The sequence below is a fragment of the Morchella importuna genome (genome assembly GCF_003444635.1).
Source record: "Morchella importuna strain M04M26 chromosome Unknown Morimp01GS007, whole genome shotgun sequence".
NCBI lineage: Eukaryota > Fungi > Ascomycota > Pezizomycetes > Pezizales > Morchellaceae > Morchella > Morchella importuna.
This window is the reverse complement of record NW_025763404.1, coordinates 2,004-222,162: the sequence shown is the minus strand read 5'-3', so window position 1 is coordinate 222,162 and position 220,159 is coordinate 2,004. Positions and strand designations below refer to the sequence as shown.

The 220,159-nt window shown below is 46.0% G+C and overlaps 42 protein-coding genes across 42 annotated transcripts; 26 read left to right on the top strand and 16 right to left on the bottom strand.

The window, feature by feature from the left end:
• Positions 1 to 1,540: 1,540 nt before the first annotated feature.
• On the bottom strand, positions 1,541 to 4,159 carry LAJ45_03254 (uncharacterized protein; the record flags this gene model as incomplete). Its single annotated transcript, XM_046112841.1, has 3 exons — positions 3,301 to 3,394; positions 3,452 to 3,715; positions 3,810 to 4,159. The coding sequence occupies 3 exons, from the start codon at positions 4,157 to 4,159 to the stop codon at positions 3,301 to 3,303; spliced, it is 708 nt and encodes a 235-aa protein (XP_045973718.1).
• A 2,670-nt stretch (positions 4,160 to 6,829) lies between these two features.
• LAJ45_03253 (uncharacterized protein) lies at positions 6,830 to 8,560 on the bottom strand (the record flags this gene model as incomplete). Its single annotated transcript, XM_046112840.1, has 3 exons — positions 6,830 to 6,833; positions 6,893 to 6,961; positions 7,398 to 8,560. The coding sequence occupies 3 exons, from the start codon at positions 8,558 to 8,560 to the stop codon at positions 6,830 to 6,832; spliced, it is 1,236 nt and encodes a 411-aa protein (XP_045973717.1).
• Positions 8,561 to 12,860: 4,300 nt separating this feature from the next.
• LAJ45_03252 (uncharacterized protein) lies at positions 12,861 to 16,964 on the top strand (the record flags this gene model as incomplete). The annotated part of the gene is made up of 3 exons (XM_046112839.1): positions 12,861 to 13,481; positions 14,053 to 14,730; positions 14,787 to 16,964. 3 exons carry the CDS (start codon positions 12,861 to 12,863, stop codon positions 16,962 to 16,964), a joined length of 3,477 nt encoding a protein of 1,158 aa, XP_045973716.1.
• Positions 16,965 to 19,485: 2,521 nt separating this feature from the next.
• Positions 19,486 to 21,987, top strand: LAJ45_03251 (uncharacterized protein; the record flags this gene model as incomplete). Its single annotated transcript, XM_046112838.1, has 13 exons — positions 19,486 to 19,776; positions 19,839 to 19,881; positions 19,965 to 20,094; positions 20,162 to 20,195; positions 20,265 to 20,293; positions 20,364 to 20,529; positions 20,589 to 20,764; positions 21,059 to 21,119; positions 21,181 to 21,267; positions 21,330 to 21,387; positions 21,450 to 21,484; positions 21,555 to 21,684; positions 21,770 to 21,987. 13 exons carry the CDS (start codon positions 19,486 to 19,488, stop codon positions 21,985 to 21,987), a joined length of 1,458 nt encoding a protein of 485 aa, XP_045973715.1.
• Positions 21,988 to 22,937: 950 nt separating this feature from the next.
• On the bottom strand, positions 22,938 to 24,959 carry LAJ45_03250 (uncharacterized protein; the record flags this gene model as incomplete). The annotated part of the gene is made up of 3 exons (XM_046112837.1): positions 22,938 to 23,873; positions 23,956 to 24,762; positions 24,825 to 24,959. The coding sequence occupies 3 exons, from the start codon at positions 24,957 to 24,959 to the stop codon at positions 22,938 to 22,940; spliced, it is 1,878 nt and encodes a 625-aa protein (XP_045973714.1).
• Positions 24,960 to 31,847: 6,888 nt separating this feature from the next.
• On the top strand, positions 31,848 to 33,889 carry LAJ45_03249 (uncharacterized protein; the record flags this gene model as incomplete). The annotated part of the gene is made up of 2 exons (XM_046112836.1): positions 31,848 to 32,003; positions 32,057 to 33,889. 2 exons carry the CDS (start codon positions 31,848 to 31,850, stop codon positions 33,887 to 33,889), a joined length of 1,989 nt encoding a protein of 662 aa, XP_045973713.1.
• Positions 33,890 to 39,545: 5,656 nt separating this feature from the next.
• LAJ45_03248 (uncharacterized protein) lies at positions 39,546 to 40,841 on the bottom strand (the record flags this gene model as incomplete). The annotated part of the gene is made up of 2 exons (XM_046112835.1): positions 39,546 to 40,703; positions 40,755 to 40,841. 2 exons carry the CDS (start codon positions 40,839 to 40,841, stop codon positions 39,546 to 39,548), a joined length of 1,245 nt encoding a protein of 414 aa, XP_045973712.1.
• An 11,695-nt stretch (positions 40,842 to 52,536) lies between these two features.
• Positions 52,537 to 53,689, top strand: LAJ45_03247 (uncharacterized protein; the record flags this gene model as incomplete). The annotated part of the gene is made up of 2 exons (XM_046112834.1): positions 52,537 to 53,226; positions 53,285 to 53,689. The coding sequence occupies 2 exons, from the start codon at positions 52,537 to 52,539 to the stop codon at positions 53,687 to 53,689; spliced, it is 1,095 nt and encodes a 364-aa protein (XP_045973711.1).
• A 5,902-nt stretch (positions 53,690 to 59,591) lies between these two features.
• On the top strand, positions 59,592 to 60,487 carry LAJ45_03246 (uncharacterized protein; the record flags this gene model as incomplete). Its single annotated transcript, XM_046112833.1, has 6 exons — positions 59,592 to 59,600; positions 59,661 to 59,773; positions 59,843 to 59,867; positions 60,085 to 60,094; positions 60,161 to 60,303; positions 60,359 to 60,487. 6 exons carry the CDS (start codon positions 59,592 to 59,594, stop codon positions 60,485 to 60,487), a joined length of 429 nt encoding a protein of 142 aa, XP_045973710.1.
• A 3,484-nt stretch (positions 60,488 to 63,971) lies between these two features.
• LAJ45_03245 (uncharacterized protein) lies at positions 63,972 to 64,837 on the top strand (the record flags this gene model as incomplete). Its single annotated transcript, XM_046112832.1, has 2 exons — positions 63,972 to 64,391; positions 64,463 to 64,837. The coding sequence occupies 2 exons, from the start codon at positions 63,972 to 63,974 to the stop codon at positions 64,835 to 64,837; spliced, it is 795 nt and encodes a 264-aa protein (XP_045973709.1).
• A 1,087-nt stretch (positions 64,838 to 65,924) lies between these two features.
• On the top strand, positions 65,925 to 66,758 carry LAJ45_03244 (uncharacterized protein; the record flags this gene model as incomplete). Its single annotated transcript, XM_046112831.1, has 1 exon — positions 65,925 to 66,758. The coding sequence occupies one exon, from the start codon at positions 65,925 to 65,927 to the stop codon at positions 66,756 to 66,758; it is 834 nt and encodes a 277-aa protein (XP_045973708.1).
• An 852-nt stretch (positions 66,759 to 67,610) lies between these two features.
• On the bottom strand, positions 67,611 to 68,520 carry LAJ45_03243 (uncharacterized protein; the record flags this gene model as incomplete). The annotated part of the gene is made up of 5 exons (XM_046112830.1): positions 67,611 to 67,695; positions 67,768 to 67,927; positions 67,990 to 68,127; positions 68,187 to 68,301; positions 68,506 to 68,520. 5 exons carry the CDS (start codon positions 68,518 to 68,520, stop codon positions 67,611 to 67,613), a joined length of 513 nt encoding a protein of 170 aa, XP_045973707.1.
• Positions 68,521 to 72,918: 4,398 nt separating this feature from the next.
• LAJ45_03242 (uncharacterized protein) lies at positions 72,919 to 74,239 on the top strand (the record flags this gene model as incomplete). Its single annotated transcript, XM_046112829.1, has 3 exons — positions 72,919 to 73,438; positions 73,509 to 73,789; positions 73,850 to 74,239. The coding sequence occupies 3 exons, from the start codon at positions 72,919 to 72,921 to the stop codon at positions 74,237 to 74,239; spliced, it is 1,191 nt and encodes a 396-aa protein (XP_045973706.1).
• A 5,155-nt stretch (positions 74,240 to 79,394) lies between these two features.
• On the bottom strand, positions 79,395 to 81,088 carry LAJ45_03241 (uncharacterized protein; the record flags this gene model as incomplete). Its single annotated transcript, XM_046112828.1, has 3 exons — positions 79,395 to 80,642; positions 80,698 to 80,866; positions 81,027 to 81,088. The coding sequence occupies 3 exons, from the start codon at positions 81,086 to 81,088 to the stop codon at positions 79,395 to 79,397; spliced, it is 1,479 nt and encodes a 492-aa protein (XP_045973705.1).
• Positions 81,089 to 88,033: 6,945 nt separating this feature from the next.
• On the top strand, positions 88,034 to 88,484 carry LAJ45_03240 (uncharacterized protein; the record flags this gene model as incomplete). Its single annotated transcript, XM_046112827.1, has 3 exons — positions 88,034 to 88,171; positions 88,242 to 88,346; positions 88,440 to 88,484. The coding sequence occupies 3 exons, from the start codon at positions 88,034 to 88,036 to the stop codon at positions 88,482 to 88,484; spliced, it is 288 nt and encodes a 95-aa protein (XP_045973704.1).
• Positions 88,485 to 92,051: 3,567 nt separating this feature from the next.
• Positions 92,052 to 94,229, top strand: LAJ45_03239 (uncharacterized protein; the record flags this gene model as incomplete). Its single annotated transcript, XM_046112826.1, has 4 exons — positions 92,052 to 92,142; positions 92,218 to 92,973; positions 93,046 to 93,130; positions 93,188 to 94,229. The coding sequence occupies 4 exons, from the start codon at positions 92,052 to 92,054 to the stop codon at positions 94,227 to 94,229; spliced, it is 1,974 nt and encodes a 657-aa protein (XP_045973703.1).
• A 1,962-nt stretch (positions 94,230 to 96,191) lies between these two features.
• On the bottom strand, positions 96,192 to 96,930 carry LAJ45_03238 (uncharacterized protein; the record flags this gene model as incomplete). Its single annotated transcript, XM_046112825.1, has 2 exons — positions 96,192 to 96,802; positions 96,870 to 96,930. 2 exons carry the CDS (start codon positions 96,928 to 96,930, stop codon positions 96,192 to 96,194), a joined length of 672 nt encoding a protein of 223 aa, XP_045973702.1.
• Positions 96,931 to 99,837: 2,907 nt separating this feature from the next.
• On the top strand, positions 99,838 to 101,333 carry LAJ45_03237 (uncharacterized protein; the record flags this gene model as incomplete). Its single annotated transcript, XM_046112824.1, has 3 exons — positions 99,838 to 100,095; positions 100,163 to 100,674; positions 100,736 to 101,333. The coding sequence occupies 3 exons, from the start codon at positions 99,838 to 99,840 to the stop codon at positions 101,331 to 101,333; spliced, it is 1,368 nt and encodes a 455-aa protein (XP_045973701.1).
• Positions 101,334 to 103,615: 2,282 nt separating this feature from the next.
• On the top strand, positions 103,616 to 104,289 carry LAJ45_03236 (uncharacterized protein; the record flags this gene model as incomplete). Its single annotated transcript, XM_046112823.1, has 3 exons — positions 103,616 to 104,039; positions 104,118 to 104,172; positions 104,229 to 104,289. 3 exons carry the CDS (start codon positions 103,616 to 103,618, stop codon positions 104,287 to 104,289), a joined length of 540 nt encoding a protein of 179 aa, XP_045973700.1.
• Positions 104,290 to 109,383: 5,094 nt separating this feature from the next.
• On the bottom strand, positions 109,384 to 115,487 carry LAJ45_03235 (uncharacterized protein; the record flags this gene model as incomplete). The annotated part of the gene is made up of 9 exons (XM_046112822.1): positions 109,384 to 111,422; positions 111,486 to 111,659; positions 111,752 to 111,992; positions 112,143 to 113,114; positions 113,175 to 113,777; positions 113,836 to 114,147; positions 114,215 to 114,895; positions 115,206 to 115,292; positions 115,374 to 115,487. The coding sequence occupies 9 exons, from the start codon at positions 115,485 to 115,487 to the stop codon at positions 109,384 to 109,386; spliced, it is 5,223 nt and encodes a 1,740-aa protein (XP_045973699.1).
• Positions 115,488 to 122,842: 7,355 nt separating this feature from the next.
• LAJ45_03234 (uncharacterized protein) lies at positions 122,843 to 124,177 on the bottom strand (the record flags this gene model as incomplete). The annotated part of the gene is made up of 1 exon (XM_046112821.1): positions 122,843 to 124,177. The coding sequence occupies one exon, from the start codon at positions 124,175 to 124,177 to the stop codon at positions 122,843 to 122,845; it is 1,335 nt and encodes a 444-aa protein (XP_045973698.1).
• Positions 124,178 to 124,927: 750 nt separating this feature from the next.
• LAJ45_03233 (uncharacterized protein) lies at positions 124,928 to 125,933 on the top strand (the record flags this gene model as incomplete). Its single annotated transcript, XM_046112820.1, has 2 exons — positions 124,928 to 124,936; positions 125,019 to 125,933. 2 exons carry the CDS (start codon positions 124,928 to 124,930, stop codon positions 125,931 to 125,933), a joined length of 924 nt encoding a protein of 307 aa, XP_045973697.1.
• A 118-nt stretch (positions 125,934 to 126,051) lies between these two features.
• LAJ45_03232 (uncharacterized protein) lies at positions 126,052 to 126,534 on the top strand (the record flags this gene model as incomplete). The annotated part of the gene is made up of 2 exons (XM_046112819.1): positions 126,052 to 126,331; positions 126,416 to 126,534. 2 exons carry the CDS (start codon positions 126,052 to 126,054, stop codon positions 126,532 to 126,534), a joined length of 399 nt encoding a protein of 132 aa, XP_045973696.1.
• A 4,318-nt stretch (positions 126,535 to 130,852) lies between these two features.
• Positions 130,853 to 132,400, bottom strand: LAJ45_03231 (uncharacterized protein; the record flags this gene model as incomplete). Its single annotated transcript, XM_046112818.1, has 2 exons — positions 130,853 to 132,228; positions 132,304 to 132,400. The coding sequence occupies 2 exons, from the start codon at positions 132,398 to 132,400 to the stop codon at positions 130,853 to 130,855; spliced, it is 1,473 nt and encodes a 490-aa protein (XP_045973695.1).
• Positions 132,401 to 135,933: 3,533 nt separating this feature from the next.
• LAJ45_03230 (uncharacterized protein) lies at positions 135,934 to 137,775 on the top strand (the record flags this gene model as incomplete). The annotated part of the gene is made up of 9 exons (XM_046112817.1): positions 135,934 to 135,945; positions 136,022 to 136,045; positions 136,116 to 136,141; positions 136,216 to 136,257; positions 136,313 to 136,367; positions 136,425 to 137,215; positions 137,268 to 137,542; positions 137,601 to 137,668; positions 137,725 to 137,775. The coding sequence occupies 9 exons, from the start codon at positions 135,934 to 135,936 to the stop codon at positions 137,773 to 137,775; spliced, it is 1,344 nt and encodes a 447-aa protein (XP_045973694.1).
• Positions 137,776 to 138,723: 948 nt separating this feature from the next.
• On the top strand, positions 138,724 to 140,130 carry LAJ45_03229 (uncharacterized protein; the record flags this gene model as incomplete). The annotated part of the gene is made up of 5 exons (XM_046112816.1): positions 138,724 to 138,853; positions 138,920 to 139,204; positions 139,279 to 139,389; positions 139,448 to 139,542; positions 139,606 to 140,130. 5 exons carry the CDS (start codon positions 138,724 to 138,726, stop codon positions 140,128 to 140,130), a joined length of 1,146 nt encoding a protein of 381 aa, XP_045973693.1.
• A 5,145-nt stretch (positions 140,131 to 145,275) lies between these two features.
• Positions 145,276 to 147,036, top strand: LAJ45_03228 (uncharacterized protein; the record flags this gene model as incomplete). Its single annotated transcript, XM_046112815.1, has 4 exons — positions 145,276 to 145,308; positions 145,395 to 145,499; positions 145,587 to 145,773; positions 145,859 to 147,036. 4 exons carry the CDS (start codon positions 145,276 to 145,278, stop codon positions 147,034 to 147,036), a joined length of 1,503 nt encoding a protein of 500 aa, XP_045973692.1.
• A 930-nt stretch (positions 147,037 to 147,966) lies between these two features.
• Positions 147,967 to 149,016, top strand: LAJ45_03227 (uncharacterized protein; the record flags this gene model as incomplete). The annotated part of the gene is made up of 3 exons (XM_046112814.1): positions 147,967 to 147,993; positions 148,060 to 148,139; positions 148,263 to 149,016. 3 exons carry the CDS (start codon positions 147,967 to 147,969, stop codon positions 149,014 to 149,016), a joined length of 861 nt encoding a protein of 286 aa, XP_045973691.1.
• Positions 149,017 to 150,609: 1,593 nt separating this feature from the next.
• LAJ45_03226 (uncharacterized protein) lies at positions 150,610 to 152,267 on the bottom strand (the record flags this gene model as incomplete). The annotated part of the gene is made up of 6 exons (XM_046112813.1): positions 150,610 to 151,283; positions 151,342 to 151,884; positions 151,932 to 152,015; positions 152,075 to 152,099; positions 152,169 to 152,204; positions 152,265 to 152,267. The coding sequence occupies 6 exons, from the start codon at positions 152,265 to 152,267 to the stop codon at positions 150,610 to 150,612; spliced, it is 1,365 nt and encodes a 454-aa protein (XP_045973690.1).
• A 166-nt stretch (positions 152,268 to 152,433) lies between these two features.
• LAJ45_03225 (uncharacterized protein) lies at positions 152,434 to 153,047 on the bottom strand (the record flags this gene model as incomplete). Its single annotated transcript, XM_046112812.1, has 3 exons — positions 152,434 to 152,446; positions 152,524 to 152,934; positions 152,998 to 153,047. 3 exons carry the CDS (start codon positions 153,045 to 153,047, stop codon positions 152,434 to 152,436), a joined length of 474 nt encoding a protein of 157 aa, XP_045973689.1.
• A 1,082-nt stretch (positions 153,048 to 154,129) lies between these two features.
• LAJ45_03224 (uncharacterized protein) lies at positions 154,130 to 155,038 on the bottom strand (the record flags this gene model as incomplete). Its single annotated transcript, XM_046112811.1, has 1 exon — positions 154,130 to 155,038. The coding sequence occupies one exon, from the start codon at positions 155,036 to 155,038 to the stop codon at positions 154,130 to 154,132; it is 909 nt and encodes a 302-aa protein (XP_045973688.1).
• Positions 155,039 to 160,315: 5,277 nt separating this feature from the next.
• Positions 160,316 to 163,191, top strand: LAJ45_03223 (uncharacterized protein; the record flags this gene model as incomplete). Its single annotated transcript, XM_046112810.1, has 9 exons — positions 160,316 to 160,723; positions 160,803 to 160,973; positions 161,049 to 161,190; positions 161,256 to 162,159; positions 162,217 to 162,389; positions 162,456 to 162,660; positions 162,716 to 162,759; positions 162,844 to 163,031; positions 163,093 to 163,191. 9 exons carry the CDS (start codon positions 160,316 to 160,318, stop codon positions 163,189 to 163,191), a joined length of 2,334 nt encoding a protein of 777 aa, XP_045973687.1.
• Positions 163,192 to 165,601: 2,410 nt separating this feature from the next.
• LAJ45_03222 (uncharacterized protein) lies at positions 165,602 to 166,510 on the top strand (the record flags this gene model as incomplete). Its single annotated transcript, XM_046112809.1, has 4 exons — positions 165,602 to 165,645; positions 165,727 to 165,798; positions 165,924 to 165,978; positions 166,055 to 166,510. The coding sequence occupies 4 exons, from the start codon at positions 165,602 to 165,604 to the stop codon at positions 166,508 to 166,510; spliced, it is 627 nt and encodes a 208-aa protein (XP_045973686.1).
• Positions 166,511 to 167,473: 963 nt separating this feature from the next.
• LAJ45_03221 (uncharacterized protein) lies at positions 167,474 to 169,456 on the bottom strand (the record flags this gene model as incomplete). The annotated part of the gene is made up of 8 exons (XM_046112808.1): positions 167,474 to 167,832; positions 167,891 to 168,147; positions 168,210 to 168,443; positions 168,506 to 168,649; positions 168,706 to 168,809; positions 168,865 to 168,997; positions 169,061 to 169,145; positions 169,201 to 169,456. The coding sequence occupies 8 exons, from the start codon at positions 169,454 to 169,456 to the stop codon at positions 167,474 to 167,476; spliced, it is 1,572 nt and encodes a 523-aa protein (XP_045973685.1).
• A 3,112-nt stretch (positions 169,457 to 172,568) lies between these two features.
• Positions 172,569 to 173,652, top strand: LAJ45_03220 (uncharacterized protein; the record flags this gene model as incomplete). The annotated part of the gene is made up of 3 exons (XM_046112807.1): positions 172,569 to 172,861; positions 172,939 to 173,034; positions 173,106 to 173,652. The coding sequence occupies 3 exons, from the start codon at positions 172,569 to 172,571 to the stop codon at positions 173,650 to 173,652; spliced, it is 936 nt and encodes a 311-aa protein (XP_045973684.1).
• Positions 173,653 to 173,925: 273 nt separating this feature from the next.
• LAJ45_03219 (uncharacterized protein) lies at positions 173,926 to 176,565 on the bottom strand (the record flags this gene model as incomplete). The annotated part of the gene is made up of 8 exons (XM_046112806.1): positions 173,926 to 175,101; positions 175,151 to 175,558; positions 175,619 to 175,836; positions 175,900 to 175,905; positions 175,970 to 176,043; positions 176,098 to 176,231; positions 176,388 to 176,459; positions 176,521 to 176,565. The coding sequence occupies 8 exons, from the start codon at positions 176,563 to 176,565 to the stop codon at positions 173,926 to 173,928; spliced, it is 2,133 nt and encodes a 710-aa protein (XP_045973683.1).
• Positions 176,566 to 183,332: 6,767 nt separating this feature from the next.
• On the top strand, positions 183,333 to 186,770 carry LAJ45_03218 (uncharacterized protein; the record flags this gene model as incomplete). Its single annotated transcript, XM_046112805.1, has 6 exons — positions 183,333 to 183,396; positions 183,501 to 183,610; positions 183,678 to 183,776; positions 183,850 to 185,994; positions 186,055 to 186,480; positions 186,540 to 186,770. 6 exons carry the CDS (start codon positions 183,333 to 183,335, stop codon positions 186,768 to 186,770), a joined length of 3,075 nt encoding a protein of 1,024 aa, XP_045973682.1.
• Positions 186,771 to 188,318: 1,548 nt separating this feature from the next.
• LAJ45_03217 (uncharacterized protein) lies at positions 188,319 to 188,795 on the top strand (the record flags this gene model as incomplete). The annotated part of the gene is made up of 1 exon (XM_046112804.1): positions 188,319 to 188,795. One exon carries the CDS (start codon positions 188,319 to 188,321, stop codon positions 188,793 to 188,795), a length of 477 nt encoding a protein of 158 aa, XP_045973681.1.
• A 751-nt stretch (positions 188,796 to 189,546) lies between these two features.
• Positions 189,547 to 191,988, top strand: LAJ45_03216 (uncharacterized protein; the record flags this gene model as incomplete). The annotated part of the gene is made up of 3 exons (XM_046112803.1): positions 189,547 to 189,640; positions 189,710 to 191,676; positions 191,725 to 191,988. 3 exons carry the CDS (start codon positions 189,547 to 189,549, stop codon positions 191,986 to 191,988), a joined length of 2,325 nt encoding a protein of 774 aa, XP_045973680.1.
• A 1,768-nt stretch (positions 191,989 to 193,756) lies between these two features.
• Positions 193,757 to 194,829, top strand: LAJ45_03215 (uncharacterized protein; the record flags this gene model as incomplete). The annotated part of the gene is made up of 4 exons (XM_046112802.1): positions 193,757 to 194,315; positions 194,412 to 194,542; positions 194,623 to 194,715; positions 194,797 to 194,829. 4 exons carry the CDS (start codon positions 193,757 to 193,759, stop codon positions 194,827 to 194,829), a joined length of 816 nt encoding a protein of 271 aa, XP_045973679.1.
• A 1,136-nt stretch (positions 194,830 to 195,965) lies between these two features.
• Positions 195,966 to 198,281, bottom strand: LAJ45_03214 (uncharacterized protein; the record flags this gene model as incomplete). The annotated part of the gene is made up of 6 exons (XM_046112801.1): positions 195,966 to 197,308; positions 197,367 to 197,478; positions 197,539 to 197,729; positions 197,827 to 197,944; positions 198,004 to 198,141; positions 198,192 to 198,281. The coding sequence occupies 6 exons, from the start codon at positions 198,279 to 198,281 to the stop codon at positions 195,966 to 195,968; spliced, it is 1,992 nt and encodes a 663-aa protein (XP_045973678.1).
• Positions 198,282 to 200,489: 2,208 nt separating this feature from the next.
• On the top strand, positions 200,490 to 203,020 carry LAJ45_03213 (uncharacterized protein; the record flags this gene model as incomplete). The annotated part of the gene is made up of 5 exons (XM_046112800.1): positions 200,490 to 200,768; positions 200,844 to 200,904; positions 200,968 to 201,977; positions 202,033 to 202,347; positions 202,412 to 203,020. The coding sequence occupies 5 exons, from the start codon at positions 200,490 to 200,492 to the stop codon at positions 203,018 to 203,020; spliced, it is 2,274 nt and encodes a 757-aa protein (XP_045973677.1).
• Between the last annotated feature and the right edge of the window lie 17,139 nt (positions 203,021 to 220,159).

Below are 220,159 nucleotides of genomic sequence, written 5' to 3'. Positions count from 1 at the left end.
TACGGATATGACCAAATCCTCAAGATGATGCTCCTGCACGCCTAAAATCCAATTCCCAACCAGCAGGATTGATAATCATGTCGCAGCCATTATCTGACAGATAAAATGCAATTAATTGTAAATTGGATCTTAACAGGTAACTGTCCCTTAGAAAAGCTTCAGTATTTGGGAATATTTATGCGGATATGCTCACCAGGAATGCTCGATAGATAACACAGTCATACTATACCTCACCCGAATCCTCACCCGTTTTTGTTTTCGCCCATCACGTACCGAGTACATATAATTTGGCAATTAATTTGAGGATAGGGCGATCTTTTGTTGATTCCTGTTTTTGGAGGTACATATACGTACGACGCAATGATGGAAATCTATCATAGTCTTAGTCTCATGTATTGTACCAATAAAAAAAGAAATTTGCAAGCTAGTTTTACCTTTGTATAAGTTACTGCAGTTAACTTTGTAGGCCGTTGCTTTTGGAAATATCGATCAGTCATGGGGGCTGAGGTACATGTAGTTTTAATACGCACGTCACAAACCTGGGACCAAGTACATATGATTATTCTAGCGAAGTTAACAGCAGCAGAAGTACAGGGAGAAGAGTATTCCTGCTAAAGATTGAGATGAAAAGGAACACGTATACGTGTTGTATTATGAAGCATGTACGTATGTGGAAGCGCAATGTTGTGTACGTACTAGATCGATTCACACAAATTTAAACTTTATTGAGTTGGAACCCATGGAGCGTTTCCCTTAGAAATACATGTACGTACGTACATACGTCCACAGCGGAATCCAGTGCTACATGTAGTTTACTCTTAAATATGCACTAATGGGCTTTGAATATATACATGCACGTATATACATGTACTAGGGATACTTGACGTGTCTATATGTACGTACATAATGAAGTCCGCTCTATCGAGGTGTCGGTGATTGCCGGTTGGTCCCAGGAGTACACGTACTTATAACTTATACTTAGCATCATATAACCATCTAGATCTCACTAAGCTGATATATATCTTTCGCCGGCCGAGGAGCAGCGCCGCTTATTCGAGTGATATATCATGATTCAATGTGATGCATATATAATAGCAACCAGGAGAATCCCTTTGACTCCATAACTAACTCGCAGGCCTAAGGCTAATAAGTTCTTTAACCCCAGACAAGAGAACTCCAGAAGGCTACATGATATCATTACCTAATCAAATGCTTCTAGTATACAACCTTCAATATGCCAAGTCCAGTGAAAAGTAAAAGGACAGCAAACGATACTCGCCAGCCACCAAAACACAAGGAAAAGAATCGGAAAGAGAATTAGAACTAAATACAGATATATCACTACAATCATATCAAGCAAGAAGGAAAGGTCAAGAAATAGCTATTCTAAAATAATTAACTTTTGTGCTTTATATCCCCCTAAAGAGTTAAAAAAAAATACATAGCACTCACAAACGAAATGGATTTTACGAGGCCTTTTACCTTTCATCAAGTGTAGACAAAATAATAGAAAAGTGCACACACTAGCGCAAACTTTATCTCATCCCTCCCTAATACAATCCGCGGCAGTGTATCTCCGCCTACTATCGGGTTTAGATAACGGAGCCTGTCCGTCCCATGAGGTTGATCGCGATCGATGAACACGAGTAGAAACTACATGTACTGGTGTTACGCTAGTGGCAGAAGGGTTTTTACACCCCACTGAGAGGAGAACCTCTGCCGCAGTGTATTCGCTTTGGAGCGCAAATCCCGGCGGAAACAAGAATGGGGCCGGCGGCGGACCGCCGAATGTAGTCCGCTTGTTGGTAGCAACCGCAGTGCTAGCATGAGCATTTCTAGCAGGAGGCTTCTTATGATGGGGAGCCTGTCTGTCGGTAGTGGTCTTCTCATCAGCTGAAATTTTCATATCACTAATATCAATAGAAGACTCTTCCATGGCCGCGGTAGAAGCCCTTTGTCTTGGTTGGACCGCGCTATCAATGCGTGTTAGTATGAATCAATGGACGACGGAAAGATATGTAACGGGCACGTACGAGAGGGAGGCCCGTGCCTTGAATGGGGCCAATGCGATCCGAGAGACTGGAGTTTCATGGGGGAGAAGTCCATTAATATCATAGGCACACTGGTTCTTAGATTTGTTCCTAAGACTTGTTTTAACTAAGTATTTCCAATGATAGATTTATAGGCACAATTGTACAATATGACTCACCTGTCCCGAGATATCTTGCCGTCTGGCCCGTTGATAATATCATTATTGCTGATGAGATCTTGTTAGTCGAACATAAGGTTGGCTTTCAAAGGAGGAGACACTTACGTGCTATCACTTACTTCAGTCCTAAGCGCGAAGGCGGATTTATCAATATGAGCTCTATTTTCTCTGAGGTTTGGGTTAGGCAGATATCAATGAGTGTAACTTTCGGGTTGTCTGGCTTACCTCTCTAGTCTACTCTTATGAGTAGCTTTAAAACCATTCCCGAGAGTATGATTCGTTCTGAAATCTACTTTTTAGTCTTCAATCTTTAAGCAGTATATAGGTAACTTACTCATTAGTGATATCAATACTTTCCGGAATACTGAAATCGGATCTATATCTATCCGAGCGCTGACTATGGTTAGTGGCTCTGGAATTTATGTTAGCTGGTCTCATTTGATGCAACATCAGAGCGATAGAGATTACCTGCTGGCAGGAGCACCATACTCATAGCCAGGCTTATGTCCATAATCACAGCTAGAATTGAGATTTATGTTAATAAGGTTTTTATTTTCAGGAGATCCACAATGACTTACCTTTTAGTATCGCGATAAGGGGCGACGGCACCCCCTCTAGCTCTGTTCTCACGAATGGCGCCAGTGCTGAGATACTCATTAGACACCAAAGATATTTGTTCTTCATGAAGCAATAACTTACCGGCTGGTTTCTGCCACAGAATACGGCTGATGTGTTAAGGGCCGATTATTGGCAGCGCAGTTGTATAAGCGGGTTTTTTTGGGGTATAAAGATGTCTTGTTGAAGCGGTTCCCCTCATCACTGAAGAACCTGTAAGCTGAGAACTTTACCTTGAACTCATTAGGAAGACGACTCACATTCTATTTTGCGGCATAAACATTGCACTCGCAGTTTGTGGGCCACTAATACGATTTATGTTATTTAGGCCATACGAAAACAAAGGCATTGGGGAGGGATCTTACTGCTGAGGCAAATTATCACCCACTTCTTGGCCTCTATCCCCATCCTCGATCGCGAGCTGGCTTCTCCTATATATAAATGAGCCAAAATCTAAAAAGAAGTCAGGAGACGACCTACCTCTTAGCCACCAATAGGTTAACTCTACTAGCTGGAGAGATAGCAAGGTTCTCGATCTCACCAGCGGGAGGTAGCGGCTTTCTCATTGAGCTAGCATTATGATTAGTGCTCGAAAGCTCGAAAAAGAGAATTGATAGAACTGCTCACAATTGAAACTGATGGTATTCAATTAAGCCATCGTCATCGTCATCACTGCCGTGGTCAGATGCAGGATTGAAGCGTGTATTGCGGACTTCAAGTGCTGAGTGATGAATTTGAGAATTCCGTGGTTTATGACAATTGTCATATGGGCCTTTACAATTCTGAGTTGGCAGGTCTTGTAAAATAGCCATAGGAACTAAGTCCACCATCTCTATACCCTCTCTTTCGGAGAAATCAACCTCAACACTAAGACCGCAGTCATCTTTTTCACTAATTTTCGAAGATGTTAGTGGATTTGATTTTAAAAGATAGATTATTCATCAAATAATCAACTAGTGAAAAAGAAAAAACGAAAATAACTTACTCATGATCAAAAAACTTTTTAACAGCGCTTGATGTAGTCATATCAAGCCAATTAAACTCAAAGCTCCGAGCAGGAGCGGGGACATTAGGAATAGACAAATCCCCTTCAGCAGTATCTAGTGGTATGGTTACCATTGGAGGGGAATTAACTCTTTCATTATCTCGTTTTGCTAGAGAAGATGCAAGACTTTCACGGCTATAGGAAGCTGACTTAGGAGGGGTTGGCGGAGGGGAGCGAGGATTCAAAAATGTTGACGCTCTCAGCTTCAAGTTTTTAGGCACATTGAGGTCTGGATAGTACGCAACATGCTCGATGGGAAGAATCTCTTGGTGAGACGTGGTTCCTGCCATGTTCGATAGAAAAAAATGGGAGAAAAAATGACTCTTTGTGATTTTTTTTTGAGTTGAAAGTTCAGGAAAACGTGATGATGATGCTGATGAGAAAGAAAGAAAGAGAAGAAGTAGAAGTAAGGACAGAAATGGTGGGTGACTGTTCAAATAACATCCGCTGCTCAATGTGGGGGATTTTCTACAAGGATTTATCCGGCACTAATCAGATAGCGGGGAATTGTTAGCGGGAAGTTTAAGAGAAGAAGGGGGTTTACCTGCCGCTATTTCGTCATATGTTGGTTGTGGGAAACCTGAGAGTGAGCTTGAGCTGAGTAAATTCCACATGAGCTCGAACCTGAGTATTTAGTGTAATAGGGAGATATGTAATTATATGGGAGTTACAGGTGATTCCTTTGGTACCTATGACTTCTGAAGACTTGAGTAGTCGATATATAGAATTTAAATGTAACTTGACATGTATATATGTAGAACACAAGTACTGTTAAATCTATACTAGAGAGCCAACGTCAACCACACGACTAACCTACCACTTCACACCTACATCTCCTAAAGACATGTTCCTGTCATCACCAGTCGTTACTTTCTTTAAGTTGTTACTAGTTGATATGAAACTATCTGTTAAACACTCTATTATCTCTGCCTATATCAACACACTCAGTTCAATGCAGGATCACTTATCGATGCAGATATCCGGAATCATTGCCCGAGAATTGCACGGCATTGGGAATAGAAAAGGACTGATATTTCTTGACTTTCGAGCAGCTATGTACCTGAACAGCCGCCAGCTTGGTAGCGGCAGTGACCTACCCTTACACTCCTATATGTACAGCGGTGGGTAATTATAAGTGATGGAACACAGTAATACCTGTTTTGGTAAAACGCCACCAACATTTGGTGTTTATACTCTCAAGGCATTCCATCACTTATTACCTGTCGCTGTACTAACGTCTTCTGTAGGCAGTGTTTACGTTCAACGACGATGTGTGCGTGTAAGTGCATCTACGAACCTCGCTCGAACCAAACTGCAAAATAAGCCGTATATGAACACGGTCGTCGAGCTACACTACCTAGCTAAGGGCATATCAGTATGGAAGCAGACCACCACCGGCCCTACCTAAGTTGATGCGCGTTCCTAGCTATATACTAAGTATACTACTCAATCGAGGCATAGCTATATAGACCAAGAATCACGATCAATAGATATATCAAGAAGATACAAACAAGCACAGGTCCCCCGCCTCCGATAAGCGCACCTTGATCTACCATCTTTCCTAGGCTCTGGTTGGCTACTGGCTCTGTGTGTACACACATATGCAACTAAACTAGTTACGCATATGCGTAGTACCCATCGCGCCAGCTAATAAATTTTCACCAGCTACCGTGCTACTATTTACTTCCATACTGGACTGGGCCCAGTACAACCATTACTAATCTACTATTTAAGAAACACTCCAAGTCGCTTCGAGGGACACAAGTCTTACCCCACAAGGCCTGCAACCCTATCATTGGCCACCGTAAAACTCTTCACACACCTCCACCCTTCACCGAACCGATCGGAAGCAAAAGATATGCGACAAACCCGGATTGAACGGGTGACCTCCAGATGGCACCCCGGATAAAGAGACTTCAGTCTGGCGCTCTCCCAACTGAGCTATTATCGCGTCGCATGGAAGATGAGGGGAGTTTTGCGATTCTCGCGTGTTTCCGGAGCGTTGTGGCTTCAATTTGGGGGGCCAAGAGACGGGTTAGGGCTAGGGACGACAGGCATTCGTAAGGCTAGAGGAAACTACATGTACTCTATTATAAACAACCTCCAGGGGTACGCGGGGGAGAGTCGTTAGGCGCGAGGGCGTACTCTACTTTTTGGATTAGGATATATGATTACTGACACGAAGGATTGAACACAACTGGGGTTTTAACAACTTTAGCTTTGGATCCTGCGTGCAAACAGATCGAGCGAAAGGTATACATACGTATCAGACTACTACTACTCTTCTACTGAGCGCAAGACTGCCAGAACCCCGATAAATTTATAAACTCAATTTAGCTTCCAGTCGCGATAAAGAAGCATATATTCCTCATAACCACAAGTTTCTTATTTAATACGCTAATTTGCTCGACTACGCAAGTTCGCGAATTCAAGTGATCCGTAGACCTCTTTGTCACTTGAGGTTTCAGAGCATACAGGCTGGGTGCTCTGCAATACGGCATTTCAAGTATCCGAGCACAAGATACATCGTAAGAAATACGAATAAAACGCCTATATGTCCACTCGAAATTAATACTAGCAGTTCCACATTGCACCGACAGATGGGTTAGTAGAGTGGGCTGTGTATTGGTGTGTTAGTTGGTTCTTCCTCTTGCGTTGGGGTTCTTACGTCAAAGAACATCGAGTTTCTGGCTGCATACGAGGATTCGAGGTTGTGATTGATGTATTTTTGAGTTTTTATGGTTTGTCGCTCTCGGACTTTTGAGGTGGAAAGTGATCTGGTTAATATAAGCTGGCCATGAAAGTTGATGTGTTCTACGAGTCTTGAAATTGATAAGTATTTTGGTAAATAGAGATTATGTAGGGTGAGATATGAGTTTTTCTAGTGAATAAAGTAATAACCTCTTCCCAATGCCTTATTAAACGGTCCGACTTAACCAGTGCAACCACATTTCGACTGATTATCTAACACAGGAGAGTTAAAAAAGCTCCTGGACTCATTTCACGAGGCGGGTGATCTGTACCGTTCGGGGTCGGCGATCAACGGAAGGCCGTGAATTAATGGGACCCAACTGTTTTTCCTTCCAGGGTTTCTTTTGTAAACTATTATTTAGTTCTCTCTATAATTCTTCTAATATTAATATTAAACAAAAGTAAGGTGCGGGTTCTATACAGAAAAGTCTATAAACTTATACAACACATGAGACGCCGCCGCGCTGGGACAAAACAAAACAGAAGGAAAAGAAACCAAGAAAAATCAAAAACTGCGGACCCGCCTTGATGCGCCCAACTCCTAAACATTAATATTAACTGTCGCACGCACTATTATTGCTTTCCGGGCAGTGCGCGCACAGTACTCAATACCACGCTCGGCTGCCCGGTCAAGGGTCAATGATAGCGCGTGCCAGAATCAAACTGCCGACTACCAGCCAATAGCCCGTAAATTACGACCCGAACCTAGACTCAGGCATAGGCGCCGACCATACTTCTCCCAGAGCCCAGCTTTAGATATAATTCTCCCTATCATACCTCTCGAGCCCATCGCGCTGCTGCGGCGTACCAGCCCTCGACTCGTGGTGCGGCCCGGAACCGACCGAATGATGAATCACCATCGGCGGACGTACATCCTCCCTCGACTGTCCCCTACATCCAAACATGCTCTTGCCGAGCTCAAAATCCTTCATCCGGCCGCTCTCCTGCCGGTGTGAATTGTTCCCCCCGGTCACCAGAAGCAGCACGACGCCGGCCATGCCGAGGCCCGCAAATAGTACTGCGGCCCATGCGAGCGCGATGCCGTTCCCGCCCTTGAACGGGACAACGGTCGGGTGTGTGCTGAGCGTGCCGTAGACGATCGAGGACGCGGACTGGAAGAGGATCGCGGTGATGAACGAGAGACTGAACGCCGAGAATGCGAGCAGAGCAAGCAGTTGCCCGAGCTTTGTGGTAAGGTTTGTGACGCCCGGCCTGCAGGCGGTGAAGATGGAGAGGAGCATGAGTACGCCCTGTATTGTGAGCGCAACGATAGGCGGGTATGGGGAGAGCGCGCCCTGGATTGAGGCGCCGAGTCTGAACATTTCGAGGGTGGAGGGGTCAAGCTTCTTGGGGTCGGTGCGCGATTTGACGCATGTTAGTGAGCTGGTGCGGTTGCGGGAGCAGATGCCGAAGTAGCTTATGAGCACTGTAGTGCCCTCGCTGGTCTGGGTCTGTAAGGCTCGGGGGGTTACTTTCGCATTACTCGGAGCATTCGGGGCGCTGGTCGTCGTTCTGGCCCGCGACGACTGGGTGGTAGATACCCGTACCCTAGAGAAAGTGCTCAGGGTAGGTGCTGCTAGAGAACTTGTGGTTGTTGTGGGTCTTAGAAGAGTGAGCGCTGGCGGTAGAGAGAATCCGGACGCCGAGCTTTCGGTTGATGAGCTTTCGACCAGCGAAGTTTCGGCCAAGGCGGAGGTGCTAGGGAAAGCTGCCTCCCTCGTAGAGTTTAATACTATCTTGACGACATGCAGGCCACTTATGGCGGGTGCTGTCGATGTTGTTCCCGATAGTAGGAAAGCTGATGAATGATTTGTTAGCCAGAGTACTATATCCTCAGAATGCAGAAGAGGTTGCGGATCACCTGTCAATATTACCGCCAATAGTAAACATAAGTTTGTCGCCGGTCGTGCAATCCCGAAATTCCACATATTACAAAACATTTTGTCCTTTTCTTGTTAAATTAATATATGTGTGTAGTTTGCGCTTGATGGTAAATTGAAATCGTTGTTTGGATTTTGTGTATATCGAGTCCATTTGACCATAAATGGGGTTATATATGTGAGTTCACCTAAAAGCGTTTTCAAATATTCTGTCCAAGATGAAACCGAAACCGAATCTGCTCGTTTCAAGAACTTATAATTAGATCTCTAGAACGTGACTCGCTGAAGCCGCAGTCTCGTGTTTATTTTTCAAGTGTAGTGCAAGTAGTCGGTCGACTCTTGCTGGTACCTTGTTAATGAAACCGGACGGGCAGAAAATGACTTGAAAGGCAGCTACAGTATCAAACAAGGGGATATAATGGCACTGGAGTAATATGGGATTATGAAGAGACTTCTGAATCAAATCGGGGTCCTGATCGTTATACCGTATCAATACCATAGCAATATCGTAACCTCGCGGTATTATATAATTATGCCAGATATTAAGGTACTGAGTTCATTCGCTTTTCGGTATTGTAGTCCTTTGAACAATTGCAAGATATAATTTCCCTTATCTTGACCGTAGAGAAGCGCATATAATACATCTATCTTGCCTTATACTCCAGGTGTCCAAGATCGTTGCCGATGGTTTGTTCTCATATATGAGTATTAAATTATACCCCTCGCTATAATGCATCTCCTTACAGTTTCCGATAGAATTATTGCGAAAGCGGGTTTTCCGCGATCGAATAGTCCCATGGCCCTTGAAAGATTTTTTCTGCGAGTACAGACCAACAAACTCATTCTTTTATCTTTCGCTTTCACCAGAAATTGCAATTATTCAAGATGCCCAAATAGCGAAGCACTCGAGAGTGATCCCCCATGATGCCAACGCCCAAACAAACCCAAACCCCAAACCACGCCATCTTAGAAACAATTCCCATTCTAAAGTCTCAACCCCGTAAATTCAAACCCAATCCCGTCTCCCAAAGGATGACGTTGTCTTCTGTGCATGCTAGTAACGGTTGGGCCTAGAGAAATTTAGCCAGGCCCCCGGGGAAGATGCGATGCACCGGGATTAAGACGCTTGGCACTTGGTCCGGTCACCAGGTCAGTTCGATAATTAACTGCAAATATGCAACAATTCAATTTTCGCGATATCAAAATTTACTCTTAAACTCGGGCCCAGAGCTCGGACCTTTCTCGGGTAATTCTTCGGTTCAGACATCATCCGAAAATGCCTTGCGACCTCGTCTTTCTCGCCAATCGTTTATATGGGCTTTTTTGTTGAGATAGGCCCGCGGGTGGTACGATGTTGGCGGTCTTGGAGGTCTTGGAAAACTCTTGGACGCTGGCAAATCCGGTTCTTTGGGGGCCCAATCTCAAGGGAGGGAGTATGTGTTAGGTATTTTATGTAGTTCTGTTGGAAATATTTCCGTGTATGTTGCTTTGCATAATAAATTATGTAGATTGGGTGTCATATCCAAAGTAAGTAGGTAGAGCGCCCTTCATCCCTCTGCTTTCATGTATGTATCTCAGAATATCCCCTATTCATAATATGTATCGCCTTGACAGCGGCCGCTGATTCACAAAAAGTCAAACTTAAAACCCGGGTCCTTAGTCCATCGTTTAGGGGCTCAATTCGTTCTGCAATTTCTTCGGATCCCATACCCATACATATATTACATACCTATGCGATTATCGCAAACCCACCGTCCATGCACCAATATTACCGTAGGACGATCCACCATGAACGTATGCGCCAATCCCTCAACGGCACTACAATTTTTCCAAGAAGACGCCTTCACCATGACCCCACATTTCAAATAAACGGCGAAGTAAAGCCAACATCCCACTGGACGCCGGTTTGCACAGCCCATACACTACCAAACCTCGTGTCAGGTGCATGCATTTCATAGTGATTGGCGGGGCGGCCAAGATTAATCTATGTAGCAAACAGCTCGTGATATCGAAGAGTTTGTCTGCTAAAATGAATTACAATGTTAGTAGCTTATCGGATTGCAGCGCCCATTAATGTAGATTCGTGGCTGTGCACTCAGCTCGAGTGAGAGACCATGATTGATTTTCGCCACTTTGGCTACCGGTACTGGTGGCGGTGACGGCATTGATGTTTCGGCTGTTGAGATTTAGTTACCGAGATGCTCTTCGAAGATTCGGGAAATCGGAGGCCAATCCGTGACCCTGAGGATTGTACTAAGGGACTTATTTGTCAGTCCATTCTCCACTGGGATGGGGGGGGTGTGGGGGTGTTGCGTGGCGGCTGTTGGCAAAGATATTCTTAAAATGATACCACATCCAGCTACAAAAAGGTTTTTCCAAGGGCTGGGCGAGCTGTTAGTTTTCCAGGATCTTTGCAACCTGGAACACTGTCTTGGAGTTGAAAGGTCAAAGAATGAGTGATCTCCCCCTCCCAGAGGTGCTTCAGACGACACATGTAAGTACCGGAGATGTGTACTTTATGTAAACATTAATTTTCAAAATGCGTTCTCCTAAAACTCCCGCGAACCATTTTGTAAGCCTTATTATTTATCCTGAGGAGAGACAGCGTCGATATTGCCTTGATCTGGTGACACGGCGTTCTGTTTCAGAACCATGGTTCGCCCAAGAAACGACTGCCAAGGGCAATAGTGAACGACCCGACTAAACTCAAAGCGGCATTGGCGGTCAGGATCTCCCCGATACGGGGGGGGTGGAATCTGTACTTTATCGACCCAACTTTCACAGACCGCCGGCTGAAGAGGGGAAGATGGTCAAAAAAACGCAGACACCTGTCGAATGGTATCTGTGCGATAATTGTTCAGAATGAATCAAACGCTGTCAGCATGATTAGAGTGTAGCTGTATGTATCCCTGGGTCTTAACTTCCAAGGCGGGGGGCAGGCCGTCACCCCTGCCTTTAGTCGTCATGTCGACAAAAAGATGTAGTTATTCATTTGAACGATGAGGGTCAGGAAGGAGCTACTTAGGAGCTCCAATAAAGGTCTAGACAGGGGCCACGAAGATGTTTTGTTCCTAGATCTTCTCGAAGGAAATATCCTAAGAACTTGTTACTTTAAAAGGGCCAGCATGCCGACAAGTAACCTCGTCGAGTTTGTGATCGGGTTCTGCAGTTCAAGGAAGACCGACCAAACGGTTTAATTCGGATCACGCGACCGCAGCTTATCGCAGGGACCACACGAACACAGGATGTTTATCCGTTGGCTGGAGTCCAACCAAGCCCGATGTTTAATGCGTCATTGAGGCTCGGCGGAGGCGGAGGCGGAGGCGGGACACGTTGCACACACCCAGGTGTGGCCAAGCCAAGGTCAACCCGACCCAGGGGGTGAACGGGGTCTGTGCGAGCTGTAGATAGCTTCAACTTACGCTTGTTGTGATGCTATGCGCAAGTCGCGTTTGTATGCGAATTTCTCCTTGGGCAAACAGACACACAACTGAAGGGAGATCCCATCCATCAAGGAGCAAACAGCGGACCCGTGCACATCATGCAGTGTAAGGGCGTGGGATGGCACACTCGTACTCGTCGTTGGCTGGGGACGATAGGCGTAGGTTTGGGAAGGAGTCCATAAGCTAAGCAGATGAAGGATGGATGAGATGGCAGATGGCAGATGGACGCACATGTCCGTGTGTGTGTATGTATGTGTGAGTCTTCTTTCTCGTAGTTGTTAGCTGGACGTCTGCTGCGATTTCCCCCTAGAGAAGCCGAGAGAATGTTGAGATGTTGAGAGGGAGCGCGGTATCTTTCAGCAGCGTCTGCTTGCAGCAAGAAGAAAAAACACAGTTTAGAGTTTGCATCTCGGTTGGATCAACGGGGAGACTTGGGGTTCCAAGAGAATGATGTAGTTTGGGACATCTCGATAATAATAATTACAGAGATCACATCATAGACTCACAGATTCGAGTAATATGCTCTATCCTTACACATGCTGTCCATACATGGAAGTGATATAGAATATGCACAGTGAAGTAGAGTAGCAGGCATGCATCCTCGGGTGACACCTTTGTTCAATTAAGCCGGCTTGTATCCTGCAGCCGAGCGGACCAATGATTTTTGTTGAAACTGCGCAGATAGGTAGCAACCCTACATGATTCTGTTGGTTGGTACCCACTTGTACTCTAGTGAACTAAAAGCTCCATTTGAATATAAACCCTCCTGTGCACCCCCCTCAGGCACCTTTCTCTCCTCCCTTACTACGCGGCTCCACCTCTGCTTCACCTTACACATCTCGCACTCTAGTGTTCACATCACCACCACTCCCAACTTCAAACCCCCATAACCAAATTTTTATCGTAGGTTTTATTGAATGGTCAACCCCACTTCCCTTTCCGCCTCCCCCGCCGCCTCCCCCTCCACCCTCCAGCACAGCTCTGGCGTCAACCATACTTCGATTGCGGACGAAGGCTGTAACGATGATCCCCCGCCTATACTTTCGCCTCCTGTCGGTAACTCGGCAGGAGGCGTCCCTTCAAACCTGCCAGATGACCGTTCTGGCTCGAGCTCAAATACTATTCCGAATACCTCATACTTGACTCCCGGAGGTAGCAATGGTAGCAACAACACCACCACCTCTGTTGGTGGTCACCCAGGAAGCAGGGTTTACGATTATGGCTTCTCGGGTAAACCTTTGCCTGCGACTGCCGCGTCTAGCCCTATCTACGATTCGACCCCGAGTGGACAGAGCTCCACAACAGCTGTAAATACAATTACAGCTAACTCTACAGTCGGTTCGTTCGATGGGGTAGCCCCACACGCGGCCAGCGTCGAAGCGGTTTCTTCGCTTCTCAAGGTCGATCTGAAGAACGGATTGACGACCCAGGACGCAAAGGCAAGGTTAGAAAAAGATGGAATGAATAGCCTTACCAGCGACAAGGGAGTCACTTGGTACAGTGTACTACTCAGACAGGTCTCAAACAGTTTGACATTGGTATGTAAAACCGCGGTTTTTCTTAACTGAACCCCTTTTTGTGTTTGTCTTTATGAAGTCCCAATACACTCTGCGTCGTTATTGCGCCATCGATTCAACTCGATTGCACAATCGGAGAAGAGACTAATCCGATCCCCAAACCCCCCTTTCCCTATACCCTCAAAACCAAGCAGCTTTACAATATTGTCAAGCGGATGTACGAGAGAGAGAGAGAAGCTCCTCGTTTTCCTGCAAGGTGGAAGAAGCAAATCAATTCCTGTATCACTTCATGTTTAAGCCACGGAGGTCTACCCCCGAGTTGGCAGATTTTTGTCAAGCGGTTTGATTTGCTCCAGGACGTGGGAATTGAGAACATCAGCGACGCAAAGATCCTTGATTTTGCGTCGAGCAATGTATCATTTATCGTCATTTTTTTCTTTCATTTTTCGTTAGAGAGAGGACCCAAATCCAAACTCATAAATCACTGTCTGTTGTCTCGATGTCACCTCGTATGGAGGGTTTCATTCTTGATCTAAAATGTGCAAAACGAAACTTTCTCTACAAGATATGCTAACAGCACATCGCCATGTAGGTTCTGTTGATTGCTATGGCTGCATCATACGGAATGTTCGACTTCATTGAGGGTTCAGTTATCACTGCTGTCATTGTCCTGAACATTGTCATTGGTTTTGTTCAGGACTGGAAGGCGGAAAAGACCATGCAATCTTTGCAGTCTCTCTCTGCTCCCATCGCGTCTGTCATCCGTAACAACGGCCATGTTGAAAAGATCAAAGCCGAAGAAATCGTTCCGGGTGACATTGTCAAAATTGTTGTTGGCGATGTTGTCCCTGCAGATCTTAGGCTCTTTGAGGGCATGAACTTTGAGACCAACGAAGCTTTGCTTACCGGTGAGAGTTTGCCGGTCGCCAAAACTCCTCTCATGACCTTACCGCATGCCGACTTTCCCCTTGGAGATCGTACCAATATGGCTTACGCCTCATCCACCGTCTCCAAGGGACGTGCTGTTGGTATTGCGGTTGCTACTGGTATGAATTCCGAAGTTGGAAAGATCGCCGAACTCTTGAGAGGAAAGCGTGACGAGGACGCTGGAAAGGGCTTCTTCGGAAAAGCTTTTGGAAAGTTCAAGCGTGGAGGAAAGAATATCCTTGGTCTTGTTGGGACCCCCCTTCAAGTCAAGTTGAGCAAGTTCGCCCTTCTTTTGTTTGGATTTGCCATCTTACTGGCTATCATTGTGTTCTCTGCGGCTAAGGTAGGCCTCTACACCTTCTCTTCTAAGTTGAAAGTTTAAACTAATCACTATCATAGTGGAAAATCACCGATGAGGTTCTTATCTACGGTATCTGTGTCGCTGTTGCTGTCATCCCTGAATCTCTTATCGCTGTCTTGACGATCACTATGGCTGTCGGCACAAAGACCATGGCGAAAGGCCATGTCATTGTACGCAAGATGCAAGCTCTTGAGGCAGTCGGTGGTGTAACCAACATCTGTTCAGACAAGACCGGAACCCTGACCCAAGGAAAGATGATTGCTCGCAAGGCTTATATTCCTGGTCTTGACGGCATGTTGACTGTCAACGGTGCATCTTCTCCATTCGACCCCAATTCTGGAAACTGCACCATCGGCGACACAGTCATCGATGGAGGTTTTGTCGCAAAGGCACCTGCATTGGAGAAATTCCTTGATGCTATTGCCCTTTGTAATCTTTCGGTCGTCAGGCAAAACGAGGATACATCAATCTCTTCCGAGAAGCCTGCTGGTACCTGGAGCGCTGATGGTGAACCCACTGAAATCTCTCTGCAAGTCCTTGCCATGAGATTCAACCATGGGAAGCCAGATCTTATTGCAAGTGGCAATTGGGAGCAGCTTGCTGAACATCCCTTTGACTCCACCATTAAGCGTATGAGCGTTGTCTACAAGAACACCGGCAGCAACACCGTCGAAGCTTTCATGAAGGGAGCTGGCGAGGTTGTTATCCCTACCTTGAACCTCCCTGAATCTGAAAAGGCCGAGATCATGAACTTGGTCGAGCGTCTTGCCGGTGAAGGTCTCCGTGTTCTCTGTACCGCTCACAAGACTCTACCTTCCAGCGAGAAGAGCGTGATTGATAACCGCGCTTCTGTTGAAAGTGGCATGAGCTTTGTTGGACTTGTTGGACTCTATGACCCTCCTCGTTTGGAGACCTTCGATGCTGTTCGCAAGTGCAAGGTCGCTGGTGTCAAGGTTCACATGTTGACCGGAGACCATATCAGAACTGCCACTGCTATTGCTCACGAAGTTGGAATTTTGTCTCCTGCTATCCCGGCTTCGCAAGCCAACACGATTGTTATGACTGCTGGACAATTTGACGCGATGAGCGAAGAGGATATCGACAGACTCGAGGCTTTGCCATTGGTTATCGCCCGTTGCTCTCCTGCCACCAAGGTCCGCATGGTTGAGGCGCTTCACAGACGTGGTGCCTTCTGTGTGATGACTGGTGACGGTGTCAATGATTCACCCGCTTTGAAGAGAGCAGATGTCGGTATCGCCATGGGTCTCAGCGGCAGTGATGTCGCAAAGGATGCTTCGGACCTTGTATTGACTGACGACAACTTTGCCTCCATCGTCCGCGCTGTTGAGGAAGGGAGACGTCTGTTTGATAACATCCAGAAGTTCATCATGCATCTTCTCATCTCTAACATCTCCCAAGTTGTCCTTCTTCTCATTGGTCTCGCCTTTGCCGACTCATCAGGTGTCTCCGTCTTCCCTCTGTCACCTCTTGAGATTCTCTGGGTCAACATGATCACGTCTTCGTTCCTTGCCCTCGGATTAGGTCTCGAAGAGGCTCAGCCCGACATCATGACCCGCCCCCCTCACGATCTACGCGCCGGAGTGTTCACATGGGAGGTCATCATCGATAAGATGATCTACGGTGTCTTCATGGGCGTCCTCTGCCTCGTCTCCTTCGTCATCGTCATCTACGGCTACGGAAACGGCAATCTCGGCCACGGCTGCAACCACGCCTTCAACGACACCTGCGTCGACGTGTTCCGCGCTCGTGCCACCGTCTTTGCCGTCCTCTCGTTCCTCCTGCTCCTGACCGCCTGGGAGGTGAAGCACTTCTCGCGCTCGCTCTTCAACCTCGACCCGGCGCGCCACCGCGGCCCCTTCAGCATCATCCACACGCTATGGTACAACCAGTTCCTCTTTTGGGCCGTTTTTGCCGGCTTCGTCATCACGTTCCCTGTCATCTACATCCCGACCTTTAACACCGTGGTGTTCAAGCATATGGCTATCACCTGGGAGTGGGGTGTCGTCGTGGGATGCTCCGCCACATATCTCGCCCTCGTGGAGAGCTGGAAGGCGATCAAGAGGTGGAAGAAGATTGGCTCGGCAAAGTTTCTCAACAGGGTACAGGCCGATCTCGAGGAGGGCCTTGAGAGCGGTGTTGCCAGTGGGAGGAGCAGCAGGAGTGGCACAATCGTGGAGGATCAGACAAAAATGTAAAAAATTGCATGTTTCGCAGTAACGAATGTCATGATGGGTTACGGGGGGCACTCCTTGGGTTGGTTGGGTTTGGGTTGGGTTTGGTTGGGTGGATGGGGGTTTTCTTTTTTCTTGCAATAAATGGGTCTGTCTGGGTTGGTGATTTGTCCCGGCAAACAAAAAATGTCCTTTTTTTTATGTAGCTTTCTTCTTAACTCTTATCTTACGGGGTACATGTTGTATTTACATGATGATTGTAACGAATCATACTTGATGCTTGAGATAGAATATACATGTTACGACTATATTACTACTACATACCACTACTTGATATCATCCTATTATCTGTGAACAAGAAGTTTTTAACGTGATATTAGGTTAATTCACCTTAGTATAAGCCTTAGTCAAATCCCAAATCTACACATCCCACCTCTAGCCCAGATTGTAAATACAAATCCCACGTAGCAGTAGCACCAGAACATTCCGAAATCCTTCCTTCCACCACCACCACCGCCGGGTTGAAACCAAAAACCAAAAACCAAACCGCAGCCACCCATGTCACAAGACAAGACAAAAAAACAAGACCAACCCTAAGCCAGATCTCAAACCCGAAAAGCTTAAATCCAACCGTACCCGGACGCCACACAGATAAACTTTCCGCGCAGGGAAAGGGGAGTGAGGGAGGGTGGGTGGGTGACGACTGACACTGACTGAGTACGCACACGCTCCCTCCCTCCGGATCCTTTCGACTACGCAAACTAGACTAGAGTATGGATCTTACTCAGGGGAGGGGTGTCATATCTTGACTTGCCTTGCTGTTGAGATCTACTCCATCTAAAGCAGGTCCACTCCCTTAGGTGGCATGTACTAGACTAGAGGCTCCTCCCCTCTCCACTGGCTAGAGTTCTCTACCTGTCGAGATGTAGGTACCTGTCTGACGCGCGTACTCCCTCCACCTCGAAACATCTGCTGTCTTCCCCGGCGGAGGGGTTGGGGGGGGGGGGTCGATCACCAAGTCTTACCACGGACAGTCACTACCCGATTCGGGGGGCACCAAAACCAAACATCCGGCTGTACCTGAAACTTACAGCAGATATCAATCTTTTTTTTTTTTTTTTTTTTTTTTTTTTTTGGTCTTGTCTACTTGGCTGATATGATGGATACGTAGCCGGCCGGCGTGGAGGAAGGAGGAAGGCAGAATGGAAAGGCTGCAAGTGAGGAGTTGTTCCAACCAATAGTACCTACTTACCTACATGTAGCTACGAAATATGTGATGTCTACTTGTAGTACATACATGTACTTGTCTCGGCCGGCGGGTTAAGCTTTAGTGGCTTGCTGGCTGGCGCAAGAGTTTTGCAGTATGTGTGGATATGCGGCAAACAAGCTTTTCACGATGTGATATACTCTTCTATGTATGTACGGCCGCTGCTCTAGCCCGCCGTCTCGGAAAACCAGTGATCCGGTGGTTATTATCTCCAATACATGTACTCTACAAAAACGCCGGCGTGATAGGTGGATGAGTAACTGCTATATACATATGTATGTAGAGTACATAACTTCTGCTGTGTATCCATCCACCAATAAGCTAATCCTGATGGAACTTCCGGGTCTGGAGCCGTTAGGGTACATGTAGATATGCTGATTACTGCGAATAAGAGCTCACCAGTTTCGGTGGGGGCCAAAGATGTTCGTGATCACAAGGAGATATTTCCCAGATTGAAAACGATGGGGTTAGGGCTGCGCGGCCTACACGAAATTACGTCTTCGGGTTTGAAAGCAAGCACATCAAGCTTTAAACACGCCCTTGAGATACATGCATCTCTACTCGAAATCGTTTTGAAAACAGGTTGACGGTACGGTATTCAACATCGTACAAATCCTTGTCTGCCCACAGAGATACATGTACATCTAGGTTCATCTAGGTACATATACTCTGCTCTATGCTGCCTGACCCAATAGTTACGCAAATCACAGAGGTGATACTCGCTTCAGGTGACATCCTCGCATTCATACGGAATCATGTTTACTCTGCCTCGAGATGCTGTTCATTCCTCTTTGGGCAACCGGAAGCAAGGAACCACTTCCCCGGACCGGCCGCCTTCCCGGTTTGGTGCGTAATTAGTAGCATCAACACGCTTGTTTTTTCGGCTAAATGTCTTGGGACCTCGTCGTAGTTATAAATCTGTTAGAGGAAGTGAAAAACCTGCATGTTTGAAGACGTCCGTAAGGCCCTGGCCCGGATGGTAGGTCATGTAATTTGTATAATGGTGCAATGCATATCATTTCATGTTCCCCCCGCAATCGCAACGATGTCTGCTCCAATTAATTAATTACGCAAAGAAGCTTTCGGCCCCCAGATACAGATTATATTAGCCTAGCTACCAGGCAGTCAAGATTTCATTTCCCGGATACCGCAGCTGGGTTAGAAACCTGGGAGTAGATATGAAATAAAAACATACTTAACTTAACCTTGAGCAATTCCCCGTCGTTTCCTCTTCTTCTGGATCAAAGAATCTCACCAGTCTATCCGTGATCGATCACCATGGCCACTCTACCCCATCCTTCCGCCGACGACGTCGACGACAAAATCTCCACTTCTGAAGCCGACAATAATGCTACTACAACCCATCGCCTACCACCTATCGGGATCAGGAACCTTTCCCCCGAAGAAAGTTTAGCCCTCGAAAACAAGTTGCGTAGAAAAATTGATCTGCGACTGATGCCGATGTTAATCTTGATGTATATCCTAAATTACTTGGACCGAAATAACATTGCCGCGGCAAGATTGGCGGGATTGGAGGATGAGTTAAAGTTAACAAGCACGCAGTACCAGGTGTGTATTCTTTTTTCTCCGCCCAGGGTGGTGGAACAGAGGCTAACGGGGGTGTTGATTAGACTTGTGTGAGTATTCTGTTTGTGGGGTATATCCTGATGCAGGGTAGGTACATGTAGCTATACGTAGTTATGTTTCCTCAAATAATGATGTTAGTTCATGCGATTTCTAACTGAGAACGTAAATAGTACCTTCAAATATGTATCTCGACAAGATCGGAAGACCATCGATATATCTACCTACTTGCATGGTAATCTGGGGTGTCATTTCTGGGGCCACAGGCGGAGTGCATAACTTTGCGGGATTGGTGACTTGCAGGTAATGTACTATGAAGCTCTGGCCGGCCTCACCACTGAGAATCCACGCTGATTGTGGCGATTGATAGGTTTGTGCTGGGATTCGTGGAAGCTGCTTACTTTGTATGTGATCGTGAATTACTAGTCTTGAATTTGTCCATAATTTTTGACTGATGCTAACCTGACCTTTAGCCTGGGTGCCTGTTTTATCTCTCATCCTGGTACATCCCCAAAGATGGGCTATTTCGCCGTATTTTAACCAATTAAACATCTAATGCGATGTGGAAACAGGTATACTCGTAAAGAGCTTGGCTTCCGAACAGCACTCCTGTACTCCGGTTCCCTGATATCCGGAGCCTTCTCCGGCCTTCTCACAGCTGGAATAACAGATGGAATGGACGGCGTTCGCGGAATCCTCGCGTGGCGATGGCTCTTTATTCTTGAGGGTTCTATCACTGTAAGTTTAATCCTCCCTACGTTCTTCATATAATTTTCAGGGTGACTAACACACAATAGGTCGTTGTTGCAGCCGCTGCATTCTTTATAATTCCGGATTTTCCGAGCACGACGAAATGGCTTAGCCCGGAGGAGAGAGATATGGCTATGTGGAGGCTGGAGGTGGATATCGGAGAGAGTGATTTGACAGGTTCGGAGAAGCCGGACTTACTTCATGGGTTGAAGTTAGCTATGGTGTAGGTTTTGGCCAGCTTGGTTCTTGTGTGATGTCCAGTGCTTCGTTGGCTAACAAGGGAATTAACAATACGTAGTGATATTAAAACATACCTTTTGGTAAGACGAAATTTTAGACTGGTATCAGCAAAGAGAATACGTGTCTAACAAAAGACCTCCACCAGATGTTATGTATTTTTACCATGGTCGCCGCCGCTTCAGTCACCAACTTCTTCCCAACGTAACCAACGACCCTTTCCTTGGTTTATCTCCAGTACGTACACCGTAACTGACGCTTTATATTATAACCCAATTAGCGTCGTAGCGACACTTGGTTATAGCCGCACAATCTCACTTCTTCTCACTGCACCGCCATATGTGAGCAGATATCATTCCCCCAGTTTATGAATCATGAATTCTCACTCGATCACCTTTACAGGTTTTATGCATGTTCACAGCCTTTTCAAATGCTCTACACGCGGACAAGACCGGCGAGAGGTACTGGCACATAACACTGCCACTATGGGTAACCAGCACTCTTCCAATCTGAACCCTTCCTGGAAACTCTGGTGATAATTGGATAAAAAGGTTGCTTTAGTTGCCTTCATCATCGCCGCCAGCACTACAGCTCTTGGCCCGCGTTACCGTAAGTCATGATTCAATAAGCTTTACTTGTAGGAAAGAAAGGTACTAACATTCTCCCTGAAGTCTCCATGATGCTCATGGTTCCCGGAATCTACACGGTATGCACGCACACGCACACTCCAGCTTCCACCCACCCCCCAACTTAAGTTAACTTGATATGATATCTAGTCCTACGTGGTCAGCTTGTCTTGGATCTCAAACATCCTCCCCCGCCCACCTGCGAAGCGTGCCGCCTCAATCGCCGCAATCAACGCCGTCTCCAACTCGAGCCAGATCTGGTCCGCATACATGTACCCAAGTATGTTTTTTCTCGTCCCCTCCCACCCCTGCCCCTCTTCCACCCCCACCTCTTGTTCTTTTACAGGTACCTAACAACCGAACAGAATCTGCTGGGCCTAGATACGTCGTCGCAATGAGCGTCAACACCGCAATGACCTTCATCAGCATCTTGACAGCGACAATCCTGAGGATCCACTTAACGAGACTGAATAAGAGGCTTGATGAGGGCCTCCCCGTGCCAGATGTGGTACCGGACTCCGAGCAGCCCGAGTCGGCGGAAGAGGTAGGGAGGAGGAGGAAGGGGTTCAGATTCCTGGTCTAATGGAAGGGGAATGAAAATAGTGGACTACATACATCTTTCTAGGGGGTTATTTGCGAGATACCATCTACTCTCTCGTACGGGAAAGAGCTGGACTGCCAAATAAAAGAACTCTGTGGTATTATAAGTCACTATATGTCGCGGCGCGACCTTATCTGGCCGCAACTTAGTAAAAATATGTAGCCATAAGGGCAAAGATTTTAGGCATATTTGGTTATGCCACAATAAATGTGATACAAATAGTTTGACTCCAATACGGAAGAGAACGAAATGGGGGTGTAACGCAGGATTGGGTATGTACTACTACATGTCCTGTTTTAAATTCCTTGGCAACCCTCAGCCCGCATACGCATCACCCTGCATCCTCAATCATTGACTTTCCTAAAACCTCATAAATTCTCTAGCTAGATGTTAGACTGTAAGCGTATAAATTTGGTTTTAGATTATGAGCTACACGTACCTACGCATCTACATGTTCGTTCCAAGATAATGGATGTTTTCTAAATTATACAATTAACCAATATTAATCTAAATACTTTAGGCTGGTGACATCGACGACGAGGATGACTACGTCAGGTATGCTATTTAGATCAGATGTGTTAAGCTTATTATTATATAAACTGATGTATTAGACATATTGATTTCGTGATGAGTAGAGTGTTTAGGTAAGTATTGTACATCTACCTATAGCTAGGCTGCGTTACGATAATATTAAAAATTAGGAAAAGGTGACCATGATTCCGCCTGATAAATTCTGTACATATATCCGAGCTCAAATAAAGAAAAATGAAATGGACAAAATATAAAAAAGGATTGAAGCTACCAACTAGGCATATATAGGAAGTGAATATGTACCTCATGAAACTGCTCGTAACCATTCGTCCCTGAAACTTGAAACTCATACTCCGAGGGTAGTCCATTGTTGAGTGCCTCCCCAATCTAGGACAAAACAACTACGCAAGTCCTCTAGAAAATAAGTCCTGCCTTAGTTGAACTTGTATCTCCACTAAGGGACTAGTCATGAACCCAATGCTGGCGGCAATATCATTTTCCGCTTGCCGAAGCGGTTCTTCGTTGGCTGAAAAATCATGAATAACACCGAAGGATCGAGGTCCTTCAAGAACGTGGTCGTTAGGGTCTAATGTTGAATAAACCTCACCGGTAGAAGTACCAATAGATTGAGATTGCGTGGTAGATGAAACTGGAGGAGATGATGTCTGAACGGGCGCAGGGGACGGAGGCACAGATAGTGGTAAATGGGGCACAGGAACACGCAATGTCTTTCCTGTTATATTCTTGAGGGCTCTTATACATCGTTTATTAATATTTTTGTATCTTGGTAGAAGATTCTTTGACGATTTTGCCCTGCCTGTGGAAAGATTCTTTCCGCTGATCTTGCCGCCTAAGCCTTCCTTGTCTGCCACTGTTGTTGGTGATGGCTCATCTCGGTGGGTTGACGTTTTATCTGAACGCACGATCGGGACTTGATCAGTGCTTCGTGATAAGCTTCCTCGGAGTCCGGGGGAATTATATAATGGAGAATAAGTTTCATCGAGTTGGTCATCTTGAGAGTCACTCTCTGGTTCTTCTTTCACTGGCCTTGGAAGGGGCTGCAATGAAAGAAGTGACAAGCTTCTTGTGTGAGGATTATTGTATCCCAGTTTCTCCCAATTCGCCTGTGCTCGAAGGATATTTCGGGCCCATTGGATGAGAATATGGTCCTCGCGGCCATTTGGTGGTTTTCTTCCCTGTGACTCGTTCCAAATTTCTCGTGCTCTTCGAACCTCTTCCTCAGTTGGCACTACTTCAAAATCGGAATTTAAACTATTCCTTCTTTTAGCGTTAATAATTTCAGCTTCGTGCTGCTGCTCCTGCTCATCCTGCTGCTCCTAATTCATTCCATGAGATCAGCAAAAATATTCGCATAGCACATCCACAAATCCTCCTCGCAGCAGAATTAAAAATACATACAATTTTCTGGTTATGACTCCGAGAAAGGGCTGTTCGATGCATTGAGTTGCGCTTTCCAAGGTGTTTATCCGAGCTGCTGTTGCGGATGCTCTTTTCTGAATCAGAAACCAGTATTGGCCCTGGGTGCCTTTCAATCTCAAGCTCTACCATGGATGAATTTAGATGAGCCGAGTGATTGCTGCGTCTTCTCGGCTCGAATCTTCCGGATATTAGATCAGTGGAGCTTGTACTCCCCCGATAACCCAACATAGGAGTTGTCTGCCCATTTTCCACCTTGCCTAAACCAACTGGGACTGAATGTTTATTCTCTTTTAACGTTTTCTCTTCGACAGAGTATGAATCGCTTATGGATAGTGGGCGTTGTTCTATGTGTGAAAGTCCAGATAATGATGTATTATATACCCAGTTTGAACAGCTTGCCAAAGAGCTCGATGTGCGTGACCCTCCACTCGCTCCATAGCACAGGTCTAACCTATAATCTGTGGGTGACAATGAAGGTTTCCGGACCGGGCCGTAAGAACTCCTAATACTCCTATTGCTGTATTGTCCAACATTTGAGCACTGATCTTCGGAATAATCGTTTGTACCATCATTAGATGATGTCGAGTTCCGATCTCCATAAGATGCTCGAGGACTTTCATTATATCTTTTTTCTGACGACTCCCCCTCGGACCTCGATGTCGATTGGAATTGTGATTGTGTCTTATCAGCCTGATTATTCGAAGATGCATACGATGCCGGACGTCCACCGTCTCCTCCGTAACTCCAATGCTCTCTCCTGCCATCATTTTGAGAATTCATGATCTGCTGAAGTTATCAATAAGCTACTAAACCCCGTGAAAAAAAATGAGGGGGGAGGGTAAATATACTGTTTTAAGAGATGGTGATTTCGGTGGCTTTGGGCTATCCCCCTCAGTTGTTGTCCCCGTTAACGGATCGGCGGTAGAGCAAGCGACCCTCTGACATCCAGCACACTTTATTTCCTGTGTGACAAGTAACCTCATCACGATGCGTATTTTTATGTCAACAGTATTGTTGCATGCCGGGCAAATAATCGATTTCTTGTTGCAAGTTTTGATGCCTTTGCGTATTCCACCCACGGATTTCCGTATGAATAGTACAAGTTTAGCCATTTTAACTTGCTGGAGTTGTTCGATTTGAGTACTTTGAGGTGTCAGATCCGTTTTTCTCTTATCGGTATATAGTGACTGCAGCGATGTAGTGAATTATGACTAACTTGCAGGCTGTAGTTGGTAGTCAACTTGTCGTGTCAACTTGTACTAGATTTGGCTTATATCATTCGCAATAGGTCTCATTCGAAGGAGGCAGAGCACTATTTGTACTGGGTGGGTAGCCAGGAAGTCCCACCCCATCATTCTTCAGCAAGGCCCCAATGGAGATTTGTTTCATCCACTTAACATGTACCGCCGGTACTACGCGGCTGTGCAGAAAGGTTGTTGCCTAGTCCTCCGAGAAAATTAAAATGGGTTTTCATGCTATGCAACCGTTCATTAGGCACCAGAGCGCCAAGCTCTCGCTTCAACAGAAAAGAGATATCTCGAGTATGGAAGAATATGTAATTAGTTTACCAAGGGACCCTCCATTTCCATAACAAGATCGAAGATATCATGGTCGATTTTGGCGGAATAAAGCTCAAAGATTGTGTAGGTAGGACCTCGTACCAGCCTAATATTTGGTGTTACACAGCCCTTTCTAGATCTATGCAAGTTAGCAGCCCATACCAACATTTGAGAGCCAGCATTGGGGCCGGGGACGAACTATGTGTTTCAGCAGCCAGATTCCGCTGCGAAAGGGGTTTACTCTATCTTTACCATAGTGATCATTTTCCCACCAAAATCCGCTCAATCAACGTTGTCAAATTAACGGACCCTCAGATGTCACGGAGGCACGTGTATATATTGCAGCACTATAGTATTGTCTACTTTACTTGATGCATGTGCATATATACATGTATGTATTAACTGAGATGTACATACTTCGGAGAGTGCAGCCTCCACAGCGAGGTGCCTTCTCACTTACCCCTGCACAAGCACATGTACATCTATTTCCTAAATTTCCTCAATATATGTACATAAGTTATAGAAGAGCTAGCAGATGCAGGATGGCTCTTATTACTTTAGAATTGATGCTCATTCACAGGCTGCTCGCTTTCCAAACACACATAGGCACAGGTACATACATACCTGTGGATATGTGTAGTATTTCTGGGTTAGTAATGTAGTAAGAATACGGGGTGGTATTGATATGGTATTCTTTTTGAAATGCCGGTTTGATTCCGTATTATGCTTTAAATTCCGCAGTCCTGTGATAATGGGTTCGCCTCGTTTTTCATACTGTACCTATCACCATTATCAGATTTCAATCATATAAGTACATGTACATAGGTCCTTATCTCAAGAAACATAGCAGCTGGTTGCAAGGGTACCAGTATATCTAAATGTAGCTAGAACACGTAGTTGTTTCGGGGATTACGCAGAGTATGTGGTACGAAAGTGTGGAGATATGCATGCCTCATCGCCCTCTAGCTGCAGCTGCGGTAACAGTTAGCGCTTTGGATTTTAGAAAAATCCCCTTTCCCAGTGATTTATAGCCACAGAATATGGTTGTTTCACTTCCTGGCATCGTAAATCCTCTGTTACGTGCTTAATGCACATATATACATCATATTACTCCAGGTGAATTCGAAGTCAGTACTTGTAACCGCGTTGACCTCCTGATAAGGACTGGTAATAGCCTTTAGATATCCCTCCCTAATCCTTTCCTTTATAATTATGTATCCTGCAATGACATGCATACGATGTACATCAATAACCAAATCTTATCGTTCCTCTCACCGATATCAAGTACGTAAAGATATCTTGATAGTATTGTCAAACGTGACTACTAACCAGACCACGCACTGGACCAACTACATGAAGCTGAAGGTAACCATATAGTGCATTGGTTCTTAGATGTATTTAATTGTGTTCGTTTAGTCTAATTTCATCAACTACCGCACTCAGAGGGCCCTTGCGCTGGCATTAGGATACATGTAGTGATCTTATACACGCAAGCGGCAAGCCTCATGTGAAATCTCCGGTACATAAGATGTTGTATCTATATGTATGTATGTATAGATAAGTATAGATTGTACTCGTATTTCTCTGACGTTTGTGGACGCGACTGATATTGCATGCCATACAAAAATACGCCAAGCTCATGATTTTGGGTGTATGCAATAATGGCCCAGTTCAAAAACGTCAGCGAAATACTAGTAGAATACTGTGGCGTAATAAATCCTGCGCACAATTCATCCTTGCAGCATTTACATGTAGTACAGTCACTAAGCTACATGTAACTCCAACCCTAGTAATGCTACCTCTGGATCCTCTGCATCCGGCTGCAGTAATACGCTGCTGCAAAATGATTGTCAATGAATGAGATCCAAATGATTTTATCCGACCAGTGTCTATCTATATGGTATCATTCCAACATCAGCGACGTACGTGTTTCGCATCATTATTTATAATTTGAATGTTAGATATGTGCATACATTTAAACCGCCAACGCTTTCGATTGAGCTCCAGAGACGTCCCAGGTGACTGCACACGTGTAGGCTGAAAGAAACTGCGCGGGACGTTCCTTGGCCACTCAGGCCAATATTGGAATCTGTGATGATAGGTTAATGTAAATCCCTCACGCATCATTAATCACCACTAAGCTTTAATGATGGCTATATTTTAGACATTACGAGGCCTATGTTCTCTCCCAGCGACGAACACGCCCCATTCGGGAAGGGTCGTGTATGGGGTATCCTATTCATGAATGAGGTATCAATTTAGCGCTCCGTTTGGGAACACACTGTTATATCGGAAAAGTGTTCCAATTACAAGCTGCATTAATTATGAACTTTAGGAACTATATAAATTCAACTAAATGTTCACTGGGGGACCTTATAAATAGAGCCTTTGCGCAAATAGAGCCAGTTCCGTTTCTGGCAACCTGATTGGTGCTGATCTACCATCAGCCAATTAGATACATAATCTGAATTTAAAGCTGGAATCTTTTGCGCGAAGGCTCAATTATATGAGCGACTAGTGATGAGAGCTTGGAGGTATTCTGCTATAGGTCATTAAATAATAGATTGAAGATTATCCACTAACTACGTTCACTGACTGCCAACTATGTTCAATGACTGTCAGTTAGGTTCAATGACTGGCAGTTACATGTAGACTCAAGAACTAGATCAATTATATATCGAAACCTGGTGTTCTTGTAGGGGAAGCCCCATTTTGAACGCCCCGGTATACTAATGCGTTCCTGAATATAGTGCGTTCGTCGCTAGGAGAGAACATCAGTGCTGTCAAAATATACACTTGTTCCATCTTATGGCCTCCACAAAGGACCAAACCAGGTCATTGCTATTCAGATCATAGATGAGGCTATAAAGCCCTAAGACCGATACTGTAAGTCAACGTACATTAATTCAAATCGGCTGTCGACTGCCAATATCTCTATATGAATAGATACTTAAAAGATTGCTAGATGTGGAGTAACTATTCTCGAAGCGCTTGATATAAAGTCAGAACTATCTCTTCATGGTGTGCGAGTGACTCCTCGTAGCATAATTAATGCCGTCATATTTTGGACCCTTGTCTCGACCTTCTCCTCCAGCATTTTTGCCTCAGAATTATACCTTTCTGCAAGCCCTTAGAGTTGTATTTTCAGGGGAGTGACCTTTATGGCAACGGTCCCCTGACTTCAAATAACCTATAAGAACCCGATATTATGTGCGGAGGCTGGATAGGTGTCCTAGTACACCGATAAGAGGCGCGTATGGTAGCCCCAACTGATAAACAATTCTAACAGCGGAGGGGAGATGTATGAAATCAGCCAGTCCATTTCATAGACTATTATACACAGCTCTCCCCAGGGTGATATAGGTGCAACCAGATATACCCCATATTCATCGGCCATAGAGCTGGCAAGTTCTAGGGTCCTTGTAAACCGAGTCACCACTATTTATAGGACCAACCCCTCACTTCTAACAACTACCACCATCCCGCCCTGTGAGATATCTCCAAATATCTTGCGGTGAGTCCTCAGACGAGCAAAATGAAGATCCCTTCGATAAAAAGTTCAAGGCGACGAAGTAGTTGAGGAAGCTGGCAATGGGGACGACGAGAACGATGACGACGATGGCGGTGACATAGAGAGTGATGAGGGTAGCGAATATCGCGATTGTAATATATGATCCGAAGGTCAATTAATGGAAGTGTTTGAAACAACAGCGAAGGCCCATACTGCCTGCGGGATAAGGATGACGGAGAAAGCCCGGATAGTATAGTGTATAGGTCAATTGATGATTGGTGTGGAGATGAACTGGAGGATTGGGTTGCATTTGATCTTTCAATGATGCAGCTGCGCAGGTGGACGTATAAAATTCTTTACACCTGAGGCTCGAGCCGAGAGCCTAGATGGTTTAAAGATTTTTATCAACCTTTTGGTATGTTTGTTTCTTATCGCTTCCTTTTTTCATTGAGAAATAGAAATGTATGGTTTCCGTAATGCATGGTATTTCAGTTAGTCGAGATCTCTACTCCTACATTAATTGCAACTGAGTGACACCGCCGATCAGACATAACAATCCGTAACCCATAGATCATCTCTAGACTCACCCGGTAAAATATAATGGTGATACCATTATTCGTACCGGAAATACTGGAATAAGAATATGTGTCTGGCTAGCATCAGCCCTGAGTCTAGTATGTGCTCTATAGCTCTAGATGGTTGAAACCACCGAGCCTAAACTATCAAAATTGTCCCTGTATATCAGTACATGTACCTTTCCCATATATGTCGGCTTATATAACTCCTAAACACCTTCACCAATATTAGGTTTGTTCATAGATATTTCGGTATGTTTTTCTCCTGGTTCTCGTGAGCTTTCTTTATCTTTCCAACAGCGCTAAGGCCCAACACCTCATATACGTATACATGTAGTTACGTATACTCTATGTCAAATACAATAAATGATACCTTTTCTACCTGCAGTACCTATTATATCGAGTCTGATCTGTACTCATACCATACATGTATGGTGCGATAAGTCGTAGACCCATGCCAGCTAGCAGGAGTAAGTTAATTTTGTAACCACAACTGAAGATTTAGTTCTGATGGAATTGTAGATGCCCTGGCCGTCGAAACAAAAATGATCTTAGTTGATGCTCGGTGCTTTTTTGTGGTGTGGGCATACCATAAATTTCATCCTTCGGAGGGGTGTCGTTTATAAGTCTTTTCGCCACATCCAATATTAATCTATGACGAAATAATGATTCTAGCAACATGCAACCGCGGAATTTGTTTAATCCGATGACCATTTGAGTTAGCTTCTAAGACTACGATTATGACCAGGTCACTGGTAAGCACATGCGAAAGACCAACATCGTCTAGCTATACAGTGGACTCTCGATAATAGCATATGGTCGGGAACGGATTTTCGTGTGCCACTATCGGGGATATGCGTATCGGGAACAACTTTGCCCGTACCGACTCGTTTGGGATTGCCCAACTATATGCTACTATCGAGGATATGCTATTATCGAGGTTGCTACTATCGGGACTCCACTGTATAACTGCGCAGCGCACATCGTGGTCGACTCTTGTACCCCGAACTCGCTCCTTTACAAACACTCCAGAGTATTTCTTATTATCTAATCATCTCTCATTCACGAATTAAGCACATGGATATTACGTCTCCTTGTTCCTGAGCATCAATACTTACGGGTGTTCTGATGTTAGTATCCCCACAGGAAGAGAATTCCGACGGAATTCCTTCGTTACATACCTCCGGGATACGTTCAACTATATGTATGGCTTTATCCCCAGAGAATAATTGTTCCACTTGTCAGAGAATTTTCTGACCGAGATCGAGAATCAGTACGTACTATGACCTTACAAAGCATTGCATTATTCAACAGACATGCTCCCAGCTTCAGAGTGGAAACGGGCTCGAGCACAGCCAAAATCAAACACATCCTGTAATTTAGTCTCAGCATATAAATAAATGGATCCTCTTGATCGGCGGTCTTCAAGTAACATTTATCTACGTACGTGTTTAATAATAATGCTTCAGGAAGCTCCAGCACTGCCGATATATACTTCCCATCGATATCAAATCTTTTGGATGCATGCATGTAGGTACATGTACATAGTGTGAGCCATCATACATGTAGTTGTTGAGATCGGCCAGCTTGATTAGTTCGGGGGACATTAATTAATCTAATATTATGATACATCTAATGTAACTAATATTGTACCCCAGCCACTACATGTACCTACATGTAGGTATGTAACATGGCGCACGCAGTCTTGAGAGTGACTCCTCATGAGCTATAAGGAGAGATAGAGCTCCACCACGACCGTACCAGGCCCTGCATACAGTATTTCTTGGTTCAATGGAGACTTTGTGGCGAGCACTCTGGACGGACGACCTTTAAAGCAGAGGAAGTTTTAAACAAATACAACCATGCCACTGGCAGCGTTATTGCCAACTTCACTCCCGAACGGCACACACAGTTTTATTCTCCATTTTCTCCCTACTAACGGGGGTCAAGCAAACGTTGCTTCCTACAACGGTCGACTCTCAAATAAGCTCTGGGTCTTTCGGCCTACAGAGAATAGGTTACATGTATCTAAAGTATTTACACACTTGATATCGGTGCTCATATGTACTGTGTTTATGCGCATACTGTGGTATAATAACTAGGCTCAAATAGATACGTCACCACCCCTTTCACTACCCTTCTAACTCGAGGTGTTGACTACAGTACTGTACTCAAAGACCCCCAACCCTTTCAGTTTCTCCTATCCTCGTACTAAACATACCCTCTATGGATCGCTTTAAGTCTATCTCAAAATCCGGTTGGCACCCTAATTCATCTTCCGAGCCTTCCTATGCCGGTGCCGCAGAATCAAAATCTTCCACATCCAGTAGTGGTGGTGTCACTTCACGATTAACAAAGAACTTTAAAGGGCTTGATCAAGTGGTATATACACGTCTCTTCGTCCTAGACCTATCGAATTCAATCTAATTAACAAGGCGGGATGGGTGGGTAAAGGTGGATCAGAGAACGACAGCACAGTCAATGTACGCCCAGTCTCCACACTTCGTGATCCCGCAAGTTTTGGGCCTCCACCGAAAAGGGTCACAAACACGCCAATTGCAAGCCATAGGGAGGATTACCAGTTGAATGGTGAAGCTTCTTTACCGACAAAACGACCTCCGCCTGTTCCGCCTCGACTGCCACCACGAGATGAATCTGTGCTACCACAACCACGGGACGTAACAGACATGAGTACCGGTAGCATAAGCACATCTGCAGTGGAACGGCTTAGTAAGGCTGGGATTTCGGTACCTGGATTTAATATGGCCTCGGATTCATCATTGGCTAAGAAACCGCCTCTTCCAAGCGGTCCAAGGCCTTCTGCGAGCACAGGTCTACTTAGAGTAGCCCCTCAAAGCGTACCTACCGAAGGAACAACTTTTGCGGAGAAGCGGGCGGCCGTGACTACAGCCAGTGCATTCTACAGAAATCCAGCTTCGGTTTCATTAACAGATGCCAGTGCTGCTTTGAGGACTGGGAGAAATTTCCAGCAACGGCATGGGGATCAAGTTGCATCAGGGTACAAAAAAGCACAAGATATGGGATTAGACAAGAAAATACAGGGTTACGGAGAGCTTTATGCTTCAAGGACTGAGATTGAGAGTGGAAGTTCAGCAGTGTCGAGGAATTCCATTCCCTTTTTTCCGCCAGCTTTGCCCGCGAAAAAACAACCTTCCCCTGAGCTCCCTTCTCGGTCTCCAGTTATACAGGACGTCGTTCAGGATCTTTCTGGACTCGGAAAGAAAAGACCTCCGCCGCCTCCACCGCCCAAAAAAAAGCCAGCACCCCCGCTACCAATCAAACGAGCATCCACTGATTCGCTTCCTCACAATGTCACTGCACCGCCCCCAATAATCCCACGCGCAACCCGGCCATCTCACTTAATATCATGCTCTGTGCTCCAAAATAATGGTCTCCCAACTCAAATATTCCCTGAATTGCCAAGAGACCTCGATCTTTGCCTCGAAAAAGCATGGTTTTCAAAAAGTCCAATTGAGCTCCCACCAATTATAAAGAGTATAGATGAAAAAATGTATTCATATTCCTGTTCATGGGAACGTAGCCCTTCTGGGAGAACTAAGCATACTGCTATATTGGCTATACGATGGACACTCAATCTTTCTACTACCAAAATCAAAGTCACTTGGGATGCTTCCGCACCAAGTGTTACTGCTAAAGCAGAACAAAGACATTTCTCTCCTCCGTCTTCTCCTCCGCCGTCGAAAGAATGGGGAGCCCGGATCATTGGATGGGTCAGATCCAGAATTGGTCAGCAGGTAGGTAATGGTGAATGTTGGACACTCGCTGCCGATTGTTTTGATAGTCTTCGATCGGAGGACGAAGTTGCTGGAGAGCAGAAAATAATGTCTGCACAAGGAACAAGTTTTGGTATCTGCATATTTTCCCATTATCCTTCTCTGCAAAACCAGCCTTCGGCATTGCCCGGTACAAGCTTGCAGCCAGGTGATGTTTTACAATTCCGTTCTGCTAGATGGGTTCGGAAGGATTCTACCGGAAGGATTATTTTCGAAATGCGAGCAGGAGTGCCGGAAGGCGCAAATGGGTGCAAGGATCATACTGCTGTTGTTGAGACTGTACTGTATGATCCTCAGGGTGGAATCAAAGTTGGTGTTTTGCAACAGAATTCAAATGGCGTGAAAACAGTTGGGAGGGGAGAATATATACTGGGTACTGATATGGTTGAAGGAGGCGTTAGAGTATTTAGAGCTGTGGCGGATGAGTGGGCAAAGTTCGAAGCTGTCTGGTGAGGTAACTGCCGATTTCTCTAGATTATTGCATGGCAAGAAAAGAAAAGAAGGAGGGGAAAGGAAAGATGTCCCGCTATTCTACCAAGGACCTGATACAATGAGGCTTTTTTTTTATCCTATTACCTGGAAGCTTGATCCCAGAACCCTTTTATGCCATGAAACCAACAGACAGGGAAACGCGGGAAGATTATCGTTTGTGAAGTCATGTGCTCGTTGTATTTTTGTTTGAGGGATTCTAGACGACACTCGCCAATAGTTGAATTTGATAATCAAGTAACGAACGGCACATAATAAACCGTTCGTTTTTGAAGTATTGTACACGCACAAGCCTTGCTTATCAAGACCATCACGTTCTCTTTATCTCGTCAGACACTTGTATTATAATTGCTTAATATGCAATTCTCTATCACTTTAGGGCCTGTTCGGTTGATACTGAATTGGTTGTAATCCATGGATTTTTGTGTCAACCGAACAGATCCTTAATAACTGCATACATATACGTATGCAAAGTGTATGGATAGAGAAAACTCATTGGTGCTTGCAGCGGGGTATTAAAGTCATATCATATGTTACACGGACAGACAGCGTAAACCCTGCGCATGTTTCTTGTGCGAATCTAAATTCAATACATGTACCGTTATTTCTCGAGCAATCCACTATATCCGTAGAGGCAGATGGTAAATCCGGACCAAAGAGAGAAAGGCTCGGCGCATATGCAGATAGGTGCAGGACAAGGTATGCGTTGGAGAGTAATGAGTCCGCGGCCATGATACATAGGTAGATCTGTCCGTAGTTATTGTAGTTAGGAACAATCATGGCGAGACTTACTCAACTTTCAGCAAGTGAACAGAATGCCGTTAAACATCATGTCCGGGTCCGTCCAGGACCAAAACCTAAGTCAATCAAGGACCGGGTCCTTAAATCAAATGGAATCCAACCAATTCGGAAACAAGAGCGTTCATGGAGCCAGAAGCAGAAGATACGGGCTTTGGTGTTCCTCTATCATCATCGCATACCTCTAGCTACTAGTGGTAAATTTCGTCCACCAACACAGGCGGAGGCATCACTTCTGTTCGGTATTCCTCAACGTACGTTGAGTGACTGGGTGAGAAAGCAAGACCAAATAGAATTGGTAGCTAAAGGTAGTTCAGCACGCACTGTACACTTACAACATACGATCTGTAAATGGCCTGAGCTAGAACGACAATTGTACTGCTTGTTTTTGGAGTGCAGAGAAAAAGGTCAAGCTGTTCGTCGTGGTTGGTTTAGATTGCATTCAGATGAGATTTTTCGAAAGCTATTCCCTTCCGTTGGTACTCAGCTATCACTTTTCCGCTTTTCCAATGGCTGGTTTGCTCGTTTTTTGGGACGGTACCGTATCAGTCTTCGATGTATCACCAAAACTGCTCAGAAAATTCCCGAGGATTACCGTAATTTGATTATCAGCTGGCTACAATTTAATCGCCGCAATTCCCAATTTGATCCTTACGCCTTTTACTCACACCGTGTACCTGTTGGTGGAGGTTTTATTCGACGTCAAAACCGATATGATCTCGCGAACATCTGCAATCTTGATGAAACACCAATCCCTTTCGAGTACTTATCCGGTAGAACCTATAATCTAATAGGAGACAAAACTATATGGGTTAAAGAAACAAGAAGCGGCTGGGATAAGAGACAGGCAAGTCTCGTACTGTGCATCTTTGCGGATGGGGTCAATAGAATACCGCCTATGATTATATTCCATAGACAAGGCAAAAGATTAGGCAAAGAACAAGCCAAATACCATCCGGGTGTTCTTGTTGAGTTCAACGATACTGCATACATGACCGAGGTTCTGTTCATCAAATATATTGAAATGTATTTGATTCCGGCATTGAATGGCAAACCTTCACTATTTGCTATGGACCTCTGTACATCCCATAAGACTCCTGCCGTCCTTGAAATCTTACGATCAAAACAAATTACACCAACTCTGATCCCCGCTGGATGCACTAGCTTAGTGCAGCCTCTCGATGTCTCAATTAACAAACCTCTTAAAGAATATATACGTACATTGACAGAAGAAGCAATCAGGGACTGTGAGAGTTTGGAGAAGGTTGAAAAATGGACTGTTAGTGATCGACGGATACTTACTACATGGAGTGTTGGGGACGCTTGGTATCTCTTTGCAGTTGAAAAGGATGAATTGATTAGAAGGGTCTTCCGTAAAGTGGGTCTTTCTCTCGCTGCAGATGGCAGCCAGGATGAAGAGTTGGATATTAAGGGGTTCAAAAGTATAGAAATTGGCGACTGGAAACTATCTGGATCACTACCCGCAACTCTACCCGTTTCTCTTGATTTTGCAGATGTAGATATAGAACATGATGAGAACGAGTCTGTAGAATTTATAGCATATGGAGAATAATTATATATATACATGCATGCACCTATCTGCATATGCGCCGAGCCTTTCTCTCTTTGGCCCGGATTTACCATCTGCCTCTACGGATATAGTGGATTGCTCGAGAAATAACGGTATGTATGGCTCGAGAAGCTATGGTGGGTAGGTGTGTAAACTTCGGCGTTTGCAGCCAATCAATCTATAGAAATTGGGAGATCTACCCCCATAATGGTACTAGCGCCTAGCCTGATGGTGGAATTTTCTCTAATTCCCATACAAAAAAAGTTCCTCTGAAGTTGACACACCCACCCCCTATGCCTTCTCGCGCCATAGGTACCCTAAGAAAGATCATTCACTTCTGTTTCAAATTGCATACATAGCCCGAATTTGTTTAAATTCCCTCTGTACATGTAGGTACTGGATTTCGTTCAGCCGTGACGTAGTTGCAGCGCGATGATGTTCTCAGTGGGTACATGTGTTGATGTAATAGGTGGATCTTGATTCCTGCCACGTACCGCCACCTCATCTCATCTACAATAAACTCAGTAGTTGAAGCTATATCTAATATCCAACGTTTTTTCTCTACCCCTGGACTCGATTGATCTGAAACAATTCTTGGGCTGAACCTTATGTACCACACATAACGTGTTGTATGTATCCACCTGTAACACATCATACATAATTCATCACTCGCTTCTACAAGGAGTGCGAAACTTGTTCACAGATATATTAGTGTTTTAAATAAATTATAATAGAGTTAAGCAAAACTAAAGAAGCTCATTCCGCTCTCATGGTCGGCTCAAGTAATCCTCGATCTTGACTATACATTTAAGTAAGCCCCGCGCTCAACGATCAACCCTTCTACTGGCGCGTTAATGTGAATTTATAACTTGGATTTGTTGTCTTGGGGTCTGACATACCGCCATAACTCGAAAAATTGGCTAGATCAGAATTACTTGTATGGGAAACTTCTGATGTAGATCGATGCCATCCAACCAATTATTCAAGCGGTAGTCCCTGGACGGAGATAGCCAATTTTTCGAGCTTTGGCGGTATATCCAGGTCGAAAATCGGTAGTTGTTTTTAATATAAGTCCCGTAGTTTTTGCTTTTCTTCGACTATGTATACACCGATATCCATGTCCATCTGTTAAGTTGTAAATATACCGCATGAGCTAGAAAACATCGAGTACTGTATCAACGGCTTACGTAGAGCATGTAACTTACCAGGCATTTCAATTTCTCCTCATCACGCACCATGCAGGTTATATCAGATATTCCGCCACTTTTGGAGGTGCGGAAACCTTAGACACCTGCGCTTAACCTTCCCAATGCGGTCTTCTCTACCATTATTCCCGTGCTTTTCGGTAGGGTTTGTAACTATTAACATGTATGTACGTTAGCGTTGTTGATTGTCGCTAAATTCCAGGCTACGGTGCTGTACTTACCAATAACATCAACAACATGCAGTATCAGCAGCAAGGGCAGGGTCGTGTTGTCACGATTCAGTTCTCAGTCATAGCCTCGTATGGGAGGGAAGCTGCTTGTCATCTCTTCATTCAAAATGAGGGTTTCCCCCTCCCAGACAATGACTGTTAAATAATCTGCTGCATCACACACAGACACATAGGTACACACACACATACACACATACACACATACACACACACACACACCTTTTTTGTGTTTTCATATCCTGCTGGCTTTCGCGCAGCCGAAACAGTATTATCTTGCCGATAGCCACCTCATATGGTGGTCACCGACCCCACCTATACCCCATATAAACGGCCGTGCCCACTCCAATATCAAATAATCGGCCACTTGGGCCAACTGATATGACGGTTTAATGGGATCCGAGCAGCCCATACCCCGGCTCGGCATATGACGAAGATGATTGTTCCAACTCCTTGATGGTGTTTTGACCTCCCTTCACAGGCTAGCTCATCGGGTACTATTCGAGTCCAGGTAGCAACATCCGTATGTGGAATATAAATAAAGCCGATTCCCCTCCGCAGAAAATGGCGATGTGGAGGAGATATTTCAACAATATATTCAACCAACACCCTGTGGTATAACAACAGATGAATGACGAAGGATATCGGATGGAATGGCAGATGAGAGGACGGGCAAGAAAAACATTAACGGACAGTGGGTGGTTGGGATCATTGGATCATGTTAGAGAGGTGTCGGATACACCCCCCCAGAAAATGAAATAGTAAAGGTATTCATATATATTTCTCTTGAGGATTATAGGGATTGAGTCTTTAGGAAGGTCCTTTCTGACATTGTTTCAGGGCCACCCGTTAGGGGGTCTCTGGGGCATTCCTTCCGATATATTGCTCTTTCCCGGTGTATAGGTATTCCGCGTTTCGCTTTCCGGCTACATCAAGGTGTTTTAGGGTGTTCCAGAGCATGCTATTGGCCGAGGAGGCTTTCCGAACCAGCAGCGCCACCAGTGCTTGAATGCTGAATTTTTTGTGGACGTTAATCGGCGGGAAATCCGGGAAACTGATGGCTTGTGAGGCGGATTTGGTGCCTCTATGCATCTCTAATGGCCTCTTTAATAAAAGCCAAATCCTAGGGGCGATATTTCTTTGCACCTACCTGCGATTCATGGCCATTAGAGATTATACTCGATACACCATCAGCATTTTCGTGGCGGTGGTGGCGGTCGCCCACCACTGCGCGATGACGAGCCATCACTCAAGCTGAGAACCGTGGCGGACAGGGCGAAAAGACTTTCGCCGATTTGTACTTTTCGCGGTTTATATATCGATCTATCCTGAGCGTCGAATTTTTCACGGCGCAGTATTGCGGTGGAAGTATCGGGAAACATTCTTGTACTGGAGTGTAAGGTTTGGAGCCGTTTTTGAACTAAGGATATATATTTATCTGTCACACAACATTTTCGATTTTGTTTTTCTTTTTTGCCCGTTTCGTCCATTCGCATAGCGGGGTAAAACCACACAAGGAATTTTTTTATTGATTTACAAGAATGCCTGGCGAGATCGAAAGGAAGCGCTGCATGCCTACTACTTACTCACAGTGACCAGAAAGACAGAAAGATATGAGACAAAGAAAGGCAGGAGAGAAACTCAACAAGTTCAACTTATAAAACGAAGACAAATGGAGACTGGCGGCGTTTCGCTAACGGAAAGAAAAGCAGGACATTCCCACGACAAAAAGCAGAAAACAAAATGATGGACTGAAAAATGTCTTTGTGGTTTCCATTTACACAATGGAAGCTTTGGCTTTTGACGGTGACGAATCGACCTCAAAGCCCCAACGCAGCGAGTTTATCAAAATCATCCCGAAATTTGGCTTCACGTTCCGATCCGATAGGTCTTTGGAGTTCTGGAGACCATGGTTGCTCTACTTGAATAGATCTTCCAAGATGGGGTGTAGGCGGTTGGAAAAGCGGCCTGTATGGTTGGTTTGCATGGGATACTAGCGAGGGCTCAGGCGATGGTCCAGGGGAGCCATCTGGCATACTGCTAGCGAGGACTGTGGTAGGAGAATTCCGGGTGTATCCCTCATTCATAGGCCAAGTCTCAGTGACTATATCGCCTCTGCTGGCGCCACCACTGTCGGACCTCATCGTGTGAGGATATTCTAGAGAATCTTCTCCATACTCAACGCTCCCGGATAGGTTCCTACGATTATGATCGAGAGTCCTTGTAGGCACCTGAATTTCAGTTGACCCCAACGATGGAACAGTGGTTACATCATCATCCAACTCGTTCACTGCACGAACAACGGGGGCACAATTCCATTGGGTGTGTAATGGTGGGCTCGCTGTGGCGGAATGGGTTTCACGGATAGTCGAGGCGGTAGCCATTGGTTGTCGATTGGGCGGGTTGGGTAAAGGAAGTGAATTTCTAGCTGCTATTGTCCTCAGAGGGTCCTCTAAGCTCGATGGGTGAACAATCTCTAACGGCTCCTCGGCTTGCGAAGTTGAGGATGCGCGATCGACCCGGTTTACAATATCTTCGGCAGTGGGTCTGGGAGATGCTAAAGTAGACACAGCAGAGGACTGGGTTGTGGTTTCCACCACCACTTGCACCTGGAAGACATATATGTCAAGAGGCAGAATGGAGGCAAGTGTCTGAAGTTTGGCCATATTCTCAAGTCCTTTTGTGCTGAGAGTAACGAAGCCTGGTTTATTCATCCTGTCATTCTCATCGGATCCTATGACATCCCTCACCGCCGCTACTTCGAGAACTTTGGACACCCTCGTCGACTCCGACTCTTTAGAACTCGATGGACTAGTCCGTGCTGAATTGGTACAATGTAGCGGGGGAATCGAATGCATGTTAAGCTTTTGTGTAAGCTTAGCCGATTTGTCGAATTCCTGTTCCGCCGTCTTTTGTTGGCGAGCAGACTCAAGCGCTACCGTTAGTCGCGCAAACACAGGGAACATCATTTTTTTCATCTATATTTCACATCAGCTATAGATTCCTCGGTACTTTCATGGGGAACTTACCCAGTATGTCAGATATATATAAGATACCGTCCTCTCAACTCGGATTCCAAATACCCAGTCCCGAGACCGCAGAGTTAGTCCCACCATATAGGGCCTGATTTGGAAGAAAAAATGGGAGGGAAAGGGCCCCCCGTTGAGCATTTCCACAAGATATCCGAGAGAGAATAGTACAACTACTCCCAACAACAGGACGGCAAAAACCATCGACTGATAGCTCTTAGTCATTATTCCGCTCTTGTCCTTTGATTTGATCAGTCTATAATATCGTCAAGCCTGATAGGGTGACTCACTTAGTCGAGCCTCGTTTCCCTGGGCAAAGGCCTAGATAGAATAGTCTCTTAGGACAAACGTAGAACTGGAACAATCGTAATGGCTAAGGGGGTGGTATAATCAACGGTTGTTGTGATTGTCGTTGACGGGTCAGTTAGACACAACCTATGGTGGTGGTGGTGGTGATGGTAGTGATGGTGATGGATGAACAGGGTGTGATGAAAGGTGTTTGAGTCTGCGTCAAGCAAAGTGCGGACGGGGGAGCTCTTTAAGACTTCAAATGATGGTTGAGGCTTTGAGTGTTTGATGAGGAAGGGCCGATTATTGAAATCCCCCGAAGAACTTGTGGTGTAGCGTCTTCTTCCTTTTTTTTTTCCTTTGCGTTTTGATTTTGTCTTGTGATGGATGTAGACCAGCCTAGTATCTCAAGCTTGTTCTTACTGGAGTATGGCCGGTAAGGATATAGCTGTTGATTCCTGGGACGGTTCTAGCCGTATAGCATCGATTGGTGGGATCGTGTGGATGGTTGTGCTAAATCTCTCTTTTCATGAAGATCTATAATCCATTCTAGAATTCGAGCTCAGGGGTTGTGCACGTTGGGTGTTGCTTAGTTTTTGCGCCTTGTTTCAACCAATACTCCGGTTCTCTCGGAAGTTGTTCTTCTTTCTGGAGTTGATTCTCGATCGAAAAGACAGGAATTTGTCTTTTCACTTTCCGCAGAAGAGACTATCCGTTCGGGGTATACTGTGCTCCCGAAGGGCAGCAGCGGGCTCACAAAACTACCCATGGACAAACCCTTCAACCATGTGGGATTGGCTTCACCTATAGGAATGCAGGCACTAGAATGGCATGAGGGCGTTTGAAAAGAGTAGTCTGGGGAGTCTAGTGATAGTAATTAACCAGAATCGCCCCCCCCCCCCCCAAATCCCCCGGACACAGAAAAGGAAAGAAGAAAAAAGAAAGGAAGAAAAAAAGGAACAAGCTTGCCTTGTAATCGAAGGGATAGCCCAGTACTCCGATGCAGTGTTCCACTGGTAGACATGACACCTAGGTTGAAGGAAGAGTTACCTTTTATGTGTTACGGCCTCACTCGATCTGGGCTTCAGGAAACTCCATATACCGGACCTCAGTACGCCTATTCTTACTCTTGCTAAACATGGTCCAAGAAACGCTAGCGAGTAGAACGAGTAGAGCTCTGTGCTTAGATTAGGACACAGGTTTCCTCATGTCAAAAATAATTGCGACCACGTACCTATACAGTACCTACATTTGTTCTTGTTCTTGTTCTTGGCATCGGCCGGGATAGAGGGGACAACTAACGTTCTCTCTTACTAGCTGAGATTCTAACGGCCCGCGCCGGTACACACTCCTAAGACCTTCTAGAAACCGTCAGCTAGTGAGGGAGAGATACAGTTATCAAAAAAAAAACACTTGCAGTGAACGACTGGTGAATTTTAGTGTCTACTTATCCCACATTTACATGGTTTGGCTAGGTATATGTATTGGTCTACAAAGTATTAACCACATACATACTCCAGCTTTTCGATCACCGTTGTAAGTGCATGGAGGGGGGAGGGGGGGAGGGGGGGATGAGGTGGGCATGCTTCGTCGCGCCGTCCAGTCACACAGCCTTCGAGGCGCTGGCTGTATTGCAATGAGAGCGTAGCTCAAACGGTAAGACAAGGAACCGCATGTTTAACCCCCAGGCCACTACTAGTGGTGATAATACATACATGTATGTTATGGCATTACTACGCTCCCAGTATAGGAAGACCACAAAAAACTAGTTCAATGCGTAGTCTATGATCCGCTTCCTTGGTGTTAATTGTGAAGGCAGTGGTGCACCTGACACAAGCCGTTGCTTTTTTCCCATATTTTCTCAATTCCCCCCCTCGGGAGGTAGAAGTGCTAAAAGCCCTGAAGAGACGAATTTTAACAGCTAGCTCTGAATCGCATTGACTGAAAACTCCTGGGGAGAAGAGGGTGTGGGAGGGATGGGGAAGGGATGAGGTGAGCATGGGGGGGAAGGGGGGGGAGGGGGCGGGAGGGGGGGGGAGGTAGGAAGAGCCTCAATTGCATCACACCCTCTTTTTAGCTTTGGCTAGCTGTTTCTTTCCTGTGATAGGTGATTCACTAGCATGCCTTCCTATGCGTAGAAGCTCTAGATGCATTTACACGTCCCGCTACAATCCCTTGTATATGATGGTGCCTCGATGATATTGCTGAAGCCTTCCAGCTTCTCAGAAATATGCTGCAGAGCCTCATACATACATGTATCCAGCATGCACGTCCTTCCCCCACTGGTTTAACCTGATCTGATCCCAGTCCTCATTTGAATCCCAAGGTTAGCTCATGCCACGCAACTCAAAGCTCATAGGCTCATACTCTCTGCACCTCTTTTCTTCTCTAATTTCTTTTCATCAGCGCTACTACATCGGTGACATGACAACGCTTGCAAGCTGGCCGGTTAACCATGTTCCAATGGCTCCAGGAATTACGCATATATTATTAATCTTTATTATTAGGATTCCCAGAGATGAGGTTCATCCCCCGCGAGTACACTTTCCGGTCTAGGGTTTTATAATTTATATGATGATCATAAATGCATGATACGTAATTCATACATGGTATATCACTCGCAGCCTCAGGGGATGGTCGATCATTCAATCAAATCGACCAACTGCAGGATATAGTTCCAGGGAAAGACATCACACTGTAGGCTCGGAGTTCATATGCGATGATATGGACTACTGATATAATCCAACCGAAAGTGAATTATCAATACTGGGGGGGAAGGGTCAAGTGCAAATAGATGTTGGGGTACTGGAGCTCAGTTCACGGCTGAGAAGGCACGCGCTGCTCCATCACTATCATCCGCCACATCTCTGGTGGGCTAGAACCCTATCGCAACACACCTAATAACAGTTCATAAAGGTAATATATATACACAGAACGATTTTATTTGAAGATATGGCTCGAAAGGTATTGGGGGTATACAAGGCACTGGCCTAGAGCACGTCTTGTCATTAGAAATTGTACGTAGGTATGTTTTACACATAACCTGGAGGCTAGACAAGAGTAATAACAATTCAATACCCGGCCCGATCTCTATCTAAGACTAAGCTAGGAAAGTATGGATACATGTAAGTGATCATCCTCTTCCGCATTTCTACTACATGTAGTTAAGAATTATCCGGATTTCATATCTCTCCCTCTCCAGTAAGCATACCTCGCATCATAGTGCTCTTCATTTGTTCGAGCGAGCAAATTTATGATTCAAATGTTCAAGCCTAGACATCAGCTCATTTTCTTAACAGGGGAAACTGAACACGGCATATGTGCCGTCAATACAAAAAAATACCGAAAAACCCATGTCTTGACTACTGGGAGAGGTTAACGCCTAGCACGCGTAAAAAAAGATACCTACATTTATATTCTTGATCATAAATATAGTTGAATTGCACAGTCAAACAACATCATCATTATATCCGTGCGCTGTACTATCTAGCTAGCTGCCTTAGTGCTCACGTAAGATGCACGATGGACGTGCGGTGTGTTAAACTAAGCAGCGGGACACTGAAGTAGCAGGAACCGGAGCAGCAGGATATTGAAGTTGCGATCTTTACATAATGATTGCTACTGAAACACTATCTAAAGGGAACAGAGACTCCGGGCCAAGGAGAGAGAGGTAGGATCCTAGGATACAATCTACCGTAAGTAATTATAATTAACCAAGTAATAATCCCTAAATTCCCCACAACTTCCAACCGACCCGGTTATGAGATACGTACGGAAAAACATCCTCGCCTCTTGCACAGGTTTAAATTTATGTAGTGCGCTTATCGGCGCGGGGTAAGAGGGAGAGAGAGGGGCGGTAGTATCCAGAGCCAGGAGAGGTACAAATCTAGACAGCGAACATGAAGAAAAAGCTAGGCGCACACTACAAATTATGATTCGTTTTGGGTGTCAATCAAGTAGAGCAAGCCTGACTACTTCACTAGTACTTTGAATATTGTACATGTGACAATTTGGAGATTGACACTAGAGCCCCGGAGAGCACGGCGGTGAATTGAGATAGTTGTTAACTAAATTGGGCTGCTTGGGCTACAATCATGATAGCCCACACGTTCGCCAGTCCAGTACTGGTATTGCACCACTGTAATTATAGACAGTTGAGCGTAACACACTAGCCCAAAGCCAACTTTTTGTCTCGATTTCAAAAGTCTAGTGGCAATAGACCACAGATTCACTACTTGACCAGTCGATGCGTCTATGCTTGTACCTACGTTACAGAGTTGGTGTTCACTTGAGTCTGGTGCAGGGGTATGTGTGTGAAAACAAACACAATTGACAAGGTTTTTATCAGGCATGCCGTACGGGGGTGTCGAACCAACGATCTCCCATAAAGAGGAAAAACAAAACTGAGACTTTTGTCTGCTTTTTTTATTTCCAAGCTCACATGTAATGACAGAGAACATTCCAGCATCTACATATACCTACATACATGTATCATAAAATAAAAGCATTGAATGTCTCTGCACGCCATGACCTCTTTGGATGAACATGGACATGTAGTTTTCACACCGCTCGTTTTTCATGTATGTGTAGAGTACATTTCGGATTCGTAGGACGAGTTGTATGTAATACACCAACTTAGGCATTCAGTAAATAAAAATGCTCTGTTGCAACGACTGCTCTCACGACCTATGTAGCATTACTGAACACCTAAGCTGTATATCGCTTTTGAAACTACTAGTGCGACTAGTTTAATTAATCCCTGCTTGCCTAGCTTCTTCTCTCCAACCCCGAGTACTCCTAGTCCATCGACAGCCCTGCTGCTGCTCTACTCTATATTTTGCCCAATATGCAGTACTCTAAAGCTCGGGCGAGGCCAGCGGTGTATATGTGAGGGGAATCCTTGATTATATCTATATCTCCCTCGATCAGAGTCATACACATCACATCATATAGCCAATCAATAACTTTTTATTTTCTTCGGCGAATTTAACCTTTACGCTGGCCATGAATCAGCTTAATCTTCCAATCGCTTATGGGGCAATCACTTCTGGCGCCAGAGTTGAGTGTGTTTCGGGCTGTTGGACCGAAATTGACCCTAGCTGGCCTGGATATATATAAACCACTATGTGGTTGGGGGTCCGCGTGCGTCGGCCGTCTTTGTAGTTTGCGGTGGGGAGGAATGAGGGAGGGGTACCCGTCGGTGAGTCGAAGGAGGTGGATGGGATGGAAGCCTCCAACCATAGAATTACATGTCATGTCCTTAATAAATTTTATTCAGTTTTTGTGTTGTACCTACTCATGTATCTACCCACCGGCTACCTACCTAATACTCTCAGACCTCGATGTCGTGTTATTACTACATGTATGTAACTACATGTACTAGGTAGTTGAGTTTGGAGCACCGGTCTGCTGGCTGGTAATGATTATTTATGCATTGCATGCTGAAATTCAAATCAAATTACACATTTAGAGCTGAGCTAGAGATATATTATCTTATATTTGATGACATCTTATATACTCTCAACCCGGTATTCTTCCCAGCCATTCCTTCCCTTCACTTCCCTTCCATCACTTATTACCTGCCGCTGTAAATACATACATGTATGTACTCTAAATCTCTCCCAGGATCCCCCTCCAGTTCCCTCCCCTAGTCCCCTCTCCTCCTGTTCCCTCCTCCCTCCCCTCCACCCGAAGTTCTAGAGTAGGAGAGGGGGCCGCGCTAATTGATTCCCGTTGCTACATACTATAGATAGGGTTTCTCCGTAAATTGAGCATGAGCTGACAGCATGCATGAGGCGTTTTACTATTGAGAACGCCTCGACGTTCCAGAAGAATCCCCCCCTCGATCTATAGGGTCTCGGGATTTGTTTGAATTACCCCCCGCATGCTCGTCCGCGCTTAAAACCAAGAAAGCGCGCGAAAGAGGAGCGGAGGGATGGATGGGTGATTGCCGCTTGATCTGGGCATATCGGTTGCGACCTATCGCGTGAGTACCAGCGGTAACGGTACATTGTGCCTCTAGCGTACTCTACATACCTTCCATGATTTACTCTACTTGTAGTACTATACCATTCTTTTTTCTCCAGAGTGCCTTAAGAGTACATGATACATACATGTACATATATAATTGCGCAGTCGATCAATTAAATAGCGAAAGAGCTCTGGGTAGAGTACATCCAGGTAGAGTACATGTACCTACTAGATCAGACCATGTAAGTACATGTACCTACATATATGTACATGTAGCTAATAGTTTTGTCATGCCGCCTTCCATCACTCTCAGCCAATACACAGCAGGAAGAGTGACAGCAGTCGTGCAAGCATTAACGTTGTTGTGTGATCTACGTGTACTAGCTATATTCTGGAACTGAGACAGAATCTGACCGCAGCGGGTAGGCATGTATCTATTCTACATCACAGCTACGCATTTTGCAAACCATCACTGGCGAACCTCTAGCTCCTATTCTAGCTCTCTTGATCATTATCATCTTATAATTTACCCTCTCGCAATTTTGGGCATAAGGGAATTCCCTACCACTAATTCGGAATGCCAACTCCTCACCAATGGGTGTGCCCTACTCCCCTAGCTCGGCCTCCCTACTTTCTCACATCGCAATATATCTACATATATATTACATACGTCAGAACTTTTCAGCCTCGCACACGGCACAGTATAGCACAATAAAGTGAAACTACATGTATCGATCCCTCCCCTACAGACACGCAAAATGATCTCCGACCAACCGAATACTCCGATGCCCGCGCGGGCCATTTCCTCACCACCATTGCATCCCCGATGTCCGTCGAGCAGGGCTCTAGTTTGATGTCCGCGAATATATATGTATGTAGGGTATATTGACAGGCGTCCGGATGGACGTGCGCACGTTTGTATATATCCCCTTCGAGCCAATGACTCCGTCAAACTTGCAGAATACGCTCACGGGCCTCGTGGTGTACATAGAAAAAAAATACGAAACCAAGGTGCAGCCTTTCGATTTCTCGCTCTCTCCGGCTCTATAGAGAGCAGGGAAGGGGGCAAAAATTGTCGGTCGAGAGTCACTCCTGGCCCCACCTGAAAGAAAAAAAAGAAAAGAAAAAACATTGTTTTGGTTTTATATAACCTTTTGGGCGACGTATGGCTCGAGAAGCTATAGCGTTTGCAGCCAATCAATCTATAGAAATTGGGAGATCTACTCCCATAATGGTACTAGTGCCTAGCCCAACGGTGGAATTTTCTCTAATTCCCATACAAAAAAAATTCCTCTGAAGTTGACACACCCACCTACTATGCCTTCTCGCGTCATACGCAGCACGAATGGTATGAGGCACCTGGCGATCAAAAAGGCTCAGCCCGCACGCGCGCGCTCGTCCTAGCTGGCTGTCGGACAATGTTTTGAAAAGAGAACTGGGTGATTTTTTTCTTTTTTTCTAGTCCCGTACGGGCGATCTCCGTTGAAAAAACCTTTTCTGTTATGGCTGTTTTCGAGTAGAGTACACAGGTGAGACATATGCTACATTGGTTGATTAGTACCAATGCGATTCAGGCCCCGCCTTGTTGACCGGACGAACGAAAACAAAAAGTAAAAAGAAAAACAAAAGAACCTTCCCCAGGAGTTCCACGTGCGCAAGTTCCGATGTGAAACATGTTTATCTCAGGTTGTGTGGTTATCTGTTTTCCCCATGGGTCTTGTTTCTAGCACAGAGATTACCGAGAGAGCAGCACTTTAGATGAATTGTTGTGAGGAAGGGAAAGTTTGTAAACCCTTGGAGGTTGTAGTAGTACAAGTGTGGCTGTGTATGTGTAGTTAGGCTATTTGAAGTGCGAAGTGTGTGAAGTTGGATGGGGATGTGAAGGGTTAAATGGGGTGTGAGGCGAGGCAAGGTGAGTGGGCGAACCGGCGACCAGCGAGATTCGTGTACTTGCTGAAAGTGGGGTGGTCGGGATCAAGTGATCGGGAGAAATAAGTTCAGTTGAATCATGATAGATCACTCGGACCTTCCTGAGGTGTCATTTTTATGTTGTTTCTGAGAGAAAGTACTTGATCCAATTATCTATATTTTTTTATACCAATTAAAAGCGTCGCCACGTGTATACGTGCGCAATCAAATTCCGTTGCAGCAGGATGTTTCTAGGTGACAATATGACACGACTCCTTGAATACACATCGACTGTGGCTCTCGAGTTCCTCCTATAATTACATGTATTGTCTTTTCTCTACAGCCACATGTATATAATATAATCACATATACTTGGTATCAATCTCGCCACTGAATCCTCTCTTGAGGAGTCCATTCAAGATCGAATGCCTTGTTTCAAAACATTCCGTTATAAAGAAAAAAGCCGGAAATTTATAAACCCTACCTCCAACATACGTCCGTAGTCCACACACAACATTCCTCCAACCGAAGTATCAGATATAGCATATATTGTTATAGAATATACTCCCTATTGAAGGTATTAACATATCGAGATCTATATAGGCCAAAATTTTATGCTTGACCTAACCCTACCAGATGCCGATCGAACCAACCAATCGGCAGAGGAGCCGAGCTATTCCCCAGAGCCTAAAAGTTAACTACTACAAGTGGGGAGAAATGTATAAAAGGAAAGTTGATTTGATTCATCCTCTTAATGACCTCCGGTCAAATGCGTATGTAACTAACCACACATGGCTGGCAACGAGAATACTAAGCGGGTGATATCCTGTGACGCATTACCAACAGGGGATGATTCATAAATGATTATTTATGCGTAACTATTCGGAAGGTTCCTTTGGGATATATATGTGGGTGAGACGAAAGTGGGGGTAATGGTGGTGGTGTACTCTACCAGCATGCAAGTAAACCCCCTTGGGAGATAAAATCGCCTGCACATATATGTAGAGGCCTGGATTGGATTCTAGAATATTCGATCAGGCCCTGTTGCTACATACACCTTAATCCTGGCATCTACTTATGAAAGAGATGAGTTCCTAGTTGGCGTGGTAATGTTAAGGCCACATGCAGTTTAATAGATCGATCTAGCTATATAAATCTCGCACCATATACTTTAAAGACATGCGGCATCTTGGATAAAGGATCGGAGCCGGGTTTGATCGAGGAATGCAAGACCTTACGGCTCGTCCCGGGTTGCTCTTCTCACTAGTGGTGGTGGGTTTTACCTGATCCGGGGATCCGGAGCACTAATTTCCTCACATTTACCCTCATGCACTTTCTTGCCGTTCACCTTCACCTTCCTGCTATTTCCTCTTTCTTAATCCCCTTCCCCCGACTTCAGCATTTCAAACCATTTCCGGGGTATGTATAGAGGGAGCTACCCGGAGACCCGGCCTTGCAGCATCTTCATTTTTTGTCGTCATTGATCATCCTCTTTCCATGTGGGTAGACACCAGGGCCAACGAGTAAAGAGGTTTTCGCAACAAAACTCCTTTTCGCTCATAAAGGGATTTTTAGCCAAGTATGGCCAAACTTTTCTGTGAGTACAGCAACTTAATTGGTCTTGGCTAAAGAAATCATCTCGAGATGCTGTTTAACTGCAGGTACTTTCCACCTCCCCTTTATTTTTCTCCTCTGGAAAATAGTGTTGGCTGCGTGTAGAGCCAAAGTCGATCCAAGTGACATCAATCCGGATCATGAAATTTCACTCGTGTTTTTATTTTTTTGCGTTGCCTGCAGTACAGATCGATATCGATAAGAAAAGAGCTAACGACATATCGTGTGGGCGATGACGTTGTAGAGCGCGGATAACGATAAGAGTAGTATTCTTATCCACCGACCGATGTCTATGCGTTCTTTTTGCTCGCTGTCGGCTCCATACGGGTGCGTGCGCAGATCCGCAAAGATGATTCCAGGGATAAACGATTCGACTCGGAAGATCAGAAAGAAGAAATATCCACTACGAGTTACACAGAGACTTGCTTTTTGTTGGTAGCAAAAGGTTCATGCTGCGCCGGCAATGTGGGTGATGGAGTTGGGGTCTTGAGGTCGTGGAGAAGAAGGAGGGTGAGGATGGCAAGGACTGAGGACGATACAGCAAAGAAGGAGGGATGTTAGATACACTTTCGGTTTCCCACCAAATCAGGTTTCTGTCGGGCCGCGGGGGAGTGTTGGAATGTTGGAATGTGTCGAGTATGTAAGCCAGATCCTCTCGGTTATCTCCCGACTCTATCTGAACGAACCATCGTAGGCCCTCGACCTCTCCAGATGAACTCTCTCTTCTAGAGTGGTCTCAGAGCATGCAACCTTACTCTACTCAGGGATTTCTACCTTCCCCTTCCCTCCCCTCGGCTCGGTCTGCTCGGGTAGAGGGCACGTTAATAACAAAGCATTGGCAACCAGACCGTTGAAGACTTGAAGTGCCCCTCTCAGATCCACCCCCCTGCACATTCCCAACAATTTACGGCTGTGTTACCAGCTGCTACTGGAACAATGTTTTTCCGTGCAGCGACGACGGCGCCAAAAAAAAAAGTTGAAGATCGATACCCCGACCTCAGGTCCCTGTTCTTGTTTTCAAAAGAGTATCGTTTCGGTTTAAACCTGTCTGCTGCCTCGGTTAAAATTTAAGGGTATAACAAAAGACTCAACTGTAGGGAAAACACTAGAGAACAGCCTCGGGAAGCTCTGGAACGCTTGTGAATTTTCCTAGATTTTTGCTGGATGCCCAGCTGGTGGCGGGATATGTGATATCGAGTTGAGTGTGATAGAGAGGTAGAGTGGTTTTTATTATTGTTGTTATTGATTGTTGATTGTTGGATAGCTTTTTTTTTTCCTCTTGGACCTTTTTTTTTCTGTTGAGCTGCGGCAATGAAGAGTTGACTGAACACAAAACACCCGATAGGTGCCCCGGAAAGTGTATTTTTAAGGGTCCATAGGCTAGGGATTGAGGTGAATGTCCTGATAGAGCGGTGGCGCACAACAGCCAGCAGAATCTTTAGAGTACCTACGCTGTCTCTGATCCGTCTCCCCTGCATTGATTGTTGAATTGATGTTTCTGAAAGGCTGAGAAGACGACATGATGTTTTACCTCAATTGATGAATTCGATGTTCTTCCAATTGCAAGCTCCCTACTTCAGTTAGTCGCAAGAATTACTACTCTATGTAGAGTAGTACGTCTCTTAGTTTCCCTGTAACCTTTCCCCGGAATGGCGTAACCTTAGTTGACTCGTACTGTGAGTAGATAGGTGAATAGAGTACATACTCCCCCGAGGGTCCCTCACACCCCCCTCCCCAGTCCCTAACCCCACCACTCTCACGTTTTTTTTTTCCCTCGCACCCCTCACAGAACGCGTTGTGCAGCTCCCAACAGAACTACTTCCTCTAGCCCGATAGCGGTTGGGTGTCCCCAATATAGGGCCAACTTTCTTAGCATTCCCCATCCTCTTATCACTCCACCACCCCCCTTCCTCTTCTCCCTTTTCTACAATCACCCCATCGCTCATTCACCCACAACCACAATCCTTCCGGTTCACATATCCAGGATCCAAAATATCACACAATGGCCTCATTGATGTCGTCCCTCAGGCTTGCCCTGCCACCCAATTCGTGGATCACTGCTCTTCCATCCCCATCATTAGCTTCGCCTGCAACCCCCCCCGCACCTGGCGTATACCCGTTCTCAATCTCAGAATCGCTCTACACATCTCTGCTCAACCCTGCCGTTCCTCTCACAATTGCTGCCGTGTATGCGACGGTCGTCCATGCCTTTAACTCCCGCTGCGATGGTACACCCTACCGGGTCTCAAAAACCAGAGCGTTCAAATCGTTTGTGATTGCCCACAACCTTTTCCTGGCTATCTACTCGCTGTGGACTTTCGTTGGAATGTGCATGGCTGTGCACCGCTCAATTGTAACCACGCGTGGTGTTTCCGGGGTCGTGGAGTCGCTTTGCAAGATTCGCCCAGAGACAAGATTCGGGACGGATTTGACCCAATTGCCAGAGAATTTATTGCAAGGACCTGTCGGAATGTGGGAGGAGGGTCTTGCATTCTACGGATGGCTGTTCTACTTGAGCAAGTTCTATGAAGTTATTGATACCGCCATTATCATTGCCAAAGGAAAGAAGAGCAGCCTTTTGCAGACGTACCATCACGCTGGTGCTATGATTTGCATGTGGGCTGGAATTCGTTTCATGTCCCCTCCCATCTGGCTCTTCTGTGTTTTCAACTCTCTGATCCACACACTTATGGTAATTTACCCTCCCATCTGAACCTTCAATCACGGTATACTAACAAATGTATATATAGTACACTTACTACACCCTCTCAACCCTCCACATCCACGTCCCCAACGCTCTTAAGCGCTCCCTCACCTCCCTTCAGATCACACAGTTCATCGTTGGTGGATCCGGAGCTGCCATCCACCTCTTCATCTACTTCACCCCTACTACTGCCACCACCATTCTCAATGCCGCCTCCTCTGCGAATGCTGGTGAGATGATGAAGAACGGAAGCTCTGTTGGAATGCACTCCGAGCCAGGCATGGTCTTCTGTCTCTCCGGTCCCGAGGAAGTCTGGGCTGTTCTTGCAAACTGCTTCTACCTCACACCTTTGACCTATCTCTTTGTCAGCTTTTTCGTGGACTCCTACACCAAGAAGGGCAAGGCCAGGAGAGCGTCGCGTGCCGCCGCTCTGGCAGCGAAGCAGCGATAAACGCACACCCGCCTCGATTAGTTCTCAAAAGCCAATCATTTCAAGATAACGCGGCCATGTTAAGAAGCGATACAATGGAAAATGGATGGGATGAAAAAAAAGAAGAAAAAAATATGTATGAGACGAACCGATGGACGGATTGATGAAATGTACAAACAGATGATGGAGCAGGGCATTTACGGATTGGGGTCTTTTCTTTTCTTTGGATTCGGAGTCTTTGTTATTTTTTTTTCACGTGCTTTTCTAGATCGTTGTTCTACGAACGGTAGAAAAAGCTGTACATAGATTGATATTATATGATGATATTTTTTCGTAAAAGTCCAACTATTCTTCTTTCGATCATGGAATATCACTCGACACATAGCTCTATTTCTGTTGTTTTGTTTCACGAGTAAAACGGTGGCGATCCATCGCGTGAAAAGACATTCATTGGTTGGTCACTTTGATATATTTCTCGCAAAAGCGGGATGGGGAACGTGATGCATTTCCTACACATTTCTTGTTACATTTTTCAGCCTCGTAGAGCCAAACTACATATTAGTAGATGTACGCGAGTGACACCTAAGAGAACCAAATATACGCCCGCATAGCGAAACAGGCAGGAGTATAACCCCCCCCCCCCCTCTTCCTTTTGGTTTCTTTTGCTTCTTCTTCATTTTCTTTTCTCTACTAGGTTGGGAAATGAACCAAATGACGCATATCCATTAACATATGTGGGAAAGGTATCAGCGAAACTATCAAGTGATATATTTCCCATTGAAACACGTGGGAAATTCATCAGTAAACTTTAGGGGAATGAATCAATTGATTCATTTTCAATTGGTATACGTAGGAAATGCTTCAAACTGGACTGGGTGACGCATTTCCCCATATGTTTTTGATGGCTTTCCCTACACATTTTCTAATGTATTTGCTGATGCATTTCCACAAACAAAAAAGTGATGCATTTACTGATGCATTTCGCGACCTAGTAGGGCTGGGTTTTGGAGGTTTCCCCCAGCGGTAATCCCATGAGCATCGACATAACCTCACGTTTGTATGTGACTACGTAGTACGAGAGATCATTCTTATTATTATGCTCTATACATTAATCATGGATTATCACTCGTACATCATTAGAGGTATAATTGCAACTCTCGATTTCTTTTTTTTTTTAATTCATTGCAACTCTCGATGATCATGTGAATATTCGAATCAGTAGATCATGGTTGAAAACTATATATATTTTTTGGGATATAAAGTCACGTTGGTAGTTGGTATTAGTCTTATGGGCCTTAAATCATGCTTATGTCGAACTTGCAGGAAGTTCTTATTGACTAATTAACTACTTCATTAATTGTATGTGGCCCAGAGGTTATATAACAATATCTGATCTGATAAGCTGAGATAGGTGGCAAAACGAAAACAAATAAAACAACAAAATAGAAAATACCATACAAAGAAAAGCGTTGCAAAATATCGATGCCTTTTTAACCAATTTCTTCTTACGGGGAGAGGTTCTTTGCAAGTCTACATGTATGTTTCAGAAAAGGTTCTGTATGGCATGGATAAACGACTTGGGAATCGATAGTAAAGTAGCAATTAGAGTTCTAATTCTTGGGCGTTGTAATTTCGTTGCCTAAACTCCAAGAGTTCTGATATTTTATATTTCCTACCTAGCCATGCATCGATTGGAAACTGTATACTTATATAATAAATATCTAGATTTATAGACCCTGAAACTCGATATCGTTCCCGCAAGACCTCTTCTTTATCACCTTCCGAATTCTCCTTCCCTGTAATAAGTTCATTCGATTGCTCATTTCGTACTGGTAGCTCTGTATGTATCTTGGACCTCCATAAAGAATTTTGATGAGGTCTTATCCCACGAGGCTATCCTTTCAACCCCTCGAAAACAGTGCGCCATTGCCCACCAGCAATCCGCTGCTCATTCTTCTCCACATTATCTGCAAAGTGCGCAATCTTCCCCCCTTTTCCATCCCAGCTTCCTTATTTTTGCTCGCGTTCTTGAAAACTGGTAATTTCTCTTTAACTTCGTTCGGTGTCTCTGCCTCCTTTCCTGCCGCATCACTACTCAATTTCCCTTTATGCACTTGTATCGTCTTTCCAACACTTTTCGCGCCATCACGTGGGCAATCATTCCCTCCAGCTTCATGTCCGTTGTTCTCGACCGCCTTACTTGAGCTCCTGGTTTTCATCTCTTGATATGGTGTGACGCCTGCGTCGTTTTTAGCAAGGTACCGAGCATGCAAACTGAAGGAATTGAGATATTTACGCCGAAGTTAGGTTGTGAGTGCGTATGTAGTCTGTTGTCGAGCCGTGGTTCTTCAAGCCGTGAAAAAGTCGAAGACGTAGAAGTGGTCACGCGTAGGAATCTAAGAACGATCTAGGCAACACGGGTCGACTATGGTGGCTCTGAATTATTATCCTGGATATAGCCGCCTTGGCAACGCCAAGATTGTTTGCAGATCATTTGCTAGCTACAGTACCATAGTCAAGGGACTAGAACTAACTCGGACGATTACTTGGGCACGGTGAAAGTAAAAACAATTGATAGTTTCCAATGTCTCAGCACGTATGGAAGTCCAGATTGACTACCGAGGTTTATAAGAATCCCAGGAGCATCTTACGATCATCTGAACGTGACCAATTGCAGATCAGTGATGTGAAATGACTTCACAATGCTCGTTGGTTTCGGAGGTACATACCTTCAGTAAAGATTTATAGGCGGTAGATAACACAATCAGATGTTCATCGTGAGATACGGCTCGACGTCGTGATAGGGTGATTAAATCACTCATGATACAAGTATATCTACATACGTAAACGTATGTATTCATAACCAGTGCAATTGGCACAGTGTGCCGATAAACGCATATCTCGTCTAAATAATTAATACAATGGTCATGTGCAGCTCTTTCGCTATTACCGACATACGCAATACGCATCAATGGCTTTTTAAATATGCACAGACACATTGTTGCAATATTATGCTCGGCGGATTTTATAGAAGCCCAGCCTTGTCATGGATGCTTATCCAAGCCCTCGGGACAGGCACAAGGGCGCGCCTAGGGACCCGACAATCTGACTGGTTGTAACGTTTGGTACACCAGGCGATCCGGAACATCCATGTCACGTTGCCGGATATCTATCTCTAATAATTACATGTGCTTTGTCTAAGATGATATATGCAGCTACTAGCTATTCAGCTAAACCGATGTTTATGTATGTAGTTCCGACTGCAGAACTTGAAACGGCCCTTGACTACCAGGTAACGGACACAACAAGTAGCTATTGGATGTGGCCGCCTCTTTTTCATCCGTCACGCGCCCAACCTACCGATCAAATTTTTTCGAAAGATACATTTCTTTCCATTGAGTCATAAAAACATACATATAAAGGCCGAGGGGTTATATATTCACTCAATTGACCGACTGAAGCTCAGATGACCTACACTAGCGCTGATACGACGTACATGTAATAATATAGGGCTTTCAGGGGTAAGAGATATCCGACACTGCACTTCTAAGTTGATATAGATAGAGGGGGGAAATAAGTTATGATCGAATTAATTATATTCGGGACAGGCAGAAGAATCTGAAAATACAAGGGTTCAATTTGCAGTGGTCATTGGAAATGAGCGTAATCAGTAGCCGTTCGTTACCTTCCCCTGCAGCTGATCATGAACGTATATGGGAAGAACCTTAAGGCCTTATTGGCCCAGAAATCCATACAAGCCCTGTTTTTAGGCCCCTGCTTCGACAATACCTTTACCTTTCGTTATACATGAACATACACAGTTATGTTAATTGTATAGCAATGTTTCCTACGTATGTGGATCTCAGCCGGGGCTTTTCTACAGGATTCATGTAATGTTCTGATGATTAGGTTGATCAAACCACATGCTCTTCATGCCATGATATGTTGCCGCATGCACACACGTCAGGGACAAGGTTAATAACTTATAATATATGTAATAAGTGGTACTTTGCTTTTAAAGAAAAGGAAGGGAGGGAAAGAAAGGAGATCTGAGCCTATTAAAAAGTATCGCGCTAGAAAACCGTATTGAGAGGGTATCCATATATATAATGAAGACTATGTTGTGAAATTTTCTCTTATACAGTAATCTTAAACGTCATTCTCAATAAACAAGGAAATCAGTAAGGCCTTATTTGACTGGCTAGTGAGAAAGCTAAGCTACGTATACAAAGCCTCCTCGAGCTCTTCGGGTCTCCCTCGTGACCTCTTTCATACTGGATCTAGGTAGAATAATCATTTCATGCACAATGCAGGGGAATATCTATGGGTGTTTTTCTGTCTCGTTCCAAAGGTAGGTATGTTTTTAGGAGACTAACCAATAGATATGCGGTAGATCGCTATAAAACACTATAGCCGAGTCAACTGATTGATTCGTTTAGGCATTGCCGGTAGAATGCAAATAGGAAAAGATAATCTGTAAATGGAGACGAACCAAACCATAGATCTTAACGAACCCTCAGCCTTGTCTTACATACGGTAGGTTGCGGCCCGCGGCGCTCGCATTTGACTAGATCTCTAAACCAATGGCTAGGAATTACCTTATGATTAATCCTTGGCCAGTGAATATCTTCAATAGCCGTAAGAATGATGAAACGTCATGCAGGCAGCTCCCAAGACCGTCATGTAGCCCCATTGAAATAAATTCGCCACAAGATGCCATAACAAGTACAGCTGCTCACCTACTGACGGCGGGTCCTGTCTGATGGTTCTGTTTGCAGTAATTTGCCCTTGGCGTCCATATCCTAACTCTGTTATTGGCCTCAAATCCCTGACCGCCGTCAGACAGGATCCACATTCACCCCGTGAGTGAGTGTAGTTACATAACAAATTTTCAAGAGCGTTGGAGTACCGTTATCGAAGAAATTGAAGGAACAAAATGGCGGTGATTTCGGTAAACGCGTCGTTATTATAAACACTAGAACAATAATAACATCCCATAAGCCGCCTTTAAAGTTTATGACAGAGAGGGATTGAGGAAAAGTCTCTTTCTTCGGTGGTATTTGCATCCGTCTAGGCTGTAATTTAAATAATAGCAGCGAGGCCTCAAAGTATATTCCCATCTTCAGAGTCAAACCCTTCACAGCGGTTCTCTAGGACGTATCTAGTAGAAAGACCGAAATCGAGAGAGAGCTTCGCAATTATGGCGTAGTTACACAAGAGGATAGATCAAGTAGGGTCTGTGCGTGCGTTCTGTTCCTTTTTTTGATGCCTGCCAGGGTCGATTCACACTCCCTCAAGGTTTTGTATCGTCGATGGGGGTTTTTGACTGCAGATACGAGTTCTTCATGTATTGATTCCAACTCCGACATTTCTTCTGCATGTCATTGACGGGGATATGAATTAGTGAGTGTCAGTCAGTGGATATATGTGTCTCCATATAAACACACTGATAAGTTAATTATACTAGTAGGCGTGAATGAATGATATTCAATTCGCATTCGATAGCTGTTGAACTAGCAATTAGAGCGTTAGGAATTTTGGCAGAACAACGTAAATTATTCTGACATTTTTCACTTAATTATAATCGTTAAAATGGCCCCATTGTATATGTTGGTAACATTGCCCGGGTGTTGTTGTCAGAACCCGTCCTGCCATTGGCTCCTATGTTCGCCAAAGAGTAGTTTATACACTAGAATAATCTAATCATGCGTAAAGGGATAATACTACTGCATTGAATCCATGAAATTTGCGAGATTTTGTTCTTAGATATTGCATCCATGGTGGTCCCATGGATGTAGTCACCTGTACACAATCCGGACGGTGTTCCAGCAGTGAATCTTATCTTAGCGATATCCTCTGATTCATGTTTCGTTAACCACTGGGTTGTTTCTGAACCACACCAAAAATTTCTTTTCCGGTGCCCATGTTCCTGGTTTGAGAAACGGGTGCCCCGCTCCCGTAGACTGGTTCTGCCACTACTGGGTTCCACTAGACCTGGTCGAAGCCTTACTGGCGAGATCCCAACCAACCAGTCTTAGCCCTACTCATATCTGTCGTCTCCACAGATATCATCTCCACCAGGCTGTTTAGAGGTCAGCCAAAGAAGTCGGTAGTTTTCTTTCCCTTGCCACGTTGTAATACTCTTTATAACCTTTCCATCTCCTCTCTGTTTAGATCCTTCCACATGCCCGGGACTATAGTATACTTTTGTGCCTGCAATCCCATATCTCCACGACAAGACGGCAAAAGCTGACATTTGAGATATATATTCTCTTCCTACTCCATTTCTCCGTTACTTCGAAAGCGAACGTCAGGTTGAGCCATATATTGGAATACCTCAGTCACAGTCCTTCACTCACTTTATCCACGATTATTTCGAGAATTTAGATTTCCACCACAATCCATTTATCTCATAGTTGAATTTAGGTATGTTTGCTTCAAAGTATTCCCAATTACCTAAGGAGGTTAGATCTGACTGATGAAACCAACCAGGCACAATTCAATCCATACCTTCATTGATTCCCTTACAAAACCATCATGGCTTCAGGGGGAAACGGAACATCTCCGAAAATGCAAGGATCGGGCGACCTTTCAACTGTTGTCGAAACTGTTATGGATACTTTACACTTCGAAAGGTTGGTTATCGATGTAACCATCACTTCGGATGGTTACACCAAAATCACAACTCAGGATATGCACTGCGTCAATACCTACGATCATGTAACCTATGTCGCTGGGTTCGGCAATATCTCGGCCGCTGAAAGAGCCCTTAAGCTTGCTCAAGAGCTACAAGACATTGTCTCGGTCCTCCTGAAATGAAATAGCTCTCTGGCTTTCTATTCCTCCGAATTTTATCTTCGTGCTTTGATTCTTCGATTATGAAAGAGGTGCATCATGTTGACGATAATGGGTGATTAATTGGATTTTCTTTTGTGAGATTGTACTTTGATGATAAACTAAGGAGGTGTCAGACTTTTCTTGAACTTTTCGTTTTCGTTTTTCGTTTTTCGTTTTTGGGCGGCTTATACATGGTTTTTTTTTTTCCGTTTCTTATATTAATGAGGTATTCGCTTTTGTCTTGGGCATAATAAAAAGAGCCTTAGAGAAAATTCATTATGCCTTTTCGATTTGAAATAAACCGGTTGAAGCCACCCATATATGAGCCTGTCTCAGACTATGTGTACGTTACTGATCCTCTGTTCCCGGATTCTGGGCGAATACCATGTTTCACGAGACTGAAAATGCAGTTTTAGGTTGATACTTAACTATTATTGAAATATGATGTCGATCAGCCTCTAAGATTATAGCGTTATCCTAGAACGAGATCTTTTATATGCACGGCGCAACATAGTAGGAGGGAAAACTTCGGGGGTTAACCTTCCTAATTACATGTAGCTAACTCATTGACATCTTCTAGATGCCCAATGATAAGCATAGCCCGGTAGTGGAATGGCACTAATAGATGTTCCTGTCTTAGCTTTGTGTGAGGTATCCCTCTAACTAATTATAATGTGATTGCTGTAGGCAATATCTGGAGCTAATGTTATTATTTTATGAAATCTCGATAGTCCATCGTTTTCGCACTTAGTCCGGAGAAACAATTTCTATACAGAAAGATTTGCCGGATCAAATAGTATTATTATAGGGACCGTATACCGATTAATGGAGCCTAGCTAGCCATTAGCTACGTGTATGGGGTGCGCATCGAGTATATTATATTATCGTAGCTCCAGTACTTATTCTAAGGCCTGCATCAGTAGTGGTACCGGTCAGTGGCCTATTTTTATGGATTCCATCTATTCTCCGTGGAAAAAAAGACTGTAAGCTACATTCATCTATTGATTTAACTAGTAAGTGATGCATCACGATACTTACGATGTACTTACCTAAACTGGTTATTTAAATTTTTATCAACTGTACTAACTTACCCTACTGACAACGGGGGGTTCCCTGATACTATATGGGGCCTGGACTTTTAGATGCTAAACCGTAAGTTAGGTGCTATCGATTCGTGTTCTTCAATAAATATGGTTATATTTCCAACCTCACATTCATCCTTTCCGCCAACGGAATATTTCTGAGTACGATGAAGTCTCACGGAAGGGATGGAGGGCTTCCTGGCGGCAAAATGACCCCGGGTTGATGAGTTGTTTAAGATATGGGTCCTTTCCGTTTGTCTTTATCGAAGGAGGTATTGCGGAAGTGTTAATCAGACGACGGTCGTCAATTTAGACTATTGAGTCACAGGCGAGATGACCTTGACTGATCCTTCGGGGAATAGCATGTTGGCTTGAATGGATCGCATAATGAGTTTTGCGTCGCCAACAAACATGTTCTGTCCTCCCGAGTTGTTCCTTCGATGCTAAGTGGAGCACGATTACGTCGTTGGTTGGGATATAGAATATGGTACAATGGGCAAGGATTAAAAAGCATTGGTTTTTAGCAGCATGAGCTAGGTAGAGTAATTTCGGCGCCAATAAAGGGATTCAACGTATTTATGCAGCACGGTACTCTACATAGCTCTAACTAGATCTAACAATATCCTTGTGCCTGTTAACAACGAAACCAAAGTACGTGCTACGTACATTATAGTAGGTACATGCACGTATATATACGAAGTAGAGTAAGTACATGTAGAGTAACTCAGGCAGATACTTTACCTTAATTATGTTTTATTACATGATTCCTTATCGGCAGCTTAATCCATCAAAATCGGGAATGTTTTCTGAAACATGTCCACATCCCTATGGCAATCTTAACCAGGTTACTGGATACCACAGGATGCCCCAGGAAAGTGATGGTTCCCAAGCCACCGGGACACAAATGCTTAAACAGACATCAACTTCATGATCATATATATCATCATACATATTTGGAGGTAGTGGTTGATGGAAATAGCAAGTGTCGGCCTCCTAAGGATGTACAAACATGTCTTGATTTGGAGTGCCTACAAGTTGAATCTTAATTGGTAGTCTTACACTTTGACAGGTATCTAGAGTACATGTAGGTATCACCACAGTAAGGCAACATCTGGTCGATATCCCACGATCCTGGACACCAGCAACATCTGGGGCCAATGGTTTATTATTGCCACTCGCATAGGTAGAATAACAAATACCGTGGCGTCCCCAGCTAAGTTAACATACCTATACTTGTAATTTCATAGCGTTTCCGAACACGACTAATATTGCATGACATACAAAAAGGTGGATTTGGCGCTTTTTTGTATGGTATGCAATAGCAGTCGTGTTCTATATACGTCCAGAAGTGGCAGTGTTGAGTTATTATTATTAGCACGAACTTTCCCAGCACCATGACAAAAGATGTGATCTTATTACTGTAGATAACATGGTCTCAACCGTACTGTGAACCTTAGCCAAAGAACTTTAAGGTAACGCAGTCACTGCATGGTGTCATTACAGAGTTGTCAATAGGTATATCGGCCCTAGCGGAGAGTCCAGGGGGAAAGGCACCTTAAATTCTTCCTGTCTCGAATCTTTGGCCGCTTGTTCGCATACAAACTCGGTTGTTGGTACTGGTCTTAGAACAGCATCGCTTGTCACACATGTATGTGGCAAAAAAGTAACAAACGATTGTGCTTTTTCAGGAATAGACTGGGTAAATACCGGCGATCTTAATTCCACCAGTAGCAGTAGTAGACGTAGAGGTCATATCGTGTGTCTACATGGTTACTTTTATGTGGTTTATGTACTTTTATGTACTTTATGTGCTCTAGTGTAAAAGGAGTTCTGAAACCGGCTACTCACTTCAAAAGTTCCCAACTTTTTGTTTTGGTAGCTTCTTGTGTCGCAAATATTAGGTGCAGGCTCGTTCCGTAGATCGAAAACCTTAAGTGCACACTAAGAGAGTACTGGAATTCTATGTAAATAAAAATCGCTCCCTACAATAGGCAATAAGCAGGACTCCCTAAATACCCAGTAAGTGCCTACATACTACATGGTAAAGATCCAACTTTGTCTCCCCTTACACTGGTACCACAAAGGGTCGGCTGCCACACTTTCCTCCCGCTCAAGAAAAATGTTGCGCCTTCTCGCTACTGGGACCACACTTTGGGATGACTTAGATAGTTGCCATCAGCCATTTTGCCTATATAAGCTAGTAGCGGGGGCTGAAGCTGAGTGTGTGTGCAGGTCCATACATGTACCATGTGCACATGAGTGTATTTCTCGAACACTACTTATGGAACTACAGCACCCTCCATCCATCTTATAGTTCCTTCTACCCCCCCCCCCCCCCTTTCTATACTTTAAAAGGATACTTTGACGGAGGAAGACAGCCAACGATGTCGCCATTCGAAGGTGTCACGGCACCCAGCCAGGACTCGGACACTAGTGCTACTGGAGGTTCCCATCGCTCCGAAAACACCAGTTCACTCGATGGTCAATGGAGCCCAGTTCCAACCTCAGTAGACCCAAATCGTCCCGATTACAGTACGCCGCCAACACCTAGCGCGGTGCCAGTAGTTAACAATGGAGGAACGATCGATACCGCAGCACTGGTGGGAATAACGATTTCGGCTGTAATCATTGTGTTGGCTGTGGTGATTACAATTATTTGGTGGACAAGGACAAGAAGCAAAAACCGACATGGTTTTGGGCATGGACAGCAGCGACAACAACGACCCCGTGTCATCGAGGAGGAGGAGGAGAAACCGCCAACATATGAGGCTGCTGTGTTTGGAATTTACAGGAACGATCAGACTGTAGGTGTCTTATTGCTTCAATTACAGATATACTTGGAGATTCCTAATGTTTTATTCTCTCTTTGCAACAGATTCCGGCTCAACAGTCATTTCCAACACCACTGCCACAAGCCCTCCCGCACTCCAACTATTCAGATCCGACAAGGCCATTCCACGCTGTCGCCCCAAATCGAACTCTTCGGCTTGATACTACAGTTCTCCACCAAAATATTTCCCAGCAGCACTCTGATATCGTAATCTATCCGCATGACTCTCCTCCGCCAACTCCAACATTACCAGAACAAAACCCATTACCGATAAGACCGTCAGAGCAGGAGGATCAAGGTCATAGGAACAATGTCGTTTCACACCATATCACGGATTTTTCGGAGGACTATCCGGACACCGTCTCGTTCAATAGTGATTTTTCAGATAATGAACCGACTTCGGCGGCTGAAATTGTGTGAGAGTTAGAAAACGGACGGAAACTTTTTTTTTTAGCCCATCCCTTGAAGTGTTTCTTACTACACTCGTTTAGATTTTTCGTTTTCTATGTCAACTTGCCTTGCATTTTACACAGGTTTAGGCTCTACGGTTGCCAAAGCTCGGTGGACGCGGTCATAGGTGTTATTTCCCTGGTTTTTATTTTCTCAGCTTGTCACGCCCATCATACGGAGAGATGTCATGAGAAGATTCACGTGGATAGATGGGACGATGGGTGTCATGTAGGACCAGAAAAAAGGAGTGTGTATCCTGAAACATCAGTATTCGGTTTTTTTTTTTTTTTTTTTCGTCCTGGGATCTATATATAGGCCTATAAAGCTCGTATCCCCGGCATGGAACTGTTTACCTATCTTGTAAGTATTGTACATAATAAATCCGAATTAAGTATCAGATTGAATATTAAAAAACTGAATCGAAATGTCCATGAGATACGGGAAGTAACCACATGCAGTAGTGTCAAGATTCATTTTAGAAAAGGTATCTCCTTCACCCATTACCTCTCCGTACTAATCTAAATTATTCGACAGCTAACATATATATATATATTGAATTGGATAACTACTTTTCCGTTGACGATGTAATAATCTCGTTTGCCACTACCCTTCCGCACAAGCTCCTACATACTGCTCCAGTTTTCTGCCCAGGAGGTTTCAAACTGGTGGCCACGCGCAGGCCTACAGATCATGAACAGCCTTGGTTTCGGGTGATTACAAATCCCCTTAAAATTGATTCCCCAAAACTAAAAGGCTAGTCTTTCAAAGCCTTGATGTTTATCAACGTATGATAATATAGGATGTTAATGACGATTTCTCGTTGGGTCTTTTTCAAGCATAAAAGTCACGAACAATTCGATTTTATTCGAATTCAAGTAAGACTGTTGAATGCGTGAAATCTACAGATTCTGCTAGCACGAACTACGGCGCGACTACATGTAGTTTCTTTAGGCGTACATTTATATAAAAACCTCAACAGTCATGTGCCACGATAATTCATTAATATCAACAAAACTACATTACGCACATAACAGGCTGAAATAGTTGAGAATCTACAATGGGTTCTAACATCAAGAAAATTACGTCACTGGCATGTCTTTCCATAGAAGACAAAGACGCCTTCGCCGCCGCTCTCTATCGTCCACCAAACACAATATGGGGAGAACACACCACTGATCCTGGGCTTACTGAGCTTGGAATGACCGACACCACCCATGGCTTTAACGAAAAAAAGAAAATTGCATTATTGCCAGATCACTTACTACAGAAGCAAAAAGGGTTGAAGAAGCTCATGTCGAGAACGCATCCGAAGAGGTACTGCAAACTTCATGAGACTCTCCACACCTACATCATCAGCTCGATTCTCCACAAGGTCCGCCGCGAGGTCACCGGGCCGCAATTCAATATCTTCGTACCACTCCAGCATCCTGTTGCTGAATCTCTGGTCACTTCTTTGAAGCAAATCAACGCTTATTGGACCACGCCATCTGACTACCTTAAGATATTCCCCGTCATAAAGGCCCCCCTTGAGTCTGGGCCAGTTTTTTTTCAAGAAAATAAATGTGATGCGTGTATTTTAGTGGCTATTTCTGGGAACAAAGAGGTGTTGGAAGCTCTTAGAACATCGAGCTTTTCGAAGAGAAGGACGGGGGGGAGGCTGATTGAATGGCTTGATCGTTGGCTGTTCTCGTTGGGGGGGGAAGTGTTATGTGAGGCCAGCGAAAGGTCTGAGAGAAACGCCCATATCCTTAGGGGTCTCAAATGCGGGCTTATCCAAAAGCAAACCGCGGAGGATAAGGTAATGGGACTTGGCGATACTGCGGACACGGAGGCAGAGCAACTGCCTGACGATTATGGAAGCTTGGAGAATTGGGAAGCATATGAGGACTAGAATCAAATCTGTATGGTTGAATATAAGTAAATAAACGGATGACCTCCATATCTCTCATGCACTATTAACTCGTATTCCAGACAGGGATTCGTCTTGACCCATTGAGAGTTGAAAACCCCTTCCTTTAAATAGTATGCATGTGTGAAATATCCCATTCTCTCGATTCAGGTATGGGAGAGGGTGATTATAGCCATAATTAAAGCCACACATACGTGTCGTATAGTCAGTATGTATGTTACAAAACACCAACATCATGTATAAGGTCATGTATTATCCAATGATATTACATAGACATAACCCTCTCGTAAATATAGACGTTTCATCATTAGGAGCCTTGTTCGGGCATAAGGAAACTTTTGTCGTGGATTATCACTCGCTTTTTTCTGGCGTTAAGAGGTGAAGGTCAGAGGAGAATGGTTGGTAGAACGCAAGAACCTATTGGCCTATAAGAAAACGGTTTTCTTATGCCCCGAGAAGATATTAGAGACATGGGAGATAAGGGCGTAAAGGAAGTACTGATACCGTAGGCTGATCACTTGCTCATACAAGTACATATATAATGACTAAATCTATGTATCTAAGAGTACCAATAAAGTAGCATATCTCAATGTCAACTACACTACTTGGTAGTATCCTAGTAAAAATCCTAGTTGGCTTTTGACCAATTATCCGGGAAGAAGCTTGAACCACTAATATTTCACCAGTGTATCATCAATGAGTGGATTCCGCGACTCCACATATGCAGCGATTTCTTCAATAAAGTTTGTGAATTTTTTTTTTGTTCCAACTCCGAATTACACAACAAGATTGGTAATATGTTCCTGCCAGAAAAATAGAATGTAGCAGCGCAATTCAAACCTTCTCCTCCTTCATTCCATGCTTCCAGAAAATAATAAAAGGAGTAGATCCGTCCTCTCTGTAGTTAAGAAGAGGAACCCTATTCGCATGTCAGCAGGCCCGTTCATTGTAGAGCTTATCAAGGCAAGAAAGGAACTTTATGGAAACATACATTCCGTTGATATCCATGCTCTCACCAACAAGGAACTCGTAATCCTTGAAGTTGGCAACGATCTTCTTGGCAAATGCCTGAGCACCCTTCTCGAAAGTGGTAACCTCCTCAGGAGCGGCGCCATTCTCGACGAGCTTGGCCTTGACAGTCTTCATGTATGCTGTTGAATGAAACAGACTTAGCTTAATTGAAATGTAGGCGGGAGGAATATACACCACGAACTCTTAAGGTGGCCAAGGTAGCTCTTCTTATCATAGCTAGTTGGCTGGAGACGGAAAGAATGGCAAACGTTGTTGACAGTCTCAGAGCCATCCTCAAGTTCCTCTGAGGCCTCCTCAGCCGAAGCGTTCGCACCGATATCTATGCTCACGGTGTCAGTGTCGGGGAAGAGTATTCGGAAAACATGATTTGCAACATACCAACATCGGCGCCCTTCTTAATTGTAACCATGGTGCAGTCCACTTCATACACAACGTCGTCCACCAACTTCATGTCGTAGGCGTCCGAGATCATCTCGTCGCCGGAGATAACGTCCTATGTGGGAGAGAGTCAGCAACCGTTAAAAAAGGTTTTGAGTAACTCATAAGACCAAACGCGGTAGCAATAGCTATCTGGAGACTCGATATTCCAGAATTATCACCCAAATTAAGATTTACCCCACCTCTTGTATTGACCCCGCATCAAATACAGAAGAGAAGGTCTCGAGAAGATATGCGAGGAAACATTAATATCACTAACCTTGTAAATGATCATTTTTGCTGGTTTTGTTGTTTATTTCGTGGATTGAAAAATGGCCGTAGAGAATGGAACAAGGAAGAGAGGTGGAGCGGGTGGTGGTGAAAAATAAGGGTTGAGGTGGGGGAGGGGCAACATTTTTTGTGCGAGCTTAATTCGATTAGCACCATTCTTGGCAGCGGACTGCTATATCGGGCAAGATCAGGACGCTTGGCGCAGACCAACACCTCAGTAGAGTATCAGATCTCAGACGTTTCCTTTCTCCAACCTCACATCTTGAAACACAATTGTCAACCAACGCATCTTCTCTACCCGACAGTTATCTGACAGTTGATGAGCCAATGAAGGATTTCGATATTCGCGCCGTTTGGGCATCCCTGGCTCGCCATCAACCGCCACAGCTTGCTGAAAATAAGATGCCAACACGTGGATCTCTTCACGTTCTTGGCCCAGGCTAGATTAGTAGCTTCATTCAGCTGCAGCCCAGTTTCGATCCTCGATCACTTGCGTTGATGGGTTAGGGTTTGTCTAATCTACCTCGTGGAGCAACGAAACTCTATGAACGCTGGGTGATAAGAGTTAATTCTCAATGTATTGTCGGGTTCCAAAAATAACCAATCACCCCACGACAGCGTCGAAATCCAGAATAACCCAGCAACCAGGAGAGCAATTGAATAATTTTAAGTCCCCTAAACGGAGTGAGTTGCTTGAAAAGAATGGACTTATCCTTCTGACCTCGAAGGTCTCGATGTGAGGTTTCTTCGCAGGACAGTTTTGGTTGCTATGAGTCTCACGAGGTGCCAATGATCGGTTATTTTTTGAACCCGACAATACCTACATACGGTATATGCACGATTGAATGTGTATCTTACGTGCCTAATAAATGGGTTTCTAGTAAATTTCTAGAGTGACACCGAGATCTAAATCTCAAAGCTCGGAGATCACTTTCAGTCGCTATAAGTTCAGATCGGTCAAGGGAATATCGGCAAGAAAACATCTTTGTGATGGCGAAGAAATCTTGGGGATCCGACTCATGCGAACTTTTGTTGCAGTAAAACTTATCCAGATTAATTTAACTGTTCAACTTTGCGTCGGATGATAACCTCGTCCAGGATGAGCATTGCCTACTATTTGGAAGAATCACACTCTGTGGAGTACTACTATCGTTAAACCCAGTGGTTTGTAAAGTGCACTAGGATATCAGAAGTTGTCAATTTGGTCATTTCCGGCATTTCCCCCCGGAAATCTTTCTCCTTCTAGGGCACTTCTTAGTAATGATACATGTATGTTTATCGAACTTAGGGCACGGCTCGCTAGCATCGGACCTCAATTGACTTTGACATCGGTAAAAGTTTTACTAGACTGGGTATATCGATTACAAATACACCAACGAAGGAGAAATTCACTGGGGGCTGAGTGACCGCATGTGAAGCTGGACCGCAAGAGAGGTGCAATTTCTATCTAGTGCAATACTTGGGTTCTTAGTACCGGTAGTCAAATCGCAGCGACAGTAGAGTAGGCACCTCAAAGGTCAACAACGCTTAGGTGTATGCACTTCCAAGGATGCCAAATTAGGGTAGATCTTGTAAGGTAGCTAGACGCGTGCACTTTATATTCGGAGATGTCAAACCGAAACGCTGGACACAAACGTTATCGATACTTAAGCTTCTGTCATCGCCCCCCTCTCGTCACACGCATAAACTTTGTCTGCTGAGGTACCGAGTATTTCATACTCTCGCGTAGAGTAGAGTTATTTGGAGTAACTTTGCATGCAGACCGGAGTATCAGTACTATATCTCATAATATATACTACATAAGCGACATATGTACAAGATCAGAAAATATCTTGTTTTTCATTTTATTTTTGACGGATAGGTTAAACAGTGCGGTAAACGAAACACTGGAACTGGAACTGGCACTCCGCCATCCGCCCTACAATTTCATATTTTTTGATTAGATGACTCCGCCGACTGATTAACATCCGTACATAGTCCCATGACTGCATATTACCCCAGGTTTGCGGTAATTCCTACATTCCCGCAAATGCACATGGTCCGTTCTTCGAAAATTTGATACGAGTGCGCAGTTTACGCCATGGCCGGATCGCATATTGAAAATGCCGCAGAGAAAATACGGAGTTTTTCGGCGGGGGTTGATATTTATGTATAGCGCACGGAAGGCGGGAAGCCGAACGGATCCGGGAATGTCGGAGGCCGCGTACTTTGACGGGGCCCAACCGGACTCGAGCAGAAAGTGCGTTTGCTTTTTTTTGTTCCCCTACTTTTATTATTGTCGGTTGCCCGACGTCACACGACGATTCATTTTATTTTTCCCCCGATGAATGCCGTCGGCGACCTTTTCGACACGGCCAATACCCTAATACTGCGATACCCACAGTACCGCTGTTTCGCGTTCAACACGTATGATAAGTAATTGTTATTGATTCGATGACTGGGTGCTCGAGTATTAGCCGCGCCAGACTGTATCCGGTTACGTGTCGAACTGATAGGTACTTGGATGTGAAGAGGGGATGCTGGTACCGAAATCGGTATCCACTGCTTTCCACTCCACGATTTTGAGGATCGGCCCTGTAAGATGTTCTCGATGTATTCCCGGAGCGACGACCAAGGTGCGCCTTTCAATCAAGGAGTACAGCGATTCACAGTCATTTGGCGAATACACCTATTTGGCGAACAGGGATTAAGGCCAATAAGAATCAAGATATCTTAGTCAAACTCGAGGTTTTACTGGTTGCTGGCTGGTTGCTACATACAAATTCGCCAAATGGGTGTATTCGCCAAATGCCTGTGAATCGCTGTAGATACCTACGGCATTGTCTGTAGCTGTACCTACATGTATTTCCATGGGCTGGGACTGAATCGGGTTGAATACCGAATGCAACAAGCGCCTTGAACGCGGATCTCGAACCCCGAGAGGCTAGAAGCAAAGCTTCCTGAGGGTTTTCTTTGGCAGGTCAGATCCGTCTGGCGTCAGAAGAGGTGCCTAGAGTACAGTCCTACAGTGCCGTATGTAATAATATGCTATGCCTTGTAGGGCCCAAGGCTCGAGCTTGAAACCGTGATGCTTCTTGGCGAGATTACAGGTGTCGTGTAAAAAAATATGGGTGACTCAAGCTGTAACGGTGTGTAGTGACTGGTGACGTCAGCTAGGTACCGGTACATTTGTGTACCTGGAGTTAAGGCTTAGCAAGCGGGTCAAGAATGCCTAGAATCACGGTTTTTTCCCCCCCCTACCAGGTTCGAGGCCCTTTTGAGTCTTGACGGGGGTCCCGGAAAGGCCGGGCAACCTAGGCGCAACTGCAAATTGAGATTGAAACGGAGTGCGACGGCGCAGAGCATGAGTTATGTAGCTGGGAGAGGGATTGATCTTGGGGGAGGGGGATCTTAATGTGAAGGATTGAAACCAGATTTTAAGTAAGCTTATAAAGTTTTTCTCAGGGGATGATGGTTCGTATGCGCCTACATGTATGTTTACATGTATGCAGTTATTCACACTTTCAAACCGTTGACTCTGTTATCGGATGATCAGACAACCGGGGGGCGGATGTTGTGAATCCGGTGTAAGGATGGGCGATATGTAAGTTAGTCGGGTGTGAATGGGATGGGCGGCTGCAGGCTCTCACTCACGCGAAGAAGACTCTCTCTCTCACCCACCTCGTCGACTTTCCACGACGGATGCAATCTCCCAAACTCTCCCATCTTTCGTTCACCTCACCTCTTGTTGTCGCCACTCTCACGCGACTTCCTCTCCTTCTCGTATTACCGGAGGACAAGAAACTCTCTGTCGTTGAGCCAGCTTGAACAGGTTTCCTTTTTCTACCCAGCACGGCCTCTCTCGCTCTCCCTCTCATTGCATTGACTCCGACCCCAATCCTGACATCCACTTTCGCATTCGAATTCTCCCATACAACACTACCTCAATTCCGATCCGTAATTTGGGAATCTACATAAATACCTACTACATACATAATTCAATACTAGTATTGCTACTAAAGTACCACATATAACATCCCACACCACCCCCCCCCTCTCCCCACCCCCCTCCCTCCCCCCAAATACCTCTGCATAAATACAACTCTGTTCCTTCTTTGCCTTGCGTTGCCGCCTCCACCAGATCTGTCAACCAACCCCCCCAACCACTCACCAGCTCAGGAACCATCGCTTTGCCAGTATAACTAGGGTCGCTACCATAAAAACTCCAGCCCAGTTACAATAAACATACGGCGTCGGTGGCGTCACAACAACCTTTTCAATGAACGCAACAATAATAAATCCCCCAATTCTCCCCCCTCCTCCTCCGCTTTCAACACTCACACCACTTCCTCCGCTGATACCTCCAATCACGGATGCGGTCCTACTACTCGTCTCCCCAGTAGTCGCCTACTGGTGTTTGTCCATGATCTTTCATTTTATGGACTCCTATGACCTCCTTTCCAAATACCGATTACACACACCCGCAGAGGTACTGAAACGGAATCATGTATCCCGAGGCGAGGTCATGCGAGATGTGATATTACAGCAGATTATCCAATCGGTTGTTGGCTGGGTGATCAGCTTGTCCGAAGGAATTGAAATGAGGGGAGGCGAGTGGTGGGAGATCTTGAACTTGTACTCAAAGTTCTTGCAAACAGAGCGATGGGTTACTGGTGTTCTCCAGATGGTCGGAATCAATACAGCCGGATTGGAGCAGAAGGTTATTGCGGGAATCACAGCTATCGGAGCGGACAATCTCTTGGAAGGCGCGGTGCAATTTATGGGACTGGAGCCGACAGATAACGGGAATTGGAGATACAAACTTGTCGAGATCGCGTACTGGTACATCTTCCCTGCTGCCCGCATGTGGTTCGCCATCTTTGTCCTCGACACATGGCAATATTTCTTGCACAGGCTCATGCACGAGTCGAAATGGCTTTATAGTGAGTTACACTCTTTATTCGCTTTTTATCGTCGATCTGCTCCGTTTCGTTTGAAACTAATTTAGATTAGAAACATTCCACTCACGACACCACCGCCTCTATGTGCCTTACGCGTTTGGTGCGCTCTACAACCATCCATTCGAGGGTCTTCTGATGGACACGCTCGGTGCCGGCATTGCTTTCAAGATGTCCGGCCTGAAAGTGCGCGGTGGCGTGTTTTTCTTCACATTTTCGACCATGAAGACGGTCGATGATCACTGCGGATACTCCCTCCCGTTCGATCCCCTGCAGTACATTTTCTGGAATAATGCCAGTTATCATGATATTCACCACCAAGGCTGGGGCATCAAGGTCCGTTTTCTTCTCTTGCAAACCCACTATATGATTCGACAAATTGCTGATAACCTATAGACAAACTTCTCGCAACCGTTCTTTATTTGCTGGGACCGCTGGCTCGGAACCCAATGGACAGGCGGCGACGTTTCATCACGATACCAAGCATCTCGCGAAAGGGCGGCAACGGCATTATCAAGAGATGGGCTGAAAGACGAAATGTCGAAGATGGTAAACGGCTCGTCATCATCTTACGCCAACGGAAGTACGAACGGCTACACGAACGGTGGACTGAAGCCAAGAATACCCAACGGAAAGCCGAGAATGCAAGCCGAAGAATCCAGGCGACAAGTCCTTGAAGACGAGGGCGCAAATGTACTATATGAGGAGGATCGAGAGGAGCGAGAAGTGGAGGCACAGATGGAGCGAGAGCGAAGAGATCGGTGGAATGATGGCGAGGCGTGGTAATGTATTCTGACTTCTTTGTGTCTTCGTTATATTGTGAAGAGTATTGCTCTCTTGGGTTGTTTTTTTTCCTTATCCGTTTCTATCTTTTTTTGCGGCGTGGCCTCATTTATCTATACTTTACAATTCTAACTTCTAACCTTTATCATTTATTTACTTCTTTTTTCCCCCTTTCCCCCTCCTATGGCTCTCTTTTTGCCGTTGTCGTTTCCTTGTTCGTTGTCTTGTATTGTTTGCTGAATGTGTGAAACGCTGGGCTTTGGGTTTGGTTGGGGTTTTGATTTTTGATTTCTATTCTTTTTTTCTTCCTCTTTTTCTTTCTTTGAATGTTGGACGGGCACGGGGTACGGAAATGGGACATCGGGTACGTACGAATAAGCATAATGTTGCAGGAAAGGAAAGGAAAGGAAAGGAAAAGGAAATCGCGCAATGTCCAGGTCCAGTAACGTGGGTGAAAAAAGGACCTCTAGTGTGGTTCCTGAAAAGATTCGTGGCCGGGGTGCATCCGGTGGGGAGGTGGGAGGGGTGGGAGGGGAAGGGGGGTTTATTGGAACGGAACAAACACGTTTCGGTGTAATTGGATTATAACCGTTTTTTGTGGTTTTCAATTGCTTTTTTCTTCTTTCATATTGAGTTTTTTTTTAGGGGGAACCTTTTTTTCCATTTTTTCTTTTCTTTTCTTTTCTTTTCATTTTTGTTATTATTCTATTTTCTCGCCGAGTCCGGGTGCTGCTCGGACTGTTAATACGTAGATCATGATCAACAGTACGGACGTTACTTTGTAGTCGGAGTGGGGGGAGAGGAGCGGGTGGGAGCTGCTGTACTCGATGTTAACGCCATATATATATATATATATATGCTGTATAACTGAACTCACGCTGCACAGTGGGGGGTTTCATCTTTTTCTCTTTTCCTGTTTCCGCCATGTCTACAGTCCGCACATTCAGTGAAGAGTGTGTTTGGGATCTTCGAGGGGTTGCTTTGGGGGAGCGGGGATGATATCAAGCGAACGAGATGGAAGCTTGTACATGTTGTCTAATCTGAAGTATGATGTCTGGGTGTCAATCAAATTACAGCAGGTCTGTAACTCTAGCTATAGCTATGTATGAAAAAATGGAGAAAAAAAGTACCATATAACGCGCATCACAGACCAGCACTCGTTTCCATATCGAAAAGGGGGGGGGGGCAGGTGTGGAAAATTTCTACAAATGTAAATACCGTTCATTCTCGAATATAATCCACTATCCCCGTATTTGTATATGTTAAGTCCGAACTAAGGCGAATTGGCACACCAAAAAACTTCACGGATTCGTGCAGATACATGCTTTTTTCTCACCCGGAATTAAGATATGAATTAAAAAAAAAAAAAAAAAAAAAAAAAAAAAAACGGAATTAAGATTTAGCGAAGCGGGGATAGTGGATATCTCGAGAATTAACGGTATGTAGATATGGGACGTGGTGCCCCCGATAAGTAGCTATGCGGTCAGGCCACCAGGAGATACATGTAGCTATGGAGAAGTGGGGTGATATGATATGTCCCTGGCTCACGGGCCTCCTTCTCTTAATCTTCCTACATACTACTAGCATTCCTAGTTATGTATGTAGCTACTCCTGCTCTTCTGCCCCATGGCGGGTGGAGGATGAGGCTATGAACCCCCCCCCCCCCCCATACTATACCATACCATGGCATAGCATACCTAACCACGGGAGCTCGAGCTCGAGCTCGGTCGGTGGGTGGGGGGGCGATATCGATAGGAGCAATTAAGTCGACATCACATCACCGCCCGCGCGCGCGCGTCACTTGAAGCTCGAGCTCTCGGAGAGCTGTTCATTGCGTTTCTGTACCTACCTACATATGTACCTACTCCTTGACCTCACGACCCACGAGCGCTGTGTGTCGATGTGTCGATGTAGATCCGGGGTAAGGGTAAGGGTAAGGGGAGGGGGGTCAGTGGTCAGTGGTCAGTGGTCAGTGGTCAGTGGGGTGGTTATCATAAGAGCTCGCTCGATAAGCATCCCTTGAACTTTCCCCCCTTAATTATTCCTTTACCATAACTTACCACTTGACTATTGACTGGTTGAGGGGTGATCTTTAACGGTGCAGTTGGACGGGGGGTTCGATTGTCGTTACACGCGCGGTCCCCCCCCCGACGATCATCAGATTATGGTAGCGCGCGCCGACATTACACGCGGCCACCTGCCCGCACGGCGGCGATCGGCGCGACGGTTTCCCTGTTTTGGTGTGGGTGTTTGTGCGGGTAGGTGGTGGGGTGATGTTGGGTTTGTGCGGGCGCGGGTGCGGCGGGTAGACGTTAGTGGTGCGTGCGGGTGCCGGCGTATAATGTGGCTAGAGCCGGTTTTCCCGAGTGATGGGTTGTGATTGTTGGGTGCATGGCTGTTTGCGGACGGGTGCTACTCGGCCGGATGGAGATGGGGATGGGGTTTCGGCCGATACATGTAGTTAATGCAGTGGACGTATTTCGGCAGATTGAAGAAGATGGTGAAATCTTTCTTATTGCTAACGTCTACTATCGGAGCTCACATACCCACGACCCCCCGAAACCTCCGATCGGCCGAAACTTTTCGCTGATCGGGGAGCTGGTTGATCTCCGGGGCCGGGGACTTGTGCTCCTCCGCGGTAGGCCGTGGTGCGTGTGTGTGCTGCTGCTGTGCTTCCCACGATATCGAGATTGTGCCGTACGGGTACGGGACTAGTCAAGATTATATATATACATTAAAAACAGGTTTATTCAAAAGTGCTGAAATCTTCAGCCGCCGTAGATGCGGGAGTGGCTGATTGCCCATGCAGGTCCTTTATTCCCTTCTTATATGTAAGCTTGCGTGACGGCCATGCTTTAATCCGTTTCATCCTTTGGCCAGTATTGGATCGAAGCATCTATCACATGAAATAAAATACAGATGCTGTTTTTTTTTGTAGAGGGCACGGATACTTATCAGGATGAAACGTCGTTGGCAATGATGGCACCCCCTACAAAATGCCACATTGTAAAGGCACTTTCTATCGCCGTCACGCCCTGGGTGTAACCAGTGATAATTTCTCGATTAATGTGCATATTCCATGGTTTCCATCTATATATATACGTAGCTACCGACCGCGATCTTACAAGAGTAAAAACAGGATAGGTTCAAAGAACAGAGGTAATTCCCACTCTATTCATAGGCCGGTTTCTATTCTTCCCTCCGCGGAGAAAAGAGTCTCAGAGAAGCCTTTATGTAGAACAGCCTCTTCAACAAAGTGAATAAACCCCGCTGGATAGGGTATTATTTTCGAAAGATAGATCTATCTAGCGTGTCCTCCATAATTATCCCCCCCCCCCCCCCTTGGTTCGTTATTCCTTTACTGATAAATTTATTTCGCGTCATGAAGTATCACCCGGAACATTCATGCGACTCGAGAATGTGATATCTCAACCACCCCGTCTGATTGGCACTGGTACGAAGGTGGCCGTTAAGTTACTATAGGCTACTGCTGGTAAGTAACGGTCTTTTAGGCGACAGCCCAAAAAGCAATGGCTGGTTAAGAATCTTTGTGGTTGGCGGCTAGGCCTGCTGGGCGAACCAGTCGAGTGAGAAGTGTATGGTCCGTCCAAATATAACACCGTAGCCAATTGTTGAATAGGCCTGTGAGAGAGTATCCCATCACCCAAAATACTGGCCTGGCTGAGGTGCAGGAAATTTTCCTCCCGATCGCCGACGACGTTGTGGAACCCCCACCTCTTACTTTTTTTTTCTCCCCGCGACCACTCGGGCGGGCAGTCGCCATAGACCCAGTCATCCATCAAATCTCCACAATTAACACATGCCCACTCGTAGCTATACGATTCGGTGTACGCGGCCATTAATTCCAAGATATCTGTTTTTCTCCAGTCTTGGCCGGCCACAGTATCGTCATAACGGGGGACTTGGGGGGAAGACCCAATCATCGGGTTCCCTCGTTGAAAATGACAGCCTAGATATTCTATCACCTTCCTGTACACGGGTGGTTGGGTGATAGAGATACGTGTTTATGGATGGTGAGTTAGGAGGGGCTCTAAGTAAATACACCCCGTCAGAATTTCAAGACCACCAAACAAAACTCACCCCCCACTACACTACTGCGTTAGTCATCAGAGCTGCATTTTCATGTATGTCCTACGTAGCTATTTAGCTAGCTGCATGTGAGGGTGACACTCAGCTGGCTTCGATTTGGTGGCTTAAATAAGGTTGTCTCTCAGCTGTCACGATTAAGGTTATCCATTCCCCATTGGTTTCATCTCTCTCATCTCAGGCCTGTGTAATGTTGCTATCCGGCCCAATTCAGGCGTGCAGAATCGAATGTCTGCAGAAGCTCATCAGCTGTCACTTTAGTTCCTAAGTCTCCCCTCATCCACATCGATTACAACGGTGTTCTTGCCCTCCTTCTCTCCCCCGGCCCCTCCTCCTCCTCCTCCTCCCCGAGGATTCCAAATGCGTGTTGATCAGTATAACTCACACCGTTCACGTATCATCGCACCGTTAGGTTGTCACCTGTGCACTAGACCTGTACTTCCATCCCATCAACGTTATTAATCGGAAATCATTTCATCTCACGGCAAACCCCCCGCCCAATATAAAAACTCCAACTCCGCCAAAAAAAAATGTGTCTCCGAACATACGCCTTTCCCATAGCCACCACTGAATTGTATATGCTCGTAGAGAGCAAGTCCATTCCGGAACGACCCCACCTGGAAAATATTGCTATGTCCATATAATGAGGTAACTAAAGAGACGATGAAAAGAGCGTAAGGATATAACTCCTCTAATGACCCCCTAGAAGAAATGCTTTTTATGAAATGTTGCTTTGCCCCCCAAAACAATAGCTAGCCAAGCCATGCAAACATGATTTTGGAAACAAGAAATGACCGAGTATGACGAGGTAAACTAGCAACAATAGCAAAGAAAAAGCCAAAGAAAAACCCCCATAATTTTTACATCGCTAGAAGTAGCGTACAAAAAACGAAATATGCGCCACTAAATCTCAGTACGTCCCAGCAGAAAGAGGAAAGGAAGAAAGGGAAAAAATAATAATAATCAGAAGAGCCATATATATGTCCGTAAGTTCATCAAAAGATGCATCATAAAAAGAATAGGAAACAGCGGCTGGTAGTCCCTCCCGCCTCTAAATCACGACGCCGCCTAAGTAGCCCAACTCATCAACCAATTCGTCTCTCCATGCTAATTCACCAGCAACCTCCTCTCGTAGGCAAGCAAGCGGCTTCGGGGCAGACATCCCCGAATATGAGGCTTCATTCAGGATCACATCGCCGGCATATTTCCCGATATCTCTGTTTCCACCCGGCACATGACCGGAAATTTCATCGAAGTTGTAATATTGTGGGTATACACGTTCGTTCTGCTGATAAGGATAAGGGGTGGTGATACCAAGGCCATCCACAGGTGTCTCGACCTCGTATGCATCCTCTTCTTCTTCGTCGTCTTCACTAGAACAGCTCTCAGGCGAAAACGCAGACTGAACCATGGGAGAGCATGCGCAGGAATAAACCGATCCTTCATTGCATGAGCAGTTAGACGACATGGATTCTACTATTGAGGGTGATGTAATTGTTGATTCGTTTGTTTTCTTGCTAGAGTCTGAGATGCTTCTTGGTATTTGTGGACGCATATCAGGTATAGTAGAAACGTATGTGTTCGTTGCTGTTGCTACAGGAGAATGGTAGTAAGCCCGTGGGGGTTGCGTGAGGTGTGACAGTGTATCTTGAGCTGCTTCAATTGATGTGTCTTCTCTTAAATATCCCACAATGTCTGTAACACTGTGGTTAGATTCTAAAGGGGCAGGTGCCCTTTTGGTGAGTGTGACATCTTCTCCCGTCTTGTCAGTTGTTTGAGTTATTTTATACCCAGCATCCGACACGACCCTGTTCCTACGAAAAAAACCTGACGTTTTTTTCACTAGAGACCATCTTCTCTTTGAAGGATTTTCCTCAATTGCGGGCCCATCGGTTTCACCGCCAAAGAACATTGAAGAGACACGGCGAACACTCCTTTCCTTGATTCTGTCCCTCAAGCTCCCGGAGCCATTACGAGAATGTGTTGGGTGCTCTGGCACTCTCCTAGGCTCCTCGAAATCCTTCCCTCTACTTCCACTGCCTGCAAAAATTGAGGCCCCGATAATACCAACTGGTGATATTGTTTTCTCCCTCTCATCTAGTGGGGATGCCGGAGACACATTCGTAGTTGCAGGTATATAAACATGTGAGGAGGGAGGTGGGGATGGTTTCGCGGTCGAGGGTGGAAGTTCAGTCGGTACGTGAAGGATAGACACAATCCGACCTGTTTTTTTATCAACAGTTGTATATTCTGGTGGTGAGCCGGGGTCTGAAATGTAACGCTTTTGATCCAGCAGAAACTATCAAATAATTAATTGAGCCGTTTAAAATGATTCTTTCTGAGGAGAGGCTAACATAGTATGTAAATTCAGAACCCATCTCAAGTCCGCCCTTGTCGGTAATCATGTGTTTCCAAACTCCTCTGCCAACGCGAATATCCTGTTCCATGGCGATAGGTGTGTGGAAGTTATCCCATGATCCTAGTAAATGCACAGATTGTGGTGTTGTCGTTGCAGGGAGAACTCTGCTTATTGTTAGAAGTGCGAAACCAATGGTGGGGTTGTAGGTACTCAAAGTATTAAGGCTGGGAGTTGGGGATTTGGGAGAGGAAGATCAAAAAAACAAGAGATAGGATGGGAAGGATCGTGGATTCATCGAATAAAATAAAGAGATGAGAAACAAACATTCTAAATGAAACTAGGGCTCTTTCGTTTCTGGCATCTTTTCTCAAATATGAGGTTGCCATATCTTCCCTCTTCAAGGTTATAGGGGGCTCAATATATTATTAATCACTGGCTTTGTCCGATGAACTCTGTGTCGAGCTTTGTTTTTGTTGATGCCAATATTATCGGTAGGAACTACGCACAGGATTAAAGACTATTGTTGGAGTTCTAGAAATAAATGTTAACCGAAACTGCACTTCCATTATGAAGGGAGGGGAAGAGGGTGAGAGGGTGAGATATGTATTCAGTAAAGAGCACAAACCTTTAATCTACCCCACAGACTATTTCTCTAGAAAGTTATTCCGAACTTCAATGCCCCTATCCGTTACTTCAGCAGAGGAGGTACTTTATTCCAGAAGCCTATAGTGCAGGTAACCGTCTGGGCTTATTTTCCAATCTATCGTGTCCGAGATGCAGGATGCAGGTAGGTAACTGGTTAATGATACCTATATAGTCGGGGTATATCGAATTCGAAGCCGACAGTATAGATTTCAAGATAGATAATATGGCGGGGAGAAACGAACTCGAATTTTCATTTCATTGATGGCGATGTTCAGCGAGGATGTATGAAGTATGATACAGATGGAGGACGGGATGGGGGCAGGAACTGGCTGATGGTTGGTTTAAAGGAGCTGAAAGTGCTCCAGTAAGTATTGCTAGTGAGAGAGGCTTGACAGGTCCAGCTGCACGGCCAGCAGCAAGAGTAGTAGAAGATTAACGCAAGAAGATGCAACAACAACAACTCCGATCAACCAGTCTCAAGAGTGTAGAGGGCGATATTTCGTGACGGGGTGGTGTCACTTGGGAAGATACTGTTAATGTGTGGAGGATGTTCTGTAATTGCTTTTGCCTCACACCGACCCTGTCGGTAGGCCAGTAAGCCATTAAGAGGCTAGAGTAAAGGGCAAGAGGCAAATTTCAAATTTCCCTGGGCTTCGCAGCCCTGATCTGTCCCAGGATACGGTTCCTACTCGGCAAGATTAGACAAATCAACCTCCCTTTTCCAGCGACTTGCCTTGAACCTGGACTAACTCTGTCGAACCAAAAGTGCCGGGCTTTAACCCTCCTTAGGACTCGCGATTCTTGTTTGTTTGTTTCTTTGTTCTTATGATATACAAATAACATCAGTCTTTCTATCACTCACATTTAGCTCCTTTGCTTTATCTCCATTAATGCCTCGTTGCTGCGGCAGCAGCTCGTCCACGAACCAACACCTCCCCCTCCAAAAGCCCCCCAAAGGCCCTCCATGCTCTATCAACCACCCCAGCCAGGCGCCAAAGCACCCGTAGACCAACCAACATGCATACATGTACTCCTCGAGCACGTTGGTGACATGGATAGGCGAACCCAAATGCTCACCATGACGCCAAACCACTTGGCACTGTATGTAGAGTAAACATGCAGGGACGAACGACTGGTCCAGTTTCTCCTGACTGGGCCAGGGGGGCGATTCGCTAGATCCCTTCCGCAAATCTGAGGGCGCTGGGTGGCGGGCCAAAGGTCTAAAGATGTGTTTATTTGACCAGACGAAGAAGAAGTCTTTTATTTTAATTTTTACTTCCCCCCATTGTGTTTTCCATCGTGCTTTCCATTGTGCGCAGTTCCCACAGCGGCGCGCATCACCAATAACTACGTGCAGCGCTGTAGTTAATACCCAGGCACGGTGTATGCACATCTGTAGTTGATTCGCGTACTTTCGCTTCAATGGAACACGGCTCATAAACGTTTTTAGAGTTTCTGTTTCAGCCTCAAAAAACTGGGGCACACCCAGCCAGGACCGCGCGACAACCATAATCTATGTTGAAACCCGAACATTTACTAGATCCCATTATTTATTATTCCAAAATCGTCGCCTCGTTCGCCAGTCAATGATTTAGACTCCCGCTTGATCAGCGTTCCTTCATCTCTTGCGGTATTTTGGGCGTCCTTAAGCACATAACGTATACATAAGTATGTAACCCCTCTCCATCTTCCTTACTCAAACTTCGTGACGTGCCTCGAGTAAAGTACTGACTGATATATTTAAAAGCCCAGTGAAGTTTCGAATAATATGTGTCCAATTCTGATGAAACTTCATTTTGATGTAAGGTTGTCGATTCCCGGTTAAAAAAAAATTTAATCAATCTCAAATACCTACCGAGATCACCAGAAGCTATGGGTCGGCCGGGACCTTGCATATTATGATGGCTACTGTGTACCTACCTACAGAGGACCCCACACCAATTTGTTTATCCGACGCTGCACAACGCGGCCAAATAATCGATAATCGATCTTTTGGCTCGGGTCGGAGTTCTTTCGGCTGTATGCCTCCTTAAGCTCTTTTTCGGCGACCACCACTTCGCTGTGGTTGTGTTCTGTGTAGACACTTCTTTTCTTTTGGTTGGGTTCCATGACCTGGGTGCCTATCAATCTAATTTCCTCACACCGGAACGCCGGCATACCAAAATGCCAAGTGACGATGTTATTGATTAGCGATTGTATCTACTGGGCTTTTGTGAATTATCCATCCTTTGGGCTTTGAATACTTCGATTCTAGGTGAATCTGGACTTGTTAAACGGTCAGTCACGTTGGTGATGATATCCGCAGCTGATGAAAGTCTAGAACAACCTGTCAAATGTGATATGTCGGAGGCTGCATGATACTGTTTGTTGGATGTTTGGTGATAAACCTAACCCTGGTATTCAGCCGTCAGTTTATCTTGAAAGCCTACCTACTTATCGGACCATGATATATCTGATATTAATGCTGTCGGAACGGAGTCGGGAGCACGTATGTTGCTAAGAGCGGCCTTGGTGTTTCTTCCGGTGGGCGTTTTTTTTCTTTTCTTTCTGGATATATAGTTGTCTCGAACTCAATCACGAGCCCCAGTATGCACAAAGCTCCGGAGTCCGGAGTCTACATAGAATCCGGCATTTTCCAGTACAGTCGCTCACCTACTGACGGCGGGTCCTGTCTGATGGTTCTGTTTGCAGTAATTTGCCCTTGGCATCCATACCCTAACTCTGTTATTGGCCTCAAATCCCTGACCGCCGTCAGACAGGATCCGCCTTCACCCCGTGAGTGAGTGTAGTAGATATGTTGTTCTTTCTAGATAGGCGATCATAAAGCCTCGAACTGCTTCTCATGGAGGGGTGAGGCCTAGCTAGAGCCCAGCACCTGGTCTAGGCGCGCTGGCGTCTGTTGGTAACACGACTTTGGCATAGGTAGTCACGCTATTCTATATAAACCAAACATATAGGAATATAGTCCATCGCGTCGAATCAGAAGAGAAAAAAGCAAGCAACCTTAAATTCAAAGCGAGTCAGCGCATGGACATGGTTTTTAAAGCTCAACGGTAAGTATCGAGGACCTTGCTTTAATTCTGTCTAAAACTCCGGCAAACATCCGTCTGGATTAGATAAGGTACCGTGGTAGGAGTACCTAGCCTATTAGTAGATGTACATTGCTATTTGCTCTGCTCTCGCTAACGGATAGGTTGGCGTCGTGATGCGGTGTCTTCTAGATATAGTCTCTAACACTCTAACAAGCCCTTGCATGCCTAGGACGTACCTTGCCCTATATCAACGCGGTGCTATTGCCTTATCGATATCCGCCTTACCATATCATGGTCGGGTATGTGCAGTGTTGTTGTTGGGCTTGATTAACAAAGGTATGTTTTGGTGTGTGAGACGTTTTAAGCCATAAACCAACTAGAAATGTGGGGTACTAGCTAGTCCAGATGATGGTGTCCCCCATAGCATCAAATCCGAGTGATAATTCATGATTTGGCCTGTTCACGAGAGTGAATAATTTGGTTTACCGGATCGATGATTACTCGTATAATGTGATCGAGGTTAAGGTAATGAGAAATTGTAGTGCTTAGAGAAACTAACCTTAGTAATAAATATACTTCATAAGAGCTATTGTGCCCTACACAACCGACCCTGAAATTTGTTTCATGTGCGCACGTGCTGGAAAGAGTCGACCGCCTACAGCGTATTTCTTATCGAGGTATCTTCTTGTGTTGAGTGTGGTACTAGATATTTGAGAAGATTGACCATTCTATATACCAGTGTCCTAGTTATATGTGATCTTTATATAGACCATTCTTAGGGAGAGGGCTTATGGAGGTTAAGGCCCTCAATACAGCAATAATCGTTACGATGGCTGTTCAATTTTCTCTCACATGATGATTGAAAAGTTTTGGATTTGATTGGTTAAAACTCAAGTCCATCCCTGTCCTCACTCTAGAATACTATGGCATCTTCATGAACTCATCTTCACAGTACTACGCGAAAAATAAAGTAAGACCCTTCTCTCTACCAAAAATACAATAGCTCAACCCGCAAGAAGTATCGCCAACCTTTCTCTGTCTCCAAACTTGTCCACCGGTAACTGAATCATCCACAGAATTAAAACCATTATACCCCTAAATAACCACTCGCAAAAACCGCAAATATCTACCTTAAATATGTACCGCACCTACCGTAAGCGCGACGCGCCCATAATGCGCCCCTCAACGTTCCTTCCAATCCACACGCTGTTGATCATACTTTCTGTTCTCATCGTTGTTGCGCTTGCTGGGGTAATGCTCTATTTTACTAAAGTCGTCTTGCCAACAAGGAGTCTACCTGTTGAGGTGGCGCCTAAACCACCGGCGTCTGATGGTGGGTCATATCGTTTGTCAACACAGAAAGGTCGTGGCTGACGGTTTGTGGTGTTGTGTAGGGAGCCCAAGCGGTGGTTCTAGACGTACTAGTGGTGGTTCCGGCTTAGCCCCAGGATCTGGGTCTGGATCTGTGGCTAGTTCGAGTTCGGATGATACCAGTAGTGCGGGTACTTTAAGTACTTAGAGAGCTGTTCTGCAGCGGCGGAGTGGTCTATGGTTAGGCGGTGATCTGGGTTCTTTAGGGTTAGGTGTTAGATGCGTAGCGTAAGGCTCAGCATGAAAGGAAGGCCGAGGAGTCAAGGTTCGAGCCTTTCGCGTCATTGTCGTCATTTAAAGTCAAGCATACCATTTTCTCATATTTTGTTTCTTAATTCTTCAACGTCTAGTTTGGGGTTAACATGATTAAAGGTCTTATATCACTCGCTGAAGGACCCTCCTTACATACACTTTGGAGGCTTGAGACTATATTGAAATGAGATCCATATTATTTGCTGTAGCTTACATTAATGAGATCTATGTGAAGCAGTTGGCGCCGGTACTGGGCTGCGCGCTCTGGAGGCCTTTTTATGTCAACTGCAGACAAGTATATGATCGTACTGTTATAACACGTACATATGTTTAATCAAGCATTATATTCCTAGTCGTTATTACTCTTATTTATTCAGCACTTAAGCTTTACACCTAGCACGAGACCTCATCATGAATTCTCACTCGCTCAACTCTTGATTTGAAAGTTAATTTGGCTTGCGCGCGCGGAGAGCTTTGTTGGAGGCTCAGAAGGCTCTCTCACTTATATATATTAACTAGCGGTTATATATGCGGATGCAATGGGACCCATTATCATCATCTTTAGTACTGTCGTTCACGGGGTATTGGCGGATACTGGGTGTTGGCGGATTGAAGCCAAAAATTGGCTTGGCTGTCTCTTTTTAGGCTTATCCGCCAACACCCAGTACCCGCCAATACCCCGTGAACGACGGTAGCTGTAGGGATTGAACATGGGTTAGGGTTCGGGAGGTGTGCCAAGGATTTAAAACGGGGCCGGGTTGAACAGAAACAAGCTTTTTGCGGGAGCAGTCTTAGAGTCACTTGATGTAAGAACTCTGCATACATACGGGAACATCACACTTTAGTCGTGAATACTGCTTGTTTATTTGTATCAAAAGTACATGCAGGCACAGGTCATGTAAGAAAGCCTGTCCTCACTCTCTTTTGCTATCTTTCTAGTCACATCTTGATAGAAATCATTCTCCAACAAGATGTTTGAACTAATGCTTGCCTTGGACTGGTCTAGGTCTCTGTAGAGAGGTCATGCTTCTAGGGCTCCTTTTTGTAGATCGTGTATTTTGAGCAGAAGTGGCGCAGCCTCCTAGGTTCTGCAGCGTTGGAATGCTAGGGCGGGATAAATATAGCGTGAGGAGTGGTTCACAAGCTGCACATATGTACCTACTCCAGAGTCGGAGTATATACAATAAATACATCCAGTCTTTCAATATAATGTCTCTGAAGACTAGGGAGACGCAGCAGGCGATGCAGTTATAATTATTAACATCTGCGCCGGATCGTTTCGTAGTGTTACATTGTTCGTCGCTGAGTAATGTCATGTGTGAAGTAAGTAACCTACCGGCAGTTTACATAACACACACACATTACAAAGATATCAAAAGCACGTGAACCTTGAAATATTATCAAAGTTACTTAGTGACGTTTCCCCACTCGTGCGCCCACAAAACAGACGAAGGTAAGCGCCTGCACTCTATGCATAGCAGAGAGGGCACGTAATGTAAGCCCATATTCGCTCGATTCTACTCCATCTGGGAAGATTTGATTCTTGTTCCACACACGTGCATCAGAACCTTGAATTCGGGAAAGATAAAATACCACAGAACTCTTTTCCTCCCCCGCGAACCGGTAACATATCCTTGCAACACTTAGCCCTAGTTCCACAAATCTGGCCCGTAAGGCCTTGCCACAACAGCTGTCATGCCATGAATTTGGTTAGGGTAGATATTCCCCACAGAATCTGAGAACTAACGATATTGTGTCTTGACTTCTGCGGTAGACTGAACGAGCGATAGGTGGCGTCCTAGTCGCAGTCTAGCGGTAACGTCTCTGCTCCCTCTGAAACGCGCGGTATGAGGATGAGTCCTATTATAAAAGCAAAGGAACAGATAAGCATAATGTGTAGTACATAACTTAAGTACGTATTTACAACACACCACTTATATTTAAAGCCGCGGAACCCAGGCTTTCTCATATCAAATCTTCAAGTCTTCAACTCCTCAAAACCATACACCTACATACCTTAACATGTTCACCATGCCATCGTACTTATCAAACATACCCCATCATCTCCCCCACATAACACTCACAAACTTCATCTGGTTCCTCGTTGTGCTGAACATCATTCTGTTCATATACATCCAAATATCAAGCCATCGGTCTCGACAAAAAACTGTATACATATACTTGCTTGTTACCAATATAACTGTTCTGATATATGCTGACAATCAGTATCTACTATCAGACTAAAGTTACCAACCTCAGAGGCAGCGAAAGTTTCATGGGCCACTGGTGCGGCGGTATGAATTCCTTTTTCGCCTGGAAGAGAGTTGTGGAGATAGGGTATAGGGTGAGTACGAATGCTCTGGAAGATGGCGGCAGGTATATTTGTGTGACCCTTTTCGACGGGAGTGCTGAGTTTTTATTCCTCGTCGTCTTGAAGGATACACCGCAGTTTGGTGCACAGAAGAAGAAGACCGAGATATAGCTTTTGTTGCCCACTCTAGGCCCTCAAATCTACTCGAGAGAATGAAATGTTCTGGCGATTGTGAGAAGTTCGGAAATTAAGACTGCGGGGTGTTGGAACGACGACAGGAAGTTATCTATTTTTGTTTTTGAGGGTTATGGTGAGGCGTTTAGGAACTTTCTATTATGGTTGCAGTTGGGCGGTGAGCTGGGTTGATATCGTCTTAGTAGGAAGATAGGAAGAGGGGATAGGTTTAGAATGCCCCTGGATATGAGCTCTCTTTTATGATTTCCCTTTGTTTAGTTAGCTTTTCAACGGCAAACAACCCTTTTTTTTGCAAAAATCAGTCATGAATTCGGTATCATCAAATGGATAGTGGATATGACCATGACCAAGTAATTATCTGCTGAGTTAGTGGAGTTGTCGACGTCGACGGTAATGAAAGGTGACATGGCATGCGCTTGGTAAATTATTAGCGCATTTCCGGGTTAAGGTTTACCAATGCCTCTTGGTATTGGCTCCCTAAATATATTCAATTTCGATGTGTCGCAAATGATGCGGTCAGCGTACTGCACTTCTCGCAGACACCGTGTGGTCCCGGGACATTTTGGGCCCGACCTAGGATGAGAGTAGTAACTAGGGTGAGTAGTAATGATTCCAATGATGGTACAGTACTTTTTATCGAATAAAATAGGCGGAAAAGTCTTGTGCATGGCCCTGGAGCTCATTAGTCTCTGCATCCCAGCGAAGGGAGCTAGAACGGCCCACGCCCTGCAACTGTACTACGGAGGAGTTGAAATCTCATGCCTTTACTGCATCCGGAGCCATCATAATTAGTACTTAATAGTCAACTAAACCGACCATTTAAGTGAAATTCTTTGCAACTTCTCACCTCTCACCTCTCACGCGGTAGAAGTGGAAGTGGAAAGTAGCGCTGGTAATGGAATTGGGCAGAACTATCTATGCATCACTTCTGAACCCTAGGTCGGCGATATTCGATAGAGAGGTTTGGCCGTGGTAGTTTCGTTATCACAGATAGGAGTCCACATTGATGCTTGAGGTATCTACCTTTCTCAGAGCCAGGCGTTTGAGTTTGCGAAGGTGTTGCGCCGAATGATCTTGAGGTAGTCCCCGTTAGCTCCTGATCCCGAAATATGGGGTATACGTAGCTGATGCTCTATGGAATGAGGTTTCGGTTGTGGTCAATGAATCAAAACTACATGGTGACATGTCTTTGTTTTTGTGAGGTAGGTTTTTATGGGGTATGTAGAAAGATGTGTCGAGTGATATTATATGAAGAATGACATCATCAAAAAAAAGTAATTACTTTGCCCGGGTTCTTACTAAATGAAGACTGCATGTGTTCGCATCTAACTACCTTAATCTGAGTAGGCATCTGTCTGATCTGTGTGAGTGTGGGGATTTGTCTTAGTCTGGCCCACGCGCGGTACTCGGGGCAGGCAAAAAGTACCGGACAATGCAAGTTTTGTCCCTGGGCTTTTTTTGCAGTAGTTCACGCCTAGCACGCGCGCCCATTGGTGAACCAAAAACCTGCATTGTCCGGTACTTTTTACCTGCCCCGAGTACTCGTTCTCTGACGTTTGTGGACGCGACTGATATTACATGCCATACAAAAATACGCCAAGCTCATGATTTTGGGTGTATGCAATAATGGCCCAGTTCAAAAACGTCAGAGAAATACTAGTAGAGACGTGCACATGCATACATAACATGGGGAGGGTCCAGTTGGTCGGTTAAGGGAGGGGTTCTCTTAGGGCTGTCCCGGAATACGTGGTTTATGAAGTCGACCAATCGATCAATCACATACTTTACTGAGAACGTACGGCCGTATCAGGTTCAGGAGTCACGTCTGACGCGGCCAAAGAAGCGTAGACATTTCGAGCCCTTGTTATCTCTTCAGAGTCAATACAGGTGTTAGCGCTTTTCGGCGTTGCCATCCCGCCAAAGAAAATCGACAGTCCTTTAAGCAGCAAAGAGAGAACCAATAACCTATAGGTTAACTCCCTCCATGTATTTGTTTTCTCTATCATATTCCCCCTTTTAACTGGATATGGAGTTCCCCTTTGTGTGAGGCTAAATGCATGTCTTAGAACTGCCTTGAAATCCCTGAGTGGTGGTTGGATCGATCGGAATTCAATATACTCGCGACCAGCAACAAGAACCCGAATATGCAGCTACAAGTCTTTGGTGTATTTTGACTTCTACTCCAATGGAAATTGCAGATTAGGACGTGCATTTTCGGGTTCTTGTTGCTGGTCGCGAGTACCCACTTTGATCCGATTGAATAGGCTCTCAATTGGCCATCTAGAAATATCACTCAGAAGGAATAGGGGCGATCGACATTTGGCGAGGAGAATTCAGTTAGTGGTGTCTGAAGCTTAACATAGATCGTCTCGCCGCCGCGCCAGTTGCTCAAGTAAGCTAGAAGCACGGTATGTTAGCTCGATGACGGTAGCTATCACCTACTCACCTGGGGGGGCTTAATACGTTTTGATCATAGAGACTTCATTTGGGATATTTCCAGCGTCCTCAATTCCTTATATAATCATGACCCGTCACTCGATCGTACCCGTGACCCCTTATCAACTCAATGAGAGAATAAATGTTCACGGCGTTCAGCACAGCACAACTGCCTTATGCGGTTAATTTGTGATTCCGACTCGAACTGACTGTGTATATAAAGGATACTCTAGGGCCTCTGGGGATAAGCTTTGGCTCCCAGCTAGCTAGGATACCGGTTGTGTATGCTGGTACTGCAGTGGACAATTCTACTGTCGGTATCGAAGCTGGTATCTGGGTTTCATGGGGAGCATAAGTAGTATCCCCTGAGCGGTCAGCCCCCAATCTAAATAGTGACCGAACCAGATATGGTATATATGCTCTGTTGAAGACAGTTCCTGTTTGTTCTGTCCTTGAGTTTCTTTTAAAACGCTAGAGAGCTCCACCTGCCAAGGAACTAGCTCCATTTATATACTGGGATCAGGGGAGAATGCGTTCAGCTGAGAATACTCGACCATATCTGGTTCGGTTACTATTTCGGTTGGGGCTGATCGCCCAGGAGATAGGACCACGATCTCGTTGTTTTGTCTCTATGATTTGCTGTTTCTTCAATAGAGATCATGGCTACATAGAGGTGCTTCTCTTACTCTATCAACAATTTTTGTTGTGGGCCAAGTATCTGGGGAGAGGCCATTCTCAAGAGATGGCTTGCTAAGACCATTCCACTTTGAGGCAAGAAAGCCGCCGCTTCCCTCGAGCCTCTACTTGAAAAAGAAAAAAAGAAAGAAAAAACAACAAAGGAAAAACCAGTCAGACATTGCACAAGTTGTATTAGCTGCACAGTGGCCTCGAAAATAGTTGCAGCTGATGGTGTCAATACGGAGGTATTTACCGCAGCCGCAGCTGTGGTGACAGCCATATCGCATATCGCTGTCGCTATCCATAAAGAGTACTACTTTAGGGCACAGTCACTTGATATCAATCCCTATTGACATTAGGTTCATCAAGTTTATAATCGAAAGAGATTCCAACCCAAAACCCATTCTTCAGCCAGCGCTCACTTTTCTCATGGCAGAAGTACCAGTAAACTCGACTTGTTTGTCTGGAGGAGTCGGGGTTGTACTCACCCGATCTGAGAGCTGCAGTCTCGGTTTTTACTGTAAGTTTTTTTCTCTAAATCCTTGATCATTAGTATTAAGGGGCTGCATCTAATGGATAATTGGGAACAATTTAGGCCCTAATAATACCGAAATACATCCACCAGAATACTGCCCCCCAACGCCGGAATGCCAGATCATACGAATGGGAGGCTCAAGCTGTGAGCCACAAGGCCTCTACGAACCTATAGTATGCCCGAGTGGCAGCTACTGTCCAGAAGGCGGAAAGGAAAAGATCAAGTGCCCTGCTGGACACTGGTGCCCGGCGGGATCATTTGAACCATTGAAATGCAAGATTGGGACAATTTGCCGTGAAGGGAGTTCAAATAAAAGGCCAGTTATTGGGTTTGGTATTTCGGTAGCTATTGATATAATTTTGATTATAATGTTGTTTGGGTTTGGAGCTTGGAAGAAAGTAACAGGTAGGGGTATGGGGGGAAAGAGGACAATAAAACAGGCATGCAACGGAAGTGGGCTACCGACACAGTCGGTAACACCGGTGGCGAAAGGCTCAGAATTGTTGATGAGTAAAACTACGGTTGGGAAGAATATCGTCAGTGATGTTAACCCGGATAAGGTGCTACCAGTATCGGATATTGAGACTAATCATGTCGTTGATGTCGAGGAGCTAATGGAAGAAACTAACGAGGAGTTGAAAAAACTCGTGGAATCATTTGAAAAATGTATCGATGGAAACCATGTTGGCTTATCGTTTGATTTCCAGGAGCTGGGACTGACCCTTAGGAACGGGCGGCAGTTGTTAGCGGATATTAATGGGAGTATTGAAAGAGGATCGATGTGGGGGGTTATGGGTCCTTCTGGAGCTGGAAAAAGTATTCGCTAATTTCCTCATCGTATTGTGAAGGAAGTATAGCGCTGATTTCTTTTTCTTTTTTGGCTTACAGCTACCTTCATAAATGTTCTCATGGGGAAGATTGATAAGACCTCTGGGTCTCTTTTCGTCAACGGTGTGAAAGAGGATATGAAAGTGTAAGCTATACGGATCCTACTGTACTATCCATGCCCATATTAATTATATGTACATAGGTATAAACGCATCATTGGCTATGTCCCCCAAGACGACGTCGTTCTTGCAGAATTGTCTGTTCGTCAAAACATTCTACACAGCGCTAGAGTACGCCTCCCATCCAGCTGGTCCGAGTCAATGATACAGGATCACGTTGATCGGATCATCTCGTGCCTTTCACTTACTCATATACAACACTCTCTCGTCGGTGATGCAATTCGGCCTGTGATTTCCGGTGGACAGAGGAAACGAGTGAATATCGGCATAGAACTGGCCGCAGCGCCGATGGCGTTGTTTTGTGATGAGCCGACATCGGGACTCGACTCCACTGCTGCTTTGCAAGTCGTGAAGCTTCTTCAGGCAATCAGTAAGCTTGGCGTCACAGTGGTGTCTGTGATTCACCAACCGAGAACGGAGATTTTTGAGTGTCTAGATAACATCCTCCTGATATCCGATGGAAGACCGCTTTGGCAGGGTGGGAGAGCAGATATGATCACATATTTCAAATCCCACGGTTTTAGTTTCAAGCCTACTTTTAATCCTGCAGATATCGTAATGGACATTATATCCGGCCAAGGCCACCGTCATAGGACCCTCCCGAGAGAAAATGAAATTCAATATCTTATTTCGGAATGGCAGACATCGAAGCCCTCGAAACCGCTACCAACCACTAACACGGCCGAAGAATCAAATGCGCTTGCAAAGACAATTAAAAAGAGAGGCGCATATTGGTATAAACAAGTATGGTATTGTTTCGTTCGGTCTTTGATACAGCAGCGTCGACAAACCTCTGAGTTCTATCTTGAAATATTTGTTGGTGCTATTGCGGGTGCATTCATGGGCCTAGCTACAATGCGAGAGAAGGGATATTTGTTTCACGGAATCTATAGGGAGCCCAATGAACTTCTTAGCTCAGCTTTGCAATATATCAAAATCCCGCAAATTGGCATGCTTACGTGCACGGCAATCGGTATAGCGGGGGGTCCAGGTGGGGTGAAGGTTTTTGGCGAAGAAAGTATATATTCACCTCCTTTTTGCCGCCTTGATGCGGACTTGCGCTAATCATTATTTCGTTATTTTAGAACAAATTTACTGGAGGGAAACTGCATCGGGGCATAGTCGCTCTGCTTACTATGTTGGAAAGGTATTATCAACAATTTTCAGAATAGCATTCTCGTCACTGCATTTTGTGTCCTTGTTCACTCTGTTGGGGACACCATCTATGGACTTTGGACACAATTATCTTTGCTGTATGGTGTACTTTTATTGTGAGTGTACCCAAAACACCTCCGTAGGCAACCTTTTATTAATTGGAAATCGATAGGTATATATGGGCTTGCATCCTGTATGTCTATGATCACAAGGCGACAGAATGGAGCACTTGTGTCTGTTATTGCCGGCTTAGTCACTGGAATTATGTGCGGGTAAGAATAATTACACTTCTCACATTGGGTGTTCAGGTTTCTAACCCCTTCTTTTAGCTATGGACCTACTCTTGCCGATGTAAAGAGATGGCACCTAGAATGGTTTTGGAGAATGTCTCCGGCAACTTGGTTTGTCGAAGCATATTTCACAGGGAATGTGGATTTGTTTTCGTACTTATACGATGTGGAGCATGCGTCGAAGGTTACAGGCTACACGTTGAATAGGTATGCAGTAGATATCGGAATGATGTTAGCTATTGGGACTGTTTATAGGGTCATTGCATATGTAGGATTGATTTCCCTGAGAAGGGATAAGCAACGGTGAGCCGTGTAGAAGCTTAAAGGGAAACTTTGTTTATTAGTACATGTTGTATAGTAGAAGCTGGAAGAGGGGAGATAACGTGTGTGGTGGTCTAAGCCTACGAGTTTCGGCATCAGATTTTCCATCTCTAGGAATTGATATACCGTTCAATGCGTTATGGAGGGGTACGTCGTTAAAATTAATTCGATTCTGTTGACTTGTCATTTATGAGGTGCTACTATCCCATGGACCGTAACTGGTTTTGCACGGGATTCCGTGCAAATTTGGTATGCTTTGATTAGTTCTACCTTAAGTAGAGCCGCAGTTAAATTGAAGTCTCAAGGGATATAGAAATAATTTTCTAATTTGGATATGACTTCTTGATCTGTAATTCTGACTGAATAAATTGAAAACCTCATAGGTTTACACTTGAAAACTGCAAAAAGTGGGAATGTAGATACTTATCCACTTTATCTATATGAATTCTGATACATATTTTATTACTAGATAGCGCTTGATAACTGATCCCTATCTTGTTTGGATTTATTTCGATTTTATTGGTCCCAGTATAAAATAAAAGACATCGAAAATTGGTGAATTTGGGATACGTTGCCATGTTCTGAAATATTTATCTCCGTGTAAATCTTGTCACCCTGTATATTTTACGTCCATTTCTATGGTATAAGTCAATGAATAAATGCAACAAAAATGCAAGCTCAAGTGCAATAGAGCCACTATTATCTGGCAATCATCTTCTTCTGCAGGTTTCAGGGGGCATAAAGGAACCAATCTAGAGTTACAGCAGTTGGGTTAATTTATGTGACAAATTTGCACCGGATTTCGTGCAGAATCGCTCAGTTACGGTCCATGGGATAGCGAGCAGTGAGATCTGGATGTCGGCGGTCAGCGAGTGCCTACCAAAAGTATGAAAACGACGGTTGTCAGTATCATTTGGGGTACAATACAAACATGATTTCTTTTATCAGCTGGTGAGAAAGAAGAGTGCTATATATAGATTAGGGGGCTTGTCAGTAATAATAGGTGTATTTGAAGTCCCTTTATATCAAAAAAATGGGAAAGTATCTATGTTTTTCTATAATAACTCGTTTTTGTCAGGCCCAATTTCTACCAATACAGAAGTCCGGCCCACCCAGACCTCATTGCTCGATACAGTATAGGGTAAGAAAAGTTTGTCGACAGGCCCCCAAAGAAACGTCACTAGAGCACTTGTATCCTCCTAATCCTCTAAACAACGGATCCGAATCGGACGAAATAAATCTCAAAGAATGAACCAGTCATTTAAATATCCAAAGAAATTCCGATACGCCCCTCGTGGTGGTGAATCTCTAACCCCTCCCACATAGGGCGGTAAGTCTTGTAGATGGAGCTAAGCTGGCATGAACCATCGTACGGATCATACACAGGCCTACAGATCCGTATATGAGTGATGTCATTGCACTTGAGTTTGTATTTTTGGCCGTTTTGTGCAAGGCCGGCCCAGATCCACGTTATGGTATTATTACTGAGGCGGACTGTGAAGACAAGGCTGATCATGCTAGATACTGTAATTCCTGGGCCCTTGTATTTGGAAAGTATTGAGACTTCTCCTGTTAGGCAAGACCTAGATACGGGGTTGTAACTAGAATCGAAACGGTATGGAGTGCTGGCTTGGGCCAAGTGATGAGTTTTTAATTGCATGTCTGGAGTGATGAACGCTTCACTTTTGCTACAAGACACCTTCCTTTTCTTCTTCGGGGAGGATTCGTATTCATCATCGGTAAAATGAGGGTTGTAAATGTCTCCTTTACATTTGCATTGTTCTTTTGGACTTGCGAAGATGGATCCAGAGGTTTTGGTGGAAAGACATGTGCATGTTCCGTAGGGCCTGAGGTGGAAAACTTCAATAGCTTCTTTAATCTCATGTTAGCAAACGCTATATTCCGTGGTAGAAAGCCTCTGCGGCAAGTAGTTACGGACTTTGATCCAGCTCGAGAGCAGTCAAATTGAGTTCGAACGCGGTGCCGTCGTAGCAATACATGTTTTTGTGCGTTTCTGAACTGTTTGCTATTGAATGATCTGTGATGTTGTTGAGGTGCTAAGTGCTTGAGCGAATACCAGGTATGATGGTTGTCATGTAATCTTGAGGGACTGAAAACCGGTAAACCTCCCCACGCTGTGAGGAGAGGCTCAATTAAACTCCTTCTATATACATGTATGCACATGATATAGTTGATTCACTGATTAAGGAGGCCCCAATGATATGGAAGTATACCAATTCCAGAACTGTTTAAAAGGTAAGTATATAAAATTTAAGATAATTAATGTTACTAATCAAACAGCTGGTTATATATTATACGGAAAAGGTCTAAAATGACACAGTTTTCGGTACAATAACACATGAATGCAAGATGACAGTTCAGTACTATAATCCAAAACGAATACATCAATTAGTATACGTATTGGCTGAGCAATGATAATATCGAAGGGTCAGGGTTCAAGTTCGATCTTCATCTTGGCACACTGCCAAGCTAGCTCAAGTACTATCACTTCGGGCACAGCATCCACTATGGGCGGGTGGTCTAGTGGATAGACTGCTCGTCAGGTGAGATACCGAGAGTACCTAGGATACAACTAATTATACATAAGGTCTTGGGTTTAAACCAGGGGTGGGGGGTAGCAGTCGCAAATGTCTAAATAAGTCGCTGCAGTACCTTTTGTAGTTTTGTACCTTTTATAGTTTTATAGAGCGCTTTGTTCTTTTTCTTCTCTTTTTTTACTTGTAGTGACAGCGAACTGTGTCTTTTGCATCATGTGTTTTTAGGCCTTTTCCGTATATTATATAAAGCGCAACGCGGCGCCTGCTAGTGGACTGAACCCGGAGAGAATTATGGAAGGGACAACAAACTCACATAAATCCATAAAACAAACATCAAGAATACATATATGTATAGATTCACACCTAATCTACGATATTCTGGGACTTAGGCATTCCATTGAGTGAGGGCATTATATCGTCCTGTTCGCCTGTTCGCACTTATTTCACCGAACATGTGAGTAGATACAGGGATGTATCGTAGTCTATAGAAACATGCGTGTACTTACAAAAGGTGGGCTTCAACTGAGGGGAGACGTATAAATCCATTATACATACATGTACTATTACTAATTGTTGGACACGTATATATTAGTATACATACATGTATCCTCCTAGAAGATTATTGCCTCTAAGGCATCATCAGCATACTCCACTTCTAGGTCCACCGGGATTGCTTCTTATTTTCGGTCACGACTATGACCACGTGCGGTTTCATCGAATTCCAGGGAGTTGCAGTATATCATCTACACTCATATATGTATATTCTGGGATTTTGCATCAACGCTATGTTTGGTCTATAGTTGGGAGCTCGTAGATCGATCGCTCAATACATTGGTTGTAGATCCATGTAGTTACATCATGTACCCTGCTGCGCAGCAACACCATTTTTAGGTACATGTATGTTCGGACCAGTTCCGTTTTCAAGGGAGCTCGCACAAGCTAATGGCCTGATCTGATTAATCCACATTAGTCTTCTGCCCGTCGTCCGGCAGTACATAGAGAAACCTTATTCCACTAGTTAAGGCCGTGCATGTGCATTACTCGCATCTTAAGCGAACATGTTTCTCACTTTTGACGAGAAATATTAGTCTCTACCAAGAAGGCGTTCTATGCTACAAAAACCGTCGTGAGGGTGCGCGACGCCGGTTGACGTTTCTGAACCATGGTTCTTCCATTCGAGTAACGGGTTCAATTGTATGCCACTAGATGGTGTCTTGAGGCACAATTGCTACGGCACTGTCGCTTCCTTGTTTGCGCACAAAGGTTCTTCGCTCTGGAGAGGCCGATATTCTATAATAATCTGGTGAAGATGCTGTCCCATATGATGCATGACGTGGTAATTAGGCACAGAAGAAAAACCAACATAAAACTCGACGGAAGTTCCCTTACTTACCCCTTGAGGCTCTGGCGTTTCATGGATGTTTCTATTTTGAAATCCTCAGGCTCCACTCCTCCACCGCACTCATGCGGCGTCACTCGTCTGCGCCTGCGACTAGGCCAAATACAGAATATATAGAAAGCCCGATTAAGAAAGTGGGTTCCATTTTGGGGAGTTCGTTGTTGTAGAGCTGGGCTATCACCTCTTATCTCAGCCTAAACAAGCCGCCAAGAGCTCTAATAAACATCCCCACAGATATTTTTAGATTTTTTTTTGACAAACCTAATAGCCCACTCTGCAGTAGCACAGCATTAGTACTTCCCAAAGTCCTATTGGTTCTTCTGATGGGGAAGTTGTGAAATATGAATATGGTATTCTCCGTCAACGAAGGTGGAGTCTATTGTCTGAGTCCAGCTAGCACAGTGTGCTGCAGCTGCACCTGTAAGCACGCAACTGGCCGCTTATCGGCTTATGGAAGAAAGGAAATTCGATACAACCGAGAAAAACTGCACAGAAGATCTCGCAATAAGCGCCGCAACTGCGGAATTTATATTATCGTGGTCGTTGAACTCGACTCTGATATCATTCTTGATGCATGGTACTACCCCACACCACCTCGGTGTAAGCAGTCTCCACCCGTCTTACTCGATGCCCCCCGCCTAGAGGTATCGCATAAGGAGGCTGAGGAGGCATAGAAGTCACAATTCAATAATCCCGTCTCCCAAATATGGAGAACTTATGTATATTCTTTTCGTAATGGGATGATAAACCTAAATGTTGATTAATATAAGACACCTGCTACATCTCCCTCATCGGAGCCCGGACTCAGGCAATAAGGATAGTTTGGAGATTTATAAGTTTTCTCAAACTTGTCGTTGCAGACCTATATCTCTTTCGATAAAGGGCCAATCTCACGCATTTCCAATAAGCCTTTTTTTTGACTTCACCTTTCCCCTATCACAACCGCAAAAATGGGGTTACCTGTTAAAGCAATGACAGATGCATTCTTGTCAAATCCAAATGCATGGCAGTTCTTCGTCAACCCGGGTTTTGTTCATCCTAAAACTCTGGACCCCAACTATGTCCCCCCAAATCGGGGTCCCTTGATGACAGTGCTGTCTATCCTCAATATCATCCTCACTTTCTTCATTGTTATTCCTCGATTGTACTCGCGACTCTTCATAGTCCGGAGCTTCAGGCTTGATGATTGGCTTATTATACCCGCATTCGTATGTCTACCCAATACTTACCGCATGCAAGTAATGAGTCTAGAATACTAACACACGGAGTAAATAGTTCTCACACCTAGCTAGCACATTAGTAATAATGTACGCCGTCCGTTATGCCGGTCTCGGAAAACACATCTACGACTGCACGCCCGCCGAGATCCTCGAGTGGTACGTCGTGCAGTACGTTCTGGGAATCACCATGCTCACGGGCATATTCCTCACCCGCTTCAGCATTCTCTGCTTCATCAAGTCGTTCATTGGCCCCTCCGACACGAAGACCAGCAAGGTCATCATCGCCGTCCAGGTTATTAACTGCCTTGTGTGGCCCGCCACGATGCTTCCCGCCGTGTTTATGTGTACGCCGGAATTCAGAACGTGGAATCTGCCGGTCTTGATCCTGAGCAAGTGCATCAGCACAAGCCTGGCAGTTGACCTCCAGATGTCGGCATTGGCTATGGGCTTTGTGGGTGTGGGTGTGGATATCGCATGCTTGGTATTGCCCATGAGGGTTGTCTGGAACCTGCGCCTACCGAAGCGCCAGAGAATCATTGTCAGCGGCCTGTTTTCCATTGGTAGCTTGTAAGTCAACTATTCCTGCTTCTAAGTATCTGACAAGATACTAATCAAACCGCAAAAACAGGGCCTGTATCGCATCACTCTGCAAAGCCGTCTACATCGCCAAACAGTTGACAAACAGCAACCCATACGACTTCAACTGGACCTTCGTCCCCGTCTTTGTCTCCGCCGAATTCGAACAGACCCTCGCGCTTGTCAGTGCCTGCGGCCCCGGTCTCAAGCCTCTCTTCTCCCGCGCCTTCCCGGTGATCCGCGACACCTTCCTCGGCGGCGCGTCCTGGTTGAGGAGCAGTAAGAACGGCAGCGAGGTAAGCGGCAACAGCTCAAAGCTGCCGCCATCGTCGGCCTCCTACTCGAGCGAGGGAAAGAAGAGCGCGGATGGCAGCGAGACGGGCATGATCAGGCACTCGGTCACGCAGGGTCTGTGGAGAGGCGATCTGGAGAGCGGGTATGGGGTTGCGGGTGTGCCGAGTGTATGGTTGGGAGAGACGGAGGAGAGCTGGGTGCCTCCGAGGTCGGAGCAGGTGGAAATTCCGAGGATTTGGACCGGAGAAGTGGGAGAGAGGGAAGTGACGGCGGTGGTACCACCAGTGTGGTTGGGGGAGCTGAATTACACGAACGGTGAGGAGCAGGGTGGGTGGAGGGGTGGAAGGGCGATTTAGCTCTAGGGCGACGACGGGTTTCTTTTGTCTGTCAATTTCAATTTCTTTTGTGAGGCGTTGAGGGGTTTTTATTTCGGCGTAATGTAATCGGTGTTTTTGGGTTTGGATTATAATTCCGAGCGGTGGGACTGCTCGGCGGGTGTTAGATTGCGGTTGTATATATGATGTCCTTTAGACGGAGCCGCGCTGAACGCGGCTCCAGCCATGAAAATATAAAGTCAGTTTATGTATCATGAATATCATTGCGCTGCCGTTCTGTTTTGTTAGTGATTGTAGCTGTGGTTGAAGCTGAGACAGTCGGGTGTCTCAGTAGGTCAATGATTTCGAATGCAACACTGCGGTACACCTAACCCTGTGTCGGTGTTGCCAAGGCCAGGTTGCAGTAGGTAAATACAATCCACCAAGACAACTTGCTGGGAAGTATTCTGTCATACCTAGGATAAACACCGCGAGAACGAAGGCGTTTTAAGACTATCTGGCCGTTGGTGTAGTTGGATGCTGGCATACATCTAGTACAGTAGCGCGGGTAATGTGACTCGATCGATGGTGATCCCTCGGTTCATCTAAGTTTTCATCGTGTCCGCCGGTCGGGTCTTGGGTACTTGCGGTGCTTGTGTTGTGGTGGAAACCCAGGACCTGGGTATCTTTCATGCCCGGTCATCGAGTAGAGGAAGTGTAAGCCTACAGGTCGGATTCCCGGGTGAATTGAACTCGTTGCCGCTCTGCCGTATTGGTAGAGGGGTGGGGATACCTCTCGTTGCTCCTGGCGAATAGGCGCGTATGAGTGAAAGTGAGATGTTCGGTGAGATTCGGATGAAGATAGTAGTAGTAGTGGTAAGAGTTAGAATAGACGGAAAGAGGTGGAGACTCGAGGAAAAGAAGCAAGATTCGGAGAAGTACTTGTAGTTTTCTTGGAGTTGAGGACCTTGGTGCCGGCTCAGGCTGGCAAGGAGCGTAGTCGAAGTGCTGCACTGCTCGCAGTCACCATATACTCCTAAGAGGTTCAGTATTCTGAGTGGATGGGTAAGTAGGCCATATGGTCCTGGAGATGGAAATAATGCTCCCCGCTTTCTCCCTTTCCTTCTTGGCCAAGGTCCAGCAGGTGTAAGTATGTATGTTGGTGTAAAAAACATTCCTCCTCTGTGACATCATGCCAAGCTAGCGTAAAATGAGAGCCCACACCGTCAACACCACGCCGCGCCCACAATGACATGAGAGAGACGATTTACGGTCCTACTACACCACTTTTTATACTGTGATCATAAAGATGGGAGTTTGTAGAAATATTCAGAGATTTTGGCGTCTCTATTGAAGAACATAATTTGTGCGAGTGATATAGTGTGATTCTAACTACATTTGAGTCTGCGTGTGACGATCCGCTGTAGACGGATGAGATATGAACGCCCGCCACTTCCATAGATATTGGACAGTTTGTTAAGTCATTATGATGAGATTCCCACGTTGCGAACTATGTTTTATCCATGGGGAGTAAATGAATTAAACAAAAAAAAAAAAATCCATGGGGAGTAGAAAGGGGGCCGAGTGATCATACATGATTATGCGTTCACGCAGAAAACTGAGGGCAGCTGGTGATGAGCTAATCAAGTGAAGTTTCAAATAATTAAAGATGGAATATGAATATTGATGGAACCTATTCGGTAATGCCGTTTTAGCCTCACAGTGAAAGGATGGTTGAGTGATGAAGTGTGAAATTAAGCGGCAATCAAATGTTGTGTTAAGAAAGAAGCCCCCAGGCGTGATCGACTCACTTATGACCTGTAAAGATTTTTATGTGGGGCCCATAATGTGGATATATATACGTGTATGTGTGTATCAGAGAAAAGGCATTGAAATCCGCCCAACGTCTTGGTAGATAAAGCATGATCGACCGAGGGATAGATACTAACTGCTGATTTGATAGATTTTGTGACCAATCAATTAACAACGTCCTGCCGCTCGCCATAGTCTGTCACCTTACAATAAGAATAAATACCACACACGTAGGCCATGTATAACGTGAATACCCGCTCCCCCCGTCACAGCCCAAGGTCCTCGTGCAACCTAAAGATCCTCGCGCGTTAGTAGGGCAGAGCTACCCATGCCCCGACGAGTAGAATTTGAGCTAGACCCAGGTAAAATAACAGTCGCAAGACTCTAACATCTGTTCACGAAGAGAAATTCATCTGCAGCCGCCCTTGGTTTCTCCTCCATTATCAGACTCATACTTCAAGCCTGGAACCTGTTTTTTTCTTTGAAGCCCCATCAATCTTTTTTATTTCGACATGAACGAACCTGATCAGATCGAATTAAACGATTTGGGAGCCCGGCGTCGGCAGGGAGAAATAGAGATCTTGAGTACAATATACGAAGGCGATGAGGCAGGTGACATGAACGCGGTGCAGGCCTCTTCTTTCTTTCATGCTCTCCGTAAGACCGCTCTGGCTACTGTCCAGCAACTGATGAATTGTCTTCTTACAATGGTGATGACTGTCGCCGCCTGGGCAAAAACGTTCTGGTGCAAGTGCACGGAATGCTCAATTCCAGCGATGGGTTCAAGCCAACCAGTCTCAACATTTGGGTTGCTAAGTGCAGGATCTTCGGGTTGCTATGAGCCAGATTTGGATATCACCATCACAGCGCGTAAAAAAGTTATCTTTGTTTTATGGCTGAGTTTATTCGTTGTAGGACTGGATGCGGCTTTAATGGGTATGTTGTATATCATTTCCTATTATTGATTTATATGTGCCCCCCTGTGTCGTTGCTGATATATCGATGAATATATAGCGAATGCGATCCCCAAGATCACCGTCGACTTTGGATCATACGAAGACATCTGTTGGTACGCTTCGGCGTACCTGATACCCATGGCAATTCTTCAACCGTTGTTCAAAACAGTGTTCCAGCTTTGCTGGAAGCAAAGGGTTTATATCTGGTGCATGATCATCTTCGAAAGTAATATTTCGTCCATGCTTTATTACTTGTTCTTGTGTGCACATATCCCATTCTAACACCATTTGCTCCTAGTCGGTATTATTGTATCCTTAAAGTCCAAAACCTCGAGAGAGGTGATTATAGGACGGGTACTTGCGGGGTTTGGAGCATCAGGGGTTCTTCAAGGAACCCAGGAAATATTATCTTTGTATCTACAGCCTTGTGAGAGGAGGGTTCGGATTTCGTCGATTTTTACTAGCGCTATCGGACTATCGACGATCCTTGGCCCAATTATAAGCGGTTCATTGACGGAGAGGGACAATTGGAGAACGTGCTTCCTGCTGTAAGTTTCTTCCTCCTCGGATCCCTTTATATATAATACAGCACTGACAATTGCAAGAAATCTACCAATTGGCTGCGTGATTGTCGTATGCCTTTTGATCTTTAACTTCCCGCGGTACTCGCGAGACTATGAGCCAGATATGTCGTACACTCGGCGGCTGAAAGAGCTTTACCCAGACTCCTTGGGGGCATTTTTCCTGATTTCTTCGTTGGCACTTGCAGGCTATGGACTGCAACGGGTAGGAACCTTTAATTCTTGGGGTGGAAATGAATCTATCACCATAGCATTAGGCTTTTCAGGAGCTATGCTCTCCTTTTGGTTACTGCAGCTTTGGTTGGACGACAAGGGGACAGTACCGCTCGAAGTTGCTTGGACGAAACAAGTTGTGGTAGGAGCAATCTGCTTTTTGGGGCTTCAAATAGTTCTGGTTTCTGTAAGTGATTATATATATATAACTCCTGAAAGTTTTGTATTTGTGAGTTTATAGCTGACTCGATACTGCTGGCAGCATACATATCTAATTCCGATATACGTCCAAAGTATCCTGGGCTATGGGCCGCTGCAAAGCGGGCTTTTCAACATGTCGTACTATTTCGCCGCCATAATGGGCTATTTTTTCTCTGCATTGCTGGTACACAGGTACAGATTTGTTGTATGTATTGCATGTTATCCGGTTAGCTCCCGGTTCGTGCTAACAAACTGCAGCGCCCGGTAACTGTAATGGCGACAATTATAACGGGAAGTGGCTGTTTGATGCTGTCGAGACTGGGGATTAAGCCAACATGGAACGAAGTAATTGGGTACCAGCTCTTGACAGGATTTGGCATTGGGATGGCGCTAGAAATGCCGTTTGCGGTAACACCGGCTGTGTTCAAGTAAGTTTTCGTATTCCTATGTTTTAGGTTGTATGATGTGATTCTAATGATTGCGTTAGTAATTCGAAAGTCTACAAGGCAAACATGATAATCATTCACCTTGGTTACCTTGGCGGGCATGTATTCTCCATATGAATACTCTCTTCCTATATTCAAGACTAACAACCCATAGAACCCTTGCTGTCCCAATTGTGCAGGCAATAATTAGTAATTCACTACTTGCATACCTCCCAAAGCTCACCGAAGAGATCGACCCGCGCTACATCCTATCCCTCGGAGCAATTAACTACAATACGATGCCAGAGCTGTCAGGAGAGATGAGAGCCATTGTTATCAGTGCCATGGCGCGGTCTATAGCCGATGCTTTCAGATTTGCACTTTTAGGAGCGTGTGTTGCGGTTTGCGCGAGCTTTGTATTCGGTGGCAGATATGCCGCACAGCCGGTACTGCTTTTAGGGCGACCACAGCGAAATTGATGGGGTCGACGCGGTGCTCAGCGGACCGGGTGTCACGTTATGTAACACCTCTTCTCCCCAAGCAACAAGTTAGTGATTAATCGAAAAGGGATAACTTACAAGTAAGTCCATTCCTATCCACTTCTAAGTATAAGAAGCTATATATACTAACTAGTATAATACGGTGTATAGTCTTAATCCAGTATACCTTTTTTTGGTACACATTACACATATCCTATCGTCAAAACCTTTTTTTCCCCTTTCCTTTTTACGGCTTTGGGCATAAGTATCGTTATCAAAATCGTGCCAAAAATGGGTAGTTAGTGTAGCAGGTTCAGTGCCGCTGGATTGGAGACGGCAGTTGAAATGGTTCTTGCACAGCTTCCTGCTCTGAACAATGTAGCTGAAGATTGGTAGATGCTTGTTGGAATAAATAAAATAGCAGCATTGGGGGTACTTCTGTCTTTTCTCTAGTTCTTTCATCTGTTCGTAGTCAATATGAACAATGTGATAATTATATAACGTGATATGATAAATGAGTAGATGTGGAGAGAATGATCTAGCCTGAAGGTATCTGTGGTTTCTCGGAAACGAGGCAAGAGTAGAATGCTCTGACGTGGTTTGGCGGTATATTCGTAGAACTAGGTAAAAAAAAAAAAAAAAAAAAAACTTAATGCTAAACATTGAATGCGTACTCTATCTTATCTTCGTTAGTTTAGAGTAATATATTTTGGTTAGGAGCCGAGTGATACAATATGATTGAAGATAGTTAAAATGGTTATGGCTAAAGATAGATATAAAGATATAAAGAACATAGGAATGAAATAATACGGTGGAGAAGAACTATAATAACTCACTGAGTATACTTTCAGTAAACAGGTTAAGCTTAGCTGTCCTAGGGGCACTTTGTATATGATGCTCAAGCTCGGGCGCATCAAAAATACTCAACCAGTCATAATGTCAACGGAAAGATTGAGGTCATAGAGATTGAAAGAACTCCAATTTAAACTGCCATTGAGAAATTGAGAAACAGTGACTTATCCTTTCTCAGGGTGTCTTGATAAAAAACCCCATGATACCTTAAAAAACTGGCCGAGATCAAAGTGGTCTGATCTGGAACTAGTCTGTATATATATTCATGAGACATTTCTGCAGATCTGTGTAGTCAATAATGATGAGTGGAAAGAAAAAACCTTCGGCATTCTGTCGTCAACCAGTGATAAACTATGGCTACAAACCCTTCTGGTTCTATCTTTTACTAAAAAGTGTCGATGACTGTCCGCTCAGAGATAGAGAGTATCGGAATTTGATAAATTAAGAGAAGGTTAAGGCGCATATGTACTGTGAAGTTAGAGAATGAATTTGCGGGCTAACCGACATACCATTCCCGCTTCAAACCCTAACCAAACGGCAGTCACTTTAGGACGCTAGCTTGGCATTCTGAAATAGGCTTTATAATGCCTATATATATACATGTAATATTTTCATGCCTCCGGCTTGAGTCTGACGTGCTGGATCGGTTCTTGGTTCCCTGGGATTATAATTACATGTAGTTGTTGGTTTACCGGTGAGAAAAGTCGTGTATACGCCACTATAGAGAACGTCAAGCTTTGGTGATATAACACTACATGTAGGTGGTAGATACCAGTCTAGCTACACATCCCATGAATCGGGGTAGGAGTGCTTGGGCCTCTAAATATTCCCGGGATAAGAGCTTTGAGGGTAAAGTGGGGAAGTCAAGTTCTGAGAAGCTCATGCACAAAAATCGTGATGGGCGATTGAACAGATATTTAACGAATTAAACAAAAAAAAAATTGAGCAGATATTATTCAGTACCAGACTGCAGAAGTAAGCCCAGCTAGTGGAGACGTATCACCAAATCATATTGATCGTTCAAGAGTATAGTACATATCATGAAGCACTTTGGTCGAGTCTGGGCCAGTTACCCACATGAATAGCAGGCCGAAACGTGCAGACGTGGCAGAATGAGAATGGTGGAGATGGATTCTAATTTAGGAAGAGTTTTTTTCCTATGAGTATATGGTCGCGGAGGCCACTGAGATGCATGAAAGATATTTTTTTAATAGAAAGGTGGCTATAAAACAGCCTAGAACCCTTTTTTCCTTTTTTTCTTTTGACAGCGAGGCGGAAGTGCCTTGACCATACAAAATGAACATTGGGTAACAGAATCGATTGAATATAGAGAAGGAGCGAACTCATTTTTATAAATAAAAGCCATTGGCTTGGTCCTGCTGTAGAATCTAGCACGTATACTCGGCTCTATCAGGTGACAATGCAGACTCGTTCATGAATTATCACTCGATCAATAAGACACTATGCAACAAACCGCCTGGACTGGACATGGCGAGTACGAAGGGCAAAAAATTGGTCACATATCCTGCAACAAAAATAGTGGGAAAGCAGGTTTATGGAGATCCACTCATTGCTTCAAATCGCAAGAATTTGATTGATTGATCACTAAGTCCTAAAGGCCGATCATGTAGCACCGAGAATGGCGATCCCTCAGCGTCATCCAGTCGCCTCCGCAACTCTACAAGTAGAAGAAGGCCAGAGCCCCTCCCCTCATTGACTACAACCCAGGCAACACCACCAGTCCGCCAGAAATCGGACAGAACCTCTCGAGCTCACGTAAATACCTACGGAAGATTATGATCGCACGCCAATTGGGCCATTATAGGTCTTTACGCTTAAAACTCATATTTAGTGACAATTTGACACGTTATTATAGCATGTGCCGGCCAGAAGGTGCGACATAACACGAATTATAGAGAGCTATTAAATTGACTTGTGTCAGCAGGCTCAAATGTTACGATAAAGAGATAAGACTGAGCGTAGGGGATGGCAGGGCTTGGCAATTCTCACTTAGACGACGAGATCCGGCCGGCAGACAATCTTTTCGGGTATCTAAGTTTCGACATCCCCTCGTTTCGACATCCGTATTCTTGTGATGATGGTACACAAAAAGCAAAAAGGAAACCGCCGAACCCGCTTGTCGAATCTGCAGGCGTACACAACGGGTGTGTGTCTTGCGCACCAAATCAGATGCGCTCCCACAGATCGGTATTTCCTCACAAATCTGCAACACGTCACCATCTAAATGTGGAGGAAAGCTTTTGCTTGAAAAGAAACATAAAGTTCGTAATTTTTCCTCCTTACTCCGTCCCTATCGCTGTTATCCTTCAAAGAATGAAAAGAAGAAAGAAAGTCATAAAATGCATCAACCATAATACGAGCAAATGCATATAAAAATACACCCCCAGGAAAAAAAAGAGATGGCCATTAAACTGATAATCATATACAGCCCAGCTTAACAAAAGAAAAACCCCAAGATTTGGCCGGCAACTGTCCCAAAGGTATCTAACATTAAATAAACAGGTAATGATATAAAAAGATAATAATAGGAAAATCGCTCCAACAAGGTCCACTTAACCCAAAAGCTTCTTCCACCATTTGTTTTTGGATGAGCCCTCATTCTCAGTCAACGCGCCATTAAATCTCTCACTTTCCACCCGCCTCTTCGCCCTCTGCTCTCGCTTCAAGGCTCTGTCCTCAGGGTTCTTCACCACCTTTTCCTTGGCGCCGGACATCTTCGCATCTTTGCCTTTCACCACATTCATGTCCTTCAACTCTTTCGCGCGCTTCTCCTCCTTCCTTTGAAGCTTCTTAAGGCGTTTCGCTTCGTCATCATCAACGACGGTCTCGTGCAAACTCCTTCTGGCCTCCTTCCGCTTCCTTCGGCGTTCTCTGATAGCTTCCTCTTGTGCAAGGTCCTGCGATGTGCTTGAAGAGAAATTGACACCATTAATCTCTTCGGTAGGAACTCGTTCGGGGGTGACGGAACCACTGAGTGCTTCGCCGTTGGTCCAGATGCCCGCCTTCTGGGCTTTTTTGATGTTGTGACGCTCCAGCCTTCTTCGTCTGCGGGCTTCTTCTTCGTATGCGCTTTGATAATGATCACTGCGCTCGCCTTCGTGTGGGTAAGGGTCTGCTGAGTGCGGAATGCCTTTCATGGCCGTCGCAAGTTGTGCTGCATGGTTGATGGAATTTCTATTGGATCTTCCATGACTACCACTGCCAGTGCCCGAACCATGTTCCTTAGCTGCCCTCTTCGCCCTACGTGCTTCCCTTCGGGCTTCCTTTTCTTCGCGGGTCTCCTCTACTGCTCCAACGATAGGTTCGATGTGGGTATGTCTCTTTGATGACTTGCGTCTCTCGAGCTTTGGTTTCTCTTCCCGGGCTGCACGTTCTGCTTCCTTTGCTAAAGCCTGTTTTTCAGCGGCCAACCTAGCTTCCTTTTCCTCTGCTTCTTTCCTGGCCCGTTTTTCTCGTCTCTCTGCGCGTCGCTGCTCCCTCTCTGCATGCTCCCTTTCCTCTGCTTCCTTTGCCAATCTTACTTTTTCTGCTTCCTCCTCAGCTAGTTTCTTTAAGCGTCGGCGTTCTCTACGGGCTGCCTTTTCGGCATCGTCGTTGGTAGAACTTGTAGTATTCCTTCGCTCCATTGAAGGTGCTGAGCTGGAGTGGGCTCCTCTTCTCTCCATTTTGGGTGCTCCTGAAAGTGCGTAAGTTCCTCTCCTTTCCATCAAAGGTGGCTTTGATGTCGAGGAAGGTGCTGCACTTGGCTCGTCAAGCTTGCGACTCCGGCGCTTTTCTTTTTTCCTGGATTCAACAACTCCTTCCTTTAGGTCCTTGTGTTTTTGGCTATGGCGCCGCTCCTTTGATCGTACTTTCTCTTCAGGCCACTCGATTGCCAAACGTGTTGGTGAATGTTCTCCCTCTTGACCTTCTTCAAAGTGTGCTTCAGGTTCACTGGGCTCAGGTGTCCGTGCAGCACTTTCCTGCTCTAATTCTGGCTCGCCCGCCGATTCTGATTCGAGTTCAGGAACAGGCTCGGACACTGATGGTGTTGGCGGCCCGGACACTGGTGATTGGGTAGACCCTCCAAAGATCCAGCCTTTCTTGGTATTTCTATTGGATCTCACCGGTAGCCTACTCACTGGTTCTGGCGCTGGCGCTGGTCCCGGCTCAACAATTGGCTCTGGTGCAGGTTCAATTTCAGGCTCTTGCACAGGTTCCTGAACGACTGGCTCGGGCTCAGTATCAGTTTCGGGTGAAGTGTAGAACCAGCCCTTCTTTTTCTGTTTTCGCTCCTTCCGCGGAGGTTTAGCAGGCTCAGGTTCGGGTGCTGCCTCGACGATCGGTTCTGGTTCTTTGGCCACTGGCTCTGGCTCGACTGCGGGCGCTTCAACCACTGGCTCTGGCTCAGGCTCAGGTTTCACAACCGGTTCTGGTTCTGGCTCTGGCTCGTCTACCGTTTCGAAAAACCGACCCCAGGTCTTCTTCCTTTGCCTTGGCTCTCGCTTGGTAGGCTCTGTTACTAGTACCGGTTCAGGTTCGGCGGGTTCAGCAGTTGGCTCTGGCTCCTCGACAATCGGATTGGCTTGCAGTTCGACAGTTGGATCAGACCCTGAAGCAGAAAGGTTAGAAAATCCATCATCCTTTTCAATTAGCCTCGCTTGGAGCTTCTTACTCTTTTTCCTATCTTTCTTTGAAGAAGACTTGCGAGAGACTGGTGCGAAAAAGGGTGGTGGTGCCTCTTTCCAGACTGGTGACGGTGCTTGCGCAGCGATAGGGGTATCGGGGACAAGATAGGACTCTATTGGAAGCATTGTTGGAGGGGGAGATGACAGCGGAATATCGGCATCTGCAGGGAACAACACATATTAGCCAATGAGAGCGACAGCCACAAAACATGGAACACGTCACAACACAGCGCAGCGGGTGGGTGGGACGAACCAGCGGCATCCACGTGACCGCCCTTATCGATCTCCATACTATTATACTCGTCCTCGTCGTCTGGCGGTGGCATTTCGGGCACAACGTCGGCCTGCCATCTCTCGACAGGTGAGAGGCCTCTTGCGTTCTTCTTCTTCCTCTCGACCTCCTTGTTCAGCTTCCACAGTTCGCGGAGCCCTACGGTCTTGACTGGGCTCCCATTGGCGTCCATCTCCGTTGAAAGTCTTCGTTCCTTGGACTTCTTTGTAGAAACAGATGTGTCAACACCACCACCACCACCATCTTTGCCTGCTTGGTGCTTCTCTGCAGACTCGCTGTCTTGCGGGGAGGGGGGAGAAGGAGAACGAGGAGGAGGAGGGGGGGAAAGGGAGCAATTGGGGGCAATGCTAACCTCGGTGCCTGGGCTTTTCTTCTTCGGCTTCGGCGGTGCGAGTAAGCTCCAGACTGAAACGTCTTTGACATCTTTTCTTGTTCTTCTAGCTTCGGGGCCAGGTGCGGGAGCCATTTCGGGCTCGACAATGGCAGGAATCTCAGGCTCAGGTTCAGCATCGACCACCTCTGCGACAGCTTCAACAAACTCCGCCTCTGGTTCTTCTTCTTCCGGCTCGGGCTCTGCCTCCGTCACCTGAATTTGAACTTCCACAACAGGAGTCTCTTCAACCGGCGGTTCCGGGACTGGTTCAGGTTCAGATTCCTCGGGCTCAGCAAAGAACCAACCCTTCTTTTTCTTCTGCTTCTTTTCATTCTTTGTGGGCTTCGCTGGTTCTGGAACGGGTACGGGCTCGGGTTCAACAATTGGTTCAGGCTCAGGTTCAGGTTTGGGTTGCTCGACAACTGGATCAGGAATTGGTTCGGGCTCGGGTGTTGGAATTCGTTCAACGATTGGTGGAGGGGGTGCGGGAGCTGTAGCTACTTCGGCCTTTGCATTTCTCCTACCCTTCTTGCCGAGACCCCAAATATTGGGTGTCGCATACTCGAATTGCTTAGGTTCAGCGTACTTGGGTCCTTCTGGTACTGGCGCATATGCTGGTTCCTTAGGAATTGGCACATATGGGGTCTCTTCGGGGGTGGGAACATATCCTATGTTGGATTTACCGGCATACCTAACCTCCTGCGTGTCGGCGTATTTGCGCTGTTTTACCTTCTCGTAGCCTGGGCCGTAGTAGAAATCTTGCTCTTCTTCTGGTTCCTTTGCTGGAGGTTCGACTACTGGCTCAGGCTCAGGCGCCTCGGGCTCAGTAGGTTCCTCAACCGGGATTGCAGTTGATCTGGATTTCGACTTGGATGGCTTCTCCACTACATCCTTCTTGATGGTGGATGCGCGCTTCTCATAGACACCAGCAAGCGAAGCGACTTTTCCTGTCTTCTTCTTCTCAGTTTCCTCCGGAACTGTCGCAGCAGCTTTTGTGGGCTTCTTTTCTACCTTCTTTCCCTTCTTCCCCTTTTTGACGTAACCGAAATCGTCTTCGACGGGCGCTTCTTGTGGCATGATAACTGGCTCCGCAGCTTGTTCTGGAATCTCATCCTTGACCGGCTCAGGTTCCGGTTCGACCACTTCAACCACTGGTTCTGGCAGTGGTTCAGGCTCGACCTTTTTCTGGTTTGCGATAGTCTCGCTCAGTTCTTTCTTCGTTGGGGGGAATAAATCCTTTGGTGTTTCGTCGACGGGTGTTGTTTTCTTCGACCCGATCGCAGAACCGTTTGGAGAAGTGGAGTCAACACTGCCCTGTGAGGCGGCACCCCACTTTGTGAGGCCAAGACCCAACCTTCCCCAGCCCAAACCGATCCCACCGAATCCGGATAATTTGGGCGCGCTGTTTGTTGGACTGACATTATCCTCGTTGTCATCAATATCATCGACGTCTATTTTTGGCGAGACAACTTCGTCGCTTTCCACCGGCAGTTCCGGTGCAGGGACTGCCTCTTCTACCGGTGGAGGTGCGGGCGCGGGAGCGGGAGCGGGCGCTGGTGCTTCAACAACCTCTACGGCTGGCTTTGCTGCAGCGGCCTCTGCTTCTGCTTCCCTCTATAGATACACAATGTTTAGCATTTGCTTATCGATTGGACAATCATTTGATAAATACCCTTGACTTCCTCGCTGGCAACCCCTTGGAGAGTCTGGCGAGTTTATCTTCCTCTCTCTTTCTTCTTCTTTCCAGCTTCTCCCTCCTTTCCTTTTCCTTCGGTGTCTCCTGGACCTCTTGGACAACTTCCACGGCTTCGACAAACCCACCAGGTACCGATTCCTCTTGGGGCGGCGTGGGTGGTGGTGGGGGAGCAGGTGCTACTTCTACCACTGGTGGTGTAGGTGCGGGTGGAGGTGGAGGTGGAGGTGCTGGTGCTGGTGCTGGTGCTGGTGCTGGTGCTGGTGCTGGTGCTGGTGCTGGCGCAACTTTCTACATTTCCAAGGCTCTGATAAGCGTTTATTACGCTAAAATTTGGTGCCAATGATCGGAAACAAACCTTTGCCTTGACTTCCTTCTTCTTCCTCCCACCTAAGAAGCCCCACCCACCTCCGGTATTTTGTTCCTCCTCCTCATCATCATTACCCCATGCATTAGTGCTATTCGCGATTTCATCGGCGATTCGCTTTTCTTCCTCTAACCTCAGTCTCTCTTTCTCCTCCTCTTCCAGTCGGAGTCGCTCCTTTTCTTCCTCCTCCAAGCGCAACCTTTCCTCCTCTGCAGCCGCCTCCTCCTCCTCCTTCCTCTTCTTCTCTTCCTCCTCCTCCTTCCTCAGCTTCTCGAGCTCTTCCTCCTCCCTCTTCCTCCGGTCCTCATCCTTCTTTCTCTTCTTCTCGTCCTCATCGTCGCCAGCACCACTTGTGCCTCCTGAACCACTAATCTTCCCTCCAGTTGTCGTCGCTTTGGCAGTCGTTTTCTTATCCGCGCTTTTCTTTGCGGACGAGGCCTTTGCTGCGCCCTTCTTCTTGTTGGGTGCCCGTTCTCGCACACCGTATAATCCTTCACCAAATAATGATGCTGACGATCTCGATCTCTCGGGACACATGTATAATGACTTGTGTGTTAGAATATGACTAGTCGCTACCTCTTCCTCGATTTCCTTGATATAAGCGGGCGGTGGGTGCTCGTCAATAGGCGTATATAAAGGCAGGGGCGTGATATATTCGTCGTCATCCGAGGCCTGGGGATTTTGAGTCAGTATGGGATGACGATTTCGCCTACGAAGCTACTTATAAGAGTGAGGAATATATGTGGAATCCTCAAAGGGTAAGATAAAATAAGACAAGGGTCAACTAAAACGCAGCACGATCATAAAAACACAAGAAAGATGCTGTGTTCGGCCCGCCATAGGCAGAGAAAAAAAGCATCACGACTCCAGAACCGGGTAGAAGGGTCGGCCTGTGCGGCGCGATAAAGGTCTACGATTACAGATAACACCTGGCGCCCTTCCACCATATCAAGGGATATAAAATAATAATATGTGTACGTGCCTTCAGTGAGAGTAGCAAGAACGACTTCTCGTCACCATCGCGTTGTCTCGTATTGTTTTGTTTACTCGGCGCCGCCGGTGGCGCGAACTGGGGGGGGGGGGGGGTGTAAACAAAACTATAATATAGATTTTATAATAAATAAACAGATAAACAAACACAAACACATACAGTTGATTGTAATATTAACGATGACTTGCCCTCCTCCATAGATGTGTATGAAGGCGAAGGCAGCTCGTAGTATCCAGTCGCGAACATCGCATGCTGATCCATCATGGCCATCATGGTAGTCATGAGTTCTGGTAATTTGATGGTTTGATAGACACCCAGGCAAACGAAGTAAAAGAAGAAGAATGGCAGCAGTAGTAGAGGTGGTAATATAATAGTAGTACTAGTAAATTAATAAGTGAAAAAGTAGCTTTGTAAGTATAGCACAATTAAAATAAGGTGAAAATTCTCCTCTGTCTTAGAATCTGAACGCAAGGGGCCGTGAGCGCATTCGATCCCGTGGAGATATTCTCAAAAGTCGGCATTCATTCGTACACGGTGAACAACTGGCAAGAGATGGGGAAAGAGAGATCAAGTAAGAAGGATGAGGGAGGGAGGGGGGGACAGGCTGGGTTTATTTTCAAGGGGAGGCCGGAGGGTAAGGGAAGGCTTCGTTTGAATTTACTACTAGATATTCCAAACTACCTTGCTTAGGGAGGTGACAGACCAAACCAGAGATGTTTTCCAAGGGTGCACTACTACCATGTCTTCCAGGGGGGACGATGCCTAACTGGTCACAAAATAGGTCCCTCAAGTGCAAGCTCTCCTGTAGCATTTTAGCTCTTCGTATTCTGTCATTTCAATATACATATCTCAATATCACCCACCTCCCAAACAATTCCGAGTAACCCAGGTAGGCAGGCAGGGAAGGTCTCAAGGGGAAAAGAAAAGAAAAAAACGTTGAAGCTTGGGTGTGGCGGGGGATGGGGCTGCTGCAGGCATCTCTTGGACTGATTGTTGGGGAGGCACTTGTGCACTCAGTCAACTACCTACTACTCTAACTTGCGTTTCGGTGTGGAAGCCGGGGTGTGGTGTATCCAAAGTACCGCGACGACATCTCCATTTTCGCAAAAGTCAAGTACTTTAACACTGCGAGCATCCGTCGCTGATACTAGATGAGGAGATTGGCGTCCTAATTGGGCTCTATCACAAGCGCGAGACCTCCAATTGAATAGTTCAATTGTAAACTTTTCCCCTGCTCATCATCGTTTATTGCGTGCATCTGCTTGACATATCTCTTGACAAGAGTATCTCTCTACAGCGCTGAAGATAGGACCATCTCCAAAGTCAAAGCTGTAAGGGATGGAGTCTCATGGCGGATCCATAGGACCAGATCATGCGTTACATTGCATGGCATGCCCAATTTCCCACTCTATGTGAAATGTGAGGTAAAACAACAGGGGAGGTTCCCTTCCTTCTTTTCTTTCCAGCTTTCGTTTCCAGCCAATTGGAGCGATCGACTTCGGAGCTTTTAGCGAAATCCAGCTTCGGGAATCGATAGAGGTGTTTCTATGCGAACAGCCGGTCAGTCTTGTAAGTCTGTCTTTAGATCAGACGTACATGTTTCCTGGATTTGGCGATTGTAAACTCAACCCCGTGGTCTGCCTGTCGGTGAAAACGTCAATTCTATCAATCTTTCCTTTCCTTTTTTTTCTTTTTTATTCTCAGCCGAGGCGCAAAATAATAATAAAAAAATCAGCAGAATACTAATTTAAAACAATTTCCGGCTTTTCTATCCCTTGAGCCCTTGAGCGCGCGCGCAAAGTAGCCGTGAATTCCTGTCGCTGTTTTTTTCTTTATCCCCCACATTCTTCGGAGGCGATAAGCCGAAGACCCTTCCTTCCCTTACATAGTATTCCCCTGGCCCGAGTAACACTCCTACAGCAGAATGTGCGTGCTCGTTGCTGGGACTTAAGGTACCTACATACATCGTCGGTACTCTGCGTACGTCATGCTATGTATCTGTAGCACGTGCATGGCATGAAAGGAGGATCCGCAGTGAAGGAGTACTAACCACCTCCAGGGCTTTCAGACAGGTCCGAGTTTATCTTCACACCGTGCTTTCTATCGATTTGGATACCTTCCACACCCACCCACCACACCCATTTAAACACAGCCCGATAAAGAGATAAAATAATAAAATAAATAAAAAATAAAAATAAAAATAAAAAATGATTTAACAACCGGCTTTGCCTTAGTCAAGTTAACCAGGGCGAATCAAGGACCGGGGTTTAAATCATGGCCAGAACTGCATCACGCGAGCCAATTCCGCAGCCTGATTCGACAGTCTTGAATATCTGGAGAGGAGGTGAAATAGTAGAGTGAGGTAACGAGATGTAAAGAGGGGTAGTAGTGACAATACGATACGATAGAGTGTTAAAACAATCAGATCGCGGGGATTCTATGATAATAATTAGCATCAGAATCTGGGGATCGTTGTGGTGTGCCCCTCCCGCGGGGAAGAGGGGAGGGTATCTCGGATTCTCTCCTCCGTCTGATCTTGTGATTTGCTTTTGTTTGATGTCCCTTTATCATGTTCCCCTCATCTAGAAGGGAAGTGACTGATCTCCAGCTATCCAGTGTTGAAAATGCAACTAAGTAGATTTGTAGGAGAGACCCTGCGTTGATGAGGGGAAAGGTGGAATGCGAGTGGGGTGTCACACAAGAAACTGAGGAAGAGACAATTCGTCAAGTGATACTGTCTTAGATGATCAGATCAAAGCACAAAATGTACCTGTATGTCAGAGGCGACTGGTAGAGGGGTTTCTGAGTAATAAAAGACGAAGGCTACGAAGTCCCCAAGAACCGTGTCCGCCATGCTGTCTGCGGAGATCAGAGCCGTGGAGCAGATAGGGCTTCATATCGATAAGAACTCGCTGGATTCGTTCACCAAGCCTCGACATCCTGGTATTCTGCAGGCAGGAGCCTTGTTTAGTGCCGTGGGAGAAGGATAAAGTGTATATAATTGTAAATACCGCGTGTCTGTGCCTTGCCCTTCAAGCTCTCAAGTATTTCCAACTACTCCGAATACCCTTATGATACCAAAGCGTTCCATCTGGCCTAAAAGACTTCTGTTTATTGATCTACCACAAAAAGCTGTTAGTCAGGCAATTAATCATTAATCTGTTTGCTTAATCCGGGGAGCATATATATTAGAGAGCATCCAAAACCCTGCTTGTACTACTACGGTACCTGACTTGGTCACTGATGGTGGTGAGACCGTAACAGGCTTGAAAGCAATTTCGGTTGACCCTTTACCTTACAACGTAATATAACCCTTCAGGCGTTTGCAGATGTTGGGACAGAAAAAGGCGAAAAAATCTCTTCACTGGTACGTGCATATCCCGACTGCGGCCGTCTTCCGTCCCTCCAGATATGTATATCGGGTTGATTCGGCACCTTGAAATTCTTCGGCAGTGAAGATATAAAAGAACCCTCCTGCTTTTTCTTTGCGGCTGAGTTTGCAATTTTCCCCCCAGCCAAAGGTGCCCGGTGCCAGTATTATTAGAAGATGGCCTGAAATGGCTAGTTTAACTCCTTGATATTATCCTATCCTGGATTAGTAACAACCCTAACCCACTGTCTTCATGCATGCTGTTTCAATTTGGGAAATTCCCAAAGCGTTACACCGGGCACCAATTGATAATAGTTTCTCAGCCCATGTATCTCTGGTGGTAGGCCGCGAAGAAGCCAGAATCCTATGAGAGGGAGTTCATCCAAACAATAATTAATTTGGCGTCAACCCTAAAGGCTGTTATGAAGTGAGCGAGATATCCAAACCAACTGCCAGCACATTGCCTGAGTGCTTTCAAGCCATACACATCACTACTGACGAGGCTGATGATAAACTATCGTTGTAATGGCGACACAAAAACAAATTCTGAAGCATTCTGTCAGTCTGTACTCCTGGTGCTCAAACCTGTAGCAGCCAGTGAGTAAGCACCGCCGACCAGGGATAGCAACGTAGCGTCCAGTATCTGGAGTGTAGAACCTCGCGGAGAGGGCGGTTAGCTGTGTTTGTAGATGAAGGGTGGAATTTGTGTATCCGATTTAAGAGCTAGAGTGTATGCATGGACAAGATATCAAAGGCTGATGCAGCTGGATGTGAACTTGAAGGGGTTGTTAGAAAGTACGGAAAGATAGCAAGATGTCGTGGTGTCGTGCCCCACGGGTAGAAAGCTGCTCTCCATGGTAGGAGGGTTGACGTTAGTCCACACTTGCTGGCAAATCCTAGCCTACCGACCACCAATGTCCATCACCTACACAGCGGCACACACCCAGAACCCGCCTCATCAACCCGCATTTTCCTTCCCTCTCACATACAAGAATTCATCTGCTCCGCTCAACTTCTTCACCGAGCCCTAACTGTATACTTGCGCAATGATTGGGCGATGCCGGTCTATGATTGTGAAAGCCCCAGTTATAATATGTAACGCGTACCGAAAACCCCAATGATTGAGACGTTTCTGCTCAGATAGAGGGAACTAGCCATGGCCTTTGATATTGGGAAAGCGGTTTTGAGACAAGAAAACATACAAGCTCCCGTCTACGTCCGTTTCAGGCCTCACAGGGACGCTGGCAAGATGACTTTCTCCTCTTGGGTCTGCCCTTTTGACGCTGGTCGTCTCAACATCATTTGCTAGTTAGCATACCAACACGGAATCTTGAAATTCGGTGCGCCGTAGATGATGCCGTAAGCTCTGACAGATGACAAAAAGTATCAGTCTCTCTATATGCACCAATCTACGGCGAGAGCCTGTATCATAGATACAGCTCGATTTTGTCTGTTACTTAAAATCTAGCGTATGGGGGCAATTTTAAGATCGAGAGCGATTGTGGTAATAATGTGAGTTTCCATTGATAAACACATGTACACTTTGTGTAATAACCTATCTTTAAAGTAGACGGGCTATGTCTAGGTAGGATTGAAGTGTGGACTGCCCACCATCCTCACTTGTGCAATACGGTTACAGGAAGCCTCATATTAGAGACATAGCCACCCACCCGGGTCCTACTACTTATTCACTATCAAAACCAAAAAATAGATGAATTATTGGTGCAAGAAATTCACTAGAGCTTTCTCTAAGCTCTTGGGGTAGATGTTGCTAGTGCATTGTATTTTGATCACAGAATATCACTCGCCAAAAATCTTCACGGCTGGAAGACGGTTTATGCCTCTTGTTCGTACAGAAAGGCTTCGTTATTGTTGTTCTATGTAGATCTCTAGATAGAAAGTTAAAGTATACAGGGTATTACGGGGGTATTGACTTGATCTCCCTTGGGATTTCGATGACTACCACCTAGGAAACAGCTCCAGGAAGTGCAGCGTATGAATAAAAGGTCTTTATTCTTTTATGCCCTTAGTCTTCGAGTGGTTATATGATCTTAGGTTGCGATCTTGACGAAGTTTAATTTATTCTTTTCATAATAGCTTGATTTGCGGATCCAGAAGAATTCTCAATAGCTGCTTTTACTACAGCTACTGGTAAAAGATGTAAGCTGGTAAGATATTTTGCTCGGCCGGCAAGTAACTATGTGGGTTGTATGGCCTAAAAGTGATGTATGGAGGAGATCAGGCCAAGGTATATCTTTTTTCTCTTTATTTCCTGTTCTGGGCTTGAATAGCTCCATGTCCGCTAAGCACCACTATCGTGATGCTGTGCACAAAAAGCATACCTAGTGGCCCTAAAAGGATTGCGGCTACTAATAAGTCAATGTCAGTAAACCATCTATATCTTGAAAATAAGAGCAATTTGATATATATATAAAGCCCGCGAATACCTCTTTCACCGGCGGACACTCCATTCATCCCACCCCGATTATCTCGCCAACTAAGCTCTATAATCCCCCTAATAAGGTATCGAATCTACCCTTAACACTCCTGGTACTCTAAAAAAGCTACACAGACATATACTAAAATAGTACAGCTGTTACTACTAATACCTGTTAACTTGATGACGAATGGCGGCGCACACAAAGCGTCTCAATCTTATCAAGTTGTGTTGGCGCGATCGAAATGTCAGACCAGACGAGGCCAATTCCGTCTACCAACACAATGTGACAACACTAGACGCTTGAGGCCTATCCGCTCATCGAGCAGAGCTGCTAATATAGGGAAAGCTTTCCCTGGGGAGATGCATGTAGTTCTAGTACTAGTACCTATTCATGATGGCGGCGCGCTACAAAGCGTCTCAGTCTTGTCAAATTGTATCGTAGGAGATATCGATCAAAAGGTCAGCAGACCGATACAGACAATAACTCCACCGACACAACGTGACAACACTAGACGCTTGACGCGTACCCGCGCATCTGAAGGTTTGTCTTTGGGAGGGGAAGGTGGTGTAGAGACTTTGTCTAGGTTATAGTGGATGGCAAGGTTGGTGGTTGATATGGTTGTGGTTATGTGGGTAGGAAGGAAGAAGTGGGAAGGGGAGGAGATGGGGAGGAAAGAGAAGACGTGGTGCAGTAGCCTCTGGGGGGCGGGTAACTAACTGGCGGGACTAGACCCCAGACCACACCCACCCACACAATTCTCGGTGGCCCGGGGGTAATACATGTACTTAAGGGAGAGGATAAAGCGACCTAGGGGGAAACACCTAACACTGTCATGATATTGAATCTACCACGACGTACATCATGGCCCACTAGCGCCAGAGAGCATTCACCAAAGATCAGGGCACGAAAAGGAGGGGCATCCCTCTTTCCTCCCCTCTTTTCTCGCAGTCCCTAACCAGAGCTAGTGGAGAGCTCTTTCCTAAGACCTCATTAGCAGCCTTCTAAAAGTGTGTGCTGTTATTCTTAGCGATATTTACTAGAGTGTTTGTTCATACTGGACGTGTTCTTGTCATATCAGCTATGTGTGTTCTTTTATAACTGTCTTTTCAAGCAGTGAATACGTGTTAAACTAGTCCCTTTGTTTGCACTATAAATAGAGGACTCTTCCTTCTTCATATTCGATAGTTCAATCAGAATCAGTCATCGCCTATTCTGTGGATGGTGACATCTGTCCGTGATACGCCCCTTCGTAGGTAGGCAAGCATGTAGGAAACGGTGAGGATGCGTTACGATCTTGGCGTGGGTGGAGCTACTGTAATCATATACTATCACTCGCAATGGTGATGGATGGGCACGAGTGATATTCTGTGACTTTGTTGCCTGTGGGTAGCTTAGCAGAACATGTGTTAATACACGTTTTAGTGGCTACGTGATCGGGCTCGGGTTAGCATAGGTGTTAGTTTCAAGGGCTATAAGTTAAGTTGTGGCAGCCCGCTTTTGGCCCAATCAACACTCTCAATTAATGAGTTATCAATCAATCATTATCACTCTCATTTTTGAATCCGAGTATTTAGTACCACAGCCTTCTCTAGAGCTCTGATAAACACCTTGATCACAAAAAGCCCGAAACCGACGGTCGTTGCCCCCATGTTTCTTGAGTACATGTATATATCACCGTTCTAGCCACTGCTCATCACAAACCGATAGGTGGAACAAGAAGGGGACGAAGCAAAGGAAGAGAAGGAAGAGAAAGAAAGTCATATCCCCATTACACCTATTTATAAAACAGAAAAACAAAAGAAATACGCCAGCCCCCTCTACAAACCCCCCACGGGCTCCACAATGGCCTTCACCAGCCCCGGCCTGCCCACCCTCCACACTTCTTCCGCCACCGTCTCCCCCACCCTCTCCACGAGCTTCTCTCTCATGCTCTCCTCCATCTCCCCCTCTGGCTTAACCCCTGCTACCTCCTCCTCCTCCAGCAGCCGCAACACGCTTACTACAGCCCCCACCACCCTCTCCGCCTCGCTCCCCCCATCCCCTTTCACAACCCCCTCCACAAACAGCCTAACATTTGGCAGCACCAGCACCCTCACCGCCTCCCTTCCACCGACCGCCGCCAGCCCCATGATCGCCCCATAATGCGTGCCATACGGCTTCGCCGGGTCCAGAAAGTGCTTCAAGCACGTCCTCGTCAGCCTCGGCTTCAGCGTGTGGCTGCTATCCCCGAACCTCTTACAAACCGCCTTTAGTAGACTGGCGGCCAGATCCCGCAGCTCGTATGCTGCGGCGTCGCCGCCGCCCCCGGAGCCGAGCCGCTTGCCGATCAGGCAGGTGAGGATTGGAGGGATGAGAGCAGCCACATATGGCTCGATGAAGAGATTGCTATTCTCCAGCAGTGCATGTGTCACTTGCAGCATGACGGAGAGGATAAACAGGTGCTTGAGCCCATGCGTGACCTTCTCGCTGATCCACTGCACAAAGTACGGCAGCAGCTGGTGGAGGCCAGGATCATTCCTTAACGAAGCGAGTGCAGCTGCCCGTAGCGCGTCATTACTCTCGTCGGTGACCGCGCTGCAGACCCGGTCGAAGTAGAGCTGCAGCTCCTTGCTGAGGATGTGTTTTACGAGCGGGCGCACTGACACATCCGCGGTGGTGGGGACCGTGGTGCTGGCGGGGGGAGGGGCTCCTTTAGGCGTTGTTTCAGATTGGCGTGCGGACTCGGAGGGCGTGGGGTTCATGGGCGTTGCGGGCTGGACGCCTTCAATTGCTAGCCAATGTGCGGTGAACGTCACCTCGCGGGGGACTTTGGGGAGCGGCGCGTTGATCAGCTTCTCGAAATCCACCTCATCGTCCTCAACGTAGTAAATCGGCTGTGCCTGTCCCAAGGACGCCTCTCCAAACTTCAAGGGCCGTGTGGATTCGTACCCGTACAGCGGCTCGACGTCGAGCACGCGCAGGGCGTTGGAGATGTCGGTTGTGGCGAGGGTGGTGCGCTTGGAGTGGCGCATAAACTTGAGAGCTTCTTGTAGGACTTGATGCAGGCGGTATTCGACGTCCATGGCGAGGTTTTTAGCAACCTCGTCGGAGAGAGAGGGGATTCCGACGGACTCAGAGACGTCTTTGACGGTGTCGGCGTTCCAGAGCGCCATTGTGGGGGTGGGGTGTTTGTGGGGTGTTTGTTGGGGGGGGGGGGGGGTTGTGAGGGGAGAATTGGTCGGGTTTGTGAATTTGTGTTTTGGTGTTTGGCGGTGATGATAATTGTGTGGCGTTGGTTGGTTGATGCGGAGAGCTGAGCTCAATTGGCCGGGTGTGACGAGCGGAGAGAGCGTGGGCACGTGTGTGTGTGTGTGGCTGGGCAGGGTAACAGCAGAGAACAGCCAGCCAATGCTGAGATGCACGCATATATACATCTCGAATATTTATTACATGTAATTAACCCGAATACCTCAATGTGATCTGAATATCCACAGAACTACAGACCTCAGTCCCGCAGACAGTTTACAACTGAGATACAGACAGCTCAAATACAGACGTCTCTCTGATATCACTCGCCCGGGGGTCTATCTCGAGATACCGCACCTCCCAGCAACGCCCGCACACCGCACACCGCACAACCAACCAACCAACCAACCACAGCGTTGCCGGGTAACCGCATCACGTGCCCCGCATAAACAAACACAAAGCGCGACACCCGCGCCCCGTCCAGGTCCCGCCCGCCCCGATCTGTCTGAGAGCAGCAGCACCCGCACGACACACCGCCGCACGCACGCAGAGAGAGAGAGAGAGAGAGAGCACCGGTACACCCGCGCCCCGCACACCGCACGCCGCACATCTACAAACACAAGAGAATACTGGCACCCGCACACACAAGAGACCACCGGTACCCGCACGCCGCAGAAATGACATCCGTCGACCCCTCCCCCCAAAGCGGATCAAGCTCCCCGGCCCCCCGCATCAAAGATTCCTCTCCTCATACGCCCGCAATCCCAGCCCACCTCCCAATCCACCTCCTCCTCCTCCACCACCACCACTACAAAAACAACCACCAAACCCCCCGCCCCCTCACAAGTCTTCACCGCCTCCTCCTCCCTCCGCTTCCGCCGCATCGGCAGCCCACGCCTCTCTCAATCCCCCGTTCGCAAGCAGCCCCCACCGGCAACACCCAGCTTCTTCCAAGACTCGGACGTCGGTAGTAGCGTTACACGCCTGGGCACCTCCGTAGACTCCCCCAGTGGTAGTGGTGCGGATCCAGGTACACCCACGCCGACACCCCGCCGCCCGGTACTGGCAGAGAAGGCGGGGAACGAGAAGCGCCCGCGCGACGAGGACACCCCCCTACCAGCTAAAGAGAAGACACCGCAGAAGGAAAATGTCACGGATGATGAAGAGGCGCTGAGGAAGCTGCTGAGTGAGAGGGTGGCGGCGCTGAAGGCTGAGATTGAAGGGTTGAAAGTTCAGCGGGAGCTGGAGGAGGCAAGAATTGCAAAGGAGTCGGCGGCGGTGGCGGGAGTGGTGAAGAGGGTGGATAGAGTGGAGAAGGATAGAATGGATGACGGGCTGCAGGCGCTATTGCAGAGGTTACTCGCCGCCAACGACGGCTCACACACGGCACTACCGGCGCTGAAAGCTACGGAGGTAGAGGAGGATGAGCTGATACCGAGTGCACGCCCGCGAGAATCTACGGACCCGGGGGCATTCCATTGTCTCACCTTTACCCGCGCCTCAACAAGCACCTACACACCCCCTCTCCCCACCACCTCCGACGGCGACGACACCACCGCCTTCCTCACCACCACTGATACCGCACCACCCTCCGCGCCCCTCCAGAAACACACAGCCACCGGCTACGCTTCCACCGCCTCCTTACCTTTACACTCACCTTCATCCTCGACCCCCCACCTCTAGCATCCGCAGCCTCTCCACCACAATCTCGCCATGGGCACGAGCCGAGCTGACTGCGCCGCTGGCCGCCGCAGCGACGGAGGGGGATGTGAATAGAGTGCTGTATGCGCTGAGTAGCTACATGGTACTGGCAAAGAGGCGGGCGGGAGTGTTTGCTAGGTGTACGAAGAGCTTTCCGGACTTGCTTCCTGCGGGGGCGGTGGGGGTGGTAGGAAAGGGGGGAGAGAAGGGAAAAGTGAGCAGGAGGGAGGTGGTGGCATGGTTGGGGAGGAGTGTGCTTGTTTTCCGGCGCCGGGGTGAGAAGGGGGGAGTGGAGCTGGTGGTGTGTTGGAGGATCAGTGTGGACGAGGTGGGGGAGGCAGAGAGCGAGTTGAGTGCGGATGTGAGGTTTCCGGGGTGTTGTGAGTGTTTTTTCCTTCCTGTCTTGCGTGTGTGTGTGGAGTGGGGTAAGAGGGAAGTCATGCTAATGTGTTTGCGGGTGACAGGGAAAGACGCAGATGACCGCGGCAGCCTCAGGAAGGTTGGCGAAGTGTTTACAGCGCTCGTCAAGGACCGCGGCGTGTTTGAGGCCGTGAGGTGCGTGGTGGGGTTGGTCTTTCAGTAAGTGAGATGGGGTGGACTTGTGTGCTTATGGCTTGTGGCTTGTGGCTCTTTTTTTTTGGCCTTTTTTGTTGCTATACCCCCCCGATCAGCTCTATATTAACCACCCCCCTCGGAAATGGAATGCAATTTTGGTAGGTACGCGTGCCCGCGGGCTTGCTGTGTCTATGTTGTGTGTTTCTTTCCCCTTTCAGCTCTATCACTCTTGTAACCTCTTAACCTCTTTACCTCTTGTACGCTCTTGTAACTTTTTGTTCGTTGGCGGTGTTTGGAAACGGCGTTCTCGCTTTTTTTTGTTATTGTAGTGTTTTTATGGTTGTGGCTTTTTTTTTTTTCTTTCTTCTTCAGTTGTAGTGGGGAGGGGGGGTAATGCTCTCCTTCTCTTCTCTCACCCTTGTCTATTGGTCTCTTTTTTCTCTTACCTCTCTCTTATCTTTATGATTCATTTGTTGTGCTGTGGTAGATACGATAGTATACATAGAGGATGGCGCGCGGGAGATTAGCTAGCTAGCTAGTGGTTGATATTAATATTGGTGTTAGTGTTTGCGGGGGATAATGAAATGATTTTTATGCTACTACGGTTATTTGGGGCTTGTGTCTTTAAGAATGGACGCGAGGCAATCAGTCAATCAATTTGTGTTAGAGTGTATACGTAAATGAAAAAAAGGTTTGGGGGGCGAGGCGAGTGAGAGGCTGTGATTGTGCCGATCATACGATGTCACTCGTAGGGTTAGGGTCGCGGGGATTGATGTGGAGTGCTGGTGAGAGGAGGCTGTACTCCTCGCCCAAGTAGAAGGAAGAAGCGTCTCCCGCTGATAATAAGTGCTAAGGGACGTAGCCAGCTGCAGTGTAAGCGTAAGGGCAAGCTGACCGTACAAGCAGTCCCGCAGGTTACCCGCCCCACACCGCACCGCATGTTTCTTTTCCTACTTTCTATACCCCACTCTTCCTTCCCTCCTTCTTTCCTTTCCACACACTCACCCCCACAACACAACAACTGACAGCAGGAAAACACACACACCCCTCCCTTCCACTGCCACCGCGGTATCTACTAAATAAACCCCGCCAGTAAGCCAAACCACCACCACCACCACCACCACCACCACCACCACCCCGCTACAACAGACCACAATTTGTATGTTCGGGCTTGCTGGAACCGTCTGGTGTTGTCACGTTGTGTCAGATTGGATTGAGGATTAAGACCGTTGGTCTAGTCTAACTGTTCGATCTCTCTTGACACGATTTGATAAGACTGGGATGGGTTGTGGGGGTTGTTCTTAGGGGGGAGTGGTTGGGGGGGGTGGTGATGGTGGTGAACAAAAGCCGCCCCATCCCCGGACAAGCTCTCCCCCGGACAAGCTCTCCCATGCTAACAGCTTTACCCAGATGCGCGGGTATACTGTATGCCGCAGCCGTCTGGTGTTGTCACGTTGTGTTGGTGGAGCTGATGTTGGTCGGATCTGACCGACGTTGGATTTCGCTCAACACGGTTTGATAAGACTGAGATGGGTTGTGGGTATTCCTATTGGGTCGCTCCAAGAGGTTCTGCTACGGGGCATATTATACGGGTAGCAAATTGCTCTTTGTTTAAGCTATGAATACTACTAGTCTACTAACGATTATAGCTTTCTAGGTGTAGCATCTAAAAAATCTAAGGTAAAAAGACAGGTATTCGTAGCAAAGCTTCCCTCTTTTAAGGACTCGGATTCTTTGTGGCTAGCCCGGGAGATATCAATTCATAAAAACATTAATAAGACCAACAACGCAGCTAGGCAAAGGATAAAACCCAGCTGTTATAAAACTTCGGCAGCGGACGGCTCTATGAGGCTGCCAAATTCCATCTAACCCACATTTAGCAGTACGTGGTAGTCTTTGGCTTTCCGGCCTTTTAAGCATGCTGTATCCCGCAAAATATGGTCACTTAAAATCCTCAAAGACTCCAAACTAAGGCTTGGAGAATGAGCGCAAAACAAATGACCGCTTTGCACTGCATAACTACGAACATTTTCGGAAGAAAATGGGCTAAAGAGCAGCATAGCCATCACCAACATCTACCACAAAAAAAGACGAAGAATGATAGGGGACCGGAAGATAATGCGGAAGGAAAGATAGACATTTTGTAGCCAGGTCTAAGTCTTGTCTACAGACAAGGCTTTGCGGCTTTTTCTATGGGGCTCTCTGACCAAACGATAATGTCGCACTGTTTACCAAGATGATGACAATGAGATAATCATCTCGCAGGACTCACGCACTGGGTTCTTTTCCCCGAATGGTCTTAAGAAGGTTGCCTCTCGGCATCACCATACTCTATTACTACTAAGCATCAACACCCACCGAGCCCTCGATATATGTCGAGGGTATGCAATGAGCGTAAGGACCGTCCAAGCGATCTAGATGAACCCCAACCAAAGAGGTGGGGTCTAGTAGTCTTAGTGGGGAAGTCCACCGAGCTTGACAATTCATATAATCGCCGTTTAACAGCAGCTCATTGGAGTATAGCCACAGACCGGCTAAGTTTGATGATAGGTGTTTTATCTAAATCTATCAACTAACTGAAAATGAGGGTTTACGATCTAAGTATACCATAATAATTGTGGCCATTGGTTGAGGTGAAGAACTCGGCGGGAGACTGAAACGGTACAGCCACTCTGCAAAAGTGTTCATTTTTCCGATTTCGGAGTGAGACATTTCTCCATATGTAACTGTGGCCGCGGCCACCAAAAATCCCCCAAGAGAAGACTTTCCCACTTCCGGAATCAATGAAGGGTAAAAATCACCATTTTTCGTTGTTTTCAATCTGAGCATTAATATCAACATTACGGGTGCGCCACACTGTGCACTGATATTAAAACCAGATCGCTAGCACTTTTGCAGGGTGCTGCACATGCATGGAACGGAATACCGATAAGACATCCAGAGGAACTAGGATAACTCTGAGTATGTGTGGGCTCCTGGGCAACTCCTACCGTGGGCCGCATGGTGCTGTCATCCATGATCCCTTCCTGGCAACTGGTCCTAACTCGCCGCTTTATGGGTCCTCGTGGGTGCTCTCTGCCGCTTTCGAGTCGTCTCATGTTTCGAACTTCATATGTCGCCTAGAGTCACAATCCCAAACCATGTCTGCTATTGATCTCCGACCCGGGCCCGGGAAGCGGGATTGTAAATATGCTATGACGGTTGAAGATCCCGGTAACCAACTACAACGACCAGATTATGATCAAAGCGACATATCTGCAGAATTCTTTGATTCTTTGTATTCCAAATACATTACAGACTTGTGGAAAAAGCCACATCCGGATAACGTATACGCAATCATGGCTGGTAGATCTAACCCTCTTAACGCACTGATTTTACTCCAGACTGCATGATACCTGTGATATTGAATTTCTGCAGTTAGATTTGACTCTGACATCCATAAAAACCTCATTAGAAACGTCGGTATCTTCCTTTGCATGCACTGGGACACTTGCGATCGATGCGGGACTCGTGGAATAAACTCTTCTAGCACAGTGAGCCAACCAAATCAGATTTTATGACCCCCACTATGTTTCTTCTTGGGTCTCAGGTTTCTCCAGAGAACTATGCACTCGACCACCTCCCGAGAACTATCTTGGAATCTTCCGAGGTACAGGAGTCTTTCTTGTCACCTCTCGGTCTTACCAAGTCGTGAGACGAAGTCTGAGCTCTGACCTCTCAAAGCCCGCATGGAAGTGAGACAGTAAGGGGTAATCTTGAGACACAGCTATGGCTGAAACTAAGACGATTACCTGCTGAATTGACGATGGCGGTGTTTTTGAAGTAGGAGTAAGATAGTGAGTGATGGGATATGACCGGTAGACGGGCCAGGGAATCATTTTCCCAGAAGTGATTATGAGGGTTATTAGACCATGGTCTTCGACTTGTTCAGACAGAACTTAATCAACGGCCGGTTTGAGTTTAATTTGCATCCAGAAAACGTATTCTATAGACCTAGCTAAGTTCAGAACACATATACATGTAATCATTTGATCGTTTAATTTGACATACATACATTGTGATTCTTTCAATTCGAAGCTGAGATGTAACTTCATGTACATATACACATGGCTCATGGGGGTAGCTATATAAACAACAATTCATGTACTGGCAAGCGTATCGACAAAGAAAAACAATCCAAAGAATAAGCAGAGATACAAGACGGAAACTTGATGTAGATATATATTGATCCTGACGATCCGCATAAGGAAATTATAAACAGGAGGTTTTAACTACATGGTTGACAGGGGTACGTATACGACATGGTTTAAAAATTAACAGAATTAAGAATTAAAAGAAAATTGAGATCAAAAATCAACAAGGCTACAGAGCATGTTAGCCACCCTACCTCCGCGTGCCCTCCACTTGCTGTTATCCTTTTCGACGTATTCCTCTTTGATGAATTCTAGGAACTTCAGGACGTCCTCAATGGTAGTCATAGCACCTAATGAAACTCTCACAGCTCCAGTTGGTTTCCCATTCATAACATCACGGCCATCTCCACACACATGTCCGTCTTTGAAGTTTCTTTCCATCTCTTCACTCGAAAGCCCACAAAAGTAGGATACACCGCCCGGGTTGCAATGCCCACCTGTACGGATGTGAATATTCTTTCCCGCGGCCGCAGATTCGACACCTGAGTAGCCAATCCATTCCCCATTAGCTGATCGGAGGTTGAATGTGATGACTGGTCCCTGGGTGTGGGTGTTGGCGTGTTCATTTTCGCAGTAAATGTCAACAACCCTGATGCCGGTCTTTGGGTGCACTAGTGCCGACATCCTTGCAGTGAGGAAAGATGCGAGTGATGATGTGTGAAGTGAGATTTGTGCAAACCCCCCAAACAGCTTGGAATGGCAAGTCATGGCATGTCCTAAGGCCACTATGGCGTGGAAGGCGCATGTGCCGTCTTCGAGAAATTCATGCGGGTGTCCGTTGGTTCTCTTGACTTTCCAGTCCTTGTTGGCGATGAGGGAGTCCACGGTTCCGCCGCCGAAATAGCGCCGAGATACTAGAGCCTTGGCAGATGCACGGCGAACGATGAGGGCACCAAGATTTGGGAAACCAAACATCTTATAGAAGCTCAAAGACATAAAGTCTGGTGCCTCGGAAGGATTACTAAAGTCGATAGGCTTGGTCATTGCAAGAGCTGCCGCGTCAAAGAGGGAGTAGTAGTTTGGGCGGCGGCTGCGAAGAAGACCGGACCAATCATTCTGTGGGAGACGGTGACCGGAAAAGTTGGATTGCCCTGGCCAAGCAAGGAGACCGAGTTTGTTTTCTTCGGCGGTGAAGGTAGTCTTTTCTGAGGAAAGCCAGGTTTCGGTTTCGTGCTCGGAGTCGAAGCAGTGGGAAGAGGTTGCCAATTCTCGGACCCCCACAAGTGATGTGTGGACATCTCTGTGGTATTTGTATTCAAACCCACCAGTGTGTCCAGCAAAGGCGTCTGCTACTAATTTGATTGCAGCAGTAGCATTGGCGCAAAAAACAACGTCGTACTCAGCTGGGTCGGCTTTGAAGAGCCCTAGGACTCTGAGGCGGACAGCTTCTATCCTGTCCGAAGATAGGGTTGACGATGGGTTATGGGAGTGCGGATTTCCATAAAGGTTATTCATAAGATCCTTGGTGAAAGCCTTTACTAGTGAGCTACTATACAGTGTTGTCCCACTATGGTCAAGGTAGACAGCATCTAATTGAAGTGTTAGTGTTAATTCTATTGTAAGGGAAAGGTAGTATATTATAGGGCAATCTTTTCATTTCTCACCTCTAAGCTGCGGATATTCGTCTCTTCTTATCTTCTCCACCTGGGGATTATACCCTTGATCTATCAAGTCCCTCTTTCGGAAGAATGGAGTATGCATTTTTTTTTTTTTTTTTTTTTGTGTGTGTGTGAGTAAAGTTGAGAGGAATTGATAGTGAAAAAAAAGTTTCTTAAATACTAAAATCTTCTGGCTAGGTTTTTGGGCTTGGTGGAGTAAAACTGATTCTTATGGGTATTGCTGATATCGAATGGCGACGTGATATATACTGATTATAGCGGAGAGACCACATTATATATATATTTTCCAGAGCCTACCAAAAGAGTTTACATACAGCATGACACTACCGCACCGCTCTTGAGAATATTAAGATGGTAATCATTGCCCGTGGTCGGACACAGTGTGACCTATTTTCGGTCAGGTAATCGTAACTCACAACATTTACCTGGATAAGAATGCATGAGAAAGCTGAGCTACGGCACCTGAACTCCCAGTACAACCCACCGTACCGGGCTTTAATTATTTCGTCACCGCAGAACTGCTCTTTTCATAACGATCAACCTTAATGACCCACTAGGTAGACACATGAGTATTCATCGAAGTCAGCAGTGAGAATTGTAGGAGGATCAGGGCTAGATTGAGGCCTACCCTCCGGAATATTTTACCCTAGTTGTGCTGTTCTTCAATGGGTTAGATAATATGATTCTTACCAAACATCTGGAACAAACATACAGTCATTGGCAAATCAGGCAAATTCATGGTCACCCGCATCTCTGACCTCTCGGTTAATTGTACGATTATTAGTAGCTGATTGGTTTCTTTTTCTCGCAGAAAATGCGTGATGTTTTATTATGGAAGCCCTAATATTGAGTGAACGTCATCTTGTGTGGAGAGACAAGGCAGCTAGACCAGAGGGTGTGATTCCTGGGGCAAAGGTGAGATTCCCAGGGAAGTCACAAACATGTCACACATGATTGCGGCGGTGGTAGCAGGCTATTCACGCAGTCTGTGAAACATATCGGGTTGAATATTCTGGCGAGTATTTTGTCAAGTGAGCATTCTAGGTTCTTTAACCATTCCAAGAAATGCCTCCGCTCTTAATTCCAGCGATCGAGATGGACTCCAGATTCTAGACTTCGTAGTATCTAGCTGCACAGTCCAGTCGACGTCACAAAATACTTAATAGTACATGCGGCTAGTGTGGCAATACATATAGTTATAGTTCAAATAATACGAGTTAAGGTTCATAAGCTTTAATTGTATCCATCCTATCTCATGAATTGGTGCCTCTCTATTAATCGCAGTTGAAGCGATCGTAGATCGTACCATCTTGATATTAGCGGAGACAGTAGATAAATAACAGCAGCAGTAGTGGTAGTAGTATAAGAAGAAGAAGAAGATATCTTTAGCTCACTGTTATGTGGTATGTAGAATAGAGTTTTGGGTGCATATCCTCTGGTGTATCTTCCCGTCAACCCGCTAGATAATGTGATGACCAGTAGGTATGCCTGGACACCGACATCAGACGCTTCGGTCAATAGATAGATAGCGCGGCAGTTGTTCGCTTATCGTCAGCGTCTATTATTGGTTTCATTGCTAAAGACACAAGTTCTCGATATGGTCAAGCATAGACTTTGAACCAACTGGAGCTGAGAGGAGCTTCTCCGGACATAGATCCCTGGTACAGGAAGATCCCAAGCTTCGGATGAACAAGTCGTGCATTCGGCAGCTGAACCGTGGGTTTTGGGATACCCATGTGGGTTTGTGAAAAAGCGAGTACTGGATCCGATGGTGATCAATCGCGCTTCGGGACTCGGAACGTCTAGGTGCCCAGATCCACCATCTCACGTAGCACGCGGCGGTGAGACTACTTTGATATAAAGTGAATCAGAGTCCGGTCAGGCGGATTTTCAAATATTATGTATTGATTACCCATGGCTTTGTTTGGTTTATTAGGCTCGCATTACGATGCCTATCCTAGCTCAACCAAGTACAGGATGTTTACCGCTTCAGGAAAGTGAACATGACAAAAGACAGGAAAGGAATACCGATGAATAGCTAAGTCTTTTTGGGGGGGCGATGATATACAATCTTACGCCCCAAAGACCGGCTATATTCGCAAGAATCTATTCCGAAGTGTTTCATTTACCTGAATAGATTTGGTGATGAATCAATTGTTTTCCAAGTTCAGCCATGTGCATCCCGAATTTCAAGACTTTTCAAAAACATCAAAAGCTATAAACCCCGGAATGGAGACAAGAATCGATCCTTGGTGGATGTTGTACTATTCAATAGCCGGGGTGGTAGTTGATCATTTCCACGTTATCACCCAGCTGGTCAACTAAATCGCATGCAATAGCCCGTGCTAAGATGTAGGTCTGGCCTATTTGACTTGAAATTAGTAGCAACCAACCAGCTGTTCGAAACATTTGACACCGGTAGTCAAGAAATCAGCTCACGCTCCATGATCTCTATTATCTATTATCCGGGACTAAATGCTGATATACCCCAAGATCGAGAAAACCGATAGCTGCCTTAAGCTCTAGTTTCAATAACCCACCTCCACGGTTGTAGCTTGGAGTTCAACTCCTCAGTATCAAAACGTAGATGGATTATGGCCTACCCTCACAATAATATATATGCATCCACATCGGTACCTGCATCACCCTAATCAATCGACAGCCCCCAGATCGTAATAATCTTTCTCAGCAGAGTGAATATTCAGAGATCTCTGGACAACTTAACGAGCGGCTGCAGGTGTACCTACAGGCGGGATTGCCTACGGTTCAGGGCTTTTTGACAGGGGTTAAATCGCCGTTCCTCCAACTCGAGTTAGGCTTGAAATGCGGACCAGTGCAGGCTTGACCACATTCGAGCGGTGGGGTGTGGGGAGCGAACAGGTGACCAGTCAAGATTTGGGCTACGCAGGGACCACACAGGTGTCAAACATCTTGCTTAATGCAGAAAGTTGCATCTAAGTAGAAGATTGACCGGCTCCATGAAGTCAAAGGATTTCGCTGATACAAAAATGTGAGATTGAGTGGTCCGGGAAATGGTACCGATACAACAATGATGTTTTTGTTCCTGGCCAAACTTTTGGGAAGACAGGGTTAGGGGCGCCCCTTTATCGATACGGCAGAGCCAGGTCTCGGTCTTCGTATTTGGGCTAAGCTCAATTGATTATGAGTGCGATAAAGTGAATAGGAGATACCGCAAACGATACCTTGATAAGTACTGGCTCTGAACAGTAAGTCCACCTGCTACCTGAGAGCAGCTCTGAGGGATTTGTCCATCACTCTCCTGAGAGTGGGCGAGGGATTGGGTTGCTGGCAACGGAGATTAGGCGGTGTGTGTGTGAGTGGTGGTCTGTCAGTATGGGAAGTGCTGGTTTTCTCCTATCCGCAGCACTGCACGAGCAGCCGCATTGATTTTTTTTCCACGTCCCTTCCCGTCACCAGTCTAACCCCCCCGTCCGCCACCACACCTCCTTCCTTCATCCATCACCAACACCACCCTTCTCTCCTCTTCATCCTCTACATCCTCCAATCTTCCTTCTCCATCCTCCCACGATCTCACGAAGCTCTAGGATTCCTTGTATTCGATTTCTATCTCAATAATAATCAACCCTTATCAAAATGCGTGAAATCGTATGTTCCATCTCTCCCTGTTTGATATCGCGTGCTTAATCCCGTAGCTCTGTTGCTAATATAAAACTGAATTCAGGTTCATCTCCAAACTGGTCAATGTGTAAGACCCTGATCTTGCTCAGTGATTTTTTTAAACTGCCCCTTCCGTTTTCCTAACATTTTATCTATAGGGTAACCAAATTGGTAGTGCCTTCTGGTGCGCATCATCTTTCTTTGCGTCTTCTAGAAAAACGATGGACTGTAGATGACTGACTTTTCGTATTAATATAGGCAAACCATCGGTGGTGAGCACGGTCTTGATGGGTCAGGAGTGTAAGTTGTCAAATCTACCTTTAGGTGTTATCAAGTGATACTAATTTTCCCTTAGATACAATGGAACAAGCGATCTCCAGCTTGAGCGTATGAGCGTCTACTTCAACGAGGTAAGAAAAAGCACCCCTTACTTTCTATTCATTTAGAGTTTAGCTCATGCAAATCAGGCTTCCGGAAACAAATATGTTCCCCGTGCTGTCCTAGTCGATCTTGAGCCCGGTACCATGGATGCTGTCCGTGCCGGTCCTTTCGGTCAATTGTTCCGTCCCGACAACTTTGTGTATGGTCAATCCGGTGCCGGTAACAACTGGGCCAAGGGACATTACACCGAGGGTGCCGAGCTTGTCGACCAGGTTTTGGATGTTGTCCGTCGTGAGGCCGAGGGGTGTGATTGCCTTCAGGGATTCCAGATCACCCACTCTCTCGGTGGTGGAACTGGTGCCGGTATGGGAACCTTGCTTATCAGCAAGATTCGCGAGGAGTTCCCCGATAGAATGATGGCTACCTTCTCTGTCGTCCCTTCTCCCAAGGTCTCTGACACCGTCGTTGAGCCGTACAACGCTACTTTGTCTGTCCATCAGTTGGTTGAAAACTCTGACGAAACCTTCTGTATCGATAACGAAGCACTCTACGATATCTGCATGCGCACTCTCAAGCTTGCCGCCCCTTCATATGGTGATCTCAATCATCTTGTGTCTGCTGTCATGTCCGGTGTCACCACCTGTCTCCGTTTCCCCGGTCAGCTCAACTCTGACCTCCGTAAATTGGCCGTCAACATGGTTCCTTTCCCGCGTCTCCATTTCTTCATGGTTGGTTTCGCACCTCTTACTTCGCGTGGTGCTCATTCCTTCCGTGCCACCACTGTCCCTGAGCTTGCTCAGCAAATGTTCGACCCCAGGAACATGATGGCTGCTCCAGATTTCCGTAATGGTCGTTTCCTTACTTGCGCCACTTTCTTGTAAGTTTCCTTCTTTCCAGTAACGGGAAACGTTCACTAAACAGTCAAACAGCCGCGGAAAGGTTTCAATGAAGGAGGTTGAGGACCAGATGCGCAACATCCAGACTAAGAGCTCAAGCTACTTCGTTGAGTGGATCCCGAACAATGTCCAGACCGCTCTCTGCTCAATCCCACCCAGAGGTCTGAAGATGAGCTCCACCTTTATCGGAAACTCTACCAGTATCCAGGAGATGTTCAAGCGTATTGGTGATCAATTTATTGTCATGTTCAGGAGGAAGGCTTTCTTGCATTGGTACACTGGAGAGGGAATGGACGAGATGGAATTCAGTAAGTCTTGATCCTTCCTGAGCAATAGAGCCCGAATTAACCTTATTTTCACCTACAGCTGAGGCCGAGTCCAACATGAACGATTTGGTTGCTGAGTACCAGCAATACCAAGACGCCACCATTTCTGTAAGTTTATTCGCAATCATCACTCTACCCTCCAGCACTAACACTTCGGTAAATAGGATGGCGAGGACGAGGCTTACGAGGAGGAGCTCCCAGCTGAGGAGGCTTAAATCTTTACTTTACTTCAAAATACGATTACGAGTATTTGAGTTCGGTGCAGATGAAAGTGGAGAGTGGCAATTTTTTTCTTCGTTTTGTTGGAATTTGAATCTATACCCGTCACTTTTTAATAGAGCGCATATGACGAATACGGATGGTTTAAAAGGTGATCGAAAAGGGTGTAATGCTCCATAGTCTTGACTAATTTCAAACGTGTGCATTGCTTTTATCAAACCTCCCATCATTCTTGGTGATCTTATGTACTGAGGCGGATGTGAACATGTGGCCCCTGTTGTAATAAATTGGTAGAGTGACAGATGATGATAAAAGTAAGGCTAGGCACGATCTCAGGTTTATTTAGACCAACCTTATTTTGACTTCTAGCCCTGGCAGAGCTTTATCGAGCTGTGGTTGACTTTGTAATCGATAATGGGGGTTGGAGCTCGCACAGCCCCGTGGCATAGCGAAAATCAAATCTCTGCGCCTCCCGTGGTGGTGGTACCTAGCCATCACTACAGATCTAGGTGGTTTCTTCAAAGAACTACCTTAACTTCGAGCCCATGTGCAAAAATTTCAAGCATTCATATCTACCCCTACCGCACTCCTATTCAATCCTAGTTGGCATATAGAGCAAATCTTGCGACAATCTAACTAGTGCTTCAGTGGAGTCCATGTAGTGGGCTGATGATTGTGTGTTATACACTTCGCATTACACATGTAGTAAAGAAGACAAGGCTTACAGATGTTCGCATATGGCTATGTATGCTCACGAGGGTAAAGTAGAATTACCCGACCTCTACCACCATCACCGGTATCCTATACATGAAGAGCTCCCTAATATCCCTACTCTAATAGAAGCCAATTTTGCCTGTCACTCGTAAAGCTAAAACTGGTCACTAGTCAGTTACAACCATCGATCTCTACTTGGTAACCTCCCAATAGAATAGACAGGAGCCAGTATGTCTACCCCACCAAACGAAATCTCCGAGTCCCAGTCCCCGCCCCAGCAACCTACTACCGATTCAGAAACCGAAATGCCGCTCATCAACTGCGAAAAGCTCGAAGTCTACAAAAGCAAGTTGAGCCTACGTATGTAGATACCTATATCCCGCACCAACAGAAATACCTCATACACTAAAACATCTATGCTTCCAGCTGCTGTGTATCTCTCAACGGGCCTCAAAGCCCTATTCCGAGGCTCTGACGGTGCGGAAACATGGCATCGTGAAGTTTATACCAGCATCTCACGGCGGAATGCAATGAACGGCCCAGAGAGTCCAGAGCAACGGCGGGAGAGGTGGCCGAGTACGAGTGATGTGGTGGATGAGTATTGTAAGAAAGAGAATATCCGGATAGAGACAGTAGAGTTGGTACATGGAGCAAAGCTGCATTTAGTTGGTGAGAGGAGCAGCGAGGGAAAGGTTATTCTGTGGTATCATGGTGAGTTGTTAATTTGGGTGTTATGAACTCTAAAAGTGGTCCGAGTGAGGGCTGATAGTGATGGGTGGTGATAGGTGGGGGGTATGTAGGACCTCTAAAGTCAGGACATGTAATATTCCTGATGCAGTGCGTAAAGAGGCTAGAGGAGAGCGGGAAAACGGCCGTACTTTGTATCGTAGAATACGGTAAGTAAATACATGGCCTCTTGAAAATTCGGAATAATATGCTGACAGTAGGGTTTAGGACTTGCTCCAGAAGTCAGGTACCCCGTTCAGTATATTCAGGGTGTAGAAGCCGTCAGGCATCTTCTCAACGAAGCAAAATATGAACCTTCCGATGTAAGTAACCTCCAAAAATTTACCCACCAGTAATCGAAACATATTAACCAATAATTTACCCAGATAATAATTGGGGGCGACTCATCCGGCGGAAACCTAGCCCTCGGCGTTATTTCTCATATTCTCCACCCTCATAAGGACATCCAGCCACTAACACTCGGCTCCAAAGACTTTGGTGGCATACTCCTATTATCACCATGGGTAACCTTTGAAAACACAGCCAAATCGTTCAAAGAGAATGCTGAGAAGGACTACCTTTACGCCGAAAACGCTGCCGCATGGGCCCCCAGCGAGTTCTGCGATCACGCGGATTACAACTCGTATAATGTTCCTTTATCCGCAGACCCAAGTTGGTGGACAGGATTCCCAGGAGCGAAGACACTACTCGTATGTGGTGAGTGGGAGCTATCACGAGATGACATTAAGGAGATTGGTGAGAGGATGGGGAAGGGAGGAGTACAGGGTTTGACGGTGGAAAGTTGCCCGAAGGAGGTGCATGCCGCGTGTATCTTTGATGCCCAGTTTGGTTTTAAGCCTCAAATTATGGCAAAGACTGTGTTTGGGTGGCTTGTGACAGTGTTTAGTTAAGTCGTGTGACAGTGGCCATGATGGGCAGGTCATAAATTATCACTCGGCGCCTTTGCGTGAGGAATAACTATTTAAGTCGACCTACGTTCCAGGAAGTTTGTTCTTAATTTATCCTACTATTATAACTAAATCTAATAGTACGGATCTAAAGAAAAATTACAAGTTTCAGTAACACGAAGTGAGTTGTTCAAAACCTAGTCTTTAAAATAGAAATGGGATTTCGAGAGCTAGTAACGCCACGATGATAAGAGGCTAATTATTTCCTAACGAGTGCCTAATACCTCAAGATTCAAAGTAACCGGGGATACTTGGGCTCCACATTCGTTTGTAACGGGCATACACAGCCCTGCATCACATTAACCATAATCAAGAATTTCTGGAGGGAGTATAAATGCTGTGGACGAAATAGCCTTATGGTGTCGGTGGATGAGAGCTGATTGGGATGAATGGAAACGATGGGACCATGCTAGGGGAAAGGCTTGATTTTGTACTCTGCTGTCATTCCGATACCTGAGTCATTTCTATGGCAAAAATGGTGTATCGGTTGCGGTTGCGGTTGTGATTGAGCCGTAAACCTAATCCGACTCCCGCTTTCTAAACGCCATTGCAGTTTGTCTGACTTGGAAATTCAAAGACCAATTGTTTTCGCATCGTGAGGTCCCTGTACAAAGCCGTTTTATACCCCAATTCCACTGTTAGTTAATCTAAAACTACCATCATAAGACATGGTAATCCCTGCCAACATACCCCTCGTTTTTCTCAACTTCAGAACTAATTGCGAATGACTACATGTACTTAAGCTATGTATTGATCTGCCAGTCGTCAATTGGCCTCACAAAACAAACCAAGCCAAGTATCTGGCTTCATATAATTATTCATCATGATTGACCACGGATATCAGTACATAATGCCATGTGGAACCAATAACGAATCAATCAATCAGCGGCCAAATGCATGAATAATTATAATCGTTAGGAAGACCTTGAGGCTAGATACCTACTAAACACCCGGCGCATTATATCATGATAATACATATCCTAAAGGTCTTTCCTTCGTACAAACGTGGCCCACAATTTAGAAGGCATTTAGCCGGATGCTCCGCTGTTCCGCTGCCATGTCAAAACCTTAATATATTGGGGCTGATCCTGCCGACTTCAGGTTGCACATACGGAAGGGAGGATCCGAGCAGGAAGCATGCCCCCCCTGGTCCTGGTATTCGTTTATGAAGGGTCACGATTATTTTATACTGCAGCCGGAGCCGGTTTTGAGTAGGTTGAGCCGGCGATATTTATATGTTGTGTGATGATTGGCCTGATTTGGCGCGATTGATCTGCGCGTTTGTGGTGCGTGTGTTACTGTAAACATGCCAGTTGTTGTTTAATTCGTAAAACAAGGGTCAGTATTGGAACACCAGGGGCATGAAGGATGCTGAACAACTTGTGTTACAGGTTGGATCTAAGACTGATGTATAAGCTTTATCTGTTATATGGAATGGTTTCTTTCTGTATCGTATGTCTCGGCCCCAAGCCTAGCGAGTGATCGTCTATGAGGAAGATGAAGATGGGAATCGGAACATGTTCTTAGCCCGATTTTAGGGGCTACTACACTTTATGTTTCTTCTCCGCAATCAATGTGGTCCATAAGTACGCTCAAGGCGAAGTCCGAGAGTATCCTCGAGGTGCCTCGTCCTTATTGACCTCCGTCTTTGTGTGTCCTCGAGGGTGATAAAAAGTGTTTCCGGGGGAACAGAAACAGGCATTTACTCAAGTAAATAGCATAGTCTATCGAGGACGTAGGTAGTCTCAACCCAGTATATAGATATATTAACTGCGTATTATAGCCAAGAATTGTCCTTGGAAGTCCTTGAGGTAAGGTCAGATAATGACCTCGAGGCTCCTTGTTCTTTTGGGCCACCTCCCTTGTGTGTCTTCGAGGTAAGGGCACAAGAACACTCGTCCTCGTAGGCCACACTATTCGCAACTTGAGTCAATCCACATGTGAGTCAATGGAGATATTTTATAACATCTAAATCATCCTCTACGCACTTTACGAGTTAAGTCAGGGTTTCTCAAACTCTATGCGTGTTGAATATAGAGCTTACTTAAGTATTAATCCTAGCTGGCCTCCGGATGAATAAGTGTAGATCTTGGTTTGGCGATAGAAATATGACACGAAATAAGTTCATTGGATGGTTTAAATCGGTTCGTACTCGAGTAGCTCGGGTGGGATTTCTAGCGTTGCTATACTTTCCTGAGTAAGTAGCGCAATATACCAACGGGCGTAGAAGGAATGGTAGTCTTCGAGAAAGAAGTGAATGTGAAAAAGTGGCGTCCTTTCCTCCTAGTCATCCCATGAGTGACTACTCCATGTAGATATAAAGATATAAATGCACGCATCAGCTACATGTAGATACATGTACTTCCAAGTACAGGTAAGTTTATGGCCTTATGTAGAGAGCTATCGATTGAGCTAACTTGGATAGGAGACCAGACTAAAATACATGTATGAAAGGTCAGATTACGAATCTAGTCTGGATTGAGCTTCGTGGTACACTAGCACTGCATTAGCATTCAGTTGTACAGGTTTCCACATGGCGCCGTTTCAGGGAGACTTCCGTGAATTGGGTCTCGGTACATACAACCTTGTACACGGTAGAGTAATCTTCATGTCTAGAACGCTTCTTGTTCGACAAAATTTGGTTTACTTCATCGCTTTTGCCTCCTATAGCCTGCATCACGCATGCTTATTAAAGCTTTGGTTGCTGTATGTATACTTCTAACTAAACAAGGAGTGAGTACTGATCAAATTAATCCTGGTGGGATTTAAGGTGGAGGTATGAGGTACGTACTTTATCTCGCTGAGAGCACTAGCTGATCAACGGCCGCAACCTAGGAATTAACCCGCCAATACTTTAAAATAATCGATCACTATATATAAAGAAGAAACAAGGGAGGGGGAAGTATCTCTCACTATGTTCTAATCACCGGTTTTGTTCAACATATTGAAGCATTGAACCAAATTAACCCATGTTGACTGATTTACTCGTCATTTTGTCTCCAGACATGTAGCTGGTCAATACTGGAGGAACATAACAACATCGTTCTTCATATTGGCGTGACACCTCCTGCTCCACATATTTAAGATGAGACCAACCCAGTATATTGGGAGCCGTTTCCAAGTATTCAACCATGACGAATTGCTGCCCTGAGTGGGGTTAATTAAACTCGTAACTTGGAAAAACCATCACGTCGTAACGAACTACATTGTAAGTAGAGTTACTAAAAAAAAACGTAGCATGAAGATCGCTATCGATTAAGATTATGATTTTAGAGCCACGGTGTGAAGAGCAATTAGACAGGTATCCGGGATAGATATCTACTATACTATATATAAAAGAATATGGCCTGAAAGAGTTTCGCTAAACTGACCTATATAATCCTACATCCGGCCCTGACATTGGGGAGGCAGATTGGCCAAATAATGAGTGAGAAGCTAAGATAGTTTTATCCGCGATTGTAGGCTGGCCAGAGAGAGAGAGAGCTCCAATCGATAATCACACATACCCCGCTAAGGCCCTCCTCATGCCCCTCCAAAGAAAACCAAAAACGGACAATAAATACACAAAAAGTTGATGCTGCGACTATACGCCACCCACGGTCTACAGGTCCTAATTCGAGATATTGAACAATGCTTCCCGTGAAAGTGTCGTACTTCCCGAGCACCACTCCCACCCCCGGAGTTGAACCCACGCGGTGTAGCAAGACGAGGCGTCTACCACTAGACTACCACGCTCACACAACTGTGAAAGGCCGGGAAGTAATATTTAAGGGAGTGAGGGCAGAGCGGGCTAGGGGGTCCGAGACCTAACCCTGCAGTCACAATTTACCACGAACCTGCACTGGCAACCTTCTTGTTGGTATATAAATGTTTGAGGGATTTGAACGTCTGTGACAATGCGACCCACACAGCTACACATTACCCGCTCTACACAGAAGCTACACAGAAGCTACTCAATACATCACCTGAGCGCCATACTCCTCCTACAAAGGACCAAACGATGCTCGTATCCTATGCTACGACAAAGCACCCTCAGGACCCCCCCCCCCCCCCCAACAGACGCGAAACCATCTACCACCCCTCCGTCGCTCCCCAGCCACAGGAGGCCAAGTTCAACAACGATCTTCAACTAAACCCCAGACCACAACAATGAAGACCTGGCTTATGGCCCGGTCATATCCCACCTGCGTTCCTCTCTCTCGGACTGTTATCCCTTTCCCTTCCCCGAAAGCGGGTTAGCCGGCTCCTTCAAACAACTTTGTCCTGTGGCTGCCTCGGAGGGCCCAAAGTGGGGCTTTGAAGTCTCTCTATCCACGCGAATACCACAAACAGATATGGGCTACCAAGGGGATTCATGGCCTGCGGTATCTTCGCTATAGAGGACGTTCTATGCCCCGACAACAAGACCGCCCAATCTTTACTACACATCTGAGGCATTTTCTTTTTTCTATTGGAGTGGGGTTATGTATTCTACACACTTCCTCTAAGAGGCATACCATATTATAATTACAACACACGGGGGGAGGGGGGGAATTATCTTCACTCTATCGATATCCACACCTAGACCAAATAAGCCAGCTTGAGAAACCTGATGGTAGCAGTGCAGTAGCTTATCTGTTTGCTAGGTCCAACCTGAATATATGTCCCGAAAGCGCCCCACTGGGATATGAATGAAGGAAGCGGAGCTTTGTATTGCCATCATGAGAAAGTTTCTTTGGTACGTATCAGTTTACCGAGTGACATCTCATGATTGAGATATTACAATCACCACCAAAATACCTACAACCACAACCGCCACCCAACGCACCCCCAAGTCCCCAAAACTACCTTCGGAACAAAAAACACATATTTTCACCAACAGCGCCTACACGGCACAATTGCAAGATCTCCCCCAAGGCCCCCCACCAAGCAGTACCCCCTGCACTAGCCCATCCAAACAAACCTAACCCTACATGACCACCCCGCCGGGTAACGTCATCCCGCAATCTTCCATCCCACAGGCCCACTACCGCAAGTACTTGCTGCAAATCCCATAGAAACGCAACCCCCCCAAAAAAAAACACACACACACCTTTGGAAACACCGACAATGGCGTCCCCCAACACCCCCGAGGACGACGATGTACGTTTGCATCCCCCACCCACCCTACCACACCCAATTGGGGGGCTGTTTTTTGTGGCTAAAAGTGAGAGAGAGAGAGGATCTAGGTTTTCGCACGTTTCAAAGCAAGCACCGACAAGGACCGCGAGGACGCTGTCAGGGACCGTGTGAGGGCGCAGTATGAGAGAGCGCAGAGGACGCTGGCTGGGCTGGTATGGGTTTCTTTTTATTTTTATCTTTTACTTTACTTTTTTACTTTTTTCCCTTGTACTAGGAGGTTGATGTGCTGTGATGTCTAGATAGACGAGAACTCGACGCTGCCCGTCTCCATCTCGGAAATCAGGATCGAGGGCGCAAAGAACACCAGGAATGGCTTCCTGGCAAGCGTCATCAGGCCGGCGCTGAGCAGTGAGAGCGGGAAGAGCTACACGCTTGCTACGGCACTCGAGGAGCTCCATGGACGGACCAACACCCTGCACCGGTTCGGTATGTCTACCCACCTATATTACTACATCCAATTGGATTTCTGGAACCCATTGTGCCGCGGTGCTAACAGAGCTATGAAAAAAAGGCATCTTCCACCCCACAATCAGCATCTACCTCGACAAGAAGCCGACCTCCACCCCCGACCACACAGACCTCAGCGTCCTCCTCACCGTCGCCGAAAAGTCCCGGCTGCTGCTCAAGACCGGCACCGACGTCGGCAACGCCGAGGGCACAGGCTACGTCCACCTCACCTACCGCAACGTCTTTGGCGGCGCCGAGTCGCTCAACGGGTCGGCCTCCATCGGCACACGCACGCGCTCCGCCTACGACCTCAACTTCACCACGCCCGTCCTCGCAAACCCGGGCATCATCGCCGAGGTTGGCGGCTACGCGAGCACGCGCAGCCACCACCACTACGCCAACCACGAAGAGGCCCTGAAAGGTGCCCGCGCCGCAATCAAGTGGGGCGAGCACGAGGTCGGCTACGGCGGTGTGTGGCGGCAGGTTACGGGGCTGGGGAAGGGCGCCAGCCAGATTGTTCGCAGCGACGCGGGCGACAGTGTCAAGAGCGCGCTGAGCTACTCGTTCTTGAGGGACCGCCGGGACAATGCGCTGCTGCCTGGGAGGGGGTATCTTTTCAAGGCGGCTACGGAGCTGGCGGGGGTGGGCCCTCTCGGCGGGGATGTGGCGTTTGGGAAGGTGGAGCTTGAGTCGCAGGGTGCGGTGACGGAGCCGAGGACGGGCATCTCGTTTACGGCGGGGTTGAGGAGTGGGCTGCTGTACCCGCTGCCGTCCGCGGTGGGCGAGGAGTCTAGGCCTGCGAGGCCGTCGAGGATCAATGATCGCTTCCAGCTCGGGGGCCCCACGGACGTGAGGGGGTTTAGGGAGTGCGGACTGGGTCCCAAGGCCGGGGAGGACTCTGTTGGCGGCGATGCCTACATCGCCGGTGGGGCGTCGGTGCTGTTCCCGCTGCCAAAGCTGGGGCGCGAGAAGCCGCTGAGGCTGCAGGCGTTTGTCAATGGCGGGAGACTTGTGGGGCTGCAGGGTATTGGTCGGGAGGCGGGCGGCGACGTCAATAAGAGTGTTGCGCAGGCGGCAAAGAGCCTGACGAGCGAGCTGCCGAGCATCGCGGCGGGCTTCGGGCTGGTGTATGCGCACCCTGTGGCGAGGTTTGAGCTTAACTTTTGTCTGCCGATTGTGAAGAGGCCTGAGGACAGGGCGAGGAAGGGGATACAGTTTGGGGTGGGGATGAACTTTTTGTAGGTTGTGTATGCTGTGTGTGCTGTGTGCTGTGTGTGCTGTGTGTGTTCTTGTGCAAAATAGGGCTATATTTTTCTGTTGTAGATTTTTTTTCTTTTATCTCTTGTCTGCTGTTGTTGCTGTCTGTGGTTTGTAGCCAAAAAAAAAAAAAAAAAAGGCCCGGCCCGTGAATATAAAATCAAAGAATAGATCAGCTTTGGGATCAACCGTAGAAAGCAATTGCTTGCTTGCGTGTGTCCGCGACTGCGTGCGGTGGGTATTTTTAGCCCCTCTGCACCGAAGCAAGCGAGAGGCAGCGAGGGGCAGCAGCGGAGTCGAAGGTTCGATGATGTCTTTTCTCTCAGTTCGGCGAGGGATCGCCAAGACACACACGCCACTTTGGTGTGTTTCTCTCCTGCTTTTGGCCGGGGAGAGCGTTGGCTAAGTAAAGTAGCTCACACTCACTCAACCACACTCAACCACACACACAGCCTCTTTCTCTCTTCTCTCTCTCTCACTTCTCTCATCTCGCACCTCTCACCTCACTTGTTACTACTCTCTCACACTGCTATTCTCTCTCTCCCTATCTCTCTCTCCTCTTCTATCGCCCGTCCTCTTTGAATCCCATCGCTCGCTCGCTCAGATAGAAAAAAGGAGGGACGACCGTCGCTGCACTTCATCAAAACCGAACCTCCGAGAAAAACCGGGAAACGGATACATAGAGAACGGAAGGTACACCTTGCTTTGCCCGCCGAGCCCCCCCCCCCCCCCCCCCCTAGACGACTGAGGGTCGACTACACACCCACCGCAGACACTCGCTTTCTAAGGAAGCTCCTCCCCAACGACAAAGTTCTATCTGCACCGCTATATAAAACACACACACACACACATCTACAGACAGAGCAGAACCAGAACATCCCCCCCCCCCCTTACCCCTCGATCAAACAGTTGATCATGGCCACCCGCGCTGCAAATAACCGCGTAAGGCCCCCCAACCCCACCCCCCGAGTCCTATATCCGAGACCAGCATCTAACCTCTCACCACAGCTTGCCCGCGAATACCTCGCGATCCAGAAGAACCCCCCGCCCTACATTCAGGCGCACCCCAGCGAGGCGAATATCCTCGAGTAAGAACCCCCACCCCCACCCCCCACTTCCCCCCCAAGGTGCAACCCCACCCCCCACTCCCGCAACCGCATAACTAACCACACACTCCCCCACCCATCACAGATGGCACTTCATCATCACAGGCCCCGAAGACACCCCCTACGAGCACGGCCAATACTGGGGCACCCTCGTCTTCCCCCCGACTACCCCTTCAAGCCGCCCGCCATCCGCATGATGACCCCCTCCGGGCGCTTCCAGACCTCGACGCGGCTATGTCTCTCGATCTCTGACTTCCACCCAAAGTCCTTCAACCCCGCCTGGGAAGTGTCCACCATCCTCATCGGGCTCCTCTCCTTCATGACGAGCGAGGAGATGACAACAGGCTCCATCAGCACCTCCGCCGCCGACCGCCGCATCCTCGCCCACCGCACAAGATGGTGGAACAGCACCGGCGGCGGCTCCGGCGTGCTGGACCCCGCCACGGGCGCGGTTGTGCCAAACACTGTTGCGAGCTCGGGGCCGACGGGTAGGGGCGTGGGGTGGGGCGATATGGGGAAGCGCTTTAGGAGCGAGTGGCCGCAGGTTGATAGCGAGAATTGGGAGTGGATGAAGGTCGAGAGGATCAATATGCATACGGGGATGGCGATGCCGGCGCTGGGGTCGGGGACGCAGGAGGGGGCGGCGGCGGGAGCGGCGGGGGAGCATGGCGGGAGTGTGGTGCCGGGTGGGGGCGTGAGGAAGAGGGTTGTGGGTGCGGGGGCGAGTGGGAGTGCGGCGACGGCGGCGGCAGGGGAGGCCGTAGTCAGGGTGGGCGAGACTTGGATGAGGAGGCATAAGATGCTTGTGGGTGCGATTGTGCTCTTGGTGTATGTGCTCCTGGCGAGGATACTGGAGTAGGTGACCGGGTTTTTTTTTCCTTTTCCTTCCTTTTATTTTCCTTTGTGTTTCGGCCCTTTTCGCTGTGGCTGGCTGCTGGATGGGGATGAGGATGGGGAGAGTAATGATCTAGGAGGGGGGCGGGGGCATAACCGTTTATACTACTACCTACTACTACTACATGCTTTGTAGCAACCAACCTTTACGCTCTGTAGCTGTCTACAATGATTACTACAATAACTACTACTACTACTACTGCTACCACTACTACTACTAGCTTTTTCTTGTTATATGCATCTCCCTTTCTTTTCTTCTCCCATGATCATCTTCTTTTCCCATCATCATCATCTTCTTTGATTCTATCTAGAACTGGGGTGGGGGGCCCTTGGTAGGGTTGGTGCGCGGTTATTGTTTTTTTTTTTTTTCAATTGCTATTTTTCGTGGTGTATCGATCTTGAGCTTTAGGTCTGTGGAGGCCGGGTGGCTTGGAATGGGCTAATAAATTGGAAATCTCCCTCTCTCTCTCGCTCGAGCTTTGCTTCGTCTTTTGTGGGGTGTGGTGGGGTGGTGGTGAGTGGTTTTGGGAGGGAGGTATGTAGGGAGGTAGCGTAGCGTAGCTAGAGTGTGGGGAGGTAGTAGCTAGGTGGGTAGATACATGTAGGTGCATGGTAGGAAGGTACACGCACCAGAAAGGGGTAGAAATCCACTACCATATTCCAGTCAATACGCTAGTGATGCTGTAAGAATACGGTATCGATATGGTATTCTACTTACGATGATGGTTTTAAACCAGTATTCTTGACTCAATACCGCAGTCCCACGGTAGCAATTTTTACCCTCATTTCCGGGACTGTAGTGGGGTGGTGGGGTGGTGGGGGTGAGGTGAGGTGCGGAATTGAAGCAGTTATGAGTACATGTATTTTTTTGCTTGTTGCGAGTGCTTGAGCACTAGTACGCTTGCGGCCTTGGTAATGCGCGTGCTAGTGTACTGGGGGCGGGGCGAGTGCCGTGCGAGTGATGCGTTGTGATTATAAACACGGAGAGGTCCGGCTGGGGTTGGGTTGAGTGATTCTTTGTGATTCGAATTGAATTCAATTCAATTAAGTAGGTATGTACATGCGTGATTCAGTTTAAGCATGAGACCTACATGCATGTATGTTAGGATTTTAGGTGTGCATCGACCGGCCCTGGGTGGTTGGTTACTCACTGTTCACTCACTTGGATCATGCCTTGTTTGGTTCCGGGTCACGGAACATCGGTGAAGAGTGGGCGGAATTCTAGAAGCGGTAGGACCGGCCACGAGTACGTTTTCTGGGGTCACGTCCTACATGTCACCTTGGTAGTGTTATGGTATTGTAGTAGCAGTAACAGTTCCTGGCAGCTATATATGTTGCACCAGGAGCACGTTTTAACAATACTATGTGATTTTATCAGATACCATGACATGCACGACATTCCTCCACTGAAAACAATCTGAACGTTTCGCACCACCACCACTGCCACCTGAGCTCTAATACATCATGACTTGTTTATACCTCATACTCGTGTATCCAAAAAAAAAACCTCAACAGCACATATATAAACCAAAATAACTCCAACACTTCCAAAAACCATTCACAAAGAAAAAACACCAAACTCCCCACTCGATTCACGGGCCCTTCTTTTCCCCCTTTCCGTCCGCAGTTTCTCCGCTTCCGCCGTCATATAGTCGTAGAACTTCGAAGCGCTCTCGTTCGACATACACGCTTTTTTCAGGCTATGTCTATGCCCCAGAACCTGCATATCGTCTGTTGACCTGCACCGACTCAACCCAACATAGGCCTGCCCGGGGTCGAATGCCCCGGCGACCTGCACGGAAGCAAAGTCAAGCGTGCTTCCCTGGCTCTTGTGGATTGTCGTTGCCCACGCCAGCCCAAGCGGGATCTGTTTCCTGCTCAGAACTAAGGTGTTTGTTTTCTCGGTGGGGCTGAGCCATTGCGAGATTTCCTCTTTCCAGAGAACCGGAAGGATAGGGCAGCGTTTGTTAGTTTCACGGAAGGTTACCAATGGTATACAGATGGTTTCGTCAGCCTCCTTGGTTTTCTTTGCGAAGTAATCGGAGAGCTCTTTTTTTACATCGTCTTTTTTCCCTTCAAGAAGGCGACTTCTGGTGTAGGTGACGAAGCCGGTTACAACGCCACGAGAGCCGTTGACAAGCTTGGAGTCGAAGTCAATATTTGCGAGAAGCATCACCTGCGCGCCGTATCGAAGGTTGAGATTTTCCGTCACCGGGAGGTTATTGAAGAAGGCTTATTCCGAGCATGAGTGAGTAGCCATGAGACAAAACAGTTTGGTGAGGGCCTTTACGTTGTGCTTCCAACTCTGGTTTTGATAACCCAAAACTCTGCTTTTTATCAAGGCTTACCGAAAACCCTTGATCAACCGCAGTAAATTCCCAAACTTTTGAATTTAATTTGTTGAATGCCTCTTGGTTTTCTCGTTCAACATCTCTGCGGTAGGAATATAGCCTGGTCGGTATAATGCCGCTTTCGGTCGGTTTTAAAGGCCTATTTAAAGTTACTAAATAGTTTAGAATCTCATCTGTCACATCCCCAGTCTTAATCTTCGAAAGCATGTCAATCCATTTTTGATCATTTTGTCGAAATACTTTCGTCAAAATCGCATAATGGAAATTGATTTGCGACCATGTTTGTGTCTGAAAGCAATATTTCACAGTTTCATTCCAGAGATGTCCACATTCAATCCCCGATCGTGTTCGTGTACAGGTCGTCCAAGTGACCGAGTTTACACCCATTGCATGAATGCGTTCAAGATGTGGTACTTCCTTGGTGGTACGTTCATCATCCTCGCAGAGGTATTTTCTTTCTTTGATGGGAATAACAGATTCGCCTAACAAATTAGCATTTATCAATATTTTGAGTGTATGTGTATATTACCGCACTTATAACAGGTTTTGTTACTTTCAACGTCAACTGGTGGGAGCTGGAAAAAGTCGCCGCATATAACAAGCTGTACATAACCTAAATTCGCACCGATAATGAGCTTTATGCCTTCTTCTCAATTCCATCAGGGCACAGACCGAAGGCCGGAATCGTGTTTAAGGTCTGTTCTAAGCCATTACTATCAATTTTGTCGAGAAGGTCCCTGGGGCTACGGAAATGACAAAGTCTTGCAATTTTATCCAATTTTTCGAATAAGTCCGGTGATAACTATGTAGCGGCCGAATCAGTATATCTCTCCCTTTCATGCGTTTAGAACAATCAAGGTACCATAGAAACTTCATCTATAATCAACACATCTATTTCACGCCAGACGCCTACCACTGACCTACTTCCCAAATTTTTATTTTTCTTTGAAGGTTTGAATGTTGATTCACCCGATTCATCCGATATCATACGTATCTCTCTCAATACTTTGGTGATATAATTGTTAAGGCCTTTATCGCCTTTCCCTAAACCACTCCATGAATGTATTGTTCGTCCATTTATGAGAACAGCTGCAACACCGGTGGGTGCAGTGATATCATACCGTTTTTTATTTTTCCGTAGATGATATTTTATATGTTTCAGGAGTAGAGATTTTCCTGATCCAGCTGGGCCCGTAAAGAAAACATTATGGCCGTCCAATACGAGACCAAGTATGTATTTTTGGTCCTCAGATAGTTGTTCTGGAGGTAATTCGACGGAATCCTGCCAGTTTAGACCCTCGATATTCCTTGGACTTTCGGCATCTCCGTCGGCTTTATACGGCTCAATGACATTCTTCTCCCATTCTTCTTGCTCCGTACAATCCTCCCCAAAGCGTTCTCTCAATCTTGCATTCTCCTTGTCGATTTCGCATCTTTTCATGTACTCCATCCATCTGAATGCCTCTTCTTTGCACTCAAAGATTCTGTGACTGGCATTAGGATAACCTTCGACATATCTCTTAGAGTCCCCTCTAAAGTTTTATTCCCCACGTCAGCTAGATGACCTTCACTAGAGTGACCCAGGCATGGTTTACATGTCACAGAAGATCCCCGTTAGGCGGCCGGTAGAAACTGCACGATACATCTCGCTTCTGGCAGACTTTCTAGAATAGGTTCGAATTGGAAGTATCGGGTGCTGGTTGTTGTACACCCGTATTTTATGGGATAATTGAGACTCGATGGCATGTAGTGCTCGCTGATATTTCCAGCAACTATCAAGGCTAGGCGTGTGTTGGCGTACTCGGATGGAAGAACGCAATTGGAGATGTCGTCGCGGGCCCAGGCACCCCTTAAGCATGCGGATAGAGTATGTAAATTTTCAAAAGAAGCTCCTAGAGAGACTACTACTCTCTTGGTGTCAACCTCTTTGATATTAGTCCGCAGGATGTATTCCTCAGCCCCGCTGCAAGTGCTTAGGTTTTGGGGCTTCTCCGTCCTCTGAAACCGTTCCCGTCTTGCATACGGCTGGCTCCCCGCTCTCGGTTATGCATGCAGGACCGAAAAAGGTAGAGTAGAGTACATGCATCTACCCAACTCAGCTCAGATTATTACGTAGAGGACATGTACATACATGTACCTGCTACATGTAGCTAGATGCATGTAACTTTGACTCAATCAAGCGCTACTTTCGGTCGTTCCGTCCATTTATCGATTCCATACCACTTGTATTTCTTGTACTTGAAAGGCTGTAAAATCGGGCGTTTTGACGTTTCCTGATGGTCAGTTAAATTGTCGTCCAACGCCCCTAGCAATTGAACAGGCCAACAATCTAACAGAAACTATCAATTTTAAAATCACCATAAATAGTCTCCGCGGCAGTCTAAGAGGTCCTTAAACGGGCTGCCAACGTGCCCGCGGGACCCTCATGTAGCAGTTACCAGAATAACCTCGTTAATAGCCCGGCCGGCCGACTGCATTGTCAGAGAACCAAATAAGTTGATAGACTCTTTTGGAATTGTTTCGTAACATTATCCGACCCCACAGAAACTAATGCCACATATAGGAAAACTACCTATCCGTGAAGCCGAGACAAGATGTGTATCATCTTCAGGCAGTCTTGATTTTTTTTCGAACACAGTTTCAACCGTTGAAATTGCTAGCTTCCATGCCTACGGACGGCACAATACAACAGTAGGAAAGTAATAGGAGAGTTCTCAAGAAAAGCAGCTATTGTGTCCTCAACAATTTGACAAATTCCCCCATGATTCCATCTGGAACACCACCCATTCCCTCCAAAACTTTCAGATCGCTCTTCATTGTTTCCTCATTGGTGGTTCCGTTCATTATTGATACTCCTCCACCATTCTCCCATTCCCTCCCAAGAGACAAAACAAGTGCATACAACGCCTGCTCTTTTGTCCAACCCCTCTCTTCGGCGAATCCATTAACCAATTTAGACCTCAGCAGTCCTGGATTCGCCGTCAAGGTCCAGAAGCTCTGATAGACCAGCCCATGCTCCTTACAAAAAGCCAAAACCTGAGTATCGTATCCCGTCGCTTCGTGGAATCGGTTCTGTACAATTGATGGCCTAACATTTATGGCTGGGCTGCTGTAGAGTGCTGAGAGAATGGGAAAACCGCAATTTGAGATCCCAAGATGACGAACTTTGTGCGGGACAAACTGTTCGAGGCTTTTCCAGGCCTTGATTGTGTCTTCTAGGGTCTGCAATGGTGAGTGTAGTAGAACCGAATCTATATAATCCACGTTGAGATTTTTCAAGGAAGTCTCAACTGATTGCTTGACCTGTGTGCTGAGTGGAGCTGTCGCATCGTAGGGGGTATTGCTTGGGTCCTGCCCATTTGGAGGGGTGAATTTGGTCTGTATATAAAGCCTAGAACGGTCCACCATTGAGTTTTCCTGGAGATGATTGAAAAGGCCTTGGCCCACCAGATGCTCCTGGTAATGTTTCGGCTGGCAAGCAGTGTCAACTCCAGTGAATCCATGAGAGAGAGCTGCTTGAACAAGAGGGGTGGTTTTGTCTGCCTTCCAAGCGGTTCCATACAGGAAAAGAGGATGACTTCGGCCACTGGGGAGTGTTAAAACAGGACTTGGATCTGCTTCTGTGGTATCAGGCATCTTGAAGGCGATTGAACGAATTGCTGGTGATAGTTTAAAGGAATAAAAGCAATTGTGGGTAAGATGTCTAGATTGGCGTGCAAGCATGTAGTCAAAGATATAGCTTTTGTGCTCGGAACTTGGTATGTTTCTTTCAATTTTTTACTTTCAGGTTGCCCTTCTGACATGACGTAAAGGGGTAGGTACATGCACATGTACAATGTACCTACATACGCTTAACCGCGGCATGACCAATTATAACCCTGGCCCTAAGGAGATCTCCGAAAATAATGGAAAGGCATTCCCAAAGACGATCTGTCCTTTAATTTACAGACAAAATCTCTTCCCAACGAATCTTCATCTGCCCTTATCGTGGAATTGCCTAGGTCTTGAAAAGTTGTTTTTTTCTTGGCACCCTGGAGCACATATACTGCTTGCCGTCTCTACTACATGTACCTACATATTATCATAAGAAAAGAAATTTTTACCGCTGAATACCCAGGTCACTATCAATGGTTGAAGATTCTATACGTTCAATTAGAGATTTCCTAAGGAGGGGGTTGCAATAGTTTAGTATTCATGCGTAACTGGAAAAGTATAGCTTCATGGATTCGCACTCGGGTATCCTTGGAACTCCCGACTTGCTAGGTACATACATAGTAGATCATTATCGATAACAACGGTACATTTGCAGTCCCCAGGTCTCAATTGGTGGGGTTGGCTCCGTCGGAGGTCCACATATTTGGGAAAATACACCCGTAAGTGTAGATCTGGAGTTCGGGGTAATTCTTTATTCTGGTTACCAAGACTTCCTAGCTTCCGAAGGTTCGAATCAATGCCTGTCACCAACTAATACAATATTACCGTTAACTTATTCGTTAACATAATGCTTCGAGCTATTACTCCGTACCAATTTATCATAGGGCCAGGTCACACCTAATTATAGGCATTCTCGTGTAAAGTATCCTGATTAACGATAACCATAGAAGCTTTTAGAGTGAACGTTCAGCCCTGGAATACCACACACATGTGATATGGATCAAGTATGTATAATAATATGTATCCTGCAAGCCCAATTTCTTTACACACCCTGTCATTATCGTCATAAAAGCACAACCTCAAGGATCCGAGATGTCGGAAACTATGCTGGAATGATATACAGCCAATGATAATCAGCACGCTAAGACCTTCCTCTCGATTGGCCATGTGTCAAGGTGCCGCTCACGATCAGCTGCCAATGACCAGATACTCGTATCAGAGCAAGAAAGTGCCGTAAAGGCTGCTACTAAGAGATGCATATAATCGATCCTTATGCTTTGATACGTTTGACTGTGCATGACGTACCCGCTAAGCAGGCACGTGCAGGAGCAAAGCAAGGCTGGTTTCGGGGGAGGTCTCCAATCACGAGCTTTCAAGGCGACACTTCGGATTCATGAGTCAGGATAGACTTCCCCACGAATAAGCATGCCATAAAGGGTCTGTACGACGAGCTTGAGACGAAGTTGATACAGATAGGGTACCATGACCGGGGATGCGAAGCAAAGCATCGAGGTGGCAGAGTCGATCGGTCTACAGAGAACGCTATAGGCTGTGTTTCTGTTATCGGAAGCATCGAAAAGACAAAGATAAAGGAATGAGGGATCTTTATACAAATCTAATTGCCTATGTGCGCAGTCTGGTAGGCAACAAAGTGGGCATCAATGAGAATGCGCATGAAGATAGGGAGATGTTTACACACCCGTGGGATCAGTCGAAGGCGAGGCGAAGAGTCTTTTTGCTGGAGATTGCGAACCACCTGTCTGTTGCTTTCTACTGTATCAAGCAGCCCACAGGAAATGGACGTATGTATTCTATGCAAGTTTGCCTGAGTGTTGAACAAACAAACACACGTGATGGCGTTTGTATCAACATCCAACAACATACATGTATGAAACGAGGCTGCATTCATAGGTAATCACTCGATGGGAGGACCGAAGGAAATATAGGTCGCCTCCTTCAAGCTCCTATAATGTCCTAGACGTTCAATGACCTAATAAATGAAGATTAGTACACAATATACACGTCCACGAAACGGCAGTCATGTTTGCAAGTATATCAGGTTAAAAGTGCCAGAGAGAAGCTCATTGTCTAGACTCATGCAGACGTTTTATTCTGGGGCACATACTCTACGCTATCACACGCTGTATATTCACACTAGCTGGTCAGGTGTCAGATCAACAAGGACCCATGTATTTCATTTCCGACAGCCAGGAAAGCCTTAATCTTGAGATAGTACGTCAGTTGAATCGTAAATAACAAATTCTGGGGGAGAAATCGAGATGTAAATAGAAAGCTTCCAGACCCATGTACTTACACACAACTCCAGGTCTTTGGATAATCATGCCTAGTCACTCGCTGAGATGATTGTGCAGATGAGTTGACTTTGTCCGATCGTTTACGTACGTACTATTGATATTTATCATCGCAGGTCCAGAATTCTGTCGCACAAGCGCTTGTACCCAGCCCTGTGTATGTACGCAGAAAGCAATTTGCCAAGATAAGCGTTACGGCTACAAGCACGTAGGCGTATCTGAGGCATATTTTGAAAGCCTATGAGAGACTGATGATGGCGCAGCGCAGTAGGTATGCCTAAATCAAAGCTCCACGTATTGAAGCAGCACAAAGAGGAGGTTCCAGTAGACAAAGTCACTAGGTGATGGCGGCTCTCTCTGCCTCGGGCTACCCCAATGTTTGACCATAACATTGCCGACCTCGTACATATACATGTATGAAGTGCAGTACACTACTGGTACATGATGTAATCATTTTCTGGGGCATCTACAGGTGGTATGTAAGTTAAATGAGTTTTAAGCTTTCTTAGGAATCAAGTTGGTAATGTTTCCACTACACTAAGTAGGTACATACCTCGTGGTGGAGAAGTTCAAATTATGACAAGAACATGGCATCCCCCCCTCGGGATGAAGGACTTCAATTGGCATCCTAGGTCTCCAAGGTGATGTATATACGTTGGATGCGCAAAAACGTCAAAAAGATCAAGAAACAAGGGTATTGGATATTTGCCTGTGAACCGATGAGCACGTACGTCGTTGGGCGCAGCCTTGATACATGTAGCTCGCCAATCGGTACAAGGCCCTCCATGCCTACATGCATGCAAATTTGAATGTAAAAAAGAAAAAGAAAGAAAAGAAAAGAAAAGAAAAGAAAGAAAGGAAGGAAGAAGAATACTCCGAGATATACACTTTATAGAGAGCATGAACAGTGTGAGCTTTAAATTTATGTACATGTAGTTATCGTGGGCTAGAGCAACACTAGACAACAGACTCGGTTACTCGTCTATTCGTAGCGTTTCCGAATATGGTTAATATTGCATGACATACAAAAAGGTGTATTTGGCGCTTTTTTGTATGGTATGCAATAGCAGTCGTGTTCGGAAACGTCATGAAATTAGTCTTCGGTACCACCCGCTGACGTATATACTTCTTCCCTACTCTATCTATATCCTGGGTTAGTACACTCAAGGGTATGTGCGAGGGTAAAAATAGAGTTTTTTTTTGGAACTAGCACTACATGTGTATATTAAAGTTAGCACCACACGTGTATATTTGGTACTACCATAGAATTTTGCACTGCACTAAACCTCCTGCCCTCGATATATATGATTGCAGAGATACAGGTATCATATCGCAGTTTTAAGTTTACACTCAATATCAATAATCCTAGAAGTGCATATTACAGGAACACTGACTCCCTGGTATAGATTCCCTTGTCACACCGAAGAATGACTCTAACTGGCTGCACCAGGTTTCCGCCGACGTGCACGGCCCACTCTAGAGTTGCACTCGATACCGGCACTTGGAGCACATCTCAAAGCTCCTCACCAGGCACAGAAGTGGGGTTGTGATGAGGATAGAAGGTGCAATCAACCTATCAGATCCTTGGAGCTTTTTTTTTTTCTTTCTTTCCCTCCGGTTCATCATTCATGTGCTCAAATCCATCTTATTCCCTGAATCCGCGTCAACGCCTTATCCAAAGTGTTCTAATTAGAGTACATGTACCTACATGTATACATAGAGTATAAATCTTTGATGAGAAAAACACACGCATGTGTGTCTCCACAATTAATCATCACCGGGAGTTCCCAGGTAGAGTACTTGCTCCGCAGCCGCCAAAAGAATTGTTGATACCGCCGGTCATATACTCAAATTCGAGCGATACAAAAACCACGGAAGGAATGCCCAAGAAAGCACGTAAAACACCACATGTATCGCCTCGTATTCTCAATACATGTACGTGTTCTACTATACTCTAGAGCCAGACCATATACACGTATAACACACTCTGAATTACATGTATATTAATTATATACTGTACTCAGCTGGCCCAGGAACTAGAATCATTGCTCTATAATCGGGCGGTTTTATAAACCAAGAGGTATATAGGTAGGGAGGTAGGGAATTCATATTCATCATAGTATACTAACGTACGTAGTATAGTAGGGTTATCCATGCTTAGAGTTAAGGTACTCGATATACATGTAGTTTAGGAAAAAAAAGGATGACCATTGATATACGAAAAACAACCATTGATATACGTAAAATTAGCCTTGGTGCGATAATGTTGATATGAGATTTCAATGGTCAACAGCCTATAGTGCAAGTTACATCAAACTATAAAAAGCAGCACCGGATCTGCTGCGCCCCGACTCTCTTCTAAAAAGCTTGACACATGTACACAGCTACATTATGTAGAGTAGACAGTAGATCTAACTCTCTTAAATCCCTCATGCTTTTCGTTCTCGTATGGTTGTGCGTGGCCGTTACACTCTCGTGTCTTTCCCCTCCTTATTCTCAACAAACCTACATACATGTTGTCGTAGTAATTCTAAAACGAGTACGTGTCGCCTGTGTAGGTTGCTGTCCGATGTCTTGCTGTATTTCATCCTGACTCGAGGTTGGTCTTACGGAAGGCGCCTGATCAATAGTGGTTAGCGGCTCCGATAGATCGGTCAATCTAGATTTTAAGTCCCCGCGTGAAATTGGTGTGTTCAGCCTTGTGCCTGGCGGCTCATAGAGTACGTACTGGTAGGTATCATTGGGAGGAGGACTTTCCAGAGACAGTCTTCGCCCAGTGCAGTGCTTTTGTGGAACGTGATGGTTTTCAGGCGGGTGAAAAATCATAGCCGAAACATAGTTATACATCTTGTGGAATACTCTCCGCGAGTATATAATAGCTGGTGTAGAACGTGCAGAGCTTTCTCAAGGTACCATTAATCGCTCCTGGCTAGCTAGCTATCGTATCATGGTTCGCCTCATACTAGGACTTCTGGCCCTTGCCGCAATCGTATGCGACTTTACTGTATCTGCAATTCTCCCAAATCCCAATCGTCGTATCCGCCGGCAAGCAAGCAATTGTTCTACTCCGGTAGATCCCGCGATAAAGGCACCGAAACCAAACCCTTGGCTTCCATTCTCGAGAAATGAGACAGCTACACTTCTCGAATGGCTCCATGCTCCAGCTCAAGGGCTCAATTTGACGGTATATGCAAACTTCACCCCTTGGGATAACCGTGTCGGGGTTACCGAGCTTTTGATTCCGAATAAAACGGATGTTTTGAATTATTTGGAGGGCGGTCCTGCTCCAGTCCGGTATGCGCGTGTTGAACTTTACTTTGGCGCCACAGAAAACCCGTATACTGAAGACTACATCGTAAGTACTTATCGACATGTATTAAAGAACTTATCTGCGCGTAGCCGCATGCTAACCGTTGTAACACAATGTCATTAAGGTTGGTCCTATTCCCGTTTCGGAAGCAACAACTATCAACCCTCTGAACTTTATATACAACAAGGGCAATGGCAAATCACCTGTCTATGCTGCCGATTACCAACTCCTGATTCAATGGGCCGAATCAATTGGGACGCAAATTTCTGATATCATGCTGGACATTCTTGGGACGGTATGCTGCTTTTATAATGCTGACGGTGCACCTACTTTATTTACAAACGTCCTAATCGATATTTGCTGGGCTTAGGATCTAAACACATCTCGTATCATAGCATCGGACCCTAAACAAGAGGATGGTAGGACTATTCTCTGGGCGCAATACGGGCTCTATCCTACAAGTGAATATGATAGCGGGTCTATCCTCCCACAGGGCCTTTTCTTGAAAACCGGTAAGAGATCTCTCTCCACCCATAATGAAGATTCAGCCCCTCATTCGTCAATTCAAAATAAATAGATATCACTGGTCGGAAACCGGAAGAATGGAAACTGCTCAATATCTTTTATGATAATATTCTATATGATGGAGTTGATGAATTCCGCAAGGCGTGGGAAACTCCCGGGTTCAACAAACTTACGAAACAAGTCGATGGAAACTGGACACACACGGGAAGATCTAGCACAGGAGAAAGTATCCCGCTAGATGAACGGGCGCCTCCAATCTCGATCCAGCCCGAAGGTCAAAGATTCAGTGTCGACAAAGATGAAAATTATGTCAAATGGATGGATTTCGAGTTTTATACCGGCTTTAGTCGAGATCTAGGGGTAACACTCTACAATATCAAGTACAAGGGTAAGCGAATAATATATGAGCTTGGGCTCCAAGAAGCGATTGCGCACTATGCCGGGAATGATCCCATGCAAAGCAGAACGGCATACCTGGATAGCTATTACGGATTTGGCCCCTACGTGTTTGAGCTATTACCAGGATACGATTGCCCAACCTATTCAACATTCCTCAAGACCTCGTACAGTGAAGCTGGCTATTCATTTACCAATAAAGACAGCATCTGCTTGTTTGAGCAGGATGCGGGATATCCTCTCCAACGTCACACTTCTAGGGACTTTATAACGGTCACAAAAAACACGGTGTTTACACTCCGATTCGTTTCAACGGTTGGAAATTACGATTATAACTTTGACTATAACTTTTACCTTGACGGGAGCATTGAGGTGAAGGTCAGAGCATCTGGATATATACAAGCGGCTTTTTATGCCAATAACGAGGATTATGGCTATAAGATTCATGATGCTATATCAGGCTCTATGCACGACCATGTCTTGAATTTTAAGGCTGATATTGATGTGCTTGGAGTGAAAAATACTTTTGAGAAGGTCGCTATCGTCAGCGATACAGTAGAGTAAGCCTTTTTTTTCCTTGGCAAATAGTTGCTTTTTAAACTAACATCTGTCGTAAGTTATGTGTGGTCACCCATTCCTCGTAATACTATGCGTCTTGAGCGATCTTTTGTTGAGAATGAGGATGATGGGAAAATCAACTGGCCAACGAACAGTGCTGCAATGTACGTTGTTGTCAACACCGATGAGCCCAACATCTATGGAGAATACCCTGGCTACAGAATCCTCCCAGGTAACAATTTCAAAACAATCTTCTAATCACGAATGATATCTTCTAACTTGAATACCATTACAATAGGTTCTGGATCCCCAATTCATCTTACAATCCAAAACTCGTCAAATCTGCTCAATTCCGCCGAGTTTGGAACCCATCATCTCTATGTTACCAAGCAGAAAGACACAGAACCCCGTTCTGCTGCCGCCGCGAACTCAATGGACCTTGGAGATCCACTTGTAAATTTTGGGAATTTTTTTGATAGCGAATCATTGGCTCAAGAAGACATGTGACTAGCCCTACTGAACTCCGCCTGAAAGCCAAGAATTCTAACCGGGAAACAGAGTTGTTTGGTTCAATTTGGGCATGCACCATGTTCCGCATACCGGTAAGCTTCTCATTTTACTCACATCCTAAAAACAACTACCATTAGAGATACGAGAAAATCTGACGAGACTGTTTTGCTTTCAAGGCGATCTCCCGAATACGGTATTCACGACCGGACAGTCCAGCGTTTTCCTTTCACCTCATAATTATCTCCTCGGAGATCCGTCTCGATTTACCTCTCAGCAAGTAGAAGTGAGATTTACACCCGGGGTCGATAACTCGGCTGTTGTGAAAGATGCCCCATCCACACCCAAATGTTTGGTGGTAGACATGGTATTTTTACCCCACCACTATCCGACCCGGCCCCGTTAACTCAAAGCTGACGTGATTTTAGTCTCCAATGTTTCCTGATTTCAGCACTTACCAGGGCGGGGAGCAAACCCGGAAATTCCCCTACACCGATGAGGTGGATCCTAATGCTTCGGACCCCTGATGGAAAACACTAGCATTGTCATTGCGAAATTCCTTGTTAGCAAAAGTGCTATATCGAGATCATCTGCAGAAGGTCTTCGTAGATTATCACTGGCACATTAAACTACTTTGCTGTAGCTCTCTTTTGTCTCATTTTCATAGCTAGAAATATTAAAACTAAATTTATATCTCGTAAAGTCTCCTGAATGGTCCCAAGAAGCGGATGGTTACAAAAAAAACCCTTATCACTTACCTTATCGCTCTCCTAAAAGCACAAACCCGAAAGAAAGAAAAAGAAACGCGACTGGGAAGAGAACTGGAAAACGCCATTGAACGATGCCCCGCAGCGTATCCCTAACCCTGACAAAGTCTCAGTGCGAGAGAAAAACGCCCACATGAAGCTGTGGAGAAGCTTCAAGCATACATGTAGATGCATGCCAAAATAGTTGAAGGAGGCTATGCTATGAAGATGCATACATGGAGATAGAATATGAGGTAAGGTTCTCGCAAGGATTAATATTTATAGGATAAGTACCGAAATTCAAGTACTTCCTACCTTCTTTTTTACAAACTCTAAACTTTTCAGCTCGCTTAGCGATTCAAACGTCTACTGTATGTGAAGCACTAAAGATGAGCTGTTCTAGCACAAGAAATTATCAGCAGAAATCTGTATTACTCTTCTGACCAATGTCGGTGCCATATACCAATTGTGTGTTGGCAGCTCTACAGCCCTTCCCGTGAGCTTACGAGCGGCTGCCCTTGGAGCTGGGTAGATCTATCTCCGGCTACCGGGGGACCTACATCTCATGAACAAGATATTGTTAGTACCAAATGACACTGATAACATTGGTATTTTTGGACAGCAACCCCACAGATTCTACCCTTGTACTTGAGCAAAAAAGCTTAAGATTGGAGCTTGGTAGACTATACGATAATTCATTTGATTGGCCCTAATATTGCAGCTGCGGGGGGACCCGTTTGGGTCACAGGTTATCACTCGCCAACCGTTGCTGTTATTGAAGCGATTGACGATCGTGCCTGGTAAATTAACCTGAGGGGAACATACCACAAATATTATGTAAACTGAGTTATTATGATATCCGGGTTGTTCACCTTAGGATCCGATATTATTCGTGGACACTTTACCGATATGATTAAACGCTCGACTTATCATCGATGACCCATGGTATTTTCCCTGCTTGTTAATTTCGATGTTTTTCTTTGCTTTTTTCCTTCTCTTTGTGAATAGATAATTAGGGATAGATTCAACTGACGACATGCCATAATGTACATTTATTTATTGGGTAAAGGGCAGCAGCACACGGCAATCCCCATGAAACCAGAAATACACAGCCGAAGGCCTACGAGCATCTGTGTACGGCTGAACCTTTACATACACGAGCATGAGTGAGTAGCCGCCCGCACAAAGCGCAATCGAAGCTGGTAATTGATGGATGCATCCTAAGCCTGTTATTTTGGGCGTGTAAGCTAGGTAAGTCAAAAAGCTATTGAGATCTTATTTTTGTCTCTCCTCCACATTCCATCGATCTTCAACAGGACTCAGACTCATCGCAAATCTTCTGTGCAGCCCTTGGTCACCCCCGCAAAAGCTTGGGTTTGCAAAACCATGACATTAAGTGCAAAGACCCAAGCTCTAGTCTGCAGTGCAGTGCAATACAACCGCTGATGGTACATACGGTACATATGTATAGATTGGATCTCTGGTCCGTTCTTCTGGCCTTGCAGTAGCTCCGAGACCTGCAGAAGGGAAAAAATAAAGTTCGATAACTAGGCCGCCTGCTGATGGAACCTATCACTAACGAATGTGATGTATGCAGCTAGTATTTACTCCACCACCATCACAACATCAACCCACCTCGATGGTTCTCGGATTATCTTTATGTACTCTACCTAGTATTTACTGGGTGCAGTTAATATGTGGGAAGAAAGTTCACTTTTTTTAGAAGCCTTGCTGCTTTGCGTGTTCTGATGCCTCAGCTGAGTTAGACCATTTCCTTTTGTGTCAGCGAGGCCTCAATACCTTTTGCTTTTTCCAAAACGGTTAATGGCGATAATACATGCAGATACGTCAGCTCATTGGCTGAAATTGTCTCGCAGATTAGCTTGAAGTGGAGAAAACTGTCGAGTACGTGGCCATGGCGGCGGCGGTCAGGCGCATCCCACCTCCAATGATTTTAGCAATACTCAGAAGCCTTGTACAACCACACTTTTGGCCCTAAACTCTGCGCCGGGGGGTTTGGGTTCGATTTCAAGGCGAGGCTGAAAGATTGCAGGTCATATCTAGCCCAAGATCTCTTATAACAACGGCAACATCAGCAGCTGCCTTCATCCCGTTATTCTTGGAGGAACCAGAGCGAAACTCTATCTGACCGACACCGCAGGTTTATCACAGACACCGATATCATCCCATAATGACTAAGGCTTGGGAACGCGAGAAGTCACGGATGCATGACCTGTAATTGCCTTTCCCCTCCGTGGCCTTTTCAATAGGCGGGGTTAATGTAAAGAATTTCAAAACTGACAATTTTATGTAAAGATATATGGTACGGGGGATGAAGTTGTCCCAAATGCAACTAGTCATGCGCGAACAGCATAATTTTCTTGCTAGGTATGAAGACAGACAGTTTTTGCACCTCCCTACTAGCACCAGTATAACCACCGCCCACTACCAACTCTCCCAATCCCACACGAAACCGTATATATTTGAGATCAGAATGCTAAGTTAAAAAAAAGCGAACGAGCATACAAACAGAAATTCAAGGAGTGGAAGTGGTTCAAAAAGACACCGGTAAACATCAACTCTTCTTCCCCCTCCTCTGTTGAGGACTTTGCATCTGTTGATCTCAAGCTTATTCTATAAATAGCGTAACTCGGGTATAAGTTTAGAAAGCATGGGAGTTCCTGTTGAACCACCACTTGCCACTACAAGGCAATACAGGGTACAACATACCCATCACATCCCTCGACACTCAAGCTCGAGTCCTGTGGATAGCCTAGGGAATCACCCTGGTCAAATGTCTACAACGAATGCATATGGAGGATTGGGTGTTAACTCGGACCATGCTGGGTATTCAGACTCTCAGCACACGGTACTAGGGCTAGGAAATATGCACGGTTCAGTGCAACCTATTGTTCGATCATCAGAAAACTACGTTTCAATATCCTTACCACCAGTCTCAGATCTAATTCCTATCGAGGAAGGTCTCAAGGAAAGCGTACGATCAGCCGCCCTGCTGCTAGACTCAGGGAAGCTTGACGATGCAGAGACATTCCTCGAACATGCTATAAAGACCTTACAATGGCTGCGAAACTGCCGGTGAGGAACGAAAACGCGCTACATTGAGACGCGTAAAGATTTCTGGGAGCGAAGGCAGGGACAATGAGGGCGGGTGCACTTTTGACGAATTTTCGCAGATTGTCGGTTATCAAAGTTTTGTGTTTGGGTTTTTGGAAGGAGTTTGGTTTTGGGTCAAGGGGAAAAATTATACATTCGCTGGTGTCTGGTTTAAGATAAATACGTTCGCTATGTTTTTTTATTTTTATTATTATTATTATTATTATTATATCAAACGAAATGAATGAATGAAGTCTGTATGGTTATTAAGATACATTGTATAGAAGTTAAGCTCATTGCTGGACATTTTCAATAAAATCAATCGTTCTCTCATCATCAGTTGGTAGTACATACCGCTATAGCTATGTACGAGTGATAGTTAGTAGGGTCAATCATTGATCTGGAGTAGTCCATGATCTACAAATTCAAAGAAGCTAGCCCAGTTGGTATTTTGCCTAAATCAACTGATAAGGATAGTCGATTCGACTGAGTGATCTCCTGTGACTACGCTTAGCTAGTCTCGGTGTTCGGCACTTGTTTTCTTGGAAGTCTAGGCATAGTTGTGTGCCTAGAAGGTGGGCTTAGCACAGGCGAGTGATATCCTATGAACGCTACAGAGCACAATTACTGACTTGGCGTCGCAAGTAGTATCTAGTTTTATGAACACGGTCCGTTGGTTAGTGGGGAATACAGGGGTACAATATTCCAACCACGAATCTCGCTCTGGTACACAAGATGGGATGCTGTCAGACGAATTTAGAACCACTCCTCTCACGCTCAATCTTCTGTCACATAAACCAGCGTCACGTGCATTGATTGACATATCGAAAAGGTGCACCCCAAAGCTTATTTTACATCAATTCCTTTGCTTTTATATTGAGTATAAACAAAAACCAAACTACCTTCATTGTCAAAAACAAAATTTCATAAATAACCCGCACCGGGCATATCAGATCTTTTTAGTCATTCTATCCTCCTGATACTCCACATTGGGCTTCTCGTCATCAGCGATATGTTGCCGAGCTACCATCCGCTGCTCACGTCGGTGGAGCCATTGACCCAGCATCATCAAGGCCCAGGTCAATAGTGAAAACACAACCGCCAGGATATATCCCGTTCGCCATTTTGGTGCGTCCACAGCGGGAAACGCTACTAGTGGGATCCAGGCATAGATTGCCCATGCTAGAGTCATCATGCACCCTATCGTAAAGGCACGTGCTTCTGCGTCATCTTTCAAAATTACGTTGACCCATGAGAAGAGAATTGGACTGACTGCCGCGGTGAATCCGAGGAGGTAATAAGAAACAACTGGACTTAGTCAGTATCAAATTCGTTAAATTGTTTCAGAAGCGAATTAGGGTCGTACACTTGTGGTCATACGGAATATCCCAGACAAGAAGTGAGATCAATCCAAACAGTGTGATTCCCTGGACCACACTAAAGACAGCCCATATCGGATAGAGCAAGCACAAAGAACTGCAAATAATTGCAGACACAACCGAAACAGCTGCGGCACCAGTTGGAATGTAGTTGATTTGAGGAACCGTGTAGGTTCCGTGCTTGTTAGTCATATCCTTAAGCCAAAGGCCCATCTGGCCATTCGGGTACGAGGAGCTCAAGAAGCTAGAAAGAATTTACCGTCAGCTAGGCTATTGATAGGATTGGAACGGGATAATAGGGCTTACAAGATGTATGCAGGGACCACCAGCCAAAAGTGCCATTTCGAAAGTATTCTCTTGATCATCCTCTTGTTAATCTTTCCACTGGCAGCAACGCCCTCTCTCTCCATACGGCTGATAGCGATCTCGTACTCCCGTGGGGTAAAGAACCAAGGCTTTCCGGAAGTCGGAAGACCGGGGTATAACCAATATCCAGCGATGGCAATGGGGACCGTAATGATCCCGTCAATGATAAATAGCCTATACATGCATGAATATCAGCACTTAATCCCTGCTCTCGAATTGGGTTTTGATTAACCTACCATCTCCATCCGGGCATTCCTCCAACTCCGGCCAAATTTTTATATGCTGCCCCCTGGAGGAATCCGGAGAACATTTGACCTAGGTTGTTTGAGACATACCAGACACCAGCACGTTTGAAAAGCTCATCACTGCGGTACCATGATCTAGATGGGTAACAGAGTTAGTCATAGACATTGGCCTCTGGAACCAGTCAAATTACCCAAGGATAAAGTTGGTTCCAGAAAATGAAGGGCTTTCAAGGGCCCCGAGCAGAAATCGAGTCCCATAGATGTGAGGAGCGGTGTTTACACGGCTTTGACAAAACTACAACCTGTTAGATGAGGACTTGAAGAGTTTTACTTTCCGCTCATAGACCTACAGTAACAACACCCCATGCAAGCTCACATGAGGGCACAAACCAACGTGAGATCTTTGGCCGAGAAAGTATCATCAACGCCGGGACTTGGAAGATCAAATAACCCATGGTATAAAATGTATGGAAGAATGAGTATCTACAATTCAATATTAATAACCACTACAACTTGATATTTGTTTTCTGGTTTGATTTTACTTACTCGTTTGCCTTAAGATTGAGGTCTTCTTTCATACCCGAGTTGTACGCATTAATAATATTTGACGAATCAAGATATTTCAAAAAGACTAGCCATCGGATCAGTAAGCTGTAACCATCCCTCTCTACAACTGAGTTACTTACACAACAGCGAACAAAATGTCAACATGCACGCATCAAGCTTTCTCAAGAGCTTACGTTCTTCCGGCGGATAGTGAGATGGATACCAGTCAAAAATATACATCCAAGCTGTCCAGAATGTGTACTCCGCCTTCTTCCCATGTTCTTCCTGGGGAACTTGCTGAAGTGTTTTGTCGGCAACATCGATACTCTCAACAACGCTGGCCGATAAAGGCCTAACGTTTGCCGAGTCAGTGACATGGTGCTGCTGGGTTGCCATGCTGAACGTCTATTATATTATCCTTCTCAAATCTGGGGCGACCGCAGTGACTGCCTGGGAACGAAAGTGAAAATTGAGAGAGCAGGCGCAACACAATATATGGATATTTAGCTACTAATTCCCACGCTCCTCAACCGCAACAAATGATTTACCGATTCGGTATTAGACATGGATGAGCTCTTTTGAAGCACTCCTTTCTCCACATTTTGCCCCCGAGAAAAACTAGGATCGTAGCGAAGCGGGGTAGGATAATCCAGCCTAGAAGTCTGGGGCAAGCCAGAAGGGGGCGGGAAAGCTACAATCTGTTCGCTTGGTTCGCTTACGACATAGATGGTGTAGCCACAGGGGCCCATCTTTGAACGTTTTTCAGGGACAATTGCCGGACCGCTGTTGGGCATGGTTGTGGGGATCCCGCTAAGGCCTCCGGAGCTGTCCCGACGACTCCTCCGGCGCCCGCAATTCGACCTAATGACGAGGATAGAAACATAATATTCTAGCCATAGACCTACCATGAGGTCACTAGACAACATTCATATGTCTTTTTTTTCTTTTTCTTTTTCGCTCCAGATATGCTTAGAGCAAACTCGGAACGAAAGGGAAAAACATACGCCTGGGTATCTGTGCAGTTGTGTCTAAGTGACTGCGCGCCCTATTTCCTGGTATATACCAAGATTCCAGACTACTCATCTATATGAGAATAGTCATATGATTCTTTATATCTATACTCGAGGCTCTCATAGGCTCCCAAAGCCAGTCGGGTTGATGTTTGCCGGGTCTCGCAGTTGGGGGGGAAAGACATCTTATAGTATGAGGCATAATTCTTCACACACCATGATTTGGGAAGATCTCGGGTCATTATGATTCCTCTTAAATTGACCCTCATCTTGGATCCAGGTTTCTTTGTACGTTTGCTCTTATCACTACGACCCGCAAACATGGGGGTAGTCGAAACATGAGATATAACCGGGTACATATAGTGGAATACGATTACGCCACGAGTCGATGTATTCCAGAGTTACTTATGCCGTATGAGTCGGTATCTTTTTTTGTAGGATATTCTAGTGGGGGTCTCAAATATACTTATTTGCGGAATTAATAGTTAGCGCTCTAGTAAAGAGAAATGCCAGAAAGTATACTTGGAGTGTCTCATATTCCCAGGTAACAAATACCACTATTCTTAACAATATTATTCTCGCCAATTTACAGTACCTTTACTCAATAAGTTCTGATGCTGGACCGTATCAGATTCCATCTTAATGTGAGTGATATATCGTGATTGAAACCTATCGCGTGTAATAGGGACGCGAGATCCCCCAAACCTCGACACATAAAGACATTACCAACTCTTAATCACATGACGGCGCAAATCTCTACGGTACTGAGAAAAAGCAGCCAATATCCTGATCTACCGGTCCAGTCGATGTGCGAGATGACCTTTGAACCGCTTTATGAGTATATGGTTCACTGATCCTTTCTATGTTCAGGTCTGATATACCATTCACATGATAGTTTATTCGGCTGTAAAGTCTATCAGAGGGACCTTGGGCAACCAAACCTGTCCTGTACATCACAATATTCCTAGTGGCGAATCTATCGCTATTCTACATAGCTAGCTAATGTAGATAATTCTCCCATTCTGAGGCACACGACAATGCCGCCTTCTGCGGTTGCGTGCCGGCGTCATTTATTGCGTGCAGCCTCTTCAGGATGAATAAGTTGATATTAGGCTGATGATCTATAGAAAAATAATCTAGGTAAGCTAGGCGCTGTGCCATTGAAGAAAACGGCCCAGGCCACTTTATATTGTGGTACTTTGTCAACTTTATACATACTTTTTATATAGGTGGATCCGGGGTAGAATGATACTATCTCTCATTCATAAATTGAATGCCAAAGGATGAGAACGCCCCTCCACCATAAGCCATCATGCTTATCCTTCTTCAACGTCCCAACTTTTATTATTTTAGAGAAAGTTGTAAATGTCTGTCTCTATGTAATCGACTCGTACAAGTACTCGAGTTGGAATCCTATGCACATAGGAGCTCGAGAGTGTGGCCCAACTGTAGTTATTTAATTAAAAACCCATGGCCGGTGCTTACTTACATTTATCTAATCATTTTGAGCCGTTTAGCTGTCCATTACTAGCATTCATATAAAACGTACAAAGTACATGTAGTACATGCAGTACTTAAATTTACATAGCTTGAGAGTATATAGACAGTACCTCCATCATGGCAATGTAACCTTAGTAGGCCAATATACATATCTCTTGGAACAAGTATTCTCCTGCCGATATTGGGAAATTTAATGGATTCATTCGTTCTCATTACAATGTAGCACATGTAAAATCTGTCCAGGACCTTAGCGAAAAGAAATTCATTATGTAATGCACGAGTGAGATATCGCGATTACAATCACTTTTCCCTGTGCAACTTAATCTTCCCCATGCAGTCAATGTTTCCTGAGCTCCTCCGCCACAAAAAAAAAAAAGATAACGCAGCTGAGAAGATCTGATCCTGGGGTTTCAGTGAGAGACTAACCTTATATAGTTAGATGCCAAAACACATACAACATAGAGTCCGACTGTAGTGAGTTCGCATTTGAGCTACAATTGAATTACACTTTCAGTAATCAATTACATGTAGTACATGAATCTATGTAAATACGTAATAGAGTTACATACATAGGGACTCCACCCAAGCTTGGGCTATATATTAAATCAATACTATAGTAAAGTAATTTTCTTCACTTAATCCGTTGTGGTGTAATGGTTAGCATCAGTCGCTCTCACCGACTAGATCGGGGTTCAATTCCCCGCAACGGAATATTTCACACACCACCTCATATGATACAATTCTTTTTCAAATGAAGATAATGATGGCCAACCCTAACCCAACCAACCACCTACAACAAGATCAAAGATATATATAGCACATGCAGGTATTAAGGCTTTATTTATTGCTTATGGACCAGGTCAGATACTAGGTATCTTTCACAGGTGCCGATCGAATATCGTGTGAGTCAAATCACGTCGCAGTCTCCACTCCTAGCGGTACCTTCTACATTATCGTAGATACGTTACATACAGCTATATGCTTAGGCTCCCTACGAGATGATGCTCCGCACCCGAACTTTCCTACGTGCAATGTCTTCCTTCAAAGGCGGAGTTGATTCCCAAGGCTATTCGTTCCCCACAACCACAGACATCACCACCTCCCCGTTTTATAAACTTGCATCAGGCCGCACACGTCCGGTCCTGCCGAGCTTTGAAAACCCGGCCGAGGAAAGTATATACAGGAAAGAACACCTAGCAGCCGTTTTTAGAGTTCTGGGCAAACATGGACATGGGGAAGGCATTGCAGGGCATTGTAGCGTGAGGGACGCTGTGAAGCCAGATTGTTTTTGGTAAGTAGAATGACATCCTAGGCGTTGCTACTGTGCTAGTTATTCTTTAATGCTGGAAATTAATGAGTGGATATAAGGGTAAACCCATGGACCAAATCGTTTTCACGCATGAAAGCTTCGGACTTGATGCTTGTTAATCATGCGGGTGAGGTTGTGGAGGGAGACCGTGCTGTGTGAGTTTATACTGCGTTCGAATGAGTTTTTGAGCCAAAAACATACGTATTAAACTATCCTTTGGCCTTAGAGATGCGTCTGCGACGTCGCTTCATTCAGCTTTACACGAAGCAAATCCCTCACTCATAGGGATAGTGCATGTCCATGGCCCATACTCCAAGGCTTTCAGTGCTCTTGGCCGTCAGCTTGACATGATAAATCAGGACAGCTGCGTCTTCCATAACTCACATGTCCTTGTTCCCTTTGGCGGGTTGATTCAGGGCCGAGATGAGGGAGTTCGGATTTCCAAGCTCCTTGGTGGTGAGAATGAGGGATTGAAGAAGATTGCAGTTTTGGAGAATCACGGGGCATTGGCCTTTGGTCAATCAAGTATCGACGAGGCAGCTTGGTGGTTTTTGAATTTTGAAATGTGCTGTCGGGCACAGTTGCTCTTTGATAGCGCGGTGGGGAGAAACCAAACAGGGAAGATACCAGAAGAGTCGAGGGTCAAGATTATCGGCGGTACAGAGAGAGAGTTTACGAAGTTTGAGATGGGATCACCGGAAATGGGGTGGTTAAATTTTGCGCCATATTATGAGGACCTTGAATGGGAGACCAAGGGCGATTTCAAGAATTGATTATCTATTGTAATCTATAGTATGACCTAGAAATAATATCTGCCTTATGGATACATAACTAGTACCAAACCATGATTATATGGAACATACATAGCCTGCTATTCCATGTCTTGACCTACTCTAAATCAACTAAGAAAGGATGTCTACCATATTTACACGTACAATTGGACCAGATTGGTCATGAGTTTGACTAATACAACTTTCCTCGAAAAACATGCAATCATAAATAATAAACCTAGACGCCATATCCTGCCTATTCTCAGAGCCTTAGGTTTAATCAAGGCACTGACACGTTCCATCCGAGTCATTCTCTCCTCTCCTTGTGTCGAGCGAAGGGCATGTAACCGCCAATTTAGGGTCAGAACAATGAAAGAGGGTCATCCAACTTCTCTCCAATGTATGCCCAAAAAACGGGTTGTCGGGTTTATCAACGAAACTATCGGCCTTCGAGTCTGCATGGATCCAATGATCCTCATCACTTTCCAAAATCCCCTTAATATGCTCATAGACTTGCTTGCGAGAAGATCGCATACGGCTCGCTGAAACGATCATTTGCCCGCCATATGATATCAGAATTCCAGAATTAGGACACAGTTCGCCATGAACTGCAGACCAAACTTCAGGAACTCGGAACCAGGTATCCTCGCCGCCCCACGAATCTTTACAGTTGTTGCATTCACAAGTGCTTTGACCAAAACCAAGGGATAGTACTCCAGTTTTTGGAACAAAATAATCGGAAATCCGGTCTTTGAACTTCTGGAATTTGTGCATGTCGCCTTGGAGAAACATTGTATGTGCCGCAAAATTGTCCCATTCGTTCACAATGTGATGGAGGTATGTTCCACCCTCGCGGCCCCTGTTTGGAATAATCTTTACGACATCTGCCCCGACAGTCTTTTTAATGGATTCCACATCTGCCTCCTGATCCTTGACATAAATAATGACCTTAGGGTCGAGGCCTTTGAGCGACGTGAGGCCTTTGAGTTCTCTGAGCTGTTCTGCCATTTTTGTTTGGTCCTCCTTATACATGCTGATGACAATATCAAGTTTGTTCTTTGGTGTCGGCGCAGTGCTGGAGCCTTTATTATCCGTATAAGCGGGCATTGAACCGTGGACTGTCTTGTCTCCGATCATGTCGACTTCACTTGTAGAGCCGGACGCCCCGCTATACAGCCTCCCAACCATCAACAATACAAAAGCAATGCCTACACCAGCGAGGATCTTCCGTGACGTCGAGCTTCTAGAGCTCATCCCACGCAGCTGCGCAAATTGCTCACGGATCTTCTCCCCTCCTAATTTGAAGTACACAAGGCCACTCAAAGCAATGCTGTAACCGACCAATTGTATGGCTGTGACTGGGGTTCCCCAAATAAGAACAGAGGCACATACGAGAAGAATGTCTTTTAGGACACCGCAGAGTGTGAGCACAAGAGAGGAGGTTTTCCCGATCTAATCCTAATTAGTACGTAAAAAATGAAAAGCTAGGGGCGAATTTTACCAAAAACACCACGGAGACGTTCAAACAGAATGCGACCAAGGCATTAAAGAAGAACATTATTAGGCCAACACGGGCAAGATCGGACATAGCCAGCGTGGAGCTCTCGAAGATCAGAAACATCAAGAAATTCATGAAGGCGCAAACGGGTGCGAAGTAGTATAATGATACTAGGGGATCCATCTTGTATTCCGCCGAGGATAGCAGACGTTCAACCATCACAAGCCTGACGGCTTCGAAGGCGATGCCAAAAACTTGGTAAACAACACCAGTAGGGACGAAGAGGATCTCTCCGTATGAGGCAATCATAACACCAATGACAATGAACGAGACATTCCGTAGGGTTTTGAGATTTGGCCTTTCTACTGCTAAGCTCCAACTAGTGAGAAGAACTGCGACGGGGGTTGTTGCCTAGCTTTTGTTTAGCTTAATTCGCACTAAAAAGTTGTAGATAAAGTCTAGGCTGGCTACCTTTAACATCTGAATGAATGATACGCTTAGATAAAGATACGCCTTGTTACTACAGATCAGACTTAAGCTGAAAAACAATCCGATTGGGACGATGGCCCTGAGGTAGACTTTGCCAGTCATCTTGACCGTTTTGCGCCCATCAAGAAGAGTGCTTGTCCTCGCCAGGATTTGCGTTGCGATTGATGAGAATAACAGATGCCATGTCGTAAGAAAAATAGCTATTTTTGGCCAGTCAGTTTACACGCGATTAGATGGCTGGGGCTACAACGGGGGGGCCGCACGAAATCCTAAAAATCGCATTTAGTTAATAGGGATTCCCTCAAGTAGTACCAAGGATTTGGTTGATCTTACGGAAATTGGTGGTTTTTGGATCTAGGATCCATTTATTGAATAGAATGACAGCCGAACTCAAAGAGATCCATACACTGTCGCAAGTCAGCTGTTAGATATTTGCTACAGGCCTTGCTAGATAAACTCACATTACATAGACAGCCGAAGGAATTTTACTACGAGGTGTCGCTGCTACAGGCACGTCAAGATTTGTCGTGGGCAGCTCGGTTGCTCTATCATCGTCGTCGTTGGCACCCATGGTGAGCAGGGCGTGATCAGGGCACTAGATCGAATGGTTGGATGAATAAATGGATAAATGAATAAAATGTCTTTCGAAAACAAAAGTGATAGAATTTAGAGATTAGAGACAGGTTCTTGGACCCTCGGAACAAGATAGGCAAGATGCAAACGAGTGAATGGTAGAAGAGAAAGAGCACACCTGAAAGGAGAAGGGATGGAAAGAGAATTCCAGCTCTAAAGGCAAAAGTGGGATGTGGGTAAGCAGGACATTCTGGTACGTTGCAGGAAGGCACCCAAGTCCACTCCTTTATCGTTGAGTGTATCTAATGCACAATCCCATCAGACTCTGGTTTCAAATGCGGGACGGGCTCCGACATTTGAGCTGTTATTTATTTTTGCCGATCAACATGTGTGCCAACACCTCTCAAAAGCTTATGCACTTTCCCTTCTTGGCATGTCGATCAAGATCAATCGGAAACCTTTAGAGTAAATAAAATCACAAAATTTATTCTGGACGAAGAACACCGAACCTGAGATCTTCTCCAAGTTTTATGTATAGCGTAGCTTTATTGGCAGTAGAGTAACTACTACTATCAAAGCCTCTCGTAAAGTTCGTGGTTGGGGATGAACACGTGTTGCTGTAGGTATATTCTGCCAAGGGAAAGGAGAACGTTCATGTTTGAATGATTCATGTATAATGGATTCAGTAATTTCTATATATGGCGGGGGACACCTTGAGACGGAGGTTCGCGACATTGGTTTCTGATGATCAATTCCCAATCGGGTAATTATTTAATCAATTTACCAATAATACAGCGGGGGGGGGGAAATTATTGTAGAAACAGGGGTCTAAAAACAGGGTTTAAGTGGCTGACTCGGCCAATGGGACTCTTCCCATACTTCTACAATAATTTTCCCCCCCGCTGTAATTCGCCAAAATCAGCCTCTGGGCGCTCTCAAAGGCCGTATCTAGATGTAGATCTTCCTAATCGGGTAATTTACCTGTCCCAAATAGGTAATTATGGGCGCGACATTGGTTGGGTCCCCCACCAAAAACCCAGCTTTTAGAATATTCATAGCACCACCACAACGAAAGATAGAATTAATCTGGCTTGTCACGTTGTAGAGAAGAAGCAGAACTATCGAATAACAGAGAGAAAAATAAATTAGGAGAAAGTCATTAGCGGTTGAGGTTGACTCCCGAAACCACTCCGTCTCAAGGTGTCCCCCGCCATACGTAATCCAGGCCCTAACCTTTTTTTATATATGTGAAGATAAAACGGGGCGGGGCTTCCATTTTTTTGACCATCCAGCCGAGCATCGAATCGCGAGTAGCGACACTGGAGTTACCGACTTTTCGAATGAGAGGACGCCGCCATAAGCGAGATGCTAAGGGTTTATCGCTTGTGTGGTCCATCATCGAAATCGAATTCTGGTTGTTGTACTTCGTACGTTCTTAGAAGAAAGTGCATTGTTGTTATTGAGTGGTTAATTGAGTGATAAGTTGTGATTGTGTGGGTACGCGTTGCATGAACGTTGTTGGCTGGCTGTTGTGTTCACTCTCTGTTTCTATTTTCTTCTCAACGACGATTCAAGACGAAAATACGTAGAATGAATAAAACTTTTAATTAAGAAAAAAAACCGAGAACAAACAGGATGATGATATGTGATGAACAGGAAGATAGCAAGCTAGTTATAAGGTCATACCGCTGCGGACACCTTTACAAGGGATTGTCCACTTTTACACATTCTGTGCTGACTAATGCGTGACAAATCCCTTGACGACAAATGTGCCCAACAACGTTGCGGAAAGAAGTTCTTATATATACTCTTATGTATAAAAGGTGAGCTACAAGATGAGCAAACTTCATCAACCCCTCCCCAATTAAAAGATCCTAGCATGATTGAAGGTGTGCAACCCGGTGCGGCATCTTCACCGACTTCATTTTCATGGGTACATGTATTTAATTCCCGGGATGTGAAGCCCCTGGTAAGAGCTGTCTTCTAGAAGCCTAGTCTAAGCGAGCCCCATGCGCGAAGGCCTGCATACATAAAGATCTTGAGTCGAAATTAAAACAATAGGATACCTACATTTAATTGTTCTCTTGTCGTTGCATATATATATGCGAGAGTATATGTACGTACATGTATGTTTTGTATTCTACTATATGTACATAATACAAGCAGACTAAAATACTCCACAAGCCTCCCGGCAACAACAATAGGGCGGGATCTGCCCGATACCACGAATGCCGAGACGACAGCCAATTTTGAAAACTACATGTACTTCTTGAGGTCCCTTGGTATACAGAACTAGTCTGGTTACTAAAGACAGGAGACGCTCAAGGAGGAGCGAGAAGAAGTACATGTAGTTTGATAAACTGCTAGGTGTTATGTAGCTTGTCTATCTATATCGTTCTTAGTATTTGGGGTAGATAAAAAGTACCAGGAAATAGACTTTTGCCTCCGGGTTTTTTTGGCAGTAGTTGGCGCTAGTCTCGTACCCAGCCCGTTACTTGCAGCTGGAAGCATGGAAGTAGACGGGTTGGGGACGAGCCTAAGTTGGCGCCTACATGTATATAGCGCGCGCACTCATTGGCACTGGGCTAGAAGAAACCCGTAGTGTCCGATTTATATTACATGTATTTATCTGCCCCGATTGTATACTACAAGTACTTTTATATACAGTATCAGAAATGGGGGTAAATCTGATACCGCATCAGTACGGTATTGTGAGAATGTGCCGCTTATCTCCGTATTTCAACGAAGTATACGGTAGTGGTACGGCAGTGGTACGGCAGTGGTACGGCATTACCAATGACTGCGGTAGTCGTTTTATCTATGTTTCTGTTACTGTATCTACAATAATTTTTAGATAAAGCTTTTGTATCCCAAGCCACTTGATTAGTGCTGTGAGCTTAAAGCATGCACAGCGGGCCGCCTCGAGGTTTGGTGTCTTGGTTACGGGAGCTAACAACGACATGTATCCTAGTGTGGTCAAGTTTGCGGCGAGGTGTGTTGATAGCCTCAGTTATGAAGTTAAGTTAGACTTCCGTCAAGATTCATTTCCACTAGAGTACTCAAACTACCGAAAAAAAAATTCCACAATCTAACGAGTACTTATTTTTGTATTTAGATTGAATAGTAATAAGTAAGAAAGATGGCATATGCGATTGTTACAAAGTCCACGATTCTTCTTGTTTACCTCAGCGGTAGTGCGCTATGGATAGGTGATCATTGCAAGGCTGCCAAGTCCTAGAAAATCCCGGCGACAAAAGCCAGCACTACCAGTTTCAAGGGATTATATCATGTCAATCATTGGGTACGTACGCTATGCACAGCCCCATCTATAACTTCTAGGTTTATACCTGGCTGACGCAATCCAGAAGATTTGAGGGGCAAAGACGTGTCTAATCTTCTGAAAACACTCATCACATGTTATCGACTAGCTAGCTACATGATATGTACGATCAGATATGCATGTTTCTCGACGAGGATGCCTGTTTCTCATCCACAAAATCTCTTTTCGCTGCCGTGTACGTTTTGCTTTGGTTTGGCTGGACCCCCCGCAGCCCGGTCCTGAACAGTCTGGAGTGATTATATTAGTTCGATTAATTGGCCACACATCAAAGGCCAACACTGTACTGAGTTAGTCTATTTTCAAGCCTTTTCGCCTCTTCTGTCACAATAGCTCGGAGGCGTAGAATTATAAATATCTGATATTTAATATTTATGCTGGATTTCTCCCGGTGGTGATAGTAGTGATAGGACTTCAAGAGCTTCTACTTCCGGCGCTTTAATCTTGAGAACATGCTTTCCCATATTTCGCTAGAGCGCGTCTTTTGGTGTACGCGCAGCAAAACTGCTCATGCCATATGATAATCTGTACTATATATCCAAGTGTTCATGACTTTGAGGACTGATAGTAAGGTACCAAAAGCTACTGTGCAGCTAATGCTAATTGAGGACGTCAGTATTAACATTGGTGATTATTATTTTAGGTGATGTAATTTGGGCCGATATGTACTTTGGACTTAGTATGGATCGGTATGTACTTGATTTTTATACTTATAGAAGTGGTGCCTCCTCGTGTGATCGTACACAGGGCTTAGGTGTTAGCTTAACTACTTAAATAGATACCCTTTTTGAAGATATTTTCCGGATTTATTGGGACTTGAGAAGACAGGTGGCGGACGTCCGAGTTCATCTTTTCCCACATCGAGGGAGAGAGAGAGTTGGAATTTCTCGGATACCTAACCCTTGTAATGGTATTATCGAGTGATCGCTGGTGATTCGTGTCCACTGGGACTCGGTAGGGGCAGTTGCGGCGTCGAAGTTATCAGCAAAAGTTCTTGGTACCTTCCGCCAACCATCTAATGAGCACGAAACATAATAATTAGTAAATCTCTTTAATAATCCCCAATTTATTTCCCAGTGTCATTCATTGACTCTGGGTAGGACTCGGCTCTGCTCAGGGATATTATATCGAGACCTCCTAGCTTTGAAGAAGAAACCAATGCATGAAACTACAGTATCACGGACCAACAGACGTCATTGTTCTATGATCCTGCTTCATGAACAAAACCCGCTGTTGTCCTCGGGTCTCAATTCATGTTATCTTTGTGCGTGTAGGCGAATTTCTTCACTCTGGATTTTCAGAGCGAATTATCCAGATATATCGGATTTCTCACCGTCTATAGAGTATATGAGGCACTTAATGATCATGACGCCATTCGGAGGTCCTCAATAGCAAAGCAACCTTAGCAACTAACAGACGGTTCTATTAGGCTTAGTTACTAATATAACGAAGATCTGCTGCGCCGGAGATCCCAGGGTTGCCGTGAAATTGTGCAATGTCTATGTCTGGAATATTTGAGATCTAGCCCGTAATTAACGGGATTCGAAGAATTAAATTTTCCAAGGTGCATAGATGGCTGGCCGTTGAGTGTGTAGGCTATGACCTATACATAGATACATGTAGACAGGCCCCATAAGTCGAGTCCGGGAGAGATGGATATAGTCGCTATGATTTCATAAGTAGGAATTGATCAGTATCGATTACTGCTCCAACGCGGTGTTATTTAAGTCATGTCTCATTGCAGCGTCCTATTATTTAGTTACGATCCGTTATCTAGCAATATGTGAAATCTTCATCTTTCTATAGCTTTACTATCGCGCGGAACACACGTCGCACTCTTAATCTAAGCTTATTCTTATGGGGATGCTTGGAGCTAGTATAGCTAAGTATTAATATGTAGAACTTGTTTTTCGCTATTGAGCAAGCGGCACTCTCGGATGCAGTGCGGTTATCAGCCCGGCCGCGGCCGCGTCGATCATAGATCGTCGCTAAACAGGACCGTTATATGGACCCAACTGCACGGTATCTTTAATCTTAGCCACGCCAGGTTTGAAGGAAATATCGGGCTCGTCCGGATGGATCCAGAACTGTGTGTAGGACAAGGCCGGCTGCGTGGTTTGGTTGGAGGGGTGCCGCAAGCTGGCAGCGTATGTCAAGTGTCTACGGTTCCAGGTTGCGGGAAAGCTCATGCCTACATGTACTCCTACATACACTACCAGTGACAAGCACATACACGCGTTTTCTCACCAGCCTTACACCTCCATCTCCACTTCCACCGCCGCGCCCCGCCGGTCCACCGGGCAACTGCGCTCGAACTGGATCGAGATCATTCGATTTGCGTGCGTAGCGGAACAGGATCCATCCTTGAGTGCAGACACGTAGGTAAGGTTGTCTAAAACCTCGGGTAGGAAGGTAGGGGGTTCCTGCGGGGTATATGCCTACGGTGGGTTGGGATTGGGATAGCGATGGTGATGGGGAAGTTGCTAAGTTGGACTGGTTGGATGTCGACTTTCTACATCCCGGCTGTTTCGTTCTCAATTATTAAGGCCCGCGTGAGGTGATACTAGATCCCGGCTGGGACGGGCGCGCGGGGCGGCAGGTGATCTGTGCGCTCGGCGTGAGGGCGTTTAGTGAGCTACTACTGTGTGCTGCACGTGCAGCGTCATCTACTGAAAACGGGAGTGCGGGTGAAGTTGTGGGCAGAGCAAGAGCGAAAGAGTGGAGTAGTAGGACATAAAGTGGGGTGGAGTAACAAAAGTAACAACTTTAGAGTGTACCTGCATTAGCTAGATCGCATCACCCCCAAAGCGGACCATCTACTAATTCTCGGCTGCACTATGGCGCGAGAAGGCCTAGAGGGCGGGTGTGTCAACTTCATTTGTATGGGAATCTGAGAAAATGCCAGGGTTAGTCTAGGCGCTAGTACCATTATGACCAATTTCTATAAGCCTGATTGGCCGATTCTTTAAAAAAACGCTGAAGTTTACACACCAGCTTCTCGAGCCATACATGTATTACAGTGAACACCACCACTAGCGCGTACCTGCAACACCAAGCCAGGCCCCCGAAACCACCCCTGTTTCCAATAAAACCTCCGCTGCCTGCCCATCACCACCAATGTTTCCTCCCAGCCCATGGCTAGAGACTCTCTACTTCGGACGAAGAAGAGGAACAACGGCCCTTTGAAACAGGCCCAGCCTTTTCTTAATCTCGCCATGGGGGGAGGGACAACCATTCGTCCAGCAAGTACAGATGTTTCAAGCCAATGGGGCCCGGTTTGTTTAATCATTCTGCAAAGAACCCTCCCACTCACCCCTCCGTTCCCATTCGTCATCAGTGGTCGGGGGGGAAAGGGAGTGGGTGGTGATCCTGGGTGAGCGGTTGCCCTGCTCGGATATTTGATTTTCGATCCTCAGTCAGCTCAGGCCTGGGAAACATATTGCAGTAGCGTAGAGCTGAGTAGTAGTAGAGCATCATGTACATAGTTAGATATTAAGCAATTCACTTGCATATATAGCCACCCGTCCAATCCCCCACCTCCAGCTCCTCAGCTCGCCATCCCGCCGCTCCAAACACTTTTGTGAAGTTGTTCACTACTACCTTCGTTTTTCCCTTCTACTTTCTTTCCTTTTCGGCGCGAGTAGCCGGTCGCGTTCAAGCGGTTTGATACTGGCTGTACTTTCTTTTTTTTTTACCTTCTTCTTCACCTTCTTTTGGCCCCGGAGGTCTGGCTAGCCCGCGTTTTTCAAGGTTTTATAGAGTGCATTTATATCGAGATTCGACAAGATGAGATTCGTTACTGCTGCCGTATTTGCGCTCAATGTTGCTGCTGCTGTAGATGCAAGGGCTGGTATGTATCATTATTACCTTCTAGCCTTGAATTCTACCTTTATAATCTACTAGCTGGATACGAGTATATCATATATATCAGATGCTAAACATTACACAATATAGTCGGCTTCGGCGACATCAAGCGTCTCGCCCGCAGACTTGCAGTCCGGCAAGCCCAACCGCCTCCCAGCGACGCCTCCGGGTTCCCGACTTTGGCCCCTTCGGGTACTATGGTATGTTGAACGCCCCCCTCCACCTTCCATGTGTGCTTAGGGAAAACAGTATTAACAAGTCAAACAGGGAATTGTACCCGGTGGCCCGCTCGACTTGATCAATGGAACCGGTACCGGCCTCCCGCACGGCACTGGAACCGGAAGCCCGCCGCCTTTGGGCCCTCCGGTTAGTAGTTCCCTTCTATATAGAGTGATACAATAGACCAGAGTATAAGCTGACAATAAAACCCAAACCACAGGTTACGGAGGTCACCATCACCGTCACGGCATCAACGCCTATTGTCACAGAGACAGACTACCCTGGTGATGAGACGACCTCAACACCGGAACCGTCGGTCACCGGAACACTCCTCGACAATGTCTCGGGCTCCTCATCGACCCACACAGTCACAAAGACCGTTCCGCTTGTCAGCGATGGCATCACGCTCACACGCTCCGCTAACCCATCTTCTACTAGCCACCTCATTGATACCACATACATGACAAGCTCAGATCTCCCTCTGCCTACCTCCATTGTGGGACTGAACCCTCCGCGGCCCGGGTTCACAACAACAATCGTCATCTCGAACGGCACCACGCTCACCCGGACACTTTTGAACCCGGTCGAGACTACCATTGTCTCCGATGGCAGCACAGTTATCAGTACGCTTGAGCCAGCTGTGACGACCATCGTCCAAGACGGCTCAACAGAGGTCCGTACCCTGACTGGTGCACTGGAGACGACTGTTGTCGTGCCGGGAGAGACTATTGTTAGCACCTTGGAGCCTGTTGTAACTACTATCATCTCCAACGGGAGTGTTGTAACGAGCACGATCCTGGATACCATCGAGACTACGATTGTGCAGGATGGGAGCACGCTTGTGCAAACACTACAGCCGGTAGTAACTACCATCGTGCAGGATGGGACAACAGTTGTTAGTACAGCCCTGAATGCGGCCGAGACGACAGTTGTTGTCCCGGGGGAGACAATTGTTAGTACGCTGCAGTCCGGTGTGACCACCATCATTGAGGGTGGGAGCACGGCGACAAGCACGGTGCTGAGTGCGGTTGAGACGACAATTGTAAGGGACGGCAGCACGTCGGTAGTTACGATGGAACCTGGCGTGACTACTATCATCTCTGAAGGTGCAACTGTGACTAGGACCTTGACGGATGTAGAGGAGACGACGGTGGTCGTGCCCGGCGAGACGGTCGTCAGTACCTTGGAACCGGGTGTGACTACTATTGTCTCTGAGGGAGCCACTGTTACAAGGACACTGACAGAGGCGATTGAGACGACTGTTGTATCGCCTGGCGAGACCATTGTGAGCACCCTTGAACCGGGTATATCCACAATCATTTCCAACGGCACAACGGTAACGAGGACAATCACTAACGCAGTAGAGACCACTATCGTCTCTGCGGGAAATACAATGGTTAGCACGCTTGAGCCGGGCGTCTCGACCATCATCTCGAACGGAACTACTGTTACTAGGATGTTGACAGCGGCACTTGAGACAACAATCGTGGTTCCGGGCAATACGATCATTTCCACCCTCCAGCCAGGCGTCTCAACTATCATTACCAACGGGACAACAGTAACAAGGACCATCACCGGCGCACTAGAGACTACCATCGTTCTACCTGGAAGCACCCTTGTCAACACCCTGCGGCCCGGTGTCTCAACGGTCATTACCAACGGTACCACTGTCACCAGGACTCTGACAAACAACCCTCTCGAGACAACCATCATCGTCCCCGGCGAGACTCTGGTCAGCACTCTTGAGCCAGCTGTCACTACCATCATCTCGGACGGCACAACCCTAACAAGAACAGTATCGAGGGCGGTCTCAGCCAGTACCCCAGCCAGCACCTCCGAGGCCGCAACAATAGTAACAACCCTCCCTCCAGTCGTTACAGTTATTGTCTCGGAAGGCAACACAGCGACAACAACTCTCGCACCAGTCATCACAACCATCAGTGAAGCCACCGGCGCTGTAACTGGCTCCCCACTCGATGAGACGACCTCTGGATCGCTCGTCACTGAGACAATCACTAGCACCGTTGGTGGTATTGAGACAGTTATTACGACCATCAGCCGTAGGATCGATGCGACATATTTCACGTCTTCTACAGCACCAGAGCCAACGGGTTCGTTCCTGCCTGTGCCTTCTGTGCCTGCTGCGGGCCCGCCATATGGAAACTCGACGCTGGCGGTGCCGCCTTTTGGGAACTCGACCGTTGGCCTGGGGGTTACGGCAACGCATACCGTTACTGCTACAGCGGTTACCGTGACGAGGGAGCCTGTTACTGTGACAGTTGGTGTGAGTGCTGGTGAGACATTGTTGCCCGTTACGAACACGGAGACGTCAACGATGGAGGTTACGGTTACTGCTACTGCTGTGGTGAGTTGAGATAGTAACCCCTAGAGATAGAGAGATTGAAGCTAACACATCGTGATATAGACAATTACTCCAGAGCCAGTAACAGTCACTGTCGGAGTTTCCGCCGGTTCAACGCTCCTCCCAGTAACAAATACAGTCCAGGTCACCGTGACTGCTCCCAACGCAACTTTGTCACAGACCACTCATACAGCAACTGAGACAGTAACTCCCGAGCCAGTTACTATCACCGTCGGTGTGTCCGCGGGAGAGACTATCCTCCCAGTGACAAACACCGTACAAGTAACTGTTACAGCATCCGGAAATACGACAGTACCGCAGGTCACCAGCACCGCTACTGTCGAAGTTACCGTCACAGCCACAGCTACTGAGGGCGTTACTGGAACTCTGGAGCCAGTCACCGTGACTGTGGGCGGTGGAGCTTCTGGCAGTGCTGCTGTGACTAGCACTGAGACAGCGACAGTCCAGCTCACCGTTACCTCTGCAGTTGTAAGTTCTCCTGGTTGATATTTCTGGTGGGGTGGATGGTGCTAATTAATTGTGAATAGACTATCGTCCCTACACCAATCACGGTGACGAGCTTGGCCCCGATAACGAGATACACTACAGTTACGGTCACTCCACCGGCTGTTACGGTGACTGTTGAAGCACCTGGAACGACCGCTGGTAGTGGCGGTGCCGGTAGTGCAGTTACAGTTACGGAGACGGAAAGTGTGACGGTGTCGAGGATTGCGACTGTCACAGTAACTGAGGCGGGGGCGGTTTGCACGACTGCTTAGAAGTAGGGCGTGATCTGATTTATCTATTTTCTTTTTTTTAGTTAGCTTTTTCATTGGGATTTCTTTTTGAGATGATCAAGGGATCAATGAACTCACTGTCGCTACTGCTGGCCGGGAACGAGAGGGATTGGAGTACTTTTTGCTGTTTCATTTTGGATGTAGATATGTTCATGATTGTATATTTTCTATCCCTAGGCTGAGGATAGAGTTTCAATGAGAGATGATTTTCTGAGTCGAGTCGTGGACTGTTTTACGCATTAGCTGTGCTGGGTCTTGTTTTTTCTGGAGTGGGGTTTCCCGCCCAAATGGCGATAGCATGATTGAGCTTCGAGGCCAGCTTTTGTCATTGTCATCGTGATTGTCATCGTGATTGTCATCGTCATTGTCTGATTCATAGGGTTGAAACTCAAGCCTGGTCATTCAGTCATTTGGTACCAGCGGTAGCAGGTATGAGGGACTAGCTCGGGATCTGTGGTTCTCCAAAACAGCGGTGTTTTGGTCAACCGGATCCATCACATTTTCTAGGAAGCCATGGTAGGAGAGTCCTAGTGAACACCTCCGATGGAATGCCGTTCGTTTCCTAACGAACTCTAGTCCCGAAGGTCCATAGCGGATATATCACGCTAAGCACGAGGGCGCAAGCGAAGAGTTCGCCCGCTATCCCGGGAAATAAGAAGCATCCAACATGCAATCTGGAAATCCGCCGCAGCCTCAATTTCCGGTCGTGTGGTTCGTTGATAGTGTCCTGGATAGAGAACAGTCCCAGCTCTCTATGTACCCCACCATCCAATTAGATGTAGAACTGAAAGCCGAGGTTTTTTTTCCTTTTTTTTTCGAGCTCTCTAATTTGCCGGCATGGATGGGCCCATGTCACTTTTAAGGGTTGGTTTGGTAGGCGGTCGTAGCTCCCGCTGAACTACCTGCAGCACAGACTCATCTTGAATTTCAATTGTAGCTTTCCACATGCAACCTAAACAAGAAGAAGCAGCGGCTGGTGTACCCAGTGAAACATGCTCCTGCACCACAAAATATTCTTTTTATGGACTGCTGCCCCCCCAAAAGAGAAAGTTTGGTAATTTAAAAAAGACCAATGGGTGGTCCCAAAAGAAAAAAAGTTACCTACAAAAAGACCCAGTGCGTGCACGAGCATGTTTTACAAGATACACCAACCGCCGCTTCTTGTTTATTAGATGCATGCTGGAAAGCTAAAACTAGAATTCGAATACCGCAATAGCTATTTTTTTGGTGTGACGGCATGTGTGTCGTCGACCCTTCCGCCTACTTTGTCTATTCTCCCTTCCTTTGGACATACACAGTGGTGGTATTCGAGGAGAAGTTCCAAGCAGCAGAAGAAGAAGAGTAGACCACTTCGTCAAGACGGTCCCTTTGGGATTTTTAATCTCATTCGTCTGTTTGTTTTCTTTCCTTGCAACTCATACCTCGCTGCTGCTGGTCCATCCGGGAGCCTCTGTCCGTCCGCTCCGTTTCGTTTTTTGTTTCATCCCTACACACTCTTTTTTTTGCATATTCACTTCTTGGGGGACCCAAATGGAGCATTACAGGTCGACTTCAACGCCTCCCCGGTTCTCCGCATCATCGTCAGCTTCCCGCCGGATGTCCAGTTTCTCAGGGGGGGGAGGGCAGATATCCAGCCCATCACGGCTCTCTTCTGCCCACGGTGGCCGGCGTTCTACACGGGGAGACTGGAGCAGAGACTCCCATCTTCACTTCCAACCGCCGCACCCGACTCCTAGCTACCAGCGTGACACCATCGCCTCCCTCGCAAAGCAGTCACCCAGAAAGCTCTCTCCGAGCATTGAGGAACGGATCAGAGTCCTGGAGGCGGAGATCGCTATCCTGAAGAACCAGAGAGGATTTCTAGCAACGATGATCAGGCAGGAAAAGCATGCAGATCGGCACAGTCTGACAACGGATGAAATTGCAGCGGCCGCAGAGAGGTTAGGCGTATTTGAGAAATTGGAGGAGGTGGCAGCGCTGGGCGGTGATCCAGAGAAGAGTTTTTAGGGTGCTGTTGTTTGCTGTCCTTTCGTTGTTACTGTATGAGAAAAGTTAATTCCTGTTTCGAGTTGGCAAAACAGCCATTGTTACGCAAACGGAAACGATGTGTGGTGTGTGGGAATTTGGGAGCAGCGGAAAAAGAAAAATCCCAAAGTGTTTTTTGTTGGGGATGGTGTTAATGTATTCTCCAGATATGATTCTTCTTTCCTTCTTTCTTTCTTCTCTTTCAAGGGAGAGCAATCGGAATAAGAGTTAGGTAATATTGGAGGACTACGGGGGTTTCTTTTCGGGGGAGCTTTACAGATATCGGTTTCTTTATCAGCATGTTGGGGTTTGCATAACCGGGTAACCAAGCGATATGTACGAGCGGGTACAGTGCCAGGGTGTTGTTAATATTTTAGACCCCGGTACTAGGTGGTCTACCCGCTGTTGGCGTTGCCGTGGTTACTTACGCGGGTTATCTAAACAAACTCCTGGGACTTTGCTAGGCTATCCAACGCATGCCTTGCTGGCTGTCCCCTCCCACATCCTATCTATCTTGTACTTCTTATCCTATCCACTCCCTCCTTCCTTTCTTCCATCCTTCCTCTGCCATACCACCTGTTTCTTCCACCTATAGAAATCCTCCTCCCGGATCTATCAACAATTTCCCTCACACCCTCACCAGCATTCTCCAACTCAGAAAAGAAGAAAAAAAATTATTTAACCTTGTGTTCACTACCATCCACCAACCCACCAATATACATACACATCGACAATGGCAGAACCCCAAGCACGCCGGTACCTGACCCGTGCACGTGCAAAAGCAGAAGATAGTACGGTCGAGAATAGGCTTCCATACCAATGGAAAGGTCAGATAGTAGCCGAAAAACGTAAAGCTTACGCCATTGCTGACATTGAAGCCAACTCGTCGTTATCAGCGTCTACAGACAGTACTGCCCCACGAGTTACAAGAGCAACCAAGAGAGCAGCACCCTCAAGAGCAATTGAGAGTGCTGCCAGTGCACACGTAGCACCGAAGCGCAAAACCACTAAGAATGGCGCTGTTGCAAAGAAGTCTTCTATAGTTGCGCCCTCAAAACAGGTAAAGAAAGTCACTTTCAACGACGACAAAGAAAACCTCATACCCGCAACCCCGAGACGAGAGGAGCCCCCAGCTGAGCCGGAAAGAAATGCGGACGAGACAGACGAGCTTATGTCTTCGATGGGTGCGCTGTCGGTGAAGCCGCTCCGGGTTCCAGCGACTAAGCTGCGGCTTCCCACGACAAACATGAATGTCAGCTCAGCGTTTGATCCTATGCCTGCATTGTCACCATCAAAGGCTCGCCGTCCTCTGCCAACTCCTAGAGGTGCTGATGATCCAGACATGGAAGACGAATTGTCCAGCCCTATTCCTAAACTTGCGGCTAAACCCATTCGTCCAATTGGCCTATCCTCACCCACCCGAGGACTTGGGCAGTCGGCAAAAAAGCCACTAGATTTAACTGCTTCGCTGACTTCCCCTGCAAGACGGCCTCCAACCTCTCCTTTTAAGCTCACCACTGCGAATACCCCATTTTCCAAGTTGAACGGGGGTGGACCGAGATCAGAGATTACTTCACCAGCTAGGCGCCCACCTCCTCCTACATTTACTGCTGCTGGAAACCAAACTAAGAATGGAATCAAGCTTGGTCCAAGTGTCACTTTGAAGATGGAGATTCCAGATTTATCAAGACCTGGTATCAAGAGCCCTGCTAAAAGGCCCAAGGTACCAATCGTGTTCAAGGCAGATGAGTCGGAGGATGAGTTAGGGATGGATATGGAAGATTATAATCTGGGTCGATTACCAACGCGAGTCCCCAAGAAGCGTGTACAGATTCACAGGACACCTGAGGATATTGCGGCCCAAGAAAATACAATCTTCGAGAAGGATGAGCCTACAACGGTGAAACATGAGCGCAAAGAGATGGCCCGGTCATCCACGCCCCCGAGCCCAGTTCATGATGACATTCTTGGTGAAAAAGTGGAGAATGACGATCTCGATGCAGAAGGAGATACCGAAATGGACGATGCAGACGAAAGCGAATTGATGGAACAAATCGCGCTTTCGCCAACAAAATATAAGAGCCCAACGCAAGGTAGCAACAGTTATGGCTTTTTTAGTCTTCGGGGTGATAGCGAGGAGGAGGACGAAGTGTCCCCAGCCCCTTTCACGGGAAATCCTTTTGCCAATATTAATCTCCAGCCTTCGGAAAGGAAAACCTTGTTTCCCAACCCTCAGATCGCTACACCTAAGGAACGAGAAGCTCCGGTCATTAAAGAATCAGATGCTTCGATTCCTATAGATCCATTCTTGTTAACTCTTGATGCGCCAGCTAACCCTGTGCGACCATTTGAGAGTCCATTACGAACAATGAAGGTCCCAGTCAAGATGCATTCCATCGACGATGATCTATCTAGCGAAGATGAAGAAGACGGGAATGAAGATGGAGAGAACGCTATTGCATCACAATTGTCCTCACAGAGCTCTACAAGAAGTAATGTCATCCGCCCGGCTGGTGTACTTGCTGGTGCAGTTGTATTTGTGGATGTGTACACATCAGAAGGCGCAGATGCTAGCGCGGCTTTTGTCGAGACGCTACGCGGACTCGGTGCGAAGGTTCTCAAGAGTTGGAACTGGAATCCCAATTCCAATGGCGCCCCTGGAGAGGGTGAACGCAAAGTTGGGATCACGCACGTAGTATTCAAGGATGGAAGTCCTAGGACGCTGCAGAAGGTCAAAGAGAGCAAAGGTGTTGTGCTCTGCGTTGGTGTTGCCTGGGTGACAGCTTGTGAGGATGAACAATCATGGGTTGAGGAGAGCATTTACCCAGTAGACTTGGACCATGTTCCAAGAGGTGGCCACAGAGTAAGCAGCACACTCAAGAAAGTAATATTGTTGCTAACGTAATGACAGCACCGCAAATCTATGGAGCCCAAAGCTCTCTCGATGACCCCCGGGGGCTCTAGTTCGGACAGCGCGAACAGCCTCACGTCTAAGACTCCTAAAGCCATGCCAAGAAAAATCGTCTTTCCTCAGACCGAGCTTCCAAATAGAATCGCGGATGAGACAAATCCAGTGTTGATGCACAACCTGCTACTGGCACGGAGAAAGAGCATGCAGTTTGCGCCCAAGATTGGGAGTCCGCTACGCAGGTTTACTCAAATTTCCATGGACTGAAGGAAACCGCGGCAGCGGAACGGAAATGGGACCGCTTATGTTTATGCCCTATTCGATCAATGACTTTGCTTTGTAAAGATATCTGCATCGCAAAACCTTATCTTTTACCCACAGACCTTATTGTAGAGAAGGAACGTGATAATTTCTCTCTTTGTATTTTTGTTTTATGGAGTTCTATTTTTTTTTTTTTTTTTCTTTTGGTGAGGGTTTGGTTGTACTATGCGAATTCTACTTTTAGTTATTCTTTTGGTATCCATACATGCAGTTCAGTTGGACTTGTACTTTGCTTTTCTCTGTATATAGTTTTTTCTTCTTTCTTTCTTTTGTCTAGGAAAGCATAATTACGGGAGCAGGGGAATTGCAGAAATGCGTTCTCCATTGGCATCTCCCGCATGTTCAGAGTTTTAAAGCCCTCTGCCTGTGGGAGTAAGGGGGTGTAGATTTCTGTATTCCTATTTAGTACCGTCCTTCTTCTCTGCCCTTAGTATCGATGGACATGAATGGTAATACATAGTATCGGATCTCCTGGTAGTTGGCTGTTTGCGAAAAGTTTTGAATCTGGAGTTTTTTGTTTATTGGACGGAGCTATAGGGGTCAGTAGGTATTTGCTTTAATTCTCTGTGGTTTTGGATTCTGGTTTGTTCTTGGCTTGTCTGCCGGCTTCAAACTTCAAATCCCATAAAAATTATGTATGCATTACAAAAGAGATAGGCAATAGTGCCACGGTAATAAAGTATTTTCCAATGAGAGTGCGCACAACACGAACGGTGCAGGTGGATAAGACAGTGACCACCACCCCACAGACACTTCCCCCTAGGACCTTTGTGAGAGACAGAATCCCATCGGTATCCAGGTACGTTTATTGGCTATGTTCCAGATCACGAGCATGCAAGACAAACGACCCCGCGCGCAGCACCCCCGCAAGCTCTATCGGCCTGATGTCAAGGTTTCAACCGCGGTTCGTTCAAAAAAGAGAAACCCCCCACAGTCCGGTATCTACACCAATTAATCGGGGCGCAACTCTCCGATACCGCCGCATTCTTTACAACGGGACTGCGGGTTTACTGATCTGTAGTGCGGTGTATCCACGTACTGAACCGGGTACGGCTCGAAAGATATTTTTGCTGAATAAAGACCCAAGCAGGTGGCCGAAAAACTGGAAGGGATTATCCTTGCCTTGGCGTTATCGTCGGATGTTTCCATTTCCTGTAGTCGATGAGGGCAGAGTTAGAAAGACGTTTTATGCTGGTAGAATTAGGGAGATAGAAGTTATGTAAATATTTCACATTATGTGGAGTTTTAGGGGAATTCATTTGAAGTTCTACCCCAACCCTTACTACAATACATGTGCGCTGCTGTAATTATTTCAAACCCGATCATGAATCACTGCCTGTCACTTTGCAAAATGCAGTGATGCTACAGGAGTCTGATTCTTTCTTTTGGAAGAGGATTGCCAGCTCTCGGTACCTGAATTCAAGGATACTGTCCTGCAGGTACGACATTACATTGCATTCACAGATGTCAGTCGGCCGTCCAGGGCCCCCCCTGCGCCGAGTGACAGCCCATGACCAGACCGGCAGCCCGTCGGCTAGCCCACTTGCGCCACAGCGGCTGCAGAAAACGTCACTACGCCACCCGCCGTGGGACCCTTCAAACTTTGAGCTCTTAGAAATCAAAAATCCCTATTAAAGACCCTCCGCCCCCATTGCTCACCATTTACAAGAAAAGTGCTAAAAGAGAACTTTTTAAGAAAACATCTCTCAAAACAATGTCCCGACCACTCTCATCCGTGTTGCGACTACTACGCACCACTACCCCCACCGCCCGCCGCACCCTCCACACCCTCCCCCTCCGCCGCCCCACCCCCTCCGCCGTAGCCGCCTCATCACCATGGCGCCCCCTTGGCGCCCCCGCCTCCCTCCGCAGATCAATGTTCATCCAGACAGAAACCACGCCCAATGCTTCCGCCCTCAAGTTCATCCCCGGCATGCCCGTGCTGCCCGCGGGCTCCTCGTCACTAGAATACCTTGACGGGCGGGAGACCCACAACTCGCCGCTCGCGCGGAAATTGTTTGCGGTGGACGGCGTGCGCGCCGTCTTCTACGGCCCGGACTTCATCACTATTACTAAGACCGAAGACGCCAACTGGGCGTTTGTCAAGCCGGAGGTGTTTGCCCTGATTACGGAGGCGCTAGCGGGCGGTGGGAGCGTTGTCGTGGAGGGGACGAGCGGCGCAGTGGATACGATGCCCGAGGAGGGGGATAGTGAGGTTGTGAGTATGGTGAAGGAGTTGTTGGATACAAGGATTAGGCCGTCGATTCAGGAGGGTGGGTTTTTTTCGTGCTTTCTCTTGTTTTCTTTTTTGCTGGTGCCTTGTTGTGCGTTGAGTGGGAAGTGCTAATAGTTGGTGTGGATGAGTGCAGATGGCGGTGATATCGAGTATCGAGGGTTCGAGAACGGCATGGTGAAGCTGAAGCTCCGCGGAGCTTGCAGAACCTGCGATTCGTCGACTGTGACGCTGAAGAACGGAATCGAATCCATGCTAATGCACTATGTATGCGCCTCCCCCTTCCTTGCTTCCTTTCCCAGGGGGTATAAAAAGATGGGTGTGTAAAAAGCTAACATCCCAACCAGATCGAAGAGGTAAAAGGCGTCGAACAAATCCTCGACGAAGAAGAAGAGATCGCAATCCGCGAATTCGAAAAGTTTGAGGAAAAGCTCAGAAAGGTTAAAGGCCCACCACAATCCGCTTCTGCTTAGTTCTGTGTGGCGCCGGGGACTAAAATGGGTGTGAGTGATGTGCTACAGAAGCCAGACGCTGCGTTTACTTGGCAGCAGTGAGAGTGTGGGGAGGAAGGAGGTGGAAAGAGAGAGAGAGAGCTTCGAGGGTGGAGCTGGTAATGTACATATCAACTATTAGAGCGTGGTCAGTTCAGTCAGTCAGTCGGTTTGTTGCGTTTGCTGTGGCCGATGGGGAGGAAATGGATTGTTCGGAAGAGATACATGATTTGCTGCTGGTTTGCATGTGCTTGTTTGTCGTTGTGTGGGCTCCATAAAGACGCCATTGGCCTTGGGAGTGTAACGTTGCTATCTGTGGTGAACAGAATGGGGGAGGGATTGTGTCATGAAAGGTCACTCGGTGCGCTTCTCCTCAGATCCGGTGGGCAGTTTGCGTTACCCGGTGAGGGTCATCAACACATACGCCCTCACCAATCACCCTGTTTCTTCTCACCTGTTTCTTCTCACCTCCGGCTTGCAGTGGGTTCTACATTAAAACACTCGATTTTTATGAACCCGGACCACCGCGGGATTGACTATCTACACCCAACGGAGGATTGCAAGGCACCAATTTGCCCCTTTCCCCTTCCTTTTCTCCTCCGAGCAAAATCCCACACGCGGAGAGAGGGCTACAAAAGATAAGAGAGAGAAAAAAAAAAGAAAAAAAGAAAAGAGGGAAGATTAGACACGGACGGCGAAAGAACACCCATAACATATTCGGCTCAGCAGACTGTAGAAATAATTCAAACTTTCGGAAATAAGCATTCAGTCCGTGGAAGACGTTGGTGAACCCAGAAATAGAAAAGGGAGTTTTGAGGAAACACGAGGAAACAAGAACAGGCATTAATGCATTACTAGTGAAGTAATAAAGATCAAAGTGAAATCGAACCTATCAACAAATGTACGTAAAACCAATGCATTGCCATCGAGATTGGACACAACAATAAAACCGTTCCGATTAAACAACGAAAAGAAACGAAATAACTCGACAGAGTAGATATCGACAAAGAATAATTGAAAGATTTTACGCCCTCCATGACCGAGGAACAACAATTCCAACCTAACCATATTGCAAGCGATCTTGGTCAAGAAGGGAGGATCATGAGTTGCTTATCTCATATAGTGGGTTTTTCACGGCAATAGAGGAAGCTTTGAAACAATTCATTAACCCCAATCGATTCAATGTCATCGTTTGGCGTTTAGCCAGAATTATTAGTTCGAGGAAAGATCGGAATGGTCTCAAGATTTTCCCAGCCACCCATACTGCCAGTCTGCCCAGAAAAGTTTCCATTCATTTGAGCTTGCTGTTGCTGCTGCTGTTGCTGCACCATCATGGATTGTCTAAATGGGTTGGTACCACCCGTTGTCGAGGGAATCGATAATGCTGCAGAGGCGGCGGAAGAGCCGGTTGGGTTCGGACTAACAGCAAGATTACGTGCAAATGGGTTGGTACCGGTTGGCATCGAACGGACGGTGGGTTGCTGAGAAAGTGGCATGGACTGCTGAGACTGCGGGTTGTACGACGATGTAGATTGCGTAGAAATGGGGAATGCAGGAGCTGAGGCAGTCAAACTGGTGGGCGATGTCTGGGATACAGCCCTCGCAAAAGGGTTGGTGGATTTCTGAGCAGGGGGTGATGTAGCGTATGAACTAACAGATTGGTTTGAGGTAACAGAGCCAGTCATCATCATGGACTGGCGAAAGGGGTTAGTGTCTGTTTGACCCGTATGGCCCGTAGAAAGACTCAAGGCTGGGGAATTTTGAGGGGGAGTGAAGGTAGAGGTTTGCTGGGAATATTGGTGCGGAAGTGTCGGCATTGGGGGAGCAGAGACCGCGGTTTGATCCGATGGGGTATAACCACCAAAACCGGCCCCTGTGAAGTTTGTTTGAACTTGTTGGGGAGAGTTGGCCTGCATCATTGGGGCGGGAACTTGTTGAGCTTGTGCGTAAGGGTTTTGGGCCTGGTACATCATAGGGTATGCTGCTCCTGTTTGAGTAGGAAATTGTTGCTGTGCCATAAAAGATGACTGCCCTGCCATAAAAGCTGCATCGGACTGCTGAGCGTACTGGTTTTGCATCTGGGATACATCCTGTTGATTTCCGAACATAGGAGTTTGTTCTGATTCAATAGACTCAAAAAAATCAATAAGATCTGGAGCGACAGCCCTGGGTGCTGTTGCATCCAACTCAGCTGTTGGTGCCTGCAACTCAGCTACCCTAGGCGTCGCATCAGTAGCCTTGGGCGGGGGAGGCGAGCTTGGTTTGGCAGTCGCAGGAGTTGGTTTCCCAGTTCTCTTTGCCTCCTGGGTAGCGAGGTAATTCCGCCTATTGGAATCGAATTCGGGGTCTTGTAGATATTCTTCCAATGAGGAAGTAAGACTTGTAGGGGCGTGTTTAAGATTGGGAATCTGAAGACGGGTAGCTGTTTCTACAGATCTTGCCTGCTGCAGATATTCTACAACATCCGCAGTTTGCTTGGTAAATGTCTTGTAGATCTCTAAACCACGCTCTGCATCAAACCGTGACATTTCAAAGTAGTGTTCTGTCGCGGGGAGGTTAAAATTCGTTTTCTTGGTATTGAAAGGTGTTAGGGTACAAACCCAGGACATTTATGACCCCTTCGTTCACAACGTGGAACAAAACCAAGAGATCCATAACTAGCAATCTGAAGGCTAGCAAAGAAATCTCATTGTCAACATCGGTTTCTAGGAACTATTGCGGTGTTAGTTAGACCGTCTTGATAGCTACCGCAGACATGAGAGGTAACCCTACTGTGCATTTCAACAACGCCCTAATCTGCGTCTGGACGCACTCAACTTCCCGCAAAAGCCCCTTTTCAATACTTAGCTTTCTTAATCTGCCCTCACCACTCCTCACATAGTCTGTTTTGACGTCTCCATAAGTTCTTGCCCTCTCGAGTAAATATTGTGAGTAATGCCTGATATTTCTCCCTTGTTCCTGAGCTATATGGTGTCGATTTTAATTAGAATGGTCGAGTTGCTATATGGGATAAAGAAGCCGGTAAATCAGGGAAGAAAAAAGGAGAGAGCGTATGAATACCATCAGAGTAATGGCTAACTGTGATAAGCCGTGGGTGTTTTCGTAGATATCTGAGTGTTACCTCCCGCTCCCCCTCACGTATCATTAAATGAACAATGATGAGAGACTTGAAGACAATCTGATATTACCGGCATTTTTCGTTAGGTGCAGTTTTAAATAAGTTTAGGTGGAACCAACCGTCCATGTTTGATCCTTGACCCGGTTATTTAGCGCCCGGAAAACCTCCGCAATACCAGCTTCGCCCGCATGAGTGGCGACAAGAATGTGCTCGACATATTTGGATTTCGGGGCCGCAAGTTTAACCTTGGTTGCTCCCTATCAAGTAGTCAATATGATAGCACTTCTAATTTCTCTAACTGTTCAACCATCCCGCAATTCATATCTTTGCCAGAGAATGCTTCGCACAACTGGAGGAGCAGACATGCCTTCACCGACTTCTCAAAGGAGGTAGCCATCTTTCCGCTCCCAAAATTTTCGACGTCCTTGCGTCGCCGTCCCAGATAGTATATTCTCCCCACTTTGCTGATTCTTCGGCGAAATTCGCAACGGCTCGGTCCTTGATTGCCGGTGTTGCTGATTCCTCCAACGAGTCTTATACGTAGAGGTATACTTGTCTATGGTTTCTTGTTGTCTCCGTTGATGAGTTTTCGACGAGGCTTGCGTTGAGGAATTTGAGAGTATTGTTGAGTAGGTGATTACTTGACAGGAATTCCGGTGGATTATGTCTTATACCGGGCGGGGAACAGAGATAGAATGTCCAGAGAACTCTGTGGATTGAATGCAATCACTTATCGAGCTGCAATGTGAAAGAGTATGTACTTCTAGCTTTTGAGCTCCGAGGATTTGTAGATGGGAAGCACTGATGTGGCAGATCCCAGTTCGCGGAACACCGGCTGCTGTCGGTTTCCGCAAACCTCTTGGAACCTCCGGTATAGTGGCCCTATGGGTAGTCGGTTGATTGTGACAGAGAATAAGGTTGACAACGAGTGCGCAAAGATTGTATTTGTTATTAAGGAGGGTACAACCAAGCCGGAGCACAACTCGAGGTTACGGTAGGGGTTTGGCTGGGCACTAGGTTTATGTCACTACAGTAACTTCACAGCGCAATAGGGAGGTTGCCAAACAAATGGTAAGATTGGGTTAAACCACAGGATCAATTATTTAGAGGTAAACGATAGGGAGGGGGGGTAATTATTGATATGGAGGACCACTTTCGGGGGGAGGGGAGAGGGGGGGTTGAGTGGTTGAGGAGGGGGGCTCTGCTGCTGCAGGGTAAGAAGAAGGAGGTTGAGGTGGGATAGATGCTGCGTTGGCTTAGGGAGCCTTTGGAGGTTGATCCGGAGAGGTTCGCTGGCCGTTGGCCGTTGAGCCATGCACGGGGTGTGGCTGTACCACAGCCGCCTGCATCTGGTTTTCTAGTAACTGGACAAAAACAGTGACATTATGACGGTGTGGCAGTACTCCTATAAACTCTTTTCAGAGTCTACAACGAGTGGAAAACATCCCAAAGTAGTTGTATTGATATTCACAGACCACTGAGAGTCAGGTCGATACTGGAGCTCCCGTATCGACCTGTGTTTCTTAACTGCTTTTTGTTCTATCGCAAAAGATATACTGAGTCAAAGGATGTTCTCGCCTAGGACTCCACCTAGTCTGCGAAGTGATGAAGGGAATTCAAGATTCCCTCATCGGAAAATCCAGGCAAAAATAAATAAAAATAAGTCTTGGTGGTCACAGGAAAGCAAATAATGAAAAAGATATGGAAATACATCATGATATGGAAATACATTGTAATTCTACTGACTATAATTACATTTATTAGAAAAGAAATATTATAATTAGACCTTCCAAGATCTGGTTCAGAGATGCCATTGAAGCGTCCGATCTTGTAACAAGGAGGGTGTGCTCGAACGCCTATTTCATGGTTAACCCGGAATTCTTCTCAGAGGACCCTTAAGCCAACCTGTCCGTAAAGAGCAGGCAGAGTGTACCCCCGGGAAGAATTGGGAAACCGATTCATAGACTGCACGCTAGGCTTTCATCATCTGTAGAGTATCTGTTAGCATACCGCGCAAAGAGTCTATCTGAAGGTGGGGGTGTCTCACATTTTGAACTTGGAAGGATATGGAGAAAAGATGTGATGAAGAGGCTCACGAATGGATTAAATACCTCTGAGATTTGATAGGTTACCCGGACGCGGGGCACCAGCGGCAAATTTGCGGGGCCAAGAACTATGAAAAAGTAATGGAGTATGTGAGGTTAGGGTTGGTGGGACAACATTATAATATCACTGTGCGTGAAAGACCTTTAGAGCACCCTGCCACTTAAAAGATTGGACGACAAATATGTCAATGCAAGCTTCGCTATCACGAATCTGCCTCAGCTGCCGCATACGAATCTTTCCTTCTGGATTTGGTCAATCTATCCCAATTCCACATTGTGGTTACCTGTTACGGCACTCAAGCTCTACTTATATAGGGAGGCCTTCGGCTCGTGGTTTTGCTGTTTCATTGCAATCAAGGGCCTCTTCCACCGAAGGACCAGGCTCTCGGAAAACTGCAGAAGATGAAGACATACAAGGGCGATCGCCGAGTGAGGGAGGGACTGAACCGGACGCCTATGTCACGAATCCTGAGGGAACTAAACGGAGTCATCCGCTTGTTATGACCGATACAATAGCCAATTTGGATGCGGAATCTTTCGTGGCAGCTGCGAAAGCTCGACTAAAAAAAGCCGCTGAAGCAGATCCTTTTGATCCTTTGCTTTCGAAGCAGGCAGATGAAGACTTTTTGAAAAGTTATAGGTCCTTGCTTTCAGATACGAGAAGAGATATCCAAAGAGAAATAAACGATTCCGAGGAGATGTCAGAAATTTTTGAAGAATCTATAAAGACGCCAGAGGGATTGAAGCGTAAAGCAATATTTTGGGGGAAGCCAGCAACGGTACGTACAATCACAATCACGCCTCACGATCAAACATCTGCTTTGGTCTTATTCTCATGATCATTGGTTAAGCAGGACGCAAACAATTCTTGGCCCGCTGAGCTCCCATCTACACTTAAGGGTGTAGCTTCGAAGTGTGACTTCGCCCTTTCTTAAAGTTGTTAAATCCTGCGATCCATGGAGCTAACACCTCTCATAGTTAATTTTCCTCCAGCAACTCACCGGGTAAAAGATCTTTCATATCGTGACGACGACGAGGTAGTGACAATGCATGGGTTTCTCGCTCCCTGCAGGATAATCAACAAGAAGCTCACATTTGCAAACTTTTTCGACTTTCATTCTGGTCCTAAATCCCAAATCCAAATCGTTTCCAATCTATTTGAAGATCCTACAGAAGACCAAATCAAGGCGCAAGAGACCTTATTATCAATAGCTCCTTTCACACCAGTTTCCGTAACTGGTAAGGTTTTCAGGAGAGAGTCTACCAGGAGAAATAAGGAGGAATTTGAGTCTAAAGCAACTTCCCCTAAGATTCTTGTCAAGCGTGAATTCTCCTCACGGCACCCCTCAGAACGCACCCCAGGGAAAACCCCGACATTCATAGAAATTCACCTTCAATCCATCCAAAAGCTCAATTCGGTTACAAAGGATTTGGTGTATACCCCTGATACTGTTTTCCCACCAGAACAACGGCATCTCCAGCTACGAACAAAGTATTCTCTATATTCGGCACTTCGTCTCCGAGCCAAAGTTGCCTCAATATGCAGGAACCACCTTGAAAGAAACGATTTCCTAGAAGTTGAAACACCTCTTCTATTTAAATCCACTCCCGAGGGTGCTCGTGAATTTCTTGTTCCAACTCGAAGCAAAGAGAACGGAGGAGGGATGTGTTATGCCCTGCCACAATCACCCCAACAATACAAGCAAATCTTAATGGCAAGTGGCGTGGCTCGCTATTTTCAGCTAGCCAAGTGCTTCAGGGACGAAGATTTGCGGGCAGATAGGCAGCCAGAATTTACTCAGTTGGATTTGGAAATGTCGTTTGCAACTGGGGAAGATGTTATGAGCGTCATCGAGGAGCTTCTCAACAAGATTTGGTTTGAAACGTTAGGTATCGATCTAGGTGGAGGGTTTCAGAGAATGACCTGGTGGTATGCAATGAAGTTCTACGGGAGTGATAAACCTGATCTGAGGTTTCCCAAGACGAAGGTGAGATTTTTTTGTGAAGGAATTTGACTGAAGGATGATGTTAATCAGTTTATAGATTAACGAGATTACCAGTATTCTTCCACACCTGGTTAAAAACAAGGATGAACACATTGAAGTCATTTGCCTCCATACTGATCGGCATATTGACATTGAGAAAATTGAAAAACTCCGTTCGTCGTTCGAAGAGACTCATAAAGGAAAGGGAGATGATCATTTCTTATCATATGTGTTCGGTCATCCTTCGACACATCTTCACCCAGATTTAGTAGCAGCCAAAATCGACGAAGAAAAGATGGTGGAAATCAACAGAGAGATTTGGGCAACTCCTGGTTGTATCATATTGATCAAGCTTAGAAAGGGCGATTTGTCGGTAAGTAATTCTGTGCAGCTTCTGTTATTTGAAAAATGGAAAAGCTGCTAATGGTGAAATTTAGGGTGGGAGCACTAAATTGGGTCTCCTTCGGGCCGCCTTGCTTACTGCAGCTCAACGCGAGAACCTTATAAAAACCCCTGAACGCCCCGAATTCGTTTGGATAATAGATTTCCCACTTTTTTCTCCCAGTTCAGATTCGGAACCCGGCCAAAGTGGTACTGCTGGACTTTCGTCGACCCACCACCCCTTTACAGCGCCAAATCCAAAGGATTTGGCGATGCTTGCTTCCGCGCCAGCGAAAGTCAGAGGAGAACATTACGACATCGTGGTAAATGGCGTTGAACTTGGAGGTGGCAGCCGCAGAATTCACGATGCGGAACTCCAGAAATATGTGCTGGAGAGTGTGCTTAAAGTTGACCCATCACGTATTCATCAGTTTGACCATCTATTGAAGGTCTTAGACAGTGGCTGTCCCCCACATGCAGGAATTGCATTGGGATTTGATAGGCTCGTAGCCATCCTTCAAGGAACAGACTTCGTTAGGGATGTCATTGCTTTCCCGAAGAGCGCTAAAGGCGCCGACCTTCTTGTGGGTAGTCCGAGCTTGGTCAGCGACAAAGATCTGGAGACGTACCACCTGAAGAAAAGAACGAACGGACAGATAGGATAGGATGAACAGGAACTATTGATGTAAATTTACTAAGAAAAAGAGCAAGTGCGGACGGGCATCATGAGCCTCCAGAACCCACTGCAACTTGAATCCAACGTCTCCTCACCTGATTGCTACCCGTCACCGACTTGAACTGTTAAAGCGGTTTCAACCAATGAAGTGTTTATGTAACCGCGACCTTGCGGAGAACGTCACCAAGCACCAGGAATATGATTTGTTGACCTGCACGGGAGAAGGCTAGAACCGTGGGAACACTTTGAGAAAGCTCCAAAGGCCATGCACAGTAGTTATCGCCACAGTTTTGTACTAAAGCTCCTTGAATTGTGGCGATAACTACTTCTCAAACATCACTTCGATGTTCTGAAACTCAAGTATCGGGGATTCGCACACAAACATACACATACACACACAGTCTTACGTTCAGATGGGCAATGTCACTTCAGTAAGGGCCTTGTCTATGCATTCGTCTGTGCTTTGGAATCCTCACTGACACCAGCACGCATTTTACTTAAGATCCATAGTTAGCCCGTCAAAGTGCTGCTAGCATCTTCCATACGCACCTAAATTGACATCAATAATTCTTCCGCGTTCCTTTATATGTTTCTCACTCTCGCTCACTGTCATAAGAATTCACTCTAGAAGGTGATCTAGTGGGCGGCTTCCCGTGGAAGTTTGGGAGGCGTTTAGGAAATAGATTTCTGAATCTGGGTGCGAATGCCTTCCCATGGCGAACAATACTTTCTAGATTTTTAAGTACTGCTTTGGTTTAGTGCGTAGCATCAGGGCCCGCCCGGAGCCTTTCTTAACCAATCATATTTCGCCCGTTCAAATTTTAAAGATTTAGAAATTTGAACGTACCCCCTCCACCCCCCCCCCCCATTCAGATTCTGAATCTGGAGCGTTGCCATCCAAATTTTATTACTCTAAATTTCATCCAAACCGCTTCTAAACACCTTCTAAACGTCGACGGGAAGTCGCCCAGTGTTATTGTGATCTGGTGCGTCCAATAACTGGTCTCCATTTCCAAAAATAAAGTTTTAAAATACATCACGTAGGCCCTTTGAATTTCTATCGCTCGACAAGCATATGCTATCTAAGAGCGGTTTCACTGTGAACATCAGGACGATCAATCAATTTGACGTGGATGTAAACGGGCTTTTCCTGCTCTCGTACGGTTTTCCGGAAGGATTTCCAAGAAGCACCCTTTGTCCTTTTGGTAGCAGGGTACACGCCCACAAATAAATCTCGTCTCGTGCCCAGACCTGTTTTGAAGGGATGAATCGACACTTACTGTGAACCGAACCTACTTAGTCAGCACTTCAATAATTTTTACAAACTGCACCTCCGCCGCCACTAGCATTAGTATTAGCGGTGGAAATACCCTAACCCTCAAGATTTTGTTACTGGACATGTAGAACTACCTACAAGAAATCCGGAGTCATGCTTCATATGGGCACCTCGTGGCGGTTGGCGCTAAGGGATAAGGTAAAATTGGGAATATGATATGTATCTTAATGTAGCAGTAGAGGGTCCATGTATGTGGAAACCGGTACCTCTTTAAGTTCTTTATAGCTATGTATTGGGTTGGGACAATAGTATTTACAAATATCATACTTTCCATTAATTTGCGTGGCATTGACACATTGAGACAGAAAATACTTGTTGGGTTTACATACGTGCTTAAGAGCTCGGTTGATCAAAGAGTGAGCAGAAGAAAAAGTGATAACCGCTCTACAACCTATCTCAGTGAGTTTGATTTGAGACATGGGATCTGGGAGCAATCGTAATTCATGGTCTATCACTCGACATCCAGCAATTCTTTTCTTGAACTCTGATTGGTCGAAGGTAGAAACCCTGACCCTATCTGGTAACCTGCACACCACAAACTGAGAGGATTGAACTGTTGGGGAATGAATTGAGAGGTCCGGGGGAGAGATAGGCAGTAATATCATAAAATAACAACTTTGAAAATCTGGGTCATTCCAAAGTGGGAGAGGGGGGAGGAAGTATTATTTAACTGGGTGTACTGAAGGGACCGTCAACTGGGTCGATGGGTAAAAGATCTCACAGGTTGAAGTAACAGGTTGGAGGAACGAAAGCCAAAAGATTCATGAAGTGAATGGGTACATAATGATAACGGTACGTTGAACCTGAAGCACTAAATAGGTTATTAACCCGAGTGGAGGGGGTGGTAAAATATCTCTTGGACCGGGAGTGCTCCAATTCCAATACGTACACACTACATGTAGGTATCATATTACGTTTATCAATAAAGAATATTTTAGCGCCCGGGGGGGATAACATTTCAGATCAATTGGGGTGGGGGGGGGGGGGACGGGACGGGCCGGGTTTGAAAGGTTCTTTGAATTTTGACAACAAAATGCATATTGAAATTAATCAATTGAGCAACTCCAAGTCGTGAGATAGGCCACTGCTAGTATGTAGTATATACGTCACCGATCTCTCTACCCCCGGTTCTCCCTGCCGAGGACAAAAACTACTATCCCACTGTGGCCGCCGCGATGGTAGGTTACATGTTAGGCTGGTATATACAGCCACTCAGTAAAAGTGTTCGTGATATAGTTTTAATGTCAGTGCGCAGTGTGGCGCACCCGTAATACTGATGTTACATGTAGTAAAGTTTGGATTCAAAAACAACGAAAAAATATATAATATTGTCCGTGGCTATACATAAAAAGAAGATAGTTATTTAATATTATTGTTCATGAGGGTATGCTTTGCCGGGGAATTGAAAGGGACCTGTACTGGAGTTATGGTGGGAGAAAGGGGAAGGACAGATGCAGAGGCATATATCAGGACTCTTGAGTTTTATCTTCTGAATTTTTTGGCAAAGCTATGGGAGAAGGGTATCAGGCCAATCTTTATGCATGATAATGCTAAAGTACACACCGCCAGCCTTACTACTCAATGGTTGGAGGAGCATGGGGTAGATGTTCTTGAGGACTGGCCTGCCTATTCACCTGTCTTACTAGTAAATCCCATTGAGCATGTTTGGGTACACCTCAAGAAGCTCTACCATCAACACTACCCCCCATTTAGTATATGACACTAGATCACTTCAAGTATTAAAGGCCCTCATAGAGGAAGCTCTAATTCATTGTTGGGAACTGATAACTGATGATTTATTTGGTAGGCTGGTTGAGAGCATGCCAAGGGGAATAAAGGCTGTTATAAAGGCAAGGGGTTGGTCCACAAGATATTAAATGTCAAATTAATTTTTATTTAGCTATTCTTTAACAATTATATGAAAAACTAGCTTTCTAAAGTATTAATTGTGGTTGCTGTGGTGGTGCTCGTGATGGTTCGGGTGATGGTTCGGGTGATGGTTCGGGTGATGGTTCGGGTGGGTCGAAACCCGTTGCTACGCCCGCCTTCCGATCATTTACGGCCTACAACTATATCTAGGATGCCACACCTAAATGAATGTCACAACGGACAAGTCTTTTTTTAAATCTCTCTGTCCGGGGCCACCACTATCATAAATTTGCAGGGAATTAACTCCAAATGCCGAACTATTCGCCGTGTTGTTCTACACCTCACGAGTAGGAAGCTTGCAGATCGCAGATCGAACAATTGGGGTTGTAAGGTCGGAGCTCGATGGTTGCACATGTACATGCATTCGTTACCTAGAGGTTAAGTAACAAAGCATACTTTGGGCTATACTAGTTCCTGACGGAAAGCTGTACATACTAGCTATGGCACTCAGAACATCTTGCCTGCTGTGGCACTCATTTGGATGTGGCATCTTATATACATGGAAAAAAACACTGTGGCATCGTAGCCTCTCACCGTACGTTAATAAAATTACTTGTGGGAGAAACTCGAAGGTTACAGTCTTATCTTTGTACAAGGGATGGGGTGGTGCGGTAATCAATCTACTTACACTAAGCGCAATAGAGCTTACAGTACTACGATCGACCGAGGTACTCAATAAGGACTCCGAAGGGTAATGCGAGTTTTATATATTCGAATGCCCCCCAGAATAGTTCGGCTCCAGAGGTAATAGATCAATGTACAAATCGAGAAGGCGAAATGTGGCCGTATCGTGCGACTGTGCTGAGGTTGGTGTAGGTGGTACTGATTCTAATATTATTCAATTACTGAACGCTGGCTAGGAATTTTTTTTGAGTTAATGAGGGAAGGAACATCATTGTGTTCAACCACTGTAACAGAAGCGATGAGTTGTCCCTAGTGCCCGCATGCGAACAATTTTTACTCTCAGGTTGATTCTTGACGCCTGATTGATTAATAGCGCAATTGAATTTCGCACTTAATGGTGTATAGTTTGTTAACGCGCCGGCCTGGTGTTTTTGAACATGCTGCATCAATTTGTAACCGATATATGGAAAGCGTTGATAAGGAAACAAATCTTGTAAACGAGAGAGCCCAAGACCAAACTTTGGCAAGGTTTCACCTCTTCTGGCTCTAATTCTACATTTTCTACCCAACCCTGAAGTATTATTACCGGACTGCTTGGCTTCAAGTATCGAGTGAGATCATATGAAGTAAACGCCATATTCCAGTGTTTAGAGTCGTGATTCAATCGAGACAATACAAAACATGTAAAAGAGAAACTCGATGTACTTTAAGGTTGTAAAATGTATATCAAATGTTGTAGGTCAACTTTAAAGCATATTAAACATGCTTCATTGATTTTCTGAGTACAGGCGTACCTTGTTCATCGCAAACCTATGGTGACGTGCAAGCGCTAGCAGATTGAACCGACGACAAAAAATACATCGATGCTAGACCTGGCTCTAGTCATACCAACTTTTTCCGCCTTAGAAGTGGGGACTGGGTGTTCTTTATAACCTTTCTCCTACTAATGTTAATCAAATATGTGCAAGCGCCTGCATAAAATTAAAATAACACATTAAATTTTTCTTTACATTTACATCTTTCGTGGCTTTTAGCGACTAGTAGACTGAGCTAGATGCACAGCGGTAGGTAATAAGTGATGGAACAGAGCAATACCTATGGAATTTTCGTTGCGTATATCCCTTGGACGGATGAAACTTTCAAATTCGCGACGCACCTGCATGATCGGTTCTGACCAATAGTAATTCAGGTTTAGAAGTCATGTGATATCAAATTCTCAAAGGGCAGGTTCGAGTGATAAAGTACTATTTCAACAAAGCTGATGGGTTAGTAATATAGGAAGGTATTTTTATAGCGGGTGAGTGATGTAGGAAGGTATTATGATACCGGGTGAGGGATGTAGGAAAGTATTATCATAGCGAGGGATATTCTACAAAGCAGGTATGGCGGCATAATACAAGGTCACAGAGTCCACAGGAAAAATAGGAAGTAGGTGCTCGCTGTCCTTTAAAACCATCTCTTCTTAATCTGAAGCGGCAACGCTCACAGTCTCGTCTCTTTTTAAGGTGTATCTGAACATAGTGAACGCCCTCAACAGGAGGAGGTACGCTAGTTACACCATGGACTTTGCTATATTGTCTGCTTGATGTTTTCCTTGACTAGTAGCGCTTTTTTATTGACTTTGCCAGTGAGGTATATTGTTGCAATAATTCTGTAGCTAAAAAAAGATGAAAATCTTTGTGTGATGTGAAGGTTTGTCCTTGGCTTTGAGGGGATTCCGGATCGGATTTTAATAGGCCGTGCTACAGAATGAATAATGATGAGTTGACGATAATCATGTCAAGTAAAAAAAGAACAGAGGCAGCCAATTCCTCCTTGCTATCAACTGTGTGAAGAAGTGACTCCAATATTGATCAGCAATATCCACTCTATCTTTGTGAAAGTTGTATCATCGACAAGGGCAGGAATAAATATATTCATTGGTTAATTCTCTCCGAATGCAGGTCTGTGTAATGGGGGTCTCGTCTAGAAAAGAATAGATGAAGATAGAATAGAGACGGCTATGCAAAATAGGAATCAGGTTGCAGACTATTCAAAGATCTATCGCTACAACTCAATAATCTTTAAGAGCTCAGTAGTAGTTCAGTTATTTAGGTGAGAGCTAGTATTTGACCCTTTGTACATCAGCAAAAAATGACATGTCATCTTGGGGCACCTGGGCGCCCAAGATACTTCAGATGCCCCAGATGCCCCAAGTCTTTTGCTTACCTGTAGACCGACGCCTGGGCGTCACGCGACGACTGCCCTGCGTCTTTTCGTCAAAAGATGTACTCAAGACGCATATCACGTCTTTTCGCTCCAAGATATCGTCTCTGTAACGGGGGTCTATGGGCGTAGGGACTATAGTGCCAAGGAATACAACCGAGGCGAAGACGTAACAATAGGTACTCTTGGCTATGGACTATGGGATGGTTCTACCTGGTATGACAAACCAATTGAACCCTATGATGAGACGTAGGACAAACGTAGTATTCGTGGAGTAAATACAAAGGTTCCGTGAAGAGAAAAGGAAAGGAAAGGAAACATGAAAAGGCACGAGGCAACGCCCCCTTATATATCCAACTCCTAGTCCGTTGATGACTAATACCCCACGTAATGGAAACCGAAAGAACATAACAGAACCCTCATTACAAATCCTAACTCAACTACGCAATACCTTCTCTTCACGACCCAATCTATCGCCTTAGCCGGAATATGGTATTGCCATTACAGACTACGCCCCCCTCTAAGGCCTACCTCCTGGTAGGCTTAGGTTTCCGTGGATAACGTTCATGGAATCGTTGAACAATATCAGGCGAATGCTCGAGGTCCGATAGGGGTTGCCAAGAGGCTTCATCATATCCTGTATATCGCACCAGATACTCAAATCTTCCCCTTCATTTCCTAGAATCCAAAATATCTTCGACTTCCCACTCTTCCTCTCCTTCGATCTCAACCGGAGGTGGTGGTGAGTGCTGTTGTCCCGGTAACGGATTTCCTGCTTCCGGCGATAATAACGAAACGTGGAATACTGGGTGGATCTTCATTGAACGGGGAAGTTCTAATTCATAAGCATAGGGGTTAATGATTCGTTTAATGCTGTAAGGTCCAATACGTTTCCAATCGAATTTCTTGGAGGGTCGCTTTGTCAGAATATGGCGTGTCGATAAGAAAACTTTATCCCTTATCTTATAACAAAGGGCGGGAGAACGATTCAGGTTGGCCGATTCCTCCTGTATCCTTTGCGCTCGGAACATTTCGCTCTTCAAAAATTCCACTATATCCTTCATTTCCTTTGCTACCCTGTTGGCCTGGTCTTCCGCCGTCGTTTTACCATGTTCCAAGGGGCCAAAAGTCATTCTTGGATTTCTTCCCGAGTTGGCATAGAAAGGGGAGGCCTTTGTTGTTTCCGAAGCATGATTATTTGTTGCGAACTCGGCCATTGCCAATAATCGGGCCCAATCATCTTGTTGATAAGAGACGTAACTTCGAAGATACTGTTCCATTACGGCATTGATCCTTTCAGTTTGTCCATCAGTTTGGGGGTGGAATGCAGTGGAAAATCGTGGAGATATTTCCAGGCGTTTACAGAGCGACTTCCAAAATTCCGCGACAAATTGTGTTCCTCGATCGGATACGACGGTATCGGGTAGTCCATGTAGTTTCCAAACATTATCAATATATAGCCTCGCTACTTCCTTTGAATCTACCTCTTTAGTCGTTGGTATTAGATGTCGCATTTTGGTTAATCTATCAACCACAACTAGGATCGCATCATATCCATCACTCTCAGGAAGGTCAGTAACAAAATCCATTGAGACATCCGTCCATGGTCCATCGGGTATTTGTATTGGACGAAGTACTCCGTAAGGCGCATTACGTGGTGCCTTGCTACGGGTACACACATTGCAGTTCCTAACATATCGATCGACATACTTTCGCATTTGTGGCCAATAATACTCCCGACTTAAGAGTTCCAACGTCTTTGCTCTACCCGGATGGCCTGCTGATGGTTTATCATGATGTTCTTGTAGGAGCCTCAGCCGGAGGTCATTGTCATTTGGTACATAGAGTGCGCCTCGATAAAGTAGCCGACCATTATTATCTTCCGTACATTCGGCAAGTGAAATTTTATTAGAATGGTGAACGTCACTCCGAAGCATCGCGAGGATTTCGTTTGGGAAACTATCAACTTGGTAAGCTTTTGAAAATAACTCCTCCACAGTGGACATTCCTTCAGCGGATTCATTTGATAAAGAACCCGCGAACAAACTTAGCTTTGCATCCAAATTTTTTTCTCTTCAGAACCACTTGGCTCTGATGCTTCAACCGTTCATCCCCCTCTTTAGGTAGGTCACCTGACCTTCTAGTCAATGCATCCGGTTTTGCTCCTTGTTTTCCCGGTCGAAATTGTATGACGAAATCAAAACGTGAAAGAAATTCAGACCAACGAGCTTGCCGGCGATTTAACAATTTTGTCGTCATAAAATATTCCAGGTTTCGGTGATCGCTGAGAACTTCAATAGGGAATTGTGCTCCCTCTAGATGATGTCGCCACTCTTCGAAACATCGCACAATTGCTAGAAGTTCTTTATCGTAGATTTCATAGTTACATTCCGCAGGGGAATGTTTCTTAGAAAAGAAAGCCACCGGATGTAAAACTCCCTCATCATCACGTTGTGATAGAATTCCTGCTGAAACATAGTCGGATGCATCGGTTTCCACCACAATCTTTCCATCCGGATCGAAATGAACTAGTATAGGTGCTGTTGTGAACATCTTTTTCAAAGTCTGGAATGCTTCCTCCCGTTCATCTGTCCATTCGAATTTCACATTTTTCTTCGTTAGAGCTGTAAGCGGGGCAACAATCTTCGAATATCCAAAAATAAACCGTCGATAAAAATTTGCGAATCCCAAAAATACTTGAACATCATGGAGATTCGTCGGTATAGACCATTCTAGAACATCGATAACCTTCTTTGGATCCATTCTATTGCCATTTGGGGTAAGGATTAAGCCGAGATATTTCGTCTCTTGAACCATAAATTCACATTTTTCGGGTTTGAGATGAACATGATTCTCATCGAGTACCTTTAGAACCTTTTGAATATGATCCTTATGCTCTGCAAGGGATTCGGAATAGATGAGAATGTCATCTAAATAAGCCGTCACAAATTGATCGAGATAGGGGCGTAGGATATCATTAATCCAATGTTGGAATGTAGCCGGAGCATTTGCCAATCCAAAGGGCATTACCGTATATTCAAAATGTCTATATCGAGTTCGGAATGCTGTTTTCCATTCGTCTCCCTCCGCGATTCTGATCTGATTATATCCCCAGCGTAAATCCAACTTGGTATAATATTTTGCCTTCGACAATTTGGCCAGGGTTTCCTTCAATAACGGCAAGGGATAACGATTTTTAATCGTAATTGCATTAAGGCCCCGATAGTCGACACATAAACGAAGAGTTCCATCGGCTTTCTTGACAAATAGTATGGGTGCTCCCGCTGGCGATTCACTATGGCGGATAATTCCCTTGGGTAGATTTTCTTGAAGATAGTCCCAGAGTGCCTTCAACTTAGTTTGAGATAGGGCATATATTGGTCCCCATGGTGGTTGTTTGCCTTCCTCCAATCCTATCTTCATATCATGGAACGGTCGATGTGGTGGAAGGATTGAAGCATCATATTCTTCAAACATGTGGATATAGCGATGGAACTCTTTCGGTATCAGTTGTTCAATATCAATGCTAGATTTTTCAGTTGCTAGAACGGTAACGGTATGAGTCATCGGTAGGGGAATCGATATGCCATGAACCATAATTGCAGTTCCACTAAGCGAACAATATTGACGGCAGCTTCGAGAGTCAAAAATAAGCAAATTCTCCTTTGGTCGAATCGTAACGTCATGGCGTCGCATCCAAGGTATCCCCATCACAATCGGGTAATGTCCCAGCTTTGTCACAAAACATGACGCAGTCTCTCGATGGCCATGAATATCTAGCGAAACATCGACAATATGGGTAATCTTCCCTGACTTGATAGGTCTGCCATCTATAACATCTACATGGCGGGGTATTTTGAGTGGTGTCATGGTGAGATTATTGTGGCGTGCAAAAGATTCATCGATGAAAGCATATCCTGATGCTCCGGTATCAATAAGGGCATAGGTGGGTACGAAAGTATTTTTATTCTGTGAGATCGAACAAGTTACTACAAATTGGTTCCCATCCATTTCCTCCTCTGATACCGAAAAACCAGAAATATGCATTTCAGAAAAATCCTTAAATGGTCCCTGGGCTAAGCCACTTAGTGCAGGGACAAATCTTTTGCCGACTCGTTATCACTTCCATCATTTTCCTCCACTCTCAATGCTGCTCCTCTCATCATCGGTTTCCTTGGCTGATTCCCCATTGCCCTTGCTTGGGGGCAGTCCCTAACCATATGTCCAACACCTCCACAATAGAAACATCGGCCCTCAGCTAAGCGGGCGTTTCTTTCAGTAGGGGTGGGGCGACGATGACCCCCAGACAAATCCATCGGTACATCACCTCCCGGGCGGAACGAGGGATGATTCTCAGGGATAGATGCATTGACAGCTGGGGCGGCAGCACGGGGAGCAGGAGCAGGATTCACTGGTGGGGGACCAGGGTTCAGAGCAGCAGTAGCATTCCAAGGTTTTTTACTTCCTCGCTTAGCTTCTGCCGCTCGTCGGCGATTATCCAGTCGTTGCAAAAGTATCGCACAGGCGTCTACTGTCGTAGGAGTGTCATGGTGTATCATTGATTCATCGAGTTCCGCATTAATACCTTCCATCAAAGCCTCAATCCGAGAAACTTCATCCATCCCTGACTCGGCAGCATACCGTTGAAATTCGGCGAAATAATCAGCAAAGGTTCGATTTCGTTGGCGGATGTTCCTAAGATTCCTCCTAGCCGTGCGCATCCGATCAGGGTCCCCAAAAGCAGTATCCAAGATCTCATAAAATCGTACCATGGAAGGCAAAGCAATGCCCTCTTCCCCGACATATTGTAAAAACTGATTGGCGGCGACACCCTCCAGTCGACTGAATGCATAGGATAGCTTAGACTGTAGTGTGGGGAAGCGGTCGGCATTTCCCAATAGTTTAATCCTCATCTGTTGCTTGAATAGATGTAGTCTTTCTCGATCGCGATCCCCCCTAAACACTTCAGGATCTGGGAGCTTTTCTGACCGTTGGGTAGTAGCCGTGACAAGTGGTACTGGAGGCACAGGTCGGGCATCATCACCGCCAATTGGTTCTTCATCAGGGGCAACCACTTCCACAGCAACCCGTTGAGTTCGAGTAGCAGCAAGGTCTCGCTCAAACATCTCTCTTGCATTTCCAGCCTCCCTTTCCACCTCTTGTAAATCCGTAGCATACTGAGCAAGACCGTGTTGGGCCCGTTGGAGAAGTGCATAAGCTTCTATTCCGACATTATTGTCTACCTCTGGGTGTTCTTGGAAAAAAGTTTGGAGAGCATCGCTTAGCTGTTGATAATCAATAGGGACGTGTCCCGACATTGTAGGCTATGGTGTTGTATTGGTTGGCGATAGAGGACGCAATCTAGTGTGTAGCGGGGGTCTATGGGCGTAGGAACTATAATGCCAAGGAATACAACCGAGGCGAAGACGTAGCAATAGGTATTCAGGACTATGGACTATGGGACGGCTCTACCTGGTGTGACAAACCAGTTGAACCCTATGGCGAGAGGTGAACAAACGTAGTATTCGTAGAGTAAATACAAGAGATTGCGTGAAGAGAAGAGGAAAGGAAGGGAAACACGAAAAGGCACGAGGCAACGCCCCCTTATATATCCAGCTCCTAGTCCGTTGATGACTAATACCCTGCGTAACGGAAACCGAAAGAACATAACAGAACCTTCATTACAAATCCTAATTTGACTACGCAATACCTTCCCTTCACGATCCAATCTATCACCTTAGCCAGCATAGGGTATTGCCGTTACATACAGTCTCGACATCTCATGACGAGTTCGTCCTCTGCCAACTGAAGTTGTAATTTCTATCAATATGTTCGTATATTGACCAATCAAGATCGTCTGATCACGTCTCACGATCAATTGACTATGAATTGTCGCTCTCTTCTGTCTTTAATCTGTGTATTTTGAACATCACACAATGTCATTTGCCCATAAAATCTCGCCGTTTGACCATTGCATACTTCGTTCTTTCTCGTCGTTTGCCCATAAAAACTCATCCTCTGACCATTGCACTTTGTTCTTTCTCATCGGTTGCCAATAAAAACTCATCCTCTGACCATTGCACTTTGTTCTTTTAAGATTACATCTCGTCGGTTCCCCATAAAAACTCATCCTTTGACCATTGCACTTTGTTCTTCTAGGATTACATCTCGTCGGTTGCCCATAGAAACTCATCCCCGTCTCTGTTTCTACTGGCGGTATTTTTTAGTGTAGAAGAATGTTTATTAAACTATATTTACTACTTGTAATGGGGACAGTCTTTCCACGTATCGCTAGAATCCGATAGAAACATTTGGCCGTGCAAGATAGAAATCAGGTTTAGATTATTCAAAGATTTATCGCTAAGAACTCAATATTCCTTAAGGGCTCTGCTACCGAGTAGAAAAATACTTCATAGCTCTCACTGAAGACTTAGGAAATCAGATAGTTGGGGCGGAAGGATCCTGAGTACTTATACTCCAAAGGATTCCGTCCCGCTGCTCCTACTTGCTTACTAAGTTCCGGTGGTGCCTTTCAGCGGAAGGGAAGCAATACCACCGTTACCCCCGCTTCTCTCTAAGCGTTAGCGGGTGCTTCCAGTTCCGAAGGCAACTACCCTTAGTCAAAGCCTTTGTAACCCCTGCAGTCTTGGTTGTCACACAACCGGACCTGCATGAATGAGCTGCCGCTCAAGTGTAAGCTTAATCATTGCTGTAGAGCTCTTCACTTATTGTAGACTTTCCCCATGCATAGTCCCTGCCACTACCGGCGGACTTATCATGCTCGGAGGATTTAGAGGATCACCGAGCACTCAGAGCTTCACTCTGGCTGGCCTTGTAATCATTTGTGAGGCATAAACTCGTCGGTCATTACTCCCATGAATAGATCATCTTCCTAGCGCTCAGAATGTAGTTACTCTGACAGCTGGTAGCTAACCACACTGCCGGTACTTGCATGTCACTGTGCAACTGGCTTCTAACAATAACTCTCAGCATGTAACCGGGCCCTATGTGTACTCATACACTAGACAGTTGAAATGGGTCCGTTACACTACTCAGGCTATCCTCTTTTGGTATTCCATACTAGCGTCCCTTGTTCTTGCGCGGTCTACCCCTCTTTCTTACGCCCACTTCTCCTTGACACTTTTCTCAGGCGCCCTCTGTCATACTGACAGGAGGTCTCTCTATGGTGTCTTCAATAATTACATCATTATCAATATTCCTCTCAATAACGTCATTCACTTGTTCTTCCGCGTCGTCTATGTAGTCTTCGTACCTGGGTCGTACGACCCTACCACCACCATCCTGTAAAGGAGCCATTTCAACTGTCTGGCGTATGAGTACATACAGGGCCCGGTTACATGCTGAGAGTTATTGTTAGAAGCCAGTTGCACAGTGACATGCAAGTACCGGCAGTGTGGTTAGCTACCAGCTGTCAGAGTAACTACATTCTGAGCGCTAGGAAGAGGATCTATTCATGGGAATAATGACTGACGAGACTATCCCTCGTCAATGACTAGAAGGCCAGACAGAGTGAAGCTCTGAGTGCTCGGCGATCCTCTATATCCTCTGAGCATGATAAATCCGCTGGTAGTGGCAAGGACTCTGCCTGGGAAGTCTACAATAAGGGAAGAGCTCTACAGCAACGATTAATCTTACACCTGAGCGGCAGCTCATTCATGCAGGTTCCGGTTGTGTGACAACCAATACTGCAGGTGTTACAAAGGCTTTGACTAAGGGTGGTTGCTCTCGGAACCGGAAGCACCCGCTAACGCTTAGAGAGAAGCGGGGTAGTGGTGGTATTGCTTCCCTTCTGCAAGAGGGCATCACCGGAACTTAGTAAGGAAGTAGGAGTAGCGGAACAGAATCCTTTGGAGTATAAGTACTCAGGATCCTCCCCGCCCAACTGTCCGGATTCCTCAGTATTCATCAGAACTATCAAGTATATTCTACTCGGGAGCAGAGCCCTTAAAGATTATTGAGTTATTAGCGATAAATCTTTGGGAATAATCTAAACCTGATTTCTATCTTGCACGGCCACATCTTTCTATCGGATTCTAGCGATACGTGGAAAGACTGTCCCCGTTACAAGCAATGAAGAAAAGACAAAGAGAAACTAGCCCAGAACCCACGTAGAAGCGAAGAATGATGGAAGAAAAGCTTCCTTCCTTACCAGTACATGGCAAGAGGCTGATACTGAAAGCAGGACTGTCATGGACGGTAAAGAATAAAGTTGAAGATGCTCAAGGGACATTCCTCTTTGACACCGGTTGTACAGGAGCAATCCTCAACCAGAGTTTCGTCAGGAAGTATGGAGTTCCCTTAGTGCGGCGAGATCAACCTCTGACAATGTATGATGCTCAAGGAGATGTCATGATGGGCGGAGGAGAGTAGTACACTCACCCAGTCCACATGAGCATTGGAAATCACAGGGAGACACTCCGTTGGGAGGTGGCCACTTTGGAAGAAGGAATATCCGGCTATCTGCCAATTGCTTGGGCAAGAAATCACAATCCGGATATCAATTGAGAACTCAATACCATAAGCTGTCGAAGTGACTACTGTAAGCAGAATTGTCTCCCAGCAGCGATCAAGTTTGAACTCATCTCTTCATACTGTAACAGGGCCACAGTAGGGCTGTTACAAAAATACCTGTTCTACCAGTCAAGCCATACGGCCCTAGGTTAACCGCAGCTGGTTCTTCATCGATGGGTGAAGAGAAGGGCAGATGAGCCCCTACCTCTATTGGTATAGAGGGTAGAGATCCTGGCGAGCAAGAAGTCTTACAAGTCAAGCTAGACGACTGGACCAAAACTAGAGCAGCAGGACGAGCAGACCAAATAAGGAAGGGTAACCCCAAACATAAGTTACCCTACCTTGGCATTCAACCTTTGAGGCGCAATAACTTTGCAGCCGATGCCCGGAAAAATGCTTTACCACGTCAGAAAGGATCCTGGCGATGCTCCGGTCCATTTGGGGTGGTTGAATGAACGCATTGCGGAGTTGAGGAAACACTGCAAAATAAACACGTTTTAGACCCCAAAAAGAACCCCCGGAGCGTCGAACCGCCGGAACCCTCCTGTTTCAGCCCGGTGCATCTTTGGGGGAGTAAGAGTGCGACCCAAACTACCAAAGCAAACCTTTGCTTTAAAAAACACCCAAATCTATTCTAAATACTCTGAATAAGCAATTGCTGTCTGGTCGGCTGTTTCCTCTAGTTCCTAGGATCCCGACCCTTTCTTGGCAAGGATTGCGAGATTTGACTCGGACGAAAATTCGTCCGCGGTGTGGTAGCAACTCTTCTCTCCCCCCTGATAGAAAATAGGCGGTGCCCCCAGATTATTTGAAAGGCGGACGGCCAGTGAAAAAAGGAAAGAGGTAATGAAGGAAGGGGCGCCGAACTTCCATAAAGGAACTCGGTTGCCCCAGCTTGGTTTCGGGGAGATCAGGGAGTCTTTACCAGCGAGGAGCCCCCTTAAAGTTATTAAGTTTCTAGACTACAAATAACGATCAAAACAAATGAAATTCTATCTTTCCATCGAACGAGCCGAAAGGATAGCTTGTCGAATTCCTTTCTGCCTATCTACCTGATCGAAGTCACGGTCGCGCCCTCTCAAGGCACCCCCGTTACAGTATAACTTTAAGCTCCTCGCTTAAAGAACCCCACGAGAAAGAAAAAAAAACCTACCTGAACACCTAGGACCACTTTCAAGGCTGAAATAACCGAGCAGTTAGCTTTTTTTTTTTCAGCTCAGGCTGGCATGGGAGAGACTAACACTTTACTATGGTCTCCACTGTATCCGTCAGAGGGTTATAGCGCCCACATTCGCTCAAAGGGTTATAGCGCCCACATTCGCTCAAAGGGTTATAGCGCCCAGCTTCGCTCGGAAAGGAGACCACATTCAGGATCGCTCCTAGAAAATCCTGATAGTCCCATTGACCAACGGCCCCCATTCCCCATCTGGGCCCCAGTCCCAACCAAAGTCAACGTTACTTCGTCCACGATGACGGCAGGAAGAGTCCGGAAGAGGGGGATAACTGGCTTTCTTCTGGCGCCACCATGCCTCGTAATATGCTTGGAGAGCCAGTCTTTGTCTCTCCCTTGCCTCTTCTTGGACCACTCGCTGCCGCATCCACTCAGCTCCCCTTCCATCTCGCGCAATCTCATCCCGCATCCACCGCACCTGTTCCCGTTTCTCCATCAGTGCCGCACGGACACGAGCCTGACCAACACTTCTGTCCCCTGGTTGGGAGAAGGGATAAGGACGACGGTAATCCTCCCGAGTCAGAAATGGGACCTGGTTGAAATGGCCATCGAAGGTCGAGGTCTCCAAACTCCGAGGAACAGCATGCCTGTGGAAGCATTAGCGATAGTAAGAAGAGGTTACACAACTCGCTGGATCATGCCTACCTCATAGCACTCCGTGATCGGACGGCTTTACGAGCAACTCTCCGAGCGTGGATGGTGTTACCACCATCCAGCTCCAGGAGATCAGTAACAACCGCACCAGTTGAGGATCTAAGCCTTGTCCCCCGCCGAGATCGACTAGCGTTAGATAAAAGCGCTTGTACAATAGACGAATTGATCGCAATGAACAAAGAGAGGAATAGAATAAAGAAAAACATTATTGCTGAAAGGAGGTGATAAATTTGGTGTTGGGTGTGGAAAGATCGAACTCCCTGGAGTGTAGAATGAATAGAAGGAAAAGAATTCTTACCCTCCTTAGTTCGACGGATACCCCGCTTTTATAAGCGAACTCCTATTCCAGTTCCGAGAATCAGCGTGGTTAGCCGAAGCAGGAGTTCGGTCCGGCTTTAACCGAACCCGGCACTAACCGTGGAAGGAGACAAGGACACCAAGTTTACCTGGTCTGAGGGATAGGAGCATGCGTTCGAAGTCCTGAAAGAGGCCTTCCATCCGCCCCCGTACTAGCCCACTTTGATGCCGAGCTAGCTACCAAGATTGAGACCGATGCCTCCAACTTCGCTAAATCTAGCATACCGTCCCAATTCCACCGAGATGACAACAAGTGGTAT